This window comes from Moschus berezovskii, chromosome 12, assembly GCF_049115385.1.
Source record: "Moschus berezovskii isolate FMDL1 chromosome 12, NW_MosBer_1.0, whole genome shotgun sequence".
Classification (NCBI taxonomy): Eukaryota; Metazoa; Chordata; class Mammalia; order Artiodactyla; family Moschidae; genus Moschus; species Moschus berezovskii.
Genome location: NC_142471.1, coordinates 79,664,457 through 79,952,814, shown reverse-complemented (window position 1 = coordinate 79,952,814; position 288,358 = coordinate 79,664,457). Strand labels below are relative to the sequence as shown.

Here is a 288,358-nt window from a genome sequence, read left to right as displayed (position 1 = left end):
ACAGATACAAATTGGTTACCAAGTAACCAGGACTGGAAATCTGGAGGATTTACTAAGACCAAGGCGAATTTAATACTCGGATATTATTCCCACTTTCGGGCTTCCTAGGTGACCCAGCAGTAAAGAATCTGCCTGCCAAGCAGGATACACAAGTTCAATCCCTGGGTTGGGAAGATCCCCTGGAGAAGGAAATGGCAACTCACTCCAGTATTCTTGCCTAGGAAGCCCCATGGACAGAGGAGCCTGGTGGGCTACAGTCCTTGGGGGTCACAAGAGTCAGACACGACTTAGCAACTAAACCACCACTACCACCATTCCCACTTTCAGGTTGGGGTTGGTCATTGATTTGAAGATAAAGAATGGATTTCCACTTTGACCTTGATTTATATTTTCAAATCTTCAGCCCGTGTGTTGGCTATCATATGTTCACTGTGACAATTTTCAACGCCTGGCTTGGGTGACAATAGAAAGAAGAGTTATATTTCATCTAATCTTATATCTTCAGGATGTCTTGCACATACTAGGTTTTCAATACACGTCTACAGATTTGCACTGAACTATGCAATTTCAGCTTTAAGTGTAGCTTTCTATTTCTTTGGACAAATGTTAATCTGGGTAAAAATCAACATAAGGATGAAGCACGTGGACATACAGTTATTCAGTCCTGCTGCAATGATTCAGTTTGGTCTTATTTCCAACCTGAAACGAAAAGCAGTTCACATACGGGAAACTGCTGCACAATTCCTCTCCACCTGCCAGTCATTCTTAAAGAAAGCACTATCTGCATAATTCTCCATGTGGTTTTCCAAAGAATGTATGTTATATTAAGATATGTTGGTTAAGTATTCCAATATGAGGCCCCCTCCAAGACCCGGTAGGTTGACAGGATATGGCGAAGCTTGCTCTATGCTGCCCCCACCTAATCAAGACTCACTGTTAGGGGAGCTGCACCATGAGAACCATAGGGAGTTGGGCACACAAGGAGAGGGTACAGGAGTAGACTTCCCCACCACCTCACCACACCTTCTTTCTTTGTCCATTTATGTTCCTCAGAGTGACAACGGTGGTTATTATTAAAAGCCAGCTTTCAATACACGCACACCTTCCCTGGAGAAAGGAGCAGCAACCCACTCCAGTATTCTTGCCTGGAGAATTCCGTGGACAGAGGAGCCTGGTGGGCTACTGTCCATGGGGTCGCAAAGAGTCAGACACGACTGAGCGACTAACACTTTTTCACTTCAACACAACTTACTTCCTTTCCAAATGGTAATCTTTACATCTAGTGCCATGACATCCAGAGTTTTCCCTTGTGGAAAGACTTTATCCTTTGCTAGGTATTCATTTTAGTCTTTAATAATTGGTGTCCTGAGAAAGTCAATGCAATGTGTAACAGCAACTTCAATTGATGGTCACTGAATCTTCAAGACTGCCACACATTCTGGGCACAAATTCCCACCAAGTGTTGGGGGCCCCAGCCTTGAAGGCTGGGAGATAGGTTATGACTTTATTTGTGCCTTGAAGTTGGCCGATAGGTTGACTGAGTTTTTGCCATTGCAGATGAGTGAAAACAGATGTGGATGCTTGAAAGTGTGGTGGTCCTCTAGAGTGGTTCTCTCTGAACCCAAAAGGTGGTCAAAGGGGGCTTAATTTGAAGCCCATCACCTCTTGACCCTCGAAGTCACATAGTCACAGTATTTGATTGTCCCATTGTGCAGTGCAGTGAGAAAGTGACTTCTTAGATGATATCACTTCTATATTAGAGGTCAGGTGTCAAATTCTTGAATTGCTTAGAATACAAGGACTAAATATGTGATAGAACCAAAGCCTCTAGAAAGCCAAATTCTCTGATACACTAACGTGTAGAAAAACACTGTATTAGTCAAAGAGCTCAAAGAAGAACTGAGAGTTAAAAGTCTTGGAGAAAGAGAAAGAAAAAAATATCAACAGACACATGAAGAACAAATCTAGAAATTATAACAATAATAACAACATTTGGTACTCTTAAATGAAATTTAAAAAAATTTGGACTACAAAGATTTCAAAGAACTATTTTCTCCTAAAGAACCCTTGTGAAATGTGTCTCTGTAAAGAGTTTCATCTGGTTACCATCTATCAGATGAAATTAAAGAAATAAATCTGTTTATTCATTCCAACCTCTCCCTGTTGTTTTTCGACATGGGATAATAGACCTGTTATTAAGTAAAAAAGTTACTAGATATTAATTTTGAAAAGAGAAAGAAAGGCTAATTTTCAAAAGGGAAGAAAAGGAGGTAACAGAAACCACCTTAATTTTATAATGACATCAGAATATAACAAACAAAAACGAAATCTATTGACATGACAAAAATACAGTGATGCAATGAATATCCAGGAAAGTCCAAATCAAATAAGTTGAGTTTGTTGGTCCATCAAAGGGTAGGACAAATTACAGGAATTTAGGGAATATATCTTTAGGGTGTCACATTTCTTAATATTTTGTGGGGAAAATTAATCCACATAGACTGATAATCTCAGTGACTACAGAAACCATATGATATTCCAGACTCTTCTGAATAACCTCTCTTTAACACTTTGTCATCTTTCCTGGTTAGTCAAGAGCATGGAATCAGACTTCTGGTTCTACCACTTAGAAACTCTGTCACCCTGGGAAAATCACTTCACCTCTCTGATCCTTAGTTTTCCCATCAGTAAAATGGGGTTTCTCAAACAGCTAACCTCAGAAGATTAGCGTGAGGATTAAATAAAGTAATGCTTACAAATTGCTTGGTGCACTTCTTGCTATATATTAATAAAAAGCACACAATAAATGGAAGTTTTCTTTATCATAATGTGGAATGCTCTTTTCCCTAACATGCTCATTTCAAATTCATTTTTCTTCCTTTGTTCAATCTGCTCTTTCCTTTGTCTTTCCAAATCTCATTCATCCTTTTAGTTCCAGTTTATCTCACTTCTGTTCCAAGCGACCTTCTCAGAGAACATTAGCTTATATGCATGTGATCTTCCTGTGAATTCCTGCATTACTCCTTGTGTGTATGGTAGAGTTTAGCACTTCGATACATTCTTTTTTGTGTTACACAATACTTGTTTCATGATAGTCACATGTCCTCTAATGGATTTAGTATGACAGGCCTGATAGGGTTACAAGGGTTTCTTACAATATTAGGCTGTCATGTGTCCAATAAAGGTAGTATCATTCCCATTTTACAGATGCAGTAATTGAGGCCTAGGAGATGAAGTGAATGTTCCAGGCCCAAGGTCAAATGGCACTTAGGTGATAGATCAGTGGGACCCCAAAGCCTCATAAGGAAGTGCAAGGGTTTTCGAGCCACACCACCTAGGTTTAAATCTGTGACCTTGAGACAATTACTTAACCTCTCTGAGCTTCATTCTTCCTCATCGTAAAATGAGGTTGGTAGTACTTACCTTGGAAGTTTAAATGGGATAATGCACAGAAAACAGTGCCTAGTGTTATTGAATAGAAGCTCAAAAAAAAAAACTTTTCATTCCTTTCTATATCTTAAAAAATAAAGTAGGTATCTTCTACAACTTCTAAGCTCCAAGTCTTACTAAACACCACTGAATAAATACTCTTATTGACTTAAGAGAAAAGTAGAGGTGTTTTGCTGATGACAAATGTTAGAACTCTATCATCCTAGCGTCTCTGAAGTATACAGCTCTAAGAACTTATCTTCATTATTAAAACCAAGTGGAGACTTGGTGTGCCGTGGGCATTGTAGCTGCACTTTGGGGAAGGCTCCATATTGTGAGATTGTAACCTCACATTTCACTTTAATTCATGCATTTAACAACATGCATTTGTTGTTCTGAACACTTACAGATCCTAATAATATAAATGTGACAAAGATATAGCATTGCTTCCCAAGAATCCACAGACTTGTATGGAATAACAGACATATTAACAAAAAAAATGAATAGATCTACATATTACAGAGGAAATGAGTACAGATTGATGTGGAAACATGGATGGGGCAATTCATTCTACTTGAGAAAGAGAGGCAAAGAGAAAAAGAAGGATGACATTTGAAATGGACCTTAGGGGTCAAGTTTGCTTTTAAATGTGAGCATTTAAAAATGCTCACAGCGCTGTGATTAGCGTTTAACTTTTCGTTTAACTCCTGCCTCGTAGAGAGTTAACCAGGCAATCCTGACATGGTTTAAATGATCTGCATTGTCATCTGTACTCTCAAATTCAGCAAGTTAGGAGAGAAAGATGGCAAGGAGGAAGGGAGGGTGGAAGATACTTTGAAGATAATGAATAATGTGCAGATGTCTTACAGCCAACATGTGAAGAGGAGCATCTTTTCTAAACTGAGGGTGACACTAGAATCGAGCCTGTCTATATAGCTCAGTAAATAAATACCACAATAACAATGTTCACAGCAGCGCCTAATAAACCCACAGCCCAGCTCAAGTCGGGCTTATGTAAGCTGAGAGGAATCCTGGCACAGCATTTGTGATCTCACCCACTTTGTTTGGAAGTGTGAGATATTAATTAAAGAAAAGCTGGATTATAGCATCCAGGCTGAGTTGAGCTGGCAGCATCTTGCTAGCCATCTGTAACTGGTTAAGACCAATTTCTTCCTAAATCTCCCTCTTCTTGAACTAAAGTCCTACTCTTTCTCCTTCTGGCTCATCGCTAGAGCTTCTGAACTCCTAGCTGGACCCTCTTGATTTGGGCTTTGAGAAGGCCTCTCTAGTACAGTGTTAAATTTTGGGGGGCTTTGGGAAGACTTTTTTTTTTTTTTACTACAGTGTTAAATTTTGTGTGATTTTTTTTTTTTTTTTGGTGGCAAGAAAGTGTGATTGCAAAGCAGTTTATGAGATAGCTGGATTGTATTTGCATACAAGGCAGAAAACATTTGACCAAGGGGCACTTTGTTTGGAGCACAAGAAAATCTGCCAGTATACATGACTCTGAACAAAAAAATAACAATTATGTTTACTCAGCAATTCCTAGAAGAAGGCTTCAGAGGAGGGAATATAATTTCTGGCCACTTTAGCCAGTGTCGATAGCTACTTTGATAAGTTAGTAATGTTATTTGTTCTGGATCTTATTTGTCTTGGTATGTTTGTTGGTATATTTCCTCATTTTTTTTTGTCATCTAGCTTTGCACATCCTGCCCTTCTAGGCAGAGTACATCCTTGTCCTCTTCACCTTCCTTCTGCACTAAGATTTGTGGTTCATTTATACCTTACTCTAAATGAGACTTTAAATGGGATCCCATGTCCTTGAGGTACTTATATCTTAAGATTTGATGGTAATAAGAATTACCCCTATAAAAGAGTTAAAGATTATTGTTAATCAGGTGATCAACTGTTTCTTACAACGGGATATTCTTATCTTCACACGAAGAAGTGTTTTAGAAAAGACTGCTTCATCAGCCACAGGAAAGGCTGATCCTGCCTTTTTGCTTCATCTACTGTAAATGAACCCAAGGTTCAAGGTTGGGGAGATAACTTTGATATCCAATTTCCCTACCCCAGGTTAGAGAATATGAGGGACATTTTTCTTTTATATTTTAAAAATTGACATATAATTTACACAACGTAAATTCACCTTTTTAGAGTGCACAGTTCAATGGTTTTTAGGATATCCACAGAGTTGTACAATAGTCAGCACTATCTAATTTCACAAGATTCTCACCTCAAACCCATTAGCAGTCACTCCCCATTATCCCCTCTTCCCATCTGTTGGCCACCATTAATCTACTTTCTGTCTATGGATTTGTACATTGTAGACAGTTCATTTAAACAGAATCATATAATATGTGACTTTTTGTTCTTCATTTAACATCTTTTCAAGGATCATCTATGCTGTTGCAAATGTCAGTACTTCATTTCCTTTTATGGCTAGATAATATTCCATCCCGGAGAAAGGAATGGATACCCACTCCAGTATTCTTGCCTAGACAGAGGAGCCTGGAGGGCTACAGTCCACGGGGTTGTAAAGAGTTGGACACAACTGAGAGACTAGCACTTTCACTTTCTATATTGTATGGATATATCACATTTTATTTATTCATACATCAACTGATGGACATTGTCACTTTTTGACTATTAGGAATAATGCTGCTATGAACATTCATGTACAAGTTTTTGTGTGAACATATATTTTAATTCTGTTTGCAAAATTTTATCCCTAAGCAGTTTTTATACCCATATCCTTAATTAGGCCATCACATCCCTAAGAGAAAGTATTTTATTTCTGTTGATGTCACCAGTGTTTGTTATCATTTTCTGAACCCAAGATGTGCTTAAAAGGTGCCTAAGGTGACAATTCAAAGGGCTTGGATGGTGTAAGGGCCTAGAGAATTTCTTTGGTCCTGCTAGTCACGTTCTGATGTCAGTGCACTGGTGGTTTGGCCTGTTCTAGAAAATAAAGTAAATGTTATGCATTCTTCCATAGGTAAAATTTCACCCTTCAAAATAGATAAGTAATATAAAAATGAATAAATAAAAAGCACCCTTCCTATGAGGCTCTCCCTAAACCAACCAAATAGGATTAATCCTTAAGTCTTGTACTCATTTAACGCCGAATTTGTAAATGGCAACCCACTCCAGTACTCTTGCCTGGAAAGTCCCATAGACAGAGAGGCCTGGTAGACTGTAGTCCATGGGATCACAAAGAGTCAGATATGACTGAGCGACTTCACATTTGTACTTTAACAAAGGATTCAGGGCTATTGGATTTGTCTTGCTGTTATCTATGCATGCATTTCTATTTCCCCCACTTGATGAAAAGGTTTACAGAGTCAAAGATGCTTTATTGCTCTTCTCCTGTCCACAGTTCCAGCCTCATACCTTTGTGCCACTGGAGATGTGCGTTGCCTGTTAACTTGAATGTCCTGTGGAGCCAGATGGCCATCTAAAAGGAGGAGTGTAAAACATGCTAACCAGTCACAACAGGAGCCTCCGTAGAATCCCCCTGGTTCCTGGAACAGAAGGTGTCGACTTTTATGGTTCTCCTGGGCAAGAGGCCCAGTCAGTGAGTGGATATTACTGCAATCAGAGATGTATGAAAAATCTGAGTCGTTCCGCGGAGTCCTTGTTTGCACTTGGAAAGTATGCACTGTGCTCGCTCCCGTCTGTGCCGCTGTCTCCTGTGGATTACTTGCCGAGCTCAAGTCCTCTCCTTCTCCAAGAAGCTTTCAGTGTGATGTAGAGTTAGACTTGTGGCCTCCAAAGTCAACTGGTCTGATATACATTCTGGCTCTGTCATGGATAGGGGCTCCCCTGGTGGCTCAGATGGTAAAGAATCTGCCTGCAGTGCACGAGACCTGTGTTCAATCCCTGTCAGGAAAATCCACTGGAGAAGGGAATGGTTACCCACTCCAGTATGTTTGCTTGGAAAATCCAATGACAGAGGAACCTGGTGGGCTACAGTCTATGGGGGTCAAAAGAGTTGGACACAGACGAGCGACCCGCACTATTGCTTTCTGTCATGTATCAGCCATCAGTTCAGTTCAGTCGCTCAGTCTTGTCCGACTCTTTGCAACCCCATAGCCTTGAACAAATTATTTAGTGTTGATGTGCTTTGGTTTCCCATCCAAAACATGGGGGTAGTGACAGTCCTGGTTTTACAAAGCTGTTATTGGTTCATTAGTGTGCGTGAGCTCACTGAAGGTTAGTCACGATTGGCACTCCCTTCCACCACCACCTCTGCCTCTATCACATACAGTTTGGTATGTGATAATTGTCCTTTAACTTTTATTATGATTTTACTTAGTCCTCAGTCATTTTCCCACAACACACTTGAGAGCCAAGAGGCAGGCAAATAATAATAGCTCCACTACCGCCATCAAGATAACTGCGCACCCCAAATTAATGTCACAGAACCCCTATATTAAAAATGAATGGGCTCCTTTGCTGCTCACCTGAAACTGCTACAACATTGTTAACTGGCTATACCCCAATACAGAATAAAAAGTTCGAAGTTTGAAAAGAATACAAAATAAAATAAAAATGAATGGGTGGGCTCTCCTCATGAAACCTCTTATACCCACACTCATAGCCTATTAACTCTTACTGTATATATAGTGAGAACATGGGGCACCATCTGCCTCCCCAGCCCACAGCGTAAACAAAAGCAGTCCAAGATCATTTGGTATAAGAAAAAAAAAAAAGGCTTCCATGTCCCAGTTCAGTTCAATTCAGTTCAGTCGCTCAGTCGTGTCCGACTCTTTGCGACCCCATGAATATTTAGGATGTATCTATATCTTAGGTGTTGTAAACAGTGCTACAAGGAAAAACATGTCCCAGTACTTATTAGAAAATACTTAAGAGTGTGGTAAAATAAAGCCCATTATCATGACTCTGAGTAAGAGGAGTTTAAGATGGTGAGAGAACATTATCAAATTTCAGAAAGATTGTGATGAACATAATTTGAAATTTAAACTATGGATGAGTGACTTTGCAAATGACATCAGGTAAACAGGAGATCACAGGAAGAGGTCATCTTCCTCTTTTACACCACGTCATAAACTCTTTTTTAAAGAATTTTAGATTTTGTATATTGTTTGTGTCCCCACGAAAGCTCCCAAGATAACACTGAGTAGTCCATAGAAGGAGAAGGCAATGGCAAGCCACTCCAGTACTCTTGCCTAGAAAATCCCATGGATGGAGGAGCCTGGTAGGCTGCAGTCCATGGAATCGCTAAGGGTCGGATACGACTGAGCAACTTCACTTTCACACATTGGAGAAGGAAATGGCAACCCACTCCAGTGTTCTTGCCTGGAGAATCCCAGGGACAGGGGAGCCTGGTGGGCTTCCGTCTATGGGGTCACGCAGAGTCGGACACGACTGAAGTGACTTAGCAGCAGCAGCAGCAGCAGTCCATAGAAACCTGTGAATTGTTGAGAAAATAGCTTATATTAAAAAGGTCTGCAGGTGGGCTTTTAGGTTAATTGGATCTGACCCCACACCAAAAAAAAAAAAAAGGTTATAAAAATCATTAAGAATATTTTATTTGAAAACATTATCAAAATAGAAGAATGCTAAAGAAAAGGTATATAACCCCATATTCAGTGATTCCTTCTGTCAACATGTTTTTATAACATCATTTATTTATGTTAAATTTTATTTGGCTGTGTCAGGTCTCAGCTGCAGTGTGCAGGCTCCAGGGCATAGGGGCTCAGTAGTTGCAGCATGTGACTTAGTTGCCCCAGAATGTGGGATCTTAGTTCCCTGACTAGGGATTGCAGGTTCAATGCATCTTCTGCATTGGAAGCATAGTCTTAACCACTGGACCACCAGGGAAGTCCCTTAATATAAATGTACTAGCACTAGTTGTGCACAGTGCACTGTATGTGCTAGAAATATGGTACTGAGCAAGGCAAATACGCTTGTTCCCCTCTGAGGGGTTTAACATACATTCTCGATCAGGGCTCTCCACTAGAACTTTCTGCAGTGATGAAAATACTCTGTATCTGTTTGTAGCCACTTGCCACGCAGGGCTACTGAATAATTCCAGTGTAGCTGCTGCTGCTGCTAAGTCACTTCAGTCGTGTCCGACTCTGTGTGACCCCATAGACGGCAGCCCACCAGGCTCCCCCGTCCCTGGGATTCTCCAGGCAAGAACATTGGAGTGGGTTGCCATTTCCTTCTCCAATGTGTGAAAGTGAAAAGTGAAAGTGAAGTCGCTCAGTCATGTCTGACTCCAGTGTAGCTAGTATGACTGAAAAGCCAAATTTTTAATTTTATTTCGCTTTAGTTAGTTTAAAAATTTAAAGTCACACGTGGCTAGCAGCTACTGAATTGGGCAGCCTAGCTCCAAGTTCTCTGGAGAAGGTGATGGCACCCCACTCCAGTAGTCTTGCCTGGAAAATCCCATGGGCGAAGGAGCCTGGTAGGCTGCAGTCCATGGGGTCACTAAGAGTCAGACACGACTGAGCGACTTCACTTTCACTTTCACACATTGGAGAAGGAAATGGCAATCCACTCCAGTGTTCTTGCCTGGAGAATCCCAGGGATGGGGGAGCCTGGTAGGCTGCAGTCCATGGGGTCGCTAAGAGTCAGACGCGACTGAGTGACTTCACTTTCACTTTTCACTTTCATGCATTGGAGAAGGAAATGGCAACTCACTCCAGTGTTCTTGCCTGGAGAATCCCAGGGACGGGGGAGCCTGGTGGGCTGCCGTCTATGCGGTCGCACAGAGTCAGACATGACTGAAGCAACTTAGCGGCGGCAGCAGCAGCAGCTCCAAGTTCAGTACTGTGAGTGCAAAATTCACTTAAAACCTTTCCAGATTTCCAGAACCAGTTAGCCAGAGTTGATACTGAGAATGGCTTGCAAGGTCTTTCCAGATCCTTGCTCATTAGACAAATACTTCATCAACAAGCACATGTTTTGCCTATCTGTAAATTCAGCTTCATCAAAGAACCCTGAGTTAATCCAGCATCTGAATCTGAAAGCCCTCTCCCTTGGGCCTGTTTATGATAGTTTAAATTCTCCTTATCATCCCAATGAAAGTATTTGACACAAGTCTTGAAGAGAAAGGGGAGGGGTGGGGTAATTGTAGTGCTTTAGCTTCTCAGCTGATTAAAGAATTATTATTGCTCCCTCCTTGTCAACTCCATCCCTGCCATCTACCTGCACACACACACACACACACACACACGCACGCACATCTATTGAAGAGCACAGCGGTTCACCCTCTACGTGACGATGAACGCCTTTCTGGAATCCATGCTCACGTGTCAGCAGCTTTGCGTCGGAATGGATGCATTTGACCCTGCACGTTCATTGCATATCTTACCAGCTGCTATTTAGATTTCACTCTGAATAGTTTGTGTCCTCAGCAGAAAGAACAAAGTGGAAAGAGACGGACACCCTCTGGGGCTTGTTCTAGAGACATGAGTCAACCATTAGCAAAATGGAGTGGCCAAGAGGTGGCAGCTCCAAATGCCCTGCTGGAAAGTCGAACAAGCACAGAAAAGATGTTGCCCTGGGAGCTGAAGGCGCTGCACTGCGCTGGGGAGCTCAGGTAAGTCTCTTTGCATGGCCAGGTCTGGTTTCTTCCCCAGCAAGACGGCACCAGATTTGGGCCTAGACTGTATGATGGCCAGGACTAACTTAACACACACACACATGCACACACACACACATGCACACACACACACATATAGTTGCACCAAGTCTTAGTTTCGGCATCTGGGATCTAGTTCTCTGACCAGGGATCAAACCCGGGCCCCCTGCATTGGCAGTGCAGACTCTTAGTCACTGGACCACCTGGAAAGTCTCCAAGGCTAGCTTATAATCCATTCTTGTTACCACCTCTCCTCCAGAAACACGCCCAGAACAGGGCTCTCCCTTGCAGGGACAATTGGTTCCATCACTCTGCAGCCCTCCACTCCACCTTCACTCTGGTCATCTGCCTGGAATCGGGTGGCATGAACATCAAGGGCAGGTCTGGAAGGGGAAGGTCGCAGAGGGCTCTGTGTACCCAGGATGGCTGTGGACGTGGCTGGGGACGCACAGTGGGAGGACGGTCTGTCCTAGCCTCTCTGCTCTCATGAATTATATTTCTCGGAGGCACAAGTCCTTTCAGCCTTGGCCTCAGACCTGCGCCCACCCGTCCGCAGGCTGTCCTACAGTGCTCTTTGTTGAGTCACAGAAGACTCCACAAGCTGAGAGCTGGGACAAAAGCCTCGACCAGCAGACTTTGAGGCCAGTTCAGTCACCAGCTTTCCTTGGGACCACTACCACTTTTAGGAGGAAGAAGAGCCATGTTTGGACCTAGATTGAGTCCTGGGAAAGAGCAGCTGACTTTCCTCACTAGGAAGGAATGAGACTGGATGAGGAGCAGCCCGCAGCCCCATGCCACATTCCTCTCCATCCTAAAGCTTCCGCGCCTCTCCCGCCTTCCACTGGCGTACAGGGACTCAGAGTCAGGACAGGCTGCTTCTTCCAGGCCTTGGTTATGACGCTCCCCAGTGGCGGAGAGCCAAGAGTGGAAACCAGGCTTCTCTGCTCAGGAGCAGGTTCTTTTCTGGAGGGGAAGAGATGGGGAATTATCGACAGCCTCTTCCAGAGCTATCGAAAATGAAGGACACTTTCCCTTCGATGTCGGCCTTGTGCAGGTTCCGTGTTCTGCAGCCTCCCGGAAGATACACGGGCCTCTCCCCCTGACCCAGGGGAGTGATGCTCCCTCAAAGTGCCATCCAGTCACCCGAGAATGGCAGATTCCAGGACCCCACAGCAGAGTTATTGCATTAGAATCTTTGGGTTGGGGGACACCTTGAAATCTGCCCTGAGACTTCCTTTGGGGGAACAAAGCCATTCATGTGGGAGAAGCCCCTAGAGCAGATCTTCATGACAAGTGCCCCAGCTGGTTCGGCTTCAGGTGGAATGTTTTGGGAGGAAGAGAGGGCTGGGAGCAGGCTCACCCCCCTCATGGTACAGGGAAGAGCGTGGACCGGGAGCCAGGAGTCCCGTGTCCTCCCAGCACTTCTGGGAGCCATAGAGACACTTCAGTGTCTAAGTCTTCAGACTCTTTCCCCCAGTGTGGGGAGGCTGAAGGGCCTGTGAGCTAAGGCTTATCCATCCATCTCATCTTAGTTTAAATGTCTGGGCAAAACAGAAGAAGGACTTCTGGGCTTCAAAGCAGTGTATCCACCCCTACTGTTGATTCCCAGACAGTTTTATCTTGATGGTGTTTTAATTCCTTCAGTAAGATGGCTTGATTTCTACTTATGAAGGTTTAATACATAAATATATTTGAATACATATATTATTTATTTACTACACCTGTATTTATTTTTCATTTTACACATGACATATGCTCATAGTAAAAAAAAAAAAGAGAGAGCAATTCAACCATTATAGAAATGCCTCCTCCTGAAGGCCGACTGTGATCATACTTCTCAGAGATGATTCTTATTGACAATTACATGTTTGTTCTTCTAAGAAGACCACAAAACAAAAAAAAAAATGATTGAGCAGCAGTGGCAGAACTAGTCTTAACTAAGTACTCACTCCCTGTCAGGCAATGTGTCAGGTGCTGTATGCAGACCATCCATTTCAACCTTACAACAACCCCCATGAGGTAAGAATTTCTTTCCTTAATTAGGGTTGGGGAGATTTTATACATACCAACCCCAGTCATTTTTATAAAAGTGTGATGATGCTCTACTTACTGTACTGCAACCTACTCCTTTCATTCTTAAGGTATTGTGAACATCTTTCCTAATCATAAATGTGAAACTTTGAACATCCACAGAACGTTCACTTACATGAAGTCACTATAATTAAGCAATTCCCAAAGGATTTCCGTTGTGTTGTAACAAACAGTGCTACTGTGAACAACTTTTTAATGGATATTTTTGTGTATTTGTGTGAGCTTTTCCATAGGATAAATTTCTAGAAGTGGAAACAGTAGGTCAATATATACATATCAAATCATTATACAGTACATCTTAAACTAATACAATGTTATACGTCCACTACATCTCAATAAAACTGGAAAAAATGTAGTCTTAATTCCAACAGAGCTTTACAAAAATACAGAAAGAAACAGATCCAATAGGGCACATGAATAAAAATCTTAATACTTTTATGTACAATCTAGATGACAGAAAGTAAACTGTATTTGAGTGTCTCATCCATGTGCTGGAAGGGTTAGTTGCTCAGTTGTGTCCAACTCTTTGTGACCTCATGGACAGCAGCCCACCAGGCTCCTCTTCCATGGGATTCTCCAGGCAAGAATACTGGAATGGGTTGCCATTACCTTCCCCAGGGGATCCTCCCAACCCAGGAATCAAACCCAGGTCTCCCGAATTGAAGGCAGATTCTTTACTGTCTGAGCTACCAGGGCTTTCTATTTATGTGCAGAAGGCCTTTTCAAATCTAAATCCCAATCCAAAGGGAGGATCAGGACATCTGCCATATCTGCTTTTAGATTCTTGGTCCTGCCACTAAATAGCTATGAAACCAGGAGCCACAAAAAAATACATCAGTAAACGTCAGAGGCCTTATTTCTTCCTGTGTAAAATGGCAACCCAGTAAGATCTATTTTCCAAAGCCCTCTTTTGCTCCACCAATCCTTGATTTGATTCATCCTTTTTAGTCCTCTGAATTTGTGTTCTTATTTATGAGAAAAAATGCTTCCCGCCTTTCAGGATCAGTGAGTTTAATGCATCAATTACTTGCGTGCATGCTAAATCGCTTCAGTCATGTCTGATTCTTTGAGACCCTATAAACTGTACCCTGCTAGGCTCCTCTGTCCATGGGAGTCTCCATGCAAGAACACTGGAGTGGGTTGCCATGCCCTCCTCTAGGGAATCTTCCTGACCCAGGGATTGAACTCGAGTCTCTTATGTCTCCTGCATTGGCAGATGTGTTCTTGACCGCTAAGCCCATCAATTAGTTTAGACCCTTCAAACTTTCAAGTGGTAAGCAGCTCTCTTAATACTTGTAGAACAAGCAAACTTCGCTGGATATAACCTTCAAACTGCTTTGACTTCTAAAATTCTTCCTGAGCCTTTAAGAAAACAACACGATCATGGAATCCAAGAGGCCACTGATGTCTCAACATTCTGGACATGATGAGTAGCAGGAGGTGTTTGGGAAGGCTGATATGGTATCACATCTCCCTGGGGAATCTTGGCTTCCCAGAATGAGTATTTCCAACTGTCCATTCCCTAACAAAGAAGAGATTGTGTGGACCATGACCTCACAGAACACACAGCACATTTTAGATGAGAAACTTACCCAATCCCTGTCTGTGGTGTTTGGGACAAAGTCTGAGATAATAAGGCCTTACATGTTCACTGGGTTCCATAGACATTATTCCATTTGGACCTCTCAGCATCCCTGATGCTAAAGCCAGAGAGGGGAGGGTTATTTCCATTGGTAAGATGCAGATGGAGAAATTCAGAGAGGTGTGCTGACTGCCTGGTGTCACACAGAGGTGGGGGCAGAGACCAGCACAGACAGAGTCCAAAGCCCGTCCTGGGTTGGTGGAGGTGGGCCCCAGCACGTTACTCTCCAGATCTTCCCTGCTGACCCTTTCTAATGGCTGGAGTCCTTTTCAGTGTCCCCGGCAGTACAGATGTAACCAGTTGAGAAGGTTGAACACCTTTGTCTTGTAAGGAGCACGTACAGGCTATTGTGTGAAATTTCTCTGAATTGGGGATACGACCGATGGTGAGTTTTACTTTCTAAAACACAAGAGAGAGGAACATTAAATGGCTGAAGATTATCCTTAGGATTGTTGATTCTCAATTTCAGTCTGTCCTCATTCACACCCTGTGAAGCTGGTTTTGAAGAAAATCTGGGCAGGAAAAGGCCAGAATGACCTTCTGTATTCAGGGGGAACATGGGTTTTTATTCTCTGGCCTTCACTGGCCTGAGACTTCAGGGCAGATTCCAGAGTACTTGGGGTTTCCTGGGTGGCGCTACTGGTAAAGAATCTGCCTGCCAATGCTGGAGATGCAAGAGATGCGGGTTTGATCCTTGAGTCAGGAAGGTGCCCTGGAGGAGGAAAATGGCACCCCATTACAGTATTATTGCCTGAAAAATTCCATCCACAAGAGGAGCCTGGAGGCTACAGTCCATGAGGTCGCAAAGGGTCAGACATGACTGAGCAACTGAACACACACACACAATCAGAATACATTAATCTTGTCCAGAAAGGCCCATTTGTACAAGAATTAAAAAGCCTCTTGAAACCAGAGCATCCAAATAAGACCACTAGACCACAGACTCTGACAAAACTAAGAGGAACCTGAAGCTCCATGTGTTTTTCCTGCAATCTAGCATCTCCTCCCCTTCTATACTCACGTGTTCTCTCCCCTCCCCGACCCTAGCCCCTGCTCACCCCAAATTCCTATTTCCATCAACTTCATTTCTCAAGGATGGAATATGCATCTGCTTGGTTCAACTATTCTAAAACATTATCAGTCTTTGACTACCCGCTCTAGGCTTCCCTTGTGGCCCAGAGGGTAAAGAATCTGCCTGCCAGTGGAGGAGACCCAGATTTGATCCCTGTTGGGAAGACCCCCTGGAGAAAGGATTGGCTACCCACTCCAGGACTCTTGCCTGGAGAATTCCATGGACAGAGGAGCCTGGTGGGCTACAGTCCATGGGGTTCGGAAGAGTTAGACACTACTGAGAGACTAACACACACACACACATACACACTTTTGGTTCCATGTTTCCCCTCTTCCAACATTATTTTCCTTCCAGGGACCAGCTATTTGAATTTTAAAAAGGACCTGGTATTCGTTTTTAACATAAAGGAATAGATCAAGAATGGTGGGGCAATCTAGTTGGGGAATTTTTTGACCTTCCAATAATCATGTCAGTGAACACCCCGTATTTCTCAACAGCACACAGGAGAAAGTGAGGAGGCAGAATGGGCCCCAAACAAATGTTGTCTGCCACTCTTATGCAAGTGAGTGCATAGTGTAGAAGGCAGTCTTGATAAACTGCAGTCAGCGATGCCCAGGTGGAGTTCCTGATCTGCTCCCAGGCAAAAACCCTTTTCTTGGCTTTGGAGCTGATGCCTGGGTCTCTGGATCAGAGTGTTGTTTGGTAACTTTCAGAAGATTATATTAAACACTTGGCCCCAGTGTGGGTTTTTGGCAGAGGAAATATATCACAGTTACTAGACTGTTGGGCTGGACTCCTGAAAGCTCCCTCTTTTTCCACCACACAAACTCCTATCCTAGGCTTCAAAACCCAAGCCAAGCATCCCTTTTCCTGAGACGCCTTTCTGGCCTCCCTCAAATAGATTAACTTCATTTTCCCCCTGTGATCCCATGGCCCTCTGCTTACATCTCAAGGCACAGACTGTACCTGTAACTAGCACATACTTGTTTCATCCACTAATCTCCAAGCTCTTTAAACTCAAAGATCATTTTTGTAGCTCTAGGACCTAGCAGAAAATCCAGCATACAATAGATGTTCAATAAATGACTAGTGAGCAAATGATTGCAGGAATGAATGAGTCCTTGCTCTAACACTATTTATGTATCGTAGACAACTCACTCATTCTTACTAAGTTTCCCCGTTTAGACAGTAGGGGCAGTACAGTTTGTCTAACCAACAAGGTGATTGTGTGATGCAGATGAGATAAGACATATTTAATCATAAACTCTCAGAGCTGGAAGAAATTTGAGCGATCTTCCAATAGAGCAGTTTTTAGAAATTTTAAGCCAAGTCACTATTTCCCCAAGGTAAGGTAACAGGAAATTCAAACATGAAAAAATAATGATAAATACACCCTACTGTCTCTAGCTGAGGCCCCGAACACTGTCCCTTTCCTCTCCTCTCCTCCTGTCTTTATCTCAGGGGTCCAAGATGTACAGTTTGAAAATCAACTCTCTCTCACTTTAGAGAGAAGAAACTCAAATTCACTTGTCAGAGAAGGAAGTGACTTTCCCAAGGTCATGTGGCTCATCAGAAATAAAATAAGACCAGGAAAGGGATGACGATACTGGGACTTACAAACAGGCAGGAACATGACAAGCCTTTTAAGGACATTTGTATAAGTGACCCCATGGACTGTAGTCTGCCAGGCTTTTCTGTCCCATGGTATTTTCCAGACAGGAATACTGGAAAGGGTTGTCATTTCCTACTCCAGGGGATCGTCCTGATCCAGGGATTGAACCTGCGTTTCCTGCATCTCCAGCATTGGCAGGTGGGTTCTTTACCACTAGTGCCACCTGGGAAGCCAAATTAGTATTATCATTATCCCTAATTTCACAGAAGAGAAAACTGAAGCACCATTTGGTTGAAGGAGGCGGGATGCAAAGCCTGTCTGATTTCCCTGCAAGCTCTTTTTTGCCAGGTCATGCTGAGTCTGAGGTCTTGAACCCAGCTGTTTCAGTCTCCTAGCCCAGCTGCTGCTGCTACTGCTGCTGCTAAGTCACTTCAGTCGTGTCCGACTCTGTGCGACCCCATAGATGGCAGCCCACCAGGCTCCTCTGTCCCTAGGATTCTCCAGGCCAGAACACTGGAGTGGGTTGCCATTTCCTTCTCCAGTGCATGAAAAGTGAAAGTGAAGTCGCGGGGTCGTGTCCGACTCTTAGTGACCCCATGGACTGTAGCCTACCAGGCTCCTCCGTCCATGGGATTTCCCAGGCAAGAGTGCTGGAGTGGGGTGCCATTGCCTTCTCTGTTCCTAGCCCAGGGCTCCCTCCAAATACTACTTTATACGAAAGAATTTTAAAAGGGTCCTAAAATAACATTATGTGACGAGTTGACTCATTGGAAAAGACTCTGATGCTGGGAGGGGTTGGAGGCAGGAGAAGACGGGGACAACAGAGAATGAGATGGCGATGGCTGGATGGCATCACCGACTCGATGGACATGAGTTTGAGTGAACTCCGGGAGTTGGTGATGGACAGGGATGTCTGGCGTGCTGTGATTCATGGGGTCGCAAAGAGTCAGACACGACTGAGTGACTGAACTGAACTGAACTGAACTGCACTGAACTGCAAATAACATTCTTGTTATTTAGATGTATAGTATGAAGTGTTATTTACTCTTCTGATTCTCTTATTTACACTCAGCGGCTGAGGACTGAAACATCTCATTTGTGTTCAGAGTATTGTTTGGATGCCAACCAAGGCCTTGATCTTGTTCCTTCTTGCCCTGCCCGGAGCCAATCAGCAACACTCACCTCCCTCGGGATGGACCGGCTGAGAAACAAGGAGACCTCCTCCAGGCTCTGGGGCTTCAGGTCATTCACGGCCAATAGGTGATCTCCATGAAAAAATAAGCATCCCAGACGCGGGGGAGCATCCCACTGAGCCACACTGCGATGAGGATACAGCATCCAACACAAGTGTGAGATGGTGCCCGCTGGGGATGCCGGGCACAGATGGGGACACAGATTGGGCTCCTCACTCTATTCTACCACTGCTGCTGCTAAGTCACTTCAGTCGTGTCCGACTCTGTCGACCCCATAGACGGAAGCCCACCAGGCTCCCCCATCCCTGGGATTCTCCAGGCAAGAACACTGGCCACTACTGTTGCTAATTTCTTTAGCTGCGTTTCACCATATCAGAAACAATCAAACTCCTTTTTCTATTTGGAATATTTTTCCCTCTGTCATTACTCTACCAGCCTGAACCTTCCTCCAAAATCCTACTCCAAAATATGCTACCTCTACAAAGCCCTCGTCACACTTCCTTTAGCTTAGTTAATCTCTCCTGCCTCTGGGTTTCTACCGTATTGTGTGAGCCCCTCACTTATTGTATATTTAAACAAAATGTTATTTTATATTTACTTGTTTATGTAGCTGTCTTTTCCACCAGGCTTTGAGACTCTAGGCATGTGATGCCACTGTTGAAATATTTTTATAATCCTATAAACAGAAGATGCTAAGTATTTATTGAAAGTGGGCACATAATGATTACACAATGAATGACCAATGAACACGTAAATGAATTCACAGATGAGCAAGCTCAGACACAGAGAAGTCTATAGTTCTTGTCAAATACTGTGTTGAGCCTTGGATTGTGGAAAGTCTGGAAAAATGGCAAGCTATGGTTCCTGCCCTCTAATAAAGTTATAAGACAGTTGACATGTGATGTTTATGTTAGCAAGCTTTTTTCTCTTATAAAACTCATCTTCCGTCAAAATGAGTTACAAAGTCTTAAAAAGAATATAGAGTCAAATAAACAGCGGTCATTCTAAGGAAATTCTCTGCCACACCGTCTTCTGTGTCTGAGTTTCCTGACCAGCAGGTGTTCAACTGATGTCTGGACATCTTCTACCCTGGCATGCCGTTTTGTTTTAGATCCTAGATTCTTGTTGACCTCAGTAAGTTCATTCATTCATAAAATAATCACTGATCATTATTGGCAATGATTTCCTTGGACCATACATATCCCTGCCTACTTCAAAACAGCAGAAATTTACTATTTCCTGGAATTTTGGGTCCTTCTATACCCACCCACCCTCAGCTGACTCTCCTATACAACAATATTCTCAGTCAAAGACCCTTTGGGACAACAGCATGGAGGAAGGCATGGCAACCCACTCCAGTGTTCTTGCCTGGAGAATCCCCTGGACAGAGGAGCCTGGCAGGCAATAGTCCATGGGTTTGCACACAGTCGGACATGACTGAAGGGACTCAGCATGCATGCATGATAACAGCAACACAAGTCCAAGTTCTCCAGTCAGTTTTGCCACGTACAGTACTTCAAGATACAATTCTTGTTTTCATATCATCCAACCCCATTTATAATCAATAACCCTCAAATCTCCTACCTACCATATCCGTCCTGCAGCTTCTTTGAGAACAAGATAATTTTTGATGTCAGGAGGAGAAAGGAACACATTCAGTTTCTGCACTTTGCTTTCATCTGGGATATTACTGTAAGATAAGATGTTTGCAAAAATCAGGCAGCTATCACAGGCTCTGATCTGTACTTTCTGAGTGGACTTTGGCCTCTGACACCTGAGATGGTATTGTCCAGTTAAAGATTATCTAAAACATTTGGAGAAGAACGTAGATTTAAGTTCCTCATTAATACCTTCCCTCCTCCCTCCTGGAATGGGTTCATGATGGTAGACAATGAAAAAGAAGTAAAAACTGGGCTAAATTCATTATGTATCACATCAGATTGCACATTTCTCCACTGAAGGAGACACCAGAAAAGTTAAAATTGAGAACAATCTCATCAAATATTCTTGGCATCATTTAAAACCTAATTGATCCCCCCTCCTAGTCTATAACCAAACCTGACATGGCTTGCATGCCCATAATTTTAATAGTAAAATCTGGGTGATGTGATAACCCGATCAGAATGATCCAAAATTCCAGAATCTGAAAAACCAGCTAACAGAGAATTTTTAAAAAGTATTTGAAAGCGCCACCCACAGTCCAGGGACCACTGTATTCCTAGCTCTGGTACTTACTGTCCTTAGCCACCACTTCAGTGACAAGGCCAAGGTCAGATTCTTGGCCGAGTTGGAGATTTTTAGGAACTGCTTGAAAATGTGAATTCTGAGTACAAAAGGAAGTTTGCCTTTGCTCTATGGGCCCATAAAGTTCTAGAAATGAAGACTTTACTTGATTAATATAGACAATTGCACAACAGTTAGTGAGGCCGACTGCTTTGAGTCATTCGTGGTCTGTGCTTCAGAATTGGCAGGTGGAAGGTAAAAGTGAGTTCCTGAGGCTTGTTCCCGCTGATGAAGCTCCCCATTCTGGATCTCTGCCAGGGGCTGAAATTCCTCTTTGCCATCAACAGACTCAAGGGACAGCTCTTTGAGAAGACTAGAGCATAAGAAGTTAACACAAAAGCTTTCTCAGCATGTCTGTCTACAACTTTCCACGGTGTGTGAATCAGATTTAAGTAGCTAACAGCCGTGTAAAAATTAACAGTGTTTTGAAGTATATCCAACCAGCAGAATCCCAACCACAGTCAGAATTAAATCCAATAGAATTTCCTTCTAAAAATGGCTATGGAATCAAATAGCTCTTTACATTAGGACAGTTTGGAGACGGAAGTCAGCATGTGAGAGATGTAGGAAAATAGGAAAAAACTACCCCACAAGACAGAAAATGTCCCAAGGATGTCACTAAGCATTTTCTATAGGTAGGGAAACCATTCTCACTTTTTCTTGTTTTGAGATGAATAATATGCTGAACTTGGTCTATGGTAATGCATCTGTGTTATTATATCAACCCTTGAAATGAACTGACAGCAATTGTTCTTGAACAGTACATTAGCTAAGAGCGAATTTTTAGAGTATGGCAGTTTTACTTACCAGGATTTCATTGACAAGTAATGACACTCAGCTGTCTTGGAGACCTTGTCTGGACTATGAGGTCCAATGGGGTCCGTGAGTTCATCAGAATCGTTGGGAGCAATAATATCCAACTATAGAAAAGAGGCAGAGATGTAAGACGCAAGTCTACCAATAAGCCAGGTTGCCCTCTCCTTGAAGGCTCTGGTCCCTGAGACCATAAGTACCTCTACCATTGAATGCACAGCAGTGCTTGTTCTGGGAGAACGAACCAGCAAAGTTTCTGCAGACTCAGAGTTTGTTTTCTTCTCTTGGGTTCCCCATGCTCCTGATACAAGTGCACTACTAGACTAAATTGCTATTTATTTTTTTGTTTCATCACTAGGCAGTTAATGACATGAACTCTTTTTCTCCCAACCGGTGCTATTATAGAATAATATCACCTGGGTCAAAGGCTCTGACACAATGCAGGGCTGGCCTCTCTCTGTAGAGAGCAGGCTACTCTGCTCACAGGCAGGGAAATTGCTTCAAGGGGCTGTGAAGGGCCTAGAAAATACTGCCTTCTGGGGGCTCCCCACCAAGGTGGTCAGAACTGAGTCATTTGGGGCAACGGTTTCTCAAAATTCCCTAAGGGCTTTCGATGGCCTACCTAAAAAATCATCAACCATTGTTGGAACACTTCATTCCAGACAAGCCAGTCTTCCCACTATGCCCCTTACAAACAGTGTTCTTCTAGTGCCCATCTCATGCTATTTTCTTTGCCTGGAGTGCCACCTGCCCACTCTGTCCATGTGCGTGCTGAGTCACTTCCGTCATGTCTGACTCTTTGAGACGCTATGGACCACAGCCTGCCAGGCTCCTCTGTCCATGGGATTCTACAGGCAAGAATACTGGAGTGGGTTGCCGAGCCCTCTTCCGGGGGATCCTCCCAACCCAGGAATCAAACCTGAGTCTCTTATATCTCCTGTATTAGCAGGCAGTCTTTACCACTAGCTCCACCTGGGAAGCCCTCCCTTCTGTCTAATGATGCTGTATTCAGGCCTGGCCTGAGGTCTTTCTGACCACATTAGCCACTGCCAACTTTTCCCTTCTCTGAACTTCTATGGCACAGTGTTGCACTTAATTTTTGTAACGTCTTCCAGTTTTGTTTTGTTTTTTAAGATTTTTTTTTTTTGAGGTGGACTATTTTTCAAGTCTTTAGTGAATTTGTTACAATATTGTTTCTGTTTAATGTTTTGGTTTTTTGGCTGCAAGGGATCCTAGCTCCCATCAGGTAGAGAACCCACACTCCCTTCACTGGAAGGCGAAGTCTTAACCACTGGACTGCCAGGGAAGTCACCAGCTTAGTTTTTTTTGCCTTACTAGTCCTTGCATCTCATAAAGTACCTAGAAAATGCCGGACATTATAACTTAGTGTTCATATCACCTGAATGGTTGGTTCGACTGTCATGAAAAGACTAATTGCCGTCACTGTGTCCCAGAGAACACAGCTGTGAAAAAATCTGGGGTAAAGCAGGGTCCTGTGGTCATATGCTATGCGTTGTGTTCTGCTTGGCTGTTTACAATGCACCACTGCATACCAAAGGCTCTGAGAATTCTACAGTGAAAGAAGCTCGTGTAAATTACTTTGATTTACTGTTTCTAGAACTTACTTGACCTCAGAATGTTTCCTTCATATGAACACATGTCAACATCTTGCAGAAACACCCCTCCCCCTGGTTTGAGAACTGCCGCCCCCTCCCCTACCTTCTGCTTCCATTCTCTTCTCTCCACTGTCCACCTTGAATATAGCTGCTAGGTTAATAGTGAGTGCTCAGTCGTGTCCAACTCTTTGTGACCCCAGGGACTGTAACCTTCCAGCCTTCTCTTTCCATGGAATTTTCCAGGCAAGAATACTGGAGTGGGCTGCCATTTCCTACTCCAGGGGATCATCCGAATCCAGGGGTTGAACCTATGTCTCCTGCATTGGCAGGTGGATTCTTTACCACTGAGCCACCTGGGAAGCCCGGGGTTAGCAGTACTAGAATATAATTTGGTTTTGCCCCATTCCTGATGGAGAAGCTGCTACTGCCCCCTGTGTTGCCTGTAGCGTGAAGTCAACTTGGCATTCATAATCCATCATGGTCTGACTGAGTCTTTTTACTGGTTTTTATGTGTTTTCCCCCAGTAGGTCACTTGTTAGTGTTAGGTTAGAACTCAGCTAAACTATTCATCATACCCATATCAAATGCCATTTTGTATCTTGAAGCTTTCCCTGGCTCCAATGGAGACAGAAAATCTTTGTTTTCCTATTGCCTCCAGGGCTCTTTTTTTTTAAAAAAAAAATTTATTGACATTTAGCTTATTTACAATGTTATGTTAATTTCTGCTGTACAGCAAAGTGATTCAGTAATATATTATATAAATACATTCTTTTTCATATTCTTTACCTTCACGGCTTGTCACAGTTTATTGAATACAGTTCCCTGTGCTATACTATAGGGTCTTGCTGACTGCTTCCAGAGCCCTTTGACTGCACCTCTGCTGGAGCATTGTCCTATAAGACTGGTGAGACTGTGAACTTGGCAGGGAGGGGCAGGCACGGTACCCGGTCCTTTCTGGCAGCCACCACACCTAGCGAAGGGCAGGACTAGCACACAGAAGGCACTCAGTAGGGGCTTCCGAATGATCAATGTACTGACTGGCACATACCACACAGTTTCTCAACCAGGAATATTGTTGTGTCTGTTCATAGTTATTGTTTCTATCCAGAATGGGCTTCCCTGGTGGCTCAGAGGTTAAAGCGTCTGCCTCCAATGCGGGAGACCCGGGTTCGATCCCTGGGTCGGGAAGATCCCCTGGAGAAGGAAACGGTAACCCACTCCAGTATTCTTGCTTGGAGAATCCCATGGATGGAGAAGCCTGGTAGGCTACAGTCCACGGGGTCGCAAAGAGTCGGACACAACTGAGCGACGGAATGGAACGGAACGGAAATCCAGAATGCAGAGAGACTCCTCAGGTCAATCCCTCAAGTCTAAATTTCGTCTGGCATATAAGGCCAAATGTCATCTCCATGGAACCCTCCCTGGCCTCTGTCTGAAAGTCAGCTCCCTCTGCCTACCACCCCTCAGGCCCTCTGAGCAATTTATAAGCATCTCTCTTCACATGGAGACTTTTCTATTGTGTCTTCTGGTTAGCTCCTAACAAAGTGTCAACACTGTGAGCATATCACCTGTGTCTGATTTGGAACCTAGTCTGAGTGCCTGGGAGGGGCTTAGTAAATATTTGTATAAGGAATAAATGACTAATGGGTTGGAGAGGTTACCTCTAAAAGAATGCTCCGAGGACTAATATAATGGCTGTCTTCTTCTGAATCTTGATAGATTTCTGATGAGAAGTCATGCGATAGGCGAGCTTCTCTGAGTCCTGGAGAACGTTCTTTCACTAAACGCTGAATCAAGAGATCAAGACAGAATTAATGCTTTTGCTTTTTCTTTGCAAGAGACAGAATTAAACCACATGTTTTCTGGAAAAGGCTTAATAGAGTAATTGGGTTGAGAATATCCAAGGATCTTCCAGGGTTATATTCAGAAGCCCATATGACTTAAACCTGCTTCTTGAGTCTGGGTCACCACTGATAGAAAACTATAAGCCCATCTTTCAGGCTTTATTCTACTATTGGGTCCTGGAACTCAAAACCAGTGATTCTCTCTGGTGGGTAGTGTTCTAAGTCACTAAGCTCTGTCACAGAATCCTCACTCTCATCTTTTCCTATTTTTCACCAGTGCCATCTGAGAAGGTAAGTAGCCTAGAGTCAAGACACTGCATCTTTTCCCTTTCTGCCCAATATTCCTCTTCTGTGTTCTGCTCATATACCTCTATTGTTTCCAGTGCAATTTTTTAGCATTGATCTTGTGATAGTATGAATTATAGGCTTCAAGGTGATCTAGGTTCCACCAGTAATTGCTTCCCTCCCTCATAGATACAGGAAATTCTGCAACGTAGCTGCTTTGCCTGGCAGAAAAATTGTTATAATTCAGTTCTTTCAAGAACAATGCCTTAGAGCAAGATGGGGATAGGGGGGTTTGGAAAAAAACCCTGAATGTTCTCTAGCAAGTCCTTGAAAGAAAGTGAATTTTTATGGCAAAACCAACCAATATAATATTGTAAAATAATTAGCCTCCAATAAAAAAATAAAGATGTATTTAAGTTGTGTCCATTTTTCTAGCTCCACGTTCACGGAGCCAGGCCATGCTGAGTTGAGAATGAGGAAGGGTTCCCATTCTATTTTGGAAAAACAACCACAACAGCTCCCAACAATCTAGGTGGTACTCTTAATGGGAGCTGATTGGAATACATCGCATGAACAGACAAAATGACCAATAACATTATCTTTAGGGAGAAGGGCATGGAAGTTGAAAAGCAGGAGGGCAAGAGGCATTTTCTGAAAAGAGTTATCCTTCTCAGCCTTGATTCCTACCACCCTGACTACAAATCCCAAGTGAAGTATTTGACCTGGTGCATTTGATATGCTACAAAAAGCTTTTAAAATAGTTGGAGAGCCTCCAACTAGATAAAACAGGAGGCTAGGTCCTGTTGAGATGTGCCTGGTACCCAGGGGAAAAACAGGGGAAAAAAAGAGAATGCCAATGGTTACAGCTCTAAGGCGCAAAATAGCATCCGTGGTAGAAGAAAAAGACTCTCAGCCTGTTTGTTAATAATATCCAAAACGAGGAAGCCTGCAAATCTAAGAAAGCTGAGGCATAATTACAAATCACTTTCAAGGGGCAGATGTATTATAATTTTTTCCTCAAGTGGATTTCATTAGAAATGAAGTCACTCACACACACACAGAAGTGAGACTGATTTGGGTGAATACACAAAATTAATAAGAACTCTGATTTTGCCTCAGGAGTACAAATGGTCAAGTGGTGTTTGGGTAATTTTTTTTTTTTTAACAGAAGTAATCTTTGCCCTATGGGTGAAAGGAAAGAGGAGGTTGATAGCCAGGCTTTGTTTAGCTGAAGCATCTCCACCCAATGTGGATACGTACCTGGATGTTTATCAAGGAGCATCCAGAATGAAAGAATAGATTTAGAGGTAGGCAGGGCAAGCAGTGAGGCTTATCACGGTAGGTGAAACAGACTAAATATAGGATAGATCCTAGGACCAAGAATCATTCCTGATGGGTTAGGCTTTGAGGAAGATGTCAAATACAATTGACTTCTGAATCAGCTGGTATGGTGTCCTAACAAAGAGAGGTAAGTCTGATTACCATGTCTGGAAGACTGTGTCTTGGTATGGTGGCGCTGACAATCTCTGGCGCGCGGAAAGTTCCAAGGAGAGGGTCTGAAGAGGGCCTTTTATCACCTGATGAGAGTTTCTCCTGCTTATGAAAAAGGAATATTGGAATCAGGGCACAATTGATCCCTGGTCTAGAATGAAGCAACAGTCTGGTCTTGGGGTCTCTGCTCCCAGTCTTCGACCACTAGCATTTATACTGCTGGTCAGCCTGCTCCCATTAAGATTAAAGCTGATCTTGTCCCTCTCCTGTTCCCAAACCCTTGAGGACTTCCAGCCTGGCCTTCAGAGATGCTCTGAGTTTCCCTGTCTTTTCAACCCTGTATCCCTCTGTACCCAGCCCCTTCTCTCTAGTCATCTGAGTACATACAGACACACCCTTGCTTTCCCCTTCTCCTTGGCCTCTGCTTTTGTTGTAAGCATAGGACAACCTAGAAACCATGTCAAAATGGTACTAGAGGCCAGTTTCATTAATAAAGGTCTGTCTTAAGAAAAGTGAAGTGAGAAGTGAAAGTCGCTCAGTCGTGTCCAACTCTTTGAGACCCCATGAGTCCATGGGGTCTCAACCTTTCCCAGCATCAGAGTCTTTTCCAGTGAGTCAACTTGTCACATGAGGTGGCCAAAGTATTGCAATTTCAGCTTTAGCATCAGTCCTTCCAATGAACACCCAGGATTGATCTCCTTTAGAACGGACTGTATAGTCCAGGCCAGAATACTGGAGTGGGTAGCCTTTCCCGTCTCCAGGGGATCTTCCCCACCCAGGGATTGAACCCAGGTCTCCCACATTGCAGGTGGATTCTTTACCAGCTGAGCCACATGGGAAGCCTATCTTAAGAAAGGACTTAGGTAAATTTAGCAAAGTTTCTTAGGAAGCAAGTAAACAACTTAAAATTGCTAAAGCAACTTAAAATTGCTAGCATTTACATCAGAGAAACAGTCTATTGAAAATACAAGACAGGTGAGATGCGTTTCTATAGAAACCACCCTGGACTTAGTCATTCCAAAGGTAGCTGTTATGTACTTTGAATAACAATGATGGAAAATACTGTAGTTTCAGCTACTATTAAAAAAATGCCACGGTTAAATTTTACCCCTCCTACTCCAGTAATGAAAATCTGAAGTGTCTGTATTTCACCTTTCTTGTAAAACACAAAAGAATTTTTTTCTATTGTCAATCATAAAAATTACAAGGGTATACATTCTCTCACTTATTTATTCCTTGTTAATGCCAGTTGCCAAGTGGGGGGGAAAAGCTTGCATTGTTCCCTTGGGAAGAGGGCTGTGTCAGGAGCCCTGCGACTTTATTAGTAATATGGAGTCACCTCTGTATTCTGGTGTGCTGCTCTCATATCCCGGCAGAGTGATGACAGGAAGGAGACCCAGTCTCTAATCTTCTCCCTGTTGAAAGAAATAAACTTTCAGCTGGCGTGTGGCAACAGTGGTGCCTGCTCTGCTTCTGAACCAGAGAATGATTCTTTTATGAACACTGGAACAGGCACTGGGGGTAGGCACCAGGCAGATAAGGACTTTTTCCCAAGTAGCTTAAACGCCCATCCCCGGCTCCCACCACCTCCACACTCACACACTAGAATTAACCCTCATGCCACTTCTGTGAGGAAAGCTCAGAGAAATGGGAAGAAAAGTGGGAGGTAACAGTATAATCACAGGGTTTGGAGCTTTTGGCTTTGACATGTATTTGTTTTGTGTTCTTAAGCGGCCCCTTAATCTGTCAGTGCCATTTTGTGTGTGCCTCCCATTAGGGAATGCGTGTGTTTATGAAGGATGTGTTTGAACGAATGTGTGTCAATCACACCTCCTTTTCTGTTGACTCTCAGGACAGTTGAAAAGAAAGCTTTTCGCCTTGGGGTTGATCTACAGCAGATCAAGTTTCTTCATACTCTGGCTTGAGTGTTCGCTGCCTCTGCTCCTCCGTACTTCTTCCTCCCCCGACTTTAGCCTCTCTGTCAAGCAGATAATCATCTACAAAGGATCCATTAGGCATCTTTGCCAGCTCCAGAGTTCAGTTCAGTTCAGTCGCTCAGTCGTGTCCGACTCTCCGCGACCCCATGAATCACAGCACGCCAGGCCTCCCTGTCCATCACCAACTCCTGGAGTTCACTCAAACTCATGTCCACAGAGTCGGTGATGCCATCCAGCCATCTCCTTCTCCGTCGTCCCCTTCTCCTCCTGCCCCCAACCTTTCCCAGCATCAGACTCTTTTCCAGTGAGTCAACTCTTCGCATGAGGTGGCCAAAGTATTGCAGTTTCAGCTTCAGCATCAGTCCCTCCAATGAACATCCAGGATTGATCTCCTTTAGAATGGATTGGTTGGATCTCCTTGCAGTATAAGGGACTCTCAAGAGTCTTCTCCAACACCACAGTTCAAAAGCATCGATTCTTCGGCGATCAGCTTTCTTCACAGTCCAACTCTCACATCCATACATGACCACGGGAAAAACCATTGCCTTGACTAGACGGACCTTGGTTGGCAAAGTAATGTCTCTGCTTTTTAATATACTATCAAGGTTGGTCATAACTTTCCTTTCAAGGAGCAAGAAGCCCCTCTTAAAAACTGAAGACTCCTTCAGGGATGAGCACAGCCCCTCCCTAATATACGTAGCTTGCACAGTTTGTATATTGGGTTCTTGCACATAAAGTGCCTCTGAGGTGATGGTGATTGTTATGGGCTGAATTGTGACCCCCTAAATTCATGTGCTGAAATCCCAATCCTCAGTACCTTGGAATGTGACCTTATTTGGAAATCAGGTCGGGTTGTTGTAGATATAATTAGTGAAGAAGAGGTCAGACTGGAGTAGGGTGTCCTAATCCAAGATGACTAGTGTTCTTATAAAAAGGAGAAATTTGGACACGGAGGTGTGCATGTAGGCAGAACACCATGTAAAAGCTGGAGGTTTGCTGCCGCAGGCCAAAAACTACCAGAAGGTAGGGATGAGGCCTGGAACAGATCTTCTCTAGAACCTCTAGAACTGTCATGGCCCGTGACACCTCAATTTCAGGCTCCTAGCCTCTAGAAGAGTGAGATAACAAATTTCTGTTGTTTCAAGGCACCGAGTTTATGGCACGTTGTTATGGCAGCCCTGGGAAATGAATACTGTGATGTGTCAAGGGGCATAATAAAGACTAAAGTCCTAATAAATAATGCCACGGGGCTTTACTGGTAAAGAGTCTGCCTCCCAGTACAGGAGACAGGTTTGATGCCTGGTCTGGGAAGATCCCACATGCCACGGAGCAACTAAGCCCATGTGCCAGAACTATGAATCTGTACTCTAGAGCCCAGGAACTGCAGCTACTGCAACCCACGAACCCTAGAGCTCATGCTCCACAAGAGAAGCCACTGCAATGAGAAGCCTGTAGACCGAAACTAGAGAAAACCCCGTGCAGCAACAAAGACCCAGCACAGCCTAAACAAACTACAAAAAAAAAAAAAAAAAAGACTGCTAAGATGGTGTTTAAGGTTGTGGTCATGGGTTTCTTTTTTTTGTATTCCCAGGTGGCACTAGCGGTAAAGAACATGCCTGCCAATGCAGGAGATATAAGAGACATGGATTCGATCCCTGGGTTGGGAAGATCCCCTGAAGGAGGGCATGGCAACCCACTCCAGTATTCTTACCTGGAGAATCCCATGGACAGAGGAGCCTGGCAGGCTATAGTCCATAGGGTCTCACGGACAGTGTCAGACACAACTGAAGCCACTTAGTATGCATGCATAGCTAATTACAAGGTTGTGGCTGTTGGTTTCCATTCAAGGCATATTTATTGTTTTAAAATATTTTTGTTTTTTTTATTCTACACACAGGAGACACTCCATGTTATCTTACTACTTACCTGTCACAGCCAATGAGGAAGTATTCCCTGTTAGTGGTCTTGATGGACATCACTTCATTAGGGTGGCATTTAAACATCTTCTGTACAGACTGCATTTTTTCATGGCTCCTGATGCCAACTTCTACACTGGAATTTCTATTAGATATAAAGTATTAAAAAGATGAAAATACAAAATTAGGAAGAAAACTGACTAATATTTTTCAATTGTTAAGATCCTAACTGGATAAAACTTTACATCTGTTTGATCAATGCTTTGAAAATTGTCCAATAGTTTTAGAAAATAAGTTTAGATCTGGTTTATCACAGATTAAAAATATTTTGTTCAGCCTAAAGCTTAACTGAAAAATTCATATTTCAGTTAGAGTCTTGGTTCCACAAATTAACGTTTGCTAATTCTTTTTCTAATTTGCATGCAACATGCTAGTATTTGTTGTTATAAATGTTTTCTTGATTGGATACACACCGGTCAATTTCAATAGAACCTCGATGATGATGGTCTTTGTAATACGAAAGACTAAAGTCCTTTTCCCCACTCTTTGACAGAATGAAAAATCGCTTTTTCCAAGAGGTCTGAAAAATGAAAACACTTTGCATCTCAGTTAAATCTCAGAGGAAGAGAAAGGATTTAAAAAATGCTCATGAGGCTGGAGGGAGGCCTGTTAAATTTTTGTGAATACTTACCGCAGAGAAGAAAAGCTGAGGAGGTGGTGATTTAATAAAGTAATCTTGTTTGCAGACTTCATTTTCATAATAGAATGTAAATTGTTTGCCTAGTAAAAGAAAGTGAACAGGACTCAATCTGTTCTCTATAAATTTCTGAGAAGAACTGATTCAATTGAAAAACACTGTTTACCTCTGGAAAGGTCTTCAAATTATTCAGTTATGGAAAAGAACATCTATTATAGGCCAAGAGAACAAAAAACTCAGGACCACGTATGCAATTCTTATTCACCCACTGTTAGGACCTTCATTCAGATGACATTTAGAAGCCCTTTAATTCAGCTCACACCTGTCTGGCTCCCCATCTCTGGAGGAGGCTATTGGCTCTCTAGATGTGAATAAAGATTTCTCTCCATATCTGTTGAAGCACCAGCCACAGCCAGATAATTCTGCCTTGCCCTTTGACTTACCAAACAAAAGCAAAATGACCTGCTATTGAAAACAAGGTGGCAAAGTCGTTAAATAAGAGGTTTCCAAATTGTTAACTACTTCTCTGTAAGGATTGAAATGTAGAGGCAGTTTTGATTTTTCCTGTATTTTTTGAGAATGTCTGCAAGAAATATGAACTACTTTCATTATTTAGAAAAAAAATTAATGTTGCTAAAATAGAATTTATTTTGAAAAGAAGACTTTGACTTGGCTTTTACATCCAGGCTAAAATTCTAGTTCGTCCATGGGTTTGGTAAAAGATAGCCTTTACTAAGCTTTACTGAGCTTCCCAGGTGGCTCAGATGGTAAAGCGTCTGCCTGCAATGAGGGAGACCCGGGTTTGATCCCTGGGTTGAGAAGATCTGGAGAAGGAAACGGCAACCCACTCCAGTACTCTTGCCTGGAGAATCCCACCCACGGAGGATCCTGGTAGGCTACAGTCCATGGGGTCGCAAAGAGTTGGACATGACTGAGCGACTTCACTTTAGCCTTTACTAAAGAATTTGTTTGTGCTTGTGCTCAGTCGTGTTCAATTCGTTGTGACCCCATGGACTGTAGCCCACCAGGCTCCTCTGTCCATGAGATTTTCCAGGCAAGAATACTGGAGTGGGTTGCCATTTCCTACTTTAGGGAGTCTTCCCAACCCAGGGATCAAACCCATGCCAAATCTGACCAAATTTACACTTTGGACAAAGATGTGGTGATAGGATTTACTCTCCTGTTTAAAATAAATAAAATAGTGGTTTTCAAGACACTGGTCATAGGCAATAAAAGTCAATGGGCCTTTAAGGGACAGGAAACAAACTAGGTGAGCCCCACAATTTCCTTGATGGAGTTTCCAGCCCACTGCACAGAAAAGGGGAACTGAGGTGAGACCAGGTGGACCCTTGAACTGGGGGAAGAAAGATGAGAGTTTGGGGTGATCAAGGCAGCTAGAGTTCACAAGTCAGAGGAAAAGAGCTGCGTGAGACAGAATCCCAGAGACATAAATAAGGTCCCCGTCAAGCATTCAAGAATATTTATCAGTATATGTGGGTGGGAAAATTACCCAAGGCCAGATAAAGAACCATTAGAAAAAATTAGAGGGAATAGTGCCCAGTGTCCTGGTAGGCCAGAGAAAGTGCTTATTCCCTCCAGCCAAACTAGCAAAATGTCATTTATGGAGTTTTGGGAAGAGTACTAAGGAAAGTCATGCCTCAGTAGTGAGGACTGCTCCAGATCTAGCAAATCAGAAAAGCAAGTCTTAAAAGGATTGAATTGTTTGCAAGAAACTTAACTGCATCCAAGAAAAAATGCCCAAGGTTTATTTTTTTTTTTGTTCAGTTCCTCAGTCATGTCTAATTTTTTGTGACCCCATGGACTGCAGCACGCCAAGCTTCTCTGTCCTTCACCATCTCCTGGAGCTTGCTCAAACTCATGTCCATTGAGTCGGTGATACCATTCAACCATCTCGTCCTCCGTTGTCCCCTTCTCCTCCTGCCTTCAATCTTTTCAGCACAGGGTCTTTTCTAATGAGTCGGCTCTTCACATCAGGTGGCCAAAGTATTGGAGCTTCAGCATCAGTCCTTGCAATGAATATTTAGGACTGATTTCCTTTAGGATTGATTGGTTTGATCTCCTTGCAGTACGAGGGACTCTCAAGAGTCTTCTCCAACATCACAGTTCAAAGGCATCAAGTCTTCAGCGCTCAGCTTTTTTTATGCTCCCACTCTCACATCTATAAACATCTACCAGAAAAACCACAGCTTTGAGTAGATGGACCTTTGTTGGCAAAGTCATGTCTCTGTTTTTTAATATGCTGTCTAGGTTTGCCATAGCTTTTCTTCCAAGGAGCAAGCGTCTTTTAATTTCATGGCTACAGTATCCATCTGCAGTGATTTCAAAGTCCAAGAAAATAAAGTCTCACTGTTTCCACTGTTTCCCCATCTACTTGCCATGAAGTAATGAATGGGACCAGATGCCATGATCTTGGTTTTTTGAATGTTGAGTTTTAAGCCAGGTTTTTCACTCTCTTGTACTTTCATCAAGTCTCTTAAGTTCCTCATTGCTTTCTGACATAAGGTGGTGTCATCTGCATATCTGAAGTAATTGATATTTCTCCTGGCAATCTTGATTCCAGCTTGTGCTTCATCCAGTCTGGCATTTCACAAGATGTACTGTGCATAGAAGTTAAATAAGCGGAGTGACAGTATACAGCCTTGACATAATCTTTTCCCAATTTTGAACCCGTTTGTTGTTCCATGTCCACTTCTAACTGTTGCTTCTTGACCAGGACATAAGTTTCTCAGGAGGCAGGTCTGGTATCCCTATCTCTTTCAGAATTTTCCACAGTTTGTTGTGATCCACACAGTCAAAGGCTTTAGTGTAGTTAATAAAGCAGAAGTAGATGTTTTTCTGAAACTCCCTTTTTTTTCTATGATCCAACAGATGCTGGCAATTTGATCTCTGGTTCCTCTGCCTCTTCTAAATCCAGCTTGAACATCTGAAAGTTCTTGGTTCACATACTGTTGAAGTCTGGCTTGGAGAATTTTGAACATTGCTTTGCTAGCATGTGAAACGAGTGCAATTGCATGGTAGTTTGAGCATTCTTTGGCATTGCCTTTCTTTGGGATTGGAATGAAAACTGACCTTTTCCAGTCCTGTGGCCATTACTGAGTTTTCCAAATTTGCTGGCATATTGAGTGCAGCACTTTGATAGCATCATATTTTAGGGTTTGAAATAGTTCAGCTGGAATTCCTTCAGCTCCACTAGCTTTGTTGTAATGATGCTTCCTGAGGCCCACTTGATTTTGCATTCCAGGATGTCTGGCTCTAGCTGAGTGATCACATCATCACAGTTATCTGGGTCATTAAGATCTCTCTTTTTTTTTTATAAGAATACAAAAATAACCAGTACCCAACAAGGTAAAATTTGCAAGATCTGGCAACCAATCAAAAGTTACCAGCTGTGCAAACAGGCAGGAAAGCATTATCCAAAATGTGGATAATCATCAATCCATCAAACCAGGCCTAGAACTGACACAGATGTGAGAATTAATAGAGGAGTTCATCAAAACCAGCATTATTAATTGCATTTTGAACATTCAAGAAATTAGATATACAGAAGATATAGAAAAGATCCAAAGTGAGCTAGAGATGAAAACTACAGTGTCTCAGAAAAACAGCAATACCAGATGGGTTAACGGGACTATCAAAACAAACACACAGTGAAAAGTGAAAAAAAACCCAAACATTAAAAAAGCACCAGTGCATTGTGGGACAATTTCAAGTGACCTGACTCAATGGACATGATTTGAGCAAACTTAGGGAGAGTGTGGAGGACAGAGAAGCCTGGTGTGCTGTAGTCCATGAGGCTGAAAAGAATCAGACTCAATTTAGCAGCTGAATAACAACAACAATTTAAAGTAACTGGAGTCCCTGAAACAAAGCTAGTGGAGGTGATGGAATTCCAGTTGAGCTATTTCAAGTCTTGAATGATGATGCTGTGAAAGTGCTGCACTCAATATGCCAGCAGATTTGGAAAACTCAGCAGTGGCCACAGGACTGGAAGAGGTCAGTCTTCATTCCAATCCCAAAGAAAGGCAATGCCAAAGAATGCTCAAACTACCGCACAATTGCACTCATCTCACACGCTAGTAAAGTCATGCTCAAAATTCTCCAAGCCAGGCATCAGCAGTATGTAAACCGTGAACTCCCAGATGTTCAAGCTGGTTTTAGAAAAGGGAGAGGCACCAGAGATCAAATTGCCAACATCCGCTGGATCATGGAGAAAGCAAGAGAGTTTCAGAAAAACATCTATTTCTGCTTCATTGACTATGCCAAAGCCTTTGACTGTGTCGATCACAATAAACTGTGGAACATTCTTAAAGAGATGGGAATCCCAGACCACCTGACCTGCCTCTTGAGAAACCTGTATGCAGGTCAGGAAGCAACAGTCAGAACTGTACATGGAACAACAGACTGGTTCCAAATAGGAAAAGGTGTACGTCAAGGTTGTATACTGTCACCTTGCTTATTTAACTTATATGCAGGGTACAGCATGAGGAACGCTGGGCTGGAAGAAGCACAAGCTGGAATCAAGATTGCTGGGAGAAATATCAATAACCTCAGATATGCAGATAACACTACCCTTATGGCAGAAAGTGAAGAGGAACTCAAAAGCCTCTTGATGAAAGTGAAAGAGGAGAGTGAAAAGGTTGGCTTGAAGCTCAACATTCAGAAAACAAAGATCATGGCATCTGGTCCCATCACTTCATGGGAAATAGATGGAAAAACAGTGGAAACAGTGTCAGACTATTTTTTTGGGCTCCAAAATCTCTGCGGATGCTGATTGCAGTCATGAAATTAAAAGACACTTACTCCTTGGAAGGAAAGTTATGACCAACCTTGATAGTATATTAAAAAGCAGAGACATTACTTTGCCAACCAAGGTCCGTCTAGTCAAGGCAATGGTTTTTCCCGTGGTCATGTATGGATGTGAGAGTTGGACTGTGAAGAAAGCTGATCGCCGAAGAATCGATGCTTTTGAACTGTGGTGTTGGAGAAGACTCTTGAGAGTCCCTTATACTGCAAGGAGATCCAACCAATCCATTCTAAAGGAGATCAATCCTGGGTGTTCATTGGAAGGACTGATGCTAAAGCTGAAACTGCAATACTTTGGCCACCTCATGCGACGAGTTGACTCACTGGAAAAGACTCTGATGCTGGGAAAGGTTGGGGGCGGGAGGAGAAGGGGGCGGGAGGAGAAGGGGACGACAGAGAATGAGATGGCTGGATGGCATCACCGACTCTGTGGACATGAGTTTGAGTGAACTCCAGGAGTTGGTGATGGACAGGGAGGCCTGGCGTGCTGTGATTCATGGGGTCGCGGAGAGTTGGACACGACTGAGCGACTGAACTGAACTGAACTGAACTGGAGTCCCTGGAGTGGGGGAGAGAGACAGAAAAAATATTTGAAGAAATAATGCTGAAAATTTTACAAATTTAAAGAAAACTGTCTCAGAAGTCTAAGCAGCTCAGGAACTCCAAACACAAAATATATGAAGAAAACTGACAAGGAACATCATATCAAATTGCTCAAAATTAGTGATAAAAATCTTAAAAACCATCAGAGGAGGAGAAAAGACATTAATGCATAGAGAAAAAAAATACAGATGACATTAGATTTCTCATCAGAAACAATGCAAGCAAACAACAATAATAAGAAAAACCAGTGGAACAAGATGCTTAAACTATTGAAAGAAAAATAGATCATTTTAGAATTTTATATGCAGAAAACATATCTTTAAGAAATGAAGGCAGTTTCAAGACATATTCAGACATACAAAAGTTGAAAGAATTAGGAGGATTATAAGATATGTTAAAGGAAATCCTTCAGGTGAAAAAATGACACCAGATGGAAATCTGAATTTATACAATTGAATGATGAACACTGAAGTGGTAATGGCAAGGATAAATATGTAAAATAAGAATATTTTTCTTACTATTTAAAACATAAAAATTCAACCGACTGTGTAGACAAAAAACTTGATATATGTAACAACAATATAGGTGAATCTCAAAAGAATTAAGTTGAAAGAAACCAAAGAATTCATTCAGTAAGATTCCGTTTGTGTAAAGCTCTAGTAAGAACAAATGAACTTAGAATGACAGAAAGCAGAACTGTGGGGAGTAGGATTGGTTCCTGGAGGGAAGGATTATAAATAGGCACAAGAAGATTATTGGGAGTGATGCAGGTGATTACTCTCTTGTTGTGGTGATCACTTCCAAGGCATATACACACAAACCATTTAAAATATGTGCAGTTGATTGTATGTCAATTATACCACAATAAAGCTATTTTTTCTCAAAATATGAGCAATCCCAAAAGCATATTTGATGATACCTTTTCCAGGTTTGAAATTCTTCAAGGGTTGCCAGGGTTCTACGAGCTCAATTCCTGGCACCAATCTATTTTTTCCCATCCTATTTTATAGCCATATTCTCCTTGAACACAACCTGCCTCTAACCCACTTCATTGCTTTTGGTCACACCATCCCTTTCTGCTGAGATGTGCTCTCTTTCCCAATCTCTTTTGAAACTCAATTGGATTGTTTCGGGTCCAGTTCAAATGCCAAAATCTCTCTGGATTGCCACAACTATGTGTGTGGCTTTTTTTTTTTTTTCTTTTTCTTCAAACTTTACAGCATTTTGCTCTTACCTGTCATAACCTGATCCTGATTGTACGTGCTTATCTTAACTTCCTAGTATAACTACTCAGATGTGTTTATCTTAACTTCCGAATGAAATTACAAGCTCATTGAGAGCAAAGACTCTTACTAATTAGGCTGTACATCCTTTTGTAACAGGAAGTACCATAACTTACTAATAATAGGTGCTTTGAATAATTATTCATTAATATTTATTTTTGAATTGAATTTAATAGTTTGATTTCTAAGTTACTTCATCCTAAATGTGACTCTTCTGGCCAGTCATTTACATGGTGAGGCATATTATGATCATGAAGCAAAAACATCTGAATGATGCCCCTTAATCTATCCCCATAATAAACTTTGGTAACAATTTAGGCAGTTTCTGTCCAAGTGAGAGTTTCCTGTAAAATTAAGGAAATACTTTCCAGTCTTCTCAGGGCTATAGTGCGCTGTTAGTGTCAATACCATCTCCGTAAAACATTTGATCCATAAAAGTTGGAAAATGCCAAAGTTCTAGATAAGTGAGCTCTTACAAAATAATTAACTGAATCTAACAGTCTCTGTTACATTCTCCACATCAACAATCATTACTCTAGAATGTCACCCATTATCCTTACTAAAACCATCTTCTGTATCCTGGCTACTTTTATGGGAATTGATCATTATTTCCAATAAAAAAGGTTTTCCTTCTGAGAGTATGCCCCTTGGGTACCTGAACTCTTCTGAGGTTTGCGCTCCATTATGGCTGTCTGTTCTCACCTGCCAAAAAGAAGGACTAAGTGTTAGTCCCCAAACAACAGGATGCTTCGCTGGTAGCCACTCAATCACCAAGTGCCAGAATGGTGCTCTGTTGGTGAGATGGGTTATCAGCCCCGCTTCCCATTCTGCCCTTGAGGCTGATAGCAGTCATGGTAACGAGGACCATCCCAGCAGCCTGTGCTCACCAAGTGGCAGTTCTGCGGAAGTGTTGCTGGATGACTGAAGGAGCATCTTCCCTGGACTTTCTCTGTTTCTGCCTCTTAAGTGGCTCTGACAAGAGAGCCCCTGGAGACAGAAACACCAAGCAAGGGAGACAAGAATGGGGCAGAGGGCAGGATGTTATGGACCAAATGAAGTGGATAAAGCATTCCTGGCTGAAAGGAAGCCCAAGATAAGCTCTCCTCTGTGCCAGGAACTCATTTTCTCTAGAGGGAAACCTGAGAGCAAGGACCAGGGCACACCCCTGTCCTTAAACTGCCTCTGCCCCCCGAGAGGCCTGTTCCCAAGGCTGCCCAACCCGAGGAGCTCAGGCTGATACGATCAGACTGACTCTAGAGGTCAAGTCCTTTCCTGCACAGATCTGCTGGCAATCCTGTGACTGACATGAGGTCCTGTGAGTAGAGGGGTCCCACAGGATGAAAGCCCAAGGGGCAGGTGTGATCTTTAAATCAGGAATCAAATTTTTACCTCGAATTCATGGGACTCTCAAATAGGAGGAAGCACTGAACAGGGCAGTGCCAGGGTCATCCCAGTAAATGGGAGGAGGCAAAGGGTCCTTTACTATCCAGTTGGCATGAGATCATTCCTCCTGTCCTGAGTTCTCCCTTTCTCCATCATAAACTCTCATTCTTCCCAGGGTGTAAATGATATAAATGACTCATAGAAATTCTTGAAAGATATATATTCGTATCACACACACAATTATTTGTTAAATAACTCCCGGGTGGAAGGATGACAGTATTTGAAAAGCACTTTTCACTTACCGTCTCTGCCTGCTGCTTGCTGTGTGCGTGTGTTCTCAGTTACGTCTGACTCTTTTGCGACCCCATGGACTGTAACCAGTCAGGCTCCTCTGTCCATGGAATTTTCCAGGCAAGAATATTGGAGTGGGGTGCCATTTCCTCCTCCAGGGGATCTTCCTAACCCAGGGATCAGACCCATGCCTATTGTGTATCCTCCATTGGCAGGCTGATTCTTTACCAGCTGAACAACAGGGGAATCCTATATACTATGTAGAATATACTGTACTCTCTATACATACAAACATAGTATACTATATGTACTTTGTATATTACATCGGTGTACATATGTACATGTTAACCTCTCTACACCTCTGTTCTTCACCTATAAAATGGAAGTGATAATATCACCACCTTCATAGGATTTGTCAGCATTACTTGAGATAATCTGGCAAGGAGCATTCAGTAATTTATCGGTGCTTAACAAGTGCTGCTTGTTAGGTCATGTCCAGGTCAGAGAGTCTATGATTGCTTCATAATGACTGGCATGTACTAAGTGTTTAATATATTCCAAGCCCTTCTAAGCAAAACCTGTAATATAGATTTTATATGTTTATATATATCAATGGATTTCATATATATGTATACATATCTGATTTCATATAACATATTGCATATTACCGGAGAAGGCAATGGCAAGCCACTCCAGTACTCTTGCCTAAAGAATCCCATGGATGGAGGAGCCTGGTGGGCTGCAGTCTGTGGGGTTGCTAGGGGTCGGACACGACTTAGCGACTTCACTTTCACTTTTCACTTTCCACTTTCACACATTGGAGAAGGAAATGGCAACCCACTCCAGTGTTCTTGCCTGGAGAATCCCAGGGACGGGGGAGCCTGGTGGGCTTCCATCTATGGGGTCACACAGAGTCGGACACGACTGAAGTGACTTAGCAGCAGCAGCAGCAGCATTGCATATTACATATATGCAATTTAATTTCTATTATATCAAATTCAAATTATTTTTATGAAATCCAGTATATGTATACATATATATGAAATCTACTATTACATGCACATAAAAACATAAAATCTATTATATAAACTCTGCTTATATAATATAAGCAAAACTTTAATATTATCTATCACATACATGGAATCTAATGAGATTCAACATAACATAACAATGAGATACAACAATACTATAAAGATTTCATTATTCTTAAAGTGATATAATATCCATTTTACAGACTAGGAAACTGTTACCAGAGAGATTAAGTAATTTGCTTTTGATCACATAACTAAGAAAAAGCAGAGTCAGAATCATAACTTGAGAGCTGGTGTCTGAACTACTTTGCTCTTCCTTTTATCTGAGAAAAAAAGAACTAAATCTGTTCATAGTTCAGCTTTTATTTCTTGTCATTGCCCCCAAACAAAAAAGCTTTTCAGATTTAGCTCTTTGATCTTATTCAGGAGACTCGACCCAGTTTTGTTGCCTAACCTGTTCATTATAATGAAATCTGATGAGTGTGATCCCAAGAGGTCCTATTTCCCTCTGATGGTACAGCCCAAGAAGGTTAGGAAGAAAGAGTCATGACAGCCCAGATTGGCACAGCCTTGAGAACCCAAACTCATCATGTCAAGCAGTACTTACCAGAAGCCAGGTGGTCGCTAGTGTGTTTCTCAGCAGAGCGCACTGTTCCTGTGTCTCTTGAACTCACCCCTGCTCACTCTGAGCTCTGAGGATTAAGTACAAGCTTTGTTTGAAATGTGAGCCAATGGGAAATTCCCAAATTTCTACCTTCGGGCAGATTTTACTCTTGCCCCAAACTGAAGGAAGCTGGTGACCCGAGGGAAGTCCTGGGCTTTCATTCTTCTTGTGGTTTGGCACAGAACTGCCCTTGGCATTCCAGGTGCCTAACAACAAAACAAAAGCAAACATATAAAAAGTTCCTGCCAGACTTTGGACCACGATCACAATGGCTGTTATTGAAAACAGTGCCAGCCCGGTCTTGACCTCCTGAGGTGACCGCCAGTGAAACAATTCCTTTGCTACCCACCCATCCAAACCCTCCTAGTGTCCTTCTGGAGAAGTTAGGAAGGGTTCTTTTATGCCAGATGGAGAAACAAAAGCCTGGCTTCTCCAGCAGACTTGCACATGCCAAGGGTCTTCCTGAAGATTTGCTTATAGATCCATAATGGAGTGGTCATCAACAGTGTAGCACTGGGCAAGCTGTCTTGAGCATCCAGCACAGCCACCAACAACTCTTAAAAATGATGGAGATGCAGAAATAGAGAACAGACTTGTGGCCACCATGGGGGAAGGAGAGAGTGGGACGAATTGAGAGAGTATCATGGAAACATATATGTTACCATATGTAAAATAGACAGCAAAAGAATTTGCTGTGTGAAACAGTTAGCTCAACCCAGGGTTCTGTGACAATCTAGAGGCATAGCATGGGGTGGGAGATGGCAGTGGGGTTTAGGAGGGAGGAGACCTATATATACCTGTGACTGATTCATGTTGATGTGTGGCAGAGGCCAACACAATATTGTAGAGCAACTGTTCCCCAATAATTATATTTTGTTCTATACTTCTCCATATTGTACAGTTATAATCTTCGATAATTATTAGTTACTAAAAAGAAAAAAAAAGCAGGCTACCAAGACTGGTAATTCTCAGTTATATCTGGTCACCAAAGGTCCCTAGATATATATTCATTTCTATTGTTTTTAGAGGCAAGAGGAAGTGGCAAATGACTTTAACTTCTTATATCACCTTCAGAAGTAAAAGTACATAATTTTAATCTTTGTCTTCACTAGTGTAGCTGGATTTGAAACAGCTCTACCAGGTATTCACTGAATGGTTTTGGCCAGTTACTCAAGTTCTCTGAGTCTGCTTCCTCATTTGAAAAATGAGGTGGATAATGCTAACCTCACAGGATCTTTTAAAAATGAAGATTTCACCATAAAAACCCTATACCACAGTGCTTGATCCATGGTAAGCATTCAACAATGGTTATTTCTCTGCTTTCCCTTTTGCTACCTTATGGAGGGTGCAGGTAATACTTCATTTAGCAAACAGATGAATTTTAGAAATGCAGAAGTGAGTATTTTATAGTTTACTTCCTGCACGGGACAGGTTTTGCTTGAGTGAGAAGAAATAATTTCTTGGAATGTATGTCTCTAGATGTTTCCTTAGGCCAGGTTTTGAGTACTGTAAAAATAGTTTTTAATATCTTTACGTTTGATCTTTAACCAGATATCATTAGTTTTTGCTCTAAGAAGCTCTTGAAAATCTTGTGCTGCTCTCCTCTTACTCAGAACTATAAAGCTACAGACAGTATCTCGTAATCCAGGGACTGAATCAAAAAGCAGAAGAGAGAAGATTACTTTAAGACTGCATTCCTTTGGAAAGTCTATAAACCAGGTAAACAGACAAAGGAACTCCCCATCCTTCCATTCGTCATCCATCCATTCATCTGTGTGTCCATCCAAATTTCTACCCACCCATTCACCTTGTTCTAGGTTTTTTTGGTCATATTTTCCTAACAGTATTATACAGCTCTTTGAAGAAAAGGGTTACTATACCTTACAGGCGCCTATGAGAGTTATTTGTACTGTAGATGCCATCTAGAAAATTTTAAAAAAAGGCAAGTAGACACCAAATACTAAGCTTGTAAAAACTGACCATACCTATGAAAAGCAAGCATAGTTTCCTTTATTATCTTCAGTGACCTGTAAACAAGAGATCAGTGAAATACCTGTTGCAAAAGGCCAATCACTTGTTCATTTGAAATATCAATAAATTATTTCCTGATTTTGCCAGTTGTGCTTTTTTATCATGAAAGACGTGCTTAGCTCTGCTGCCTTTTAAGCAAAACACAACTGAACAGTTTATATTATATGACCTAACACTTGGGAATTTTTCTTTTACATATAATATCTTATCTAATCCCAACAATTTTGTAGGATAAGTGTTGTGATGCCTTACTTTTGAAAAAAGGAAACTGAAATTTAGAGAGAAAAAACAACTTGCTCAAAGTCATACAGTTAACATGTAGACCACAAGAAATCAGACTGTTTTGACTATTAAGCTTATATGTGCCCTCTGAACCCTCTACTGTGTTGAATCCTAGGTTGGGATTAGTCAGCCCGGGCTCTTGGCCTTTTTTACCACCAACTGTGTGACCCTACATACATTGATACTTTCTGGGCCTCCTAACCCCACTGCTGTCCCTTTGTTAAGGAGCTCCAAGTACCCATTCAGTTCTGATTATGATGATGCCCTTGAGGCAATGCCAATGACTCATCAACATGCAGGCTGTCTTATTGCATGTTGCATGCTTGTTCTCCAAGTGGATAGTATATATGCCTTTGCTGATGTCACCAGTGAAGGAGTGACATCAATCACATCACTTCAGGATATTCTTGTTGTACCTCTTTAGAACAAGGACTCCAAGGAAAAAAGAATAATGGCTCGGGTGCCTTTTAGATTGTGCTAAAATGATAATAGATGAAAATCTACTTTTTATAGCCTATTTGGTGGCAATCTAAGTCATCTTAAATTTGTAAAGAGTACAGGATCGATAATATAAAATGTTTTCTATCATTCTCTTCTGTAACTGAGAATTGCTACACAGTTAGGATTGCTTTTGGCTGCAAGTGAAAAAAAGTACTCAACAATAGTGGCTTATAATTTGCTTATCATATGTTATGTAAAATGTCTGAAGTGAACCAGATTCAGAGTTGATTTGATGATTCAATGATGTCAGAAGGTTGAATTCATGTCTCTGATTTTCTTGATTTTTTTCTATATGGCCATACATTTGCTGTCAGAAGCATCACAGTTTTACAAAACAGCATCTCAAGCAGCAAAGAAGGGTTGAGGGAAAAGGAAGATTCTTTTTATGTACCTTCCACTTTAAGGAGGAAAAAAATTTCTTACAAGACCTGCAGAAGACTTCTCCTTACATCAAATTGTACAAAATAGGTCTTGTGTCACCTCAAGGTCTATTGTTGACCAAGAGGAAATACGATTTCCTGGGTTGGCTTGGACCAATCATGATCCTTTTCCTGAGCATCTGAACAAAATTGAGCAACAGTTATCAGGAAGATAGAGGGTGCAGAATGTCTGTTGATGACGTCATCACCTGGTTCCTGACTCCCTCTCCCAGATCACCTCTGAGAACTTCCACTTGTGCTCCCTGCCCTTTAGGCATCTTTACCTGTATGCTTACTGTTCCCTCTCTCTGATTCATTCTTCTTTCATCTCTTCACCTGGATAACTTCTCCACTTCCCAGGGATTCCCTCTTTCCCCTAGATAAGGCCAGATTCTCTCTTGGAACATTATCATGGTGCTGTGTTAACTTCAGAACACATTTTCCCATTTGTGATTTTATCTTCTTTTGTCTGATTATTTGATTAATGTCTGTCAGATATGCAGATGACACTACCCTTATGGCAGAAAGTGAAGAGGAACTCAAAAGCCTCTTGATGAAAGTGAAAGAGGAGAGTGAAAAGGTTGGCTTGAAGCTCAACATTCAGAAAACTAAGATCATGGCATCTGGTCCCATCACTTCATGGGAAATAGATGGAAAAACAGTGGAAACAGTGTCAGACTTTATTTTTTTGGGCTCCAAAATCACTGCAGATGCTGACTGCAGCCATGAAATTAAAAGACGCTTACTCCTTGGAAGGAAAGTTATGACCAACCTTGATAATATATTGAAAAGCAGAGACATTACTTTGCCAACAAAGGTCCGTATAGTCAAGGCTATGGTTTTTCCCGTAGTCATGTATGGATGTGAGAGTTGGACTGTGAAGAAGGCTGATCACCGAAGAATTGATGCTTTTGAACTGTGGTATTGGAGAAGACTCTTGAGAGTCCCTTGTACCACAAGGAGATCCAACCAGTCCATTCTAAGGGAGATCGATCCTGGGTGTTTATTGGAGGGACTGATGCTGAAGCTGAAACTGCAATACTTTGGCCACCTCATGCGATGAGTTGACTCACTGGAAAAGACTCTGATGTTGGGAAAGGTTGGGGGCGGGAGAAGAAGGGGACGACCGAGAATGAGATGGCTAGATGGCATCACCGACTCTGTGGACATGAGTTTGAGTGAGCTCCGGGAGTTGGTGATGGACAGGGAGGCCTGGCGTGCTGTGATTCATGGGGTCGCAGAGAGTCGGACACGACTGAGCGACTGAACTGAACTGAACTGAACTTCCTCCACAAGGCTGCAAAATCCACGAGAATTATTAGTATTATGTCAGCTTCTGCTGACCACTGCATCCCCAGTAGCTAGATTAAATGTTTTTCCCATTCTTCGTTTACTGTGGGCTTACTATATGGAAGGTGTTATTTTATGGGTTAAAAGATAAATGGAAAGATGAATGTCTTTTGAGAGCTCATAATATGGCCATGGAGACTAGAGACAATAAACTCTAATACTCCAGTGATAACATCTGCTCCACTTCCATACCCTATTCCCACGGCCACACTTTGAACTTTGTAATTACCCATACCTGTCTGGCCTTTGATCACATTAAAATTCTGGTATCCCATCTTCTGACTGCAACTTCCCATCCTTCTACCATTTCTTACTTCAACCAAACCTGTTATCCAGCCTCTCCAAACCCTCAAGGCTCTTGACCCTTCCTCATACCTTCACACGTCTGTTGTGATCAGTGACCTTTTCTAGCTGAAACTGACATTCCTCAACTCCCTGGCCAAGGAGATGAGCCAACCTGGGCTTTGGATCAGGTGAGCAGGTGACCCTAGAGCCACCCCTCTGCTGGGTTGGCTAGTGGCTGGTGACACAAGGAGATTTGCTCAAAAGGGAAAATGGCAGTTAGTGAAGCCTTGTTGAAAATCTCTTTCCTTTGCTTCCAAGCCACTTTTTCATCTAGTTCTCTTCTCTGCTGATCTATCGTCTGTTTCTCTTTTTTTCACTTCTCTCCCTGTGCGCAATTCTTACATTTCAGAATCCCCAGCCTGCCTTCCCTAGAAACTTACCCACTCTTCAAGCATTTTTTGATGCTGGAACTGTTGAGGGTTCATTGAAGTTGGTGACCATAAATCCGGCAAGATTCCTATCTGCCAGATGTGTGATTTTCTACAGCAGCATCCAGCTGTTCCATAGCAGATGTGGGCAAGCCAAGTGGTGAGGTTCATTCTGGGTTAGCATTTTTGCTGGGGAGATGCCACGGAAGAACAAAAGAGCAGGACAGCTGAGGTTACTTGCAGAAGGGTGCCCAAAATGATGAACCACGGAATCATAGAGGCGTACGGAGGCAAGAGAAGATCGGAGGGGCTCCTGGAGAGAAATTAAAGGTGAGACTGAAGACAGGTGGTATAAGCTGGCTGGAAGGGTGGGAGGTGATCCTTGGAGAGACTGTGATTGACTGATGATCTTGAAAGGAGAGGGGATGGCTGAGTTACAGTGTATAAGAAGGTCATCGGCAATGAGGAGGTCAAGGAACTTAGCGGCTAAGACGGTTGATCATCCACATGGATGTCTAGTTTATGGAACAAAATCCTTTGGAAATTCTCTAAATTTTTTTGAAATTAAAAACAGAATGAAGTTAATCATCTCTGCCCACTTCCCCTAACACATACATACAACAGTGTCCATTTTAATAGTTGAATTCATTTGTCAAAGGAAAAGTAGACACAAATGTTGATGTTACAAGGAGGACCCTTGGATCCATAGATAATTGAAATCAGAAGCCTCTTCGTTTCACAAGAACATTTGGGTCCAGTTTCTCGGGATTGGGGAATGTGTATAGGTGATAGAAGATTACCTTCAGGTTGTAGGCTGGGGAGACAGCCAAAAAGGCCAGCTCTGGGGCCAGTGGGAAGATGATGAAAGCTGCTTGTTTTCTTCCTTTACTTTCCCCTTGTTGCACTGAATCCTTATATTGCCCACTTGGTTGGCACTGGGGCAGTGGGATTAGAGTTGGTGGGGAGGAGTGGCAGTGCAGTTTACAACAGTGAAGAGGGAAGGACAAGCAGGGTAGAAAGGAGACCCCCCCCAAAGTGGGGACCCCATGCATAGCCAGTTTCTCAAAGCCCATCACATGTGTAGGATGTAGCGTAATTACTGACAACCTAGGCGAGATCCCTCTGCTGGTCCTCTGCTGGCTTCCTTGCCCTTCTGGATTTCATCAGCTGCCTGGTTTATTTGTACTTCAATTTCTATTGCAATAGAAGTAACCATCTTTCATTTATGGACTTGGAGAAGAAAAAGCATGTTCCACATGAATTTTGTATGAATTGTGAATTTTGAGGAATCAGGAAAAGCCCATAAAATCAGCAACTAGCATTCTTTCATCCTTCTGCCTTTTGTCTTGGGGGTTGTATAAACATGTTAAATGCATTTATCTCTTTCACTTCCTATTTAAGTTGAAGGCAGTTAATATGAAAGAATATTTTGTTTTGACATTTATTGGTACCAACTGTATAACAATCATTACTAGGAATAAAAGGAGAACTGAGTCCTTGCTCTTAGGACCTTACAAACTAATATGGGAGATGAGCAACATACAAAAGCAAGCAGTGTGTCCATCAGGGTCCCAGCAGGGAACAGGACACTCAAAGGATTTATGGAAGAGAGTTACCAAAGGGACTATTTACAGTGGGGTAGAAGAAAATGGCAACCCACTCCGGTGTTCTTGCCTGGAGAATCCCAGGGACGGGGGAGCCTGGTGGGCTGCAGTCTATGGGGTTGCACACAGTCGGACACGACTGAAGTGACTTAGCAGCAGCAGCAGCTGGCTTAAGGGCCTTCCCAGGTTTGCACCAGTGGTAAAGAACCCACCTGCTAATGCAGGAGATGTGAGATGGAGGTTTGATCCCTGGGTCAGGAAGAGTCCCTAGAGGAGGGCATGGCAATCCACTCTAGCATTCTTGCCTGGAGAATCCCATGGACAGAGGAGCCTGGTAGGCTATAGTCCATGGGGTCACAAAGAGTCAGACAGGACTGAAACGACTTAGCATACATGCAGCTGGATTAAGAGAGCCCAAAGAGCTGGTGAAGCACACAAGGTCTAGCAGTAACCTTTACCACCTCTAGACCTGCTGGGATATGAGGAGGGAGAAGTGGTAGCAGATTTGCCTCCAGGCTGTAGCTATAGGAGAGACACCATGGTACAGGAGCAGTGGCTGTAGGATGGGGAAGGAGCATGGCCACAGTCATAACCAAGGTTTTGCATGCAGAGAACAGGGATGAATAGGGGTGGATGGAGAGAAGCCAGTGAAGGAGATCAAAAGGGAGCAGTCAGAGGAGCAAGTGAAAATCTGGGAACGTGTGGTGTCTGGAAGTGGCAGTAAGTGTTTCTGGGGGGAGGAGGCATCAGCCACATCCAACACTGCCAGGAGGAGGAGGAGGATGAAGACTGAGAACTGACCACCAGATTGGGCAACACGGAGGTCATCATGGCCTTGGCAAGAGCTATCTTGGGAGTGTGGTGTAGAGTGGAAAGTCTGAGGGCATCTTAGTTTCTGTTTGTTTTTTTTTTTTTAATTCCTAATAGAAACCCTTATGCAACTAGTACTAATAAATGCTGAAATAAAATATTCTTTCTTATTAACTGCCTTCAACTTCAATAGGAAGGGAAAGGGATAAAAAGTATTTTAAATGTTTATGCATCCTCCAGGACAAAAGACAGAAGAATGAAATGCTGCTCAATGCTGATTTTATGGGCTTCACCTGACTCCTCAAATTCACTATTCATACAAAATCCATGTGGAACATGCTCTTTCTTCTCCAGTCCATAAATAAAAGATGGTTACTTCTATTACAATAGAAGATCCAGTGCAAATAAAGTGGGCAGCTATGAGATCCAGAGTGGCAGGGAAGCCCCACTGCAGACCAATGGAGAAACCTAAGGCGTCAATAATTACACCCCATGCTATACATTTGGAGAAGGGCATGGCAACCCACTCCAGTACTCTTGCCTGGAGAATCCCATGGACAGAGGAACCTGGCAGGCTACAGTACATGGGATCACGAAGAGTCGGATACGACTGAAGTGACTTAGCACACATGCACTATACACATGACAGGCTTCGGGAAAGTGACTCTCGCAGGGGGTCCCCAGTTTGGGAGTCTCCTTTCTACTCTGCTTGTCCTTTCCTCTTCACTATTGTGAGATAGGGAGAAAGGGTTCATTTGGTTGGGCCTAGAGCAGGGCTGAGAAGAACAGAATAGTGGAGAGTGGATCTGGAGGGGCAAGTGAAGATGGACCAGGAGGAATCCAGTGAGGATTATGCAGAGTGATGGCTACAGATCAAGAGTCACAGGAATTCAGAGGAAACAGCTATTCTTCCAGAAAGGGAAGAGGAGGAAACCAAGGGAGGCTTCACAGAGGAGGTGATACTTCAGCTGGGTCTTAAAATCTACCCCCTCTCCCACTTCCCAGTGGTCTCTGGGACCCATGTGACTCTTAGATAATGGACTCATTGGACTCCAGCATTGGCCTCAGCTGCTGGTTCAGAGGCCAAGGGAATCTCAAGGCTTGTGAGTGGGATTCTGGGCCAAAGGCTCCTTCTCTTTTTCTGGGCAGTGCAGTGTGTCTACAGGAAAGCATTTTGCTTCCTCGAAGGGAAGCCAACCTGGTCACGCAGATGACGCAGGGAAAGGGCAGAGCTGAAAGGATCACAGAGGTAGAGCCGCTGTCTCGATGGCTTGGTAAACTTTGGATTACACTGTGCTTGAGTTTCATCCTTCCTCTGGGCTTTCCTGTTAGAAGAAACGGAAATTCCCTTGACTGTTGAAATCAGGTTGCATTAAATTGTTTGTTTTGTGCAAGTGGAAGTCATTTTGATTGAGGGGTGTTATGATTTGAACATGAGGAACTGCCCTAGGGATAGAGATAGGGAGAGAGAGTTTATAGGAGAAAAAGGATCAAAAAGGCAGGGTGAAAAAGAAGGTGACTGAGCACGGCATAGTATTTGCTTTCTTTTTTTATGTTTTGTTAATATTTATTTTTTTTTGTAATTAATTTATTTTTTATTGGAGGCAAATTATTTTACAATATTATATTGGTTGGTTTTGCCATACATTGACATGAATTCGCCCCGCGTTTACATAAGTTCCCCCTCCTGAACCCTCCTCCCACCTCCCTCCTCCCTTTATCCTCCCTCTTGGTCATCCCTGCATGCCAGCCCCGAGCATCCTATAACATGCATTGACCCTGAACTAATGATTCGTTTCACATATGACAACATACGTGTTTCAATGCCATTCTCCCAAATCATCCCACCCTCACCCTCTCCCACAGAGTCCCAAAGACTGCTCTATACATCTGTGTCTCTTTTGCTGTCTCGTATACAGGGTTATCATTTGCATCTTTCTAAATTCCATATATATGCATTAGTATACTGTATTGGTGTTTTTCTTTCTGGCTTACTTCACTCTGTATAATAGGCTCTAGTTTCATCCACCTCATTAGAACTGCCATATGATCCAGCAATCGCACTCCTGGGCATACATACCGAGGAAACCAGAACTGAAAGAGACACATGTACTCCAATGTTCATTGCAGCACTGTTTATAATAGCCAGGACATGGAAGCAACCTAGATGTCCATCTGCAGACGAATGGATAAGAAAGCTTTGGTACATATACACAATGGAGTATTATTCAGCCATTAAAAAGAATACATTTGAATCAGTTCTAATATTTATTTTTTAAAACTATTTGATTTTTGGCTGCACGGGGTCCTCAGTGCAGTGCTTGGGCTTCTCATTGTGGTGGCTTCTTTTGCTGCACAGCACAGGTTCCAGGTGTGTGGTCTCAGTAGCTGTGGCAAGTGGGCTTAGTCGCCTCGAGGCATATGAGATCTCGGACCAGAGATCAAACCCGTGTCTCCAGCACTGGCAGGCAGCCTCCCAACCATAGGACCACCAGGAAAGTCCTAGCATAGTATTTTCAAGCATAGAGTCAGAGTTCTAGACTTCCCGGAGTTCATTATTAATGCTCTGTACTCTTGGAGAAATCACTTAGCTTTTCTGTGTCTCAGTTTCCTTGCCTTTAAATGAGAACGATAATAGTACCAACTTGATAGAGTTGTTACAAGAATGAAATGAGCAGATATTTATTTGCAAAGTGCCTGGCCCACAGTAAGCACTTTATGTGTTTGTCAAATAAGTCAGGGGCATCGTGCGTGGAATTTGACTTATAAATGAGTTTGTGTAGGAGTCACACCTCTAATGCAAGGGGCTAGAAATATCAATCACCTCAGATATGCAGATGACACCACACTTATGGCAGAAAGCAAAGAAGAACTAAAAAGTCTCTTGTTGACAGTGAAAGAGGAGGGTGAAAAAATTGGCTTAAATCTCAACATTCAGAAAACTAAGATCATGGCATTTGGTCCCATCACTTCATGGCAAATAGATGGGGAAACAGTGGAAACAGTGACAGACTTAATGTTTTGGGACTCCAAAATCACTGCAGATGGTGACTGCAACCATTAAATTAACAGTCACTTGCTCCTTGGAAGAGAAGCTATGACCAACTTAGAAAGCATATTAAAAAGTAGAGACATTATTTTGCCGACAAAGGTCCGTCTAGTCAAGGCTATGGTTTTGCCAGTAGTCATGTATGGATGTGAGAGTTGGACTGTGAAGAAAGCTGATTGCTGAAGAATTGATGGTTTTGAACTGTGGTGCTGGAGAGTCCCTTGGACAGCAAGGAGATCCAACCAGTCCATCCTAAAGGAGATCAGTCCTGAATATTCACTGGAAGGACTGATGCTGAAGCTGAAACTCCAACCCTTTGGCCACCTGATGCAAAGAACTGACTCATTTAAAAAGACCCTGATGCTTGGAAAGATTGAAGGCAGGAGGAGAAGGGGATAACAGAGGATGAGATGGTTGGATGGCATCACTGACTCAATGGACATGAGTTTGAGTAAACTCCGGGAGTTGGTGATGGATAGGAAGGCCTGGTGTGCTGCAGTCCATGGGGTTGCAAAGAGTCGGACAAGACTGAGCAACTGAACTGAACTGAACTGAAGCCTCCCCTCTGGGTTTAAAGACTCTCCAAAGCACTTTACAGTGGCACTGGGGGTGTGATGTCATTCTTTCCATGTTTCACATCAGTAAATAGAGGCCACAGGAGGCTCAGTAATCATCTAAGAGTCATCTGGTAATAAACATCATGACAGAGTTGAAACCTGCCAGACCTAGAATCAGGATACCAAGTTTATGCTTCTGGTCTGCTTCAGTTTACTGGAAGACCTTGGGTTTGTCCCCTTTTTCCCTCTGGAGGAGGGAGGTGTGTACCAGTGAAGCTGGTAGCAGCTTAACTGATTCTGCAGTTTACCAGTTACAAGACACTTATGCAGAGTCTCCTTCTGCTTGCATAAAAATCTTGTGAGGGAAGCAGGGCAGGTATTATTCCCAAGAAGGAAAGGCAGCTGATAAAAAATGTTTGATATCAGGTAAGTTACACTGGTTCCAAATCGGGAAAAGAGTACATCAAGGCTGAATATTGTCACCCCTCTTATTTAACTTATATGCAGAGTATGCTGCTGCTGCTGCTAAGTCACTTCAGTCGTGTCCGACTCTGTGTGACCCCATAGACGGAAGCCCACCAGGCTCCCCCGTCCCTGGGATTCTCCAGGCAAGAACACTGGAGTGGGTTGCCATTTCCTTCTCCAATGTGTGAAAGTGGAAAGTGAAAAGTGAAAGTGAAGTCGCTCAGTCGTGTCCGACCCTTAGTGACCCCACGGACTGCAGCCTACCAGGCTCCTCCATCCATGGGATTTTCCAGGCAAGAGTACTGGAGTGGCTTGCCATTGCCTTCTCCGATATGCAGAGTATACATCATGCGAAATGCTGGGCTGGCTGAAGCACAAGCTGGAATCAAGATTGCTGGGCAAAAGATCAATAACCTCAGATATGCAGATGACACCACCCTTATGGCAGAAAGTGAAGAACTAAAGAGCCTCTTGATGAAAGTGAAAGAGGAGAGTGAAAAGGAGCAAGTGAAAATCCAAGAGGGTGTGGTGACTGGAGGTGGCAGTGTTTCTGGGGGGTTGGGGGTGGGCACCAGGGGCCAAGGAATATAAAGTCTCTAGAAGCTGGAAACAGCAAGGGAACAGATTCCCCCTGAAACCTCCAGGTGGAACACAGCCCTGCTGATGCCTCAATTTTATATTTCTGAACTTCATAACTCCAAGAGAACAAATTAGTATTGTTTTAAGCCATGACATTCAGTAATTTGTTACCGCAGTAGTTAGAAACTAATGCAGAGAGAATGGATACTGGCTGGGTTAACCCCAGGGTCTAGCATGGAAGTTCAGTAGGTAGCTCAAACAACTTGTGTGAAACGGAAACCTTGATTTTCACATTCTCCCCTCCCACCTCCTCTTTCCAGACCCAGGAAACGGCAACATTTCATTTACCTGCTTAGCCTATAAACCTGAATCAACCCAGTTTTGTCTTTTTGCACATCCCTGCTCCGAACCCGCCAGCCAATCCTTCTGCCTCTGCCTTCAAGATAAAGCCCACGTCTGACCACCTCCCATGACGGCCCTGGCCATGCCAGTCTGCCATCATCTCTCACCTTGGCCACTGCTGAAACGCCTGGGCTCCCTGCGTCTACTCTTGAGTATATTCTCTAGAGTATCTTTGATAATAAATAGTTCATCAGATCCCATCACTTCCCCGCTCAAATCCTTTGAACAGCTTCCCATTTGTTATATTAGAATGAAATCCATGGTTGGGGGCCCTACACGGTCAGGCCCTGCCTGTTTTTCATCCTTATTTCCCAGCATCCCGCTCTGCAGCACTGGCTTTCTTGTTTCTCAAATAGGCCCAGGTGGTAGCTGCCTCAGGGCCTTTGCACTCGCTGCTTGCTCTGCTTAAAAGAAGTCCTTCTTTGCATGTCCACAGGGCCTACCCCATCACTCTACTCAGATATAGGCCTGGGAGAGGTCTTTCCCAGTCATTCTACCTAAATTAACCTTCTTCTCACCTACCTCACCATTCCTGAGCTGCTTTAAGAAAAAGTATTTTTAATTTATTAGTTTATTTTTGGCTGCACTGGGTCTTTGTTGGAGCACACAGGCTCCTTGTTGCTGCATGTGGGCCTTCTCTAGTTGCGATGCACCGGCTTCTCCTCGCAGTGGCTTCTCTTGCTGTGGAGCACAGGCTTTAGAGTGCACAGGCTCAGTAGTTGTGTGCATGGGCTTAGTTGCTCCACGGCATGTGGAGCCTGCTCAGACCAAGGATAGAACCCGCGTCCCCTGCATTGGCAAGCGGATTCTTAACCACTGGACCACCATGGGAGTCCCTCCTGAGCTTCTCATCCTGCTTAATTTTTTCATACTTTTCACTGCATGAAATCATATTAACCATATCTCTTCTGCACTAAAATATAAATTCTCTGAGGCCAAAGACTGTTTTGTTGACTGTTCTTTCCCCAATTCTAAGAACAGTGCTTAGCACAGATCAGTAAATATCAGTTGATTGAGAAAAAAAAAAAGTATACAAAAGGTTATTTCCTTTTTGGTATCTATCACGATTAGTCAAAGACAAGTGGTGGCTTCCTATGTAGCTGCAGTTTACCCAGAACACAAATTCGTGCATTTTTACATATCCACCCACACCTTCCAGATCTCTATGCCTGAAAGAGAAATAGGTCTTCAGTTCCCACAAGATCTAAGTTGGAAGAAAAATTGTGAACTAGCTGTGACTTCACTGAAAACACAAATCCTCTAACAGCCCTCTTCAGTCACAAATGGACCGTCTTGCCCTCTCAACTGAGAGGGACCGCTGTTCACATCAGCTATATGGCTGTTAGGCACTGGTTGATTAATTACTGAAAATTCTTGCTTGGTATTCTTACCTAATCCCTGCTTCCAGCACACATCCAAATCTTCTGGTTTTAAAATAATCTATATGCATTTGCTCTTGGTACTTATATTAATTTTTAACAGTTTAGCAGATAGAATAAATCTATCTTTACAATTCCTTCCTGTCTTCTTTTTCTGTTTTTTTTTTTTTTTCCCCTCCTCTCCTTCTTACACCCAGTCCCACTGAAGAGTGTAGCTATGCCTTAGAACCTTGTCTGGGTACCAAAATTTCTAAACTGTTCAACTTCAACTGTTACCTCTTCCTAGGGTGCATTCTACCACTGGTTTAAAGTTTGGCTGCAAACTGGAATCAGTGTTTAACAGCACTGATTCCTGGTCCCACCCCCAGAGATCCTGACCGAGCTGGTCTGGGATGCTGCCCAGGCTCTGGGACTGGAAACGATCTCCAGGTGATTCTAGGGTGTAGCCACCACTGAGGACCATCACATCTAGTCCCTCTCATTAGGGTCTTTAGAGCTCCCCCCCACCCACCTGCTTCTGCAAAAACTCCCTGGAATTTTCCATTTATCTCTTTAAATTCCCAAAGACCTGGCTTTTGCTTGATGATTCATAACAACACCCACCAAAGGAAATGTCTCCTTACTTGATTTTATAGTTCTTTGGAGCTTGCAAAACCCTTTCCACACATTTTTACTCTAACTCCTCCCAACATCCATGTGAGGTGGGTATTCGGGGCCAAGAGGAGGTGACGGCAGCTGGAACGAGGGTCTGCAGGGTTAGGGCTGGGGCAGTCAGACTTAGCAAAACATATAAACAAATACAATAAAAAATGACCCCATAAAAACAGGATACCCAGTTAAACTGGAAGTCTAGATCAGCCACAAATGATTTTTCAGGATAAGTTTATTTCATGGAATATTTGGGACATACTTAAAAAAAATTGCTGTCCTATCTGAAATTCCAATGTAATTGACACCTTGTTTTTTATTGGGCATCTCTACACTCAGTGCCCATTCCTCTTCTGAAGCTCAGGCTATTGGCTCTGCTATTCTTTTGCCTTCCTATATTGTCCCAGGACCTTGACAGCCAGCTCCTGCCTCTGTCCTTCCTCTCCTCTGCATGGGTACCCATAATCCTCAGAAAGCCTCTTCCGTAGATTAGGGTCCACTTGCACTTCCTTTCCTCCCCATTCCTAATCTCCTTCTTGTGTCCTAAATTATTAATAAGGTCAGGTTGGGTTGTTTGCTTGTTTGTTTTATTTTTTGGCCACACTGCACAGCATGTGGCATCTAGTTCCTGCATTGGAAGCTCAGAGTCTTAACCGCTGGAATGCCAGGGAAGTCCCACATTTTAAAAACAGTTAAATATTCACTGAGTGCTTTCTGTGTGTCAGGCATTGTGTTAAGAACTTTATACTCATTACTCCATTTATTTCTCACAAGACTCTTCCTAGGTACCTGTGTGTGTGCAAGCATGCTAAGTCTCTTCAGTCGTGTCTGACTCTTTGAGACCCTATGGACTGCAGCCCGCCAGGCTCCTCTGTCCATAGGATTCTCCAGGCAAGAATACTGGAGTGGGTTGCCACGCCCTTCTCCTACATAGCCTAGGTACCTACACCTGGCTATTTCCATTTTAAGATGGAGAAACTGAGGTTTAGAGAGCTTGAAAGATTTCTCAAGGTTATGCAACTTGGAGGTGCGAAAGCTAGACTGGGAACAGGGCTCTTCCTCCAGAGTCTTTGTTCTCAACTAGCGCACAAGGAAAAGGAGAAGGTACAGAGAGCCTTGTGGCTTTGCTGCTCCAATTTTCCAGCTTGTTCAATTTAGCTTTCTGAAGCTCCTGGGATTTAGAACAACCACTGGATAAACCTCTTCCACGCCACGTGGGTGGCCTAGGAGATGAAAAGTGTTGACAACGTAGCAATCCATAAGATGCATACATATTTTTGGAAACTTTATTTTTAACTCTAGAAAAAAAAAGTGTCACCCACAAGATTCTTGAAGAAAGGCTTCAGCATCCATTGCCAGCAAACACTTAGTCAACCCGGGACAACGCTCTTTAAACACATTTGCTGAGGCTAAGGGGCAAATAGTTTGTGCTGATTCTGGGTAACGGGCTACAAATATAATGTGTCAGAGAGACTGTTGTTTTTTTTTTTTTTCAAGTGTTCCATATCTTTTTTGGTATAAGCTGCCCCTATGCTTTAGTCTGTAAATATTTGTGCAGTTAATGTATGCTGGCAAACGTCTCAGGAGAAATGCAGGCTTCATAACGCCAAGCAAAATCGTAATTAGCAACACAAAAGCAAAAGAATTTGTCTCTTTCATCTCAGCGCTTAAAAACTGTCAGCACTTAATACAGCTGGAAGCTTCAGAAAAGATAATTTGCAAAAGCTGATTTTTCTAAGCTTTTTAAGAGTGGGTCCTACACTCTGGTATAGAAAAACATTCACTTGAAAATTAATTTTTCCTCTTCCTGCTTAACATTAACCTGGTTAACATTAATTATGAAAGACGCGGGAGAGAAAAGTTCCTTTTAAAATGTCAGTAATGTTGTTAAAGGGAGTATTTTTCACTGTGTACCTATGAGAAGTGAGAGAATAAGGAAAACACGAGTGGCCCATCTTGCCTAGAAACGACTGCCTGAGTGATATGAGAGGAAGAGGGAAGAGGTGCGCCTGCAGAGACCAGCTGGAGAAGCCTGTGCATCCGGACCCACTCACTGCAAACTCCCTCACGCTCCCCAAGCTTCCTCCAAAAGTTACCCTGGGCTCGAAGTTCCTGTTCAGCCTCAGGAAGTACCTGGTCAAGTGTTCTCTAGTTCTGAGCACATTTGGAATTGGGATAGGATGGCTAGCTGGGTGTTATGGACTGAATGTTTGTGCCCCTCCCCTAAATTCATATATTGAAATCTTAACCCCCTGAAATGTGACAGTGTTAGGAAGGGCGACTTTTAAAAAAAAAATTATTCATTTTTTATTGACGCATAATGGCTTTACAGAATGTTGTTGTTTTCTGTCAAACCTCAACATGAATCAGCCATAGATGTACATATATCCCCTCCCTTTTGAACCTCCCTCCTATTTCCTTCCCCATCCCACCCCTCTAGGTTGATACAGAGCCCCTGTTTGAGTTTCCTGAGCCATACAGCAAATTCCTGCTGGCTGTCTATTTTACATATGGTAGTGTAAGTTTCCATGTTACTCTCTCCATACATCTCACCCTCCCCTCCCCTCTCCCATGTCCATAAGTCTGTTCTCTATGTCTGTTTTTCCACTGCTACCCTGTAAATAAATTCTTGAGTACCATTTTTCTGGATTCCATATATATGTGTTAGAATACGGTACTTATCTTTCTCTTTCTGACTTACTTCACTCTGTATAATACGTTCTAGGTTCATCCACCTCATTAGAACTGACTCAAATGCATTCCTTTTTATGGCTGAGTAATATTCCATTGTGTATGTACCACAACTTCTTTATCTGTTCATCTGTCGATGGACATCTAGGTTGCTTCCATGTTCTAGCTATTGGAAATAGTGCTGCAGTGAACAATGGGATACATGTGCCTTTTTCAGTTTTGGTTTCCTCAGGGTATATGCCATGGAGTGGGATTGCTGGGTCAAATGGTGCTTTTATTCTTAGTTTTTAAAGGAATCTCCATACCATCTTCCATAGTGGCTGTATCAGTTTGCATTCCCACCAACAGTGCAAGAGAGTTCCCTTTTCTCCACACCCTCTCCAGCATTTATTGTTTGTAGACTTTTTGATGATGGCCATTCTGACTGGTGTGAGGTGATATCTCATTGTAGTTTTGATCTGCATTTCTCTAATAATGAGCAATGTTGAACATCTTTTCATGTGTTTGTTAGCCATCTGTATGCCTTCTTTGGAGAAATGCCTGTTTAGGTCTTTTCCCCACTTTTTGATTGGGTTGTTTGTTTTTCTCGTATTGAGTTGTATAAGCTGCTTGTATATTTTGGAAATTAATCCTTTGTCAGATGTTTCATTTGCTATTATTTTCTCCCATTCTGAGGGTTGCCTTTTCACCTTGTTTATAGTTTCCTTTGCTGTGCAAAAGCTTTTAAGCTTAATCAGGTCCCACTTGTTTATTTTTGTTTTTATTTCCATTACTCTAAGATGTGGGTCATAGGGGATCTTGCTTTGATTTATGTCATTGAGTGTTCTGCCTATGTTTTCCTCTAAGAGTTCTATAGTTTCTGGTCTTACATTTAGGTCTTTAATCAATTTTGAGTTTATCTTTGTGTATGGTGTTAGGAAGTGTTCTAATTTCATTCTTTTACACGTACCTGTCCAGTTTCCGAGCACCATTTACTGAAGAGGCTGTCTTTGCCACATTCTATATTATTGCCTCCTTTGTTAAAAAATAAAGGTACCCATGGGTGCATGGGTTTATTTCTGGCTTTCTATCTTGTTCCATTGGTCTATATTTCTATTTTTGTGCCAGAACCATACTGTCTTGATGATTGTACCTTTGTAGTATAATCTGAAGTCAGGAAGGTTGATTACTCCAGCCCCATTCTTCTTTCTCAAGACTGTTTTAGCTATTCTGGGTCTTTTGTGTTTCCAAATGAAGTATGAAATTTTTTGTTCTATTCTGTGAAAAATGCCATTGGTAATTTGATAGGGATTGCATTGAAACTGTAGATTGCATTTGGTAGTATAGTCATTTTCACAATATTGATTCTTCCTACCTAGAAACATAGAATATCTCTCCATCTGTTTATGTTGTCTTTGATTTTTTTCATTAGTGTCATAAATTTCTGTGTACAGTTCTTTTGTCTCCTTAGGTAAGTTTATTCCTAAATATTTAATTCTTTTTGTTGCAGTGGTGAATGGGATTGATTCCTTAATTTCTCTGAGTTTTCATTGTTAGTATATAGAAATGCAAGTGATTTCTGTGTATTGATTTTGTATCCTGCAACTTTGCTAAATTCACTGATTGCTGCTGCTGCTGCTGCTAAGTCACTTCAGTCATGTCCAACTCTGTGTGACCCCATAGACGGCAGCCCACCAGGCTCCCCCACCCCTGGGATTCTCCAGGCAAGAACACTGGAGTGGGTTGCCATTTCCTTCTCCAATGTGTGAAAGTGAAAAGTGAAAGTGAAGTTGCTCAGTTAGCGACCCCAGGACTGCAGCCTACCAGGCTCCTCCATCCATGGGATTTTCCAGGCAAGAGTACTGGAGTGGCTTACCATTGCCTTCTGTGAAATTCACTGATTAGCTCTAGTAATTTTCTGATCTTTAGGGTTTTCTATGTACAGTATCATGTCATCTGCAGTGATAGCTTTACTTCTTTTCTGATCTGGGTTCCTTTTATTTCTTTTTCTTCTCTGATTGCTGTAGCTAGAACTTCCAGAACTATGTTAAATAAATGTGGTGAAAGTGGACGCTCTGTTCTTGTTCTTGATCTTAGGGGGAATGCTTTCAGTTTTTCACCATTGAGAATAATGTTTGCTGTGTGCTTCTCCTATATGGCCTTTACTATGTTGAGGTAGGTTTCCTCTGTACCCATGTTTTTGGAAGAGTTTAATCATAAATGGGTGCTGAATTTTGTCCATGGCTTTTTCTGCATCTATTGAGATTGTCATTTGGTTTTTACCTTTCAATTTGTTAATATGGTTGACCACATTGATTTCTGTATATTGAAGAATTCTTGCATCCCTGGAATAAACCCAACTTGATTATGGTATATGAGCTTTTGATGTGTTGCTGAATTCTGTTTGCTAAAATTTTGTTGAGAAATTTTGCATCTACGTTCATCAGTGATATTGACCTGTAGTTTTCTTTTTGTTGTTGTTGTCTTTCTCTGGTTTTGGTATCAGGGTGATGGCGACCTCGCAGAATGAGTTTGGAAGTATTCCTTCTTCTGCAATTTTTAAAAAAAGTTTTAGAAGGATAGGCATTAGCTCTTCTCTAAATGTTTGATAGAATTCTGCTGTGAAGCCATCTGGTCCTGGGCTTTTGTTTTTTAGGAGATTTTTTTGATCACAGCTTCAATTTCAGTGCTTGTCATTGGGCTGTTCATAATTTCTATTTCTTCCAGGTTCAGTCTTGGAAGATTGAACTTTTCTAGGAATCGGTCCATTTCTTCCAGGATATCCATTTCATTGCCATATAGTTGTTCATAATAGTCTCTTATAATCGTTCATGGTCCTCTGGAGAAGGGAATGGTAACCACCTCAGTATTCTTGCCTTGAGAACCCCATGAACAGAATGAAAAGGCAAAAAGATAGGACACTGAAAGATGAACTCCCCAGGTCAGTAGGTGCCCAATATGCTACTGAAGATCAGTGAAGGAATAACTCCAGAAAGAATGAAGAGATGGAGCTAAAACAAGAACAGCACCCAGTTGTGGATGTGACTGGTGATGGAAGCAAAGTCTGGTGCTGTAAAGAGCAATATTGCATAGGAACCTGGAATGTTAGGTCCATGAATCAAGGCAAATTGGAAGTGGTCAAACAGGAGATGACAAGAGTGAACGTTGACATTCTAGGAATCAGTGAACTAAAATGGACTGGAATGGGTAAATTTAACTCAGATGACAATTATATCTACTACTGTGGGCAAGAATCCCTTAGAAGAATTGGAGTAGCCCTCATAGTCAACAAAAGAGTACAAAATGCAGTACTTGGATGCAATCTCAAAAACGGCTGAATGATCTCTGTTCGTTTCCAAGGCAAATCATTCAATATCACAGTAATCCAAGCCTATGCCCCAACCAGTAACGCTGAAGAAGCTGAAGTTGAATAGTTCCATGAAGATCTAAAAGACCTAGAACTAACACCCAAAAAAGATGTCTTTTTCATTATAGGGGACTGGAATGCAAAAGTAGGAAGTCAAGAAATACCTGGAGTAACTGGCAAATTTGGCTTTGGAGTACAGAATGAAGCAGGGCAAAGGTTAATAGAGTTTTGCCAAGAGAACGCACTGGTCATAGCAAACACCCTATTCCAACAACACAAGAGAAGACTCTACACATGGACATCACCAGATGGTCAATACCAAAATCAGATTGATTGTATTCTTTGCAGCGAAAGATAAGAGTAGCTCTACACAATCAGCAAAAGCAAGATGAGGAACTGACTGTGGCTCAGATCATGAACTCCTTATTGCCAAATTCAGACTTAAATTGAAGAAAATAGGGAAAGTCATTAGACCATTCAGGTATGACCTGATTCAAATCCCTTATGACTATACAGTGGAAGTGACAAATAGATTCAAGGGATTAGATCTGATAGAATGCCTAAAGGACTATGGACAGAAGTTCATTACATTGTACAGGAGGCAGTGATCAAGACCATCCCCAACAAAACGAAATGCAAAAAGGTAAAATGGTTGTATGAGGAGGCCTTACAAATAGCTATGAAAAGAAGAGAAATGAAAGGCAAAGGAGAAAAGGAAAGATATACCCATCTGAATGCAGCGTTCCAAAGAATAGCAAGGAGAGATAAGAAAGCCTTTCTCAGTGATCAATGCAGAGAAAGAGAGGAAAACAATAGAATGGGAAAGACTAGAGATCTCTTCAAGAAAATTAGAGATACCAAGGGAACATTTCATGCAAAGAGGAGCACAATAAAGGACAGAAATGGTATGGAAGAAGATATTAAGAAGAGGTGGCAAGAATACACAGAAGAACTGTACAAAAAAGATCTTCACGACCAAGATAATCACGATGGTGTGATCACTCACCTAGAGCCAGACATCCTGGAATGAGAAGTCAAGTGGGCCTTAGGAAGCACCACTACGAACAAAGCTAGTGGAGGTGATGGAATTCCAGCTGAGCTATTTCAAATCCTGAAAGATGATGCTGTGAAAGTGCTGCACGCAATATGCCAGCAATGGAAAACTCAGCAGTGGCCACAGGACTGGAAAAGGTCAGTTTTCATTCCAATCCCTAAGAAAGGCAATGCCAAAGAATGCTCAAACTACCACACAATTGCACTCATCTCACATGCTAGCAAAGTAATGCTTAAAATTCTCCAAGCCAGGCTTCAACAGTATGTGAACTTTGAACTTCCAGATGTTCAAGCTGTATTTAGAAAAGGCAGAGGAACCAGAGATCAAATTGCCAACATCTGTTGGATCATTGAAAAAGCAACAGAGTTCCAGAAAAACATCTACTTCTGCTTTATTGACTACACTAAAGTCTTTGACTCTGTGGATCACAACAAAATGTGGAAAATTCTGAAAGAGATGGGAATACCAGACCACCTTACCTGCCTCCTGAGAAATCTGTACACAGGTCAAGAAGCAACAGTTAGAACTAGACATGGAACAACAGACTGGTTCCAAATTGGGAAAGGAGTATGTCAAGGCTGTATGTTGTCACCTTACTTATTTAACTTAGATGCAGAGTACATCATGTGAAATGCTGGGGTGGATGAAGCACAAGCTGGAATCAAGATTGCTGAGAGAAATATCAATAATCTCAGGTATGCAGAAGACATCACCCTTATGGCGGAAAGTGAAGAAGAACTAAAGAGCCTCTTGATGAAAGTGTAAGAAGAGAGTGGAAAAGTTGGCTTAAAACTCAACATTCAGAAAACTAAGATCATGGCATTTGGTCCCATCATTTCATGGCAAACAGATGGGGAAACAGTGGAAATAGTGACAGACTTTATGTCTTTGGGCTCCAAAATCACTGCAGATGATGACTGCAGCCATGATATTAAAAGATGTTTGCTCCTTGGAAGAAAAGTTATGACCAACCTAGACAGCATATTAAAAAGCAGAGCCATTACTTTGTGAACAAAGGTCCATCTAGTCAAAGCTATGGTTTTTCCAGTCGTCATGGATGGATATGAGAGTTGGACTATAAAGAAAGCTGAGAGCTGAAGAATTGATGCTTTTGAACTGTGGTGTTGGAGAAGACTCTTGAAAGTCCCTTGGACAGCAAGGAGATCCAACCAGTCCATCCTAAAGGAAATCAATCCTGAATATTCATGGGAAGGACTGATCCTGAAGCTGAAACTCCAATCCTTCGGCCACCTGATGTGAAAAACTGACTCATTTGAAAAGACCTTGATGCTGGGAAAGATTGAAGGCTAGAGAGGAAGGGGACAAAGAGGTTGCGATGGCTGGATGGCACCACTGACTCAATGGACATGAGTTTGAGTAAGCTCCAGGAGTTGGTGATGGACAGGGAAGCCTGGTGTGCTGCAGTCCATGGGCTTGCAATGAGTCAGACTTGACTAAGCGACTGAACTGAATTCTTCGTATTTCTGCATTGTCTGTTGTAACCTCTCATTTTTCATTTCTAATTTTGTTGATTTGATTCTTCTCTAGAAAGGGGGACTTTGAGGGAGGTGATTAGTTCATGAGGGTGAAGCCCTCATGAATAGGATTAGTGCCCTTATAAGAGAGACTCCCAGAGAATTCTCTTGCCCATTCTGCCATGTGAGGATACAGTGAGAAAATAGCCATCTTTGAACTAGAAAGCAGGTTTACCACCAGACATCAAATCTGCTGGTGCCTTGATCTTGGACTTTATAGAGCCCAGATTTGTGAGAAATAAATGTTGTTCAAGCCTCTCATTGTATAGAAATTTGTCAGCAGTCCAAAGTGACTAAGTCACCAGATATGATTATAGCCAATGAATGGCTGAAACTTTCATGGTGTTTCCTCGATGTTTAATTGAGGTTTTACTGCCACTCATGCTGATCTGCAAGGGAATCTTTTAATATCAGTATAAAGCACACTGTCCTTGGACCACCTACATCAGACTCTTCAGGCACTTTTGTTAAATGTGCACATTCCTGGTCTCCAACCCAGAAATACTGAATTACAATGGAAGTAAAGTGGGGTGCAAGAAACTGCTTCAAATACAGATCCTCCAGGGTTCTCAGGCACCTAAAACTTGAGAATCGCTACAGTAAAGAAAGCTGAGCACTGAAGAAATGATGCTTTTGAACTGTGGTGTTGGAGAAGACTCTTGAGGGTCCCTTGGACTGCAAGGAGAGCCAACCAGTCCATTCTAAAGGAGATCAGTCCTGAATATTCATTGGAAGGACTGATACTGAAGCTGAAACTCCAATACTTTTGCCACCTCATGCAAAGAACCAACTCATCGGAAAAGACCTGATGCTGGAAAGATTGAAGGCGGGAGGAGAAGGGGAAGACAGAGGATGAGATGGTTGGATGGCATCACTAACTCAATGGACATGAGTTTGAGTGAACTTCAGGAGATGGTGATGGACAGGGAAGCCTGGCGTGCTGCAGTCCATGTTGTCGCAAAGAGTTGGACATGACTGAGCAACTGAACTGAACTGAAGTGAAAGTTAACATTTTCTACCTGCTGACCTTCATTTCCTGTGACTGCTGCCTCCTCTCAGCCTTGTTGGGGGGCTAAAGTGGAAGAGAGTTACATATATCCTCTGGGAACCCCCCTGAATCCCTAGGCAGAGGGACACCTCTTCACCTATACTCCAGAGTAATGAATGCACCGCTCAATTAATAAACAAAAATAAGTCACTGTTTTACTGGAGTGATTTCTTTGCCTCCTCTGGGGTAAGTATCATTTCTTGGCCATCTTTTTAGCCCCACCCCTAATAAAACATCTGGGATTTAGCAGTGCTCTTTAAATGTTTCCTGCATAAATCAATGTGTAATGCCTGTACTTGGGAGACCTCAGACAAACCTAGAGAGCACATTAAAAATCAGAGACATCACTTTGCCAACAATGATTCATAAAATCAAAGCTATGGTTTTTCCAGTAGTCATGTATCGATATGAGAGTTGGACCACAAAGAAGGCTGAGCACCAAAGAATTGATGCTTTTGAACCATGGTGCTGGAGAAGACTCTTGAGAGTCTCTTGGACGGCAAAGAGATCAAACCAGTCAATTCTAAAGGAAATCAACCCTGAATATTCTTTGGAAAGACTGATGCTGAGGCTGAAGCTCCAATACATTGGCCACATGATACGAAGAGCAGACTCATTGGAAAAGACCCTGATGCTGGGAAAGACTGAGGGCAGGAGGAGAAGGGGGCGACAGAGAATGAGATGGTTGGATGGTATCACCAATTCAACAGACATGAGTTTGAGCAAACTCCGGGAGATAGTGAAGGACAGGGAAGCCTGGAATGCTGCAGTTCATGGGGTCATGCAAAGAGTCAGACACGACTGAGCGACTGGGTAACTGTGCTGCTGCACGGACATAAGCAAATCAAAACCTGAGCCTATAAACATCTCAAGTTCAGGAAAGAGAAAGCTAAGGGCAACCAATCACAGCCAACCTGGATTTAAGCTACAGCCAATCAATAATTTCCTTACTTTACTTCCACTTTTTCCCTGTAGAAGATTTTCCCCAGCTCCCTTTAGGGAGCACTTCTAACCACTTCCCCTTTGGCTTAATAAATTCCTAAAATTTTAGTTTGCCTCAGTTTATCTTTTAATGGGGCTCAGAGCCAAGTTTCTTTATTTCAAAGATCTATTTATTATTAATTTTTTACTTTTTTTTTTTTTTTTTGCTGTGGTGGGTCTTTGTTGCTGCACACAAGTTTTCTCTGGAATGCAACTCTAGTTGCGGGTGCATGGACTTCTCACTGTAGTGTCTTCTCTTGTTTCAGAGCACGGATTCTAGGCATGTGGGTTTCAGTAGTTGTAGCATGTGGGCTTGGTAGTTGTGGCACACGGGCTTAGTTGCTCTGTGGCATGTGGCGTCCTCCTGGACCAGGGATGGATCTGGTGTCCCTTGCACTGCAAGGCAAATTCTCAACCACTGGACTACCAGGGAAGCATCAAGAGCCAAGTTTCTAAATATTGATGGTAAAAAGCACCTCTGCTAATGCTGGCTCATAAGAAAGAATTTGATGTTGTGAGGACTGAGATACGCCTCGAACAACTGAAGCTGGAACTAGCAACTTATTTTATTTCATTTTTATTATTTGGCTGTGCTGCACAGCTTGTGGGATCTCAGTTCCCCCACCAGGGACTGAAGTTAAGGCCACAATAGTGAAAGCATGGAGTTGCAAACCACTAGGCCAGCTGGCAACTCCCTGGAACTAGCAGTTTAGACCAAACCTATCAGACTGTTTCTACCTCCCTTTCTCCCAAATTCTTTCTGAACCTCATGCCATCTACTTGGATCTGGCCATCAAAGCTCAAGAAATGCCTGGCTTGTATTCCTGCTTTCATAAGCCCAAGTGCCTTCCAAATGTAAATCCTTTGATACAGTTTGGCTTTAAATGCTTGAAACAAACTTATTGGAAAATTATAGTGTAATTAATATTTATATAAACCAAAATTCACATTAAAGTCAACTCATCATATCTGGCTTTTGGGTTTTCGGGTGTTGATCACGTACTTTTAGACGGTCAGTCAAGCATGAACTTGAAAGCTAATGGTGTTTCCATGTCCACACCAGTACTGTGGTGCTGGCTGGGACCTTCCAAATGTGTGCTTGGTGTGTCTGTGCTAATGATTTATGAATCAGAATTATTTACCATCTGATCCAAAACAAAGTACTTAAATCTATCAAGGGTGATCTATGGCCTGAGGGCACACTGCCAGGGAGAGGCAATTATTCTCTCAACTGGGAGGACAGGTGGGAAGAGAAAGGATCTGTGGTTGCAACAACTTGTGCCTGCAACAAAACCATGCAAAGAATGGCTCCCTTAATCCCATTCAGTCTATGAAGACATTTTAAAGCCTGCAATTCACATTCTGAAACACTCTGAGAACATGTAAACAATCTTATTGTATTATTCAGCAGAAGGCTCACTTAAAATGGAGATGGGCATAGAAAGTATACCATGGAGATTAACGGCTTCGTATAATTTTACAAGATTTTGCCGAAGATTAAGACATGCTTGAAACATGTCTTCTGTGAAAGCGCCAAAACATGTTATGTTCTTTCATGAATTCTTTTTAGGCACATGGTGCTAGAGAAGACTCTTGGGAGTCCCTTGGACTACAAGGAGATCAAACCAGTCAATCCTAAAAGAAATCATCCCTGAGCCATGACATTAAAATACGCTTGCTCCTTGGAAGGAAAGCTATGACAAACCTAGACAGCATATTAAAAAGTAAAGACATCACTTTCCTGACAAATGTCTGTATACTCAAAGCTATGGTTTTTCCAGTAGTCACGTATGGATGTAAGAGCTGGACAATGAAGAAGGCTGAGCGCCGCAGAATTGATGCTTTCAAATTGTGGTGCTGGAGAAGACTCTTGAGAATCCCTTGGATAGCAAGGAGATCAAATCAGTCAATCCTAAAGGAACGTGAAAGTCGCTCAGTCATGTCTGACTCTTTGTGACCCCATGGAGTTCTCCAGGCCAGAATACTGGAGTGAGTAGCCGTTCCCTGAAATCAACCCTGACTATTCATTGGAAGGACTGATGCTGAAGCTGAAGTTCCAATACTTTGGCTACCTGATGCGAAGAGCCAACTCATTGGAAAAGTCCCTGATGCTGGGAAGGACTGAAATCAAGAGGAGAAGTGGGCAGCAGAGGATGAGGCGGTTAGATAGCATCACCAACTCAATGGACATGAGTATGAGCAAACTCTGGGAGATAGTGGAGGACAGAGTAGCCTGGTGAGCTGCAGTCCGTGGGCTCACAAAGAGTTGGACACGACTTAGTGACCGAACAACAGAAAAATATTATGACGCTCCAGCTTCAGTGCGCAGGGGAAAATGTAAACAAGTGGTCCTTGCTGTCAAAACTGACTTTCTCAAACTGTCACATGCATGTGGACCCCTGGGGCTCTGGTTCAAAGGCAGGTTCTTGTTGAACATGTCTGGGGCAGGGCCTGGGATTCTGCATTTCTGACAAGCCCCCAGGGGATGTGGATATTGTGGGGCACAGACATTGTATTTAACCAAAAACATTTACAAGGCAAAACAGTGTAAAAGAACCTTTTGACCTTGCATATTTTTACAAAGAACTCTGAAGTTCTTTGCAGAACTCTGAAGGGTAACTTTCCTTCGGAAACGTGTGCTACCTGGGGCTATTGTTCTTTGTGTCCCTGTCTAAAGATACAGATGCATTGCTGCTGCTTTAAATTGGTGACCACCACAGCTTCTCACCTGTCCAGACATCTGATGGAAAAGGACCTGCCAGATGGAAAGCCAGACAGAAGGGTGTGCTCCTAGGAAGTCAAGAGGCAATCCTTGGTGCCCAGAGTATCTAGTCCAAAGATTTCAGGTGATGCACTGCAAGGCTGGACAAGAGAAAGGATTTGTCAACCAGTGTCCATGTCCTTTCAGTGAACATTATCTTCCTTCTTGGTTTCCTTGAGGTCTCAAACCATGCTGAATACACTGCATCCTAGTAGAGAGACCTATTCTGGGCAATTTACAAATATAATCATGGTTTATGGAAGTTTGCTCAGAGGAAAAAGCTCAGGGCAGAGCCTAAAGCTTTTTGTATCATAAAATAGGCCAGTGGCATTTGAGAAAAAGCAAATAGAAACCCAGACTTGAGCCCATGATGCCAAGGGAAGCATCTTCCTCATAGACGTCAGCACTCTGCTTGGTATTTTTGCAAGGAGGAAGCTTGGACTCCAAGTAACAATAACCAGGAACGTGTATTCACCAGGATTGAGTTCTCCTTTAGAGTAATTTTTCATCAGAATTTCAGATTATAAAAAGATCAAAAAGTTTAAGAATGGAGATGGATATGAACACATAAACAGCTTGGGATAGGATTTCTGATCTTGGTAAATGAGAGCATCTGCCCCATGATGTACTCTAAAACAAAGGCTATTTTCTAACAGTGATTTATATCTTGGGGCTAAGGAGCATGAGGTAATATTCATAATTTATAAACTTAATACCTATGACTGCACAGACAACTAAAAAAAAATTAATGCTGACATTAATGCTGATCATGTCTGTTTATTTAGTGAAGATTCCAAGGCAAATAACTAGAGTGCTATGATTTTTACTTCAAATTACAATGCACTTGGGCATATTCTAAGATAGGGAACTTTAATAGGATGGCCTATTTACCAAAGAACAGCCAGTGAATTCTGAGAACAGTGGGGTAGATGCTTGTTGATTTTCTTGATTCATGATCACCACTTATGTTTTGAACATTTGGTATATTTTAGATGGCAGGAAACCAGAAATCTAAGAAACTGGCCTTAAATTAGTTCTTTCATTGAAAGAAGATACTTTTACAAGATCTGATTTTGTTGCCAAATTAATAAATGCCAGTCCATCACAAATAGCTTTACAAGTTCATTAACCATTTATGTGAAAATTTTCAGCTTCCTAAGTGATTATTTACTTGTTGTTTTATTAGTGTCCTAGCTTCAAAAGAAATCAAGAATTATGTTTTGTGTTGAGGTCAAGTCATAGGGTCAGTTCTTATTCTGTTTTCTCATTTTCCAACTGCCATGAAAAAAAAAAATTTCAAAAGGAAAGCAAACTGAGCAGATTAGGAATTAAACAACCACATTTTAATCAATAAATATAAACACCTGTTAACAAGTTACTAGGCAAAATAAAACAGTAATTTATCAAGAATTCAAAAGAGAACACCACTTTGAAAACAGGGCAAACATTTTCGCCATAAACCTTTCTCCATTTAGAGAATCAGAGGTAACAAAAATTTACTGAGAATAAGGCTTGGAATAACCTAAAAAGTTCCAGGTAGATTATAAAGCTAAAACCGATGATTTTGTACATAGTAGTAATACAGACTGTCTGACAACTCATTGAATAAATGACTCAATGGATGAATCGCTGAACACAGGGAATAGAACTCCTTCTGTTCACATTGTGAGCCAGGCCTACAACCATTTCGCGTTCCTTCTCTGCCTCACTGTGCCTGGCTATGCTCTGTATTGCAGCAAATCACACTTCCGAGGATCCTTCCAGATGGCTTCCAGGTAGAGCTGGAAGGGCAAGGTGTTGAAGGAAGACTACAGGGCAGCAGGAGAGGTGGAAAAAATCAGGAGTTCTTCCAGGTCATCTTGGGCAGTGGCTTTGTCCCTGCCATTGCTTTATTCCCTACAACTCCCGGGTGGTCCAGCTCCCACCAGGCAGCCCCACCATAGTTCCAGCTCCTGTGTAGGATCCCAGTTTCTGGACTTAAGGAACCACACCTCCTCATAAGCCTATGTGACAACGCACGTGCATGTTAAGTCACCTCTGTCGTGTCCGACTCTGTGACTCTATGGCCTATAGCCCACCAGGCTCCTTTGTTGATGGGATTCTCCAGGCGAGAATACTGGAATGGGTTGCCATGCCCTCCTCCAGGGGAATCTTCCTGACCCAGGGATTGAGCCCGAGTCTCTTACCTCTCCTGCACTGGCAGGCGGGTTCTTCATCACTAGTGCCACCTGGGTTACAGCTTCCTTCCCTTTATCTTCTCTTTCATCATCTACGTATGTCAATTTCCTCTATTAAATTCCCTCTACTGAAATACCTAGAATGGCTTCCGTTTTCTTGACTGGATCCTGACTGCTACATATTAGAATCATTTTATTTTTCCCCCTCTTAACATATCTGGGAATTTTTGCACAAGAATCTCCCCTAAGTCAATGAAAGATTCACTCAAACTGCATTCAATATTCCACTTTCTGCAATACAGGCGAATGGATATCCCTTTGGCTGTTTTTTGTCAAGGACTCTCTTTGCCAGGTATGAATATGGCTCTGACAGTCTACCAAAGTCACCACCAATCATGGTGGACACAGTCAAAAGTCATCTGCAGAGGTCATTTTTGTTGTATGTACTAAGTGTGACAACAAGGAGAAAGACAAACAGAAAATGAATCTTAAGAGAAAAAGTCATCAAATGGATAACAATGTAAAAAAAAGGTCTCTAAAAATTCAGAGACCATAAGACAGCACCAGAGAGTTTCTTTCCCATTGAATCAATAATTTTCCTGAAATTAAAATCTTTTAGAATTTCTGGATCTTTTAAGAGCATTACAAAAAAATTTCTGATTCATCAACAAGTGATCCGTAGCTTCTCAGACGGAATGCACCCCTGGAATGAATTATCTTCAGAAGTAGAGTTCCTTGGTGAGCATGGAGACCACACATGGGATCTGCTTCTTCTCGTGGAAGCGTGGATCATCAGACTGGGATTCAAAGTGCCTGGCCACCCTGTCATTCACCCTGGTGAGGATCTGCAAGATCTCCAGGCTCTTCCCATGCTCATTCAGGATGGAGCAGAGGGCCTGCACAAACCAGGAACCACTCCCTGGGTTCCTCCATGAATAATAGCCTTCAATGGGAGAAGAGAAAGGAGATGAAGTCAGCTGACCTGGCTGCTGCTTTGCTCACTACCCAGAAGGAGCTGTCTGTGACTGGGGCCTTCACATGTGCTCTTCTGAAACGACAGCAGTCCCCACCTACCCATACTGGATATGTGTCCTCTAAACTCTGTACTACAGGGAATCATTCTAAAACATAAATCTTATGCTGTCCCTGAGAAATGGAATATTTCCTGCCGTATCAGTAAACGAGGATGCCATAGTCATCAGTGACTGCAGCTCTCCAGTGTGAGCTGGTGAGCCTAAAGGGCACTCAGGAAGGAGAAGAATACCTGTGATCAAGCAGCCATCAGACTGCAGCCACTTCCGATGGTGAGCCTCAAGGGGGCTCAGGTTGTGAAAAACACAGGATACTGGCCCCAATAGTTGATGCATATGAAAGCAGTGATTTCAGGCAGTTCAGACTCTTGCATCTTCCCATACATAGAGAAGCACTACATTAATTTGGGTTATCTGGTTTTCTTTAATTAACAATAGCCTTTGATTTTCAAACTACATGCCCTTTTGTTGCAAAACTTCTATATAACCTGGCTCCTTCCCTCGTCTCCTTGGAGTTCTTCCAAGATTACTTGAGATGCTGTCTCCCAGGCTTAAGTCCTAAAAATTTCCATGTAATAAAACATAACTCTCAAGTTTTAGGCTGTGAATATTTTTTAAGTCGACATCCCTCTCTCACCTGAAACAGTTCCTTCTATATGAGGGTGAAATTTAGGCTGCTTAGCACATCCTACAGGGCCCACCACAATTGGGCCCCCATTTCCCTGTCTAGGCTTGAACTTTGTTCATGCCCAGTCCTGCAGTCCATGGTGTCGTGAACAGCGGGACACAACTTGGCAAATGAACAACAACAGCATGCCCTGTCACACCCTGCTATGGCCTCTCTCCCCTCCCTGGGCCATGTGAGTGAAGAGGCAGTGGTCTACAAGCTAGGGGAGCAGCTCTCATCAGAAGCCACAATGCCTGGCACCTTGATCTCAACCTCCAGAACTGTGAAAAATGAACTTCTGCTCCCCAGCCTGTGGACTTACATTAGAGCTGCCTGAAAAGACTAACACACCCTGTGGTCCAGCTCTTGAGTTTTACCAATGCACTGAGCCACCTGCCCCGGGCACTCTGTCTGGTAAGCCATTTCAACCTTCCTCCCGTTATTTGATTTTTTAAGACTCGGTTACAGAAGTTCTTTCTTCGGAAGCCTTTCTCACCTGCCTCCCTAGAGTTCACCGTTAGAGCTCACCCTTCTTCCTTCAGTTCTGCCAGAAATGGCTTAGGGCTCCTCCAACTCAACTGACAGGTTGGATTGCACAACTATATGCTCCCATGACTCTGCCTTCCTCTCAAAGGCAGGAACCAAATTTCTTTCTTACAGGATTCTTAAAACTTGTGAAGTTTCATTCTCACAAAATCCCATCTGTACATCTTGCCAGACTTGGTTTTCCAAACACAACAGCCAACTTACTGTAACCAATACTTCTATACCAAGCACTTGACAAACTACCACTACAGCTGGGAGAATTCTGAGTGACGGTTTTCACCCCAAACAATGGAACTTCACTGAACTTGCTCAGGCAAACCCAAACAAGAGGGAGGCTTGCTTGCTGCTGGCATTTCTGGTGCCTGTTTACAGGCTACTGTATAAAGGAATCCTGGTCTGAGCTATAACTTTATTATGTATGAAAATCTATATGACCTTGGGCAGGTCACTTAAACTTACTCAAGCTCAATTTTTTTCTTTTTTTTTTTTACATATACAAATGAATTATTATTCCACCTTATGAGATAAAGAAACCTGTCATATGTTACAACAGGTATGAAACTTGAAGACATTATGCTAAGAAAAATAAATCAATTACAAAAAGAAAAGTACTGTATGATTCCACTTACACATGACATCTAAACTAATAAAATTCATAGAAATAAAAAGTAGCATGTTGGTTACCAGAACCTGAGGGAGGGAAAAGTCAATTTTTTTTTTCTATCTGTAAAATTAGGACAGAAGTAACACATTTCCTAACTACTACACAATTATTTCAGGGTAGAAGACAGGAAAAACACTCAGTAAATAGGTGCCATTGACATGCTTGTTCCTATAATTACCAATAATAATAGTAATCATAAATGAGAGAATTCAGCTTTCTTTTGGAGAGAAAAGTGACTATATCCCCACAGTAAGCAGAACAGTGGCCTTCAGAAATGCTCATGCCATAAAGTAGGGGTCCTTAGGATCTAATGCCTGATGACCTGAGGTGGAGCTGATGTAATAATAACAGAAATAAAGTGCACAATACATGCAATGTGCTTGAATCATCTGGAAACCATCCACCCCTACCCTGGTCCATGGAAAACCTATTTTCCATGAATCATGTCCCTGGTGTCAAAAACGCTAGGAACTGCTGCCCTAGAGCACTTCACAGATGGGGCTGAGGTCAAGGAAACAAGATGGAGAAATTATCCTGGGATTATCCAGATGGGACTAATCTAATCACAGGAGCCCTTACAAGAGGGTCAGAAAGCACAACGTAAGGATGGAAGAAGGGTCAGGTATGAGGCTGCCGGCTTTGAAGCTGGAGGAAGGGGGCCACAGGCCAAGGAATGCAGGCAGTTCTAAACATGCTGGGAAAGCAAGGATGTGGATTTGCGCCCCCTACAGACTCTAGAAGGAACTGCTGTCCTGCCAACCCATTCTGGAATTCTGACCTCAGGAACTGTAAGATAATACATTTGTATATGTGTTCAGCCACCATGTTTGCCGCAATTTATCACTGCAGCAATAGGAAACTAACACAGATCCAAGTCTCCATTTCGAAGGTGAGATGCACGGTCTGGTTAGCAGATAAGGAACCTGATACCTGGAACTGTGGAATAGGCAAAGAGAAAGTCGGCTTCAACTGGGATCTTATATCGGGGATTAGCATCAGTGTCATTTATAGGTCCTGAGTCAGCCTGGATCCCATCATCGAGCTCTGTTCCCCGGCAAGCCTAAAATCAAAGCAGAGATGACTGCATGAAGCTGAGAATAGGAACACGTGTGATATTCACAGCTGTATCCCACTGCAGTCTTAGAACCGTGCTTGGCATGTACCAGCAAACATAATTGTCCAAGATAATCTGAAGATATGTTGAATTAGCAAGCAGAGCAGATAAAAAGACTATAATGTCTTAAACCCAGATAATTTGTGATCCAATGCAAATATAGATGCCAAACATTAGAGGTAGAAAAATACAACCTAAATTTGCATACCCCAATGGAAACAGCATGTAGATTTATAAAAAATGATACAAGCCAAGTCACTCTGTAATCTTTTCTCATTTCTCCTGACTTTGCTTTTTTAAATTATTTTAATACTTAAAGAAAATTAATTTATTTGTCTGCGCTGGGTCTTAGTTGCAGCTTAGTTGCACTTAGTCATGACATGTGGGATCCAGTTCCCTGACCAGGGATTGAACCTGGGCCCCCGGCATTGGGAGTGCAGAGTCTTAGCCACTGGACTACTGGGAAGTCTCTCTCTAGACTCCGAAAAGGGACTACCTGAATGAAGAAGAGTTTGGGCTTCTCTAACAGGGTTCTGCATCGATCCCCTCTAAAATGGGCTGTCAAGTCCTTTATTGCCGTCTTGCCATCTGTTCCATAAATTAAATTTTCTTCTCCATGGCTTAATAAGATGCAGGCGAAGCAGGCTGAATTTCTGTGGTCTTCCTCAGAAGCTGCAAGCAATTGAAACATTGAAAAGTTAGAATATGACTCCTGGGTGTGGGACCTCAGCGGTACTATTCCCTTCCAGTCTGGCAGCTGCCACGGACGAAGAGGGACAGGCAGAGGTGGCGGAGCGCCCCTGTATGACACCGAGGAGAGGTGAGAGGGAGAGTTCTAGAATTCCCACTGAGTCTGAAACCAGAACGAGGCTGCCTCACGTGGACGAGAATCCCACAGGCAAGCGGGCTTCAAGCAGCTCCTGGGACAGCATATTGGGCTCTGAAAGGCCGGGGCCTTGGTTAGGTCTGTGACACTGGGCAAGCTGCTTAACCATTTTGTGTCTTGGTTTTCTTGTCTGTAAAATGGAGCTACCTATTAAATGGGTTGATATTTGCAAAGCAGCCCACATGAGTATCAAGCAAGTATGAAAGAAAATAAAACACACTAAGTGAAACAAGACACTGATTAAAGAAAAGCTGCTCTGTGATTTCTTAGGGTAATCAGGTTCACCAAGGCAGAAAGCAGAATGGTGGTTACTGGGGGCTGGGGGAAATGGGAAATGGGGCCTTAGGGTTTAATGGGGACAGAGTTTCAGTTGTGCAAGATGAAAAGGGTTCTTCTGGAGCTGGGTGGTGGTGGTTGCCAAACAAGCTGAATGTATTACTTTTACTCAACAGAAAAGAAAGAAAGAAAGTGTCAGTCGCTCAGTTGTGTCCGACTCTTTGAGATCCCATGAACTGTAGCCCAGCACGTTCCTCTGTCCATGGGATTCTGAGGCAAGAATACTGGAGTGGGTTGCCATGCCCTCCTCCAGGATATCTTCCCGACCAGGATCAAATGTGGATCCCTTACATCTCTCCAGCATTGGCAAGCGGGTTCTTTACCACTAGCGCCACCTGGGAAGCCCCAATAAGTTGGCTTAGCTTGATCTCATCTAAGGTTCCATGGTTCTAACTAACTAGCTAGCTAGAATTATGTACTATAACCTTTCTTCTTTTCTTCTCTTCATCAGTGATGACAGAAGAGAAAGATTTAGAATTTTTCAATTCCCTGGCAGCCAAGTGGTTAGGACTCCATGCTCTCACTGCTGAGGGCCTGGGTTTGATTCCTGGTTGGGGAGCTAAAATTCCACAAGCTGCCTGTGGCCAAAAAATAATAGTAGTAAAAGAATTTCCTGAACACTTACTGCAGCAGTGATCTAGGTACTTTGCCCGAGTTACCTTACTTAATCTCTACAAGAGCCCCTTGAAGTAGGCCTCATTTATTTTTATTTCACTGATAAAAAATGGTATCTCAGAGAAGTCCTAGAACTTTGCCCTGTCAAGAAAAATCACCACGTTGCTATTTTGATAGGACGATAAATGAGAATTCTGTGATCCTGACATGACATGGGCTCAGGTGGAATAATCAGCTTTTTAAAAAATGTTTATTTACTTATTTGGCTGTGTGGAATCCTAGTAGCAGCATATGGGATCTTCGATCTTCCTTACGGAATGTGGGAGCTTTCTAGTTGTGTCATAAGAAGTCTTACCTGTGGCATGTGGGAAATAATTCCCTGACCAGGGATCGAACCTGGGCCCCCTGCATTGGGAGCATACAGTCTTAGCCACCTGACCTCCAGGGAAGTCCCAGTATAACTCACTTTTCATAAGAACAGAAACTACCATTGGGACAAGTCCTTACTCAAATCATGCTCACAAGCTTTCCCTCAGCTAATGCTAATTGCAACCGTAAGAAGCAGGACTTGCTGTATCATGATCCACATTTCAGGAAAGCAAAAAACTAGGAGGGCACAGACACCCTGCCTTGTTCACCCAGCTGCTCGAACTTGGACTAGACCCCAAACGGGTACTCGTGATTTCCAGTCTGCTCTACCATGTGGCCTACCAGGGTACAGAAGGTCGGCTCTTAAGATCCTTGTTTGAAGAAGTAAGGAAAAGATGCCTGGTTTTTAAAAATGTAAGAGAGGGGTACTTAAGAGAGAGTGTTATAAGGTGGGGGGAGGGACCTTTTTCTTGTTTAGCTGCACATCTAAGAAAAGCAGCAGTGGTTGAAACTCTCTACCCTCTGCCCATGGGTCACTGTCTAACAGGTAGAGAGGGTGTTACTTTCAATTATTTGCCCTAAATGTGACAATATTATATGTAGCTTCCACTAGATAGGTGTGGGGTAATAGAAAACATAATTGTTCTGGAACTAGTTAATGCCTGAGTTTTGGTTCTGCTCCTCCTAACTGCCTTCAGTATGACCCCTATTCTCTCCCTAAAGCTCTGTCCCTACATTTATGAAATGGGAGTGATGATGTTGTTGGCCAACATGGCAGGGGTTCCATTAAAGATCTAAAGAAACAATTCTGTGAACATATTGTGTAAGAAGTAAGGTAGTCCTGAAGTGTATGGGGATTATTATTCTCAATCTGCCACCAGTGAAAATTTATACTTAAACTCTGTTCTGGACAGAAAGGTAAGATTTGCTACTTTCCTAGGAATTAGCCTTTTGAAAGTGAGACTGTTCTGTAGCTACAGAACCTATTGCTATGAGGTAAGCTGCTTTCCTCCTTTGAGGGGGAAATCTAAGTTTACCAAGAGAGACAGGTGTCCTGGAGATAGGTATGGAGTCACCTGGAGGAAGGAAAGGCTTCCCATGCTGAGATCCTTCCCCCTGTCATGTGAAGGCAGCTTCTCAGACCAGGTGGGGCCCTGCTCCGCTTGGGAGCAGGAAGATGACTGAAGGAGGAAGGGCAAGAGTGTACCTTTTTTCAGCAGATCTTGCATCTTGGCACAAGAGCAGTCGTTATAGACAGTCACATCGAAACCCAGGCTCCGGAAGCACTTGAAAAGAGCCTCTGCATCTTTGTCTGTGCCGTTGCGGACACCCATTCCTGCATGAATCAAGCGCCGAGTTCACCACTGGGCTACACATGCGCAAAAGGTGAGCACCGCCCCCCCACTACCACCAAAAGGTAAGCTCCTTCACGTGGCTTGTACTCATGCTCAGTCATGTCCGACTCTTTGCTACCCCGTGGTCTGCAGCCCACCAGGCTCCTCTGTCCATGGGGACTCTCCAGGCAAGAATACTGGAGTGGATTGCCATTTCCTCCTCCAGGGGATCTTCCCCATCCAGGGATCAAACCTGCGTCTCCTGTGGCTCCTGAATTGGCAGGCAGATTCTTTACCACTAGCACCACCTGGGAAGCCCCATCACCTGGCTCAGCCAATGCCAAATAGCCCATCGCCCCCTTCATCCACTGAGTCCTTTGGTCCAAGTCCCACATCTGCTAATCCACATGACGGGAATCTCAAATTGAGAGTTCCCAGTTTCCCCTCACCCCTCTCTCCTGGACGCGTGACACCAGCTGTGGAGGGGCTGTCTGCTATAGCAGGTAGACACAGCGATCTTCTGGCGAACGTCTGATACAAGTCTGAACAAAGCTGAAGGAACTGGAAGGGAACATAAGAGCTGAGCCCATGCCCCCAGCACCCACCTGTTATTCTGTCGAAGTTCTTGTTGTTTATGATGATGCATTTGCCCACCTTCTCAAAATTCATGTTATACTGATACGTAGGCACTCGGTCCCGGGGGGTGTTGACTGATTTCCCTGAGTCATTTTTCTTCTTCTTACTGGGGAAATATAAAGGCAGTCAGGGGCTGTCGAAGATGTCAAGACAGTAATGACCTCTTGATTTTACTACTAGCATAAAAGGGATGCCTAAGAAAGCTGCAATATCTGTGGGAAAAAAAAAAAGACCTGGGGTGGACAGATTGTTCTGTTTAACTGTTGTATTTAGAATGAATAGGATCTCCTGTGCAAGCCACTCCAGTACTCTTGCCTAGAAAATCCCATGGACGGAGGAGCCTGGTAGGCTGCAGTCCATGCGGTTGCTACGAGTCAGACATGACTGAGCGACTTCACTTTCCCTTTTCACTTTCACACATTGGAGAAGGAAATGGCAACCCACTCCAGTGTTCTTGCCTGGAGAATCCCAGGGACGGGGGAGCCTGATGGGCTGCCGTCTATGGGGTCACACAGAGTCGGACACGACTGAAGTGACTTAGCAGCAGCAGCAGGATCTCCTGCTTAATTTCATTAGATGCTACAGAAATGCCAACTGAAATCATAATGTGATACCAGTACGTTCCTTACAAGTGCTATAGGGTGTTCAGCACCTGGAGTTGTGATCCGTGGCTGAGGGAGCCCGCTTTGTATGTCCCTCTGTGGAAACTGGCAGAATCTACTAAAGCTGAACTTAAACACATCCTTTGAGAGACCCATTCCACTCCTGGGCACCCAGCCCAAAGGAGAGCAGCTGTTTACCTAAGGTCAGAGCCCCGCACGTGCACAGCAGTACTGGTGGGTAACAGCCCCAAACAGGGGGCACCCCAAATGTCCATTTACAGTAGAATGGATTCGCTGTGGAATATTCATACGGTACAACACTACAGACACAGAGGTGTGGCTTCAGACCACTGCAATCAAGCAAATGTTACAACAAAGTGAGTCAGATGATTTTTTTTTTGGTTTCCCAGTGTAAATAAAAATTATGTCCACACTACACTGTAGTCCACTGTGTGCAACTGCATTATTTCTTTAAAAAAAAATGTAGGTGTACCTTTATTAACAAGTACTTTATTGCTGACTTCCCTGGTGGTCTAATGGCTAAGACTCTCCCAAATGCTGGGGGCCTGGGGCTGATCCCTGGTCAGGGAAGTAGATCCCACATGCCACAATAGAAGATCTTGCATGCCACCATGAAGACTGAAGATCCCACATGCTGCAACTAACCCTTGGCACCACCAAATAAATTAATAAATAATTTAAAAAACTGCTAAAAAATTCTAACCATCATCTGACAACACAGAGTTTGTCACAAGCCTTCAATTTGTAAAAAAAAAAATACATGATCTGTGATGCATGATGAATAGAGTGCATTAAAACACACGCCTCCAATAACGAGATGAATAAACTATGACAACACAGAGCCATGTGGCTGCATCTCAGACAGATAATACTGAGTGAAAGAACCTAGACACAAAGGGTACATAGTGTGTGCACTTCTCGATATGGATGTTATCATTCAATTAACATTCCCATTAAAGGGGGGGAAAGGAATAGTAACTTAAAATGGAAAGTAGGCCCCTTCCAATCTCCAGACACTGACCATCCAGTTTTCTAAGAGTCAGGCACACAGGCACTGAAGCTGGGACCTGGGGCATTGGTGAGAGAGTAGAGGAGAAAAACATCAGATTGAGTGGGGAGCTGCATCGCGAGTCACCCGCCTGAATGCAAGTTCCATGACAGAAAAAATATGTTTATCATATATTATACATATGTATCATATATATATACATATTTATCATATGGGGCTTCCCTGGTGGCTCAGAGGTTAAAGCGTCTGCCTCTAATGCGGGAGACCTGGGTTCGATCCCTGGGTCTGGAAGATCCCCTGGAGAAGGAAATGGTAACCCACTCCAGTATTCTTGCCTGGAAAATCCCATGGATGGAGAAGCCTGGTAGGCTACAGTCCACGGGGTCGCAAAGAGTCGGACACGACTGAGCGACTGAACAGAACGGATCATATATATACATATTTATCATATATATATACATATTTATCATTTATATATACATATTCTGAAAATAAAATCTCTTTTGAAAAATTGCAGAAGCCCCAAGACCTAGAACAATGCCTGGCTTGTAAGTTGTTCAATAAATATTTTGCTGTAAGCTACAGATCAATATCCTTCATGAACATAGATGCAAAAATCCTTGATGAAATCTTAGAAGCCAATTCTGCAATCTATAAATAGGATTATACACCATGACCAAGTATGATTGATCCCATGAACACAAGGTCAATTTAACATCCAAAAATCAATCTATATAATCCATCATGTTAAAGGACAAATAAAGGACAAAACCTATGTGATAAACTCAGTTGGTGCAAAAACGCATTTGACAAAACCCAATACCCTGCTGAGTTAAATTCACCCACTCAGTCCATTTTAGTTCGCTGATTCTTAAAATGTCAATGTTCATTCTTGCCATCTCCTGTTTGACCACTTCCAATTGACCTTGATTCGTATCCTGAACATTCCAGGTTCCCATGCAATATTGTTCTTTATAGCATCGGACTTTACTTCCATCACCAGTCACATCCACAGCTGGGTGTTGTTTTTGCTTTGGCTCCGTCTCTTCATTCTTTCTGGAGTTACTTCTCCACTGATCTCAAGTAGCATATTGGGCACCTGCCAACCTGGGGAGTTCATCTTTCAGTGCCCTATCTTTTTGCCTTTTCATACTGTTCATGGGGTTCTCAAGGCAAGAATACTGAAGTGGTTTGCCATTCCCTTCTCCAGTGGACCATGTTTTGTCAGAACTCTCCACCATGACCTGTCTATCTTGGGTGGCCCTACATGGCATGGCTCATAGTTTCATTGAGTTAGACAAGGCTGTGGTCCATGTGATCAATTTGATTAGTTTTCTGTGATTGTGGTTTTCATTCTGTCTGCCCTCTGATGGAGAAGGATAAGAGGCTTATGGAAGCTTCCTAATGGGAGAGACTGAGGGGGAAACTGGGTCTTATTCTGATGGGCAGGGCCATGCTCAGTAAATCTTAAATCCAATTTTCTGTTGATAGGCAGGGCTGTGTTCCCTTCCCATTGTTTGACCTAAGGCCAAACTATGATGGAGGTAAGAATCCCTCAGAAGAAATGGAGTAGCCCTCATAATCAGTAAGAGTACAAAATGCAGTACTTGGATGCAATCTCAAAAATGACAGAATGATCTCTGTTCCTTTCTAAGGCAAACCATTCAATATCACGGTAATCCAAGTCTATGCCCCAACCAGTAATGCTGAAGAAGCTGAAGTCAAACAGTTCTATGAAGATCTATAAGACCTTCTAGGACTAACACCCAAAGAAGATGTCCTTTTCATTATAGGGGACTGGAATGCAAAAGTAGGAAGTCAAGAAATACCTGGAGTACCTGGCAAATCTGGCCTTGGAGATGGAATGAAGCAGGGCAAAAGCTAAAAGAGTTTTTGCCAAGAGAACACACTGGTCATAGCAAACACCCTCTTCCAACAACACAAGAGAAGACTCTACACATGGACATCACCAGATGGTCAATAAGGAAATCAGATTGATTATATTCTTTGTAGCCGAAGATGGAGAAGCTCTATATAGTCAGCAAAAACAAGACTGGGAGCTGACTGTGGCTCAGATCATGAACTCCTTATTGCCAAATTCAGACTTAAATTGAATAAAGTAGGGAAAACCACTAGACCATTCAGTTCAGTTCAGTTCAGTTGCTCAGTCGTGATCTAAATCAAATCCCTTATGATTATACAGTGGAAGTGAGAAATACATTCAAGGGATTAGATCTGATAGACAGAGGGCCATAAGAACTATACATGGAAGTTTGTGACACTGTAGAGGAGGCAGTGATCAAGACCATCCCCAAGAAAAAGAAATGCAAAAAGGCAAAATGGTTGTCTGAGGAGGCCTTACAAATAGCTGAGAAAAGAAGAGACGTGAAGGGCAAAGGAAAAAAGGAAAGATACACCCATTTGAATGCAGAGTGCCAGAGAATAGCAAGGAGAGCTAAGAAAGCCTTCCTCAGTGATCAATGCAAAGAAATAGAGGAAAACAATAGAATGGGAAAGACTAGAGATCTCTTCAACAAAATTAGAGATACCAAAGGAAAATTTCATGCAAAGATGGGCACAATAAAGGACAGAAATAGTATGAACTTAACAGAAACAGAAGACATTAAGGTGATGTGGTAAGAATACACAGAAGAACTGTACAAAAAAGATCTTCACGACCCAGATAACCACAATGGTGTGATCACTCACCTAGAACCAGACATCCTGGAATGAGAAGTCAAGTGGGCCTGAGGAAGCATCACTATGAACAAAGTTAGCGGAGGTGATGGAATTCCAATTGAGCTACTTCAAATCCTAAAAGATGATGCTGTGAAAGTGTTGCACTCAATGTGCCAGCAAAGTTGGAAAACTCAGCAGTGACCACAGGACTGGAAAAGGTCAGTTTTCATTCCAATCCCTAAGAAAGGCAATGCCAAAGAATGCTCAAACTACTGCACAATTGCACTCATCTCACACGCTAGCAAAGTAATGTTCAAAATTCTCCAAGCCAGGCTTCAACAGTATGTGAACCGTGAACTTCCAGATGTTCAAGCTGTATTTAGAAAAGGCAGAGGAACCAAAGATCAAATTACCAACGTCCTCTGGATCATCAAAAGAGCGAAAGAGTTAAGAAAAACATTTATTTCTGCTTTATTGACTACACTAAAGTCTTTGACTCTGTGGATCACAACAAAATGTGGAAAATTCTGAAAGAGATGGGAATACCAGACCACCTTACCTGCCTCCCAGGAAATCTCTATGCAGGTCAAGAAGCAACAGTTAGAACTGGACATGGAACAATAGATTGGTTCCAAATCAGGAAAGGAGTACGTCAAGGCTAAATACTGTCAACCTGCTTATTTAACTTATTTGCAGATGCCAGGCTGGATGAAGCACAAGCTGGAATCAAGATTGCTGGGAGAAATATCAATAACCTCAGATACGCAGATGACACCCCCCCTTATGGCAGAAAACAAATAAGAACTAGAGAGCCTCTCGACGAAAGTGAAAGAGGAGAGTGAAAACGTTGGCTTAAAACTCAACATTCAGAAAACTAAGATCATGGCATCTGGTCCCATCACTTCATGGCAAATAGATGTGGAAACAATGGAAACAGTGACAGACTTCCAACCAGTCAATCCCAAAGGAAATCAGTCCTGAATATTCACTGGAAGGACTGAAGCTGAAACTCCAATACTTTGGCCACCTGATCGAAGAACTGACTCGCTGAAAAAGACTCTGATGCTGGAAAGATTGAAGGTGGGAGGAGAAGGGGATGACAGAGGATGAGATGGTTGGATGGCATCACCAACTCAATGGAGATGAGTTTGAGCACACTCTGGTAGATCGTGATGGACAGGGAAGCCTGGAGTGCTGCAGTTCATGGGGTCTCAAAGTGTTGGACATGACTGAGCGGCTGAACTAAACTGAACACCCTGCTATGAGAAAAATGATAATTAGACTAGGATTACAATGGAACTAACTCAGCCTGCAAAGGACATCTATGAAAAACTCACTGCTAATATCATATTTGATGAAATAAAATTTATATTTTTAGGCAGGGCAAGAAAAAATTAAACACAAACTCTCTGTGTTTGTTTGGGCCTCCCCTCCCTTCCTAATGTGCAGTAAGCCTCTGCATTATACATTAACCAGGGCTCTTCTAGGATGCAGAGAAGGCAGTGGCACCCCCTCCAGTGCCCTTGCCTGGAAAATCCCATGGACGGAGGAGGCCTGGTAGGCTGCAGTCCATGGGGTTGCGAAGAGTTGGACATGACTGAGCGACTTCATTTTCATGCATTGGAGAAGAAAATGGCAACCCACTCCAGTGTTCTTGCCTGGAGAATCCCAGGGAAGGGGGAGCCTGGTGGGCTGCTGTCTATGGGGTTGCACAGAGTTGGACACGACTGAAGCGACTTAGCAGCAGCAGCAGCAGCTTCTAGGATGGGGCTGCCTGCTCAGCTGCAAAAATCAATACTTCTGTTTTCTTCTGATGCTAGCAATGTATATAGCATCCTTTCCTGATTCTGCATGGGTCATGGTGCCTTGCTGCTGGTTTTGTATGTGCTTACCTGGACTATGCGTCTTTGGTGAACTTCATGTGGAATACCAGTATGTCATTTTTTAAAAAGATTAAGTTATTTATTTGGCTGCTTTGGGTCTTAGTTGTGGCATGTGGAATCTTTGTTGAGGCACGCAGGCTCAGTAGTTGTAGGATAAGTGCTTAGGTGCTCCACAGCATATGGGACTTTAGTTCCTCGACTAGGGATTGAACTAGTGTCCTCTGAATCGCAAGGTGAATTCTTCACCACTGGACCATCCTAATCCCCAGTATGCAATTTCGATGTACAATCCTATGTCTCAAAAATCTATATAATTATGCCTTTGACTCCTAACAGGTAGAGCAGTTCTCAGAGCTTTCTGTGAATCTGCTTTCCGGAGTACAATTCTCAAGTTTCAAAATTCCTGTTTTTTCTGACTTGACAGTTAACTGAATTTTTATGACATACTTAATGATAAAAGGCTGAAGGCTTCCTGCTTGAGATCAGGAAAAAGTCGAATCTATCCACTCCTGCCACTTCTACTAAATAGTGCAAGAAAGGTTTTAGTTGGGACAATCAGGATTAAAAAAGTGTCGTATGAATGAATGAATCAGGTTTTGTTTGCTTATTTGGCAGACATGGAAACAGGTCCACAGAGAGGCAGGGAGTTGTCCAAGGTCACCCGGCTAGTGATCGGCAGAGTGGGACCATCCCAGGTCTCCTTCTTCATGTCAGAGTTCCAGAGCCCTATGCCTTTGAGTATTTGTTAGAGTGATGTGTCCACCACCCTCCCAAAGGTCTGATCAAAAGTTAGAAGAAGGAGCTTCTTTGGTAGTTAAGTGGTTAAGACTTCACCTTTAATGCAGGGGATGAGGTTTTGATTCCTGGTCAGGGATCTAAGCTCCCACATGCCTTGTAGCCAAAACCCAAAACATAAAACAGAGGCAATGCTGTAGCAAATTCAATAGAGACTTTAAAAATGGTTCATATTAAAACAAAATTGTTTTAAAAAGTTGGAATAAGTAAAATGAAAGTGAAAGCTGAGCTTGTTCCCTGGTCCAAGGGTCCTTATCAGAATCTGAAAGGAGGTGGCCTTTCCCCTCCTACTCTGGCCCACATTATAGATGAGTTGTGTCAGTTAAACATTCAGATTCCTTATTGCTGTTTTCAGCTTCAACATGACTTTATCTTCTACTTTTATTAGGTCTTCCCTGGTGGCTCAGATGGTGAAGCGTCTGCCTACAATGCAGGAGACCCAGGTTCGATCCCTGGGTTGGGAAGATCCTCTGGAGAAGGAAATGGAAACCCACTCCAGTACTCTTGACTCGAAAATCCCATGGACAGAGGAGCATGTTAGGCTACAGTCCACGGGGTTGCAAAGAGTCAGACACTTTCTTTCTTTTTCTTTATAAGGTCAAATTTCTTGTGCTGTACCATTTTATTTCTAAAAGAGAAATGTTCTCGGTCTACCTTCTAAAGACTCCCCTCTCCTTTGTTTCCTGTCTTTTTACAGGGGTAATGCCAATTTTCCTTCATCCTACTTCCCCCAGGGCTTCCTTGGTAGCTCAGTGGTAAAGAATCTGTCTTCAATGCAGGAGACATGGCTTCAGTCCCTGGGTTGGGAAGATTCCCTGGAGAAGGAAATGGCAACTCACTCCAGTATTCTTGCCTGGAGAATCCCATGAACAGAGAAGCCTGGTGGGCTACAGTCCATGGGGTCGCAAAGAATCAGATATGACTGAGCGACTGAACAATTTCCCCCAGAGAGGCAGTACAAAAGAGCCCTGGGCTTGGGGTCAGACAGAGGTCTGCATTGTCCCGTGTGCCCTGGGTCGGTGAGTCTCTGCTTTCACAGAGCATCAGCTTCCTCTCTTGAATTCCCTGGGGCCTCTGTGACTGTCACAAAACAGTGGGGAGTTTCGGTGATAGCAGGTCTTTCCGTGGAGTCTTCTCCCACTCTAAGGCCTCCATAAACGCTCAGAGATGAGAGTCAGCAAAAGAAGTGTTTCTGTACTGGTCAAGGACACCCCATTTGGGGAGGAGCCGGACAGGTTTCCTTATTGCCACTGTGTCAATGACCTCTATGGATGGTGTTCTCTGTGCAAGTTAAAATATCTACACCATATTTCACACATTTCCAGAATCTGTGGTCTTCAACTGACAACTCTGAGGTAGAAGGATGGGGTATAATCACACCCATTTTATACGAAATAATAACAATAATTAGCGTCTGTCAGTATTTCTCATGAGCTGCTATCTTGATAAAATTCTCATATCTGCATTTTCTCACTGACTGCTCACAGGTCTTTAGATAATTTATGGCCACAGTCCATGGGGTCGCAAAAGAGTTGGACACAACCTAACGACTTAACAACAAAGACCCTAACAAAAGGAGCATTAAGGCTGGAGGTCAAGCTTAAGCCCTTTAAGAGATAAAATTTTACTTTTGTTTTCTAAAATATAGATTATTTTCAAGCCATCTGTATAATGATATCCAAATAATAAAGAAGCTGTGATATTTTTAGGCTGCCATTAACTCAACCTCAGGGGTGATAAGTAAAACTACACCAGCAAGTATCTTTTATAAGAAAAACAGGCTCTGGGGATTTTCTGGCCATCCAGTGGTTAGGACTCTGCACTATCCATGCTGAGGGCGAGGAGTTTGATCCCTGGTCAGAGAACTGAGATCCTGTAAGCCACAGCACAGCCAAAGAGAAAAAAAACAAAGAAAGACAGGCTCAGCTATAAGTTACATAAAGAAAAGGACTCAGTTTCTATCAGAACAGAATTTGGAAAATAAACTGCTTTGAAAATACGAACACAAAAGTGTGCATGTAAAGACACACACTTTAAAGAAAATACTTTCCATGGTTCTAAAAAGTACCTTAAAAATGAATATGAAATGTGACTCTCATCCCGATTAAATATCTTAAGGGAGGTAAGGACAACTTCCTTTTCTTACTCTTTCCCAAAAAGAAGGCTGAGAGCCAAAGAATCGTTGCTTTCCAACTGTGATGCCGGAGAAGACTCTTGGACTTGGAGAGTCCCTTGGACTGCAAGGAGATCAAACCAGTCAATCCTAAAGGAAATAACCCTGAATACTCATTGGAAGAACTGATGCTGAGGCTGAAGCTCCAATAATCTGGCCACCTGATGCAAACAGTTGACTCACTGGAAAAGACCCTGATGCTGGGAAAGACTGAAGGCAAAAGGAGAAGAGGGCAGCAGAGGATGAAATGATTGGATAGCATCACTGACTCAATGGAAATGAACTTGGGCACACTCCAGGAGACAGTGAGGGACAGGGCGTGCTGCAGTCCATGGGGTCACAAAGAGTCAGACACGACTTAGCGATCGAACAAGAACAACAACATTCTTCCCCTACACTGAAATCTTATTTTCAAAATGAACTTCATATCTGCTTCCTCCTTCCGGATTTGAGTCAGTCCATATTCATTTTTCCTTCTAACCCAAGTAGGTTTTTGTTTAAAAAAAAAACCTATTTTGAAACCCAAGTCTTTCTCTACCAAAGATGTGCATCAGAGAGTGATTATCAACTCAATTCCATCGAATTCATCTTGCTAAGAGGCACAAGCTTTGAGAAAACTCCACCTGTAGCTTAAGTCTGGGGAAGCAAACCCTGATGATTAGACTATGTAACAAGAGACAAGTAAGAGGAAGAAACGATTGTCGAGAAGTCACCAGGGGAAAAGAGCCAGGAAGAAACCAATTGGACTGGACTTTCCTGGTGGTCCAGTGGTTAAGAATCTGCCTGCCAATGCAAAGGACATGGGTTCGATCCCTCCTCGGGGAAGATTTCACATTCCCCTTGGAGAAACTAAGCCTATGTGCCATGACTACTGAGCCTACACAGCTAGAGCCTGTGCTCTGCAACAAGAGAAGCCATGCAATGAGAAGCCCTTGCCCTGAAGCTAGAGAGAAGCCCTCACTTGACACAATCAGAGAAAGTCTTCATATAGCAATGAAGACCCAGCCCAGCCAAAAGCAACAAAAAGCAAAAACCAAAAAAAAACAAAACCACCCAAGTGGACTAAAGACTGTTGCCTATGGATATATTCTGCAAGAAAGAGTGCAGGAGACTAGAGTCTACCACCTACTACTGTGAGGCTTCAGGCACCCTCTTCCTGGGGATTATCTGGCTCCCTTCCACCTCATTGTCCTTCTTCTGCCATCTCTCCCACTCTTCCAGTTACTGCTGCCAGGCTGCGGCAGAGACATGAATTGAGCACAGCCTCACACGTAGGAAGGGGACTGGTTCCTGAGAGGGGCTTATGTTAGGAAGCCCCGGTCGCTGATTCTGCAGGACACAGGACAATCATTGTGCTTAAGTCTTTCTTTTGCGTCTGACACCTAACATTGTTTGGAAATACTTTTGGACAAGTTCTCTTCCATTTTTTTTTTCCCTCCACTGTTCCCATTTCCAATTTTCAAACTTAATCATAGCAAGCCTCCTTGAAAAGACCTGGCTGGCAGACCTAAGTTTATTCAATTAACCACTCCCTCTTATAATAACCAGCAGGGCAAGTATCAAGATCCAATTCGGTCTCTGCTTACTGGATGGAGAAGAGAGGGTCTTGAATCCAAATCAAACAGTATTGTTAAAAAATAATGGGGAGGCTCTCTCTGTCTTGTTGTGGCATGATTTCCAATAAGTAGCATTAAGTGAAAAGCAAAACAAAGCAGTAGAACAGTGAGAACACTGTGCTACCTGTCAGGAAAAATTAGTATCTCACTTGGATTTGCATAGGGAGACTCCTGCAGGATGATACAAAGGATAAATCCACAGATTCTGGGACTGGACTGCCTGGGTTTGAAACCCTGCTCCAGCACATTACTGAACGATCACGGGCAAGTTACTTAACCTAACCTCTCTGTGCTTCAGTTTCCTCATTTATAAAAAGAACAATAACAGCCTCTGCCCGAAAGCTAGTAAACAAGGTAATACCCATGAAGCACTTAGAACCTATGCCAAAGCCTTTGACTGTGTGGATCACAATAAACTGTGGAAAATTCTGAAAGAGATGGGAATACCAGACCACCTGACCTGCCTCTTGAGAAACCTGTATGCAGGTCAGGAAGCAACAGTCAGAACTGTACATGGAACAACAGACTGGTTCCAAATAGGAAAAGGAATACGTCAAGGCTGTATATTGTCACCTTGCTTATTTAACTTATATGCAGAGTACATCATGAGGAACGCTGGGCTGGAAGAAGCACAAGCTGGAATCAAGATTGCTGGGAGAAATATCAATAATCTCAGATATGCAGATGACACTACCCTTATGGCAGAAAGTGAAGAGGAACTCAAAAGCCTCTTGATGAAAGTGAAAGAGGAGAGAAAAGGTTGGCTTGAAGCTCAACATTCAGAAAACAAAGATCATGGCATCTGGTCCCATCACTTCATGGGAAATAGATGGAAAAACAGTGGAAACAGTGTCAGATTTTATTTTTTTGGGCTCCAAAATCACTGCAGATGCTGACTGCAGCCATGAAATTAAAAGATGCTTACTCCTTGGAAGGAAAGTTATGACCAACCTTGATAATATATTAAAAAGCAGAGACATTACTTTGCCAACAAAGGTCCGTCTAGTCAAGGCTATGGTCTTTCCTGTGGTCATGTATGGATGTGAGAGTTGGACTGTGAAGAAAGCTGATCGCCGAAGAATCGATGCTTTTGAACTGTGGTGCTGGAGAAGACTCTTGAGAGTCCCTTGTACCGCAAGGAGATCCAACCAGTCCATTCTAAGGGAGATCGATCCTGGGTGTTCATTGCAAGGACTGATGCTGAAGCTGAAACTGCAATACTTTGGCCACCTCATGCGACGAGTTGACTCACTGGAAAAGATTCTGATGCTGGGAAAGGTTGGGGGCGGGAGGAGAAGGGGACGACGGAGAATGAGATGGCTGGATGGTATCACCGACCCTGTGGACATGAGTTTGAGTGAACTCAGGGAGTTGGTGATGGATAGGGAGGCCTGGCGTGCTGTGATTCATGGGGTCGCGGAGAGTCGGACACGACTGAGCGACTGAACTGAACTGAAGCTGTAAATAAATGTCATTATTATTACTCATGTTATTTGTCACATGCATGCCTGTCAAGTCTCTTTAGTCATATCCGACTCCTTGTAACCCTATGGACCAGAGCCTACCAGGCTCCTCTGTCCATGGGATTCTCCAAGCAGAAGTACGGAGTCGGTTGCCACGCCCTCCTCCAGGGGATCTTCCCGATCCATGGATCCAAACTGAGTCTCTACCTCTCTGTCTCCTGCAATGGCAGGTGAGCTCTTTACCACTAGTGCCACCTGGAAAGCCCACGTTATTTATTAAGTAGCATCAAAAGTGATTACCTGTGTTCTAGAGGCCAAGGGTAGGATAGTAGGAAGGAGGAAGAATTTTGACTGTATATCTCTTTTTCTATCTATGAATAAGTTACCTATTCCAAGATTTTTAAAAGTTATTATTTACTAGTTAAAAATCACTTGCTGCAAATGAATCTCAAGATCGGCTCTGTTTTGAACATTACTTTTTTGAAATTTTTGGATTCATACTTTTTTTGTACAGTTGTTGAGAGACGTCCCTGCAAACCCCATTTTTCTGTTTTCTACTGCAATTTCACCTCTTTCCCTAACTTTTTAAACTTCTTCCTCCTCTGTGTGTCAACAGTGACAACAATAATAAATACAGTTCTACTAAGTACCACTTTTTGAACACTTGCTGCTTTACATATTATATCTCATGTAATCTTTACAATAACTCTATGAGGCATTAACCCCATAACTCATAGAACAGATTGCATTAACTTCTCCAAGATCACAAAGCTAGACAGTGGCAGTGCCCATGTTTATTCTGTGGTCTCACACCTTATTCCAGGGTTTCTCTGTTAAAACAGATTCCCAGGCTTTGCCCTAGATCCAGGCTCTGATCCCCAGGCCTAGGTGTTTTCTTGGAGACACTCACACCCTCTGAAGCCTGAGGGCCTCAGCACTAGTCTGGGCCCTTTTGACCCTGACCTTTCACTCCTGTCTCTGCTCTTGCTTTAAGCCTCCTGGTTACTTCCAGAGCCAGTGGAAGCAGAGGTCCCAGTCCTGAGGCGTAGACCAGTCCCTCTCCCTCCTAAACAAGGTAGGAAGCACTAGCTTGTCCACCCTATCAAATGCCATTCTTCACAGGGCTGCAGCCTTTGGGCCCCTGAGCTCTGGGCCAGAAGGTCACACGAGATATGCCTCGGGGAGCACGGCCGTGTGGAAGGCACCCTGGGTCAGCAGCATGGCTATATTTAGGGTCACGGGTGGGATTTATGGCTCTCCACGAAATCTGCAAGGTGACAGAGGTGACAGCTGAGCTGAACATTAAACTGAAATGAACAGCAACAACCAAGATGCTTCCAGGAAACGCCTCTTTGCAAGCAAGGTCATCCTGATGTGCCCTTGTTTGCACAACATCTGAGCAAGTCTCCAGCACTGCTGTGGTGGCCCCATAACTCATATCAGCACAGTGTGGGGAGGGGAGCTCTGCCATCCCAGCGTTAGCAGCTCATAAAGTTACTGTCTGAAGATCAAGGGCCAGAGCCAAGCAGATTGTTAGATAAACAACTGCTGTTGGACAGAATCATAAGATCCTCAAAAGCTCCAAAGAGATGGTACTAATCCATCAGCCAAGTGCACAGAGACGAAGGTGGTCTGGTCCACACCTCAGCACCGCAGGTTCTCCAAAGGGGGGTGCCGGGGAGGGAACAAACAGGGTGATAAGAAGCTTTCAAGGATCCAGATTAAAAACTTCTTCAGCTGACGATCCTCCCCCAAAGATAAGATTTTCTAAAAGTGGCTGTTCTTGTCTTCTCAGGTTTATTTAGCTTTTCTGCAGGAGATGCTAACCCATGTGAAAACTGCTATTACACAGACCCCAAGAGGTGGACACCCGCACTTTGTTCCAGTCCAGATCAATGGAAACCAGCCCTTCTCATAAATCTGACAAATGACATAAATGGTGGAGGAACCACTTCAGATATCCCCCAAGTCACCAGGAACAAGGATCACTGATATATTTTTAAAATTTATTTTTTTGAACTATAGTTGATTTACAACGTTGTGCAGCAAAGTGATTCAGATACATATCTGAATATATATATTCTTTTTTTATATGTTCTTCCACTGTGGTTTATCACACGATACTGAATACAGTCCCCTGTGCTCTACAGTAGGGCCTTGTTGTTCCATTAATATTTTTTAATAGTGTCTAATGCTTTAACGAAGTCTGTTAATAATCATTACCCACATTTGTTCTACAATGTACAAATGAGAGGTATGGAAGGATGTAACAAAGACCAGCCAAGGTACTTTTAAAGCCAGATTCTATGCCTTCCCATTCTACCGTCCCCAGGCCCCAATCTGTCCCCTCCCTTTGCTGATTTTGTGCTGATAAACTTAAGTCTTTAACTTGACCTTTCTACATTCTGAACACACTGGCCAAGATTACTGTGCTGAGGAGAAAGACCGGAGGCTGGTTTTGAGCCCCGCTGTTAAGTGCAAGGCTCGATAAACCAGTGAATTAAAAGTTCCAAAATCCTCTTAAAAGCTCGTGTGTTACACAATTGGCTGCAGATTTAAAAAAAACAAATCTGACCACAAAATCACCACGCTTAATTGGGGCCAGACAAGCAAGATCACAAGAGCCACGAAGGCCTAGCAGAAGGACTGACTTAGGAAGTGCGTTCAAGTGTGCACTCAGATACAACGAGCAGCTAATTTACAGAAGCAGGCTGGCTGACCGTGGTGTTTCCTCACCATCCTTCATGTCGCCTGCTGTTGTAGTTCCTTGCTCATATGCAGAAGGACCACTATCTTCAACTCCCAGATGCATTCCGGTAAGCTCAAATCTCTGCTAGGAACACAGCTAATGCCAGCATTGATTATCAGGAAGGAACGAGATAATTCTAACCCCTTAGATTGAGAGCCATTTTTCAAAACCTCAAATTTCACAGTGCACGGCCGACTCAGTCATTTCAGCAACATCAAGAGGCGAAGAATTACAACCAAGCTCCGATGGTTATTTATACAAAAAGACTTCCTTGAAGAATCCAGTCACTCATACCAGAAAACATCATAGGATAAAAATACTGTGCCTACTTTATAAAGAAGTAAAAAAACCTCAGAAGGCGCACAATAAATTTTTATAATACACTCGGCACAAGTATAATTTTCCCCATCACCGAAGTGAATAAATACAGGTTTTATCTTTTTACAGATCCCCTAGGCTGCTCAAAATGTGAATTATACCTTTCTGTATTTGGAAGGGAATATATAAGCACCCAAACCCGCTCCTATTTATTTTCTAAAGTGTCTCCATGAATAGGATTCCCAGTAGCTCTGTTTGCAGACATTCATCAGCACCAAAGTAAACACACCATCAGGCACACAGTTCCCTAGGGCTGCTTCAATCGGAACCAGAGCTCTGGTATTCATAGCTGCTTTGTCTAAATATTTGGTTTCAAGATTTAAGGAGAGGGCATCCCCAGCAGTTGGGACACACCAAGGCACAGAACAAGACCGACAGGAAGGAAAAGAGTGAAGGTGGTACCTCATGTCTCCATCCGAAAGCACCCCCCTCTGCATCAGAACTACGCTTCGCCCTGCGATGACCGGCAGCGAGTTTCCTTCTTCCCTGAAATAATAAAAACTCAACATGCTCGGAGCTCAGCAGGGGCAGGAGACTGGCACAGTCCACCGGGCCCTGAAGGCCTGTGACTGAATCAGCAGTGAACTGCACGCTGGACTTTTCCATAGGACCATTCACACTGGGGCTGGGAGCATCACACTGGCCTCCCCCGTCTCTGCTGACCGGCAGAAATGCCCAGGCTCCGCGTGGCTGCCTCCTCCCCATTCCCGGACGGCTCCCTAGAGAAAAAATGACTTTCTAGGAACTTGGGGTCCCAAGGGAAAACCCACACACTTCCACGAAGATGCAGCCAGCAGCACCATCTTTAAGAGTGAAAAACTAGAAACAATGGGGCAATGGCCGAGCAGGGGACAGAGTATAGGGAGAATAATATACTACACAGCTATTTAAAGTGATGAGCATGCAGATGTAGGCAACCCACCGAAGTGCCAAATGCACAAAAAGGTGGCAAAACAGCACACACAAGAACTGCGAAAAGATGTAAAATTTTATGTGAGTGAATGAAAGTAGGAAGTGAGTGTGTTCAGAGTTCAAATTCATTAAGGTTGTTTTTTTTCCTTATCAAGATACTCAAGATAGTACTATAAGTAATAAAACAAAAGACCACAGATGTATACCAAGCACCATTTTCATTTTTCAAGGGTGCTGAAAAAAGCAAATGGTTCAGGAAATGACTACACTTTCCCCACTTCACTCCTCCAAATGCAATGAGGAAGAGGCGAACACATAAAAACCCAGATTATTAAGCAAACAGCTCAGCAGTGTTGTTCTCAATTTCCTGGTTCAAAGTCACAGTCAATGAAAGGTGTGAAGCTGATGAAGTCGAGTTACAACATCTGCTCTCCTGGGCAAGCCTCCTAATCACCTGCCATCCTCAGGTTTGTGAAGGAGAGGAAACTGGCTCTATTCCTTCTCTGAAACTACGTTTGCAAAAATACACTTACATTGGGAAACAAAGTCAGTTTAAAGTCAGGCCAAGGAGAAGAATTATCAGCTTCCATATTTCCAATTTCCTCCTTTAAAAAAGAATAGAGACCTCTGGCAATAAAAACTGATAAATAACTTAAATAAAGGACTGAATTCTCTTTAAATAGCCTAGAACAAAGTAGGAGACACAATGGTATCTGTATTGTGGCTGCAGGCTCCAGAATTGAGAACAGCTCAGACACTTCGTTTTGTTTCTCTTGCAACCACTTCATCTACCTTTTCCACTTTCAGCCGCGGAGTTTACAGAGTCATCTTACCAGCTGTAGGCCAGACAGAAAGCCCTAAGCACCAGTGAGCTGGGGTTTGATCATGCAAGGCCATAATGCACATTTCTTACTGTGACTACAAGTTCCCTTGAGAAACCGTGGGTCTTATTCTCACAGCACTTTTCTATTCCTGGTCTTCTATGCTAACGGTGTTTGAAAAGTTCTATTACTATTTACCGCCCTTTCTCACTTTTTTTCCAACCTTTTATTTTGTACTGGGGTCTAGCCAATGAACAATGTTGTGACAGTTTCAGGTGAACAGCGAAGGGGCTTGGCCATACATATACATGTATTCATTCTCTCCCAAACTCCGTCCTCACTTTTTCTGTTAACGTTATAGCTTGTTATTTCTCTTCTAGAAGAGCAATCATCTATACATGTAGAAGTTATGGCTTCAAAGTTTTAGACTGCCTGATCATGTTTCAGAGGTGTGGCTTGCTGCTCCTGAAATGGTCACGTGGCTCCCTTTATCGGAAAGCCCATCGCTAGCCCTGTTGAAATGCTGTCTGTATACCATCCCTCAGCTGAAGTGAAGCAGAAAGGGAGCAGTTTCAATGAAGAATTAAATTTGCTGACCCACTTGGGTGGAAGAAAAAAAACCGCCCCGCTGGTGGATTAATATGGTTGAATAGCTTGATGCCACTGCACTTGTGGATGGCACTTGATGCAATGACCCCAAGTTAGACCTGGGTCTTGGTCTTGTTGGGTGACTGTGAACAGAGGACTTTACCTCTCTGGTCTTCACTGTCGTTGATCATTACAGAAGGGGAACTGGATAAATTACCTTTCAAGGAGTTCTCTGGTTTGAAATTACAGTTCTAAGATTTCTCCCTCATCAGATCCTTTAATTCTCACAAGCAACCCAGTGGATGGTATTGATATTTCTACCTCACAGATGAGGAAACTGAGGCTCAAGAAAGCCAAAACATTTGCTCTAGTTGTTCAACTAGAGTGGGACTCAGGGCCAGGATCTGAACCTGAGTTGTCCAACTCTACACCAGCACTGCTGTCATTTTAAGCAATACCATCACTGCTTCAACTACATCATTAAACCATGATCACTCTTTATATAAAAAATTGGGAGACAGGCCTCCAGGATTCCCGGGTCTGAACTTGAAGGCTACCTTTACTGAAAACGTAAACTGCCTGGGTATATTTTAAAGTTCTTTTTCTTTTAGGGTGCTTGGACCTGGTCTCTTTCAATCAACAAGTATGACTGAATGACTTTTGCTTAATTAGTGACACAGTCTTTGGAATGAGTTAAGGTCTGCTTTGTTTCTTCTTTTCTCCAATTCGCCCACCCCCCTCCAAATGAACAGGCAGGCCACCTGGATCTTTCTTATAACCACACAAATAACACTTTTTTAAAACAAAATAGGGACCTGTTTACATATAACACTTACTGGTGGAGCAACTCAAGCTGCAGTCCAGGAGAAAGAAGAATTACAACCAAGTGCTATTTATGAAACACACTCCAGGAAGGACAAAAGTTGGACCACAGAGATGACACAGAGGGGAAAGCCCATGGGATCTGAGCCAGAGCCTCAAAAGTAGGGAGTTTATCAAGCTTCGAAAACAAGCCCTTTCTCTTGCCCTCCTCACTCAGGAACTGGAAGGATAAACACACCCCTCGGCAGGGACACCCCCGGCTCCACCAAGGCCCTGGGGAAATTTGAGAGCCCGTGCAATCTGTTTTCTGCGTTTTTTATTTCCTTTAATAGTGACCTTGAGCAGAGCTCAGAAAGGAGTCTCTCATTTCTCAGCTGCAGTGTTGCTGGGAGGGGGTATCTTCCAGGCTACTGGGCAGGGCTTGGTTTTGTATCTGCCATGGCTTCCAGTGGTGCCACTGGAACAAAACTCACCGTGTTCAAGGGCCTCCACTCGGACCTGTGCAGCGTGGCCTGGCCTGACCATCACTCCCCTGTGGCTTTGTGCCCCACCCCCCACTCCAGCCAGGCAGGCTCTTCCAGTCCCCTGATAATCCACTGTCTATTCTCTGACAAGTCCCTCCGCCTCCAGCTTGCCCCCATCCTTCCTCTCCCAGCTTCATGCAGCTCCCAGTACTCTACAATTCTGTGAACAGCTATTCCCCGTTACTAGCTATTTTAGCTGTGCCGAGATATTCATTAAGAACTTGAGTTTATATCCAGAGCAGGGACCACATCGTTAACACGGATGGCAGGTAACCTGGGCTAGGATCTAGGGTTACTGTTAATATCAAGAGAGATCCTTCTTCCAGTGCTTGGATGACATGAAGTCTTGTTTAAAAATGATGGCTCACAATAAACATAGATGGTACACACACAGTTGTCCCTTCATATCTGAGGGCGATTGGTTCTGGAACCCCTGAGGATACCAAAATCCTTGGATGCTCAAGTACGGTGTTTAAAACAGGGTAGTATTTGCATACAGGGCTTCCCAGGTAGCAACAGTGGTAAAGAACCTGCCTGCCAGCAAGAGACCTAAGAGATGGAGATTCAATCCCTGGTTGGGAAGATCCCCTGGAGAAGGGAATGGCAACCCACTCCAGTACTCTTGCCTGGAGAATCCTATGGACGGAGGAACCTGATGGGCTATAGTCCAGGAGGTTGCAAAGAGTCCAACGTGACTGAAGCGACTTAGCACCATGTGCATATAACACAGGCATATCCTCCCTTATACTTTAAATTATGCTTAGATTGCTTACATAATATCTAAAACAATATAAATGATGTATAAATAGTTGCTGGCACTCTGAAAATCCGTTTTGCTTTTTGAAACTTTCTGGAACTTACTCTCCCAATATTTTCAATCCACAGTTGGTTAGATTCACAGATAACAGACGACACACAGCACTTACTTCTTCTAACTCATTTAAAACAATTTATGGAACTTTTTCTATTTTTATTAAAAAAATTTATTGGAATATAGTTACTAAGTCCAAGCATTTTACTAATTTAAATTTTACATGCTAAATATTTTTACTTTGAGGTTCTCTGTCTTTTCCAAGTGTACTTCAGTAATCAGATAAGTAGAAAACATTTTAATAAAGTTGTGTGCTTTAAGAAATATGAACTAAGGAATAGTCTGGTTTACTCTGGAGAAGGAAATGGCAACCTACTCTAGTACTCTTGCCTGGAAAATCCCATGGACAGAGGAGCCTGGTAGGCTACAGTCCATGGGGCCGCAAAGAATTGGATATGACTGAGCAACTTCACTTACTCAGGGCCCAATGAAATGGGCTTCCCCGATGGTTCAAGAGACCTGGGTTCGATCCCTGGGTCGGGAAGATTCCCTTGGAGGAGGAAATGGCAGCCCACTCCAATATTCTTGCCTGGAAAATCCCATGGGCAGAGGAGCCTGGCAGGCTATAGTCCATGGGGTTGCAAAGAGTCAGACATGACCGAGCATGAAGGCAATGAAATGGAAATAGAACGATGCTGTCATGCCATCTAGTGGCAGTGAGACAAAAAACCAAGACAACTCTAAGAGCCTGGGACCACCTAGGTCACTGCGTCCATCCCACCCAGACTTTTGGGGGGAAAAGAGAGGTCTTTTTGTTTCCCGGAGTCCTTGGGGTTTCCAGTGGAGGGTGAGGGGCCTCAGTTAGAGACAGATGGGGTGCTACTGCCCCCTCCACTGCCTTCAGTTCAGTTCAGTCGCTCAGTCGTGTCCGACTCTCTGTGACTCCTTGGACTGCAGCACACCAGTCTTCCCTGTCCATCACCAACTCCTGGAGCCTACTCAAACTCATGTCCATCGAGTCCACTGCCTTACCTTCCTGCAATTCTGACACCTACAGAAGAGAGCTGCGGATGGGACAGGAGGGGGAAGGTGCCTGCCGTCAGCTGCAGGGAGCACGCAGAGCAGCAGCAACACACCCACACCACAGGCTGCACCCACCCCTCTGGCGTGAGGGATGCAAAGCTCCCCACACTCTGCAGAGGGAACCACGGAGGGGCTGCCACACACCTGCCAGACTTGCAGGAAACAACCGGCATCTAGTGCTGTGTTCAGGTCACCGCAGTTACAGAATTACAACCCCAGTCAGAATCCGTAAAGCACAGAGGGTGTGGCGTGTCCATGGGCCAGGTGTGATAAGGGGCACTCCCTCTTTGCTTCTGATCATCCTGTCTTAATCACACTTGGAGTTTCACTCCATCATATATAAGTCTCTGACACCGTCCAAGTTTCTCATGTGGTTGTGGTCAGCAAAGCCACAGGCAGCAGGCACAGTCAGGGAAGCACTGAAAGGCAGCAAATGCTGCTGCAGTGCTACGGCTGTGACACTGGAAATAGAAAGGGCTTTACGCCTTTGCCGAGCTAGAGGGCTCAGTGGGCACGAGCCACCTCCAACACTCCCTGGGATCCTGGTGTCACTTTCCTCTTGTCAATCTCTTCTCTGGCTTCTCCTTCCATTCAGTCAAAGTTTGACAACTTCTGCCTCTCAAGGGTCAGTCAGTCAGTCAGTTCAGTCACTCAGTCGTGTCTGACTCTCTGCGACCCCATGAATCACAGCACGCCAGGCCTCCCTGTCCATCACCAACTCCCGGAGTTCACTCAAACTCATGTCCAAAGAGTCGGTGATGCCATCCAGCCATCTCATTCTCTGTCGTCCCCTTCTCCTCCCGCCCCCAACCTTTCCCAGCATCAGAGTCTTTTCCATTGCGTCAACTCGTCGCATGAGGTGGCCAAAGTATTGGAGTTTCAGCTTTAGCATCAGTCCCTCCAATGAACACCCAGGATTGATCTCCTCTAGAATAGACTGGTTGGATCTCCTTGCAGTACAAGGGACTTTCAAGGCTCTTCTCCAGCACCACAGTTCAAAAGCATCAATTCTTTGGTGATCAGCCTTCTTCATAGTCCAACTCTCACATCCATACGTGACCACGGGAAAAACCACAGCCTTGACTAGATGGACCTTGGTTGGCAAAGTAATGTCTCTGCTTTTTAATATACTATCTAGGTTGGTCACAACTTTCCTTCCAAGGAATAAGTGTCTTTTAATTTCATGGCTGCAATCAGCATCTGCAGTGATTTTGGAGCCCAGAAAAATAAAGTCTGATGCTGTCTCCACTGTTTTCCATCTATTTCCCATGAAGTGATGGGACCAGATGCCATGATCTTTGTTTTCTGAATGTTGAGCTTCAAGCCAACATTTTCACTCTCCTCTTTCACTTTCATCAAGAGGCTTTTGAGTTCCTCTTCACTTTCTGCCATAAGGGTGGTGTCATCTGCATATCTGAGGTTATTGATATTTCTCCCAGCAATCTTGATTCCAGCTTGTGCTTCTTCCAGCCCAGCGTTCCTCATGATGTACTCTGCATATAAGTTAAATAAGCAGGGTGACAATATACAGCCTTGACGTACTCCTTTTCCTATTTGGAACCAGTCTGTTGTTCCATGTACAGTTCTGACTGTTGCTTCCTGACCTGCATACAGGTTTCTCAAGAGGCAGGTCAGGTGGTCTGGTATTCCCATCTCTTTCAGAATTTTCCACAGTACTTACTGTTTATTTTGATAATATGAAGGCTGATGTTAATATCAGCCACTATAAAAAAGGTAAGATCCCCTGGAGTAAGGGAATGACTACCCACTCCAGTATTCATGCCTGGAGAACTCCATGGGTAGAGGAGCCTGGTGGGCTACAGTCCATGGGCTTGCAAAAAAAGTCTGACCGTGACTGAGAAACTAATACATAAAAAAGGTGTAGTGGACCCGAATATAGGTTATATCCTGGCTTATTTACCTTTCCAAAGAACTTAGAGGGGTAGAAAACCCCTGCATCAAAGACCACGCCTGTTTTGTGCAAGATGATGGGTCTGCTAGGCAGTGGTCTCCAACCAGGGCACTCGAAGACTTTCTGAGGGATGCAGACAAGGCATTTTTAAGTGAATGAATTGCCAGATCCTCAGTTTCCATTTGTATTTTTCCTAAAACTGGTCTGCTTGAGTATGACACCACCTCCCCTTTACGAACTCCCATCTCGCCCACAGAAGAAAAGGGTGGACTTCTCACCTACCCTGAATCTTAGATGACATAGAAACTGCCACGTGATCTAACAAAGGGCCAAACATCAGTGTCCATGTGTCTCCCTGACTCGCACTGGGGTGTGCTGAAGTAGGAGGTAGGGGCTCGTTATTAACACTTACACAAGAGTCTGATCAGGGTGAAGGATGGCATTAGAAATACGGCTGTTTGGGGCCACACTGGACTGTTTAGATCCAATTATACATCAAAAAATACTGAAAAATACACATGATAAGATGAAATGAGAGTGGGTGACTCTCATTTAAGGATTCTAACACCCTGATTATTCCCAAAGACTCTATCACTTCTGAGCTAGAGTCCTGGGAGAGCAAAGCAAACACTTAATCATAAATAAGTGAATAAATAAAGCCCAGCACTGGGCTTTGTGCCCTTTCCTTCATTCCTTATTTCCATTTGGTTTTGGGTGACTGTTGAAGAACAGTGTCAACAGCTCAGGTAGAGAACAGAGAAGGAGAGTAGTTCACGAGGAGAAAGGACCAGTTTTCAAAAATAAATAGCATACAGTGTAAAAGCATCTCACCCAAATGATACAAATATTTATTAATGCGATTTTAATTATCTTATATCTATTGAAGCACTTCGGGTTAAACAAGTTGCCTTTAAATAAAAAACAAGTTTAATTAATAGTTATTTGAGGAGTTTTGATCAAGTCTTTTTGGTGTACTTCCCAGAAACTGAAAAAAATTAAAGGTCTCAAGGGTTGAATAACAATTTATTTTGTAAGTCAGATAATTTCCATAAATACAACTGAAGAAAGAGCTAATTGAGTTGTCACTTTTGGCATAGAACTCAGAAGGAACTGAAAGAATTAACTGACATTATAACAAAACTCCTGCCATCCAATGTATTTATTCACAGTTTCTCAGCACTTCTATCACTAAAAATGAAAAATAGGAAAAAATGATGATACTAAACTCTTTCTTATTCTAGTAAAAAGTATTATTTGACTATTTAATCACAAACTAGCTTTTTAAATGCCCTCCCCGCCCATATTTGATAATTATTTCTATGAAAAATTATTTAACAGCACTAAAAATTTATCAACATTTATTTGTTCTGATCAACTGTCAATAAAAAACAACTTAGTTTAGGAGAAATTTCTTTTAATACTCATAAAACTTGGAAAAATATCTTCAAACTTATGCATATGTACATATACATACATATATATGTTAAAGAAACGTATGATGGGGTGATCAATAAGACTTTCAAGCAACTTGATCTATTACATCAGAATAAAACACTGTGGAAAGAAACAATCAAAAAAAGGGTTCGAGGGGAAAAAAAGAAACAACATAAAAATTCCAGATGTTATACGACAGCTTGTTCACGAACATTTCTAATGGGTTACATTACTAAAGAATTAGACTCCATACACTTAAAGAGATGATTTTTAGATGTTAGTCTTGACAACACCCTTTTCATTTTCATAATTTCTGGGAAGTAAAACAAAAGGCTTTACTAAGACTTATGAAATGACTATTACACGATTCCAGTTTCTCTTTTACTTAGAGGCAATCTACTTAACCTGAATACTCAAGAGAGATGGGAAAACAGAAATACTATTACATCCTTTGCAACTATTATGACAAGAAATTTATATGTCACCTTAAAGTGTATGAGGAGATGTGTGTCTTAGTTTTACATTATTTGGGGGGTATGTGAGCAGAAACATTTGAAGGCCACTACACTGGGGAATGGTTTAGCCTGGACCACCTGACCTCATGACTTTGAAGTTTTCAGCAATTGGAGCTGTATTTTCTGGTCATCTCATGGGATATCTCTGACCCGAAATGGCAACCAGTGCCAATGGAATGCAGATCGAGGATGCTGAGGTCTTCCCACTTTTCTGAGCCTCGTCTGGGATGATGTGACCCAAGGCTCTCTGTGGGATGTTGCAAGGAGCCAGCATGCCCCTCGTGACCAGCAATTCCCTTCCTGAGCAATGCTGGGGAGAACTCCCTAACCTCAGACTTTATCCCCCTTGCTGTCTCTCCAACGTGGGGCTTGGTTTAGGAGCTAGCAAGAAGGCTGATGCTTCTGACCACAGACCACCCCAGCCTCTTGCCAGGGAGCCCTACTCACTGCCCCTCTATGACCGACGTTAAGGAGGGGAGGTAAGGGGATCCTCCACTTCCCTGCAGCCCTACTTTTAAATAGAAAGCATAGCAGAGGTGTTAAGTAAGCAGTGCTGGTACTGTTTGGATTCTAATCTCAGCTATATCATCACAAAGGAAGGCTACTAAACCTCATAATGCCTCAGTTTACCTACCTGTTAAGTGATGGTAACAACAGAACCATCTCCTGGGGTTGTGAGGATTACAGGCAATACTGAGCTGGCATACAAAGACTTAATAAAGGAAGCTGTTATCATTAAAAGTAAAGCTCAGGATTTAAGAATTGAAAAAAGGAAAAGGAAACAGTAGGAAACAGCAGAGTGCTACCCTAAACTCTTGGCCTTTCAGTCAAGCCTGGTCCCAACTGGCAGCAGTAATAGGCCATGCTTTTTCCCAAAGGAGGCTGACTGCAATTTACCTCTGATGGAGAGCTTGGCTTCCCCATACCTGGGCTTACCCTGGAGACAGGGGAGTGCACAGGGGGACCTCAGTGTTGACATACACAGCAGCAGGATTCTGCACAAATCTCCCATGCACAGCACAGACTTCCTCCCTTGAAGGCCCCCTTCTGCATGGGTGAGTGGAGATGACAGAGGCGTGACAGGCTGAAGTGACCCACAGTTCCTCTTTAACTCAGCGAGAAAGGAAACTTACCTGAAGATCGATGAGACAAAAGAGGACCGGTCTGGCTTTGCATCAACCGTATCATCGTTTGCAGGATCCTCAGCCCCCTGCTCCACAATATGGCTTTGATCATCTGCCATCTGGAAAGAAAAAAAACAACCAGAAAATTGGTACCCAGTGGCATCACTGGCCTCGTGATGTTTTAAATAACACTCATTCAGTGACAAAGTTTTTAATTAAGCCTAGAGATGATCAGTATTGCCTATCTGGGCTCCAGGGCTGCCGTACCAATAATTCATTCAAATGCTCAAGTGCCAGCTCTACTTCAGGCTTCCCTCCAGAGTCTGGATACACAGCTTCAAAGAAAGCAAATTCCTTGTCCCTTGGGGAGCTTCTAATCCAGCATTCATGATTTTGTTAAATGTTCACTGTGTAGGAGAAACTGTGGAAGGTTCATCAATGTCTGTAATAACAAGAAACTCCCCCTGAATTTCTGACAGGTTATAAGATGTTCATCCTTTGCCTGGCATCCCTCAAGCCCAGTTCAAAAAACAGGGACTTCCCTGGTGGCTCCTTGGTTAAGAATCCACTTGCCAATGCAGGGGACATGGGTTTGATCCCTGGTCCAGGAGGATACCACATGCTGCAGAGCAACTAAGCCTGTGCACACAACTATTGAGCCTGTGCTCTAGAGCCCGGGAACCACAACTACAGAGCCTAGGTGCTGAAAATACAGCTCACATGCCCTAGAGTCTGTGCTCTGCAACAAAAGAAGCCACCGCAATCAGAAGCCTGCTGCCACAACTAGAGAAAACCTGTGTGCAGCAATGAAGACCCAGTACAGCCAAAAAATAAACAAAATAAAACAGCAGCAACCTGGAGTATAAGGCTCTCTGTTTCAGATGATTTTACATAGTTCTACCAAACAGATTTTCATCAACTTATTTTTCTGTTCGAGAATCTTCACAAGATCCCTACAATCTAAAAGTTCAAATCTTAACTGAACTCCTTGGCTCTTCTTCAATATCTAGTACTGGTTTACTAGTCGCTCAGTCGTGTCCCACTCCTTGGGATCCTATGGACTGTAGCCCTCCAGACTCCTCTGTCCATGGAATTTTCCAGGCAAGAATACTGGAGTGGATAATCATTTCCTTCTCCAGGGGATCTTCCTGACCCAGGGATCGAACCCAAGCCTCTTGTGTCTCCTGCACTGGCAGGCAGACTCTACCACTGAGCCACCTGGGAAGCTCATCTATTACTAGAGTAGATGACAAACTATGGCCTACCATCTGTTTTTTCGTTTGGGGATTTTCTAAGTTTTATTTGTTCTTCCTTTTTCTAATTTTGTAAGGTTGAAGCTGAAGTTACTGATCTGTGACCTTGACTTCTTTCCTACATGCAGGTGTTCAGTGCTAAAAATCTCACTCTACGTACTCACCACCTGTTTTTGTAAATAAAGTTTTATTGGAACACAGTCACACCCATTCATTTACATATTGTCAGTGGCTACTGTCCCACCACAACCACAGTTGAATGATTGTGACAGACATCATGTGGCCTGAAGTGCCTAAAATATTTATCACCTAGTCCTTTAAAAAAACGTTCGCTAACGCCTGATCTAGGATAATTACCAGCCAATAGGATCCCCTGGGACTTCCTAGGTGGCTCAAGAGGTAAATAATCCACCTGCCAAAGCAGGAGACAAGGGGCTTGATCCCTGGGTTGGGAAGATTCCCTGGAGGAGGAAATGGAAACCCACTCCAGTATCCTTGCCTGACAAATTCCAGGGACAGAGGAGCCTGGTGAGCTACAGTCCATGGACTGGCATAGAGTCAGACACAACTAAGCAACGAAACAATAGGATCTCTTACTCACCTACTACTCTCCTTACTTTAAGAAGCAAAATTAATGATAACAAAAACAAAAACACATTTATTATTTGCCGAGCTAATCACTTTGTAAGTATTATCTTATTTAATACTCTCCCAAATGATGTTGGGATCTCCCAGGTGATGCCAGTGGTAAAGAACCTGCCTACCAGTGCAGGAGACGTAAGAGATGGGGGTTCGATCCCTGGGTTGAGAAGATCCCCTGGAAGAGGGCACGGCAACCCACCCCAGTATTCCTGCCTGGAAAATCCCATGGACAGAGGAGCCTGGTGGGGCTACAGTCCATAGGGTCATAAAGTGTCAGATACGACTGAAGCAACTTAGCACAGTGCATACAAATACTATTCGATCAGCTCTACGATCACTGCCTTTGACATAGGAGGAACATGAGGTTAGAAAAAGTTAGCAACTGGCCCAAGGCTAAGTAACTAGTAAACCAAACTCAGAACTGAAGCCAGAGTTCAGCCCTCTGAACAACACTCAGAGCCCAGCCCTCACCAACATACCATTCAGCCTCCCAGGCTCTGAAGCATCCCTGGGCCCACCATGCTCATTTCAGGCTCCATCAGGGCTTATGGTTCTTTCAGTCTGGAAGTCATCACCCAAACCTTTGCTGGACAAGCCATCTTTGGCCAGATGGCTAGTTCTCCATCTTCAGAATTCGGTTCAATGGTACCTCTGCTGGGAGGTCCTCCCTGATTACACCTACCTCCCCAGCTCCTTCCCTTCCCCCAGTCCCTTTACAGTCCTTGTATTTGTCTTGATTATCAGCACTCTACTTATTGCTTGACATTGTTAAACATGACAATGTAAGTTCATCATGATAGAGGCGCCTGGCACTCATCAAGTATTTGCTAAACAAATATTAATTGAATGGGAAGCTGGAAGGAACAAACACCCCAAAGGAAGAGAATTAGCTAAAAGTGACACAGCTGGTCAGAAGCAAAGCCTGTACTAGAGTCCTTTCCCGTAAAGGGCGTGACCTTTTGGAACAAAGCGAAACCTACCCAGACTCTGATTCGTGCTGGTTTCCATCTCAGCGATCGTGGGGTCACAGGTGGCAGCTGCAGGTCTGTACTTCTATCAGTCTCACCCCCAGAAGTTTTCACCCAGTTGGAAAATAAGAAGGCATCTATCTGACTGTGCCCCAGAGCACAAGCAATGACTTTTGGAGGGGGCAGAAGGAATCTAGATGGAGGGAGGCGTCCAAGATGGCAAAGCGCTGACCTTGTAGACCTGAGTGGTATTATCCTGTCACCTTGCAGCTTATTTAGGGGTCAGCTGGGCAGTGAGAAGTGCCAGGGAGAGTGAGTGCTGTGACCAGATCTCTACAAAGACAGTGAGAAGTCTGATGGCCATCTTGTTCCTCAACACATAATGAACACCCCACCATAGATACCAAACTGTTTCGAATTGGGAGACAATAAGATTTTTCAGATTAGGACCCAAACCATTTCTCAAAAACAGAGATAACCCATATCCAGAGGAAATGAATGTTAAGTATAGACATGTAGAAAACAATCATTTTTATTTTATCACCTTCACACAGACTTAGTTACTTGTGGATCATTATTAGTAAAGCAAGGAGATATTTTCAAAATTAACAAGTTAATGTTATACAAAATCCACCAGAAAAAGACAGATAACTTTGACATGTGGTGTTGAAGCCTTAAGTCTTCTGTCCTAGAGATTGTCAAACAGAGTGAAGTAAATCAGAAAGAATCGTATATTAATGCTAAGGCTAATCTTAAAGAATGAACCTAGGACGTATGATGATAAAACAATGCGACCATTATACAGACCATTATATCTATTTATCAATATATAGATACAAGTTCCTGGAAGCTCAATGCACCAGGTGTGTACTAGGAGTCCGGGAGTCACCTGACCTGGCCCTGCCTTGCTGAGAGATAGGCGTCGACACATAGCATGAACGCTGACAACCATAAGCAGGGACCTGACCAAGCCCCAAAGGAATTGACCTGGTATTCCCAGTGGTTCAGACGGTGAAGAGTTGGCCTGCAGTGCAGGAGACCCGGGTTCGTCCCCTGGGTCGGGAAGATCCCCTGGAGAGGAAAATGGCAACCCACTGCAGTATTCTCGCCTGAAGAATCGCATGGACAGAAGAGCCTGGCGGACTATAGCCCACGGGGTCGCAAAGAGTTGGACACGACTGAGTGAATAACACTTTCACACCTTCACTCTTGACCTGAGGTCTGAAAAGCGGAAGCAGAGAGGGTGGAAGTGAGGGAGGCAGCGAAATGCATACCCATCAAACACCCGAAACGCTCCATCGACAGAGGGGAGCAACGGACACCCCTCATCCCTCCCAGACACTTGAAAGGGGCTTTGGACTTAGTGACAGGCTGATTTCCACAGCTCAGAGGTGGGAGGCTCTCCAGACCTTTCTTTGCAAACACTAAGCCAGGAGGGTCTTCTGTTTGAAACCTGTAGCACTTTTCTGGGTTGAGGCCGAACACTGTCTAGGGGGGCACTGAGAGACCCTTCTAACAACGTTTAGAATGTGTGTCTAAAACGAAGCAGTGTGCTGGAGCTTCATTCTTGTACCTGTAAGGCTAAACATTTAGTGACTGTCTTATTCCTCTGAGGCTGGCCTTAATTTCTGGTTGAAGTAAAGTTCACCCAGAATGAGAGTGGTGACCGAGTCGGGTGCCTGCTCTTGGTCCCATCATTTCAGTTAAGCCAAGGCTTGGTGTTGACCTTTTATTTATGCTTCTCTTTGAAGCCCAAGATAATTCTGGCCTATCTCGGTCGGCTATGAATGGAGAGAGCATGTCTGGCGTCATTTTCTTGTATCCATTCCTGCTGTAAGGCTAAGACTGCAAAGACCAGTTAGTCATTTGGGGGAATATATCGCTTGCTCAATTGTCAAACACATCTATCTTCTTTTTAATAAATTAATATTTAATACACATACAGCATTAGCAATGCCAGGCACTCAGTTATTTTTATTACTTTTACTATTATCCACTAGGACCCTTATTTGTAGTTTGAGAAGCTATCTTAATCATCATTTTTTCTTTTTTTTTTTGTCTCAGTCATAGAAAGGTGCCAGGTATACAACAGGCACTCAATAAGTATTTCTTTACTAATGTCACAACTGAAGTGTACTTAAACATTTTAAATCCTTCAGGGCCCTGACTAAATTGTTGACATGGGACAGACAACGGAACCAAAGGGACTCAGGAAGGTGGCTGAGAGCCTAGTCACGGTGAACTGCAGGCCAGGTGTGTAAATCAGCACCTCCACTTATATTAGCCATGGGACCTTGAACAAAGTCCTGGAGGAGGGCATGGCAACCCACTCCAGTATTCTTGCCTACAGAATCCCATGGACAGAAAAGCCTGGCGGGCTACGGTCCACAGAAATGCAAAGAGTCAGACACGACTGAAGCCACTTAGCACACATGCACGCACTTGAACAAAGTACTCAATGTCTCCAAGCCTCAGTATTCTCATCTGTAAAATGGGAAAACGGTGATGCCTAAGTCACACGTGGCTGTGAGGATGAATGGAACAATGCATGTAAGATGCTACATGTTCTAATTTCACGGTGTCTAAACGTTCGACCAGTTCAGTTCAGTTCAGTCGCTCAGTCGTGTCCGACTCCCTGCGACCCCACGAATCACAGCACGCCAGGCCTCCCTGTCCATCACCAACTCCCGGAGTTCACTCAAACTCATGTCCATCGAGTCGGTGATGCCATCCAGCCATCTCATTCTCTGTCGTCCCCGTCTCCTCCCGCCCCCAATCCCTCCCAGCATCAGAGTCTTTTCCAGTGAGTCAACTTGTCGCATGAGATGGCCAAAGTATTAGAGTTTCAGCTTTAGCATCAGTCCTTCCAATGAACACCCAGGACTGATCTCTTTTAGAATAGACTGGTTGGATTTCCTTGCAGTCCAAGGGACTCTCAAGAGTCTTCTCCAGCACCACAGTTCAAAAGCATCAATTCTTCGGCGATCAGCTTTCTTCACAGTCCAACTCTCACATCCATACATGACCACGGGGAAAAACCACAGCCTTGACTAGATGGACCTTTGTTGGCAAAGTAATGTCTCTGCTTTTTAATATGCCATCCAGGTTGGTCATAACTTTCCTTCCAAGGAGTAAGTGTCTTTTAATTTCATGGCTGCAATCAGCATCTACAGTGATTTTGGAGCCCCAAAAAATAAAGTCTGACACTGCTTCCACTGTTTCCCCATCTATTTCCCACGAAGTAATGGGACCAGATGCCATGATCTTTGTTTTCTGAATGTTGAGCTTCAGGCCAACCTTTTCACTCTCCTCTTTCACTTTCATCAAGAGGCTCTTCAGTTCCTCTTCACTTTCTGCCATAAGGGTGGTGTCATCTGCATATCTGAGGTTATTGATATTTCTCCTAGCAGTCTTGATTCCAGCTGGTGCTTCCTCCAGCCCAGCGTTCCTTGTACTTATACTCCCTATCATCACCACTGTCTGGAGAACTCAAGACTAAGACAACACTCTCCTTCCTGTCAACTCTCACCGGTATTTAAAAAGAATAGAAACATGTATATGCATGGCTGAGTCTGTTTACTGTTCACCTGAAAGTATCACAACATTGTTAACTGGCTGTATCCCAATACAAAATGTTTTGGTGTTAAAAAAAATCTTTTTTTAATTAAAAAAGAAAGAATACTACAAAGCATGAAAAAAAATCACATTAATATTTTAAACAGCTTTTGTGAAGACTGTAAAAAGTTACCTGAGTGATTCTTTCTAAACAGGTTTAAGTGACTCATACATATGTGGAAGGAAATCTTTTCCCAGCTATGATCTGAATTTCATTGCAGCTGTTTCCCCTTAAAAGTGACATAAATACAACTTGTGTCTCACCCTAGCCCCAGTGAAGACGATTTTTCTAAAAGGCTCAGAGAAGGCACCCAGAGTACCTCTATCGCTCACTTCCAGCATCTGTGTGTGTGTGTGTGGTTTCTGCTGGGCCCTGAAGTACTCCACTGTCCCCTGATGCTCACAGCACTGCCAGGAAGCTGGAGCCTATTACAGAAAATACTTTGGTCTTTTCAGAGAGGTTAAATAACCTGCCCAAAGCCACACAGCTAACAGGAGGCAGAAATGAACTATGAAACCAGGCAGTGGCTGGCAACCTGGATGGCCATCAGGCTATAAGACCCTGAGGAGTAAAATGGCCTGTAAGTAAACAAAAGTTAAGCCACACCTTGGCCAGCCCAGGAGTTCAAGGGAAAAGTCCCGGGGATTACTCAGAACCACTCGCAAATAATTTTACTGCCCCATAAAAGGCAAACTTGCATACAAGGGTGACAGGTTGCAGACGGAGAGTCCTGCCTTTCTCCACTTTATCAAGTAATCAAGAGCCCCGCAGGATGACAGCGGCTTAAGCTTACCTGTAGCGTGCTAAGCCCCCAGACAGAGGCACTGCTGTGCACTGCGATCACCTCATTCACCCTCCCAGCCCACCGCCATACCCATTTCACAGACAGGCACAGCGAGGGTCAAGGCCCCACAGCTGACAGGCGGGACGCTGGGACTGGAACCCTGGACTGTCAGCCACGGGAAGCCCCCCGTGTTAGCCAGACTTGAGAACAAACCCCTCCCCCGCTCCCAGGTCCATCCCTCCTTCTTTTCTGAATCCCGAATAGCACCGAGTGTCCCGAGCCCGGGGGCCAGGAGGGAAGGGAGGTCAAACTGAGCAAAGTAGGCGATACTGGGGGTGGTGAGAGCCTTCCTTCCCAAGTTTTAATGCTTTGCCCGAAGGGATCCGGCCCCCGACGACCGCGCTCGGGACAACACCGAGAGGGCAGCCGGGCGGGAAGGGAGGAAAGCGGGAGAAGGAAGGGCGGCGGCCCACGGGAGAGACATCCCGGAGAGACGGGGGCCCAAGTTACCGTTCCCACGGCGACCGGACGGCCGGAGATGGCGTGCGTCTCCGTCGCTCCGCTGCGAGGGTCTGCGGCCGCTCGAACGAAATCGAAACTAAAAGCTCAGGCGTAACCGGGGGAGGAGTCGCCCGGGGCTGGACCCGGAGCGGGCGGGGCTGCGGGCGCCGCCTCCGACTCCGGACCCCGCGCTCCGGGCCGTCGGCCTCGCGCAGGACCCCCGCGCCTCCGCGCGCCCTGTCGGGGAGAGCGCAGCCCGCCGCGCTGGCCGAGCGGAGGGCGCCCGGGGCAAAGCTGGCCAGCGTGCTGCGCAAAGTTTGCAGCGCTCTAAAGGGATCCCGCCGCCGCGCGCGCCGTTCCCCCGAGAAAATTTTGCAGAATCGACCGCGCTCCCAGTGGCCCGAAGAGCGCGCTCCGCAAAGCCGCCGCACGCGCTGTCCCCAGCCGCGCTGAGCGGAGAGCGCGCCCGGCCGACCTCCCGGGGGCGCCGGATCATGGGGCGCTCGTCAGAGTCCCCGCTCCTGCCCTTTCGCTGCTGCCCTCGGTCTCCAGCTCGACTTCGGCCTCCGCATCAGCTCCGGGACCCAGTTCCCAAAGCCCGAAGGCTGCTGCCCAGCCAGATCCTGACCCCACTGTGTGCGGGTCGGGGCCCCTGGGGACTGGGCGCCCGCATCTGCACGAGTTTAACGAGGGCAAGGGGTGGGAGCCGCCGTGGTCTCCAGCTCCCAGAACTTGGTTACGCTCCCCGGCGCGCCTTCCTGCAGAGCGCGTTCCCACAGCCCAGCACCTCCTGCTGGCCTGGGTGGAGCTCCAGAATCATCCATGGACTGTCTGTTGAGCGCCACCGCGTGTCAGCCACCGGGTGCGTGCGTGCCTGCTGAGGCGCTCAGTCGTGTCCGACTCTGCGGCAGCAGGAACTGTGACCCGCCAGGCTCCTGTGTCTATGGTATTCCGCAGGCAAAGATCCTGGTTCGGGTTCCCATTTCCTCCTCTAGGGGGGGATCTTCCCGACCCAGGGATCTAACCCCCGTGTCTTTTGTCTTCTGCATTCGTAGCCATGTTCTTTACCACTGGTGCCACCTGGGAAGCCCAGCCACCGGGTGTGTGGCCGTAAGTTAGTCTAATGCTGGAGCGACATTGTAGTTGCCCCACTGCCACTTCACCCCTCACCCACGCGTGCCCCCACATTTGTCTTTCTTCAACTTGGAGACTCCAGCGGAGGCCTCCAAGGCCTTGCTCTCCATGACTCTTCACGGGACCAGCTAACGAACACAGGCGCGCTGAGGTGTAAATAGCTGAAGAGAAATTACAGTTTTCTTCACACCAGAGACATTTGCTATGAAACTATCAACGCCTTGAATGAAAGGAGCGAATCTTCAGGATGTGACAGCAGGCAAGAACGGGCATCTCTTCTTTGCTCTCCTCTGGGCCTGAGACTTCAATATGCTCCATAAAATCTCACCAGGTAAGGACACTTTCTTGGTTTAAGAAACACTGGCCCCAGGTAAGTGTAAGTGAATAATTATAATTTAATAACTTCTGCCAGAAGCCTGAATTCATGAATATTTTAAACAGGCCATTATACTATTTACACTATGGCTGTGCTATACTGAACGTCTGTGCTCACATCCCCCAGTTCATATGTTGAAACTTAATCCCCAAAGTGATGACGTTAGGAGGTGGGCCGTTGGGAGGTGCTTAAATCTTGAAAGTGGAGCCCTGGGGTTAGTGCCCTTGTAAAGCTGGCCAGGAGATCCAACCAGTCCATTCTAAAGGAGATCAATCCTGGGTGTTCATTGGAAGGACTGATGCTAAAGCTGAAACTCCAATACTTTGGCCACCTCATGCGACGAGTTGACTCACTGGAAAAGACTCTGATGCTGGGAGGGATTGGGGGCAGGAGGAGAAGGGGATGACAGAGAATGAGATGGCTGGATGGCATCACCGACTCGATGGACATGAGTTTGAGTGAACTCCGGGAGTTGGTGATGGACAGGGTGGCCTGGTGTGCTGTGATTCATGGGGTCGCGGAGAGTCGGACACGACTGAGCAACTGAACTGAAAGCTGGCCAGACAGAGCTTCCTGGCCTTTGCCACCAAGTGAGGACACAGAGAGAAATTGCAGTCTGTAACCCAGAGAAGGCTTTGACTAGAACCCAACCACGCTGGCACTCTGTTCTTGGCCTTCTAGCCTCCAGTACTGTGAGGAATAAATTTCTGTTGTTCATAGCCTATTCAGCCTGTGGTATTTTGTTACAGCAACTGAAACCGACTAAGACAGGTTGTCCTATTCTTTCTTTAATACCCATATTTCTGAAATGTCAGGGCCAACTAAGTCATTGTAGACCTAAAGATAAAATACTTTTTGTAGGAATTCAATTGTGAATCACTTGAGAAATGAAAAATCCTTTAGTAAGGCAAATAAATGGCTCTTTAATTTGTCTGATTTATACAATTAAGTTTTTACAAGTTATTCCTGAAATACAATGAAACAGTGATAGATGTGGAGGAGCCTTCACAACTAATCCCTCTGCTCATATTATAGATCAAGAATCTGAGGTTCAGAGAGGTTGCGCACATCTAGTGACAGAACAAGGATCAGGATGCTTATAAAAATAATAAATTTTCCATCCTCAAGAATTATGTCATAATTATATCATGCAATTGTTAAAATGTGTTGCACACTGGAGTTCACTTTTGGCTCAGATAGAAAGATGATTTGAAGCAAAACTTCCCTTTTTCAGTTCTGTAGTGTGGACTGATGTGGCAACTCCGAAAGTATTGCTCCAAGGCTGGATTATCACAGCAACAACAAAACTACAGATATGGGAAGAAACAGTTTAAAATTTTTTCCCTCTGGAGAGACAGTAAAAGAGACACAGATGTAAAGAATAGTCTTTTGGACTCTATGGGAGAAGGCGAGGGTGGGATGATTTGAGAGAATAGCATTGAAACATGTATATTATTATATGGGAAACAGATCGCCAGTTCAGGTTCGATGCATGAGACAGGATACTTGGGGCTGGTGCACTGGGATGACCCTAAGGGATGGGAGGGAGAGGGAGGTGGGAGGGGAGTTCAGGATGGGGAACACATGTACACCCATGGCTGATTGATGTCAATGTATGGCAAAACCACTACAATATTGTAAAGTAATTAGCCTCCAATTAAAATAAATAAATTAATTTTAAAAATCATCATTGAAAGAACTAAAAAAAAAAAATTTTTCCCTCTCTGATAATTGTACTGAGCTGTTAGATCCAAATGCTATTTTCTTCTAACTGTATTTCCTGTGTTTCTCCAGTTTTGGCCCATGTCACTGTTTTCTGCTTCCTTTCCAAACTCACACGATTAGTGCTAAGTCTTTCTCTTTACCCCAGAAAAATCCCCAATTCCATTATTCAGAAGTCTTTAGAAGAGCTAAGTCTTTCTCTTTACCCCAGAAAAATCCCCAATTCCATTATCCAGAAGTCTCATGGGTGCTCCTGGGTTGATCCCTCTGGGCTTTGCCTCCGGCCCTCTGCTCTAGTCACCAGGATGCGGCTGCTAATCCTGCTTAGCTCAACAATCCCACTGTCATCCTGCTGGGTGCCACACCTCCGTGGGGTGCAACCAGTGACTGCTTCTCTTGCTGTTCACAGGACAGCTCAGGCCAGGCTATGACTTTGTACAGGACTCCACTGAAGGATAATCCCTTGAGTAACAGAAATGCCAATCCTAGGACTCACAGGCCCGAGCCCAGACTCTGGCTGAGACACCAGCAGGCTTCTGCAAAGAGAGAGAGGGGTGGGTCAGGGTGGATCGGGGTGGGTCTTCCCTGACAAGAAGAATTGATGCTATTAACCACTGCCTCTAAGCTCTGTGTTCTGTGAAAATGGAACCGGGTCTTTTAAGCAGTTTTCCTTTGCCTGTGGTCCTATGTTCAGCTTTGCCAGTTGGGACAGTAGAGAAAGATTGTTGTTGTTATTCAGTCGTCAAGTCGTATCTGACTGTTTGCAAGCCCATGGACTGCAGAACACCAGGTGTCCCTGTCCCTCACCTCTCCCAGAATTTGCCCAAGTTCATGTCTGTTGAATCTGTGATGCCCTCCAACCAGTGATGCTATCCCTTCATGGATCACTGCCTTGTCGTGGTGAAGGGGCTTGTGTAACTCAGTGAAGCTATGAGTTGTGATGTGCAGGGCCACCCAGGACAGACAGGTCATAGTGGAAAGTTCTGACAAAACGTGATCCCTTGGAGGAGGGAATGCAAACTACCGCAGTATACTTGCCGTGAGAACCCCATGAACTGTATAAAAAGGCAAAAAGAGAGAGACTGCAGGAGGTAAAGGTTTTGTTCCCTGGTTCTGGTGTGTCTGGCATACTTTTGAGGAATCCGGCTCCTACAGAAGGGGTGCACACCTTGTAGGTTCCTATCACGCACCTGGCTTCCCCAGAGCCCAGCTGGGTCTGCTGGGCACCAGTACGCGGCAATTAACAACTTCCCTGGCACCCCCTTCAGGTGTCCTTCCATTGAGATACTTCTCCATGAACAGCTCTATCTGGCACTAAAGGGTAGATTTCCAGAAAGTTCTAGAGGACAGATCACTAGCAAGTTCCACTGGCACAGTCCGGTAATAACTTCCCTGCATCTAGTAAGCCATTAACATGCTCTCTCCAATAAAGTTTGGATCACAGTGCTGGGGTGGGAAGAAGGTGCGGGGGCTCTTCCTTAGGCCCTCTAGGGGTAAAGGCAAGTTGTTGTCATTCAAAGTCGCTCAGTCGTGTCTGACTCTTTGCGACCCCATGGATTGCAGCATGCCAGGCTTCCCTGTCCTTCACCATCTCAAACTCATGAGCTTGAGTCAAACTCATGTTTGCTCAAACTTATGTCCATTGAGTCGGTGATGCCATCCAACCATCTTGTCCTCTGTTGTCCCTTTCTCCTGCCTTCAATATTTCCCAGCTTCAGGGTCTTTTCTAATGAATTGGCTCTTCGCATCAGGTGGCCAAAGTATTGGAGCTTCAGGTTTAACCTCAGTCTTCCAGTGAATATTCAGGATTGATTTCCTTTAGGATGGACCGATTTGACCTTCTTGCAGTCCAAGGGACTTAATGGCAAGTTAAGTTGTGTTACATTGTTGGGCTTCCCTAGTGGATCAGAGGGTAAAGAATCTGCCTGCAGTTCAGACCCGGGTTCAATCCCTGGGTTGGGAAGATCCCCTGGAGAAGGGCATTACAACCCACTCCAGTATTCTTGCCTAGAGAATTCCATGGACAGAGGAGCCTGATGCACTATCTGGAATGAATTGTTTCTCTTGCCTCCAAATGCATACGTTGAAATCAACTCTGCCTCTTTCTGACCCTGTGTGATCACCCCCAGACACCTGAAAACACCAAGGGATGAGGGTGAGAGTGGGGTGAGAGTTCTGACAGCTAGAGGCAAGCCCTTGCTTCTTGCATTCTCCACCCCAAGTGCTGGTCGCATGTTGCACAGTGCAGAGAAGAGGAAGGAAGGAACAGAATTGATACCAGCAGCCGGAAAAGAAGACCGTGGGAGTTCATGGTGCATCTCATGTAAATGCTTTCCTTCCCCCTTCTCACAGTTACTTTCCTTGAGTGTCTGACCTTGTGGTACCCTATGTGCATCCCCTCTGCTCATCAATAGCTCCATGTGTGGCACCAGGACCCCCTTAAGTTCCTGCAGCAGCATCTCCCTGCTTCTCTGCCTCTGGGCTTTCTCTGAAGCTGTAGAAGTCTGTTCAGCTTGTGCAGAAAGGTGTACTCTAGAGGTGGAGGGAGTTAATGGCCCTCAGATGCAGCCAGTGGGAGATGAGAGTTGGGTGGATAAGTATCCCAGCCTCTGTCCTTCAGTGGGATGGTTTGGGGAAACATTCTACACAACGCCTCGGAGGATCCCTAACAAGATTGAGCCTCAGTTGTCCACAGTGGTAATTAGCTCAGGATGAGCCCTTTATTGAGTCTTCTTTCTCTGCTCACTCACCTCAGACCCTCATTCTTACCTTGTGAGATCATCTCCCAAATATACCACCTGCAGCTAAGTCCTCACCTCAAGCTCTGCTTTTGGGAGAAGCTAAACTAAGGTAGGCATGCACACACTCCCACCACAGGAGGAACAAGGCCAGTCTAACCAGAGTGGCAATGACAGACTTGAAAGCTTGATAGCTTTCTTTTTACTTCTCTTTGGTTATCTCTTCAAAATCTCAAAACCATTTTATAGCCATGGCCCTGCAGGGCATTGGAAATGGTTCAGAGCTAGGAAGAATTACCTCTTATTCTCAATGACGGAACCAGGGTTCAAAAAGTTCTTGACTGCCTGAAGCAATGGGGCCGCCATCAGTAGGATGCAATTTGAAAGAAACAAGTGCTATGGTAAAGTTGAAAAAAAATCGATTGTTCATGTACTGAACATGATAGTCACTAATGTGAAATGAAATGTGGGGTTTTTCATTGATCACAATCTCCCTGTGAGTCAAGACTTGAAAAAAATAAAAAGAACCAGTATGGGACACTGTTGACAGAAGCATCTCGATCAGAGGTTAACATCCTCTACTTCAGCTGACTGGCTCACCACCACCAAGCCCAAGTCCTGGACTTTCTGCTGATTGGCCAACGTATCACACACCTCTCAGGAGCCTCTTTCCATCCACTTAGCCTCAGCTGTCTTAAGACTTATGCCAGTCCAGCCTTGACAGTGGTAGCTAGCTCTATGTCAGTTTAACCATCAGAGTCTTTGATCTGCTGTTGCCCTTGCTTTTTTCCGTGTTGCTACTGAGGCATAGGATGCTGTGGGATTCCCTGGGCGCATGCACAGCGTGGACGTATAAGGGAGTTAACACCCAGTGGGGCCAGACATTAGTCAGTGGTGGGAAATGCCAGCAGGTACTTCCTTCCTGCTTCCTTCCTCCAGTAGACGTTCCTGAGTAGCAGTGGTTTATGTGGCCTCTTGGAAGGTAGAGACCAAGAGATCCAATGTCCAAAGCTTCTGTGGGAAAGGATTTAGCTCCCCCTCCACTTCCCGCCTTCTCACTTCCGTCCCTTTGATCACACTTCTGAATAAAGTCCTCACATGGAAGCCCCAAGTTCTATTTTGTGGGGAACCCAGGCTAATACATGTTGTCTGAACCGATCCCAGGAGAGAGGAGCTAAGATGTGGAGGGTCTGATGTAATCGCTGTCAGAAAGGGGACGGGCTCTGCCTGATGTGAGAGGGTTGGGATGCACACGGGAAGGCCATCCACAAGGTCTGTAAAGCAGATGAGGGCTGTGTGTCTCTGGCCCCAGCAATGCATGTTTATTTTAGGTCTTTAAACTGTCCCACTTCCAGTTCTACGGGGTTGTTTCTTCTCACAATTTCTGATACATAATAAGCGCCTTTCAAAAGCAGAAGTGATGGTACAAGTCAGATTTAACATCTTGCGTTTGTGTCATCCTTGTTTTCACAACTTATAGCAGTGATGCAATCACAGCCTTAGCGAAGCGTTAGGTCATTTTTCTTTAAAGGAAATCTGGCTGCGATTCTGCATCCCTCTGGATTGGGGCAGAGTTCTTTCTCAGTGATTATTGAGGCTTCCAGCCTGTGTCCAAGTATAGCTGGAGAAATCCCACACAGAGCGAAACATTTGGGGGAACTGTAGGTCTTTTTGTAAAAGGTATTTATTTGGCTGTGCCAACTCTTAGTTGTGGCACAGGAAATCTTTGTTGCAGCATCTTTAGTCGGTCGCGGCACGCAGACACTTAGTTCGGGATGTGGGATCTTGTTCCCCGACTAGGGATCGAACCCAGACCCCCTGCATTGGGAGCGCAGAGTCTTAGCCACTGGACCACCGGGGCAGTCCCTCACCTGTAGGTCTTAGTTCTTTTGTTCAGGCCGTGTTGTATCACGTTTCAGCCTCAGTCTTCCTGAGTCCGGGGCCCCTACTCAGAGTCTCCTTGTGGTGCTGAGAGGGCAGCTCTGTGCCCGCTCTCTCTCTCCCCTAAGTGTCATGGGGACGCTGTTCTTCTTCACCTGCTCTGTGGCCTCCTCCCCCCCATGGTTCTCCCATCACAACACAGAAGCACTACTGAGTTCTCTCTGTCTTACCTGAGGTCCCCGAGCAGAGTTTCCTCAGAGCCTTTTCTTGAGGTGGAAAGTCACTAATTGGTAGCCTGCCGACTAAGTATTGCCCATGATCTGGTTTTATTGTTTTATTCCCAGTTTTTTGCAAAAGAGGGAATTTCAGGTGCAGATGCAGATAGCTGACTTTTCTGGAAAAGTCAGAATATTTGTCCCCGCTGGCTACTGATTCCCTCATCACAAGTTGGCTGGGGTGGAGAGGTGGTTCAGGTGGGGAATGTGACCTATGGCTTCACCTCGGTCCCTGCAGGCATTTTGGCATCAGTGTTGACTTCTTTGATTTGATAAATATTTGTTGAGCACGTTTTCTGTATCAGACCTTGTTCTTGGCACTGGGGAGACAGAAAGGACAACATGGACCAAGGACCCTATTTTGATGAAATATCTTGATGGAGGAGACAGGTAATTTTTAAAAGCAGATATACTAATATTTAAGGTGTCATGTGGTGGTAACTGCTGTGAAGAACATAAAGCAGGAAGAGGGTTGTAGAAGAAAGACAGTGAGCTGAGGGGTGGGGACAAGTGTGATGCCATTTTTTGTAAGTTGTTTCTGGGAGGTCTGTTTTCAGTGACATTTAGGCAATGAAGGGCTTCACAATGCCAAGAAGAGAAAGTTTGTCTTCACGCTGTTCAAGCCTGGGAGTCAACGGACTAAGCAAGACCTGGAAGGCAAGGACTTTTGGGAACCGCCTAAGATAACGAGGTCACCACTCAAAGAGTTCTCATCTGTCTTTATTTTTGCATCCTTGCAAAAGCTAAACATGGATTGATATCTTAATAAATTTTCCATCCTACTCTTATAAACATTTTAATTTATTTAAAAAAATTTCATTGAAGTGTAGTTGGTTTGCAATATTGTGTTCATTTCTGCTGTACAGCAAAGTGACTCAGTTATACATACATATATTCTTTTTTGTATTCTTTTCCATTATGGTTTGTCACAGGATATTGAAAATAGTTCCCTGTGCCATACTGTAGGATCCTGTATCCATCCTGTCTATAACAGTTTGCCTCTGCTAATCCAGAACTCCCAAGCCTTCGCACCCCTATCCAGTTCTTCCTTGGCAACCACAAGTCTGTTCTCTATGTCTGTGAGTCTTTTTTGTTTCAGATACATTCATTTGTGTCATGTTTTAGATTCCACATATAAGTGATATCATATGGTATTTGTCTTTCTCTGTCTGACTTACTTTCAATCATCTCTAGGTCCATGCATGTTGCTATAAATAGCCTTATTGCTTTCTTTTTTATGGTTGGGTGATATTAAACATTTTTAAGAGATAAAGCTAAATTTCAAATATGGTATTTACCCTCTATGGAGTGAATAAATCCTTCTTCATTTTCTTTGGAAGGGTGAGTTGGACCTTCTGCTTTAGTCACAGGCCTCACAGAGCGAGCTTTTCTCATTTAGTCGTTGTATGAGGTTGTGGGGTATGCCTTTGGCTTCTTTTCTTGGGTTATGATCACAGCTAGTGTTAAACTACTGCCTGCTGCCTGATCATACACAAGGATTTGGTCATCCACATAAACATGATGCTGTTGTGAGTTCACTTTTCTATTTAGAGAAACATGTCAGCTAGAAATACCTCTACCTTATTACCCAGACGCATGCGTGCCAAGCAAGTCTCCAAAATAGCCCTTTGAGTAAGTGGCAGCTTTAAAAACCATCCAGCCGCCGACTTCAAACCAGAAGGTCAGCAGAGGAGAGTGGAAGTTGGATTCTGAACGGTCAAGGTGCCCACAGGAATTTACTAGGAGTCAGGATTTTGGAGACTTGAACAACCAGACAGCGGCTTCTCCTTGGATTTCTTGCCTGTTACTGATCTTGGTCTTCTCTCTTCAGACTTCACGATGAATGTGCAGGCTTGCTCTCGGTGTGGGTACGGAGTGTACCCTGCTGAGAAGATCAACTGTCTAGACCAGGTCAGTAGACATTTCTTGGCCTTTGCAAATTGTCACAAACTTGGGAAATATATCTTGTCACATATGGACATGTGGGTTTTTTTGAGCCACCAAGATAAGATGTTTTCCCTGCTTTTCTTCAGTTCTACCCATTTCTCACTACATCTCCTGTATTGTCTCAAAAATTTGTAGCACCATTTTATCCCTAAAGCTCATTTTCTTTTTTTGCTCTGAAATATATAAGATTCCTGAGAATGAAAGAAAAAGTAATTTTGTTCAATCTTTTCTATTTGGTTTCTAGATATGGCACAAAGCTTGTTTTCACTGTGAAGTTTGCAAGATGATGCTATCAGTGAATAACTTTGTGAGTCACCAGAAAAAGCCATACTGTCATGCGTAAGTGTTTGACGCCCCTCCCCACCACCTCTTGATTTGTATTTGTTTGGTTTTTTTTTAATAAGTTACCAACCAGAGGTTCAAATCGCACACTCCAGGGTTAAATCCAAGAACCCAAGAAATGTCTTCTCAAAAGTTTTTACTTACATACAGTCATTAAAGAGATTTGACACAGGATTTTATGCAATGGACAGAAAGTTGAAAACTTCAAATTTCTTACATGTGAAAGACAAAATCTATCCTCTATAACCCCATGTCAAATTATTAAAGATTGTGCAGAACAGTATAAATGCTGTGGATATGCAGAAAGCTTTAAAATGTTTTCTTTTAAATAATTTCAGGTAAATAATTTCCAGTTAAGTTTGGTGTTTATGTTAAATAAATAGGTTGAATTTATTTGATTTGCTTTTCTTTCTTTACGACTCATTGCCTGGAAACTCTGAATTTAATTACTACGTCTTATATTTTTTTGATGTAAAAAGTGACTCTTCCTTTAAGAATAGTCATTCAGTCATATTGGATAAAGTACATTTCTAATTCTGATTTATATCTACTTTTTGTAGCCATAACCCCAAGAACAACACTTTTACAAGTGTCTATTACACTCCATTAAATCTAAATGTGAGGAAACCTCCAGAGGCCATTTGTGGGGTAAGTTACTTAATTTTGAATTTCAAAATAGTGTTTAGAGAAAATTTCTTAGCTCAGGCACTTCTTGGGTTTTTAAGTGACTCTGTAAATATGGAGAAAATGGGCAGGTTTACACCCAGGCATGTTTAAGTAACAAATATTGCTCTTTGTCCTACCACAACATAGAAGCCCATCCAGGATAATCCAGCTTGAATATTTGAGGATCTTGTATCCATTTTAATCTCCTTGTATCTGTCCGCTCTGTACACATTGATACAGCAGGCCATGCATACACCAGGTACTTAATACATAAAACAAAGTTCATATAGTTGGAAAATATTACAAAGCCCTTTCTTTCCCCATTATATTTGGGTACAAACATGGAAACCTCTAGTTCCACACTCTTAAATCTCTCTGCATTTGGTAGTGTTTAAGATCTCTTTCCCCGTGGGCAGGGGTAGGTCAGAGATATTTTGATCTGGAACTAATGTTTGGGTAGGCCAGGAGGCCATATTGATTAACCAACCTGTTTTGAAAAACCAACAGTAGAGTTTTGTCAGATAACTATTGATTGAACGCTTGCATTTATTAAAATGATGAATCATTTCACTTGCCTCCCCCAGGCCCCATAGCAAGTTGTTTTATGGGATGGAACTAGCAGCTTTCTAAAATTAGAGAATGACACAGGAGGTGGAAGGCTCTCTAGTAATCTGCCTTCCTCATGTTACCTCACCCTATCCTGACTCTCCTGCCTGCCCAGGCCACGTCCTCCTCAAGAAGATGGTTTAGGTTGAGCTTATCCTTATCATGGCTTTCTACATATAATTGCCAACTAGCTTATTTCACTAAGTGCTTTGCTCCAATTGTGAGTTTATTATTTTTTTTAACAAGTTTAGGTAACATTTACTGTGTAATTGCTTAAATAATTTAATACATTACAATCCAATAAATACTATTATTATCCCATTCTACTGGTGAGGAAACTGAGGCTTGGAGAGTTGTTCACATATCTATCATTGACTTCTGACAATTAAGAAGCCTGAAGAATTCGTGAGCCATCCATTGCTGAGAAGGCTGATTCTTTTAGGATTTTGCTTTCATCCATTTTTGCTTGTTTGCTTGGGTTTTGTTGTTTGTTTTTGTCTCTTAATGTCTAACATAAAATTGACAGTACTGAATTTAACTCTCATTCGGCAGAGTGCCAGACACTTTGCAAAGCCCTTTATCTGTATAATCTCACTTATTCTTCACAAAAACCCTCTGCAGTATTATATTACAGTTGGGAGGCTGAGGCTCACAGAAGTTAAGTAACTTGCCCAGTTTTACCCGGCCAGTTGAACGGATACAAATCCAGATCTCTATCACTTTAGGACCGGTATCCTAAACTGCTCAGTCATCCTACTCCCGTGTACATAGGGTGTGGCAAACTCTCCAGAAGGAAGAATAAAGCACTTGTTTATGTTTACAAACATCCAGATATTTCTGCAGCTCTGGTGCCAGTTTGCCCAGAGATTGAATACAAGGAGGTGTACTTATATATCAGAATACTGTTTGTATTTGTCACAAAAAGATCCATAATATCTCTATCTTCCACCCTCAGTGAGGTATCATCTGTCACGTCCCCTTACGAAATCTTACAACAGATCAGGCAGTACTTATCTTCCTTTGAAGTGGTGGTGAATTCACTTTTTTATAACTTGTATGACAGGCCGGATCTGAAGCGAGATTATCGCTGGTTCTATTTCCAGCCACAGGCAGTGACGTGAGCTTCCCAGGAAGCCTGTGTGTGTGTGTTAGTTCACATCTATGTGAATATGTGTGTATGTGTGTAAATATGTGTGTTTGCATATGGGGAGTGTATATATATGTGTATGTAGATGTAAATATGTGTGCACGTGCATACATGTGTGTATACATGGTGTGTATACATGTGCGTATATACATGAATGTGTATATGCATGCCTGTGTGCACGTTTGTGTATGTGTGTGGTGTGTGTATATGTGTATATGTGTATTATCTCTGTGTGTATATGGTGGATGTGTGTTTACATGTATGTGTGTACACTTGCATATGTGTGCATGCATATGCATGCATGTGTGTGCACACACACGCGTGTGTGCATATATGTGTGTACGTGTGCATGTGTACAGAAGAACTGAGTGCCGAGACCCCTCTCTCCTCCTTTCCCACCAGGGGAAGAATCAAGTGGACACTCACGTCCCTTCTAGGCCACAGATCTTACAACCCCCCTGGGGAATGTGTGGATTGCATTCTTACTCCCTTTTCTTCTCTGGGAGACTTTGCCAATTGAATAAAAAACAGATTCATAGTGCATGTGCTAAAATTAAAAAAGGAAAGAAAGGGATTCTTCAGTTACGGAGATGAAAGTGAAATGGCATTTGAAGCTGGTCAACATTTTTCTGTTTTTTTAAATGTCACTCTTTGAAAAATAAGTGCATAAATAAATATTTACTAAGGCAGAATTTCCTGTTTGATAGGTGTAAATGGAACTTTTATCTGAATAGAACATCTAGATTCTCTCCTATTCAGAGATGAACTTTAGCCCTTAATGCTTCCTTACTCCACAAATAATATTTGTGACTTTTTCCTCTTCCTATTTCCTCCAAATAGTCATGAGCCCTGTGAAAGTTCTCTAGGAAAGTAGGCACCACCCCGCCCCCGCCCCCGCCCGCTGCCTATACTGTGGGAGAAGGGCAGAAAATACAGATTCCTGTGTACTTTGGTCACGTGATTCTCATTCCTTTAGTCAGTGGCTCTAAAGGAGGGTGGTTTTGCCCCCTAGGGGATATTTGGTGATATCTGAGGGACTTTTTCTGGTCAAAACTTGGAAGGTAAGAATACTGGTGGCATCCGGTGGATAGAGACCACCCATCTTGCTCAGCATCCTGCCATGAGCTAGACAGGCTGCCCCCAACAAGAAATGAACTGGCCCCACATGTCAGTGGAGCTGCTTACAAGAAACTTTGCCAAGAGTTTATGGAGTGTTCAAGGTAATTTCTCAGTAGCCAAGGGATAAGGCATACAAAGATTTCTCAATTTATGTACTTAAGAATATACATGTTAGTGCTGCATTAAGCAAGGCCAGACAAAGTGCCCTTGACAGGGAACTAGAATTCCCGGTTTCTGAACCTGGCTTTGCTAACCTATTGAATGATTTCAATAAGTTCACGTCTCTTCTCTGAGCTTCTTTCCTCATCTGTAAAATCAATGATTTAAATTTTAACTTGTTTTAGTTGCAGATTTCTGGGCTCCATCTTGGATCTCAAACATCATGATATCTGGGTTTGAACCTAAGCCCTAATATTTTCTTTTGTGGTTCAGTCAGTTCAGTTCAGTTCAGTCGCTCAGTCGTGTCCGACTCTTTGCGACCCCATGAATCACAGCACGCCAGGCCTCCCTGTCCATCACCAACTCCCGGAGTTCACTCAAACTCATGTCCATTGAGTCAGTGATGCCATCCAGCTATCTCATTCTCTGTCGTACCCTTCACCTCCTGCCCCCAATCCCTCCTAGTTCTTATATTCTCCTTAAGAAATCTTTGCCTATTCCAAAGTCATGAAGATATGGTTAGATGTCAGTTCTCTTCAAATTGATTGACGCAGTCAATGCAGTCCCAGCCAAAACTCTGGTGTTTTTCATAAAAATAGACAAACTGATTGTAAAATTGATATGAACATATAGTGATTCTAGAATGACCAAGAAATCTTGAAGAACAAAATCAAAGGACTTAGGTTACCAGGTTTCTAGGCTCCTCAGTCCATGAAATTCTCCAGGCAAGAATACTAAAGTGGGTTGCCATTCCCTTCTCCAGAGGATCTTCCCCATCCGAGGATCGAACCCAGGTCTCCTACGTGGCAGGCAGATTCTTTACCATCTGAGCCACCAGAGTGCCTCTTGTAGTTGTTAACTCAGTGTAGTATTGGCACTGCTGTAGAATTGACAGGTCAGTGGAAAACAATACAAGGTTAAGAAATAGAGGTGCACATATGTGGTCACCTGAGTTACAACAAAGGCACCACTGCAATTCAGTGCAGCAAGAATCATCTTTAAATAAATGGTACCCGAGCAACTGGACACTTACATAGAAGAAATGAACCTTGATACCTACCTCATACCTATACATAAACATTAATACAAGGTGTGTTATGGATCAAAATGTTAAAGGTGTAATCATAAAGCTTAGGAGAATACCTACATGAATTTGAGGAGCCAGCATTTAACAAGCTCCCTGGGTGTTGCACAGGCTAATTAGGAACCACTGCTCTCACATCTAGTGTTTTCTAGATAAGCTTGTAGAGACATTGTTGTTTTATTTGCACTGCAAAATAGAGCTTTGCACACAGTAGGTGCTATCCACGTGCCACTTGGCTGGTGGTACAGATGAAGCTGGTGGTGACTCTTGACAGCACAGTGTGGCTTGTAGTACAGTTAAGATGTTCTGCAGTTGAGACTTAGGATCTGCTCCCCCCGCCCCAATTTAGTTCTGTATTATTTGTTACCTTTCTCGTTTCTGATGGAAACATTACTGACAACATCTTCATTGTGCAGATCGATGGCCAAGAAGATGGTGAACGGTTTAAGTCGGTTTTTCACTGGGACATGAAATCCAAGGATGAGCCTGCTGCACCTAACAGGCAACCACTGGTGGATGAGGTGAGGCGAGAGTTATAGACGGGTTTGGAAGCAGAGGAAAGAATGACACGTTGTGCAGATGACATGTGTATTCAGCATTACGTCTAGAGGGAATTGGTTAAGCTTTCTTTTATCCATCTTGTCATCCCAGCGGTCTACAGAAGACCTCCATGGTCTGTTTCCCACATTCGCTTAATACTTGGTATTACCAGACAAAAGTTTTGACAACCTGTATCTTGTTTTTTTCTATTTAAACTTTCCTGATTGCAAGTGTAGTTGAGTGTATTTTCACATCTGAATGATCTGACTTTTCAGATCGCCAAAGGATGGTTCTACCCAACCTGTCTAACTTGCTGTACCTCCAGCCCACTTGGCTCCCTATCTCTTTCCCCCAATTCCAGTCAAATCCATTTCCTCATGGTCTTTCACATGAAGTCTATCATTGCCTTCATGCTTTTATTCATGGCAGCCCCTACTCTTAGAATTTATTCAACACTATTTTTTTGCCTTTTTAAAATCAGCATGTATTTATTGAGTATTGTATGCCAGGCACTATTCCAGGCTGCTGGAATACATCAGTGCACAAAACAGATGACAATCTCTGCCTTCATGTAACAGACCTCCTTGAGCAGATGCTTTTTCTTGTCTCTTTGCATCATCTGGTAACTGACCTCATCCCTGGAGGTCCAGCTCAAATTCCTGTCCAAATCAGGGGCCCGCACATCGAGATTGCTTTTTCAAAACCCTCACTGTGTTTATCTTCAATACAGTATGTTTAAGCACCAAGCATTTTCTAATTGCTAATTGTTTCATATGTTAGTTTTATTTCCCTAGATAAACTACACATATCTTAAAAAGAGGAACTTTGTCTTCTTTTTTTTCTTTTTTGATTTTCTTTTTCTAGTGTTAATTGCTTAATCTAGTGCTTGGCACACAACAGGTAGCAGATTTTTGAAGCTTGGCTGAATAGTGCTGATTAAGCTCAGATAGATGGCCTGTCCACAGCAACTCCCCGCTGCCCCATCTTGGTGCAGTAATGAGCAAAAAAAATGTTAAGTTACATTTAGGACTCTGCTGTGATATCAGTCAATATCTGAAAGTCTTGGTTATTTAGGAGATTAGGTTATTTTCTAGTTTGAAGAAAATGAACATTCTGGTTAGCTGAGACTTGCCATGTATCAGGAGGAGTTTGTCGTTTTTAGAGACTTTCTGTCTTTTCTATCTTATGTTGACGATGTAGGTGAGCGTTGCTGGGAGGGTGGAGTAAGTAGGGTGATCTTACCAAGCAAGTGTGTGGGCTGTGTGTTTGTATGCATTTGTGTTTCTCCTTTCCAGAGAGCCTATTGGAGTGGATACAGGGAAGGGAATGCCTGGTGCCCAGGAGCTCTGCCAGACCCTGAAATCGTAAGGATGGTGGAGACACGAAAGTCACTGGGTGAGGTAAGGGCCCTAGAAAATTACTTTAGCAGTTGGCTTGGATGTTCATTAAGATTGTGATAGAGTACTGGCCCTCCCCCAAACATCCCATGTCCCAGTCCCTGGAAGCGATGAATATGCTACTGTGCACGGCCAAAGACATGAAGAAGGTAGGGATTTTTTAAACTGAAGTATAGCTGATTTGCTTCCCTGGTAGCTCAGTGGTAAAGAATCCGCCTGTCAATGCAGGAGAGGCTGGAGACATGGGAGACACGGATTTGATCCTTGGGTTGGGAAGATCCCCTGGAGGAGGAAATGGCAACCCACTGCAGTATTCTGGCCTGGAAAATCCCATGGACAGAGGAGCCTGGTGGGCTACAGTCCATTGGGTTGCAAAGAGTTGGACACGACTGAACAACGGAACAAGTGTACATATAGTTGATGTACAGTGTTGTGTTAGTTTCTGATGTACAGAGGTGTGATTCAGTTATATGTATACATACATATGCACATATATTCTTTTTCATGTTCTTTTCCGTTATAATTAATTTCAAGAAAATGAATATAGTTCCCTGTGCTATCCAGTGGGACCTTGTTTACTTATACAGAGTAGTTTGTATCTGCTAAACTCAAGCTCCCAATTAAGGTAAGGATCTTGAGATAGGAAGATTATCCTGGATGATTAACGTGGACCAAATGTGGGGATCAGTCCTAGGTGTTCATTGGAAGGACTGATGCTAAAGCTGAAACTCCAATACTTTGGCCACCTCATGTGACGAGTTGACTCACTGGAAAAGACTCTGATGCTGGGAAGGATTGAGGGCGGGAGGAGAAGGGTACGACAGAGAATGAAATGGCTGGATGGCATCACCGACTCGATGGACATGAGTTTGAGTGAACTCCGGGAGTTGGTGATAGATAGGGAGGCCTGGCGTGCTGTGATTTATGGGGTCTCAGAGAGTCGGACACTACTGAGCGACTGAACTGAACTGAACTGAAATGTGATCACAAGGGTGCTTATAAGGAGGGAGGCACAAGAGTCAGAGTCAGAGAAAAGATGATGTGACAACAGAAGCAGAGGTCAAAGCTGTAAACCAAGAACTGTGGACAACCTCTTGAAGCTGGAAAGGCCAAAGAAATGGATGTCCTACCAGAGCCTTCAGAATCAGCCCTGATGCCCTATTTTAGATTTGGACCTGTCGCACTGTAAGAGAGATCTTAGTAGGTTTTCATTGTAGGAAAGGCAATTTTACCCCAGGTTATGGAATTCCTTAATGATTTGCGTGCTGTATCCTCTAGTCCTCTCCCTAAACCCAGGGCACCTGTCATTTGAAGAAATCACTTTGGAAAATATTGTTAGTCTTGAGTAACTTTTCTTTGGCACATGGAAAGAAAACAACTGCAGCACAGTTGCTAAGGTGCTATGTTTCGTTAGGAAAGCAGACTAGCAGACATATTCAAAAGTAAGGAGGAGAAGAGAACAGATATTTCACTCCCAGTCCTTTTGAAATGTGTTTGGTGGTGGTTTAGTCATTAAGTCGTGTCCAACTCTGCGACCCTGTGGGCTATAGAGCCCACCATGGACTTTGGGCCCATGAACTGAGGAGCCTGCCAGGCTTCTCAGACCATAAAGACTTTCCAGGCAAGAATACTGGAGTGGGTTGCCATTTCCTTCTCCAGGGCATCTTCCTGACCCAGGGATCTAACGTAGGTCCCCTGCACTGCAGGCAGATTCTTTACCGACTGAGCTACCAGGGAAGCCCAGAACTGTGTCTAGTGGATGAGTTGCTGAAAGGTCTCCTGCGTAATAATTCCTGCATTATCTTACAAGCCTCTGAGTCAAGGGGCCTCCCTTGGGTTGTGCCAGGTTCCACAGAGTTTAATATAAACACTGAAGGGGAAACTCTTTGACCTGGGAAATATGATTTCTTCAGCCTTGGAGGTGTTAATTTAAATCACCAAGTGAATAATTTTCAAATTTATTCCAGGAGACCAAAATATTTCCCTAGTACCATATACATCCCGTTGCATTGGTTCTGATGATGCTTACTATTGCAGTTTTATTCATTCTCATTAGAGATCCTGTTGGTTCTCATGCTGACATTGGTCTGACCAACAGGAATATCCAGAAGACTATGAGCAGCAGAGAGGCAAAGGGAGTTTTCCAGCCATGATCACACCTGCCTATCAAAGGGCCAAGATCGCCAACCAGCTGGCCAGCCAAGTGAGTGTCTTGGTGCTGACTTGCCGTTGATTACGCCAGTTTTTGTCGTTAGTGAATCCCTGGGATTCAGGTAAAATCCAACAGGAGAGCTCTTTGGGGGCAGCAGGTACCCTGAGAGTGATATTACGAAGAAGACTGTGTTCTTATCTTTTCTGAATCAGTCATTCTCTGTGCCCGTGCCTCTTCTGTCAATGGAGAGAAGACCGTATAGCTCACCCCAAAACTGAACCAAATAATTTTTCGAGGTGAAGCATCAAGGACACTGATTTTTATTAAGAGGATGGCAGGTCCTACTGAGGAGCAGCATAGCTGCTTGATTTAGAGCTCAGATTCTGGAGCCAGCTATATTGGGGTGCAAATCCTGGCTCTCTTGCTTTGTAGCTGTGGGGCCCTGCACAAATTACTTAACCTCTCTGTTCCCCAGCTGCTTGTCTGTAAAATGGGGGAAATCATAGTCCTGCCTGATGTGATTGGTACGGAGACAAATGAATATTTGTTCAAGTTTAACAGTTCCTGGCACTCTCTTGGACTGAACACATGTGCGTGTTTTTGGAGAGGAGTCCATAAAGCAAGCCAGAAAGACTTGCCATAGGTTTGCCTTGAGTGTTGCCCAGTGGTGTAGCTTCAGGACGGCTGCAGGGAGAGGTCCAAAGGCTGCTGGGTGTGACCTTGACTCCATTCTGTCTCCTCACCAGGTGGAATACAAGAGAGGACATGATGAGCGCATCTCCAGGTTCAGCACGGTGGCAGATACCCCCGAGCTGCTCCGGGCCAAGGCTGGTGGACAGCTTCAAAGTGATGTAAGAAATGATAGAAGCCAGGGACTTCTCTGGCAGTCTGGTGGTTGAGACTCCACACTTCCACTGCAGGGGGGCCTGGGTCAACCCCTGGTCTGGGAACTAGGATCTCCCATACCATTTGTGTGTTAGTCGCTCAGTCACATCTGACTCTTTGCGACCCCATGGATTGCCGCCCTCCAGGCTCCTCTGTCCATGGAATTTCCCCAGGCAAGAATACTGGGGTGGGTAGCCATTCCCTTCGCCAGAGGATCTTCCCAACCCAAGGATCGAACCCCGGGCTCCCACATTGCAGGCAGATTCTTTACTGTCTGAGCCACCGGGGAAGTCTTTGGAGTCCCATGCCATGCAGAGTGGCCAAAAAGGAAAGAAAGCAATGATGGTGACCAGACACTGTGATTCTTCTTTAAGGTTCCCCACTCTTTCCTAACATGGAGAAGGGTGGTCAGGTCAGATTCAGCAGCTAGCACAGACCATGTGAAAACTCTTCCTTAGAGAGAAAAGTTTACACGATCTTAGTAACAAACAAGATATTTCTGATTAACCTGAAAGAATTCTCTCCTTGTTACTGCAAATTGCAGAATAGAACTTCCAAAGAATTTGTACCATTTGCCTTTTCGATTCCAGTTGCTCCACAGCATAATAAGACGGAAAACTTAGTGTTGTTCTGATTGGGAAGTTTAAGCACGAATCCAGGTTCAACTTAACAAGTGGCTTCTGCTTGCCTTGGTTGACCTGCAGCAGATGCTCACAAGTATGTGTTGAATTCTGCACTGAGCATCTCCATGTATCAGACACTGAGCTGGGTGTTGGGAATAAAATGGTAAATAAGGGTCCATCAAGCACTAAACCTACTGCATTGCCTAAGAGAGCTGATGGGAGATGTGCGGGTGTTATGGGAGCCCTTAGCGGGACTTCTCACTCATATTGCCTAGTAGATGGTGGGATTGTGGTATATGATTCAGAATATTTCTTTTTCCAGGTGAGATACACAGAGGCCTATGAACAGCAGAGAGGGAAAGGCAGTTTTCCTGCTATGATCACACCTGCTTATCAGATAGCCAAAAGAGCCAACGAGCTGGCGAGTGATGTAAGTGTCCTGGGCAGTGCTGTCATGTGAGGGGAGGAGTCAGGAAGTTACCCAGACCTGGCGAATCCAGCTTCCTGCCTTCTTTTGTGTGCACCGTGGATCCAAGAAAGAACTTTCCTTCAGAGTTTTCAGTCAGTTTTACTAGAACAATGATCAGGCACTTTTATGTCTTAAGACACACTCCCTAGACTCGAGTAGAAAAAGAACATTCCATAGGCATTTATTTTGGCTCTTCTGACCTGTGTGCATAAGAGGCTAAATTTACCAGGTGTATCCTTCTCTCCCCTTCAAATAGGTGAGATACCATCAACAATATCAAAGAGAAATGAAGGGAATGGCTGGCCCTGCTGCTGGAGCTGAGGGCCCGTTGCCAAAGGAATACATGGACCAGTATGGCCAGGTATGTGATAAAGTGACTTCTTGGGAGACTACCCTTTTGGATGGCCAGGTCTCAGTTTGCCAATGACACAACTTGTGACAGTTTAATCAGGGGTTGGGCTGTTGTTTATATTTGCCCTATTTATGGAAAGTGGATTTCAAAGCCAGAAAGTAGCAAGCAAACAATTACACAGGTTTCAACTTGACTCACTGAGGAAAACAAATTCTAAGTACTTTATCTTTCCTTTTTTTAAAGAAAACAAACAAACAAACAAACAAACTAAAGGACCTGTATCAGAATGGTGCGTTTGCTCATCTAGTCATTGAAGTAAAATCCTGCAGACTCAGACTGGCTGTGTTTGGCCTGTCACTGCATAGGAGCACCAAAGGGATCAGTGCACGTCTTGAAAAATATTCCTCTGAGTAGCAGGATTCTTTTTCTTAGAAAGTGAATTTCTTATCTAGGTTGCCAAATAAAGCAATATGCCAGAGGGAAAAAAAAAGCATAATGCTTTATGCCTTTTTTTCTCAATTTCATTTCTTCAATGAACTACATCTTGACAAGATGTAAAAAGATTGAGTGACAATTACAAGCTAATTTCATTTGCATAGCCCTCTGTATTTTCTGGTACTAGACAGCTGTTGTAAGGGGGAAATGGAGCATTATTTTTTCATGGTTGTAAGTAAAGAATGTTGGAAGACCAAATATGTGTACTGGAAGAGTACGTTCAATTGGGCTTAGTTGATATTTTTTTTCTTAATTTGACAGTTGTTTAAATTTTTTGGCACTGAGTAGACTTCACAACACATGTGACTTATTTGACATATATAATTTATAAAAGGAAACAAATACTGATTTCTCTTCTTCAGAAAACCGAGTTGCTTTTCAGTTCAGTTCAGTTCAGTCGCTCAGTCTTGTCTGACTCTTTGTGACCCCATGGACTGCAGCACGCCAGGCTTTCCTGTCCATCACCAACTCCCGGAGTTTACTTAAACTCATGTCCATTGAGTCAGTGATGCCATCTAACCATCTCATCCTCTGTCGTCCCCTTCTCCTCCTGCCTTCAATCTTTCCTGACTATTGGGGGGTATATTCATGTGAAACTTTGAATGAATCTAAGGATAGGTTTTGGCCCCTTTGCAAATGTCTGTCTGAACACAAATGTTTGATTTTGAATTTATAAGGGCATTTTATTAAATTCCACAATATTTGTTAGTCGAATGGTCTCTAGTGCTTAAAGCTCAATGAAGATTTTTTTGTAATTGTATTTATTTGTTTATTTTTGGCTGTGCTGAGTCTTTGTTGCTGTGCAGGCCCTTCTCTAGTTGCGGCGAGTGGGCTTCTCATTCCAGTAGTTTCCCTTGTTGCGGAGACCAGGCTGTAGGGCATGCAGCGTCAGTAGTTGCAGCATGTGGACTCTAGAGCAAAGGCTCAATAGTTGTAATGCATGGGCTTACTTGCTTTGCAGCACGTGGGATCTTCCTGAATCAGGGATTGAACGCATGTCTCCTGCATTGACAGGCAGATTCCTTACCACTGAGCCCCCAGGGAGACCCCAAAATATGTTTTTATTGGTTTTATGTTGTAAATATGTTGCTCAGATGCTCTGGACAACTTTTCAAAGTCAGTTTTGAAAATACTTGGCTTCCATACTCAGCAGAAAATATTTTGTTCTATATTTGGGCCATCCTATCTACCACTGTTATTACACACATATGATTTCTTTTGTGTATCTAGGCCTTTCTATACACAGCGATGAAATGTAACTTCCTAGTGCCAGAATGGAGCCTTGATTATTAGGACATTTTGATTGAAGTTCCAATCATGATAGTGGGTTTCCCAGGTGGCGCTACTGGTAAAGAATTCATCTGCCAATGCAGGAGGTATAAGAGACGCGGGTTCAATCCCTGGGTTGGGAAGATCCCTTGGAATAGGAAATGGCACCCCTGTCCAGTGAACTTGCCTGGAAAATTCCATGGGCAGGGGAACCTGGTGGGCTACAGTTCATGGATATGGACTGAGCACACAGCACACAGAATCGTGATAATGACAAAGAATCAAAGTGAGTCTGGTTTGATAGCACCACCAGCAGCTGTCAGTCAAGGGGACTCTATCCCCTGCGATATTTCATTATGATTTACGTGACTCATCAGGGTGAGAGTAGGAGGGAGTGAGAGAGAAACAGGCAGTCAGATGAACTATAAATATCTGTAATGCCTAAATGGCAAAGTAATTCATTTTTTTTAGTGCATATTTTTTAGGTTAATGGACTTTACCATGTAATCTATTATTTGTAACCAGTCATCTTCCCAATAGGATTAAGTGTCTCAAAAAGATTTACATACTAAAAAAAAAAAAGATTTACATACACAACACATATTCATAAAAACAGAGATGTTAAAATAAAGCTGCAAACCAGCTCCAAATCATAAAGCAGAATGGGCAAAAGGAGGCTACCAAAGAATTTGAGTCTTTGTTATTATTATTTTTTTAGCTTAACTTTTTTCACTTACTACATATGGCCCAGATCCTTCTGGCAACCGACCAAAAAGGAGCTTTTAGGCTAAGCAGTTGTCATTACTGGGTAGAAAGGAACCCTGGGCATTCTAATTTGACCCAACTGTTTCATATAAGAGAATAGTATGCCAGACTCTGAACTGTGTTGCTGGAGCCGGGCAGCCCCGCCGCGGAGGAGGCCAGAGTGAGATGGAGTCATGAACCCGAGGGGACACACTGAGGGTTGTTTCAGATCTGTGGGAGCACAGATGAGGAAGCAGCCAGTTCTGCCTGGGACAGGCCCGGGAGTGAGGGAGGGGTTCCCCGGAGAGAAGGTAGCGTCTGATGGCCTTTTGAAGTACATCCGGTTCCTGATTGCCGGGGAAGGTGTACACCAGTGACGTGGGGCTTCCCAGGTGGCGCTAGTGGTAAAGCACCTGCCTGCCAATGAAGGAGACGTAAGAGCCTTGGATTGGATCCCTGGGTCGGGAAGATCCCATGGAGGCGGGCATGGCAACACGTTCCAATACTCTTGCCTGGAGAATCCCATGGACAGAGGAGCCTGGTGGGCTAAGTCCGTAGGGTTGCAAAGAGCTGGACGTGACTGCAGCACTTAGCACATGAGGACAGCTCCATGAGAAGGAAGGTACTCCTTTATGGGAGTGGCTGGGTGATGTGGCGGGGAGGAAGGAAGAAATCAAGACTCAGATTGTAATAGTTTGAAATATACATTTGGTCCCGGTTGAGATCATCTTATGGAAATTTGGAATCTTTTCCTCCCAACATCAAAAATTCAAATCGTTATATAACCTTCCTTTATTGGTAAATGAAATGAATCCATCGTAGGGGAGGCAGTTTGTGGGATATCAGTGCCTCTCTGCATAGATCCGCCAACAGGTCCGAGAACAGTAGCATTCAAGACCCCTGGAAGACAGAGGGACTTTGCTGGTGTCTTTTAAGAAATGATTACTCCATGGGCCTAGGAGACTCATACAGTGTCTTATCTGATGGAAATGATGGTGCCAATGATAATCACTTCCGTTTACTTAGTGCTGACACCAGTAAGTGTGCTGGACAATAGTAGGTGGGTCTGCCTCCAGAGTCCACCAGCTCAATAACCACATGTGCTGCTCTTGGGGGTGAACACAGGAGGGTTCAGTGTGAACCGGCCTCCATGGGAACAGGAGATGTAAGAACAAGAGATGTCGGAGAGATTGTTGCTAATCCCCTGCCCATTCCAGGGGTAGAGCATTACTGATTAAAGTTTTTAAAATTAACTAATTATTTGGCTGCATTGAGTCTTTGTTGCTGCTCACGGGCGTCCTCTGCTGGCAGTGAGCGGCGGGGGCTGCTCTCTTGCTGTCGTGCATGAGCTTCTCATCACAGTGGCTTCTCGTTGCAGAGCAACGAGGACTCTTGAGCTTTGGTAGTTGCTGCCTTCAGCCTTAGTAGTTGTGACACACAGGCCTAGTTGCCCCCACAGCATGTGGGATCCTAGGTCCCAGGCCAGGAATAGAACCCATGTCCCCAAATCCTTAACTGCTGGACCACCAGGGAAGTCCCCTGATTAAAATTTTCGATTGACCCAGCAGGGTTACTCAGAAGAGTATGGTGAGCACAGAGGAAAGGGCAGCTTCCCGGCCATGATCACCCCAGCTTATCAGAACGCCAAGAAAGCCAACGAACTCGCTAGTGATGTAAGTACCTCATTGGGACAACCCACAGAGCCACAGAAGCAGAAGAAAAATGAGACTTTGGAGGCTGTGCTTCCTGAAACCTACACCCAGTTGAATTTTTCAGAGCTGAGTCAAAGCAGAATGTTAACCTTCAATTCCTATCCAGATTTCTGACATCTGCTTTTTGGGTTCATACTATTAGGTCACATTTGTCTGCTTTAAAGGAGATTGACATGGACAAACCACATAACTTACTTGAGGTCAGCTGAAGCAAGTGCAGATACCAGTCTAGCCAGATAAGATGGAGTTAGGGGAGTCTTTGCAAAATAACCCACTTTAGAAATTGAGCACTCAAGAGGAATAGCTGATTAAAATAAATAGTATGATTATCAAATTGGGTGTAACCCAGTTGATAAAATAATTTTAATTTTTATTTGCAGAATGTTAGCCAGTTGGCCATCCTTAAATGATAAACTATCATTCAGTTCAGTTCAGTTCAGTCGCTCAGTCGTGTCCGACTCTCCGCGACCCCATGAATCACAGCACGCCAGGCCTCCCTGTCCATCACCAACTCCCGGAGTTCACTCAAACTCATGTCCACAGAGTCGGTGATGCCATCCAGCCATCTCATTCTCCGTCGTCCCCTTCTCCTCCCGCCCCCAACCTTTCCCAGCATCAGACACTTGGTAAAGTCATTACACTTGGCAAAGCGATGCGCACACTGCAGATCTTTCATCAGCTTGAACTCGATCAATCATCAGAGGCCCAGAATTTGTTTCATACTGCCTTTGCCCATCTCCTTTACTTCGTTCCTACTCAGTTATTACCCATTTCCCTAGAAAAGTGCGCTTTGGCCTGAGAGGGGAAATAAAGGACACATTCATCACTCGAGGCTGAATGAGAAATGGTTGGTAAACGAAAGGCAGGATAGGTTTTTGGATGATACTTCTAGGAATGATCATTTTGAAACCTTTTTTCATGTAGAACTAGAATGTAAAGTATAGAAAATGTGAAAGGGGGCAGTAATATTTTAATCTAAAAGGGAGTGAGTGGTTTAGGGATTTAGTGGAAGAAAAACCCATGTGATTTTTTTTTTCTCCAGAAAATTGTATTAAATATATGTTGACATGAAATGTGGAGTAGGTGTGGAGAAACTTCTCTCCTGGAGAATGAAAACAACAGCTCTGGTTGTTCTGTGTGTGCTTCTTTCAGATAAAATACAGGCAGGACTTCAATAAGATGAAGGGTGCTGCACATTATCATTCCCTCCCAGCCCAGGACAACTTGGTTCTGAAGCGGGCTCAGAGCGTGAACAAGCTCGTGAGTGAGGTATGTACAGGGACCGTCCCATCTGTCTGCTGTCACTTCCTTTGATTGCGACAGACAGTGAAGGGGTGACCCCAGAATGAAATATTCTGAGTTAACGCCACATGAACTCCACATGTGTTACCAGTTGCCGAAGAATGAATAGGTAGTCAAAAGTAATTCATAACAGAACCTAGAACCAAACTAATTAAATCTTTCTCTGATGGTTCAGAAGTTTCCTCCTGAAATTCTCACAGGACTGTGGATATTCCGAAGTTCCTGGTAGTAGATTTCTAGTTGCCAGAATACTGGAACCAACCTTTATAACCATATGTCATTCTTACAGAGTGGAAATCAAAGATGAGGAGTGTTTTGAACATGGAACCCCCTTCATTCTCGTATTTTTGTAGTCAGGTTTCCAAGAAGCTCTGTGTGCTGTATGAATTCCCCTTGCCTTAGAGGCGGACCTGGCTGCCAGAGACTATGTTTTGTTTGGCCTGCCAAGGGGTTAGGATTTTTAGAATTGTTAGGCCTGTTTGCAAGGGAATAGCCCCTCTAGTTCCCTATATCCTTTTTATTGTTCTTGAGTTTCTTATAGCAGCATCACCTATCAGGACCCTGAAGGCATTTGAGTTGTCAGCCTCTTGCCAGGCTATGCAGAGGACTCATCTAACAAGTTGTCGGCAACTCGAAAAAGGATATGCAAATATCCTAAAAGAGTTTTCTTCTCTTCCCTGAGGGTCAGTCCTTTATCCCAAAAAGTGCCTTCACCTGTGATGCTGCTCAGAATCACAAGAGTGTACATTTCCTGGGCATCATAAGAAACCTCAGATACTTAGAAATAGTGGATAGGTGCCAAGCCCTTGGAACCTGCATTAAAAAAAAAAAAATTGCATGTTTGGCTGTGCCGGGTCTTAGTTGCTGCACATGGGATCTGGTTCCCCGACCAGGGATCGAACCCAGGCCCCTTGCATTGGGAATGTGGAGGCTTAGCCATGGTACCACCAGGGAAGTCCAGAACCTGTGTTTTAAACAAATTATCCATACGATTCTTATGCTCTAGGCCAGAGGTCAGCGAACTATGACGTGAGTAACAAATCTGGCCCACAGCCTGTTTTTAGAAATGAAGTCGTATTGAAATACATCGTGTGGCTGCTTTTGAACAATAAGGGCAGAATTGATAGAGAGATGGTACATCGTGCAGGGCTTCCCAGGTGGCACACAGGGTTGCAAAGAGTTGGACACTACTGAAGTGACTCAGTGCCCGCATACACACACACACACACCCTGCCAAGACTCAAATGTTTACCATCTGCTCATTTATAGAAAAAGTTTGCTGAATCTTGTGTTTTGACTCATGGAATGTTAGATCTAGGTGGGGTCTTTGCAATCTTTTGTCCCTGGCTTTGCCATAGACCTGGAAAAGTCAAGTGTCTTGTTCTGGTTCCGATAGACTTCTAGGGGCAGAACTAGAACCAGACCCAGGAATAACACTGTTATCATTTTGGCCTTTTTCTACGTGAAAGTGAAAGTGTTAATTGCTCATTTGTGTCCAACTCTTTTTGACCCCATGGGCTGTAGTTCACCAGGCTCCCCCATTTATGGGATTTTCCAGGCAAGAATATTGGAGTGGGTTGCCATTTCCTTCTCCAGGGATCTTTCCAACCCAGGGATCTAACCCAGGTCTTTTGCATTACAGGCAGACTCTTTACCACCTGAGCCACCAGGGAAGCCGTTTTCTATGTGAATATACTATAAATAAATATATGCATATAAAAACATTTTTTATAGAGTTAGAATTCAACTGTGTGTACAGTTTTATGTGCTTTTTTCATTTTATATCATATTATAAGCATGATGATGCATCTTGCAAACTTTAAGAGGCATATTCCCACCAAATGTTTTATAAGGTATGATAATAAATTGTATTTCCTTTGGTAAGCATCACAAGGGAACCTTCCATTTCTTTTTGCCCTTTTGCTTATCTAGTAAGACAAACCAGCCCTGCCTCTATTAATGATGACTAGCCTTCAGCTGCCTTCTCCAATTACCTGGAACGACTTGGAGTCTATTTAATAATGACCTCACATGTTACATACAGCTACCCAGAGTAGCTCAACTAGCCATTTAAGATTAGAAGGCACTCTGCATTTATGTGTGGTCTCATTTATTACATTCTTTTGTAAAGTAACTTTGTTGGTTAAATTCTACTGAAGTATATATACAGAGAAGTGCATATATCATAAGTGTTCAATAGGAAGAATTTCCACCAGTGGACTCATCTTTGTGATAAACAATCAGATCAAAAAACAGAACATGACCAGAAGTCTTGACATCCCCCCAGACACCTGTCCCCAGAAGTGACCACTGTCCTGATTTCTAAAACTATTTTGCCATTTTTTGAGCTATATAAAAATCTTAAAGTATTTACTCTTGAAAGGGACTATATATTTTTAAATATTCAGAACCAAACTGATTATTTGCTTATTAACTATTTGAAAGGAAAGCATGTATTGTTGACCTACAGTAGCCTATGCCTGGTATTTTAAAATCTTCAGTTGAAAATTTTCTAAAAATATCCTAAGTTGAGCCCTGGTGACATTTTCAAGAGTGACTTCGGGTTTGGTTCTCTTGTGCATCTGGTGTTTTGGTTTCCAAGGTGGAGTATAAGAAGGATCTGGAAAGTAGTAAAGGTCATAGTATCAACTACTGTGAAACGCCTCAATTCAGGAATGTGTGCAAGATTTCAAAATTCACCAGTGATGTGAGTTTTTAATGCCTAAGCCTTTGTTTGGCCTTTTTTTTTTTTTTTAATGACCTGAATTTCTTGGTCTCCTAAGAGACTGTGTATGTGAATGCATCTGGGTGACTTGGAGAAGCATGGCTTCTTAGGCAGATACTATGAGTGTTGATAAGATTGCTTGCTGGGGCTGGTCCATGGAGTGTTAAATCCCCAGCATGCACTTGACCCTGAGTCCTCAGGGCTGCATCTGCCCTCTTGCCTCCTTCATGTAAAACAGTATCCAGATCTTTGTGGCAAATGCTGGTGAGGAAGCCTAGCTGAGCATGCAGCGTTCCCTCTCAACCTGACTTTGTGCGTCTTAAATTAGTACACAATCTCAGTTATCCTGCACGGTCACCTGGGGGGCCAGGTGTTATTTCCCCATCTTACAGCTAAGCAGATGTATGCTGGCATGACATTTGCAAATTTGGAACTTCTCAAAGTCTGGGGACGTGTCCTTGAGAACATCAAAGACTGGTTTATATGATTATATTTAGTTGCTTATAGTAGTAAAATCTGAAATCACCTGGGACTTTGTAAGGCTCAGTAAGGATTTTTTTTTTTTTTTTTTTGCATACATGCCATAGTTGAACGCACCAGCTTTGGAGCTGGTGGGCCTGGTTCCATAATTGGCCATGTGGTCGACTTTGGGCAAGTTGTTTAAGTTCATGGAGCCATTTTGCCTGTCTGTAGAAAGGCGATGATAATAAATCCTTGCTCCTCATAGAGTGTTTGTGAAGATTAACTGAGATAAGTAGAACTTTATCTGATGTGGAGTAATAGTATTCTGTTAAAATACTCTCAGTGCCTGGGAGCTCAGTGGCCTCCCAAGGCAGGTGATTTTAATGTAGCTTCATTAGAAAGTACTCAGATTTTTTTATTTATGACTTCCTGTCTTCTTGTTTTGTTCTTTGTAAGCTGCATTTGGGACATAATATAGTTACTTAACGTGGTTGCGGTAGTAACCAGTGTGTCATGTAAAAGGCGCAGAATTTGGCAAAGCTCAGGCTTTATTCTTCCTGTATCTAGAAAGAGTAGTAATAGCATGCTGTGCAGGGGCTTGGGGCATGGGGTTGCATGCAGCCCCTATATGAGCAGTGCTTGTCCTTGGAAAGCTCCACAATCATGTGATAGGTTTCAACGTTGGAAAAATCTGGTGTGTTTACAACTGAAAATGTTAAAAAAAAAAAAAACAAACATCGGGTCTGTTTTGTGCTGTCTCTGCATCAGATCCTATGTTTGCTTGTATGCTTGTTTTACCCCAACTTCTTGAATTCTAATTTTTTTTTTTTAGGTTTTAATTTTTAATTCGCTGACCCACTGAATACATAAATAGGCTCTATTTAATCATTTATATGTTGGATTTAGCGCATTAAGATGAGTCGTTTGTCTTCCACGAGTTGGGGAGAGAATACTTCTGTTGAACGTTTTGTGTTCCCGTGTAGAATAAATATAAAGAAAACTACCAGAGCCGCGTGAGGGGCCACTATGAAGGGGTCGGGATGGACAGACGGATGCTCCATGCTCTGAGAGTTGGAAACCTGGCAAGCAGCGTGAGTCCTGTTGTGAAGGGCCTGCATGTTCTCGGGGTCTACTGGGGTGGAGGGAGAAAGGGCACAAGGAATTCAGCCAATTCTTTCCCAACCTCCCCTTTTAAAAAGTCAGTGTTTTGTTGTGTAAAGACTGACCTCAAAGAGTTTCTAAATGTTAATCAATACAACCAACGCTAGGTAAAAAAAATCCTTGAAAATTTTCAAAAGCTTCCATGTATTAATCTCAGCTTTCTCTGCTTTGAAGAGTACTTAGATCTATTGTAATTGATCCAATGTAACAAAAACTTTCAGTTTCTGAGAGATAAAGAGAAATGGATGAGCGTGATTCTCATTTGAAATGCTTCAGATTTCCAAAGCGTTTGTGATTTATTTGAAATTGGTTGGTTGGTTGACTGATTTATTCATTCATTCCATCTTAGTGTTCTTGTAGTGTCCAGGCACTGCTAAAGACAGTGGGATAACAAGATAGATCAGGTCCCTCTTTTTGCTAAAGCATGTGATCTATTAATCTCTGGCTTTGTCCATTCAGTTTCAGTTCAGTTCAGTTCAGTCGCTCAGTCGTGTCCAACTCTTTGCGACCCCATGAATCACAGCACGCCAGGCCTCCCTGTCCATCACCAACTCCCGGAGTTCACTCAAACTCATGTCCATTGAGTCGGTGATGCCATCCAGCCATCTCATTCTCTGCTGTCCCCGTCTCCTCCTGCCCCCAATCCCTCCCAGCATCAGAGTCTTTTCCAGTGAGTCAACTCGTCGCATGAGGTGGCCAAAGTATTGCCATTTCAGCTTTAGCATCAGTCCTTCCAGTGAACACCCAGGATTGATCTCCTTTAGAATGGACTGGTTGGATCTCCTTGCAGTCCAAGGGACTCTCAAGAGTCTTCTCCAGCACCACAGTTCAAAAGCATCAATTCTTCGGCGCTCAGCTTTCTTCACAGTCCCACTTTCACATCCATACATGACCACGGGAAAAATCATAGCCTTGACTAGACGGACCTTTGTTGGCAAAATAATGTCTCTGCTTTTTAATATACTATCTAGGTTGGTCATAACTTTCCTTCATTCAGTTTACACGTTTGCAAATGCCAAATTGTACATCTTAGAAGTAAAGGACACCAAGAAGAAGCTGATCTTGTTATTAAAACATACATACGTCAAATTTCATCTGCCTGAGAAAGTCAAATTTGACCTTTAGAAAAAAATTTCAGGTACTCTGAAGACTCTTGAATTTTCATTTATTTTCTGGGCATTAGCCAAGAAGCTCTTTTATTATATACTTGTATGCAAATGCTTCTTCTTTAATAAAAAAATCTACAAGGGACTCCATGATTAATAAGAAAGATAAAATAAATGTGCTACAGATGAAGTTAGCTAATTTTGGGTTAATTAAGAAGAAGAATTCAAATTAATTAAAGGCAAAAGTGTGAATGTAATTTAATTCTCCTTGGAGGTGATGAAACTGAATTAATTTTGTTTCTGGTTATTTAAAGAATATTTTTATGACATTCAAACAAGGTCACAAGAAAGTGGGGGCTGATTTCTCTTTTCTTGCTCTTTTCTTTGTGTTTCAGGTCGCCTACAAGGCTGATTACAAACATGATGTTGTTGACTACAACTACCCGGCCACTCTTACCCCTTCCTATCAGACAACAATGAAACTGGTTCCCTTGAAAGATGTGAGTCCTTCCCCAATAGATCTTTATTCCCCATCACTTCCCTCCAATGGAGTGATTCTTAGGCGGCGAGATAGAAACAGGATACAGCAGTTCTTAGGAGATACTAGGGACTGAGAAAAAGTAACTCTTTTCTAACAGGACGTTCATATATACATGCAGGGAAACTCTTGGATTTCCAACATAAGGCAGAGACAACCCTGGTTTCATCTTGGAAATATCTTAAAGTTCCATTTCACCTCTTAGAATTTGGGAACTATATCTGCTGCTGGGCACATTTAAAGTAATTATTTGCTAGCAGTGATGCAGTTTTTTTTTTTAAAGTTTTATGTTTGAGGACCAGAGGAAGTAAACTGAAATAGCTATAAGTTGAGAGGAAATGGCAGCATTGGCTTAATTATTTTCTCTAGGAGCACTTAATTATTTTCCCCAGGAGCACTTAATTATTTTCCCCAGGAGAAATATGTGTGTAATTTTAAAATTTAATTTTATATAATATTAAATAAAATAATTTAAGATTAAGTAAAATGACTTAATTTTATGATTTAATATTACAGCAGTGATTTATTTATAGTTTGGTTTGTCTCCAATGAAATATGTATAATTAATTTCATTGTTTTCTAATTATAAGAATTTTACTACATGTTGATTACAGAAAACTTAGAAAATACAGAAACGTCCAAGGGAAACAGGAGAATTTATCTACTGTTTTAAAAAGTACATAAGGTGGTTTAGAACTGAGTTGTCAGTTCATCTTTGTCAGTGAGAGTTATCTTCAGTCAATCATTTAGCATAAGGACTTCCCTGGTGGTCCCGTGTTTAAGACTTCACCTTCCAGTGCAAGAGGTGAGGGTTCGGATCCCTGGTCAGGAAGCTAAGATCCTACATGCCTCATGGCCGAAAAACCAAAACATAAAACAGAAGCTATATTGTAACAAATTCAATAAAGACTTTAAAAAGGGTCCACATCAAAGAAAAATCTTAAAAAAATAATTTAGTATATCATTCAGCTTGTGCCCATTGAGTGCTCAGGGCTACTTTCCTTCACATTCTTCTGGAGTCAGCACGGCTCCAGCAGCTGACTTGGTCTGTGCTGCTGGTAGATAGGTCTTTGCAGCTCTTTTTCTTTTGCTCCGAGTAGGAGCAGTGTCAAGTTCAGCTGGGCGTCTCCAGCATCTAATGTAGATACAGGACAACAAAGGCGAGTCAGTGGCAAGTGACAGCTTGATGGGTGAAAGGGACTTTTCAAACGTGTGACAAAGCAGGGGATGGGAAATATAAAGAGCCCCCATTTTGCTTCTCCCTTTCCCAGAAAGTTTGGTTGCATTGACTTACTCATTTCACCTTAATGAAATTCAAGTTTAAACTTGGCTGCCAAAGCCAGGTTTCATTTTTTGGCTGCACACATTACCTGCGAAACTTGAGGAATTAAGAGCATCTCATAAAATCTGAGTGAGTTCTTTCACAGTGGGCTTCTGAGTGAGTTCTTTCTTTGAGTGGGCTTCCATAGTAGTTCAGTCAATAAAGTATCCGCCTGCAATGCAGGAGGCCGGGTTTCAATCCCTGGGTCAGGAAGATCCCCTGGAGAAGGAAGTGGCAACCCCCTCCAGTATCTTGCCTGGAAAATCCCATGGACAGAGGAGCCTGGCGGGCTGCAGTCCGTGGGGTTGCATAGGGTCGGACATGACTGAGCAACTAACACTTTCACTTTCACAGTAAAATTCTAGAAACAATGCTTAGTAATACAAACAAAATGAGAGAGGGTCCTACAACTATTATATAGGGTCCTATAACAACAGTCCTATTATAACATGACTTGCTATTACATTTGCCTATATAAGACAGTGGATCAAACTGGGCACCTGAAATAGAGCCAGCTCAACCTGGAGAAGTCTGAGAGATGAATTAAACTAGACTGGATTAGAAATATTAGTTGGAAGCAGAGGTAGATTCTGCACTGGCAGCCCATGAGCCAGATCTAGGTGGCAGAGGTATTTGGTGTGGCCACACAGTATTAAGAAAAACTGCTTTTGAAACGATATGTAGAAATTGTGAGTTTGCATAGCAACTGTGGTCCTAGTTCCTGCATGGCAGCAGTTGATGGGGACTGAGTGGCCACTTCTTCTCTCACCTTAACCTGCTTTACTTTATTTTCCTGGCTCCTGTGTGAAAATTTTTACCGCCCTTAACGTAGGACTTTAGTTTTCAGGAAGTTTGGGAATCCATTTATAAGTATATTTGTGGTCTCTCTTTCTGTCTGGTAGTCTTAAAGTTGGTCAGGTAGCCCTGAAATTAAATAAACAAGCATGGGCCCTTGATTAGAGAACATTCCTTTCAGATGGATTTTAAAAACACTAATAAGACTAAAATGAGACTCTACCCTCAGCAAAGGGCCCTTTCAGAAAGTGGACTGAAGCATTGGCCAAGCGTCTGTGATGTCGCAAAGATATAATTAATCATGGAGAGTGTTAATTACGTCCTGCAGAGGAAAGGAATTGTGCTCTGCAACATACTTAATGCAGAGTTATCAGGAAGGAATGTGCCATTTAAAAAGCACAGTTTTGTGACATTTTATCATGCATAATTCTCAATTCTATTAGACTCTATTATGAGACGATAATTTTCCCTCTGACTTAGTGCGTTAGGAAGCTGCTATAGTGTAATCTCATTAATATTTGACATTGAAATGACTTATTTCCTAGTTTTTCTACATACCTCAGGTCCAAAACTCAGAATGTGCAAAAACTTTTCTTCTTGAATTGTTAACTAAATAGAGTGAAACAATGCTGTCCCTTTTCTCCGAATCCCAACAAAAGATTCTGTGGTCTAGCATCTGGAACACTCTGTTCTTAGATCTTGTTCTAGAAGCTAATTTATAAGTCTTTTTGTTTTTTGTTTTGTTTGTTTTAATTTGTCATAATACATTTCCTTCTCTAAGCAGAGATAGCTCTGATTATAGGGAACCCCTGGCTCATATATAAGATAACAGATAACAGTTCCAAGCACAGCAGCATTGGCAAAACCACAGTTATAGAATGCAGTTTGGGAGCCACTCTGGGAGGCCGACTGCTGGGATTTGAACCCTAGCTCTGACACCAGGGACTTTCCTGGTGACTCAGACAGTAAAGAATCTTCCTGCAATGCTGGAGACTGGGATTCGACCCCTGGGTGGGAAAGATCCCCCAGGAGAAGGGAATAGCTATCTGCTCTAGTATTTTTGCCTGGAGAATTCCATGAACAGAGGAGCCTGGTGGGCTACAGTCCATGGCATCTCAAAGAGTCGGACATGACTGACTAACACTTACTTTCTGACACCAGCTGGTGACCTTGGGCAAGTCACTTCAGGGTTCTGTGCCTCAGTTTACATGTTGTGAGGTGGGGGTAACAGTGCTCCCCACAGGGTGGTTGTGAAGATTCAACGTGTAAATAAATGTAAAGCATTTGCTGTAGTGCCAGGCACATCATAAGTGCTATTTTTTAGTCGTAATTATTGTTTAGCTCCTGTTGGAACAGGCAAGAGTGGAGTGAGTCCAAGGAAGAGATGCCATCTCAAGCTTTTCACTGGGTCTGTTTCCCTTGGGTCAGTGGGTTTTAAAGTATTGAAATGTTTCTCAGCATTTAAAATTCTAAGGATTTATATAATAATATGGATGTCTGATTTCTTTGGGATAATTGGACTCTCTGGCCACTCTGAGTCCTGTTTGATCAAGATCACCGTCTCCCAGAGCTGAGTGGTAGCTCTGCCCTTTGCCACATTCCCCACCACTCCTCACTGCTCCCTCCAATGAGGCCAAACACTGAGCCAAGATGAGGGCCATCCAGCTAGTGGTCTGTCACTCACGGGGGTGAGCTGTCACGCCGGGAGGTGGCAACAGGAGGTGACAGCAGGTGGGTAGGATGACAAAGGCGTCAGACTCTGGTTTAGACAGACAGGAGATAGCAGAAAAGTGCAAGGCTGCCCCCTGTGAGGGCAGAGCCCCCTGCTACGGGATCGTGGTCAGGGGCAGTAGGTGGAGTGTGGACAGAGAAGTCAGAGCTGGTGGGATGCTGGAAAGTGGGGGTGTGGAGGCCTCAAGAAGCTGCCGTACTGTGCAGGATACTGGGTGGGCCCCTGGGCTTTGGGCAATTAAACAGAGGCATGATGAGCACGTGTGAGATGTTTGATGGTGATCTGACTGCTGTGAACAGATCCAGAACCTGTTGACTAAAGGGCCTAGCCTGGAGTGGTAGGTTTTAAAGTCCTTTCTCTGATTAGCGATGTGGATGATCACCCTTTCTTCCGTGCCCTGGCCGTTCAGTTGAGCTCTTCTTATGAGCTGCCTGTTCAGTCACTCACTCTTCAGTGGACTGTTTTTCCATTTGTGGGCTTGGAGTGGCTGTTGGTCTCCAGTTGGAATCTTGGGGTTTTTCTGTGGTCATTTGAGAATCATGGCTCTATAGGGCTGAGGGGGAGGGAGCTAAGGAAATCTTACAGCAAAATACAGGTGACACCTTGTGCCTCTCTGCATCCAGGTCAACTACAGGCAAAGCATCGACAAGCTGAAGTACAGCTCTGTGACCAACACTCCTCAGATTGTTCAAGCCAAAATCAATGCCCAGCAACTGAGTCATGTAAGTGACACCCTCTCCACCCGGCTAAATGTGGGGGACTTGCAGTTGCTTTGCAGTGTTCTGGATATCTGGTTCCCCAAAGATTTGACTTCCATTGATGGTGTCAAATGTCCTGTTACAACCATGAAATGGCTGTTTTTAAAAGTTACTGTTTTTAATATTTATTTTTGTTTGGCTGTGCTGGGTCTTTCTTGTGCTATGCATGCAGCCTTTCTATAACTGCGGCAGTCGGGGGCTACTCTCTAGCTGTGGTGCTTGGGCTTCTCATTGCGGTAGCTTTTCTAGTTTCGGAGCATGGACCCTAGAGTAGTTGTGGTGTGCCAGCTTAGTTGCTCCACAGCATGTGGGATCCTCCCAGACGAGGGATCAAACCCATATCTGCTGCTTTGACAGGCGGATTCTTAATCACTGGACCCCTAGGAGAGTCCAGAAATCACTCTCTTTGATTTAAACATTATTTTATAAAATTTCAAATACATTCAAAAGTAGAAAGGACAGCATAATGAACCCCCAGGTAGCTGTCACTCAGGTTCAATGAATTAACTCGTAGCCAGTCTTGCTTCTGTATGCACATCCACTGCCCCTTCCATATTATTTTGAAGGAAATTCTAGGTATTGTATAATTTAATCTACATATATTTTAGGATGAATCTCTAAAATAGAAAAATAATTTTAAACATATTTATGCAGTTTTGATATATCATACCAAAAAACGAACAAAAATTCTTAACATCACCAATGTCCAGGTGGCATTCAGCATTCCAGTTGTCTCATAAGATTATTTTTTTTTTACGGTTTGTCTGAATCAAGCTCCAGATAAGGTCCACACTTTGTGATTGATTGATATGTCTTCAAGACTCATTTCATCTTTAAGTTTTCCTCTTTTTCTTTTCTTGCAAGTTGTTTGTTGAAGAAACTGAACTGTTTATCCTATAAAGTTTCCCACATCTGAGCTTTGCTGACTGTATTCCAGTGTGGATTGCATGTGTGTTCTTCTGGCCTCCAGTACCTATAAAATAATAGTTGGATCTCTAGGTTTGGTCAGGCTCAGGTTTAATTTGGGGGCAAGACTGCTTCTCACATGATGCCCTGTTCTTCCGTTGGGAATCATAAAATGTCTGGTTGGCTGTTTTTGTGTGTGGTTTAAGATGGTCTGTTTCTAGTGTGGGCAGACATTTGATAATTACTCTTTGAGTATCTAACTGCACATAGCGAGAGGTTTGGCATTGCAGTAAGTTTAAAAAAACAAGTTTCATACCCTCAAGTGCTTCAGAGGCCAGCCGGTGAGGTAGCCACAGGGAAGTCTTTTGCAAACTTGTAACTGTGAGCATGCCTTTGAGTTGTTTCACTTTTCATTTGGCATCTTCCATCAGTTAATTTAAAACGTTCATAAAATTACAGGCTTCCTTGTGAAATGCCTTTTCCAGAAATTCCTTCTCGGCTATGGGCCTACAAAAAGAGAACTAAAAAGAGCGCATTCTCTCCAAAGTTCTCCTTCTGCCATGTCAAAACCTTGTGCTTACCCTGCAGGTTTATTTTAAATCCAACAGGTGAATTACCGTGCTGACTATGAGAAAAACAAGTTGAATTACACGTTGCCCCAGGACGTGCCTCAGCTGGTGAAGGCCAGAACCAATGCAGAATTGTTCAGTGAGGTGAGCAAGGAGCGCGGGTGAGAACGTGGTGGGGGCTGTAAACAGACGTGAAAATGAAGGGACAAGAGCAGGCCAGCAAACAGCGCCCGGGGAGTCCTCTGTTCATGGAGAGGTTCATCAGAGGCGCCCATCAGGTTGTGATCTTGAATGTTGCTGCCTTATGGCATGTGGTAGTTCATGAGAATAAATTGATCACAGCAATTGAATTCTCAGTGTTTGTGCATGTGTACGGTGTATGTTGGAACACGCACATACACACACTCATACACACTCATCATCATCACCATCATCATCCTGATGACTCCTAGCGGGTGCTTTGCTGTGTGAGTAAAGTTTCAGTTTGAAGACGACAAAACTTAATCACCAGATTCTCCCAGGAGTCTCAATGAGGCTATGACTAGGCTTCTTATTCTAGATGGGAAGTGTAGGGCAGGAGAAAGGAAAGAGGAACTAACCTGGGAGGTGGTGGTTTAGTCACTAAGTCGTGTCCCACTCTTGGGACCTGTGGACTGGAGCCCACCAGGCTCCTCTGCCCATGGAATTCTCCAGGCAAGAATACTGGACTGGGTTGCCCTGTCCTTCTCCAGGGGGCCTTCCCAACCCAGGCATCGAACCCAGGTCTCCTGCACTGCAGGCAGGTTCTTTACCATCTGAGCCACCAGGGAAGCCCAGTTAAGAGTTTGGGATTAACATATGCACACTACCATCTATGGGATAGGTGAATAATAGGAACCTAAATATAGCAGGGAAGCCTGGTATGCTGCAGTCCATGTGGTCGCGAAGAGTTGGACACGACTGAGCAACTGTACTGAACTGAACTATACAGCACAGGGAACTCTCCCAACTATCTTGTAATAACCTATAATGTAAAAGAACTGAAAAGGATATATATGTATAATTTGTATGTATATATGTATATCTATCTATCTATACATATATCTGAATCATTTTGCTTTACACTTGAAACTGGCATAGTATTATAAATTATACTTTAATAAAAAATTTAGAAAGGAGAAAATAATCTTGTTTGTATGCTTATTTTGTGCTGGACACTGGGATAGGCATTATATGTGGAATTATTCATATATATTATATTCATATAACCCCTTGGAGTTATTTATTGCAGAGACACAGTTGGTGGCATGGGCTTTGGTATCAGAGAGCCAGGTGTTACTACCATGGCAACAGCAATACCCTGTATCTGTTTGCACTTTATGAACTTAGGATATCTGTTCTCATGTATACGGTATATTCTTACTGCCACCCTTGTGTTAAGTCACTTCAGCTGTGTTTGACTCTTTGCAACCCTATGGACTGTAGCCCACCAGGCTCCTCTGTCCGTGGGATTCTCTAAGCAAGAATACTGGAGGAGGTGGCCATGCCCTTCTCCAGGGGATCTTTCCCACCCAGGAATCGAACCCATGTCTCTTATGTCTGCTGCATTGGCAGGCGGGTTCTTTACCACTAGCACCACGTGGAAAGCCCCTTAGACAGATATATAATATTATTTTTGCAAATGGTAAACTGAGGAGCAAAAAAGTGAAGTAATTTGTCCAAGGTCACATGGTCAGGCAGCAGCAGTGCTAGGGTGAACCCATGGGTCTTCTCATTGTCCTGCCCCATCATTGCCCCACATGGCCCTACAGTGAGGGAATCAGCAGTGTTAATAATTGTTGTTACCACAGTGTTAATAATTGTTGTTATCACTTTGGTAGTAACAGCCAAGATTCTGCTCTGTAAACAGATGAGGGCTCCAACTTTGTTATTTAAAAAACTTCTGTTCAACTTTTGGCAAGACTGGACAGTAATTTCCATTCACCTGTGATTCTGTTTGTTAGGTTAAGTACAGAGAAGGCTGGGAGAAGACAAAGGGGAAAGGATTTGAGATGAAGCTGGATGCCATGTCTCTGCTGGCTGCCAAAGCTTCCGGAGAGCTTGCAAGCAATGTAGGTTTCTCTCATTAACTCAGAAATGCATTAAAAAACGGTTCCAGTGAAACATCAGTGGTCCTGCAGAAAACAATAATGACTGTTAACATTGTAAACATTGCTAGGCTTTAATCTTCTCCTGGGTTTGAGAAAGACTGGGAGGTGTTTTTTCAGAATAGTTCCCCTTGCACTTGTCACTTGGACATGGTCCCCCTTGCACTAACCACAGCCCCTCCCATGGCAGAGTTTATCTCTCACAGTTGACTTTCCTCTTTCTCTCCAGATTAAATACAAAGAGGAGTATGAAAAAACAAAAGGCAAAGTCCTAGGAACTACAGACTCGAGGCTGCTGCACTCCCTTCAGGTTGCCAAGATGAGCAGTGAGGTAAAGTCTTTTCTACTCCCCAACCCCCTCACTTAGGGCTGTGTTGCTGTGAAAGTTTTTCCCAGCCTGCTTCACCTGAGACTCTTATTTTTCCACTTCCGCTTGTAATTTCTTTCCTGGCTTATGTGGGAAATGTTTTCTTCCTTTATCTTGGCAAAGACTACTATTCTTTTAAAGTAGATGGGAAGTGTGTGGTCCCTAAGGGTGACCGGCATCTGCTGTTCATGGTACAGGATGTTCAGCCACATCTATTCACTCTGAAATGTTTACTAAACAGCTACTCTGCTCGAGATATTGTTTGAGACACCGGGGCTGTAAGAGTAAACAACACATAGCTGGTGTCTCTCTAATGGAGTTTAATTATGTTGGGAGCGTTAGACAGGAAGCGTTCTGTTTATTGAGATGTTGTCCTGGATGAATCCTCTCGTCCAAACACAAGTGGTATTCAAGATATTTGTTTAGCCAACAATTGGGGTATCTAGGTTCCAGCCACTCAAAATGGCAGAGCTTGTAAACAACTCTAGTGGCAGGGGGTTAACCTGGGTAAGTATCCCTTAGCAGAAACCTTTGGGAAAGGAGTGGTCTGCCAAAAGGGTCAGATTTGGTTTCCAGTGAAGACTTCCCTGTCAATGCCGAGCAGGCCAAAAGGAAGCATGGTCATTGATTCTCCTTTGCGATGGTGAGGCTGGCTTATGCTGCTTTGGCAGTGCAGGCAGTTATGATTACCTGATGAGTCGTGGAGGAACCAGGGCTTGAACAGAATAAGAGAACTGGCATCTTGTAACCATTTTGGATGTGCCCTATGGAACAAGCCCGCTGACGTCCTCAGTCATGAAGCATACAGAGACGCTGAGCATTTGGCTTCAGTTTAGACAGAAAACCAAGCTGGTATTTCATACCTGTAGTTGGAACAAACGGGGCCAAAAAAGATGGCCTTGCCCAAAGTCATCTGTAGTCAGCGGTAGTGGCTGAGGAATAGAGAGTTAGACCCTAGGACTCTTAACTCACTGGCACTAGGCGTCCTCTGCTGTACCACACTTTCCCACCATCACACCGTCATCACCACCATCCATCCTTGTGGGCCCCCTCATTGACAACATTTATCAAGTGCTTGCTGTATACCATCCCTGCACTAAATGGATTTCAGGTACTGTTTTGTTTACTTTTCACAATAGCCCTCCAAGGAAGAAACCTTTAGAGAGGTGATGTGACTTTCCAGAGACCTAGATCTAGCTGGCAAAGTTCAGATCAGATTTGAATTCAAGCTTGACTGACCCTGGAGCCCAAATTTTGCTATATTTGCCTCCCAAAGCTTCCACAGAAACCGTGGATCGAGTGTTTTCTTGCTAGAGCAGCTGAGTGAAAAGAGTTCGGAGGCATTTCTCGCAGAGACAAAGTAGTGTGAAACCTCAGTTCCCAGGTGCCACCACCTAACAGAGCCAGGACTTGGGTCTCACCCTTCGGACAGACGGTGGCATTGCCCAGAGTGCCAGTTCCTCGTGGAAGCCTGGGCTTCTTTCCTGTGTTTGTTTTCACATCACTCCTGCCAAGGCAGACTTCCAGTAATACAGTGTGTTTTGGTGCCTTGAAGGTTGAATATAAGAAAGGCTTCGAAAAGAGTAAGACACACTTTCACCTGCCCATGGACATGGTCAACATCAGGCATGCTAAGAAGGCCCAAGCTCTGGCCAGTGACCTGGACTACAGGAAAAAACTGCATGAATACACTGTGCTGCCCGAAGATATGAAGACTCTCTGGGCCAAGAAAGCCTATGGGCTCCAGAGCGAGGTGAGCTCTGACTCTTTGCCCACTCTCCCCATGCAGCTCTTGCAGCTGGATATGGTGAAACTTTCAGAATGATTTAGAACTTGTCCATGAGTCTGTTAGGTGACTCAGGACCAGGAAGAACTGCTGGAGATGTGCCAGGCCCAGGGAGGATGGACGGGGAGGTAGAGATAGAGATGGAATTAGAATCAAGGCAGTGGAGACCATAGGGTGGAGGGTTGGGACTCAGAGCTCTTGTGAAAGTCAAGGTGTGCTGGTAATGGGATGAGCAAAGAGGAAAGCAAGTGCTGAAGGCGGTAAGGCTGATAAATGTTGTAAAGTAAATCTAGGAAGTACAGCAGGTTGGCAGATAAAGTCCTTAGGCCGAAAGTCTGAAAAGCCCTCCTTTTTGGTGAAGGTGGTGGTGTTTTAGAGCTAAGGTGGAAGAGCCTCGTCTGGTTACAGGGTGGGCGGTGGCTTCACCCCCGAGCAGAGTTCTGCCTGACTGTAAGATGAAGGGCAGAGAAAACGCAGGAGTGAGCGCTTTCCTAAGTCTCCGTTAACTTCTCCCCATCCGTGTGTCTAATTAAGCTTGGCCTTCCTCTTGCAGCTGCAGTACAAGGCTGACCTGGCGTGGATGAAAGGGGTCGGGTGGCTGACCGAGGGCAGTCTCAACTTGGAACAGGCCAAGAAGGCCGGACAGCTGGTCAGCGAGGTAACCTGAGCCCAAGCCCCTGGTTTCTCGTCCTTCTCGGCCCAAGTGACCCCGGAGAGCCATCTTTCCCTCTGAATTCTCCTCAACCCCCAGGCTTAGTTTTTGAGTGAGACTCAGGGGAATACTTCTTCATTTTGCACGTGTAGCTCACCCTGAACTAGCTTTCTACACCCTTACGCTTCCTGGGAGGTATTTGTAAGAAGCCGACCGATTTCAGTAGTACTTGCATCCATGAGTCAGAATGGTTGTGATATACAGTTAGGACATAGGAAATGTGTTTGTCGTGTAAGGAGTGTGTGATTGCTTCTGAATCAGAGGATCTGGTAGTTAGAGGTCAGTACTCTCATCATGCTTTTTGTAAAAAAAAATCAAACACCTGATGCTGGGAAAGATTGAGGGGAGGAGGAGGAGGGAACAACAGAGGATGAGATGGTTGGATGGCATCACCGATTTGATGGACATGAGTTTAAGCACATTCCAGGAGACAGTGAAGGACAGGGAAACCTGGCGTGCTGCATGCAGTCCATGGGGTCGCAGAGTCGGACTAAGCAACTGAAGAGCAACAGTTCTCACCATGTGTGTGCCATAAACTCACTGTAGACTTTAGGCAAGTCATTCAACCTTTCCAATCCTCCTTCTCTCTTATGAAAATGAGAAGGTTGGCTAGGATCCTCCCCAAATCCCTGTGGCTCCAAGCCTGTGCTTCTCTTTCCTCCATGTACAGCTCATGTTGGCAGCAGGCAGAGGTGGACTTTTGAAGGACATTTCATTTGCAAATGTGACTATTTCAGGAACCCCGTTTGGGATCTTCAAAGGGGGTTCTTATTTTGGTGTCAGGAAGGCTGAGTCAGCATTTTTCTTGCATCTAGTAATCATAGTGCTGATAACAGCTGCTATTTATAGGTTGATAATAATTATGCAACCAGTGCTGTCATTCATTGATGACTGTGAGTATATTACACACCCATGGTTCATTTATCACTCACATTTATTACTCCTCTGTGAGTAGACACTAGTATTATTATATTCACATCCCCATTTTACATAGGTGGAAGGTAAGACAGAGTTACATTTCCAGAAGTGGCAGAGCTAGGATCTGTACTTAGTGTTTTGGTCCAATGCACCAGCAATATTGAGCAATATTGGATTCCCGAAGCACCTTTTCTAATTTATTCTTATTTATCCACTGCACTCATCCTTCTCTCAGACACAGACACAGTCAAGGTTAGGGTGTTTGAATAAGTCAGGTGGAGAGAAGAGAACCCTTGAGGGTTCCCATCACTTAACTTTTTTGAGACCAATTGAAATCCAAGTGGAACAAGCCGAGCAGGGTGTGGTCAGGGGACCTTCTGCCTTAGGCATGCCTGGTCCTATCTCACTCGTGTGCTGACTCATTGTTAAGCTTCTGGAGGGCCAGGAAGATACCCTTTCCTTTACCTTTTTCATAGCCCTGCTCTGCCCTGGGCAGGGTGGGTTCTTGGCTCCTCACTTGGCACTTCTGATTTGACCAATGCAGAGGCTGGGACACCCAGGGATTTCCAATCATGGAAAGGCAATGTGACTTCCTTCAATTATGTGGTGAAGGAGTTTTCCCATTCAACATGCTCCAGTGAGAAAGGGAAAGTACAAGTCTCTTTGGAGTAATTTTTGTAGAATTTCTTTTCTTCCTCGTGGGAGGAAGTTCGAAACTTTCAATATTCTAATCCCTATTTGTGCTTCAGTTGGTATCAACAGTCCTGTTACTGATGGCACTGGGGGCTCTGCTCATCTGTGATCTCCCCACAAGTTTTTGTTCAATAAGCCATTCTCAGCGGCTTCCCTTCCCATCAACTTTGGCAACTCCAATGGAAAAGCCAGAGGAACTAAACCTCCTGGAAGGACAAGAAGTCCCCTTGGGGGAACAGAATTAGCACGTGTAATTTTTGCCAGTGGCTTTGCGGCTGTGTGATGGGGACACAAGGAAGACAAGCCCTCAGTAAGCTGGAACATGGAGAGCTGTGAGGGCAGAACGCACCTGGCCACCTGCCTTCTGGATGTGGCTCCTGGCCTTTCCTTTCACAATACTTCCTGGAACATCCTGACAGCGCTGTGAATAACAGTGACTGCGAACACAGTGATCACTTACTCTGCCCAAGGGCTCCCCTTGTGGGAAGGGAGGCTTTGAAGCCTCTGCACCACCCGCAGTGAAGCAGCTTCTATTGTTTCCCCCATTGTACAGTCCAAGCCTGAGCAGCTCAGGGGATCCAGGGATCTACCCAAGGCCGTGAAGCCAGAAAGAGGTCGGGGGAGATCTGGACTTCAGGATTCATGGCTATCAAGTCCAAGTTCCCTCCACTCAGCTCTCCTATGTCAGATCTAGGTTTACAAAATGGATCCATCCCAGGGCTCACAGTGACACACAGGATTCACTGAAGGGAAGATTCAAGTCCCCATTCAGTAGAAGCGACTAACACAAGCTCACCAGGCTGAAAGTCTCAGGTCTGAGTGGTCCTCTTTAAGCTAAAGGAATAGCTGGACTATCCCCCGTGGGAAAATTCTTGGGTCACAGAAAGTATGTGGGTGTTTGCATGTATGTGATGGTGGGGACAGCCCGATCTAATGCTACCGAGTCTCTTTTCTTTGGAACCAGAAAAACTACAGGCAGAGGGTGGATGAGCTGAAGTTCACCAGTGTGGCCGACAGCTCCCAGATGGAGCATGCCAAGAAGAGCCAGGAACTGCAGAGCGGGGTGAGTCCCGGGCTGCCCTTTCTCCTCCGAGCTGCTGTGTCATGGGCCTGGGAACCTCCGGGACCACAGCAGGTGCTGCCCAGGCACGAGTCAGGAGCCAAAGACCCTTCCCTTTAAACAGGCTGGACCCTGCTTTCCACGGGCTTCCAGGCCTCCCTACCTCACTCACCATATTCCTCCTCTGGTTGTTAAGGACAGATGTCAACTGACATTGTTCCTTTTCAGTTTTCAATCGTGCCTAGTTCCTTCTTTCTTTATCCTTCTCTCTCCCTCATCAAGGACTCCAGAATTGTGGAGCCTGTAGAGAGTTATCTTAGAGGAGGATAGCATTTGCTTGTGAGATGGTGCACTTCATGCCCGCTTGCACTCAAATGTGGAAGGTAGAACAATGAAACACCACATATGTTATTTACACGTTAGGGATCAACAGCTGAGCAGGTGTAGTTGCTACCATCTGGCCAGGACGTTCCTAGCTTTCCTTTCTAAAGGTCCAGATACATCTGCCAGAAAGGATGCAATAAACATAATTCAGAGTCAGCAGAAATCCACTGCATGGAGACTCAGGCTGGGAAGTGGGAGAGAAGGGAAGAGAACAAGAGCAGGAGTGATCCGGTTTCCATGGAGAAGATGTTCACTCATGCTGCCTTTTTGGTCACTGTTCACTTTCCAGGTGTCACTACCTGTGGATGTGCTAGGTTTGATCATGGGGTGCAGGAGGCAGGAGATACTTCTTATTTTTCCCACTTGGGGAGTCCATGTTTATCTTAGCCCTCTAGTGCGTCATTTGTGTGGCCATGGACACTTTGGATGGGAACAGCCTGGGGAAGTTGATGCCTCCTGGGAAAATGGGGCTTCCCTGATGGCTCAGATGGTGAAGAATCTGCCTGCAATACAGGAAACCCAGGTTCGAGGGTCAGAAAGGTCCCCTGGAGAAGGGAATGGCCACCCAATCCAGTATGCTTGCCTGGAGAATCCCATGGACGGAGGAGTCTGGCAGGCTATAGTCCATGGGGTCACAAAGAGTCAGACATGACTGAGTGACTAACATTTTCACCTTCTTTAAGGGAAGACGAGAACCTTAGAGAGGTTCTCAGATTGGTCCCCTACCACATTTTCCTCCCAGCTGCTCACTGCTGCTGCTCAGTCCCTAGTCATCTATTCTGCCTCAAGCCTCATTTCCTGCATGCTGCCAGCCAGCATCTGGCCTGATTGATCTTGTAATGGATTTTCCATGTAAGACACAGAAGAACCGAGCCACCAGCCACCTCCTCCTTTGCCTTCTGCTCCTGACCCAGTGTTCTCTCCCAACAGGTGGCCTACAAGGCAGAGCACGAGCAGTCCGTCCATCAGTACAGCATTAGCAAAGACGAGCCTCTCTTCCTACAGGCCCGAGCCAACGCTGCCAATCTCAGCGAGGTACCGTCGGGGTGGGGCAGGGGGTGGCCGAGGGCTCTACTTTCCTGTATGTAGGCACCTGATCTGTAAAACCCACCAGCTGTATCAGTGTGTCTATGTTTGGTGAGGCTGCCTGTGTACCTCTGGTCATTGTAAACTCACCAATATTAGTGGGCGGGAGGGGCTTCCCAGGTGGCTCAGTGGTAAAGAATCTGCCTGCCAAACAGGAGATGCCAGTTCAATCCCTGGGTCAGGAAGATTCCCCGGAGGAAGAAATGGCAAGCCACTCTAGTATTCTTGCCTGGAAAATCCCAGGGACAGAGAAGCCTGGTGGGTTATAGTCTCTGAGTTTACTAAAGAGTCAGACGCCATTGAGCAATGGAGCATGCACGCATGCATGCATGCAGGCAACCTTTGGTAGGAATGAGCATCGGCTATATGATGGAGTAGGAGGCAGAGGTTATTCCAGGGTTGGAGTTGAAACAACATAAGAATAGTGATAGAGAAAGGAGTGAAAAAGAGCTCAGAAATTGGCTCCAAACTGTCTGGGTTTTTAGCACTTACTAGGTATGCAACCATGGGCAATTTCTTTGCTTTCAGCGGTCCCACTGGCAAATGAGGGCACTGTTATTTCCCTCTACATTGGGTTGCCCCAAAGTCTCAGTGAGCTGATATATGGCAAGCACAGGGAGGAGCATTCTCAGGGCAGTTATTCCTTAGGCACGAAAGCTTGCGGAGTTCCAAATTTTCTTCTCTTTCTTCTAAGGAAGGGCCTTTCTTGGCTCTTCTGCTGGTCTCCCAGGTCTTTGGGGTCCTGATGCAAGTATTTGGGAGAGGGGGGAGAACTGGAAGGAGAAACAGGAGCTAAACTGATTCACACACAGAAATGGAGGGAGCCTTAGACGGTAAAGAGTCTGCCTGCAACGCAGGAGACCTGGGTTCAATCCCTGGTTTGGGAAGATGTCTTGGAGAAGGAAATGTCTACCCACTCCAGTATTCTTGCCTGGAGAACCTCATGGACAGAGGAGCCTAGTGGGCTACAGTCCATGGGGTCGCAAAGACTCGGACACCACTGAGCGACTTTCACTTTCCTGAAGAAAGAACTTGAAATCTGGAGGTGGGGGCAGGACAGGAAGTGGGAGGAGCAAAGGAAAGACCCCATGCACTAGGGGCTGGGCTCAGAAAGAGAGAGGGGTGCACCAGGAGCAGCTGCTGGGCCGGTGGGGTGCAGGCAGAGACGGGGGCAGACTCTTCAGAAGTGCTGCTGTGTGCGGTGCGGTGTCATTCCACCTATGACCCGTCACTAGACTTCCTTGAAGACTCTCAGTGTTTTCCAGGGGTTCTGGAGCTCAGTGTCTGCTTCTTTCAGCCAAAGCCCTATAAGGCCAGAGGCCTTACGGTAGGAACAAGAAGGCCTGGTTATATTCAGGCTATAGGTTTCTCTGGGTCTCAGGGTCTATGGAAGGATGTAATGGGTATTTGCCTCCTGGAGAGGTTGTTATAGAGTCTAAGGGAAGTCCTCTCACTTCAGGAAGGTCTCTTTTCTCCTAAATCCCTTTAGAAACTGTATAAGAGCAGCTGGGAAAATCAGAAGGCGAAAGCGTTTGATCTGCGTCTTGACTCCTTGGCCTTCCTGGCAGCCAAAGCCAAGAGGGACCTGGCCAGTGAGGTAAGTCTGTCCCTAGTTTGTACTCGGCACCATGAATCCTGACATCTATATCTGGGAGAGTCCGAAAGTGTCCTGGCAGGTTTTTAGTCTCTCTGAGCCTCAGGATTCTAATCTGTAAAATGGAGAGAAGTATGACCATCTTGAAGTGAGATAATCGTGTAAGTGTCTAGCACACTGCCTGCCGCACACTTGTTTTTGGTGAGTGGTAACTGGTATTATCACTAGTAGGAGCGTGAGTAGTAATCCAAACCACCCATTTTACAGGTGAACTGATGCCCAGAGACATTCCGTGACTTTCTAGGGATGTGGAAGCCTGCTGAGGTTAGAGTACAGGCTCAGGTGTTGGAATGACTCCATCACCAAATAGCTTGTAACTTGGGGTAGGCTGTCTCACCTTTCAAAATCTCAGGGAACTCATGGGTACATTGGTAATTGCAAAATGGTAATGAGCAAATGAGATGCATTGATGTGTATTAAGTGTTCTGTAGTCTAGTGCTGTCTGTTATGAGTCCGATGTGAGATAAGGAGCTTAAGCCAGGTTATAAGTGACATTGGTGGCTCAGACAATAAAGAATCTGCTTGCAGTACAGGAGACCTGGGGAGCAGCTTTCACTTTCACTGCTTCCTTCATCAAGAAAGTCTTGCTTCCAAAAAAACCCTCAAATATATATATGTGTGTGTATGTGTATATACACATTCTGTATCTATTGTGTATGTATATTTAATAATATATATGTATATATACCAGAGAAGGCAATGGCAACCCACTCCAGTACTCTTGCCTGGAAAATCCCATGGACTGGAGGAGCCTGGTGGGCTGCAGTCCATGAGGTCGCTGAGAGTCGGACGCGACTGAGCGGCTTCACTTTCACTTTTCACTTTCATGCATTGGAGAAGGAAATGGCAACCCACTCGAGTGTTCTTGCCTGGAGAATCCCAGGGACGGGGGAGCCTGGTGGGCTGCCGTCTATGGGGTCGCACAGAGTCAGACACGACTGAAGTGACTTAGCAGCAGTAGCAGCAGCAGCAGCGGCAGCAGCAGCATGTGTATATACACACAAAAATATACCCATAAATATGTATGGATATCAGCTGAACTAAACAATGGCTTGGCAGTGTGGTTGATTTACGTTATGACACAAGCCCTTTGTCTCATCACAAACCAGCACTTGTCTATAGATGCACTTTCGAGTGGCACAGATTTATACCCACCTCACTGCAAGTGTTCAGTAAATCGTGGCAGATAGTGATCCTGTTGTTCTTGTTGGCAGATTTGAGAGTAGAGCCCACGTCTCCTGATGACCTCAGTAATGAGGATGGTGAAATGATGCCACACACCAGCATCCTGCTACAGTTTTCAAAGCATTTCCATGTTTATTCTTTCTTTGGATCCTCACAAATCTTGCCCTAGTGTTTCTTTTTCAGGCCAGTGTGTTCGCTTTTGCTCCCCATAACTCCTAAATATTTACATGTACCTCAGTTGTCTTTCATTTGAACTTCTTTCTGAAATACCAGTTGTATTTTAGGTATTCTGTGTCATTTTCATTTCGTGATGACTTTGCATACTATTCTTGCTGTTATCAAAAAAGATTACAAAGTGGCTTTCTTGAAAGCAACAGGCCACTTAAAAATAAACCCAGAAAGAGTAATCTCAAATAATATAGAGACAAGGTGGAATTTCACCAGGAAATGGGGAGAAGACTGTTCGATAGATGAACTTTCAGTTTAGTTCTGAGCTTCTCACAGTGCAGGTGTAAAGGGAAATACTGCTACTGCTAAGTCACTTCAGTCGTGTCCGACTCTGTGCGACCCCATAGACGGAAGCCCACCAGGCTCCCCCGTCCCTGGGATTCTCCAGGCAAGAACACTGGAGTGGGTTGCCATTTCCTTCTCCAATGTGTGAAAGTGAAAAGTGAAAGTGAAGTCGCTCAGTCGTGTCTGACCCTTAGCGACCCCACGGACTGCAGCCTACCAGGCTCCTCCATCCATGGGATTTTCTAGGCAAGAGTACTGGAGTGGCTTGCTATTGCCTTCTCCGAAAGGGAAATAATGAGTTGCAATTTTTGTTTTCAATATTTGATGAAAGGAAATATATCAGTTGTTCAAAGGAGGCACGATTTTTATGGCACTAATTCTGATAGGTCCTGTTGTATGACTTTGTTTTAACTTTCTTGTGTGACTTGACGCTTAATTCCTTTAGGAGATATCTGCTAAGGGACCCCTGCTCTCTTTCTCTCGTTTAGGTGAAGTACAAAGAGGATTATGAAAAATCCAGAGGGAAGCTCATTGGAGCTCAGGGTGCCCAGGGGGATTCGCAAATGAGCCACTCGCTGCAAATGTCCAAGCTGCAGAGTGAACTGGAATACAGGAAAGGCTTTGAGGACACCAAGTCTCAGTGCCATGTCCCCCTGGACATGATCCACCTCGTGCATGCCCGCAGGGCTCAGCACTTAGCCACAGACATAGGTTACAAGACGGCATCCCATCACTTTACAGCTTTGCCCACAGACATGAAGGTGGAATGGGCCAAGAAGGCTTACGGTTTACAGAGTGATGTAAGCCCCTTGTGTGTCTGTGTGTGTGTGCACTAGTGTTTCCCAGACCCTTCAGGACATAGTCTATACTTTGAGCTACCTGTTTCTGGATCCCTCACTAGAAATGTTTAAGCTTCCTAGTGCTTTAATTTTAGTCAGAACTATGTCCATTTTAGATTCGGTACTACCAAACAGAAAATTATACAGCTTCCTTTTCTTCTTGCCATTCTGATGGACATAGGTTATTTATGTTTCTCCTTATTGCTGGGTTGGTGGGGGGGTGTATGTGTGACATTCTTAAACTGTGACCTGCCCGTGGAGAGAGCATTCCTGGTACTCAGTCCAAGGTCAGTAGTCCCACGTTTAGAAAGGGCAGCTTGCTTGTCCTCCACAACCCTTCTCCCCTTCCCCATTATGTTCTTTCATCTTCGGATGACTCTTGCACAGGAAAGTGGGCGACCTGAAAAGACAGGTCAGCGACAGTCAGACTGTCACCCGTGGAGGTGGGGTGGGGGCAGTGCAGAAGCACTCTTCCAGGTAGAGCTCTTTTAGGATGGAGAGGTGATCTTCTAATTTCAGAGATGTGTCCATATAGATGCTTTTCCATTAAAACTACTACTCCTTCCATGGCAAAGAAAGAAATGAGAAATGCCTCCCCTGCTGCCCTGCGCTGAGGTTCTTAAGAAGGAATTGGCACCGTGGGAAGTCTCGCATGTCTTGTGAAATTCCCTCAGATAGCTCCCCACCCGGGTTCCGTTGTGGATTCTCATTTTCTTCTCCCCTGCGTGTCATTTTAAACAAGAAACCGGGGAAAGCAGACAATGAGGCCGCGCTTCTTCCCGAGGTTGCCATGGACCTGTAATGAGGGATGCGACTGATGGGGGCCCCCCTCCATCCAGCTTCACCCCCAGCAGTGTCGGGTGGGGCTAAAGCCGCCATCCACGGGTCGGCTCCAATTAAGGGAGAAATTAATTTACATTTTGGAGCCCTACCTGTGACTGTGCAGAAATGGATAAGACAAAAGTGGCATCTAATTTGACTCAGCTGGCACCAAGGTGGCATTGGGGAGCCATTAATAGCCCTTTAAATGTCTGCACACCAACAATGGCCTGCCTTTTTTTTTTCCCCCTTTCTCCTTTGTCAGAACCAATACAGGGCAGATGTGAAGTGGATGAAAGGGACGGGCTGGGTCGCCACCGGGTCATTAAATGTGGAGCAGGCGAAGAAGGCAGGAGAACTCATTAGCGAGGTGAGATTCCCTGACAGCGTGCAGCGGGCCTGGCTGCATTAGGCGTGCTGTATTTCTGTATAAAATTAAAATAATTTCCACTCAAAAGGCAAAGAAAAAGGCAAAGCTACATGAAAGGCCTCCAAACCCAGACTAGGGCCGGTAATTAGAGGAAAACCACATACCAAACACACCCCAGTAGGGGCCCAGAGAGCCCTGGCAAAAACAAAGTGGGTGACAAATGATATTATGAATAATAATGACAATCAAACAGAGCTCAATTGCTACCCACCAACTCACCTTTTTAATGAAGCAACGCGGGAGAGATGATAAAAAGACACATTTATCGCACCCAGAAAGCCCTTTGGTGACTTCACGCACATTTTCTTCCTCTTTCTTTCTGAAGCAGGCAGTGTAAACAGTTTTTGAATATTCACGTGGTGTTGAACATGTGACACGGTTCTTTTTCTGTTGGAGGGTCTCATTTCTGTTTGAATCTCACTGCTGTCTACTTGCAGCCACCCTGGCTGGACTCACAGGCTTCTGAAAGGAACCCTTTCCCTTTTTAGGACAGTATCCTTGAGCAGATCTTTTAAAGACTAGGTCAGCGTTTCTCGACCTTGGCCCGGTGGACATTTTGATGATTCTTTGTTGTGGGGCTCTCCTGGGCCTTGCGGGGCGTTTGGCAGCATCGCTGGCCTCTAAGCATTGTATGCTCCTGGCACTCTTTCCCAGTCGTGACAACCAAACATGCCTCCAGACACTGTTGCAAGCTGGAGTGACTGCCCCTGGGCTGGACACATCAGAGTCATCTCTGTCTCACATTCATAGAGAGGCTGCACACCCTCGATAAGCCAGATCCACTCTGTGATGTCTGCTTCAGGAGGCACTTGCTCAGCAGCCTGGTGTTTCTGGATGTTCCTGGGTGAGGAGGAGACATAATGACTATAGCCCCAGAAGACTTCAGCCTTGACAGTGAGCAGCCTGGGACAGTGTTTTGGTCCCAGGTCCTCCTAAATGTAAAGTTAAAGCAGAAAGACACCTGTAGTGTAAGTACACCTGCCAAGCATTGATATTTTCCCGTGGGCCAGCATTCCAGTCAGCTGACATGTCACAGTGTATATGCGTGATAAGTCGCTTCAGTCGTGTCCAACTCTTTGCGACCCTATGGACCGTAGCCTGCCAGATTCCTCTGTCCATGGGACTCTCCAGGCAAGAAGACCAGAGTGGGTGGCTGTGCCCTCCTCCAGGGGATCTTTCCCACCCAGGGATCAAACCAGCGTCTCTTATGTCTCCTGCATTGGCAGCCGAGTTCTTTACTGCTAGCACCATCTGGGGAGCCCAGTGTGTCACAGAGCTGATTTCAAAAATGGCCTTGCTCTGATTGACCTAATTTTTAGAAATGTTAGTGGACATTCAAGGCTCAGAGGACCCTGGGAGTTCTGTAGAGATTGTACTGCCCTAAGTATTAAAGGAGAAGGCAATGGCAAGCCACTCCAGTACTCTTGCCTAGAAAATCCCATGGATGGAGGAGCCTGGTAGGCTGCAGTCTATGGGGTCGCTAAGGGTCAGACGTGACTGACTGACCTCACTTTCACTTTTCACTTTCACACATTGGAGAAGGAAATGGCAACCCCCTCCAGTGTTCTTGCCTGGAGAATCCCAAGGATGGGGGAGCCTGGTGGTCTTCCGTCTATGGGGTCACACAGAGTCGGACACGACTGAAGTGACTTAGCAGCAAGTATTAAATAGTTCAGTCTTATTAAGGAGAATTAATATGGGTTAATTAATTGGTTAACCCTGAGGAGGGTGAGCATGAGAAACTTACACTCCCAAACTCTCCATATTGGACCCACTCATAAAAATAAAGGCCGCTGTACACATCATTTAGACTTTGAGATGATTCCTTCATGTATTTAAGTCTGGAAGACAAGGGATCTTTTTTGGAACCATCCTTCCTATAGTGGTCTTAATTTTCCACCCCATCTTGCAAACTTATTTAACAAACTTGCTTGTCTTCCGTGCTTTGTGTGTGCTCAGTCACTCAGTTGGGTCCAACTCTTCGCGACCCCTGGTGGACTGTAACCCACCAGGCTTCTCTGTCCATGGCATAGGAAATGGAGCAAGTTGCCGTTTCCTATTCCAGGGGACTCTCCGTGCTTTATACAGGTCTTCAGACTTCAGGAAGGACATCTTTCAGCAACTTTCCCCAACCGTCTCATTTCAGTCTGGCATGTTTCCAGTTTAGTGTCGAATTGATTTCTTAGTTTTCAGACGGAATGCCAGGCTCTGTGAAAGAGCCACAAATGCACAGACACTTGTCATTTAAACCAGAAGTTAGCAAACTTTTTTGTAAAGGAACCTGATGGTAGATATTTTTGATTTTGTGGGCCACCCCGCTTCTGTTGTAACTACTCACCTCTACCATTTTAGTCAGATACAGCCATAGATAAACATGTAAATGAATGAGCATGACTGTGTTCTAATAAAACTTTATTTACAAAACAAATGATGGACCAAATTCAGCTGGACGTTTAACCATCTTCTTAAGATAACCCAGTATACAAATATCCAACCCAAAGGAAGTGTTTCTAAAATAGTTGTTTGATTGGATAAAGGATATACTTCATAATTCCATTAAGAAAGCAACTGTTTTACTCTCCTGGAACTGTACTTTGATTAAAAAAAAAACAGGAATTAATTTAAGCATGATTGTCAGAATATTTCAAAATCAGGTATCTAGACTTTGTTAGCATTTGTATTTCTTATAACACTAATTGTTTGTTTCAGTCTCTTTCAAATTGTCTGGTTATTCCTTTCAATAATAGCACTCTTTTTCTTGTTATTATTAACATTTATAGAATTATTGCATGTGTTAACTCAACCAGTTTGTGTGGTCACTGACTATTAAAGTAAGGGTTTTGGCTGTGATAATCTCTTCCAAGTTCTTTTGTGGAAGGAACTCAGAAAGCTTCAACGATAAATGTAACTATGAATGTTCTTTCTTGCTTGGGAGACCCAAACTAAGGTATGTAAACAACTGCTAGACAGTATCTGAAGGCTATATAAAGAATCCTTTCCTAAGTGTGTGTCCTATAGTATTTTACCAGTATAACCTAATTTTGAGGTGTTTTCTTTGCACCAGGTAGAAATACTTTAATGTTAATTGACTTGAGGTTATTCTTAAATTGAAACAAATATTAACCTGAAGGCACCTAGGATATAAAGATGGAGGAAGCCGAATAATAATTATGTTCACAAATTCACTCTAATCTCAAGCAACCTATGATTTTCTCTTTCAAATGGCATGAAAGAGCAGCACAAAATTCACAGCTTTGATCTTTTTCTGCTCAACAGAAGAAGTACCGGCAGCATCCAGATGCTTTGAAGTTTACCAGTATTAAAGACACTCCGGAGATGGTCCAGGCCAGAATTAGTTATACCCAAGCAGTGGATGTAAGTGGTAATGTATATACATTATGACTCTAAGAGTGGGCTTTTCTTTCAACCCTGCGATTGAAGCTGAGGGGTTCTTGGCTTGCTCCTTCTGTTGTTCTAAGGATGAAGGAGCTTCTTATCGTTTGCTGAGACTCACCTTAGCGGGGGTGCTTCTTCATCAGGATGCAAATGGGGTGTTACCACTGCTCTTAGCTGCCAAGTGGGGCTCCACCACCCAGTGCCCCCGGCTTTCCTTCCTTCCCATTTGCATGTCTCCAGGATGTGTCTGTGGCCAAGGCCTTTTCCCTTCTCCTTTTGTTTTGTTTTTTTTTTTTTTTTTTTTGAACAGAGGAAAATTTATGCGTCGAACCTGGACTGGTCACTTATGATAATATACATGCTACAATTCCATTCTCTCCAAATCTCTCCTTTTGTTTTGAAACATTGTTTTCAGAAATGGGACTTTGGGGTGAAATTCTTGATGATTGGAATACTTAGGAATTGGAATGCTTAGGGTTTCTTGGGACCCAGGGCAGGAATTCTGGCTTTCTGAATTCCCCTAAAGACTTCAAAAGTGGTTTGGATCTAATTTCTGTACATTAGACTAACTTTCAAGCCATTTCTCATCTTCCCTTTATAAAGTGAAACCAAGATCTGGCCTTTTGCCCTCTCAGCGCAGGGTTCCTTGGAGACTGGGAAGGATGACGAGGTCGGATTAGCCCTGTTTGGCTGATTCTGCTGAGAGGGGCCTCTGGGTCATTGTGCAGGACAGACAGGCCTTTAAAATATCTTCAGACCTTTTAACTTGCCACGAGGGAAACTGACAAACCTTGGTAGGGAGGAGTTGCCAAATGTCTCCCTTGCTTCCCAATTGAAGAAATTACTCCTGTTGTGCCATATTTGATAGACATTCTGAGATGGCTCGAGTGCCTATCTGAATATGTTATGGGATGGTTTACAGACTTAGGGGTTTAGAAATTTATTATTTCTTGACAATCAGCCGTCGGAAGCAAATTTAATTCTAAGAAACATAGATGGTCAAACAAGAGCTTGTGTAGGAAGAGAAAAAGAATACCTGCTTTTTCCTTATCCTAACCAACTCTAGGGGGCACTGCTGTGATACGTAGAAACTGGGACACGTCTAATAAGGTTTGGGATGGAAAAGCCCACTTTAGAAACTTTCTCTGGTGGTGGATGCCAACTCCATGTGTCACTGCTAACTGTTAGAATTATCATAAGCCCAGATCAGAGATCTGGATGGACAGAGCCCCAGACCCACCCAACCCACCGGGAATAGGTTTATTAATTAGCATAAGAATCCTTGAGGTGGCAGGGATGGGGGGAGGATAGAGGTAGGTCCAGGGAAAATCTCAGCTGTGGAAGAACCATTCTCTCTTGTGCCTGCTGTATTTCGAGGTCCTCTCCTTGTTGTTATTGTTGAGTCACGCAGTCATGTCAGCTCTTTGCCAACCCATGGACTGCCGCACACCAGGCTTCCCTGTCTTGCCCTATCTCCTGGAGTTTGCGCAAAGTCATGTCCATTGAGTCTGTGATGCCATCCAAGCATCTCATCCTCTGTCACATGTCCTCTCCTAGCTCATAGTTAATAACGAAATTCCTGGAGATTAACCTGACCTCATTCTCTCATTTGACACCCATCTCAGCAGTGTGCTCCAAGTGGAGTGTTCACTGAGAGGGCAGGTTTCAGCCTGTCATGTTCTGGGCTGGGAAGTAGAACTCGGGAGGGAGTGAGGTGCATGTCACCGGGTGGAGGATCACTGTGCAGTCTGGGAGGAGGCAGAACACCCAAGATCCTGTCTCCACGGGGAGGGAACAGCAGCAGCGCCTTTGTCTCCTGCAGGGTAACCTGGCTGATAGCTGCGTGGAGGAGGCTTCTGGGTTTAATGCAGAATCTCTTTGTATCCACAGAGGTTATACCGAGAACAAGGAGAAAACCTGAAGCATCACTACACGCAGACCGCTGACCTCCCTGAAGTCCTGCTGGCCAAGCTGAATGCCATGAATATCAGCGAGGTGAGGCCAATGGAGGGGAAAGGGAAAGTGCTAGTCTTTCAGTCGTGTCCGACTCTTTGCGGCCCCACGGACTGTAGCCCACGAGGCTTCTCTGTGCATGGAATTCTCCAGGCAAGAACACTGGAGTGGGTAACCATTCCCTTCTCCAGGAGATCTTTCCAACCCAGGGATCGAACTTGGGTCTCCTGCATTACAGGCAGATTCTTTACCATGTGAGCCACCAGGGAAGCCCTGATGGAGGCGGGTGTTGGTTTTAATTGCGGGAGATCCTGGACCTGCACAGTGGCACTGCACCTGTGCTCGGAAGCATCCTGCACTCCCGCTCTTGGTTTAATGCTCTGCTGTCCCCCAAATATGCAACTTTTCTGAACAAGAAGCCCCATGTTTTCCTTTCCACTGGACGCTGCACACTGTGTGGCTGGTGGTGCAGGAGAGCCAAGCACATTGATAAGGATGAGACTAGGAAACCTTCCTTCATACAAAGGGCATTTATACTGAGGGGCTGGAATATAGGTGAAGCCCTATTTTCTATATAGAAGCTATACTCTATGGCCTCAGAATATAGGTGAAGACATCCAGCCAAAGAGAGACTTGGGAGACTGAGCTCTTTCCTTCCCTCATTGCTGTCCACAACCACCTGGCCTCTTCTTCAGCGGAGACAGTCGAATCCTCTTGCTTCTCCGTCGGGAGCTGTGCACCTACAGCCTCATGCGTCCTTCTTCCAAGCAACTTGCTGCTCAGAACAATCTGGTTCTGACTCCAGCGCTCTTGCCTTTCAAGCCCCACCCCCAACCCCACGGCAGTCCCCTCCAAGGCTGGACACGAGACAGGTTCCAGCTCTTGGTTGATTTTTGCTGGACCACAGTGATCTCTTAATTGGGGGGAGCACTCCACAAGAAACCAGATTCTCGTTTTGGTCGTGGGAATTTAGGAAAGGTCTTTATTGGTGCCCATCTTCTCAACAGACACGTTATAAGGAATCCTGGAGCAAACTTCGAGACGGTGGCTGTAAACTGAGACAGGATGCCATTCCATTCCAGGCAGCAAAGGCTTCTGGCGAAATCATAAGTGATGTGAGCTTCCACCCACAGTCCTGTGACAATGTTTAATACTCACCCATTTGTATTCCTTTTGCCCCTAACCCCTGCCTTCTTTTGCCTGTGGCTAATATCCTCTTCTATCCCCATCTGACTGTGTCAGGGCAATCAGATAACGACCGGTGAGAAAGAACATGCCTTACAACAACAACAAAAAAAATCCCCTAGCCCGGGGTACAAAGCTGATGCTGGACTGTAAATATGGACCCCGGGCAGATGAAACGCACCCTCCGCCAAGCGCTTTCCTAAAGCCAGTCCATGTGAAGAGACTGTTAACAATGCACCCACCTTCCTCCCAGCCTGGGCCGCCCAAGCGCTCTCATGTCCTGCCATTTCATATCCCAGCCCTTTAGTCATTGGGAGGCTTGCATATGAAAGAATAGGCCTTTTGACGACTCCCGCGCCTTTTCTTTTAACTCACCCAGTTACTGTCAAAAGAACAAAACATTTTTTTGCCCAATACCCACCTCTTCCATTCCATGTCCCTTGTCCCCGAGCTGTTACTCTCTCCCGCTCTCTTTCCCTTTAGTACAAATACAAAGAGGCATTTGAGAAAATGAAAGGGCAGATGCTCGGCTCCCGGAGCTTGGAAGATGATATCAGCCTTGCGCATTCAGTGTACGCGAGCTCTCTGCAGAGCCAAGTAAGTGGGAGAGAACTCAGTGGAGCCTGGACCCCCAAACCTAGTGATGACGCACAGCCCACAGATGTCCTGTGTCCTTCTGGTTGTGGATTTTGGCTCTGTCCCGGCTAGCTGGGTGGCATGGTCAGGACCCTTGGCCCCTCTGGGCTTCAGCTTCTTCCTCGGTCAAATGAGAGATTGAGCGTTCTTTTGATTCTCTCAGTCTATGATTTTGACCAGCGGCCACAAATGGAGGCCTGTGGGTTGGATTTTGGACTGCAGAGGTATTTTGTTGGGTCTGCAGAGATTAATTGCAGGCTTTTCAAAATGGGAAACTTGGCATGAAAGTTTTAAAGTTCTGTGCAAAAGCCAGGCCTGGATTCCTCAAGGCTACCGATGAAGTTGATTACTGAGAGCCCCGTTTAGAAGGGATCTGTGCCCTCCTGGTCATGCAGCCAAGCCCTGCTCACCCACTTCCTCCTTCACGCATTTATGCTACCTGTCTGGCTCCTGGTGACATCTGAATTTACACCCCTTGACTTTGATCCTCTGGGTGCTGGCACATGCGTGTATGCTATCTCCTTGCACATATGTGAGCTGGCTAATGGCCGGGATGAAATCTAATACGTGTCCGACATGTAGCAGAGGACTAAACACTGTAACACACAGCGTCTCATTTAATCATCAACTTATTTCTAGGAGCATTGTTTGTTCATCCTGGTTACTGATAAGGAAACCTAGACCCTGAGTGTCTCAGTCCCTTGCCCAAGGCCGGCTGGAAAGGGGCAGAGCTGCACATGGAGCCAGCTCTCCATTGCATGCTCTCTCCACAGCTACACGTGTTCTCTGCCTCAGTTTCCCTGTTTGTAACATTTCTTTTAACTTTCCATACCGGGGTGGGATTGGACATGAATTGTCCATGGCTTTATACTAGGGGTTGGGGGAGGATGAGCAGAAGTGGGGGTGGGTGGTTAGGGAGGAGTGGGCGGGGCTTGGAGGGCAGTGAGAAGGCTGGAGGAAGAGAGATGGCGATTATGCATCTGACTCCCCAGAAGGCCCAGAATGAGCTTCGAGGATCTTCAGAGAGCTCCTCTGAGGACTGGGATGGAGCTTGAGGTCTACAGACAGGCCTCCCTCTTCCTGCTGCAGGATGCATGTTGGGCTCTTGGGAACTCATCCCTCAGAACTGGCTTTTCAAGCATCCGCCCACTGCTCCTGGTTCCCAGATTTACTAGGATGTCATTGTTTAATGTTTGAAGACGCTCTCCATTAGCTGTCGTATGAGGAGAAACCCTGTTGTCTCAGTCTGAACTTGAAAGGGTGATAAGAATTGCTGGGGAGCAGGAGTCAGCTCAGCCATGCCTCCACTTGCTTTTCGAAAGCGAGACAATCTAGTCTTGAACTGGGGAACCACTGACATTTTATCTGCCCCCTTGAACTTCTGTATTTTCCCCAAGTTGGGGGTGAGCCTGGATCATCCCAATCAGTGACCGCCAAGAGCTGAGAGTGGCGAGTGGGAGGACCTAGAGATGAGTCCTGCTTATTGAGCCAGTCCCCATAAGAACGGAGGACCGGCCCTGCCAAGAACACCCCTCGGGGCTCACCCGGGACAATCGCAGCACGCTGTTCTCCTTCGTGGCCCTGATGCAAATGGCGGCTTTGAAGTAACTGTTGATCTGTCTGCCCATCTAGGTGAATTACAAGAAAGACTTTGAACACTCAAAGGCACAGTTCCATCTGCCGTTGGACATGGTAACCCTGGTGCATGCCAAGAAGGCTCAGACCCTGGCCAGCGACCAGGACTACAGACACCCGCTCCCCCAGTACACGTCCTTGGCTGAGGACGTGAGGCTCAGCTGTGCCAAGAGAGCTCACAAGTTGCAGAGTGAGGTAAGGGGACCTGCTTCTCTCTTCAGGCTCTTTTCCTTTTAAATTTGACCATGAGACAGTGACCCACAAGCTCCCGTTGGCTCAGTGGGGGCCCCAGAGATGAAGAATCCTATACCTGGGATTTCTTTTGAAGCACTGCCCCCATTGTTCCTGGCTTGCTCTTCATAAGCACAGTCACATAAATCTATCAATAATAGCAACAGTTTATTGAGTGTGTTAAGTGTGTGTTTAGTCACTTAGCCGTGTCTGACTTTGCCACCCCATGGACTTAACTTTCCCCTATGGAGCCTGCCAGGCTCCTCTATCCATGGAATTCTCCAGGCAAGAATACTGGAGTGGGTTGCCATTTCCTTCTCCAATTTATTGAGTATTTCTGCTGAATTCTAGGCATTGCATTTACAAGCATTGTCTCTTTCAGTACTCAAAATAGCCCGGTAGTTTTTTTCCCCATTTTACAGAGAAACTATAGTGAGTCTCAAGGAAGTTGAATAGCTCATGCGAGATCACAGAACCATAAATGAGAAAGGGGGTCCTGAGGTTCGAGGCTCACGGTTTAGCATGTTCAGGACTTGTCAGTGGTGTTGCCTCTGGCCCAGTTTGGGCTAGGGGTTCCTCTAGGAGGCTCATATGTTCCTGGGTCACCCGTCTTCTGAAGAGGCCTGAGGTCTGCCAGGAGAGGTACTCTGAGCCCCTTTGGAACTAACCCAGTTCAGGCAGAGGGGAGTGTCGGGCGGCTGTTGTTCAGTCGCTCAGTCCTGTCCGACTCTTTGCGACCCCATGGACTGCAGCACGCAAGGCTTCCCTGTCCTTCACCATCTCCCGGAGTTTGCTCACACTCATGTCCATTGAGCCAGTGAGACAGAGGGCAGGGAAATCAGGGCCCCAGAAACCATCCCTGGGTCCTCCCAAGGAATCTCCCGAGGCCTTCACACTCCCCCTAAGTGCCTTTCTAGCTCGTGCTGCCCATTTTCTTAAGCAGACGGGCCTGGGAGCATTGGGAAGTGTTGAAGAATTTCTTCACGTACCGGATGTATCTTCCCGACAGGCAGCAGCATCCTTTTTGGTGCTTACCTTATCCCCCAGCTTGCTGCCTTTCCATTGCTGGGAGATTTGCAAGTCACGGGCCTGAGTTGGAAATAAAACAAGCTCTCCCACACACACCCCCACACCCCCAAAAAACCCTGCTTTCTGGTTTGGCAGAGCCTGAGAGCTGAGTGGCACTCAGATCTGAGTTGCTGTCGTCTGTTGGAATTTTTTGCCCGTGTGCGGCGTTTACTGAGTGACATAAACTGTCAGGAACCCGGGAGCAGCTGGAGGACCTAGCGAGCCACCACGCTCAGCTAAGGGGCCCGTTTGTCACTTGAGCAGAGCCCTGACTGTCCCTGCCTCTCATTGCCTTAGCAACTGGAAGGAGGCATGCCCAGGGGGTGCCTCGGTGGCTGAAGGGGAGTGAATTCAGGGCCCTCTTTAAACTGTCAGCGCAGATCCTTCAGGTACATGCCCCCGCCCCCACCCCCATCTCAACAGACTTGGGGCTTTGTCAGGTTATTCTGGATTCATTTATTAGTTCTTTCTTAACCCATGATTAATTCATGCCGCCCTCTGCTGCTGGGGTTTGTTTTGAAGACCTATTAAATCATTTCCACATTCGCCCCAAGACAGCTGACTTTCTAACCACAATCCGCTCCAGCGATTATTTTTTGATAGCCCACATGAAAATAAAAATCTGCCGAGCACCCCTCTAACAGCTACAAAGACGAGTGACAGCAGAATTATTTTCTCCTGACCTACATTTTTGTTTCCCTAATGAGCATTTACTCAGAAGCCTGTGTGCGTTCGCTGAGTATTATGTGTCTGGAGAGGCTGGTTTGGCCTTGAGTTCTAGTTACGGTGCTGTCTGTTGTGGGTCCTTCCTTGTTCCGCAAGCTTGGTTTTTCTGATTCTTTGTAGAATTTGTACCGGTCGGACCTGAACTTTATGCGAGGTGTTGCCTGTGTCATTCCAGGCACATTAGAGATTGAAGGGAGAAAGAGAGCATCTGAACTCGTCAGTGAGGTAACTGAGGGCCCAGGATGGGGTGGGGGTGTCACGTATATTCCACAGTACAGGTTAAACAACTGTCACTTGTGTCTTACTGAAGCCAGTTAGATGCTACACTTTTAGCCATGGTGACTCCCCCGGCCTCTCCACTCTTACTCCCTTCTCCATTCAGACAGGGTGCCACGTATGACAACTCTGCAGATTCCAGGTCAGGTCCTGTGTTAATACCATACGAGAATTATTCCCTGGTTCACAAGATGTACCTTCCCAGAATCCCTTTGAAGAGTGGCTTACGAAAAGAGAGCAGGCTTTGGAGACACAGATGGTGATTCATTTGCTGTGTGACCTCAAGCCAGTCACCTGCCCTCTCTGAGCCTCGATATCTTAATCAGTCAAATGGGAATACTCAGATCTGTCTCATTTAGTTTTTGAGAGGATCAACAGTCATCTAAGCACTGTGCTTCTCTTTTGGCTGTATGTGAAATCGTTGCTCTGAGCCTGGGGATAACTTCTTGGTAAAAATACAGAAGTCTGGAATTCTAAGCTTTTGGAACTCCTGAGGAGTCTTGTCCACACCTGGGAGGGCTCTGGGACTTCCGTTCCCAGTAGACTGGCATAATGGAAGGCATTGGAAGTGAAGGGCGATCAGCATCCAGCCTGGGTGCCTCAGAATGGCTTATGCGTTGATTGATTAGAAGCTCTGAGCAAGCAGAATGGACCGCACTGTGGGAGTCGAGATTTAACTTTCTGCTTTGCTTTTCCAGTGAAATCTCTAAAGCAAGTGGTTTCTAAACTTCATGGTGTATCAGAATCCCCTTTGGAAACTTAAAAAAAACTTACAGAGGCCTGAGGCTACTGCTAATTTATTGAATCCCATTTCCTGGGGTGGTGTGCAGGCATGTGGATTATTTTAAGCTGAACGATTGTTTCCCGTGCACCCCCAAAGCTGAGGAATCCAGGGTATTCAGTGACCAAAGGAAATTTGGGAGAAGAACATGAATTTCAGTAGTCACGTTCATATTCGTGGCGAAGGAGCAGCTCTCCCTTTCTTGCTGATAAGCATCCGAGGCCGTCTGTCCTCCTGTCTGCTTCATCTCACTGAGTTCTGAGGTCACAAGAGCAGGTGATAGACTGCATTCTGCATCACAGACTGGCAACCTCCGCAAAATGAGGGTCTATCACTCATGCTTAAAGAGCTGATTCTTGCTCTGGGTTTGCACCTCACCTTGTCCTCTTATTCCCTCCTGTGTGTGACTGCAGAGTAAATATCGTCAGCATCCCCAGTCGCTCAAGTACACAGCCGTGACAGACACGCCCAGCCTCACTCACGCAAAACTCAGCAACCGGATTACAAACGAGGTAAAACCTTCGGATGACTTCAGGATGGGCTTTTTAAAAAACTGCTAGATTTTTTTTTTTTTTAAGTATGAATATTTGTGGGACGGGGGAGGTGGGGAGCAGGGGAAAACGTGCATGTTTGCATGGAAAGAAAGGAATATCATTAGATGAAACCTAAATGGTTTCCAGAAGGAAAAAAGGCCCAGTAGAAAGTCTGTGGTCTTGCCCCCCCACCCCAACCCCAAATGCATTTACAGATTGACAGCATCAGTATCCCCTGGGAGCTTGTTAGAAATGCCGAACCTCAGGCCCCACCTGAGAGCCATCGAATCCACAAGGTCATTTAAGATCCTCACGGGTTTGCTTTGCACATGAAAGTTTGAGAAGTGCTGGCCTGTCATTTTTCTGTCCTAGCTGGGCAGATATTGGCTAACCCTTCTTCCACTGTCATTCGGACGATGGTGATGGGGAGGATTTGTGGTTGTCCAGGGACGGTGATTGATACGGTGCGAAGTCTGCCTTCTTGGTTCTCTGCCTTCCCATCTTCTCACTCACCACTTACCCAGTTCTCACTGTAATATTCGAGCATAGGGGGCCCGGGGGAGAGACTCTTAACTCTGTCAAATCATCGTTCTAGCTCTGCCTCTTTGGAGTGGCTCTCTGACATGTTTGAAATAGCAGGTGAGCTTGGCAGAGAATGAAATGAGTTTTTCAGATTCTCCCTTCTGACCCTAGCTTTTAAAAGTCAGTTGAGATTTGGGTATTTACAGTTTCCAAACTTACCCCAAGATTGGGTTAAGAAGACCCAAAGGGCTGTGTAGCAACGTTATCAATTTAAGGTTCCCCCCCGAGCATATCTTGCCTGCTTTGTGATCGGGGTACTGTGGGATAGTAATGCCCCCTTCGGTGGCCTCTGGCCTCGGAGAACTCAGCAACCGCAGGCCATTTCTAATGACAGGAGCATGTGTTTTCATACCGGCTGAGGCCCTGCATGGGAGCCCTGGTGTGTTTGCCCATGGAGGATCCTGGGACTTCAGTGAAGGATGCAGACCGGGGTTTGGGAACCTCCTTTCCCACCAGCAGAACGGCTCCTAAATTTCCCGGATATTAATATTGTCTTTACACCGTGTCATCAGAAAAAAGGAAAAAATCTGCAATGGAAAGAACCGTAATAGTATTCCTAAAGGTGTTTCCTGCCACCCCCACCCCCTCATTATTGAGCAAAGTAGAGGGCAGGGAAAAATATCTTTTCTTTGACTCACCTTGGGTTCTTGGCTGGGGCTCTGTAACAAAAGACAGATGAGCAGGGGAAAAGCATACACGTTTATTTCGTATGAGCTTTAGGGGATGCAGGAGTCTTCGTAAGGAAATGGAGATCAGGAGGAACTGTTAAACCTGCGCGTTTTCATTCCAGGTTTGATGAGGGTTGTAAGATCACGGGCAGGTGTCGTCGAACAAAAGGGGATGAGCTGAGGGTGGGAGACTGGGGGACGCTGAGCAAGGTCTGTTTGTTCAGATGCCTCTCGGGCTTCTTGGAGTTCAGAGATCAGATACCCCTTTCCCCCTCCACCGGAGGGAGGGCAGCTCCCCCAGGAGGCATGTGACCTGCTTCAGGAGGGACGGTCAGAGAGAGGTCTTCCATCTTCTGCTACTTTCAGATTCCTTCTGCTTAAAATATGCACTACGCTAAGGTACCCTGTTTGGGGGTAACATGTCCTGAACCCCATCACAAGCAACTTGCAATTTTTTTACATATTCCTTTCATAGCACTCAATTTGACTCATGAAGGACTATCTTTCCTTCAAGTTTTTTAAAAATTTTGATGTGGACCATTTTAAATCTTTATTGAATTTCTTACAATATTGCTTTTTTAAAAAAAAAAAATTTATGTTTTTGGTCCTTTGGCCGTGAGGCACATGGGATCCAGCTCCCCAGCCAAGGATTAAACCCACACCCTCTGCATTGGAAGGCAGTCTTAAACACTGGACCTCCAGGGAAATTCCATGAAAGATTACCTTTATTGAAAGAAATATCTTCCCCAAGCTGAGGGTGTGTCCATGACACAGCGAACGGCCTTTAACAAACGTATTTCCCAGTTGCAAAGGAGGGACCTCCAGTCCTGCAGAAATGCACAGCGTTTACCTTCTTGTTTTATTTTCCTCTTCTGCCCAGCGCCTCTATAAAGCAGCAGGAGAAGATGCGAAGCACCAGTACACAATGACCCTGGGCCTGCCCGAGTTTGTCCGAGCAAAATCAAATGCGGCCAATCTGAGTGACGTAAGCCTTTCCCGTCGCTGAGGTGGAGATGATCTCCAAGGCCGTCTCTGTCGGGGATGGGACCCTGTCAGTGACCCTGCTGGCATTCTCAGAAAGTTTCAACCATGTATCTGGTCAACATGCATGTTAAACATACCTTTGCCCAGATGTGTTGATATGTATGTGTCAGCCCACTTCCAGGAGGGTGCTGATGAGATTTTCTTTGCCAAATCGAAAGCTTTTGCTTGTCAGAAATCCGTTCTGCAACACCACACTACAAATGAAGTGGGTAGCCTTTGTTCATGGAGTCATGTAATTTTTTCTTAAGAAGATCTACATGTATTCCTACCGTAGGCAAAATACAAGGAGTCTTGGAGGAATATCCGTGCTCAAGGCTACAAGTTGACAATAGACGCTCTGCCCTTCCAGGCGGCTCGAGTCTCTGGAGACATAGCCAGTGATGTGAGTTGAATGATACGACCTTCCATTCTGCCTAATTTCTGTTAACTTCATGTAAAACAATGTCTACGGCTGATTTCCCTGAATTAAAGCAGATCTTTTGCCATGTGAGACAGGATGTCACCCGCGGAATATATTAGTTATGAATGAGATTCTTTGATGGAGAGAGGGAAAGAAAGGCCCTGGTAATCAGAAGCTAAATGCAGGCACAGATCTCCAGCAGAAAGGAGATTACAATGTATTTCTAATTGTAGCATTGAGGCAGCCATCCCCCTGTAAAGTGTGAACTGTCTGTTTTCTAACTCTACCCAGAATTAAAAAGAGAATTTGCAGTAGAAATTGTAACCTGGCTGTAGCACAGTCCCCTCTTGACTCTCTGTAGCTTCCCGCGTCGGCAGTAGGGTTTGCAGCTGTGTTTCAGCCACTCGACTCAGAGCGTCCATAGCTTTGGGACATGAAGGTGACTTTCTCTTTCTCACAAACAAATCGCAGAAAATGTAGACTTCAAATAAATGGATCCTGTCTTTTGGGTTTGATGTTTTGCCAAGTGTGAGGGGATAAAGCACAAGTTTCTCTTTCACCCTTTTTGATAAATTCCTTTTGGCCATAGAACTCATAAGGGGAGCGGGCCCTTGCTTTGGTTCTAAGGATCTGGTTTTAATTAGATGGGAGGAAGGGAGCACTGTTTTAATTGTTTCTCCCCCGGGGCGGGGGAAACTGGCTCTCAGGCCAGCCTCACTGTGCCATTTCTTATAATCATCCCCGTCTCGTGTAAGAACAGGTGATTTTCTTAGTGACCGCAAGGAAGAGGCACAGATAGAACATCAGTGGGCCAAACACCGGCCCCTGACTGCCTGGTTCCCCTTCCAGTTTCTCTACAGACATGACTTTGTGAAGGAGCGAGGACGGCTGATCGGGGTCCAGAGTGTGGGTGACGACCCCCGGCTCCAGCACTGTCAGCGGATGGGCCAGCTGCAGAGCGAGCTTCAGTACAGGAGGCAGGCGGCGGGCAGCAGAGCGCAGTGCCGCCTGCCCATGGACATGGTGCCACTGGTCCACGCCAGGAAGGCCCAGGCCCTGGCCAGCGACCTTGACTATAGGACACGGTGCCACGCATTCACGGCGCTGCCCGAGGACCTGACGATGGCCTGGGCCAGAAAGGCGCATGCCCTGCAGAGTGAGGTAGGGGGTCTGTGGGTCATACATCAGTCCCTGATCTTCTCCCTCCCACCAGGCCTGGTGTACATCTCTGCCTCTTCCTTAGCCTTTCAGATCCCTTCATCACCCCTCGCCCCTCATCAATGACTTGCTTGGTCTGTATCATCTAGGTTGGAATTCTTCGGTCAACAAATATTTATCGAGCCCCTACTATGTCACAGGCATCCCTCAAGGCCCTGGGAATATAACAGTCAGCAAAAGAGTCCGAAAGTTCCTGTTGTCAGGGAGCTTCCAGTCTGTGGGAAGGAGATACAGCAGGAGTGAGCCGTGTGGTGTGTCAGATGGAGACAGACAGAGCAGAGAAGCGGGGGTGTGTGTCAAAGTGTGAGAGTGTTAGCTCAGTCACATCTGACTCTGCGATCGCATGGACTGTGGCCCACCAGGCTCCTCTGTCCATGGGAATTCTCCAGCCAAGAATACTGGAGTGGGTTACCATGCCCTTCTCCAGGGCATCTTCCCGACTCAGGGATCAAACCTGGGTCTCCCCAGTGGCAGGCAGATTTCCTTACCATCTGAGCTAGCAGGGAAGGCCAGGCAAGCATATGTGTGCATCGTAAAAAAATGGGGGACAGGATCATTCTCATCCTCTGTCACCCCCTTCTCCTCCTGCCTTCAGTCTTTCCCAGCATCAGGGTCTTTTCCAGTGAGTCAGCTCTTCCCATCAGGTGGCTAAAGTATTGGAGCTTCACCTTCAGCATCAGTCTTTCCAATGAATATTCAGGGTTGTTTTCCTTTAGGATTGACTGACTTGATCTCCTCGCGGTCCAAGGAGGATGAGATGGTTAGTGGCATTGCCAATTCAGTGGATATGAATTTTGAACAAACTCTGGGGGATAGTCAAGTACAGGGACAGGGATAAGAATAGCACTGGTGTGCTGCAGTACATGGGATCGCAGAGTCGGACACGACTTAGCGACTGAACAACAATAAAAGCAGGGTCACTCTCGCTGCAGAGGTGACACTTCAGCAAAGACCCTGGGCGGCAGCAGCCTCAGCATATCTGGGACTGGACTGAAGCAAGTGCTTGAGTGCATGAGTGAGGAGGATGTCCCAGGGGATGGGACGGGGGTCCGAGAAAGAGACCCAGGGCCTGACTGTGTGCGCTGGGCTGTCCGTGAGGCGAGGTGAAGGGTTGTGCCCAGAGTTGCCATTCCCTGACTGCTCACCAGTATGGCACCCTTGCTCCAGCACTTCGGGGTGAGGACCTTGCTCCTCCTGTTGCACAGATGTGGTCATGCAGGAGGGGCCGAGGCAGGCCTGGCTCCAGAACCCACACTGTCAACCATGCCACCCTCCTGGAGCCGGGGAGTCACGCTTCCTATGAAGCAGATGTGGATCCTGAGGCCCAGAGAGGGGACGTCCTGGCCCACATGGGGGCATTAAGTCCTACCCTTAGTGGACATCTCCTGACTCAGCGCCTCTGAAGTCAGTTCCAGGCCACTCCAAGTCTCGGCTCCCTCAGAAGGGCCAGGGTAGTGATGAAAATGTGGTCGCGGTCAGCGCTTCCAGGCCACATGCCCATGGCAGGCTCTGCACCATGTTTGCTTATGTGTATCATCTCCCCCAGCCCCACAGCTCCCCCGGGAAGAAGGTGCTCTCATGAGACGGTAGTTACATGAACCCTTAACATCCATATTGGGGTTTCCAAACTTGGGCACCTTTGACACTTGGGGCTGGATGCTTTGTTGTGTGGGCCAGTCTTGTGCATTGCAGCATCCCTGGCCTCCACCCTCAAGATGCCATTAGCACCCCCCTCAATGTGACAATCAAACACATCTCCATATATTGCCAAATGCCCCCGGGGGGACAAAACTGTGCCCAACTGAGAACTCTGTTCTCAGTGGAGGACTGTCTGTATGATGCACTGCGCTGAGCACAGACAGTGCATGGTCCATAGGAACATGCCAGAGGGTGTAAGCTGTTAGGATTGTGTTTTCCACCAAGCCTTCTGATTCTGGGGGCCTTCAGGGCAGTGACTGCTCCAAGTTTAGTTATATGGCACAGGCAGAGTGTTGAAAATACCCAGTTGATGATTAATTATGACAGCAATGATGCAATGATTTAATGAATGCCACAATCATCTAATTATGCATCAAGATTTGCTGGGACTGTTGTACTGAGTGGGCACCAGCCAGGGGAGAGTGGGGCAGGGCGTGTGTTTGCTGAAGCCCAGCCCAGGACCCACTTAGAAAGCCTTCTACTTACTAGCAGGCCACCCTGCGGTCCCTAAGAAGAGGCTCTTAGTTTCACTCAGAGTGTAGCCCAGGACACTTCCGTCGGTGGCCTCTTCCGGGGAGGAAATAAACCTCCTGGGACAGGACAGGCCACTGTGGGAAGATTGGGGGCCCGGCTAGAAGCCCAGCTTCGCCCGTCAGCAGCCACTTGGCTTTCTAGGCCTTCATGTTTCTAGTGGAAAAGCAAAGATGTTTGATTTATTGGTGATCTCAGATTTCAGGATTCATAGATAAATGTTTTTTTAAATGCTGACATCATCATAGTATCAGACTGTTTTACTAAGTAAGGAAAAAGACCAAAAACCAACTCTTACCTCAAGCTACCAATTATATCACCGTTACTTCTGAAAAGAAAGGATATTTTAACACACACACACACACACACACTCAAATAAGAACAACAAAAAAGGAGTGTCCTTCCCAAGAAACGCTTGTTGGCAGTCATAGACTTACACTTTACCAAATGCGATATGTTTTGTACTGAGAATTTATTGCCTGATTTAAGAATGACCATGTTGGGCTTCATGAGTTGTTTTGAAACTTCAGGTTTGTTAAACTGGGCGGTCTTGGGCTCCAAGATCCTGTGAACAGCAGTTCCTCAGAATGTCCATCTGGTTTGGAGGCGTGTTTTCTTGCAGTCATCACTGAAAATCCAATTCCATGTAGTTATGTTCTAGCGAAAAGGAAACAAAGGCTCACTGTGAGCTCACGGAGTTCAGCCGAGTTCAGGGCAGGAACAGTAGCTCCCATAGCCATCCGTCGTCCTCCTGACCTCGCCCATCCAGGCCAGAAAGCAAGCTGGGCGTCTCTGTGCTCACCCTGGGCAGGAGGGTCCTCAAGGCTGTGATTGCTGAAGTCTTGGGAAAGTCATACTTCCCTTGGGGATGCATCCGAGACACGTGCTCCGCCCAGGCTGTGCTCCACCACCAGGGGTGCTAGTTCGGTCACCTCTTCAGTTTAGTTCAGTCGCTCAGTCGTGTCCTACTCTTTGCGACCCCATGAATCACAGCACGCCAGGCCTCCGTGTCCACCACCAACTCCCTGCTGCTGCTGCTAAGTCACTTCAGTCGTGTCCGACTCTGTGTGACCCCATAGACGGAAGCCCACCAGGCTCCCCCGTCCCTGGGATTCTCCAGGCAAGAACACTGGAGTGGGTTGCCATTTCCTTCTCCAATGTGTGAAAGTGGAAAGTGAAAAGTGAAAGTGAAGTCACTCAGTCGTGTCCGACCCTTAGCGACCCCACGGACTGCAGCCTACCAGGCTCCTCCATCCATGGGATTTTCTAGGCAATAGTACTGGAGTGGCTTGCCATTGCCACCAACTCCCTAGTCCTTTCCAAATCTGCCACTCCACGCTCCCCTCCCTGATCTCACATAAGGGCTGCAGGAGGGACAGTCAAGGGGACATAAAGGCCCCAGCCTTTATGGCTGCATGGCCTCCGGAGACTCCTTAAGCTTCCCCGGCTTCCGTTTCCCCATCAGAAATAACAGCAACGACAGTAACAATACCTAAGAAACAGAATGCTTATCCCGGGCTAGGCATTTATTTAATATTTTGCACAAACGATCTCATGTAGTATCTAGGTAGGTACTGTAAATACTCCCATTTTTACAGATGCGGTAACTAACGCACCTATAAATCTTCAGGAACTTGGTCAGGGTCATAAGCTGCCGGGGAAATGACTTGCTCAAGACCATACTGCTAGTTAAGAAGCAAAGCCGGGCTCTGGGCTCCTGACCCCGGGGTTAGCGCTCTCTGGCTCCCCCTGGTGGCTAGGTTAGGAATCGGACTCCAGGCGCTCTGGCTCTTGAGGGTTCTCTTAAGGACCACCTGCACAGGATCCCAGAGGACAGCAGCTGGTGACTTTTCTGAGGATCTGAGCAAGCATTTAACCCGCCCCCCCCCAGATTGTTCTGTAGTTGGGAATGAGAGATCGTCCTTTGAGAATGGCGCCAGGACGGAATGAGGTAGTGAAAGCGAAGTTGCTCAGTCGTGTCCGACCCATGGACTGTAGCCTGCCAGGCTTCTTCGTCCGTGGAATTTTCCAGGCAAGAGTACTGGAGTGGGTTGCCATTTCCTTCTCCAGGGGATCTTCCCGATCCAGGGATCGAACTCGGGTCTCCCGCATTGCAAGTAGACGCTTTACGGTCTGAGCCACCAGGGAAGCCCCAAACGAGTCCGAAGCAAGCCACACCCTTTGCAAGATAGTTGTTAGAGTGATTCTTATTATTAATATGACAAATATACCCCTTCCCCTGGCCACCTCCTGGGTGCACCTCCTGGTTATGTAATTCCTGTTAGAGCTCAAGGGGTGGAAGCTACAGCTTGTGCATCTCCAGAATGAGGGGGGCGGAATACCACGTGTGACTCTGAAGGTGGCATCCAGGCCTTCATATGTACAAGGGGAAGTAGTGAGGCTGCCACTTGGGGAAGCGAGGTACAGCTGGGCAGCCTGAGAAGATCTCTGATTATCTTAGAGTCCTTCTTGGAAACCATCTTTGGGCCAATTCTCCCCGACTACCCTCCTTGCTCCTCCCGCCCTCTTTTATGGTGAGGTCTCCGGCAGGCATGTTGTTTTTAGGGTCCGCGTGAATAGTCAAAGCGGGGCTGGGAGCAGAAATATCAATAGACAATCCATTTATAAGAGAGTCGGAGGCGCAGTCAGATCTTTGGGGAACCTGCGCCTTGCCTTCTGACTCACCTGCGCTCGCACTGTTCAGCTCAACAAAAGGCAAGTTGAAAGCATGCGCCCCCACTTCATCTCACTTATGAAAGGAGCAAGGCCCGGCTGTGAAGAGGCCCTGTAGGATTATTCTCTCTAACTTAGAAATTTATCCAATTTTCTCTGTTCTTTATCAGAGTGGAAGGCAAAAGCTTTGCTGGTGTAGACTGAAAGATCGCGGTATAAAAAGCAATTTCACTGACATGGGGTTTTGAAATGTGCTCCCAAACCCGAGTGATGTCCCCCTTCACCAGTTGGAAAGCAGAGTGGAATTTGCACAGGGGCCTTAACCAGCAGACAGTAGATCAGAAACGGACCCTCTTTGAGGCCAGCTGTGAGGAGCACTGTGATTCCTGAAATGAAAGAAAACTAAAAAGGCCGAAAGGCTGATTTCAGGAGTGGGTATTTTGCGTTACCGCATAGCTTGTATCTAAATTAGAGAAATGCCAGTAACTTCGTTTAGTTCCAAATTTCACGTTTCCTTAGAGAATCCTTTTACTTCCTTTAAAAATGCCTAATTTCCATATGGGGAGGAAGAAAAGCTTTTTCAGAGACTGTCTCGATGTCGGTAATGGTGGGCAGATCAAGGAATGGTAATAAGATTACACATTTCAGGAGATTCCTAATCAGGCCATTGTCTTAAAACCCCTTACTATTTTCTTCCTGGAATTGATGCTGTAGTTCTGATCTTCCGAGTCCTTAAGAGGAGGAAAATGGATGAAGTTTAAGCCCATTGTGCAATGTAGGCAGATCCTGAGTAACCATAGGAGGAGGGGTAAACTGAGGCACAGAAATATTAAGGCGGTTTACACACCATTCCCAGTTGTAGCCAGGTTTGTTGCAGTTTTGAGAGTCCTGCAAAGAACTCCCCCTCCCCCATCACCGCAAAGAAAAAAACAAATCTAACACACGAGTGTCTTTTACCCCTCAGGACTCTCAGGTGTTTTCATGAGAACAGAAGGCTTGTCATGACCTTCGGGTATCACAGAGAGAAACTGAGTCACATTTTGGTACAGTGATTTGCCCTGAGTCACAGCAGGTTTGATCCAGAGCTCAAAGCCCTTTGATCCGCTGAAAGTGTGTAAAACGTTTCTGTTTAGGCAGGCGGTCAGTCGCCTCACTGCCAGAATGAAACCAAATAATCAAGGCTGACGTGTGGGCTGGGGTGTATACCTCAGATCATTCTTAAAGGATCATTCCCATAGGTCACAACCTTCTGCTTGGAATCCAGCCAGTTTGCATGTGGGACCTGCCTGTATCTTAGGCATGATCCGTTACTTAATTCTAGGCGGAATGCACAAACTTAAATAGTTTGCCTTGGTAACATGCAGAACTCACCCAAATGAAGATATTGAAATGTTGTGATGAAGCATTTTTATGGATGCCCCAAGGGTTTGCAACCCTTTCCTGATATAAGCCAGAATTTTTTCTTCCCGCAGTTGCGCTACAAGTCGGACCTGATGGGCATGAAGGGGACAGGATGGCTGGCGCTGAGTTCCCCACAGATAGAAAGTGCAAAGAAAGCTGGAGAACTCATCAGTGAGGTATCATTAACCTGACTGTACCGCAAACGCAGCCTGGCCTTTATCTCCTCCTGACGAGGGAACCTGCAATGGACTGGAGAGCCTGGGAGGGCCCCATGGCACTGGACTCCCGATATCTTTCTGGGGCTGAACAAGATTTGGCTCCCAGTGAATTCACTTGGTGGGGAGTTAAAGGCTTGTTCCAATCAGGCAGTGAAAGAGGGGTGATGCATTAGATGATGACCACCAAATGTTTATGTACAATTATGCTCTAACCTGACCCATTGTTTTCATGGAGGTAAGGAGAGGGTTTGCCACCTGTCTCCTGAGTTTGCTCAGTTCAATGTCCTAGGTTACCTGACTTCAAAGGGCGTTAAACATTGCCCAGAGATAGTTACATTAACTGAACTCCCCATCATGTTGATGACCCAGAGATTCTTGCCCTGGGAACTAACTCCTTGAGAGCACGGCGCTGCCTTCTTTAGTTCCTTAATAACAGAGCCTACTTGAATAGGGTCTGGGCAGGGCCGACTTAAGGCTGAATCCTTCCATCTACTGAATTCCTTTTCTTGTGATGAGCTTTGGCATTTTGCAGCCTCTCTTTTCAAGAATGTAAATACCTGTAAAATGGTCCTTATCACAGAGGCAGCTTCAATCTCTTCTGTATGCTGGTGGGGTGTCCACAAAGAAGAGAGATTTCTTTCCCAAGCATGTCATGGGTATCTGGTACTGAGTAGGTAGGGTGAAGCTGCACTCAGAAAAATGCATGCTGTTTGATTGTTTCTTGAGAATCTTGGTCTTTCTCTTACAGACCAAATACCGTGAAAAACCAGACACCATCAAGTTTACCATAGTGGTTGACTCTCCGGACCTAGTTCATGCCAAGAACAGCTACATGCATTGCAACGAGGTGGGTGTTTTCTGCTCACTCATCCCAGGCTTAATAGTGGGTAGTGCTGCACAGTGGTCAGTGCTCAAGATGTAAGTGCAAACCTTCTGTCTCTTACCTGGGCAATCTTGGGTCAGTTTTCTAATGTCTTCTAGCCACGGTTCCCTTGTTTGAAAGAAAGATAATGATAGCAACCATTTCATAAGATGGAGTGAATTAAATGAGGATGAAGTAAATAAAACTTCATGATGCTTTCAGCAAGTATTTAGAATATAGTAAGTCCTCAGTAAATGTCCCTAGTTTGACTCATAATCACCACAGTAGTAATACTATTATTGACGGACCCTTACCAAACACTAGGTCATATATATCTTAATTGTCCATAGATGATAATGGAATTAAATCTTAACATAAGCCAATTAGAAAAAAAAAGCAGCTATATAAAGAACTCCTTTCTACTGTATAATTTAGCCCCATTTCCTCTCTCCTGTATTAATTTTGAAGAATAGGAAATTACATATTTTCTTCTCTGAAATCCTCCAGGGATTGGATTTTTGCACACTGACAAAACTGCCCCGTGCTCACAGTCCAAGTGCGGTACTGACCAGTTCATGTTTGCAAAACGCAAACTGAATTTGGGAAAGGGTTGGAATGTTAAATATTATATTTCCTCTTTAAAGCTGGATGAGACTCAACCACCTCCTAAAATTATTTGCAGTCCTTAGATCACTGACCTAAAAATAGCCATTAAGGGAAAGCTTGAGTTCTAAAATTGTGTCTTCTTGGGACACAGGGTGAACTATGAAAACTTTAAATTTCTTAAGAGTTATTAAGGTGTTTAAGGTTTTTTAGCTGCTATGTCTTTTTGTTATTTTTATTAATGTTTAGTAACGAAGGCATTGAGGCATCTTATTACTAGTAAAAATCTTGAGCAAATGCCTGATCACAAAGATCCTCTGAAATGTCCACCCATCTTTTACTGTTTGTGAAACACAGGTACAGCAACCCAGGATGAGGAAATGTTTGTGACCCTTTTGGAGCAAAACTTGATGAATATTTTAAATACTTAAAACCAGCTCCCCACCACCTGACCCTGGCCACTTGGGCACCTCTCTTCCTGGGTGGCATCTGGAGGGATGCTCTCCAAGTGCAAGATGGCTTCTTCTTCACCCTGGGGTGGGAGGGGCAGGAAAGGGCATCAGCCCCCTCTTCACCTTTGACTGCAGCAAGTGCGGTTTCCCATTTACTGTGAGCCTTCTTCCCTGCAGCGCCTGTACAGGTCGGGGGATGCTGAATCCCGACACAGGTACACCCTGGTGCCCGACCACCCCGATTTCACCAGAGCCCGCCTCAACGCCCTGCATCTGAGTGACGTAAGTGAACCGGCCGTTCATGTGGTGTGTGCCCATTTCTGCAATGTGATCTGTGCCCAAGTGGGATTTTTTTTTTAAAAAAAGAATTCCTAGGAAGGGAGCTGGGAACAGAAAGCACCCTAGACTGAGAGTAGGATAAATGTAAAACTTTGAGCCACTTTTCTCACTGGGCCTCAGTCTCCCCGGCTGCAAAATGGGGATGGAGCTGTGCTAGCTGACTCCTGTGGTTCTGCCAGCTCTAGCATCCCAGTGTTGGGCGTGGCTCCAAAGACCTCAGTCAGGTGCTGGGCTCCAGTCAGAGGAGTGGTGCCCTGGCCCCACAGGTGTAGACACCTGCTCTGCTTGTTCCCCAGACTCCTCTCCTTAGCCATTCAGAGCCTTGTAAGTGTGGAGACGGAGTGGCGCTTTCTCTGCTTTCTGCAGGTTAGAAAGATGCTGCAATTGTAGTCCATGGGATCCAAACACAGTCCGCTCCTTTGTGCCTGAGGCTGTGGCCCCCAACACGTCTGTTCCCTTGGATGTGTGCCCTTTGCAAGCATCTCCAAGATGCTGTTTCCTCAGCCCGGGCTTGTTGTTGGCAGGGGTCGGAGGCCCCTGGTCGTAATAGAATAGGCGGCCGCTCTGCCGGCAAAGCTGTGATCCTGGGATAACAGGTACCGAGGCGGCAGAATCAAAAGACGCTGTCAGATCAGAATAACACAGGCTGAGTGTGTCGGCCTGGGGCCGCGCGGGGCCTCCCAGAGTCCGGCCATTCTTCCCGCCCTGGCCCGGCCATTGTGTCCTGGGGCTCCGTGCAGATCAACAGCTGCTGCTGCTCACCCCAGAGGTAGCCGCCTCGCAGGGGTCGGCAAGAGGCGCCTTCTAGTTAGCGTGTGTATTAGTTTGTTGCGTTTGTAAAGCCCTGTGGGATCCCACGCGGTGAATGTGCTGATGCTTTGTAAATATGAGTTATTATGACCATTTGAAGCTTTTGAGGGATGCGCGGGCGATAATTTTAGAACAGCAGCTCTGGTGGGCTGACCTCCATCTGGGGAAGCAGAACCTCCCCCTCAGCAGAACTCGGACAAAACATCCATCTCATTAATGCTTCAAGGATAGGGGAAGGCTAGGCCTCCATGTGAGGAGCTCCTGGAGGCCCATCACCCTGGACACTGGGATAGAAGTGCCAGTCCTTCAGGGGCCCAACTTAAGGAGGACAGCCACCCCGGGCTGGTGGCAGAGGCATCCTTTCCACAAGGGGTGCCAGTCTGCAGAGTCCCAGAGCTGAAATTAGCCGCCAGGGCATGCAGGTATGGAGGACTCATGAACCTCTTTTGAAAGAGCACTTCTTCGGGGGCGTGTAGGATACGCACAATTGGATCAAGTGCTCTGTGAGGAAGATGTGGAGGGAAAGTGACCTTCCTGGGCAAAGAAAGCCATTGAGATGTGTAAGGCAGCCGAAATAACTAAAAATCAAATGACTCTAATGTGTGAGGATGAGGGCAAAGCTGTGCCCACTGTGATAAAGAAGAGGAACGCCCAGGGTTCCAAATCAAAGAGCCTGCGGAATCTAAAGACTCCCAGTGGCAAGGCAAAAGCCTCAACAGAATAAAAAAAAAGAAAACTCAGGGAGGAAGCAATGACAATCAAGCAAATAGTATACAGGGAGAAGTGGGGTGGGGAGACGGGGAGCCAGCGCCTCGGGCAGAACCCCAACTTGGACCTGCCCTTGAGTTGACTCCCATGTGGTGCAGTGGTAAAGAATCTGCCTCCTAATGCAGGAGACGCGGGTGGCTTCAATCCCTGGGTTGGGACGATCCCCTGGAGGAGGAAATGGCAACCCACTCTAGTATTCTTGCCTGGAGAATCCCATGGACAAAGGAGCCTGGTGGGCTACAGTCCATTGGGTGGCAAAGAGGCGGACAGGACTGAACACATGTACATACTTACGCTTGAGTTGACCCCCAGTTACAGAGACTCAGAGGCTGGGGTGCCTTGACACCAAAGTAGGGTGACCTTGGGGTTTGATGCTGTGAAAAGATTGGTGTCATTTCCTAGCCCAGATCTGGTGGAGAATCTTATTAGGAAGGCGCTGACAGATCCTTTTCCAGGGAATGATAAGGGTTTTGACTCTCCTTCCTAGTCCAGTATTTGTAGGACCATCGAAACAAGGAAATGCAATGCTAGAGGGGCCGGTTGTCTGTCATCTGAATTCCGCCTCCCCTTCTACATACCTCTCAGTCCTGCCCACTAAGCTCAACGACGACCCAGGAAATCTCATCCTTTGGGCGCTGTTTGTGATCTGCCAATGAGGTGATAACCTTAGCGATGATTAGTTCTGTATTTCTAGTGCATCAACAGAGTAGGCATTTGGCTTCTGGTTTGTGATGTTGGGACTGGAGGAAGTGATGAAGGTAAAGGTGGTGATGGGCAGCAGGACTTAACAAACAATGAGCTCCACCACGCTTGGCTCAAGCTTTCCGTGGTCCCCTCTAGTTCCAGGCTCGGTTGTGGGGTGGCATGAGGGCATTCTGCTTTTTTCTCTGCCACTCTTCCTCTGCTTAATCCCCCCAATCCCCTGTAGAACAGAGTCTCAGCCTTGACCTCTATTTCCAAGTGACAAAAGTAAGGTTCTTAAGGGCCCCCTGACCTGCCGTGGCTCTGAGATGCGTGAGCGACCGAAACGGTCTGGGGCTGTCACTTTGTCATCTGCTGGCGATGCGCCTCGCCTGCTGTCTCCCTTCTCTGTGACAGAATAAAGGACAGCCTTCCGCTGGGATCTCCAGATGACTCCTTTCATGGAGCCATTCCCTTATCTTGAAAAAAAAATATATGAGCTACATGAAGGCACGGGCGGTTTTGATGCCTCCATAGGTGATGTGGGTCTACCTGAGGACTAAGAGGATGTGATTACAGACTCCCGGAGGGTGTGCACGAACAACTTGAAAGGGGGAGAAATAAAAGAGGACGATGTGAAATGCAGGGGTCAGGAAGTCGGTCAGGCTCCTGACGATCAATTTAATTCAGGTGAAGGCTCTCTCTCGGTGCAGACACCAGGAGGGCATGGGGGCTGCAGCACGCTTCACAGGGATGCTGTGACGTGGCATCAGAGGTGGCCCAGGGGCCCCCAGGAAGTGAGTGGAGCCCATGAACATGAGGGTGCCAGGACCCGAGGAATAGAACCGGCAGCATGTGGGGAGAAACAGGCTTCTTTAACCTTGCATTCTGGCAGCTAGAAGCTGCAAACTTGAGGTGCTGCAGTGAAAGCAAAGACAGGAAGAAGGGGGACAGGGGCATCTGGTACCCACAGGATGTAGCAAATCAGCCAGACCCCGAGACTCACAAGAGCACAGCCTGATGCTCAGGCTGGGCACTTAGAGCCAAAGCCCTTCATGGCCAGAGCTGGGGAGGTCCTCAAGGTGGCCGTGGGACCATGGGCTCTGCCATCTGGGCGCCAGCAAGACAGAGTACCTGTGTAGGAATTACTCTCTCTGAGAACTAGCAGACATGGAGGCATGGAGCTGCCCATTTGCCTCTCACTCATTTCTTTGTTTCCCCTACTAGAAAGTCTACAGACACTCCTGGGAGCAGACCCGGGCTGGCGGCTACGACTTCAGGTTGGATGCCATCCCATTCCAGACGGCACGGGCATCGAGGGAAATCGCCAGTGACGTAAGACCTCACGTTCTCTCCCTGCCTCTGTCACTGATAGGTGTCACTCTGGTTTCCCCAGTTCTGTTGAAAGGCAGACCCCTGGGAACCAAAGCTGAAAAAGTATTTCAAGTGAAAGGAATAAAAGTTGGCCTTATTTTCTAGCATCTCAGCCAGAAATTTGGAATTGGGGAAGGTTTTATTCCTACTTCCTCTCCTTCAAGAGAGGCATTCTTAATTGTTGATGCGTGTGGACAGAAACTAGAAATCAGTTAGCCGAGGACTGATTTGTTGACCTTCAATAAAAGGACTTTTTTTTTAAGCTGAAGTGCACTGTGGAATAGAAAGAGATTGGGTTTCCCGCCTAGATTGGCTTGAGTGCAGATCCTGCCTCAGGTGCTTAGGAGTTGGCTCTGGGGTCTTGAGCAAGTTGCTTACATCCTCTGAAGTAAAATTTTGCCTATGAAATAGAGATGTAATACTTGTCTCTATTGGTGACAGGATTGATGTAGAGAGAGTGAAAGTCGCTCAGTCATGTCCGACTCTTTGCCACTTCATGAACTATACAGTCCATGGAATTCTCCAGGCCAGAATACTGGAGTGGGTAGCCTTTCCCTTTTCCAGGGCATCTTCCCAACTCAGGGATAGAACCAGGGTCTCATGCATTGCAGGCGGATTCTCTACCAGCTGAGCCACCCGGGAAGCCCGGGGTTGATGTAGGAGTGTAACCAAAGTGGTTCACAGTGTCATGTACAGAGCAGGGGGACAAAACACTGCAGCTGTTATTATCGAAGAGGAAGACATCACTAACTAGATAGGCAGACATTACTAACTAGATACATGGTCATTCATGAACAACTTGTCACTCGGTCAAAGTGAAACAAGTGTAGAAACCAAGCATTTCGCAACACTTTTAGCAATGAGATGTTCTGACCTCCAAGCCTGGAAGGGGTGGACTCCTCTGGCTGAGCAGAATAGAGGCCAGTTTGGGTTTATCAAATGCACCTGGTACTTTTTGCATACTAATCACAGGCTTCCCAGATGGTGCTAGTGGTAAAGAACCTGCGTGCCAATGCAGCAGACATGAGAGATGCGGTTCGACCCCTGGGTGGGGAAGATCCCCTGGAGGAGAGCACGGCAACCCACTCCAGTATTTTTGCCTGGGGAATCCCATGGACAGAGGAGCCTGACGGCTACAGCCCATGGGGTCACACAGAGTCAGACACGACTGACGTGATTTCACACACATGCAATCACAGGCAGAAGGACCACATACTGGGCTTCGATGGCTTGGAAATTTTAAAAGGCAAAACAAAGTGAATCAATCCCGTTTTTCACTATACATGGTTTGGGGAGCGCTGAGTTGGGTTCCCTGAAAGCTGGAAAGAATCAAAGGATGAGTGGCTGCTAATAGAATGGGTGCACTTCTCAGCTGTTGGATTGACTGTTACCACAGCAATAGCGTCACCTACCACTGGGTGGACGGGAGCCTGTGCCGGACATGAAGCTCAGCCCCGTCTCGCTGAATCCTCTCACGATCCTGTGGGGTGGAGGTTCACGCACCCATTTTACCAAGTGGTGAAACCAAAGCTCAGAGAGACTCAGAAACTGACCCAAGGCCACACAGCTAAAGGAAACAGGGGGAAATCCGGATCCCAGGCCTACTTGAATCCAGAACAGTGCCCTTGACCCACTGCTGATCTTCCTGCTGAGAATCCCGAGGGCTGGCCCTGGAGGGAAGGGGGGCAGCCGTGACCACCTCTCTGCTCCTCTGCCCTGCAGTTCCGGTACAAAGAGGCCTTCCTACGGGACCGGGGCCTGCAGATTGGGTACCGCAGCGTCCACGACGACCCGAGGATGAAGCATTTCCTCAGCGTCGGCAGGCTCCAGAGTGACAACGAGTACAAGAAGGGCTTTGCCAAGAGTCGGTCCCAGTTCCACAGCCGCCCAGACCAGCCCGGCTTCCTCCAGGCCAAGAGGAGCCAGCAGCTGGCCAGCGACGTGCACTACAGGCAGCCCCTGCCCCAGCCCACCTGCGACCCAGAGCAGCTGGGCCTGAAACACGCACAGAAGGCCCACCAGCTGCAGAGCGATGTGAGCTGCGCTCCCCGCGGGCCTAGGCCCTGCCTGTGGTTCTCTTCATCGGCGGCGTCCCTAACCCCATGTCCCGTGTTACCCTCAGGGAGGAGCCGGGCTGAGATGGAGCCTAGGAGACCTAACATGATAGTGCCAGAAGAAATGATAAGATTCCCAGTATATTGCATCCTTCCTGTGGGCCAGGCTCTGTGCCAAATGCCTTCCATGCTGTGCCTCGTGGCTCCCACCGCCAGCCGGTTTACAGATGGGGAACCGGAGGCTTCGAGCGGTGAAGTCACTTACTCAGGGTCCCATTGCAGGTCTGGGATCTGAGCCCCATATGGTTTAATGTGGGAGCCCAAGGTCTTGATTGCTGTGCCTTACTCTTTCCAGGGCTTTCCAGGTGGCACTAGGGGTAAAGAACCTGCTTGCCTGTACAGAAGGTTCGATCACTAGGTCAGGAAGATTCCCTGGAGAAGGGGGTGGCAACCCACCCTAGTATTCTTGCCTGGCAAATCCCATGGACAGAGAAGCCTGGCAGGCTACAGTCCGGCAAAGAGTCGGACACGACTGAAGCGACTTAGCATTCACACAGTCTTTCCAAGGGATCTTAGTAGCCAGCAGCCTGGACCCTTTATCTCTGAGAGGCAACTGAAGCCCCTAAATGGGAAATGACTTCCCTAAGGTTACAGACGGAGAAGGCAATGGCAAGCCACTCCAGTAGTCTTGCCTAGAAAATCGCATGGACAGAGGAGCCTGGTAGGCTGTAGTCCATGGGGTCGCACAGAGTCGGACACGACTAATGCGACTTAGCAGCAGCAGCAGCAAGGTTACAGAGCAGGTCTAGATAGGAGCTCGGCCTTGAACCAGATCTCTGACTCTCCACCCTCATTGCAGCCCCCCTTGAGTAGAGAGAGGCAGGGGACAGCGCTACGCTGGCCTGACTCCCAGCACAGTGCATCCTCAGTGCCAAGGAGCTCCTGCGTAAGACAGCTTGGCTCTCATGTCCTGGTTTCACTAACAACATAGTCCCCAGGGCAACCTTTTTAAGCCTCTCCACTCTATGCCCTCCTGACCTATTCTTCTTGCCTCCCTCGTTCCCCCAAGGTCAAGTACAAATCAGACTTGAACCTGACCAGAGGTGTTGGCTGGACACCTCCTGGCTCCTACAAAGTGGAAATGGCTCGGCGGGCTGCAGAACTGGCCAACGCGAGGGGCCTGGGTCTCCAAGGGGCTTACGTAAGTAGCGGGCTGGCAGGCAAGGCCACGGGGGAAAGGCGAACTCAATTGTTTCTTTTCAAACTTTATTTTTGGCCAAAGGTTAGCTGGCTCTAAAGACACGTGCAATGCAGCTCAGGCAAGGCGCCTAATTTCATGGGTCTGAGATGACCAGGCGGATGATACCTGGGTTAAACTTCCTGCGGGGTTTTCTCTGAAGTCACAGCCATTAGTTCTTCGGAGGCGAGCGTGCCGGGGCTACATCAATCCTGGCCACGCGGGCCAGGCTGTGCCGACTGCTTGCTCATTACATGCGCGGAAGGGGTCAGAGCCGTGCTGTCTACCACAGTCTGGGTTTTGAACCCTACTTTGTTCAGAAGAAAGGCGCCCCGTGTAAATGAGAGATGGGCTCTGCTTCTCTTTCTTGCCTTGAGGTTCCTTTTTCTTGGGGAGGATGGAGGAGGCGGAAAGAAGGAGAGGGTGAGCTTTTAGACAGCTTGTCTTGTGGGAGCTTCCGCTTCACTCAGGGAGGTGTGTTTGGTTTCTGCAGGGGGGGCCGGAGGCTGTAGAGACCGGAGATGATCAGAGGGGGGTTGTAAACCCAGATGCCACCGAGATTCTGCACGTCAAAAGGAGGAAGGCCCCACCGTTCTGAGTGGGCGGCGTCCACCCTTGGTTCTTGGAAGAGAAGCTGGAGAGGAAATCTGCACGCCAGAGACATGGCTTCAGTCGGAGCCAACTGTGAAAATGGCGCCCCTGCCCTAGTCTTCCTTTATTAAAATAACAGCTCCCTGAAAATGGGTGGAGAATGTTGTGTTTGGTCCTCTAACACCTCGCAGTGCGTGGCTGGCCCTGTTGTGCCCCTTGAGTGTCTGAGGAGCAAAGACGTAAAGGTGACCCCCACCGATACTGAGCCATCCGAAAGCTCACACTTGCCAGTGTCCCAGGTAAAGGCAGGCTGTGAACACTGATTTTCTATAAGCTACGATTGTTGGATGGGAAGCAAACGTCATGCACTTCAGCTTGATTCTCTCATTTCTGGGTTTCCCAGGAGGGAGCCTGAGGAAGTGGGGGCCATGCTGGTCCCTGGTGCCCTGGGCTGGGCAGCAGTGGTCTCTGCTTAGAGCCTGGATACTCAGAGGCTCCAGGGGGACGTCCATTGCTGCCCACAGGGCCTCGCCTTGTCTGGGCGTTCACAGGACGGGCTGTGAGCCTCCGAAGACACCTCAGAAGCTACCCTCCTTCTCCATGGTGGCTTTGATCCATGTTAGGAATTTGGTCACTTGGGTGTAGACCCCTGGCTTCTTCCCACACTCCAGGCCCCAGCTCACGATCCCATAGATGTAGGAGGTGCCGTCCTTCTCACAGGTCAGAGGGCCTCCAGAGTCGCCCTATGGGAAAAGATGCAGGAGTCCACTTTGTGGTTCAGTATATACTCAGAGACAGCCCCGCCTTCTATGAGGGGATGCTGGGGGGTGACGGGTGGGATTGTTGGCCAGCCCTGGGGAAAGTGGCAACAAGGTTCTTCCTATGCCTCATACGATGCAGTGCTCTGAAGGGACAGAAGCAGATACCAGCCTGTGTCCTAAGTCAGAGGGGGCTTGGCAGAGAAGCCATGTGGCCAAGCCCAGGTCACACCCTGACTTCCTGACCCACCATGGCTCAGTGATGCAGGTGTTACTAAGGGGCTCTCGACTTCTCATTCCTTCCTGGGATCTAGCAGGGGCTGGAGGGATGCCCTGTTTGGATAGAGCACCTTCCAGGGCCCGCAGGGCACACATTGGTCAGGAAGGATGGGGTTCAGGGGCAGCATGGCCATGATGTTCAGCATGGTCTATGGGGCTAGATTTACCGGGCTCCAAACCAAGCTGTCCATCTGCTGGCCTTTGGGACCTCCGTTTCTCACACTGTAAACCATAGGTGGCAACAGAACCCACCCGAGGGTTCTTGTGAGGACTAAGGCTTCTAAGGCTTATGGGACAGTGCGTGGTTCACATTAAACCCCCAGTTAGAGTGGAGAGCAGGAGGGTGGTAGGGAGGGCAGGAATGAGAGTGACAGCTCACACACGCACACACACCTGCTTCTGCATACACACCTGGTAGGATATTTAATGAATTATTTCTTTCAATCTTAGCCACAATCTCCCAGTTTTATGGATACCCTTGTTCCATTTTATAGATTAGACACCTGAGGTTGGTTAATGACTTGAGGGCAGCAGGTTGAACATTTGTGTCCTCCCTGCCCTGCTCAAATTCCTGTGTTAAACCCTAATGTTTTATTAGAAGGCGGGGCTTCGGGGAGGTAATTAGTTTGGGAGGGTGGGGACCATGCACGGGATTAGTGCCCTTGTAGAAACCTTGTGGCTCAGTCGGTATAGAGTCCACTTGCAGTGCAGGATACCCAGATTTGATCCCTGGGTCAGGAAGATCCCCTGGAGAAGGAAATGGCAACCCACTCCAGTATTCTTGCTTGAGAAATCCCATGGACTGAAGAGCCTGGTGGGCTACAATCCTTGGGGTTGCAAAGAATCGGACACGACTGAGTGACTAAGCACACATGCAGAAGGGACCTAGAGAGCTCTGCCTCTCTCTCTGCCACATGAGGACACGACGAGAAGCTGGCAGTCAGAGAGGGTCCCACTGGAACCGTGCTGGCACCCTGATCTCAGGCTTCCAGCCTCCAGGACTGGGTGAAATAAATGTCTGTTGTTTAGCCACCCAGTCTACGGTCACTTGTATAGAAGCCCAAGCTGACTAAGCCATTCGGTGACTGATAAAGATCACAAAGGAAAGGACAGAAGCAGGTTTCAAACCTTTGACTGTCTTTTTAAAATCCTGCAATCTGTTTCTTTATCCATCTTCTGGGGACTCAGGGAAAATTGCTCCCGTCTGCCCACCCCCTTCCTATAAATAGGCAGATACCTGTGGCTCCTTGGGAAATGACAAAGGGTCACAGGAGAGCCACAGACCCTAAGAGTGACCATGATCTCCATCCCAAAGCAGGCTCGAGGCTGCAGATCATTACTGAGTTTCTTTGTAGGGAGGCGCTCAGGTTTGAGCGAGCCCATGCTTGTCCCCCAAAGTCCTGTCTGGGGGTGGGTGTCAGGCAGGATCTCAATTGGCTCTGGCCACAGAGGAGCCACTCAGCCAATTAGTGTATTAGGGCTAAATCTCCTTCCCCCTTCACACACACACACATTTAAATCCTAATGGTGACTCAATATTGTGAATTCTCTGGCCCCTCATCTTCCTCTCACTACGGGTCTTTGCAAATGTCCCCTGCTTATTGGGACTTGCAGACCAGCTGCCCAGCACTGAGGGCAGAAACACCCTCTTCACATTTTAACACAGAGGAGCAAGTTCTTGCTCTGCCCTTTCCACCCAGGAGCTGTGGACCAAGATAATTTCTCTAAGCATCTGTACAATGGTGACAGTGACTTCCTTCACCAGACTGGTCAGAAGCAAATTCAACAAGAGTGAGCCAAGTGACTGCTACGATATTGATGCTGAGTCCTCCTGGTCTGGTGTGGATTCAGGTTTGCCAGAGGACCGATGTGCCCACCTTGACTGAATGGCAAGTGGGTCTCTGCCCCTCCTCCCTGCCTGCGGCTCCCCTGTGTAAGGCCCTGCTTTCTCCAAATGCCACGTGGAATCTCTGACCTGGCAGGAGTCTTGTCCAGGCTTCTGGAGGTTTCCTGCACAAATCATGTTATCGTCAATTGAGTGGTCATAGAGTTGGCGGGAGTTGCATATCGTGTTGCTGATCAGCTTGACTTTGGCATCCAGGAGCTGGCGGGATCCTTCTCCTGAGGGGCAGAGAAAAGACATTGCCACTGTAGAGACCAGGGTGGAACCTGCCCCACCAGAAGTCAGCAGTGGTCAGAAGAGGGCCACCTGCCCAAGTTCAGGCAGTAGGGGTTTTTCTAGGAGACGGGGAGAGAAGCCTACTTGAAATGATCCTTGCTTTCCATTATTAAGAACAAGATTGGAAAGGAGAGAAATCTATTTTGAGTATTTGAGAGACACTTAAGATACTACTTCTGAATTTCCATATTACAGGGCACATGCATTCGAAGGACTGATGCTGAAGCTCTAATACTTTGGGCACCTGATGGGAACAGCCAACTCATTGGAAAAGACTCTGATGCTGGGAAAGAAGGAAAGCAAAAGGAAAAGAGGGCAGCAGAGGATGAAATGATTAGATAGCATCACCTACTCAACGGACATGAATTTGAGCAAACTCTGGGAGATAGTGAAGGACAGGGAAGCCTGGCATGCTGCAGTCCATGGGGTCGCAAAGAGTTGGACATGACTTAGGGACTGAACAATAACAGCATAATCTTGTCAGTACTATATCTACCTAGGAAAGGAGGAAATCCTCCATGGATACAAGATCAATGCTTGGTGAAAGTCAAGGAGGTAGGGGCTAGGGCCAAGAACAGATACGGAGATCAGAGGAGACTGTGAAGGTGATGAGATTTCAGTAGAGCTAGAGAGATGGTCAGGAAGATACCTTGGAGTAGGAAATGGCAACCCACTCCAGTGTTCTTGCCTGGAAAATCCCACGGACAGAGAAGCCTGGCCGGCTACTGTCCATGCAATTGCAGAGTTGGACATGACTGAGCACATACACAGAAAGCTGGGGCAGTCTCTTTCTTTTGATAAGTCATTTTGAATATAACTCTGATTTCTAGTCCCGGAGGGCAGTTGAATGTGACCCTTTCTTGTCTGGTGGATGTAAGTCACCTGAGTCTCAGGAGAGTGCATGGCCAGACTCACCTGTTTCTGTGACACCCCAGCCGGAGATGTGGCACTCAGTCCCAGAGGGAAAGGGACCATCGGGCAAACAGACAGTTTTCACATATTTGGATTCCAGGGCACAATGACCATCCACTGGCTTTAGCTTGAGCAAGGCTAGGTAGAGAGAGGGGAAATGGGTGATGAAACCCTCTCCGTCAAAGAAGCATCAGCTTCAGCTTGATTGGAAGGTGGTTGTAGGAAATTCCCACTCCCAATACCCCAAATTCTTCTGTTATCATTTCATGCTTTTAACTTTCACCTGGGGAGGAGTCATAACACTTCAGGCTGAGAGTAATACTAAGAAATAATAACTGAGTTTGAAGTCATTTTGAATACCATTTTGGAAAAGCAGGCTTTAAGTGGGGGAAAGATGTTGAGGACAGAAAAGCCTAGTAGGCTGCCATCCAAAGGGTCGCACAGAGTCGGACATGACTGAAGCGACTTAGCACGCGTGCAGTGTTGAGGAGGGAGAGTGAGAAGTGTGTGAATGAAGAAATGAGATGCAGAACTAGGGAACAAGAAGCTTCAGTACACCATTGCCTACCAGGTGCCAGATGCACAGGGCAGACATGTACGTCATGTCACTTAGCACACAGGAAGGGAACAGCTGGGCATCAGTGTCCCTGTTTGACGGAAGAGGGAACTGAGTCTTAGAGGGTGAAACCGGTCAGTCAGTGGGGGGGTAGGGATCCAAGACAGCTCTGCACAGCACACCGTTCTTCGCATCGGATGTTCCTTCCCCTCAGTTTAAAAGTTTGTGCACGTTTATCTGCAACACTAACACGGACCTTTCAGAACTAAAATGCCCTGGAAGAAATGCTCTACCTTACAGGGTCTATGAAAGACCTGCTCAGAGCACCTTCCAGAACCAAGCCTCAACTTTCTGTCAGTAGAGAAATCCACCCAGGACAAGAGAAACGGGAAAGCCACGATAGAAAAGAGACTTGCCGATATCGTTGTAGGGAATGTCATCTATTTCAATATAGTGGCTGTACTTGAAAATCTTCTGCACCCCAAAGCTCTGCTCATGGAATTCCGTCTTCTTCAGGTCCTGGTCTCCAAGCACCACTTTTAGATATTTGGTTTTTATCCTGTAAGGGGAAAGTATGATGATCAGGAACTAGTCCTGGAATTTGAGAGGCTGGAGCCACACCCATGAGCTGTGTGACCTTTGACAGATGACCTGACCTCTCGCCCGGTGGCATCCCGTCTGTAATCATGGTCTTGCTCGCAGAGCTCTCCTGCTGGTCATGCAGAGGTCAGTTTTGAGGCCTGACTGTCACAACACATGTAATGCATGTGGTAAGCATTCTATACACAGGAGCTTTCTTCTGTTGTCTGATTTCAAGGAGACACGCTTTTGCCCGTGGAGCTAGATCAGACCCCCTAGTCCTGCCAGAGTTGTCAAGATGCTGATCAGATGGGAAGGGGACAGCACGCCCTGGGGATTCTGGCCACCCTGGCCTCTGCTCCCAGCAGGCGCTTACTCAGTGCAGTGGGCAGCAGTCAGCACCCAGCACGGGTGGATCAGCGCCCCCCCACAGTAGTGGCCCTGGGGCATGGAGACGGTCAGCCGTAGTGAGGTCTGCAGGGACGCCTGCCACGGGTGCTTGCCCGCCGTGCTCTTAAAGCCTCCAAAGATCCTCTTGACCTTCCTCTCTGCTATCTCAGTTCTCCCGCAGGACCCAAACTCAGGAAACTTGGTCACGGGCTCCGCGGGTCCTCCCTCTGGGTTGGCAAAGTCTGTGAAACACAAGAAAAATAAATCACACTTCCACCTTCCCTCTAGGTTCTCAGAAGGACCTTATCAGAGGTGTGGCTCTGCCTTAGAAGCTGAGCTAGCATCCAGACCTAAGAGACTGTACTGGTGAATACAGGATGGACAATGTGCAATTAACATTTGTTGGCAGAATTCCCTGGTGGTCCAGTGGTTAAGACTCCGTGCTCTCACTGCTAAAGGCCCAGATTCAATCCCTGGTGGAGGACGGATGATCCCACAGGTCCAGTCGGCATAGTGCAAAAAAAAAACAAAAACCTGCATGCTTATACATACCCTTAAAAAACTGTTGAGCATATTGATTAACACAAAGCAAGTCTATAGAATTAATGATGAAGATACTGCTTTTTCCTTCTTATTTTGATGTGCCTACAAACACAGAAAAATGTGTATGATTTATATATGGAATCTAAAAAATACAACGAATTAGAGACTATAACAAAAAAGAGGCAGACTCGGATATAGAGTATGAATTAGTGCTTAGCATTGGTGAGACAGAGGGAGGAGAGGCAAGACAGGGGTAAGGGATTAAAAGGTACAAATTATTAGGCATAAAATAAACTACAAGGGGTTTATTTTGTTGTTCAACAGGGGGGAATATAGTCCACATTTTATAATAACTATAAATATAGTTCGACATTGAAAAATTTTGAATCCTTCTAGTATATACCTGTAACTTACATAACACTGTATAGCAACAGTATTTCAATAAAACATGTGCAAATAAGTATCAATATAGAAATCCATCTCTGGTAGTTTAGTTGCTGAGTTGTGTCCAACTCCATGGACTGTAGCCCACCAAATTCTTCTGTCCATGGGATTTTCCAGGCAAGAATACTGGAGTGGGTTGCCATTTCCTTCTCCAGGGGATCTTCCAGACCCAGGAATCAAACACAGGTCTCATGCATTGCAGGCAGATTCTTTACTGACCTTCAGGTATGTATTTAACTATGTTAATGCCCACATAGATTATTGAAGGCTTTTTTGGTGCCTAGGGGAAGATACCCAGATGACAGAGTTGGATAGATGAGACATTTGCACAGATAACAGTCAATCAAAGGAAAGAGCAGTAAGAGTTGTCTGGGTGGTGCCCAATCTATTTCATGAGGTTTGTAAGGAGTGAAATGTCACACTTCTCTTGGTAGATCATGGAGGACTTTCTTGAGGAGTGATTGAAAGTGACAGTTGCTCAGTTGTGTCTGACTCTTTGTGACCCCACATACTATAGCCAACCAAGATCCTCAGTCCATGGAATTCTCCAGGCAAGAATTCTAGAGTGGGTAGCCACTCCATTCTCCAGGGGATCTTCCTGACAAAGGGACTGAACCCAGATCTCCTGCACTGCAGGTGGATTCTTTACCATTTGAGCCAGGAGAAGTGATTCCTTGGGGTGATTCTCATAATGGTTAGATATGGACAAGAGCAAACGTGGGACAGAGCAAAGGCGCAAAAATGAAACTGTTCAGGGAAGAAATTCCACTGATCAGGGCAGGAGGGTGCGTAGCTTCAGATGTGGGTAGACAAGTGGACCAAGGCAGACTTTCAGAAAGACCGTGAAGCTGGAGCTCAGTCCGTGTTGCATCCTGAGGGGCTGTGGAGGCCCAGCCAATGTTTGATCCCCACTATACACTGAAGGCCTGGCACAGCGCCTGGCATACGGCAAGCAAGCGATCAGTATTTGCTGAATGCAGTGACTGGGAGCCAGGAGGCCTGAGTCTACAAAGTCGTCCAGGTCTGCTCGACCTGGGAGCAGAGGGCTGGGGAGTTGGGTTGCCACTAGGATGGCAAAGGTGAAGCAGGTGTGGAGGGACAGTAAGGGTAGGAGGGAGAGTAAGAGAGTTCCGGGAATGTCTGTCTGCGGATCTGCAACCTCCCCACTGCCAGCCCCCCAGATGGCCGCGGTCTTACCTAGGGCAGAGCAGGCGGGGACATCACAGTACTCCCATTTCACCTTTGCATTGTTTACTTTAAAGAAACACCAGGGCTTTTTGTCTCCATCTGGGTTTCTAAAAAAGAGCAAACAACAAAGTAAGCCAGGGTTGAGGCTTGGTGAACCCACTGGACTTCATTAAAGGACCTTTGGGTAAAAGAATACCAAGTTCTTGCACCCTCTGCCCCCGATACCCAGGGCTACCTTCCATTCCATTCCTCCAACAGGTTAGCAAAGCTTGGCGTATAAGCATGGTTATAGCTCTGGGACCAAGTCTTAACTTCTGGAGGGGAATCTCAATAACCAGGAAGTAGTTCACAAACTTTATGCCAGATCCACAAGACACAAATTTTTTTGCAGGAAAATAAATGAGATCCCTGTTGAAGATCCTTCTTTCTTAGGAACATGAAATACCTATAGAAACAGGGTGAGAGACGGGCTCCTTTGCCCAAAGTTTCAAATTTGGAGCATGAGGATTCTCTGAGAGAGGCTACCCTGAAGACAATCCCATGCAAGGAACAGCTCAAGGTCAACAAAAGTGGAAGGGAACTTGTGTGTTGTGCAAGGGAAATCCTTCTGCTTAATGGAACCAGTTGAAAGCCATACACAAAATCCCTGTTTCTATATGGAGACCGTATAGAATGTCCTTGGCCATGGCTAGACAATGAGCAGAGGGAGGAAGGCAACAGAATGGTCTGGAGGCAGCAGATAGGGAAGAAGGTAACTAGTCATCACCAGGGATGGAAATAACATTATTCTTATCTGGGAAAGCCTGCACATCCTTGTGGGAGAGACTATAAGTCTCACCAAACCTTTCATTTTCTCCTTTGATGTTCCATTTCTCCGTTGAAGTTTATGTGGGACCATGTGACTATTTCTGGTCAATGAAATACATGTGCTGAAATGATGTGTCACTTCTAGGTTGAGGTAGTAAAACTCTCATGCTCCATGTTCCAGGCTCTCCTTGCCCTCCCTGGATATTTGAGTAACTTTGTGGAGTTACACGACACATGCAGTGTGAGTGAGAAATAAACACTGATGTTTTCAAGCCACTGGGGTTGTTCGTTACAGCAGCATAACCTAACCTATACTGAGTTGGAAAATCTTCCTATTGATAGTAAGCTGATGAGTTTCAGTGTTCCATTTCAAAATCTCTAAGCTGACTCAGGAAAACTAGGAGCAAGGGGAAAGAAAGTGAAAGTGAAGTCGCTCAGTTGTGTCCAACTCTTTGCGACCCCGTAGGCTGTAGCCTACCAGGCTCCTCTGTCCATGGGATTTTCCAGGCAATGGTACTGGAGTGGATTGCCATTTCCTTCTCCAGGGGATCTTCCCAACCCAGGGCTCGAACCTGGGTCTCCCACATTGTAGACAGATGCTTTTACCATCTGAGCCACCAGGGAAGGAGCAAGGGGAAAGGACAAACAAATCCTCACCCTGACAAGTATCCAAGACTTAGCAGAGAGGAAGGTGAGTTTTACCTGCAGAAATTGTGCTCCCCAATCCCATGGGCCTCAGCATCCTCCATAAACATGTTGTAATTCTCCTGCAAGAGGAGGTGGGAGTTCCAGTAAAGGCATGAGTGCTGGTTGACTGTCTTACTCACTTTCCCTCGGTAAGAGTAGCCGTCACCAACATAGCAGTCATCAGGGCCTCGGAAAGAGCAGGCAAGAATGTGAGAAACGAGACCAACTGGCGTGCCGCGCCCGGAAAGGACTTGTCAGGTGTATCGGGTGGTGAGAGGACCGGGCCTAAATATTGATCACCCTGAGATTTCACCACCGGTCCCAGAAAGAAGGTGGTTTGAGAATGTTCCACCTTCAACCCAGCTTAAAAACAGAATATCATGGGGGTGTGGGGTGGGAACTGAATTCTTTACTTTTGGCTCAAACAAGAACTGGTACACTGAGGTGCGTGGAGGTAGGTGCATTGAGGACCAAGGATGCCCAGAAGTATTTGACTTCCCTACATATGTCCCCGTTTATTACATCCTTTACATGGAGCAGGGCACACCCTATGCCCTTTGGTTGGACGGCTGAGGCAATAGCAGCGCTTGGGAATCTTGACTTGAATCCTGTTCTGCCAAGTCCCCAACAGATAAAGGATTCCAGAGGCCTCCTCTGTGGCTCTGAGATTCTGGAGAAGTGGTGGTAGAGACCCATACCTATTTCACAGAGTTTTCCCTTGAACTGGTCGGGACAGGCACAGGTGAACTTGGACCTCCGCCTCTGCCGGGAGCAGGTGCCACCATTTTGGCAGGGATTTGGCCTGCACACAGGAGCCACTGTGAACACAGGGAGTGCGTCCAGGAAGACTCTTTAGGAGCAGTTGCAGCTACATCTGAGCACTTTTCTGGTGTCCATCCTTTCACAGAAGATGGGTCACCAAAGGGGAAAGAGAGACCCACTGACATGCTAGTAAACATACACACGCACCTCAAGAATGTAAACAAACATGGGTGAAGCAGTATGACGGAGGCCAGCAAAAATGAGTATATAAGTAGATGGGTCGTTCAGTAAGGAACAGCAAGATGCATGGACTGAGCAGGAATTTGGGGCCAGTCTGAGCTAGATTGAAACTTAGCTCTGCCCCTTGATAGCTGTGTAACCATGAGCAAATTAGCTAACCTCTCTGAACTTCAATTTCTTCATCTGTAAAACTCTTTCTTGTAGTGTTTTTGGGAGAATGTGAAAGAGAATGTAAATCTCCTGGGACAATGCCCGACTCACAGCAGTGAATAAATATACATGACCCATTCTAGGAATAGACTGAGGCTTACTTCCTAGACGTTCGTTTCAAGTTGATTTTTTTATGGGAAGGCACACAGACCAGTCAATTCCCACTGGACTCTCCAGGGATACTGAATATTAAAAAGTCTTAGTTAAAAGGGCCATCCTGAATGTCACCAAAACTTTGGATTGGTGTCTGGACTTCACACAGTAGGATACTGACATCCCAGGCATAAGTCAGGGTAGAGAGAGCTTAGCATAGAAGAGGCTTCCAGTACTTACCTCTGGAGCAGTCCGAACCCTTGTAAGGGTGTTTGCAGACACAGCGGTGGTAAGGAGGACTCTGAGTAATGAGACAGTCTCCCCGGCCACATGGGTTGTTTTTGCACTTGTTTTGTACTGTGGGAGATCAATAGAGAAGTTTAGCCAAAGTAAAGGATGTTATTTGGGGCACATTTTACTTTGAGAGGTACCTGCAGAGTACAATGTTTAGGAGGTGGTCCTGGGGGAGGTAGTGTTGGTGACTGGTAGAGCATGTGCCCTTGTCCATGGTTCTGAAACACCATGATACCCACCCCCCCATCCCTCACCTACCCCCTCCCCCAAGAAAATTTCCCTTATCCTTGGGTCATGGGTGATTGCTTCCCAGTTCCTTATGAGTTCCTTGTGCTCATAGCCTTTATTATTCTATCTTTATAAGCACTTTGATAATTTTAAAACTTCAAAAAATCCAAATGAATCTGCAATTTGAGTTTCTCTGCTTTATAGCTGATTTTATGTTCCATTTACAATTTTGTCACTCTTCCAAGAAGTGGAGGAATAAACTCAGATGCTGTGCTTGTGCCTGATATCCCAAACCGTCCTGAAGCATTTACTTAGACTTTGCAGGGTTGAAAATGATAGGACGGACTTCCCTGGTGGCCTAGGCGCTAAGATTCTGTGCTTCCAGTACAGGGGGCCTGGGTTCAATTCCTGGGTGGGGAACCAGATCCCACACGCTACAACTAAGAGTTCGAATGCCACAACTAAAGATCTCACATGCCCCAACTGAGACCCAGCACGACCAAATAAATAAATGAATTTTTTTTAAGAAAATGGTAGGAATAATTGAAAAGGGCACAGAGAAAGAAGTCAACCTCAAAACCCTCACTGCCTCCCCAACCCCAGTTATATGGTCACTAGATAGGACAGAATCCGGGTTCTCTCTAAGGGCATAATTAGACCATAAGAATTCTATTCCCAATACCTTATCACCTCTTGCTATGCCCACAAGAGGTCACTAAAGGCAGACACAGCTTTATCAGAGTCTTCATGAGTGAGGATGGCAGGAAGAGAGAGCCTCCAGCTGGAATCAGGCCCCAGATCTCTAATTCCTGCTCTTCTCCCAACTAGATGTGTGAATATGCACAAGTCCCCTGTATACTCTGGTCTCCCTTTCTCTAACAGGATTGGGCCTTATGTGCCCTGAGCATCTTCCTACTCCCCTATTTGAGAACACTTTTCTGTTGACGTTGGTCTAAATACTCTAAACAACAGTAATAACAAGCCCTGGTCAGGATCCAGTTCTTATCTCCTCAGTGTTCTCATCTGTGGAATGGACATATTAGTCCAATCTAACACGTGGGAATGAGGACTCAGGGAGATGTTGCCTTGACCAGGCTGAGGAATCCTTTATGCATAATATAATATGTGTGGTTTTCAGCCTTTCCATGGGATTTCTGAGAGCCTTCATTACACCCCTAGAATTGCAGGGGAAAGTGCCTGTTATTCAACTCGGAGGAAAGAGCGGATCTGGTGAAGGTACACTCACCATTCTGACACCTGTTTCCGGAGAAAGGTTCCCGACAGCGGCACGTGAAGGTGGCCCCACTGATGAGGCAGTCCCCACCGTGTGTACAGGGGTTGGACAGGCATGCGTCTGAAGCACGTGGGCAGAAGGCAAGATTTGCAATGAAAAGCAGGCGAGATGCCCCGCTTCGCTCATTGGATTTCTGCCTCCTGCCCCCAAATAAGAGAGGAACTACAGAGCCAATGATCAGGGAAAGGGGGAAATCCGCTTTGCCCTTAAAGAGCCAGGAACACTGCCATCACAAGGGCAGAGGGAGGGATTCGGGTTAGCAAGACGAGAGGCGAGAAGGAATTGTGCCTGTCTCCCTCGGCCTGGCTTTGGATGGGGCCTTTCTCCTGGAGCAACTCCCCTTTCCCGTCATCACTGTCTCTCTCCTCCCAGTCTCGCTGGGAGTGCCACCGGGTCTGTCTCTGATGCTGAAGGCATTTCACAAGCCTGAAGACCTCCCCTACTCCCAGTGCCCAGGGGTGGAGGTCAGGAGTGGGGAACGAAGACCCACCCCTAATGAAACACCAGCCTTCTGAACATCAGGAAAGAAGACCAAAGGCAAGAGGGGGACAGAAGAACTGACGGCGAGGAGGAAATGACCCAGTGGCCTTCATCTTTCTTCAACTACTTGTTCAGTTAGATTTTGTCATATTTCATCTGTGGCTTTGGCTTTTCATGGCTGTCTGAATGGATCTTCCCTTGGGGAATTCTTTATCCTTCTGTTCACACACATTGTTCTTTGGTTCAGGAACTAGGATCCCTGGGCCTGGCTCTTGTTTTGATGGTCCCTTCTGATGTTCCCCTGATGCCCCGGATCTTGGCCCTGCCTTCCAGGCCACTTCGCAGTTACACAGCTTTTATTCCAGCTGCTAAGTGCTTTCCATTCCTTCTCCTGGTTTAGTCACGTGCCTGTGCTTAGGCCCAGCTTCTCATTTTCCTTTCTGTCCCTTTGCGTGGGTTAAGAAGCCACAGAAACAAAAATAAATGTGGCCAAAGCACACGTGTGAATACACACATGCACACACACACACAACCTAACAACTGTGCAAAGCTTCCAAAGAGCGAAAAGAGAAGGGAAAACACAGCGCAGGTCAAAAAAAGGCCCACTGCCAGCTGTGCATTCGCTACAGTCTGATGCCTGACGCTAACTGAAATTCTTCTGCATAATTAGGACCCACATGTCACGAAAGCTCTGGGAATGACTTTGAACGTGACTCTAACCCACAGGGTCGGGAGACCTCGATGATGATGCACTAACTTGCTGTGTGATCTTGGCTAAGTCAGCTCCTCTCTTGGCCTCGCTTGCTTCCCCTGTCATTTGAGGGTGGAAGAGATGGTCTCTAACAATCTCCCCAGTTTTCACAGTATATGATTCTAACTGAAAAAAAAAAAAAAAGCCACTCTGAATAACTTTTTTCAAAACCTCTTTTACGATGCCATCCAGAGAGGAGGGGGAGAGCCCTTGAATGTGGTCACATTTAAACTTCCCGCTAGCTGTGCTGCTCTCCTTTCGGGAGGCCCCCAAACAGCTTTGGTACCCACCATCCTCTTCGTAGTACCAGTCAGGGTTGTCAGAATGGGCAGGGGTGCTGCTGGCATTCTCTTCCTGGTTATAATACTCTTGGCCGTACTCATACTGGTCAGGAGTCCAATCTACAGACGTGGGAACAGGACAGAAGAAACCCTAATTGTTAGACTTAAAGAAGCCACCGTTTTATTTCACGGAAAACCCCGCTTTCCGAAGATTTCTAGGTCCTTAAAGAGGCTTCCTGTGTCTTTTCAGCTCCTGACACGAATAGGGTGTATAGAAGGGGTCAGGCATTGTGAATTTTCTTTTGAGGGGGGTGTTATGACCCAGTGAGCCAGTACTGGCATTTGGCAAGGTCAAGAGCATGTGTTTGGAAATGGGCAGAAGATGTCGAGTTCTGGCTTTCCACTAACCACGACCTGGGACACAAGCCAGTTCTCGGTGCCTCGGCTTCCTCGCCTGTAACAACAGGAAGATGACTGGGGTCTAGGAATCCTCCAAGTTGCTATATACGATCTGCCCAGGGTCAGATCCAGGGGCACTTGGGTGCCTTGTTGGGTGGTTCTATGAATGAAATTTCTCAGTGGGACTTCACCAGTCACTTCAGCTCAATCAAGTCAAGGAAATTTGTCACCTCCCTTTCGGTCACAGCATCAAACTGCTCCCAAGTTATTTCTATAGAGTCATCATAACCGTTAATATTTACTGAGTCTTTACTATGTACCAGGCTCTGTGCTAAGCATTTTATATGAGACATCCCATTTCATTCTCCTGAAAATCTAGGAAGTACATTATTATCTCTACTTTAAACTTAGAAACCAGAGTCTAAAAGAGGTTCAGTGTGTCCAAGGTCACACACTAGTAGATAGTAGCTTATGAACTAAGGCAGCTTATCTCCGCATAACCCCTAAATTGCACACACTCAACTTCTTCAGCAGGCCTCTCACACTGCCTCAGAGAACTCACACTTGCCGTTGTTAAAGGGGTCCTGTCATTCCCACTGCACATCCAGACTGTTAATTAGGAACCATCCAAGAACAACCTTGAGAAGGTTCACAGACCTTGCCCACTGAGAGAAAGGGCAGTGTATGGCCTTGGCCATGGTGGTAAATCTCACACTAGACCAGTCCTTTGGGAAAAGTAGGTGTGTGTAAGGCTGGACCCAAGCTCTCTGTTGTCTGGGGCTTTGGAAGATGTTGGTAGCTCTGTGGCTGACAGAGAGAAGTTTGGGATGTAAGAGAAGTAGGGTTGACTTTGCTCTCGCCAGCTGGCAGGAGTGTGGCAAGTCGGCAAGCTGAAGCTGAAGCCCTCCGGAGATGCATATGATAATGGCGTAGGGGCAAATGCAGATAGCCGACTTGAAAAGGCACTCCCACAGAGCCAGCCGATGGCTCGGAGGATGCCACTTTACCTAAGCCTGATTATCAGTCACATTATTTTACTGGTCTCTCAGTCATTCCCCGATAGTCTTTATCTCTCTGGCCTTTGAAAAATCGACTTTTGCACAATGGCTGTTTTATATTTCCCATTAAAATGGAGTCATCTTTTTATTTCCTTTTTGAATACGCCAACTCTGGTTCCTTGCCAAAGTTTCACCTCATTTATCACAGTGTCAAGTCAAGACTCCCTTTGCTTCCTCATTATTTCGCTCGGAGCCGCTTTTCCCCACTATGAAAATGCTCCCAGAGGAGGCCACCTTCCCAGGCATGAGGATCTAGGTTGAAGATAAGGCCATTGTCTTCCTGGAGCAAATCAAGTTTCTTTCCAGCTAACTTGATAAAGTAGAGAAAGAGAGGGAGAGAGTGAGGGGGAAAAATGTTTTTCTGAATTTGACATGAAAGATTTCAAACTGACATTTTGCAGAGACAGTGGGTTTGGTAATGAGATGATGGCCCCATTTCTTTCTTTTTCCTTTGGAGAATTGATTTTTGTTTTTCCTATAGGTGTTTATAGATAAGCGCCTTCGAATTGCTCCTGTAATTTCTCCCATCACTCCCACAAGTTGAGGATCAGACTGGCTGATCTTGGTTAGACCATTGCAGATATCTGGAAATGAAGGGAGGTTTTTATAGATAGATGGAATGGTATGATTTTTCCAGATGACGAGGGATGGATGAAATGTCTGTTGGAGGGTTTTGACTTGAATCCAGCTCTATTTACAAGGCCTGCTCACTCCTCAGTGAAGCTAAGGAGGGAATGAAACACATAGATGTTGAATTATAGTCCTGCCAGGCTAGGCAGTGTGTGTGTGTGTGCGCTCACTCATATCCGACTCTTTGCGACCCCAGGGACTGTAGCAGCCAGGCTCCTCTGCCCATGGGATTTCCCAAGCAAGAATACTGGAGTGGGTTGCCATTTCCTTCTCCAGGGGGTCTTTATGACCCAGGGATCAAGCCCACGTCTCCAGTATTGCAGGCAGATTCTTTACTGCTGAGCCACCAGGGAAGTTAAGCTGGGGGTTGGGGGGACTCAAAGTAGATTTTTTACTATATTGGGGTCAGTATCCCTGACCCTCAAATTGTTCAAGGGCCGACTATATCATGTAGTAATAACAAACAGACCCACATAGCTTGATTAATATTCAATTGCTGGTGGGATACAACTTTTAGACACTAGAACTCCTCAATGGCTCAGTTGGTTCCAGAATTTTAGGTTGCATGGCTCAGTCTCAGAGAGCATATCTCTTGTATTTCGTATTTAACATGGTCTATCTGATTTGTTTCCTCCAACTACATAGTTGGCTTCTTAAGAGTAAGAGCCATGTCCATTCCTATTTTTTACTCCACAGTGCCCAACACAGAGCCCTATTAACTCCTGACATATGTATTTGATAGATTAAGATTTCCCTCGGTGGCCAAACCTCCCTTGCTTCTAATCAGCCAACACACAGTGGGCACACAGCTCTGCCAGCAAAGATGGTGTCTGTCTGGTTTAGAGTAAACAGAGAATTCAGGAGAGAAACTGTGAGATCTGGGTCATAGATATTTGGTGAAGACAGTGCCTGATGAGCTTGACAGGAGTATAGAAATTTGTCCAAGGGCTTACCTGGGGAGAGAGGGATTGCATGCAGCCCGACATGAAATTTGGTTCCATTGGTAGATTTTGAAAAATCACTCCAGGTTCAAATACAGATTATCAGAAACTTTCTCTAGTCTATAGGAAAGGAGAAAGCTTTGGGGGAAGAATGGGGCAGCTGTCAGAAGCATTTCATATCAGGTATAAAAAGAAACCCTTGTAGATTTGTCTAATTATCACAGCCTGCTTTTAGAATTTATCAGGAAGAATGGTAAGAGTATCTTAACTCCAATAATCCAAATAAGAGGTTATTATACACTCACTATTTTCTATGTATTGCTGACTATACTAAATAAATGTGATTTCACACAATCTGTTTAACCTTAACAAAACAAAACAAAACCCTATGGCATAGGTCTTCTTATTTCTATTTTACAGAAAAGGAAAAGTTAGTACAGAAGGAGATGATATCAGAACCCCAGTCTATCTGACTCCAAGTCTAGTTTGGTTTTTATGAGCCCAGGAGCCTCTTGTGGGTTTGTGTTTCCTGAAAGTCCAGGGGTTTTAGCTTCTAGGAAGTAACATGCGTTGGGAAATCTCCTTTGGCACATGCTCCAGATCCCTGGACCGGGATTATCGTGGTCCCTACAGAAAAACTCCAGAGTTCCTGGGATGGGGCTCTGCAGCTGTTTGGGTTAAAGAGCTCGCCAGATGTGTAGAACAGAGTAGAAATCCCTGGAACGCCGTCCCTGTTGGCACCATCCATCACTGTGGCACAAACTGTTCCTCTGAGGGCCGCCCCCAAACCCCAGCCCTGTCGGCCTGCATTTGACGCTTCCAATCCGGCTGACAGGGCAAGCCCAGCAGAGACCCTTGCTGGCAGGCGGCAGGACAGCTGATGGATGCGCTCAGCCTGTGTTGCTGGGCCCAGTCTGGCCGGCTTTGAAGAGGCATTTCCATAGGCTTGTGGGCTGTCGCGTCACCTGCTTTGGGGAGATGGGCAGTCTGTGTTATTTGATGGCCACCTCCTCTGCCACCCGTTGGGGACTGTGTCCTGGCCCCTTCTGTGCCAGCAAGGCCCTTACCATGCACTGACTCCAGCAGGATCAGCCACAGCAGCGGCTTGCCCGTGGACACGAGCACAGTGTATCTCTGGCCCCACCATTGTCTACAGACGGCGGGGAATCTGACAAAATTCCATCAAAGTATAACCCTCAGATGAAATTAAATCAGACACAAACAGAGGAGTCTTTAGAACCTAACCTGTTCTTTGCAGACAGACCGAGTCACGACATCTCACCCTATTCCACAGCCACAGGCTGACCGAACACCTTGAGAGGGACTCGGGAACCTGTGGGCGGCCTGCTCCAAGGTCCCTTCTTCTACTCACTGAACTCTCAGAAGCCACTGGCGGAGTTCTTATAAAGCCCAGAGACTCAGCATGTTAAATCCCACTCTCCACTCCCTATTGTTGTTGTTTGGTCGCTAAGTCGTGGCCGACTCTTTGAGACCCCGTGGACTGCAGCACGCCAGGCTTCCCTGTCCTTCTGTCACCTGGAGTTTGCTCAAATTCATGTCCATTGACTGGTTTTTCAGACTGTGCTTGAATACCACCAGGGATGGAAAACGCGCTATTTTCCAAGAGCCCCAAAACCCATTGAGATTTTTTTTGAGAACTCTGATGATCTACTATTCGCAAATAAAATCTGACACTATAGTTTAGAATCTGTTTAATTAAAACTGAGAACTTTGTGGATGCATAAAATGTATCCAATCCCTTTTCTGTGACGTCTATTCAGCAGAACCACTGCATATAGTCCATGGTCTTTACGCTGTTCACTGCACAATCCAGGGCATCATAAACTCAGTCATTGTAGATGTCTTTTGCAACTTTCTGGCAGGTGGCAGTAAAGTGTGTTGAGGTAAATACCCCTTTTAGTTCCCACAAAGGCTACCTCACGGACTAAGGGTGGGGCTGCTTTTCAAATACATGGAGCGTGAGGTCCCTTGAGTCGTCAACGTCCTATTTCTTCCTCTGTATGACCCCACAGTTCTGCAGCCCTGTCTCTCGGGCACCCAGACTACAGCAGCCCGTTCAGTGGTGCCTGAGCTGGGGTAGGGGCAGCCCGTCCCATCTCTGGCCTTTGGACCTTCCCTGGATTCCACGTGTGGACACGGCTGGTCTGGCCGTCCGAGGGAGCCCTCCCTGAAATATGATCCTTCCAAGGAATTATATGCTGTTGAATTCAACACTCTCCTGTGCTTTGAGGAAAGACCCCGATCCTTTCAAACCCCCGCATGCCACACTCATGTATATTTCTTACCAATTTCACAAACATTCCCTAAACAAATGGGATGGGATAAGGTCACTTGCCTTGAGCTGGCACAAGTTTGTCTGCCCATGTAGGGCTTTGCTGCTGGAGAATATTGACTGTCAAGCTGAATTTGACCCAGTTAGCGCCATCTTTGCTCCAAACAGACCCTTGATCCAAAGCTGAGATGTGACTGTAGTCTCCTTGTGCCTGGGTCGGTTCTCTGCGGGTGACCAACATGGGGAACTAGCAGTGGGGGAAGCGTTCTCCCCCCAGTGAAGTAGTGAGTGGAGTTAACTCCCTTGGGTCTCAGAGCAGCAAAAAGAGATTCGAACCCAGAGACAGAGACCCAGAGGGGACCAGATGGCAGGAAGGAGCAGCTCTACTCAGCCCAGGGTACCAGGCAGAGGAGACAGGATGGGAAGAAGGTGAGAGGTGGCGGATGTGTCTGTGAGAGAAGAGCTTGTGTGAAAGGACATTGAGGAAACAAAGCCGGTGGAGGAGCATCCCGGTGGGGCTGCTGGTGGGAGGCCATCAGCAGGGATGGGCCAGCCTGGAGCCTGCCTCCATGGCACCACCCTCTCCACAGAGAGGCGCTGGCCTCCCACTGATGGAGTGGAGAGCGTGGGGTAGCACACGGCTGGCCTTCCTGGAGCCATGGCTCGAGACACCCTCCCTCTGCCAAGGCAAAGCGTCTCATCTCAGCCATTAGTGGGCTGTGTGGCCTGGGGCAGGTTGCTTCCCCTCTCTGAGCCTGTTTCCTTCTCTGTGAAATGAAAGGGTTTAACTACTTCAGCACTTTTTCTCTTGGAGTCCTGAGACTGAACATCAGTCAACTCAAAATTGTGTGAAATACTGTGTGTGGACACATAAACACCCAGGAGTATATTTCTTTGGGGAAATCCTCAAAGGGGTCCAAGCCACTTCTGAAACGTTGGAACCCTGAGGGCACACCCACACTCACACCCCTTTTCTCCATCCCAGAGCCAGCCTGTGGGGTGGGCAGCCCCAGGGTAGTCTGCACACTCACCTGGGTCCGGGTCTGTGAGAAAAGACAGCAGGGAGGACTGGAAAAGAAAACGACAGAGAGAATCAAGGCTGAGTTCTCTGAGCTGGTTGGGCTCTTTCCTGAGCTGCTGTGAGCCGGAAGGGGCTGTTTCGGGGTCATAGCCAGGGCATGGCAGCACTGGGTACTTTCCTGATGGCTGGGGGATGGGGGTGTGGATTGGAGAGAGTGGTAGGGCCTGTTTGACCACGTTTCCCACTCTTCCTGTGCTGGCTGAACATCTGCAGCATCACTCTTCTCCCCAGTATGGATGCAGAGTGCTTTTACTTACCTGTGCCCGCGGTGAAACCTGGCTGCCCAGGTACTGACCATCTTCTCAGTTAGAGTGGTCACCATGTATTGTGTGTCTCCTCTGCCTGACTATACATTGCTGCATTTAACTCTTACAACAACCCTATGAAGAGTCGTTCATTAGCATGTTCACAGATGAGGAAATTGAGTTTCAGAGGTCACCCAGCTATGAGAGGATTCACAATCATGCCCATGTCTAGGTGACTGCCTTAGACTTCTCTGGTGGCTCAGAGGGTAAAGAATCTGCCTGCAACGCAGCAGACCTAGATTCAGTCCCTGGGTTGGGAAGATCCCCTGGAGAAGGGAATGGCAATCCATTCCAGTATTCCTGCCTGGGAAATCCCAAGGACAGGAGCCTGGTGGACTACAGTCCATGGGGTTGTAAAGAGTTGGATGCAACTGGACGACTATCACACAACAGCTCTTTAAGGTTGGAGATGGACAGATGCTTAAACTCTCCAGTTGCTCCTCATTGTTCTTGGAACAAAATAGAAACACCTGCCGGGACCTATGAACCTCATCCCAGACCCTTTGCTCCAAATGTTGTTTCTCTCCTGGTGCTCCAACCAGACCTGGGTTCCAAATGGCACCAGCCAAGCTCTTCCCTCCTTGGGGTTTGGCACTTGTTGTCCTTCTGCCTAGATAGCTTCCCCACCATTCCTCCCTTGCTGCCACGCCAGCTTTAATGTCATCTTCTCCGCATCTTGACCACCTCCCCCATCAGTATGACACACCCCCATAGTTTTGTCTCTGCACCCAATTATTTCCTCCATGGTTCCCATTACAGCTTATAATTTTATATCTGTTTATTTGCATGTTATCTGTTGCTCACATCAAACTCCGATTCTCTAGAAAATCAGGGCTCTTTCTGTTTCACCACTGTTGTATTTAGCCATTATCCAGCAGTGTTTGGCATATGGCATGCCTCAACATCCGTTCCGTTCCATTCCGTTCAGTCACTCAGTTGTATCCGACTCTTTGTGACCCCGTGGACTATAGCCTACCAGGCTTCTCCGTCCATGGGATTCTCCAGGCAAGAATACTGGAGTGGGTTACCATTTCCTTCTCCAGGAGATCTTCCCGACCCAGGGATCGAACCCGGGTCTCCTGCATTGGAGGCAGACCCTTTAACCTCTGAGTCACCAGGGAAGCCCTTGCTAAAAAAACAGATAATGGTAGGAATAGTGTTTGCTTTGTTTTAAAATGCAGTCAGTCAGTCAGTTCAGTCACTCAGTCATGTCCAACTCTTTGCGACTCCGTGGACTGCAACACGCCAGGCTTCCCTGTCCATCACCAACCCCTGAAGCTTTTCAAACTCGTGTCCATTGAGTCTGTGATCCCACCCAACAATCTAATCCTCTGTTGTCCCCTTTGTTTTTAGAATTCAGTACATCAGAAAAAAAGAGAAAGTGTTATTTATTTAATAGGTGGAATATTTTCTTTCAGTTAAATCAGAGATCAACAACAACAAAAATAGCCCTGAGGCTGAAGCCAGATTGTTTTTGCCAATAAAGTTTTATTGGAACATGGCCCCTTCCACCTGCTTATATACTGACTTTAACTCTTTCCATGTTATAATGGTAGGACAGTTGTGACAGAGACAGTATAGTCCCAAATATTTCGTGTCTGGAACTTTACAGGCAAGGTTTGCCGACCTCTGACTTAGAAAACAGGAGTTCCATCTTCTGACAGGCTTCCCTTTGGTTCTCAGTGGCCAGGAAGCTGCTGTCAGTATGAGGCATTTTCCTGGTACCCAGACTAGGCAGTTTAGTATATTTGTTTCCTCCACCCCCAGTAGAAGCTTTAGTTTTCTGTTTCACTGTAGCCCTTCAGTCATTTTTAGGTAAAATGGTAAGAAGAAAAAGGCATTCCGACAAGGTGTACGAAGGGCAGAACAGTCTAGACAAAAATGCTTATCCTGAATCTGCTCATGAAGAACATGACAGACACAAACCACGGGCTTTCTGCAAGACAGCTAGCCTCAACTCAGCAAGCCTGTCGATGTCATAGAAGATGAAAAAGATGGGAAGATTGTTCCTTATTAAATGAGACTAGAGAGACCTGACAACTAAATGCAGTGAAGGATCCTTGATTGGATCCTAGATTAAAAAAAAAAAAGCCTGAAGGATATTATTGGGACTATCGGGAAATTGAATATAGACCTAGGTTAGACAGTATTATTATGTCAATGTTGAATTTCTTGAGTGTGATAATTAATGGAAGTGTGGTTGTATAGGAAAATGTCTTTGTTCTAAGAAGGTCCTGAAGCAGGGAGTGGGAATCCAGCTGCAATTTAGTTGTGAAAGATTCAGCAGACCAACCAACTAACTAACCAACCAACCAAAGCAAATGTATGTACATAAGATCAGGGCAGAAAGCAATTATGGCAAATGATCAGTGTTGCATCTGTCTGGGTGAACAATATTCACTGTATTATTCTTTCCACTTATTATAAAATAAAAAGTTGGGGAGGAGAAAAGATGCAGAGAAAAAGGTCATTTGCTGCCTGCAGTGTGCCTCTTTTGGAGAAGTGAGGGCAGGTAGGCAGAGGAATGGTAGGTTCAGGTGTCAGGGTGTTTCTGGCCCTGGGGAGTGTCTGACGTTGATACCTCTGGGCTTGGGTGCCAGGTAGGTCCCAGAAAAGAAGAATGAGGGGACCCTGGAACACATGTTACCCCCTCCTTCAATCTTATCCTCGTCACAGCCAGTCAGCTCAGTCTAGTCCTTTGTCTGTCTCTTCATCCCTCCATGAAGCTGTCTGGAGGCCAGGGCCTGTCCCTCTCTACCAGCCTTCATCCAGACCTGCCGGACTTATGCCAGGCCAGAGCCCCACATTTTAAATGGAAACTGGAGCCTGAGGGACAGCTGGGTGCTGCACTGCCCTTGGCCAGCAGGTGGCAGACGTGCCCTTCCCAGGAGTTGGAACCAGAGCTGGAACTCAAATGGAAACGAAACAAAAAGACCTTCCCAAGCTGGGGGCCCTTCAGATCCCGCGGGCTCTGGGAGTCTGAAGCAGCTGCCTCCCAGCTGTGCACCCTGGACTGATGTCAAGGGGTCCCAGGGGTCCGAAGCAGGTCCACTTATTTCATGAATCACTGGATCCACCCGCAGAAAAGAGGCTGTGGTGGAAATGTGGATACTGGCAGTCACAACACCAGGCTGGACCAAACCAGAAAGGCCACAAGAATAGCCAGTTGTTTGTGCCATACACCTGGATCCTGTAACTCACCTGGGTGATGGCAGGGCATGGGGACTGTGAATAGACAGCATCTACCTACTTTCATCCCAATAATCCATTCTGTTTCTACAGAGAGACAGGGAAAGGATAAGAATTCTTATTCCTGGGACTTGTAAGTCCAAAGAGGAAGATCACTGGTGCTAAACAAGGAGAATAGGGAGAAGGAGGGGACAACTATGATCTCAGGTCACATTTATTAAGACCTGACAGTTGCCAAGGACTGTGCTAAACATTTTATGTGCATTTTGTCTCTTTTATTGCACATAATCTTCGATAATTGGAGTACTATAATTATGTCCATTGCAGACGTTAAGTTACCGAAAGTAACTCAGCTAGTAAATGCTGGAGCCAGAGTAGAATGAACCAGTCTTATGCCAGAGCCATTGTGTGAGAGATGAGGGACCCACCGCATGGAAACATGATAATGAAGGGCTGGAGAAGAAAGTAGGAGAGCCACCTAATCCTAAGAGAGGCAGGGCACTCAGTCTGGGTAAGAGATTGGGCCCCTGTCTTTGGAAAGTTTTTGCAGGTCCTACCCAGACTAGCTCAGGCCCGGCAGACACAGAAAGGGCCGCTAGGCTCCAGGGACACCCAGGGTAGGGACAAAAGTCAGCTGGAGCCTCAGCCAGTTCACTGTGACAAACACATCTCAGCAAACATCTCCACCCAGATCGAAAAGCATACAAGCTACTGCCTGCTTCTTCCATCATGTGTATTCCCAGGCTCACCATGGCTGAGTGCTCACAACTGCCCCGGCTCCTCTGCGAGGGCTAGGAATAGCTACTTCTGGCATGTGGAAAGGTAGACGTTTTGCAGTAGATTCAGTGAGACCCCTTGAGCTCCAACTGCTGGTCCATCTCTAATCAGGTTTTCACAATGGATCCATGCATCAGGACTTTGGCCTTCCCCAGTTGGAAGGACTGATGCTGAAGCTGTAACTCCAATATTTTGGCCACCTAATGTGAAGAACTGAGTCATTGGAAAAGACTCTGATGCTGGGAAAAATTGAAGGCAGGAGGAGAAGGGGATGACAGAAGATGAGATGGTTGAATGGCATCATTGACTCAATGGACATGAATTTGAGCAAGCTCTGGGAGTTGGTGATGGACAGGGAAGTCTGGTGTGCTGCAGTCCATGGGGTCACAAAGAGACATGACTGAGAGACTGAACTGAACTGAACTAAACTGAGTTAGAAGCAAATTACTAGCAATGTTAACATCCCACCCCCTAACCATGTCACCAGTGAGCATAATATGGTGTCTTCTAGGCTCAGGATGGTTGGTGGGGAAGGCGGCGGGGGAAGGGGGGCACAGAGATAGGCAACCTATGACTTACAGCATAGTTTTCTTGGGTGTGGAGGGCACTGTGGTCAAATCTCTTCCATCCTATCTTTAGTGATTATTTCAACACAGGCTCTTCCTCTGCCTTTTACAATTCTAAACCTTCTAGAAAACAAAACAAAAAAGCAGAGACTAAAAGTCTGTGTTGATGGTCTCCAGGAATTAACTATTAGGACATTTTCTCAGAAAGCAGACTGCCAAAAAATTGATGTTTTTGAACTATGCTGCTGGAGAAGACTCCTGAGAGTCCCTTAGATAGCAAAGAGATCAAATCAGTCAAGCTTATGGGAGATCAACCCTGAATATTCACTGGAAGGACTGATGCTGAAGCTGAAGCTCCAATATTTTGGTCATCTGATGCAAAGAGCCGACTCACTGAAAAGACCCTGATGCTGGGAAAGATCAAGGGCAGAAGGAGAAGAGGGTGTCAGAGGATGAGATGACTGGACAGCATCACTGATGCAGTGAACATGAACTTGGGCAAACTCCGGGAGATGGTGAGGGACAGAGAGGCCTGGTGTGCTGCTCCGTGGTGTTGCAAAGTCAGACTCAACTGGACGACTGAACAGCAAGAACAACAGCAATATGTTCTCAAAGGACTGGGAAGCAGTAGAGCAAAGAGGTGGGGCTAGACCTGACCTTTGGGGCTAGAACCTTGGCTTAGAATGAGCCAATAGCAGAACAACCTTTCACCTGGTAGGTAAGATTGTAACTCATATCTCAGCCATCTCTTTCTCCTTGGATGTTCTACCAAGCCCTGGTGGTAGACCAGATGTCACTATACACCAGGGAAGGATTTGCATTGCTCCTAAAGGCAGCTGGAGAGAACTGCATTGTGGCCATGTGAGGCTGCAGGGCTGGAAAGCGAGCCAGGGGCAGGAGTGCACAGCTCAGCAGGGCCTGTCCCCACTGCTGGGCCAAGGGCTCAGTGTTGAGGTAAGAGGTGGAGGTGACAGAGCACAGGGGTTGCCAGTATCCAGTCACCATTCCAACTGCTGCCTCCCTCACACCATGCTTCTGCTCTGGCCCCTGTCGCAAACATTAAGCTATGTCATGAGATGAACAATTATGCAAAGCCTCAGCCATTAAATTGTAAAATATATACACCATACTATTTTTCATTTTAACCATTTTTAAGTTACCATTAAGTGGCATTAATTGCATTCACAGTATTATGTAACCATCACCACTATCTATAGCCAAAACTTTTTCATCTTTCCCAACATATAAACTCTGTACCCATTAAATAATAACTCTCAGGCTTCCCTGGTGGTCCAGTGGTTAAGAATCCACCTTGCAATACAGGGGACACTGGTTCCAGCCCTGGTCTGGAAAGATTCTACATGCTTTGATATAAATAGGCCAGGAGCCACAACTACTGAAACCTTTGCAGCTATAGTCTGTGTTCTGCATCAAGAGAAGCCACCACAACAAGAAGCCCAAGCACTAGAGCCAGAGAAGCCCCCAGTCGCCACAACTAGAGAAACCCTGTGCACAGCAACGAAGACCCAGCACAGCCAAAAATAAATAAATAAATAAATAATTTAAAAATAACTCTCTTCCTTCCTCCTCCAAGCCCTCAGTAAACTTTTATTGTACTTCGTCACTATGAATTTACATATTCTAGGTACGGCTGAGCGACTTCACTTTCACACATTGGAGAAGGAAATGGCAGCCCACTCTGGTGTTCTTGCCTGGAGAATCCCAGGGACGGGGGAGCCTGGTGGGCTTCCGTCTATGGGGTCACACAGAGTTGGACACGACTGAAGTGACTTAGCAGCAGCAGCAGCAGGTACCTCATGTAAGTAGAATCATGCAATACGTGTCCTAAGACTGGCTTTATGTCATCATTATTCATAATGTTTTCAAGGTTCATCCATATTGTAGCATACATCAAAATTTTGTTCCTTTTTATGGCTAAATAGTATTCCATGGCATATCACAGTTTGTTTATCCATTCATCTGCTGATGGACACTTGGGTTGTGATATCCTTTGTCTATATGAATAAGGTTGCTATGAACATTGGTGTACACATACCTGTTTGAGTCCCTAATTTCCATTCTTTGGGGCTGATATTAGAAGTGGAATTGATAGATCACATTGTAATTTCTATGTTTAACTTTTTAAGAAACCACCATGCTCTTCCACAGTGGCTGCACCATTTAACATTTCCACCAGCAATAAATGAGGGCTCTGATTTTTTCATATCCTCACCAATCCTTGCTATTTTTCATTTTTAAAGGGTTCTAGGCATCCTGACCAGAGAAGGCGATGGCAACCCACTCCAGTACTCTTACCTGGAGAATCCCATGGATTGAGGAGCTCAGTAGGCTACTGTCCATGGGATTGCTAAGAGTCAGACACAACTTCACTTGCACTTTTCACTTTCATGCATTGGAAAAGGAAATGGCAACCCATTCCAGTATTCTTGCCTGGAGAATCCCAGGGACAGAGGAGCCTGTTGGGCTGCCATCTATGGAGTTTCACAGAGTCGGACACGACTGACGCGACTTAGCAGCTTAGCAGCAGCAGGCATCCTGACAGATGTGACATGGTGCCACTCCATCCTTTGTGGTCAAAGGAAATCTCACCCTTGCTTTAGCACATGAACTGTCTAACCATTGCACATGCTATCCCTCAGGGGCTTCACTGTGGCTTTGCTTTCATCTGGAGCTGGAGGTAAGGAGGGATGGTTCTAATGGGAAAATTTGAGGCCAAAGGAGAAGCAGACGCCAGTGGTCCCTCTGGGTGGTCTCCTTCTTGGGAGACTGGGTGAAGCTGTTTATAGGATCACAGTGATGAGCCAGGAGTTGAAGAGGCGCTGGCCCAGACCCTTTACATGCAAAGTAGGAGGCTCAGGCCCAGTGCGATGATGCACTCCTCTGAGGACATGAGTGGATTCGGCCAGGTAGGAAGTCAAGGCCCGATCCCTTCACCCTGAGGCAGTCAGCTGTTCCCGACCCAGAGCCACCCACACCACCTCTGCTCAGTTAACTGGGGACTGAACTGCACAGCATTTGCAATGGGTTGCTCTTCACATAAGCAATTGGTGAGAGATACTGGTGCAAACGGGTTAACGCAGCAGCTTGCAGGGAGGGGACTGAAGTATCGGGAATGAGACAATCCAGGATAAGGAGGTTGGAGAAAAAGACTCATTTCTGGATGTGATCATGCTGTTGGGAGCCCATTGAAAAGGCAAATGAATAAACAAAGGAGTGGGTTGGCCTTGAGTCTGAGGTCCACCACATGGGCACAGCCCCGATATTCCCCTCCTCGGTCAGTCAGTTCTCAGGAACAGCCCAGGGCTTCCCAGGGAAGTGGACTTTCCTGGTGATTCAGACCAGGGAAAGAATCCACCTGCAATGCAGGAGACCTGAGTTTGATCCCTGGGTCGGGAAGACCCCCTGGAGAAGGGAATGGCAAGCCACTGCAGTAATCTTACCCGGAGAATTCCACGGACAGAGGAACCTGGCAGCAGGCTATAGTCCACGGGCTCATAAAGAGTCAGTCGCAACTGAGCAACTCTCTCACTTTTTTCACTTGCCCAGGAAAGTAACTTCCCACAAATGGGAACCAAATCCATCCCCGAAGCTGCCTTTACGTCTGTGTTTTCCCTGGTGTGACATGTGAACTGCTGCTGGTACCCAAGTTGATTCGGGTGGTGCCTGGCCAGGGAGAGACATCATATCAAAAAACAGTGCGAGAAAGCCATTTCCTTCTCAGTTTTACTGTAAGCTCTCCCAATCCCATAACAAAGACAGACTGGGGTGGTGCTGGTAAGTCCTTCTCCTCTAAAGTGAAGTGTTAGTTGCTCAGTCATGTCTGACTCTTTGTAAGATCATGGACTGTAGCCCACCAGACTCCTCTGTCCATGGAATTCTCCAGGCAAGAATACTGGAGTGGGTTGCCATTCCCTTCTCCGGTGGATCTTCCCAACCCAGGGATCTCATTGCGGGCAGATTCTTTACCATTTGAGCCACTCTTCCTAATCTCCCCTCCTACCAAGGAGAAAGCAGAGTTCCGCGCAGAGTTTTAGAATGATAGCTGCAGCCAGTTAGAATTCAATATCATTGTTTCTTTTTCTTTGATTTTCCAATTTATAGTAGTGACAGTTTCCTTTAAAAATAAATCCGTTTAGGTTGACAGAAAGTATTAAGAAACTAGTCTGGGCTTTGGCAAAATTTCTGAAGATGGATTCATTCATGACTAAAGTTTTGAAAGCCCTGAGCTAATGGGTTAGCCATCTAGCAAGACTTGATCCCTCTCGCGTTGGAAAGAAAAGCTTCAGGGATTGTTGGAGAAGCTTCCAGGTGGGAGTGACTTTTCCTCCTGCCTGCAGCTGGAATCTGAGGCTGCTGTCCCTCTGGACACGTTCCATTCCACATTCAAAGCTTCAGTCATTTCAGGGCAGTGACTGTCACAGCAACCTCTAACACGGAGGTTATGAAATTGGGACCAGCATGAAGCCGTCCTGGGTTTGAATCCCAGCTCTGTAACCTCACAGGGCAGCCATCTGTGCAGATTATTTAATTTCTTTAAAGCTTAGTTTGTTATCTGTAAAATGAGGATGACAGCAGTCCTTACCTCATGGGGCTATGGGGAAGCTATCCATGAGGTAATAAATATAAAGCACACAAGGTCTGACATATAGTAAAGACTTAATAAGCTTAATAAATACTTGCTACAGTGATTATTAGCCATTATTGTCAATATTTAAAAAAAAAATTTTTTTTCCTCAAATTGTGAAGTGATTGAGGAGTACTCGCTCAGCACAAACTCTTCCTGGAATTTGTTCATCGGGTCACAAGCACGTCACACCAGCCCCCTCCCCCCATTTTTCCTGGGATCTTTGCCAAGTCCTAAGCCAGGAAACCTTGTTATATTAATTATGAAGAAAAAGCATGTTTTATTTAAAATCCCGGCTGCCGAATATTCTGCCATGCTGTTTCTCTGTGACAGCAGAATCGCTTTTGCGTTTAAGAAACTCTAATGAATTGAAAATATAAATATATCTGTGCCTACACACACATATGATTTCCTGCGACCTGATTTCCCTAAATAACAGCGTACACTACCAAAGCTAATGAGTTGGACTTGTACTTAGGATCAGGTTTTTTTTTATCTATAAGTACATGCAGTGCAAATCAGTACTTATCTTTTCCATAAGACTCTGAATGGGTTACAGCATGAAGGAGGGATGTCTCCTATGCCTGGAAGAGACTGACATTCTGGAGCATTGAGGCTTTGAAAAGGGTGGTTTGTGTCTTCTCGTCAAAGCCCTTGTTTGGTCCTGGGGGCCATGCGGTTTTGGATTCTTGAACTAATCAGACAAGGAGCCCTGCTACTTGACCACCCAAAACTGACTCTAATATTTCAGCATCTGCAGTGTTTCTGAACAATAATCAGACAAGTATGCTCTCTGGGTTTCTCTCCTTGTTTGTCTCTTTCGAAGGTAATGTACACCCATCGAACAGAGACAGTGTCAAAAGCAGAGCATGCTGGGACCAGGGGAGCCTGGGGTCTTCAGTTTCTAATACCAGAAGCAGTAGATCCTTGCCCCCTCGGTGTCACGTAAGAATGGAAGCCCATGTTACTAGAATGTCTGATTTTCAGGAAAAGCTGGGGTCTGTGTTATATGAAGTGTCCTGATTCTCAAATGTCACCAGCAATTGAAAGGAAATGAAAACACTCTTCAGGTTGAACTTTTACCTGCCAAATAAAACATGGGCTCTAAGCAGCATGTATCCCAAGCCACAAATTTGCAAACTCTTATCTGTGCAGATATTTTTGTGATTCTCTACCTGGGAGGATTCTGGAGCCCCAGAGTTCTTGAGTTTAAATTCTAGGGTTTAAAAAACTAAGAAATGGGAGCAAACATGCATTTTTATTGCAAGGCCCCCTGTTGAGGATGAGCTGAGATAAACAGGGCAAGCCTGACAAGATTTGTCCTCTAGCTTCTGATCCTGGAAGAAGTCGAATTGCATTAGAGCTGAGCTCAAGGGCACCCCAAGTCACCCTGAGAACCGCAGCAGAAGAAGTCAAAGCCCTAGGGACAGTGCACAGAGTCGAGCAAACCTCCTGTGATGGTCACGTGAGGAGTCGAACAGAGCTGCGTCTCAGTTCTGCCTGGGAAGTTAGGTCATCATCTTTGGGCTTCTTTCTCCTTCAGAAAATGGGAATAACAATACAAGATGTCCTGGGGATTTTGTTGTTGTTGTTTAGTCTCTAAGTTGTGTCCAATTCTTTTACACCCCCGTGGACTGTAGCCCACCAGGCTCCTCTGTCCATGGAATTTCCCGGGCAAGAATACTGGAGTGGGTTGCCATTTCCTACTCCAGGGAATCTTCCTGACCCAGGGATTGAACCTGGTTCTCTTGCATCAGCAGGCACTCTGTACCACTGAGCCACCAGGGAAGGCCCTGTGCTGGGGACAGGTGTTCAACACTGGCAGGTAAGGAAAAACAAATCTGGACCAGACTAGGAAGGCATTCTCTGGAGTCTATGGCAATATTTGACCACGCTTTTTTTGGATCATGATACCTGAATATAAACCTAAGTTACAGATGAGCCCACAGAGAAGTCATCATAATGTTTGTGGTATGATCTGAGTGCATAGGTGGGTTTCCGGGCATCTCTCCAGTGGGCAGCAAGGAGACACAAAAGCGACTGCTTTTGTTTAAACTTTCAGAGGCACGTGGAACCTGTGCCTGACGCTTTACCCTACAACAGGCCCCTGGTCTAAAAGCCCCCGATCCCTACAGGAAGGATCATACCCCTAAGGCTATGTGTTGTCGTTTAGTCGCCAAGTCATGTCTGACTCTTTTGCGACCTCATGGACTGTACCCTTGCCATGTTCCTCTGTCTATGGGATTCTCCAGGCAAGAATACCGGAGTGGATTGCCATTCCCTTCTCCAGGGGATTGTCCTGACCCAGGGAACGAACCCGGGTCTCCCACATTGCAGGCAGATTCTTTACCATCTGAGTCACCAGGGAAGTCCCCCTAAAATTAGTTACTCAGTTGTGTCTGACTCTTTGTGACCTCATGGACTATAGCCCACCAGGCTCCTCTGTCCAAGGAATTCTCCAGGCAAGAGTACTGGAGGCTGTATGGACCAAAGAAACCTCTTCCTCAGCCAGGGCCCCAGGCAAGAGACCTTATCCAGACAGATGGAAACCAGCCATAGTCTAAGACTCAGCTCTGCCACCTCCTAGCTTGAGAACATGTTCCTCAGTTTCCTGATCTGCAAACTGGGAGCAATAACAGTACTTCTTTATTTTCTTTTTGAATTTTTTATTTTGTGTTGGAGTATAGCTGATTAAAAATGCTAGTTTTTAATGATGATAGTTTCAGGTGGATGGCCCAGAGACTCAGCCAAACATGTACATGTACCCATTCCCCCCCAAATTCCATCCCCCATCCAGTCTGCCACATATCACTGAGCAGAGTTCCCTGTGCTATACAGTAGGGACTTGGTTATCCATTTTAAGTATAGCAGTGTGTTCATGTCCATCCCAAACTCCCTAATTATCCCTTCTCCCCATTTTCCCCCTGGCAACTGTAAGTTTATCTCTAAGTCTGTGAGCCTATTGCTGTTTTATAAAAAAGTTTATTTGTATCATTTCTTTTTAGATTCCATGTATAAAAGATGTAATATGCTATTTATCCTTCTCTGACTTATTTCACTCAGTATGACAATCTCTAGGTCTATGCATGTTGCTGCAAATGGCATTATTTCATTCTTTCTTCTGGAGAACTCAAAGACCAATCCCTCAAAAGCACAGAGCATGGCACACAGGATTTCTCATTAAATGGCAGTTTGTTATTACTTTACCTACACTGGGGCAGGAGAAGCCACCCCATCCATCTGGCTATGTGGTTCCTTCCTTCCTGGTGATGTCTCAGGCTCTCTAAACACCTGAGTGAGTTGGCCACTTTCCCCTGGATCTCCGTGCATTGGCCTGTGGAGTGTAAACCATTCTCCCAACCACCTGTCTGGCGTGCGTCTGGAGTAAGAAAACATTCCAAAGCCCTGAATCCTCTCTTTGGAACTGACTAAGCTCATTGCCTAAAGGCTAGTTCTCATATTTTCTCTTTTATCCATTATTGACTTACAATTTCATTGCTAACCCTAAAAATTCACTAGGGCTTGCAAAATAAGGATTTGGGGGGACCGTTATCTTTTGCTGAACTTCAAACAGACTGCATCCACGCTCTTCCTTGCCTGCAAATTTTAGGATTTAATTCCTTCTGAGTGGTACTTTCTCTGGACCCTTGGTGAGTCTCTGATAATTTCCATCACTTTTCTCTAGACCTGTGCTATTTCTGTAGGGTCTTAGCCTCAGACATTCAATAGCAATCAGTGATGTAGAGGGTTTGATAACGACTGATCATTGCAGCCACACCACACACACACACACACACACACACAAGTTATCATTGGAAAAGAAAATTCTTTCCGAGATGAGTCATTGGCAGCTTAATAAGGTACTAAGGTAGGTGTCCGAGTACAGTTTACGAAAAGGGGAAGAGAAGCTGCTGTTTTTAAGGCATGCTAATCAGAAAGCCTAGAATCTTATCTGCTTCCTGCAGAAAAAGCTCTGTGGAGTGAAACTGGAAATAAAATGCAAAGGTATTTAATAAGATGACTGTTATTTCAGTTCTTATCCCTTTCTTGTACATTACTTACCACCCCCACCCCAACTCTAACAAAGGTCTTTGATTTTTATGAAGACCTCGTGTTCACTTTGGAAATTTCAAGGGAAAAGAGCTCACATTTATTGAAAGCCACACGCATTGCCCCGCTTAATCAGTCATGACCCTCCCCAAATCTGGGGGAGATTATCAGTTGGTTTGCAGTGGAGGAAAGTGAGGTTCACAGAGACGATGTTACTTGCACAAGGTTTCACACCCAGAATGTGGCAAAGCTGAGTTTCAAACCCTGGCTCCCAAGCCCACACTCCCACCTCAGACCGCCTCCAGCATGGAACTTGAGAGGTGTGAGGTCTGGTGAGGACCCCTCTCATATGCCCACCGAGACCCAGCTAACACTCTTGGTCTACAAGGGCACAGAACAGGAGCAGACACCACCACGCCTCATCTGCTCCCCAGTGTCTTGAGTCCCCTATGTGGGACCCCCTGATGTCACTTTCCTTCTCCACTCACCTCGACCTCCTGGGCCCCTGCTCACCTCTCTGCCCTGTTAATTACAGCCACGGCCACAGGGTGAGACGAGAAAAAGTCCTGCTTGTGAAGCTTCTCTCCAAATTCGATCCATCTAAGTAAAGCTGTTGCCAGCAGGATTCTCCTCTAGGGTCAAAGTAGGGGGAATTCTTACCCTAATGTCCCCCAAAGAAGCTGGAGACCTGGGTATGCGTGTCAGCATGTACAGAGAAAGAGTTTGTAGCTTTCAGTGGCTTCCCAAAGGGATCTCTGGGTTCGTATCAGACAAAACAAGCTGCCTTAGTGGATATTTTTGCTCCGATTCCCTTAGTTGGAAGGTATTCATGGAGACTGCTCCAAGATGGCTCAAGTCAATTGCATGGCTTCATGGAACTGGCCACTTAACAGCAACCAACATGAAAGACCTGCATTAGCACTTGAAATCAGGACATATTCGACCTGGCAACACCAGTCTCTCACAACTAAAGTTTCTCATTGCTCCTGGCCCAGCTGGTTCGGTCTTCCTAATAACCTCAGAGCCTCTCAATACCAGATATTTGAAAAGAACACTTACCCCAAAGGCTGTCTTTCCCGCCAGAACCATTAACAGCAGAACATGGAGATCAGACATTCTGGCAAACATCTTTGTAGTTTAAGAACTCTTGTTTTGCTCTAAACACAATTTCTTTTGTTGTCTCTGCCTTTGGGGGGGAGGGGGGAATGTCGGTCTCCCAGGATTCAGGAACAAATGAAGAGGATGCAAATTATTAACTAGGCATCAAATACTGTTTAATGTTTAATGTTTTGCAAACCAACTATCTTGATTAAACAAATGGTAACTTTGGGGCTGGGCTGAGTCATGGGGTTGGTTTCTTTTCTAGAGAAAAAGTCTCCAAAGAAAGCAGCAGAGATAAAGTGCCCCTGGCTCCTGGGGGTGGGGGTGGGATTGCCAAGGGTTCAGTGCAGAAGGCCCCAAGGTTCACTAGCATCTCGGTTGCAGGATAAAAGCCTGGCCAGAGTGAAGCTCCTACCACAGGCCTCTGACATTGCTGACTCGATCAGAATGTTAATAGAGATCTGATTCATCAAATCGCAAACAGAATTAAGGCATGGATAGGCTCCTAATAACATCACGCTTTATATTCATGAAAGATAAATTAAAGGATGCAAAACTGCTATTGACAAACATTGATTCTAGGCCCTTTGAAGCATTGCCCATGATTGCTTGTTGGCTTCAAAGTTTGCTTTTAAATTTCATTACATAAGGCTTTAACTTTTTAATTATTTTTTTTCCCTTTCATTAGAGTCTTTCTTTGATCAAGAGAGGGGAAAAAGTGCCCATGGTGCTCATATCTGGGGCCAATTGTTTCTTACACTCCTTTTTTAACCTACACTGATTGCAGGTAGCACTATATAAAGCAACAGTTACCTATGAAGCCTGGGTGCTCATGGATACAATTGATCTCTTTAATAGGCATCATTGTGAGCTTCTGTAAACACCTATTCACCCACAATAATCTATGCAAGGGCTCCAAGAATCCTCTCATCTGAGTCCTAAATCCAGGGTCTAAAATCCTGCTGATGACCAAGGCAGGTGCTCACCTGGCTCACCTGTTCACCCATCTGCCATCCCTACTTGGACATGCACTTAGACTCCTGTGTGGCTGCTTCTACCTTCAGAAGCCAAGTTGCTGGTCATGGAGGGCCCCACAGGTAGTAGCCCAGGAGAAGACCAAAGTCAGTGCCCCAGTCACCAGAAAAATGGTCCTTGAAGAACAAACCATCAGAAAAGAGCAAACCACCAGAAAGATGGTCCTTGAAGAGCAAACCATCAAAAAGGAGCAAATCACAAAAAAAGACAAACCATAATTTGCCTTCTGTTCACTCATTTTTTCTCCACTCTGTTTTAGCCAGACAGCAATTCATTCCTGGTCAACATTCATTGAATCCCTATAAGACAAGCACCGTTTCCTGGGAAAGATCTCTAATCTTCCCCCATTCTTCCCCAGTCTTTCTCTTTCACTTACCCAGTTGTGTCTGACTGTTTGATCCTATGGGCTGTAGCCCACTAGGCTCCTTTGCCCATGAAATTTCCAGGCAAGAATACTGGAGTGGGTTGCCATTTCCCACTCCAGGTGATCTTCCTGAGCCACGGATTGAACCGTGTCTCCTGAGTCTGCTGCATTGCAGGCAGATTCTTTACTGCTGAGCCACTGGGGAAGCCCCAGCCTTATTCCACTCCTAACTCTCATCCTAACTCTAATGCTGATCACTCTTTAGCAAATTCATTTAGGTACCCATCTAGCTAATCCAACTTTCCAATATCAGCCCAAACATTACTTCTTTTTAAAAATTTTTATTATTTTTTTCTGCCTAATTTTATTTACTTATTTATTTTGGGCTGTCCTGGGTCTTTGCTGACTTACGCGAGTTTTCTGTAGTTGCAGTGTGCAGGGGCTAGTCTTTGTGGTGGTGTGCTGGCTTCTCTTGTTGCGGAGCACAGACTCTAGACACTTGGGCTTCAGTCGTTGCAGCCTGGGGGCTCAGTCATCGTGGCACACGGGCTTTGTTGCTCTGCAGTGGGATCCTCCCGAATCAGGGGTCAAACCTGTGTCCCCTGAACTGCCAGGAGGATTCTTATCTACTGCACCACCAGGGCTGTCCCAAACATTACTTCCTCAAAAGCCCTACGTGAGTTTTTCTTTCACAACATTTACCAAGGTTGCAATTGCATACCTATATTACTCTTCCATTAATGTTTGTTTCCCTATTGCCCCCACTGGACTGAAAACTCGTGTGGTAGGCACTCTGTTTCGTTCCTCATTGGATTCTTGGTAGGGATGCCTGGCACTTGCCTGGCTCATGATCGGCTTTCCATGGATACACCATGAGTGAATGACGAAAGGAATAACCACTTTCTTACAGTGACAGCTGGACACTTTTTAAGCCAGGCACCATAGGTAGCATAGCCAACTCAATGTGAAAAGGACAACTGGGTGTGAAACAAAAAGCTAAAGCATTGGTACACTTGTAAACATCCTTCAATTTATTCATGGACACTACATGAATATTCGTCAGTTATCCACCGCCGATGAGCTGCTGTGAGCAAGTGTTGGCCACACCGGGACAGAAGAGTAGGACTTGAACTTTGCTCTTAAGGAACTTGCTTGCTGGTTAAGGGAGAGTTAGGCAGGCCATGAAAGGCTAAGCAAGTTAATTTTAATAAGTGGAAAAGAGTAAGTCTGGAAAAGAACGAAACAAAGTGATGGGACAGAAATCTTTGTGAGTGGGAGCCTTCCATAGACTGGGAGGCGGCAGTGGTAGTGACAGTGGCTAAGTGGGTCATTGTAGGGTGCAGAGAGCATTACTGGTTACCTGGTCAGGGAGCAAGGGTCAAAGAGGCAGTGTGCACAAAGAGGTTGCTGCTCTCCAGACTCAGAGCTCGAGCCTTCGTAGTGTCAGCTCAGGCTGTAAAAGGCGGAAATGGAAATTTCAGACAAGTCAGATCACTGAATCACCCATGTGACTTATGCTTTTCTTTTCACCTCCATCAGTTCAGTTCGGTTCAGTCACTCAGTCGTGTCCGACTCTTTGCGACCCCATGAATCACAGCACGCCAGGCCTCCCTGTCCATCACCAACTCCCAGAGTTCACTCAAACTCATGTCCATCGAGTCGGTGACGCCATCCAGCCATCTCATTCTCTGTCGTCCCCGTCCCCTCCCACCCCCAATCCCTCCCAGCATCAGACTCTTTACCTCACGTAAACTAGCGACCTTCTGACTTTGTGGAGAGATTCCCAGAAAACAAAACAGAAGCTTTTCTTCCTGTGTCAACAGGAAGTGACCTGGTGAGTTTGTTGTTCACCTTTATTAATAGAATCTGGATTCATTTCCCTGACAAGTACTCTTCCTTTTATCTCAAACAAAAAGTGGACAATTGTGCTCTTTGTGTAATAACCGCAGGCCTCCCACATATTGTCTCAGTTCCCTAAAGTTTTGTTATCACAGCAGTGTGAAACTGAATAAACTTCTGCTTGTAGCCCTGAAAGACAGAATTCTCTAAAAGATGCTTAGTCCTTTTAATTTGGTGGGACAAAAGGACTAGTTTATCATGTGATATGGCTTTATCGGGGGAGCTGAAACAAACCTATCTGGGATCTCTGTTTTTTAAATCCAAACACATGAGACTTCACCTCTCATCCTGGCGGAGGTTTCAGATGTGATCAAGTCAATCTATTCTCTGGCGCTCTGGGGGCTGTTTTCTCACGTGTAGGGTTACATGCTGCTGGTGAGAATGTCTGTCCTGCCCCAGGAGGCCTTGGGACTCTGGTTCTCTAGCAGGCTGATTCTCCCACCCTAAGGGAAGTATCCCTCATAAAATGCCCTTGCTGAAGACCCAGCCTTTGATGGACTGGGTTACATAATGTCTGTTGGGCTTGGACCGACCTACCTTGTGTTTATTATTTACAAGTAACACTCTTCCTGCTAGGCCTTCAGCATGGGGAGGTAGCAGATGTCGGGGGTAAGGAACAGCAGCCCAGACTTGAAACTGACCTGAGCTCTGGCTTAGCCACATCTCCGCTTTGGACAGTGGGACAATCATTTACTCTCTCTGCATCTCGGTTTCCTCATCTGCAAAATAGGGATGCTGTGGTTCCCCCCTTGTGGCGTCAGCATGAAGTATACATGAGAGAATAAAGGTAAGGTATTAAATGCACTGTCTGGCATAGAGCAGACTTTGCGAAACACACTGGTTTTAGTATCAGGACAGTCTTTTCATAGGATGGTGCTTGCTGAGCCCCCAGACCCTCAGAGATAAAAGGACTTGTGTCCAGTGAATCTAATCCCCAACCCAGGGACAGAGTGACTATATCCTTGGGGTGACTCTTGTCTTACTGTTCTCTCTAGCACAGGGGTCAAAAAACTTCTGAAAGTGCTAGATAGTAAAACTCTTAGTTTTTTCTAGACTTCCAGTTTATGTTGTGAATCTTCAGCTCTGCCATTTTTACACAGAAGCAGCTGCAGCTAACACATCCGGCACTCCACATCCACGGTTCCATATTTGCAGATTCAACCAACCACAGATCAAAAATATTTTTTAAAAAAATTCTAGACAATTCCAAAAAGCAAAATTTGAATTTGCTGCTTGCTAGCAACAATCAATATTTACATAGCATCTACAATTATTTAGTTTGTGCAAGTTCCGAGAGTTGGTGATGGACAGGTAAGCCTGGCATGCTGCAGTCCATGGGGTTGCAAATAGCTGGACGCGACTGAACGACTGAACTGACTGACTGACAACTATATAGCGTGTTCTTTGTATTAACCACTGAAATGGCTGGATGGTATCACCTATTCAGTGAATATGAATTTGGGAAAACTCCAGGAGATGGTGAGGGACAGGGAAGCCTGCTGTGCTGCAGTCCACAGGTCACAAAGAGTCAGAAATGACTTGGTGACTGAACAACAACATTTATATTAGATATTATAAGCAATCTAGAGATGATTTAGAATATACAGGAGGATATGTGTAGGTTTCATGTAACTACTACACCATTTTTTATAGGATACTTGAGCATCTGTGGATTTTGTTACCCACAGAGGGTCCTAGAACCAATCCTCCCCAGACACTGAGGGATGACGGTACTAATGCCAACAGCAAGACTGTGTTTCAATAAAACCGTATTTATAAAAAAGAGCACCGTAGTTTGTGGACTACGACTCTAGGAGAGAGCCCTGAAGATGTAGTCAGAGCACTACACAACTGGAGGGGCCCTGGAGAACGATGGAGACACTTCGGTAAACGTGGGAGGTGGCCCTGGACTGATGACACTGCTGTCCTCAGAGTGTTTGGCGGTGGTGGTTTAGTCGCTAAGTTGTGTCTGACTGTTGCAACCCCATTGACTGTAGCCTGCCAGGCTCCTCTGTCCATGGGATTCTCCAGGCAAGAATACTGGAATGGGCTGCCATTTCCTTCTCCAGGGAATCTTTCCAACCCAGGAATCGAAATCGGGTCTCCTTCATAGGAGGCAGATTCTTTACCAACTGGGCTACGAGGGAAGTCAGAGTGTCTACTCAGAAATTATTCCTCCCAAATCCCGGAATCATCAGAACTTCTTCGTGGGGTGGGAGGACTAAAGATCACTTGCCATTCCTTCTACAAGAATTTATTGAGCACCTACTATGTACCAGATGACAGACCAGGTGCCGGCTCCCTGGAGTTACATTCCCAGGACTGTCCCCACTCAGAGTCACGTGGCTGAGCTTTGGCTAAATTCTTCAGGTCATCCCTAATCATAGACGACATCCTGCAGGGACACGTCACTGTTCCTTTCTGTTGTTCCCAGAGACCTCTGCCTGACCCATTCACTTCCAGGAGCACTCTCTTTTGGGGGGAAGCGGTATGGCTTGTTAACTTGTCATGGGGCAGTAACCTTCCCCCAGTCTGTACTGCACCCCCTAGCATGGTCTAGAATGTTCAGATACATTGTAAACTTGTTGGTGCCACATACCCCATTCTCTGAGCTGAAAGATACTAGCATACTCCCCACCTTGTTTGTGAAAAGAAACCAGCATTTATGGAGCAGTTTCTGTGTTACAGGTGCCTTTACAATCTTGAGCTCATACAGTCTGTGTAACTCCCCTGCAAGGTGATTTGGTCCATTTTTCAAATAAAGAAACTCGAGAGACTCAGAGAGGTTAAGCGTATTGCCCACGGTCACAGAGCTTGAGGCAGAGCCAGGTCTGAAGCTCTTCCTACTCTACTGCATGGACTGGAGACTCTCAGGGTGGTGGTTTTGCCCTTAACCCTGAGCCATATTGGAACTTATTGAAGAAAACAGCATGTCTAAAAGCAAAGGTTGCCCACTGCCTCACCAAGTTCCATGTTCATGTCTTCCTTACAGTTACTTATTCTTAGGGGTGGCACCTCGCCTGGGAAATCCCATGGACAGAGGAGCCTGGTAGGCTGCAGTCCATGGGGTCGTGAAGAGTCGGACACGACTGGGCGACTTCACTTTCACTTTTCACTTTCATTCATTGGAGAAGGAAATGGCAACCCACTCCAGTGTTCTTGCCTGGAGAATCCCAGGGACGGGGGAGCCTGGTGGGCTGCCGTCTCTGGGGTCGCACAAAGTTGGACACGACTGAAGTGACGTAGCAGCAGCAGCAGCAGCAGCATCAGGGGTGGCACTGTTGCCACCAGCAATTTTTTTAGGTTGGGTTTCCTGGGAAACAGAGATGTTGAGATTTGTGGGCAGGGAGTTTGTTGGGAAGTACTCTTAGGACCAACACCCATGAGGAGTGAGGGAGGCAAAGGGAAAGGTTGGGCTGTAAGGTAGTCACAAGAGAGACCCAATTCATGAAATGTTCTGGAGCTGGGATGGCCTTCAGTGTTATCCTGCCATGAGCCAAAGGGACTGGGCCTTTGTAGTGGGACCATCTTGTCATGTAGTGGGGGCTAACCCAGGAAAGAGTGCTGAACTTGGGCAAGGCAACCCTGGTTAAGAATAACTCAGAGAAGAACACAGCTGAGAGCCCCTGGCAGCCAATATCTGGCCTCTGAGAGAAAGGGGACTTCATTTGGAAACAGGGGATCTGGGGTACACTCTAGAACACCTACTTCAAACACTAAATGGAAATTTACCTCACATCCCTTAGTTCAAATATCCAATTCAGGAAACCTGAATGGCCCAGTCAAGTTCTGAATGAACATCTCTAGTCAATACTTGGTCTAATCAGAGATGGCTGGAGCCACAAACATGGACAGACTGATCCAGATCCATGGGATAGACAATGACAGATGTTTAGTTGAGCTAGTCAATATCAAGGAGAAAACCAGAATGCTATTATGGGAACCATAAACTCTACATAGTTATTAAGCAAGCCAAGTTATAAATTTATAGCTAAACTCCCCGTTGGCCAAAGGAAATTGAAAGCCCTGATCATTTGGCATGATTTTCATGATACTTAAATCAATTTTATAAGAAAAATTAAAAGAAAAAATTCCCAAGACCAATTCCAGGTCAATTTTTTTGTTTTTTATAAACCTTATGATCTGATGAACACAAGTGGGAGTTAAGTAAACGGGATGGTGAAACCCACGGTCTCTCTGATGATTCAAATTTCAAGTGGTCCATCAGCATCACCCATGAAGGGTCTCTGTCTATCAGGCCAAAGTAAGAGTTGGGATGAACCCACGACATAGATTTGCTTCTTTCTCTCAGAAGCAGGTGTTGAGTCTCTAGCAGACAGTAAGTGCTCAAGAAATGCCAGTTGGAGGACAAGAAGAATCAACAGCTTTTTCCAGTCCTCTCTGTTTTAGAAAATGGCATCAGTGCACACATGACTTTTCAAGTTGGAAATGTGGAAATCAGCGTTTGTCTCTTCCTCTTCTTCCTCAATCCCCTAACATCAGCATGTTTCTACCTCCAGAATGCATCTCAAATCCTTCTAGTACCGCCCACCCTAGTCTAAGCATGCATGATCTCCTGCCTAATCTCTTACAAAAGCCCCTTTACTGTTTTCCTGTTTTCACTCCTGCCTCCTCTTAAACTCATTCTCTACCATATAATAGTATGTCTTGTAGAAAACGGATTCTCAGGTGGCACAGTGGTAAAGAATCCGCCACCACTGCAGGAGATGCTAGACTAGGGTTTGAGTCCTGGGATGGGAAGATCCCCTGGAGTAGGAAATGGCAACCCACTCAAGCATTCTTGCCTAGAAAATTCTGTGGACAGAAAAGCCTGGAAGGATACAGTCCATGGGGTCATAAAAGTTGGACCCGACTGAACATATACGCACCACCGTTGTAGAAAAGCCTAATCCAGATTACATCATGGCCCTGCTTAAAACTCGTGGATATTTTCTTTTTGCAAAGACTTAGAATGAAATCCAAAATTCTTATTGAGATACTGTTTGGTCTGGCCTCATTGTGGGTTCTTCTTAGACACACAGTGTTCTCCATAAGACCACGTGTCTGTCGTGTTTAGTGCCCTAACCTATCCTCTGTCCCAGAGTCTGGTATGGTGTGTCAATATTTATTCATTGACTGAATGGACTGATGACGAGACAGTGGGCAGCCATATCAGGTGCCAGAAGCCTCTCTTTTGGCAAAGGCTCACTATGGACTCCAAATCCAGAGCTCCTTCCCTCTTGCCAGAGGGATCCCTGGTTTTTGGTCATTGGTAGTTCTAGTTCCTGTGATCTATAAGGTTTGGAAAAATGTAAAACCACTGAGATGCAGTACAACTCTATAACCTCCAAACACAATGCAACCCATTATGTATTAAACACCTCAAAGTCTTCACACAACGATCGATCTATTTGTGCTTCTTTCCTTTCTCTAGTCTTTCGGTGAGGCTTCGATCTTTCCTCTTTCATTTTAAATCTCCTCTGTTCAGTGGCTGTCTATGGCAGAGAGTGTATTTTTTCCCCCAATCTCTCCCATTCCATCAATCAGTTCTATAGAAACACAGTATGCCCCTTGATTCTCCAGTCTCACAAAGAGCTGTCACCTGGACTGTGTAATACTTCTTATTCTAAGTGCATCTTTGATTTATTAGGCATTTTTGAATAAAATTCTGCATACATTTTACATGTTGGAAGGTTTCTCCACCCTTCAGCATAACAGAAAACCTGAAAGAGAGGTGGGATCTTGATATTTGGGTGTTTTTTGTATCGACTCACCAGTATTCTGAATAAAGGGTGCAGTTATATTTTCAAAATCCTTTTCTCTTTAGGGGAAGGCAGACCTCTGAACACTTCTTCAAAATGTATATCTTCTAGACTCTGCCTGACATTGACATCCTTCCAAAGCACATTTTCTTTCTTTCTTAACTTAGCATGAAAGTGAAAGTCACTCAGTAGTGTCCGACTCTTTGCGACCCCATGGACTATACAGTCCATGGACTTCTCAAGACCAGGATGCTGGAGTGGGTAGCCTTTCCCTTCTCCAGGGGATCTTTCCAATCCAGGGATTGAACCTACGACTCCTGCATTGCAGGCAGATCCTTTAGCAGCTGAGCCACCAGGTTTCTCAGCCCATCCCTCAAATCCACACTTCATGGAGCCAGAGACCCATCCTCTAAAATACTGATCTGGTTGTGTCATTAACCCGCTTAGAATTCATCAGTTCAGTTGAGTTCAGTCACTCAGTCGTGTCCGACTCTCTGCAACTCCATAATTCACAGCACGCCAGGCCTCCCTGTCCATCACCAACTCCCGGAGTTCACTCAAACTCAAGTCCACAGAGTCGGTGATGCCATCCAGCCATCTCATTCTCTGTCGTCCCCGTCTCCTCCTGCCCCCAATCCTTCCCAGCATCGGAGTCTTTTCCAGTGAGTCAACTCGTCACATGAGGTGGCCAAAGTATTGGAGTTTCAGCTTTAGCATCAGTCCTTCCAATGAACACCCAGGATTGATCTCCTTTAGAATGGACTGGTTGGATCTCCCTGCAGTCCAAGGGACTCTCAAGAGTCTTCTCCAACACCACAGTTCAAAAGCATCAATTCTTCGGCAATCAGCTTTCTTCACAGTCCAGCTCTCACATCCATACATGACCACTGGAAAAACCATAGCCTTGACTAGACGGACCTTTGTTGGCAAAGTAATGTCTCTGCTTTTTAATATACTATCAAGGTTGGTCATAACTTTCCTTCCAAGGAGTAAGCGTCTTTTAATTTCATGGCTGCAGTCAGCGTCTGCAGTGATTTTGGAGCCCAAAAAAATAAAGTCTGACACTGTTTCCACTGTTTTTCCATCTATTTCCCATGAGTGATGGGACCAGATGCCATGATCTTTGTTTTCTGAATGTTGAGCTTCAAGCCAACCTTTTCACTCTCCTCTTTCACTTTCATCAAGAGGCCTTTGAGTTCCTCTTCACTTTCTGCCATAAGGGTGGTGTCATCTGCATATCTGAGGTTATTGATATTTCTCCCAGCAATCTTGATTCCAGCTTGTGCTTCTTCCAGCCCAGTGGTCCTCATGATGTACTCTGCATATAAGTTAAATAAGCAGGGTGACAATATACAACCTTGACATACTCCTTTTCCTATTTGGAACCAGTCTGTTGTTCCATGTACAGTTCTAACTGTTGCTTCCTGACCTGCATACAGGTTTCTCAAGAGGCAGGTCAGGTGGTCTGGTATTCCCATCTCTTTCAGAATTTTCCACAGTTTCTTGTGATCCACACAGTCAAAGGCTTTGGCATAGTCAATGAAGCAGAAATAGATGTTTTTCTGGAACTCTCTTGCTTTCTCCATGATCCAGTGGATGTTGGCAATTTGATCTCTGGTGCCTCTGCCTTTTCCAAAACCAGCTTGAACATCTGGAAGTTCATGGTTCACATATTGCTGAAGCCTGGCTTGGAGAATTTTGAGCATGACTTTACTAGCGTGTGAGATGAGTGCAATTGTGCGGTAGTTTGAGCATTCTTTGGCATTGCCTTTCTTTGGGATTGGAATGAAGACTGACCTTTTCCAGTCCTGTGGCCACTGCTGAGTTTTTCAAATTTGCTGGCATATTGAGTGCAGCACTTTCACAGCTTCATCTTTCAAGATTTGAAATAGCTCCACTGGAATTCCATCACCTCCACTAGCTTTGTTAGTAGTGATGCTTTCTAAGGCCCACTTGACTTCACATTCCAAGATGTCTGGCTCTAGGTCAGTGATCACGTTATCGTGACTATCTTGGTCGTGAAGATCTTTTTTGTACAGTTCTTCTGTGTATTCTTGCTACCTCTTCTTAATATCTTCTGCACAAGAGAAAATTATTAAAGTTCTTTTTATAACATCCTAATGGTTCTTTTCTGAGGCTGGTCTTCTTCATCTGAATCTTTCACTTGGTAAATGTGCTCACAGAAATCACAAAATAATAATAATAAATATGAATTCATTTATAGAAAAAATTATACATTTTCTAAAAACAAACTCATTTTGTGGTTGGATTTGGGATTTTGTGATCACACTGAGGCCAACGGATACCAGAGGTTTCTGGGTCTCTTTCTAAGTGGTTTTTTCCCAGCCCTTTCTCGTAAAATCAGTTCTCTGATATGTTCTTCTATCTTTAAAACATTTACATTGGAGATTGCAGTGGCCCCAGAGAGGGAAACACTTACACAGAGCTATCAAAAGTTTTCCCTATTCTAAGAAATTATTGACTCATCAATGGCATTTTGGTCAACTAGTCAATTCTTCACTTTACACTCAAGTAGTGGAGTCCTGGAATCTGACTCACACGGGCTCGCAAGAGTCGACTGTCCACATCTCTTTCCAATTCTGCATTTAGTAATATCACACTGGTAGCTTAAAATCAACCATGTAGAAATAGATCACAGAAGCTGACAAATGCCATAAATCAGGGTTTCTCCCCTACACTCAAGAGTCAGCTACTAAACATTTACCAGCATATCATGGATCAATGGAAATGAGAAATAGAAAGATAAAATGACTCTCTCAAAGTCACACAGCACAGTAGTTTAGAAGAGAAATTGTTAAGAAGGACTTTTTAGAACATGTAAGACTTAAATTTGGCTTCTAAGATAAATAAATAGAATAGAATAGAAAGATAGACAAAATAATGCCCCCCAAAGATGTCCATGCCCTAATCCCACAGAATTTGTGAATATGTTACCTTGTATGGCAAAAAGGTCTTTGCAGATGTGTGTAAGGGTTTGGACCTTGAGGTGCTGAGATTATTTTTGATTATCTGGGTTTACCCAATTTCCTAAAGACATGAGTCCTAAAAAGCATTTTATTTATTTTATTATTTTAAGAACATTTCTTAAGAAAAGAACATTTCTTTGCTGGGTCAGAGGAATGAAACAGAAGAAAAAGGAGAGATTCAAAGTGTGAAAAGAGTCCCGTGGTTGCCTAGTGGTTAGGAGTTGGGCTTTAACTGCCGTGACCCAGGTTCGATCCCTGGTTGGGAAATTAAGTTCCTTCATACTGCAGAGATGGGCAAAAAAAAAAAAAGCCCAAAGTTGTGAGAGAGGTCAGATGTCTAAGATGGAGAAAGAGGGGACTATCTTGGTGGTCCAGTGGTTAAGACTTTGCCTTCCAATGCAGGGAGTATGGGTTCGATCCCTGGTCAGGGAGCTAAAATCTCATATGCCTTGTGGCCAGAAAACCAAAACATGAAACAGAAGCAATACTGTAGCAAAATAAAAAAGTTTTAAAATGGTCCACATCAAAAAACTCCTTTTAAAAAAGGGGAGGGGGAGAGAAAGGCCATGTGTCAAGAGTATGAGTGGCCTCTAGAAGCTGAGAAATGATCCTCAGCTGACAGCTAGCAAAAACAAGAGGGATCAGCAAGGAACATAGCCCTGCTGATAGCTTAAAGTTAGTCCTTGGCGACCCATGTTGGGTATCTGGCCTACAGAAGCACCAAGGAATAAATTTGTCTTGTTTAAGCCACAAATTGTTAGGCAGCAATAGAAAACTGATAGTGAGGTTAACATTTAGTTGCTAAAGGAGAAGTAGGGAAAGTATGGATACCCAAGCAAAGGAGGCAGGAGGGGCAATGTGTTTTCAAGGAATGAGAGAAGATGATTTATCTGCATGGAGGCTTCCAGTGGAATCAGAGTGGGAAGAGACTTTGGCAGATCCAGGGCTCTGTGTGGCCCCTCAGGAACTGCTGGCAAGTGGCAAGGACAGACGCAAGGAACGGCAGTAACAGGATAAGTCTGGGGCTACTCATGTAGATGCCTGCAGAGGCCGGGCAGGAAATCTGAAATGAATGGAATGGGGGATGTGTGAGGACAACAGCCTGAGGATGGCGATGGATATTAGCTAACACTCAGCTTCAAGGTGGGAAGCAAAATGGTTGGTGGAGACTGGGGGAGCTAGGGGAGCCCCACCCAGGGTCAGCATCCTAGACCAGCAGGACTGTGGGCCGGGTGTGGCCAGAGAGTCAGCTTTTCAAGAGACGCCAGAAATCCTGAGTTCTGATTTCTAAATGTTGACAACTATTTCAATGATTTTTAAAAATTAATTAATTTATTTTAATTGGAGGCTAATTACTTTACAATGTTGTAGTGGTTTTTGCCATACATTGACATTTCAATGATGTTTTTAAGCCTGCGTTGGTCATCGTTGTCTGTGTCCCCATTAAAGGACATCCACAGGCCAGCTCTTGACCTCTGTCTCCCGCTCCCAGCTTTTTCTCCTCCTGGTTTTGAGATCCTGTGCTGATTCCCAATTTGGACTGAGCAAGCTTCCGGGAAGATTACACAATTCCGTAGTGGGAGGGCTCAAGGTGGGCAGAGTCTGGACTTTCTGCTAGTACTGGCCCAACTGCTTCATTATAAAAATGACAAGAGCTCATCCTTCCCTTCCCATCCCCTTTCTCTCCGCAAAAAAGGAAAACAAAAGTGAACATATTTTGCTATCTCGATGGCTGGCTTGCTAAAGCCTTGCTGACTCCATCTACCCCCTGGTCTTTGATGCTGAGGATGAACAGGCCCAGCTAGGGGTCTTTTCCTCGGGTTGGTGGGATGGCTGCAGTCCTCCCACTCCCTCACTGTTTTGCCCAGGACCTGCTCGGACTTGCCTGGAGCCTTGGGGAGGGGCGGGGGAGAAGGAGGGCAATTATTTGGATTTGTTGTCAGAAACCAATTTATGCTGCATTTATCTGAACAGTATTCAATATTTTGTCTTCCCCAGAGCCACCATTTATTTATTTATTTTTGGGGTAATTGATTCTTCGTCTTTTCCTGTGCTACCTGATAGAGTGCTGCTGAGGAAGCAGTTTTAAGTGGTAAAGTACACAGAGATGAAATAATGAAAGCAGGGATGGGGGAGAGGCTGCCCTAGGGCATTTCCTGAAGGAGTGGACCTTTGTTCCTGACATGGGCCCCTTTAACCACTTCTCAGTGCAATGGAAGGGGGAGCCCAAGCTGAATTTTGGGGGGCTGGGTGGTCCAGTGGTTGGGAACTCTGGTTCTGGGTGAGACTGACCAGCCTGCCATTCTGAATTCTCTAGTTAGGACTTGAATGATGTTAAATTCACCAAGCCCTAGGAGCCTCAGCTTCTTACCTTACAGGGTCTGGGGAAGATGAACTAGGGTAGGTTATGTAAAGGTTCTTGCTGTTACTTCTTGATGTGTTCTATTTATGAGCTTGCAGCCCAGACTGCACACACCCCAAGCGTGGAGAAACGCACCCATGTGAACACTGCCTGCAGATGTGTCTTCACGTCTGTTCCTTGGGCCTCTCCTGCTTCAGTTTCCAGGAAGGGAATTACATTGATCAGCTCTCTTGCCCTCTGGTTTCTGGGCAGGTTTGGCCACAGGGCGGTGGTTGGAGGTGGGGAGGTAAAGGTGGGCTATTGTTACAGTTCAGTCTCCTAGTCATGTCTGACTCTGCGACCCCATGAACTGTAGCACATCAGGCTTCCCTGTCCTTCACTATCTCCTGGAGTTTGCTCAAATTCATGTCCACTGAGTTGGTGATGCCATCCAACCATCTCATCCTCTGTCGCCCGCTTTTCCTCCTGCCTTCAATCTTTCCCAGCATCGGGATCTTTTCCAATGAGTCAGCTCTTCACATCAGGTGGCCAAGGTATTGGAGCTTCAGCTTCAGCATCAGTCCTTCCAATGAATATGCAGGGTTGATTTCCTATAGAATTGACCGGTTTGATCTCCTTGCAGTCCAAGGGACTCTCAAGAGTTTTCTCTAACACCACAGTTCAAAAGCATCAATTCTTCAGAGCTCAGCCTTCTTTATGGTCCAACTCTCCCATCTGTACTTGACTACTGGAAAAACCATCCATAGCTTTGACTTTGCAGACCTTTGTCAGCAAAGTCATGTCTTGGCTTTTAATATGCTAATACATCTAGGTTTGTCATAGCTTTTCTTCCAAGGAGCATTTCACGGCTGCAGTAGCCGTTCACACTGCTTTTGGAGCCCAAGAAAATAAAATCTGCCGCTGTTTCCATTTTTTCCCCATCTATTTGCCATGCTAAGTGCTTTACATATATTTTAATCTTATTTCATCGTCTCAGGGCCCCTGTGAAGAGGAGGCTACCATCATTAGTCCCATTTTACAGATGAGAATACTGAGTCTCAGGTTAAACTGCCTGCCATCCATCTCACCACTAGTCACCAGTGTCACCAGGATGTAAACTAACATAGTTTGACTCTAGAGCCTTTGCTCACCAAGGAATGAGCCTTATAGAACTGAGACCTGGCTCGAGTCTTACTTCATTAGCAAACCATGACCCTAGCTGCCAGTCAAGCAGGCTGACACCAGCCCACACTTGGCCTTGACAAGAAACACTTCCTGCACTGCAGCTCCGAGGGGAGAGCTGCCTCTAAAAGCTGCAGCTGTTAAAGTTTTGACAGACACCACTAGCTGGGCCCGAGAAAGGCTCTGCAGCTTTGATGGGTGACAAGATCCCATCCAGGCAGCTCCCAGAGATGGCTTTGCTCTGAACACATAACTCAATATAAAGGAGAGGAAAAAGTGGAGGGGTGGAGGGAGGGAGAGAGGCAGGGAGAGGGGCGGGGGAGAAAGTCCCCGGTTTCACAGAGCCCAGCCCCGACCAGACACTCTCTGATGACCAGGGGAAAGGCTTTGAAAAGTGGAGGGGCAGCGCCTCAAACCCCGTTCCCTGAAAGTGGGGGTGGATCCTGGCAGAAATCACATGGGGACCCCTGCTGTGGAGCCGGGGAGCCTGGGAAAGTTCAGGTGATAAAAAAAAAAAAAATGTTAATAGAGGACTGAAATGCATTTGGCTGCAATTCAAGTCTTCCGATTCCCAGTTTGAAATCCTGGGGAAAGAAGGCAATCAGGCTGCTGTCTCTCCCACCCAGAGGACTCCACTCCCCCAGGGGCAGTGCCATCCAAGACTGGCACGCCTTTTGTTGATCTGTGATGTGAGAGCCGCCATATTAAATGTGGCCAAGCAGGCACCTTGGTTTGAATGGCTCTTCCGTCAAGCATCTTCCTTCCTCCTAGATCCTTGAACCACTTGCTGGCCACAGATGAAAACATTTGAAGGCCATATGGACTCCTTGCTCCAAGAAAGATGGGGTGTCCGTGCTAATGGTTGATGAAGAGGAACCCACTGATCCCTCCAGTGTATTCTCCAGAAAGGATATTGTAAGGTACAAAAATGGGATCCCATTGCTTCTCTGCTGAAATCTTCACGCCTTCCTCATGCGCTTAGATTACAATCCAGAGTCCTCGCTTGTCTAACCAGGTCCTACATGGCCAGCCAGCGCCTCCTGGAAACCCCCCCTCAGACCATTCTCCGCTTTGCTCACAAAGCTCCAGAGGAGGGGCCCCCTTTCAGTTCCCTGAACACACTCTGCTCCTCATCACTGCCACAGGGCCTTTGCACAATCACTTTCCTCTTCTTGGGGCCTCCCTTCAGACTGCTCTTTATGAACCTGGCTCCTTTGTCTGCTCTGGCTCAGCTTAGATGCCTGGTGGACTTTCTCTTTAGAGAAGAAAAGGTCTGTGATTTTCAGTCTCAACATCCTTTAGGGCAGCAGTCCCCAACATTTTTGGCACCAGGGACTGGTTTTGTGGAAGATAATTTTTCCACGGACTGGGAGGGGTGGTGGTGAGGGGAATGATTTCAGGATGATTCAAACCCATTACATTTATTTTTCACTTTCTATTATTATTACATCACCTTCACCTTAGATCATCAGGCATTTTATCCTGGAGGCTGGGGATGCCTGCTTTATGGTACTTTCATAGTGTGCCGTTTGTTTATTTATTGGCTATCCCTCTTAAGCCCCCCTCCCGAAGTTCAGGGGCATTGTGTGTCTTTTACACATCTTTGTCCACAGTGTCCAAGCAGAGGTGGTTGCTCAGTGAATATTGGTTGAATCCATGACTGAAGAGGACAGGAAGCAGCTCTCTGCTTCCTGAAGGGATGGGGGACTTCCCGACTAGCCTGTAGGTGACTCTTCCTGGAGGGAGTGGGGACGAAAGGCCAACTATTAGGAGCTGGCTGTCGAATAGGGAAGATCCTGAAAGGGGGTCCACGTGGGCAAGAGGAGGTCTGTGCTACCGTGCTTCCCCGGCTTCCTCTGGCAGATGTGTGTGTCGGCAAAAGCAGGGGTAGACCTTGATCCTTGCATTTTATCTGGGCCAGTTTCTAGGCCTGGGTCCACCAGCTGCCCACACACGTCACTCTCTTTTTTGCTTCCCTGTGGGACAGCAACAAAACTGTGACAATTCCACCCAGCCAACCAACTATTTTGAGATCATGTAATGAAGACATGGTAAAAGAACCAATGAAACACAGAAAAGAAAGACACTGCAGCAAATACAGACATAGGCATGTGTGTGTAAATACTAATAGTTGCTGTTGTTCAGTCCCTAAGTCGTGTCCAACACTTTTGTGACCCCATGGACTGTAGCCCACCAAATTCCTCTGTCCATGGGATTTTCCAGGCAAGAATACTGGAGTGGGTTGCCATTTCCTTCTCCTGGAGATCTTCCTGACCCAGGGATCGAATCCGGGTCTCCTGCTTGGAAGGCAGTTTCTTTACCACTGATCCACCGAGAAGCTCCATGTAAATAGTACATATTTTTAAACAATACACATTTAGACAATTTAAACCAATTAATTATTTAGATAAATGTGACAAATAGAGAAAAAAAGAATTTTGATTTAGTTTGACTGGAGAAAAGGAAGAAGGAGGGATGAGTGAATGTCCTGAGAGAAAAAACCCAGCCCTCATCTATCTGAGTAGGAGATCAACAGATTCATAATCCATAAAACAAGAGGTGGTGGTAGAAGCAGAGTATCTGGAGAAGGTTATCAGAAGAATAAAAGGCAGAAGAAATTTTTAAAATTGAAAAGAAGCTGCCTCTGAGCTTGAGAGAGGAGGGTTGTGTTTCATAAGCCATTGAGTGCTATTTTTTATTTTTTAGTTACATTCATATCACTTTGATACATGATATGATACACTTTTTTAAAATTAAAAAAACATTTGTGTGTGTTTCAGTGGCTTTGATAAACATTTAAAAATATTTTATACTTTCTAAAATATTCATATATTTAGTTTTTCAAAAGATAAAGACAGGTAAAATTGCAGGGGGGAAGGGAAACTAGGTCAGATGGAATGTGCTGGAAACCGAGTTAAGCCTGTGTAACTCTCCATCAGCTACTTCTCCCGGTTCCCAGGCTGGCTGCACAGATCATTGCCTCTTCTGCGTGTTCCACACCGCCTCCCACTCTACTCACACCTAGTGCTCCTGGGCAAATCTCAGATTGGGGACAGGGATGCAAGCCCTTCCTCACCATAAGACTCTGGGAAGGGAATTAATTACAGAGAAGCCCAGGACTCTGAACCGGGTCAGAATGGACCTGCCCTGAGACTCCCAACCCCCATCAGCAGATGTCTTTCCTTGTGTACCCGGTTCCTGGAGGAGAAAGGACAGAGGAACATCCATCTCAGGGTACCTTCCCCGATAGGCCCTTGAGGTGACACTCTGGTTCTCTCCTTCCTACAGCCCTGCCCAGACCTGCAGACCAGGTTCCCATCTCCCAGCGTCTATGTGGGGCTCCTGGGTGGGTCTGAATCCCACCTGGCAGTCCTCAAAGCCTCACGCAGGAGGAGGAAGGGAGAAACTGCTGTTCTTCTTGTAGCCAAGAGCCATCTCCCTCCCCTCTGACTGTGATTCTCCTCCTATTCTTTCTTGATTTGGGGCCAGGTCACCTGTGCCATCCTTGGAACCCTTCTCCCCCTCAGCCTCGCTCTGCAGGGCCCTCTGTGAGCTGGGTCATGTCCTGTTCATGCTCCTGAGAATTGGGGTTGGCAGGCTCCTACCTGCAGACATGACAGTTCAGCCTATATGGGCATGACTGTGAACTCCTGTGACTGTTATTTTAAGTCAGCCATGCCTCCAAATGTGCGCTGTCACCTTGGAAGCACTCAGCTCTCTTGCAGGTCCCAGGGCACCACTCCTTCCTTTCGGGTCAGGTGCCATCCAACCCTGTTGGGACTCCCCTTCAGATGCTTCATCCTGTTAGCCCCTCTAATGGCAACCTTCAGCCTTCAATCAGGACTTGGATTTCTTAAGAATTGAAATGGCCAGGGTCCTGGGATCGGAAACCAGGCACACTGCAAGAGGTGGCTTCCTTGTGTGCATGTTAAGATCCTCTGTGAGTGCAGAGTACATCATGAGGAATGCTGGGCTGGAAGAAGCACAGCTGGAATCAAGATTGCCAGGAGAAATATCAATAACTTCAGATATGCAGATGACACCACCCTTATGGCAGAAAGTGAAGAGGAACTAAAAAGTCTCTTGATGAAAGTGAAAGAGGAGAGTGAAAAGGTTGGCTTGAAGCTCAACATTCAGAAAATGAAGATCATGGCATCTGGTCCCATCACTTCATGGCAAATAGATGGGGAAACAGTGTCCGACTTTAATTTTTGGGCTCCAAAATCACTGCAGATAGTGATTGCAGCCATGAAATTAAAAAACGCTTACTCCTTGGAAGGAAAGTTATGATCAAACTAGATAGCATATTAAAAAGCGGAGACATTACTTTGCCAACAAAGGTCCAGCTAGTCAAGGCTATGGTTTTTTCCAGTGATCTTGTATAGATGTGAGAGTTGCACTGTGAAGAAAGCTGATCGCCGAATAATTGATGCTTTTGAACTGTGGTGTTGGAGAAGACTCTTGAGAGTCCCTTGGACTGCAAGGAGATCCAACCAGTCTGTTCTAAAGGAGATCAGTCCTGGGTGTTCATTGGAAGGACTGATGTTGAAGCTGAAACTCCAATATTTTGTCCACCTCATGCGAAGAGTTGACTCACTGGAAAAGACCCTGATGCTGGGAGGGATTGAGGGCAAGAGAAGGGGACGAGAGAGGATGAGATGGCTGGATGGCATCACCAACTCGATGGACATGAGTTTGGGTAATCTCCGGGAATTGGTGATGGACAGGGAGGCCTGGCACGCTGTGATTCATGGGGTCGCAAAGAGTCGGACACGACTGAGCAACTGAACTGAACTGAACTGTGAGTGTCCTTCTGTTCAAAGAGAGCCCGCCCTGTCCCCAGGTCTTGGCAGAACCCAATGCTGTGCTTTGAATGGTGTACAATCAGGCAGGTCGGTGGCCCCCAGGTTGGGAAGGAAAGACACCTTGTTGGTGCAACAGAACCTTCAAGCATCACGCATGGGGAGGCTGCTCCTTTTCCTCTTCCCTTCTGCGCTGCCCCAACTGTCCAAAGGACGCACTGTCCTCTATTCGTCCTCTGTGGGCTCATCTCACCGTCCTTTGGCTGCAGGGAAAGGAAGGTCTTGTTTCCACAAACGGCTCAATGCGGGGCTTTGCCAGGGGGGCTCTCTTATCTCCGCTCTCCTTTCTCACAAAGAATTGCAGGGCAGGTTTCAATTTGGGGATTAATCTCACCCAAGTACGGAATCTCCTTCTCTGCATGGAGAATGCTCTCCACGCTGTTGTTTATCTGTCCCCCTCCCACCCCCCTCCCTGTTTCATCCTAATCTTCAGAGCTTAAAAAGGCTTAAAGTGCTTCTCAGGTTTGGAATCATTCTTAGGAAGCAACTATTGATGAGCTAAACAGAACTGACTTCGAAACTTATTGTGTGAACTTTCCTCCGTGACTATATGGCCAGATGTGGAGTGAAAAGGGAAGGCACGGGCTCTCCCTCCTGTTGTCTTATGTTGTGGGATATCTTCTTTCTGGGGAAAGACTGGCCATCGGAATGTTCAAACACGGAAACTTCAACCTGCTGTGGAGGCAGCAGTGCAGAGGGCACCCTCCTCTTAGCCCTTCACCTGGGAGGAGGAGTTAGTCCCCTTCACATCATCCTACTGCTTCTCGTTTTATCAGTTCACAGCAAAATGGCATATCGGAGTAGAATCCTAACATCCAAGTGGTCCCATGCTGTGTGAAAACTGCTTTCGCATGCATCGTTTTATTTATCACTCACCACAATGCAATGGCATAAGTACAGTGATTCCCATTTGACAGATGAGAAGACTGAGGCTTGGAGAAGGGAAATGACTTCCCCAGAGTATCTCAGTTACTAAGGTGTAGTGTTAGGATCGAACTCACAGTTCTGAATCCACAGTCCTTTTGCTGCGCATTCCTGATCCAGCTGCTTCCCATAGCCATGAGTGAAGCTGCAAAATGGATGATGATTGGTGTTTTGAGCAAGGTGTGAGTCCTTTGCAGTATTATTAATAGAAAAAGGAAGGTCCGTGGGTCATTCCCAAATCAAATCAGTTGGAGACTTCATGCAATAGGATGGGAAGGAGAGGTCCCAGAAGAAAGTATCACTGAGCTGAAATGAACACTCGAAATGAACACAGAATTTACCTTGGAAAAGTTGGGAATTAGAATCCAGTGACCTTAAAATGACCTTAAAACCTGGGCTTCCCAGGTAGTGTAGTGGTAAAGAATCCACCTGCCAATGTGGGAAACACAAGAGATGCAGTTTCAGTCCCTGGGTCAGGAAGATCCCCTGCAGAAGGAAATGGCAACCTGCTCCAGTATTCTTGCTTGGAGAATTCCATGGGCAGAGTAGCCCGGCGAGCTACAGTCCATGAAGTTGCAAAGAGTCAGAAATAACTGAGTGACTGAACACACACAGCACACGACCTTAGAACCTGCCATCTAGAGCATGTTAGAGCTGACCCGCCCATGGGAAGGGGGAGCAGGAAATTAGGGGAAAGTCAAGTGATTGAGAGCATGCCGACTGTTCCTGGGCGCAGCAGAGGCTGAAGTGTCTTGGTAATTCCATGCCTTTCTCCTCACCCTGCGTGAGTAAACTGGCTGAGCTGAAGGAGCAAAGAGAATGTCTGCCTTGGCTGCTCCATCAATGCTGATTTTAGAGGCAAACCGCAATCACCAGTTTTGAGGTAGAAACCTTTGCTGCTGACACTAGCTTTTAAATCTTCTGCTCTCATTGTTGAGAGAACAGTACATGTTTGATGCTTCGTTTAAAATCTTTTTCTATTCCCTCGCTGTGGAAGGACAAAATTGGCAAGAGGTGGAAAGGAGGAATTTAGTCATAAGAAGAGATGCATGCATGGAAATCTGTGGTTATTGTCCTGAGTTCTGAGGGTCTCTGGCTGTCTTGTCTAATTCACCCGAGAAGCATATTTACTCGGGGACTCCTGGAAGACCCATAGGTGTCCTAATGAAATAACAATATCCTTCTCCCCAGCATTTTCTACAGGGAAGATATACCGTCACCCCAGACGGGGATTAGGTCTAATAAATTGCACTTCAGAATGCAGGATGCACACAAAACGGAAGGGCTGCGTCCACACATGGATGGCCCTGAGCAGAGAAAATTCATCATCCTGGGGGGTAGACACACAGCAGGCGCCAAGCAACAGGAAGTAGCCTGGAGTGTGTCCCCTGCCCAGAAGTGGTTCTCGGAGCTGAGGAGGAAATACCCACAGCGATGCGGGGGAGAGTGACTGTGTGGGGGTTGTGCAGGAGGGGGCACTCAGATGCCGCATTTGTGGGTCCCTGTCATCTTCCTAAGAGAATGCTGCCCGTTCCTGGGTCTACCTGGCTTTCTCAGCCTCAGCACCGTTGATGTCCTAGGTCAGATCATCCTTTGCTGGGATGGAGGGGGCTGTCCCATGCAGTTTAGGAGGCTTAGCATTCTCCCTGCCCTCTGCCCACTAGATTCCATTAGCACAAAAAACGTCTCTAGACAAAACAAGCCGGGATGGGGGACAAATTGCCCCCAGTTGAGAACCACTGGTCTATACTAGGAGAGATGGAGTGGCTGCTATGTCACCAGAACAGAGAATGGCTTCCAGTCTCACTCAGAGTCCACTGGGACCCCAGCTCCTTCCTCATCCACCCATCCCGCCTCACCCAACGTTTCTCCCCCTGCTCACCCCACGCTTGCTGGTCCTCGTGTGCCCCAGCTGTCCCCTTGGTCGGGACTGTGTGTTTGCCCTTTCGCCTGCCTGAAGTGCTCTTTGCCCCTCCCCCTCCCCAGCATCCACGTGGCTCATTTCCTCCCGGATTTGGGTCTCTGCTCAAATGTCACTCACTTGGAGACAGCTTCTCCCTGACCTTTCACCCTGAAGAGCGTCCAACTCCCGTCACACTCTGAGCTCATGCTCCTCATCTGACTTACCCTCCCCATGGAACCCCTCCCCATTCTGTACCTGCTGCCCATCTTCCTCATCAGACTCATGCTCCTTGAGGACAGAACCTTGTCCGCTGGATCAACTGCTGAAGCCCCGGCCTCTCCAATAGGGCCTGGCCACCTCAGATGCTCGGAAACCTGCTGACCGAATGAGGACAGAGTCTGTGCCCATACTGGTCACCAACGTGAACTCAGAGCCCACAGGATGTTAAAAGAAAGCTGTTGAGCTGTGATTAATGCCGTCTCAGATGGTGTCCTCTCTTATAGGTGTGAAATGGGGATAAATGGAAATCAGAAATAATCAAGCAAGATGCATATACTAGGTGTCCGCCTGGGCTCAACTCTGCATGGGGCCAAGAGTTTGGCTTGGGATCAGACTGCTGCTGCTAAGTCACTTCAGTCGTGTCCGACTCTGTGTGACCCCATAGACGGAAGCCTACCAGGCTCCTCCATCCATGGGATTTTCTAGGCAAGAACACTGGAGTGGGTTGCCATTGCCTTCTGACTGACCTGGATTCAAATATCTGCTGTGGGATTTCATGAAAAAGTCACACACTGGCTTTGGGACCTTTGGTAACTGTTCATTCCTCCAGGCGTCGGTTTGACAGTGGGGATAAGGGTATCCACTCCTGGCCAGGTTGTTCAGAGAAGAACATGAGCTGATGCTAACAAATGATTGGCCCACCCTACTGAGATGGATCTGCCTCCAATCTGGGCCCCATGAGATGCTGCCTGCCCCCTCAAAGCAGATGCAGGCAGGGCCTGGTGTCCCCCCATTTGCTTGACCCAGTGTGGTTTGAATAGGTTGGGTGACGGTGGGAATGAGGGTGCTAAGAAGGAATGGAGCTACACTTTCAGCCTAGGCAAGTCCCACCCAGCACATCAGCCCAGAACTTCCCAGGGATGAGCAGAGAAGGGTGGCTGGTTGAACTCGGGGCTCAGGGTCATCAGGCAGTTCACTTCGTGGGGGAACCTGAGTGCTGCCTGCTGCCACTTTCCTCCTCCCAAGCCCTCAGGGGGGTCACCTGGCCAATGTCATCCCAGTGTAGGCAGCAGGGAGAGACCCAGTGGTTCTGTGAGCTTCCAAAGAGCAGTCCGGGGCTGTCTGGGCCTCCAGCCTGGGACCTGACCTCTGCTGTCTTCCAGAGGTTCCCTGGGAACTGTGTCCATTTGGGCTTTGTATGCATAGTTCACAGCAGGATGTGACCTGAGACACGTTTCCATATTTCTGTGTCTAGCATTTCTCCCTGCAGTTTGACCCAAGACCCTGAATCACCATCATACATTTACACCAGTGGCTGCAAGAGAATATTGTTACAAATACTATTCTTAGGGTGTCCCCTAGCCAGGAAGGAACCCTTTTGTTCCTACTCCTGAAGCTGAGAGTCTGAGAGCATCATTCTCTTCCCCTCACTCCAACCTTGCCTCCCCTCCTCCATGCTCCCTGAGAGCAGATGCAGAGGTGGGAACATGGGAACACAGGTCAAGCCCCTGGGTTACACTTTCAACAAGGAGTCATTTTTACCACACCCCTTGGCTACCACTTTCCCTGCTGCCTTCCCAGATCCCCATGAGTTGGGAGGAGGATGATGTCACAGGGAACTTTTAACCTTTCCTATTAAAAATTGCTGGGCTTCCCAGGTGGCTCAATGGGTAAAGAAAATGCCTGCAATGCAGGAGACACAGGAGAGTTGGGAAGTTTCCCTGGAGGAGGGCATGGCAACCCACTACAGCATTCTTGCCTGGAGAATCCCATGGACAGATGAGCCTGGCGGGCCACAGTCCAGGGAGTCGTGAGGAGTCGGACACGACTTAAGGGACTGAGCACGCACGCACACTTTAAAAATTGTTGGGAGATGAGACGATCATACGAGTAAATATAGGAATTGGAGAAAATGTGTCCTATTTAGCCCCGGGAAAGGAACAAAGAAACAAAGGGAAAGGAGCCTGAGAGGAGTCTAGCAGCTTCCTGAGGGTGACTCACTATCGGGAACATCTGATGGAAAGACTCCTTGTCCTGCAGACTGGCACCAGGCAGAACATTCCCCCGAGGTGGGCTCAGGCCTGGGCAGGCTGCACTTCTGGGCAATTTCTTTGCCGGCAGAGTCCTTCCTCAGAAGATTGGGCCCTTCCCCTCCATCCAGCGTGGAGCCCCGCCTGGGACACAGCTATTGATGTAACACAGTGGTTAAGAGTACAGGCTCTGAAGTCGGGATTCCTGGGTTCAAATCATTCTTCTGCCACTTAGTAACTGCAAGCCCTCGGAGGAGTTTGTTAACGTGTCTGGGCCTCAGTGATCCATCTATGCAGTAGAGATACCATAGTGAGCATGAAGCGAGTTATTACTAGTACGTGGTTCAAACAGTTTCCAGCAACATTAGTTGCTCAGTAAATGTCAGGTAGCATTATTTTCCTGTGAATTTAACCCTCCAACAACAAACTGCCTTTCTACCTTACATTCCCACCTGTGAACTGGGACTTTTCAGAACCTCACAGAGTTTTAGTCTGCTGCTGGCCATCAGTGGTGGGAATTCTCTAAGGTCTCCTCAGGGACAGGCCCGGGGTCAAGAAAGGACTCTGTCTTTGCTTACTGGCCTTGGTTCAAGGACATTCCTTTGGGGTTTGTAGGGCATCCCCCACATGGGTCAAGGGGCCATAGCACAAGTCCATGTGACCCCTCAGGAACACCTGTGCTATGCAGACATGGGTGGAAATGAGAAAGGACCCTGGGGAGCAGATAGAAGAGCCCTCAGGACCCCCACTGGGGAACAAGCCCAGGGAACATGACTTGTGAGCTATGAAACTCCTACAGAGTTCCTGAAGCCTCTCCCACTGCGTCAATTACTGGACAATGCAATGGATGAAGAAATATACCCTCCTGGTTCCTATTAGCATGGGGTGTCTTTGTCCCCTTGGAGGACTTCCCAGGAATCGTATCAGAAGCAAAAAGAATAGCTGCTTGTTTAAAATCTGTTCCTAAAAAAAGTTAGGCAATAGGCTAAAAAGATAATTCTCGTACATTCCATAATTATTACATGTCAAGCACTGGACCAGATCTTCATATACACATTTCATTTGATTACCACAACAGCACTATGAACTAGGTCCTCTACTATTATCTCCATCTCATGGAGGAGGGAACCAAGGTTCAGAGAGGTTAAGTATCTTGTCCAAGGTCACACAGCTAGGAAGTGGTGAGGCTGAGGTTCAATTCCAGGTCTGTTTGACCTTTGAGTCCAAGTGACTGTATTTCACATAAGGAAATGGAGTCTCCTAATAAAGGAATTGTCCCTCTGACCTCTCTTCTGATTACTGGGGTATTTCAGTTAAATATATACTTTCTTTCTTAGCAAAAGGGACATTCAGGGTCCTGTGTATGAGACTTACTGTTCCGTATTACCAAAGAACACTTTTTTCCTCCTCATTTTAGGTGATATTGTGAAAAGGACACTTGACCCAGATATGCAGTATCTTTTGGAATAAACCGGATTGCTGCAAATGCCTCTTAATTAAGCCATGACCTTTACCCAGTTTATCTTCTTCCTGAATGAATGCTCTCATTTTCTGCCCAAACTGCTTTGAGGCTGGACCTGTAAAGCATTAACCTTTTTCTCTCTTCCTTTCTAATATCTGCCGCTCTGGTTCCCATCTCTCATTTCCAGTTGCCCACAGGAAATTGCCACTGGCAGTCCTGAAGGCCCCTCCGACTCCACCCCTCACCCCAAACAAATCACATCCTCTCCTCTGTGCCCACCCTACTCCTGCTGGAGGTGCCATTGTTCTCCAGCCTGCAGAGTTCAAGGTCAGTGAAGCAGCTTTGCTGGCACCACTTCCTTCATTCCTGATGTAGCAGAAGTCAGCAAGCCCACAAAAGGTGCCTTCCCAGCATCCCGGGCGTTTTTCTCCATCAGCACCTTGTCCTGAGTTCCAGACTTCCTCACCTCCTCTCAGGACTCAGGCCCATTCACAATCTGCCTGGCATGAGCTGCCAGAGAGGCCTTGCCTCCAGGGAACGTGATCACATACACTTGCCCAACAACCTTCTGAGAGTCCCTTTGCCAACTGTGGCAGTCTGCTCAGAGTCCCAGAGGGCAGACCTTCTGTGCCCCCTCTTTCCTATCAGATCTATCTTCTGACTCATAATTCAGCTCACTTCATGCCCTCTGGCAAAGATGCCCTTCCCCTCCGTCTTTAGATCTTCAACTACTCCTGTATCAAGTCTTGGAAAAGCAAGTTAGACTCCATTTCCCACTCAGCTTAATAGTTGTAACTGTCTGGAGCGAATTCTGAGGTCATATAGTTGGTCTATGTGAGAAAGAGAAAGAGAGAATGTGTTTGTGTGTGTGTGTATGCGTGTGCATGCACGTGCGCACATGCCCGCACCCGTACACATTATGATTGATTAGCAATGTCTGCCACGAGCGTGAAAGCCCAAATGATCAATTAGTGATGTCTGCCATAGGAAAGAAGGGAGAAATTGAAACCAGTGGACTCTGGCTAGGCTTTCATGGTGATCCAGCAGTAAAGAATTTACCTACAATGCAGGAGACACAGGAGACGCAGGTTTGATCCCTGGGTTGGGAAGATCCCCTGGAGAAGGGCATGGCAAACCGTTACTCCAGTATTCTTGCCTGGAGAATCCCATGGACAGATGAGTCTAGTAGGTTGTAGTCCATGGGATCCCAGAGTAGGACATGACCGAAGCAACTTGGCACACACAGATTCTGGCTAGAGCCAGATGATAGCCTGCTTATTCCATGCAGCCTTGTGTCAAGGCAACCCTATTCATCATCTTGCAATCAATGCACTATCATATTAATAAACACCTTATTACAAAGGGCTCTGGGAATTAAAAACACTGAGGAGATCTGCCCTTGAGAAGGCTATGATTAGGAGTGTATTTATCCCACTCTTTATTACATCCCACCCTATTCTCTATCTGCATGATACAATTAAAAATCTTATCTATAACAATAATGGCTAACACTTACGGGGATTACTCTGTGCCAGGCCCCATGCTGAGGTTTTGCCACACATCGTCTCAATTAATCATCTTGACTCTGTGAAGGAGGAACTCTTACTAGGCCCATTTTGTAGACAAGGGAATGTCTAAAGTGGTGAAGTAACTTGTTCAAGGCCACCTAGGCAGTAAGCAGTGGGACCGGGATATACACCCAGGGCTGTCTGATTCCGAAGCTTGACTGATAGGTTGACAGGTATTTTTATGATTTTTTATTAGTGTACAGTGTCCCATAGTGTCATCCCGAACTACTCACTTTTGGTGAAGGTATTATGAACATACTGTTGGGCCTTTGAGGGCAGAAATCTGCCACACACACTGTGTCATTTCCTTTTCTTCAACAGCCAGTTACTTGACACAGTGCTAAACCAGAGCTGGTGGACACTTGGAGTCTTTGATGCTCACTTTAAGGCCATTCAAGCCCATTGGAAGTGCTTCTCTGATAGCTCAGTTGGTAAAGAATCCTCCTGCAGTGCAGTAGACCCTGGTTCAATCCTAGGTTGGGAAAATCTGCGGGAGAAGGTATTATAGGCTACCCACTCCAGTATTCTTGGGCTTCCCTTGTGGCTCAGCTGGTAAAAAAAATCCACCTGCAATGCGGGAGACCTTGGTTCGATCCCTGGGTTGGGAAGATCCCCTGGAGAAGAGAAAGGCTACCCACTCCAGTATTCTGGCCTGGAGAATGCCATGGACTGTATACCCCATGGAGTTCCAAAGAGTTGGACACGACTGAGCGATTTTCACTTTTCACTTTCACAAGCCCTATTAGTTATCTATCTAGCATTATCTTAACATATTTTCAAGCCATTGGAAGGAGGATCACAGATACACACAGGATATGTGGGACTGGATCAAAAAGGCTCAGGGATCCAAAAAACACAGTGTTCCAGGAAACAATAGCTCACTCTCTGTGGCTGCAGTGCAAATCTTTTTCAGATGTGACAGCAACATTTTGGCCACAAGAGGGCAGTAAAGACAAGGCTACCAGGACCAAATCACACCAGATTCCATCCAGGCCTCAGAAGCAAGTGGAGACCTTGGCCACAATCGTTTCTTCTATTGATATTACAGCCACTGTCACAAAGCTTCAGCTGAGATGTACTGCAATAGCTGATGCAAAGAGCTAACTTATGGGTTCTCTACAATTTCCAACAGAAACTAAGCTAAATGGGTTTGTATTCATGAATGTATTGGTGCCACCTGCATTTGTTGAGCACCTACTGTATTCCAAGTACTGTGCTGCTGCTGAGGATGACAGAGAAGTAAACTGAGAATTCTCCTGCAGGCTCCTAAAAGGCACCTGCAACCTCAGAGGAGGCACTCGCCGTCTTCCTGGAAGGGCCTGGGATGAATGGCATCGCAGGAGGTGACATGGGAGTTGGGCCTTAAAGGAAGTCTAGGATTCCCCCATAAAGAGAAGGCTGGGGAGAGGGCATCTCAGGCAAAGGGAACAGGAGAATGGGAACTGCACAAGTCCCTGGCCTGGAAATGAATTTTTTTTTACTACTTTCCAGGGGTTGGAATTTGATGGTTATCTTTATATGAAGATTCCTGAGATTTTCCTGTCTCTTTTGGTCAGGTTTGTAAACACTGACAGGAGTGGCGCTACAAGCTCCAGCTAAAGGGTAGCAGTGGGAACCATCTTTTCTAGAAAGTTCCTGTGGTTATATTCTTCCTGAGCGCATTTGTGGGAGCTCCCAGTCAAGGCTTCATGGATCTTCCTCTGGAACAAACCCAAAGGCACAAGGTGGGAACCCCTTGGTGCACTTCCCACCCACACTCGGTTAGAGACGGCTGAGGGCCCAGCTCTCAACTTGGAAAAGTGGCCACAGTCTAGTCCCTGAGCAGCTGGATTCCCCAATCTGTTCTTCCTCCATGAGCTCTTTTTCCAAAATGTTTTTTCAACCCCTTCCCCCTTTTCTCCTGCTTTGGGCAGATTCTGTGTCAAATAACAGCTACCCTGGCAGTTGACCTGAGCCTCTGGGTATAAGGTGGGGTAAGAGGTCATGAGGTCTCTGAGGTTAGCCCTGAGCTCAAATCTAGGTCATGTCCACACCATGGGTATGTGAGCTTGGACTTGAGGCTTAGCCTTTCTGGGCCTCCATTTCTTTATCTGATAATGAGAATCAGAGTCCTTTCCTCACAGGCTTATGCTGAGCAGTCACAGAGGTAAATGCAAGCTGCAGTCCCAAGTAAGGACCTGGGCTCTGGACCCCAGGATGCCTGAGCATCGTGCAGGCAGTGACTGGGCATGTCAGGGTGTCGGAACACCTGGGCAAGGGCCATAGCTTAATCTTCCCAGGGATCCTCCAGGGGCAAGATGGGTGCCTTCCCTTCCCCAGCATGGGGGACCTCAGTGAGGAAAGCATGCCCAGAAACTGTCGGGGGAGGCTGTACGGTTGTCTCCGCCAGTGCTGACCCTTAGTCCAGGGAAGCTAGGAGCAGAGAGGGGCTAAAACAGATGCTGGAGGGAGGGTGATGGGGGAGCCAATGCCAGGGGGCAGTCATGGCCCCCACAACCCAGAGTTGTTCCTTCTCAAGGGGATCCCAAGAGAGGGCAGGGCTGGGTGAGAGCAGGGATTGTGTCAATCACAGTGTGGCTGTACCCATGACAAGAAAAGGGGACCTCAACCCAGAAACTAGAAAGCCAAGAGCACAGGGAGAGTCAGGGCCTGGGGAGAATGTAAAAGCTGTGAGGCAATGGAGAGAAAGGTCCTGTGTGTCTTTCATCATCACCATCATCGCCATAACAATATTACTACTACTGCTAATGAAGGAGTAACTTGAATTTCCTGAGCTCCTACCACACTTCAGGTACTTTCCATACATGAGATCCTCACAGCAGTATTTCCACGTATTTGTCATTGCTACTCACATTTGCAGATGAAGACTCTGAGGCTCAGAGAGCCTAAGGAACTTTCCAACTTGCTAAAAAAAGCAGCAAAAGCCAGGATTCCAATCCCGGTGCACCTGACTTCAAAGTTCAGCCTCTTTCCACTTCCCCACTGCTTCTCTGAAAGAATGAGTCACTCTTGATTCAAAGGACAAAGACCCCATGCAAATATCCTTCAACAATTTGGTTACTCTGAGTTAAAATGCATGGAACTCAAAGGCTGATTGGGAAAATCAGCTGATGTATAAGGGATGAGCAGGGAAAAAAACAGAACCCTGGGTGCCAAAAAAAAAAAAAAAAATGAGCAGTGGGAGGTACCCCACAGACCTGAAGACCAGTCAGTCCTGTGCCCTTCTGTTCTCTCACCCCCTCCCATCCTAGCACCCAACTGACTGGGCCAGATTTTGCAATGACTCTTCTCCGTCTTCAGACTTGCCTGGGGAGGGAACATTCTGCTCTCTGCAGGGCTGGGACTTCTAGCTCCCGCCCCACTGGAAGTCAGTGACTGAAAGATAGGCAGAGCCTGTTTCAAGTCCAAAGAGTGGCTGTGTGGCCTCCTCTGGCATGTCTCCTAATCTCTCCGGGCCTCAATTGTCTTGTCTTTGAGATGGGCTAATACCTGACTTGTGCACATGTAAGATGCCCTCAGTTATAAGACACTCCATGATCTTATGTACCACTGCAGAAAGATTTCTAAAAGTGCTGCCAATTAAACCCTGAGTCAATACTGAGATGGCATGAACACTCAGACACATCCAAACTGTGGTGATACAAAAATATGCAATGGATGTTTGTTTTAGAATTGATGACAGAGGGCGATGGTCCCCACATCCAACTCTCAGCACAGTGCCTGGCGGGAAGCCATCATCCTGTGAATGGAAGCCAGATGGGGCTGCATTTTCTGTATTGTCTCTTGTTTACAGTGTCCCGGCCAGAACTCCCTCCACCCTCAGGGGTATCTTCCCAGTGCCCCGCCCAGTGAGTGCCCCTGGACACCTCACGCCTTCACTCCCTGCTTCTCCTTCCCTGCTCCCCAGGCAAGAACGTGGGCTCAAGTCCCTTCAGAAATGGAGAGGGGGAAAAATACGATTTTAAAAGTTCTCAGGGAAGCTTTCTTTTTCTCTATTTTCGGTGAGCCTGTCAGACTCCTACCTGTTCTTTGAAAGTTAGAACATTAGCTGGGTCAGCAGGGGAGCCCAGTGCACTGCAGAGCTTCTGCACTTGGGCAAAACTTTTCTTTCTGCTGCGGCGAGACCGCGTCCTTGGTTCCATCCCCTGCTCTCCTCTGCTGGCTCTCTGGATAGTGGGGCTGAATCATGTCTTGAAAGGCATTCACAGTCTGCCTGAAGGGGCGGAAGTCGAGTTTGGCAGTTCTCCAGCTCCTTGCAGCCCACAGAGCTGCAATTGAGGACCCACCAAGCCTATGCCCTGTTCTCGGGGCTTACACAGGATCTGGTGGTCTGTCCATTGGCCCATCACACGCCCAGCTCCTCCTGGCTTTGGTCTCTCGGCTCTGGATCCCTTGCTTCACCTTGGCCAGAAATCAGGCAGGAGGGAGGGGCAGCAATCTGCAGGGATGCTCCTGCAAAGCAGGGACGCCCACTCCCCTCACACAGGTGGGTGGACTCAGCTCAGTCTTGTCACCTGAGCTTTGCCAATAGTGTTCATCTGGGCCTTGCCCACAGGTGCATCTCCCCTGTGGGTACCATGCACAGCTCAGAGTTGGGAGATGCCCGCCTGCTTCTCTGAGAGCCTTTGGTTTCTTTCTCCCGAGACCACCGTGGGCAAGGGGTTACCACATGTTGAGCTATGCTCCCCGTGTGTGTATGGACAGAGACCCTTCCCTACTGCCCTGGAAACACTATTCAAGAGACATGGAATGTTCTAGAGCCACATTAACAGCTCCCGAGCCATGAGGATCCCAGAGAGGGGAGTCCTAGGTGTCTCATTTAAAAAAAAAAAAAAGAGCCGTATTTTTGCTTTTTGTTTGCCCACTGATGTTCCTTCTTTAGGAGACAAGGAGGAAGAAGTGAATTTATATAAAAGAAGGCTGATGCCAAATCCCGAGCAGTTGAGGAATCCAGGGGGGCGCTCAACACTCAGCTGGAGCAGCCAGCCTTCGGTCCTTGAAGCAGGCCTGACTGTGAAAGTGAAAGTCGCTCAGTTCTGTCCAACTCTTTGTGACCCCATGGACTATGCAGTTCATGGAATTCTCCAGGCCAGAACCCAGGAGTGGGTAACCTTTCCTTTCTCCAGGGGATCTTCCCAGCCCAGCGATTGAACGCAGGTCTCCCACATTGCAGGCAGATTTCTTACCAGCTGAGCCACAAGGGACGTCCTGCCAAGGGGGCTGGAAAGGCAAGAACTGGCTGACCTCAAATTCTGAAGACTGAGAAGGAGTCAATGGAGAAACGGTAGCTTAAAATTAGAAGAGACTGAAATACAGAGAATGAACTTTTCCTTACCTGTCCTGTGGGTCTTGGTGTACAAGTCAAATTGCCATCTTGTCATTCTGAAATCCCCAAACCTCTGAAAACAGAAAGCCTCCCCTTTTTTTCCCTAAATTTTTGGCACAAAAACTCAGTGAGTGGTGAAGTCTGACCTACATTAGTAAGAAGTGATGTATAACTTATTTGTCCCACCAAAGGTGAAAATAGGCATGTGTTTGATCAAAGTGTGATACTGCTGATCCTAGGGGGCATCAGGGACTGTATACCCGTATTACTCTTTTTCCAAAATCTGAGAGGAAAAGGCTTAATTTTGAAACACAACAGACCCCGAGAATTTTTGGCTAAGGGCCTGAGGACCTGCAATATCTTCCACAAAAGATTATTCTAGAAATCAAATAAAATAACACAGGTAAAGCACTTACCATAGAATTTGGCATCTAGTAGGAAATTCATGGCACCCCACTCCAGTACTCTTGCCTGGAAAATCCCATGGATGGAGGAGCCTGGTAGGCTGCAGTCCATGTGGTCGCTAAGAGTCGGACACGACTGAGCGACTTCACTTTCACTTTTCACTTTCATGCATTGGAGAAGGAAATGGCAAACCACTCCAGTGTTCTTGCCTGGAGAATCCCAGGGACGGGGGAGCCTGGTCAGCTGCCGTCTATGGGGTCGCACAGAGTCGGACACGACTGATGTGACTTAGCAGCAGCAGCAGCAGGAAATTCACTGGCCCCTGTCCCCAAATGGTATCCCTAGCATGTTTGGATCTTGGACAGAAAGAGAGCTGGACATCCTTTTGAAAACGGACATTTTCCCTGAGGGATCTATAGGGACTTCCCTTAACACCAGTATCCCCCTTGATCCCCCAAATCGTATTTCTCCCAGTGAATCAAGGTAACCACCCCACTAAGTCAGTTTCCAGAAAGAACATTGTATTATACATAGCTTTCTCCCCCAGCTGCTTTAAGTTGCAATACTCCCTGTTGGTTATGAAGTTGAAAAATATATTCACATCTGTCCTTGATCTGGTAAGTCAAGAACGTGAAAACTCAGAAACACAAAGACATTCTTCCACGCTCTTTCGAAAGGGGCAGTTTCCATCAACTGTGCGGGTGAGTAAGAACTGCTTTACATATGTTTTTGATGTTGAAACTATAACATTTGACTTTCTTCTCCTGCCCCAAAGTGTTAACCAAATAAATAAGAATTAGATGATGTTTGCGTAAACTCCGATACATGACCTAAGATTCTTGTTTCTCTTCTGATTTCGGCATAAGGCTTAGCTACTTAATCCTTACATTTTAAAGCACATGTCCTACTTATTTATTTATTTTATCAAATCCATTTATGTGGCGAATAACTTCTTCCCCTGCAAATATACAAGCAAGGAGGTTGTTTTGTAGTCTTACCAGAGTGGAATGAACACTGGAGCTTTGTGGCTGTCTAGGGGTGGGGCCACTTCACTTATTATCTGGATCAATATAGGTTCTTTTCTGTCTTCATCGCTTTGGTTCCCTGACTTCTAGCCACTGGCCACCAGGGGGAATGGGCATAGGGTGACCAATGGACTTCACTTGTCTGAGACTGAAAGGTTTTCTAGGCATGGAACTTTCAGCTGTAAAACTGAAAAAATTCTGGATAAACAGGGACCAAGTGGTTTTCTGGGCATAGGCGAGAGGATGGGTGTGTCGAAGTCAGCTACCTCTTCCACTGGGTTGGAATGCCTGTGCCGTCTTTATTTCTGAAGAGGTGCATGAACACCTGGTCACATAAGCAGCAGATGGAAGGCGATGGAAGCTGCAGGGTAAAAAGGACTTTGGCTGAAAGCCACTGTGAGTTGTGCAGGGGCAGGGGCCCAGCCCAGTCTCACCCAAACAGGTACCAGTTATGAGGGGCCATGGGATGGGACACATCTCTGGAGAGCTTGGTGAAGACCTGGGATGTCACAGGGAGGAGAAGCCCACAGGACATACCTCTCCCACAATGCCAGGAGGGAACAGAAGTTCTCCTACCACAAACAAACAAACAAACAAAAAAAAAAACAAATGACAACAGTGAATGATGACGCTGCCTCCCGGAAGAGGGTAGAAGAAGGGGGTAAGGAAAGTCCAGAACAAAACTGAGAGCACATTCTGAGAAGGCAAAAATTCATCCCAGAGTTCATCTCAGACTGTTTTAAATCGCAGACATTAAGAATGTCCAGTATGAGGTTTTTATCTCTCAGTGATGAGAAAGATCTCTGTGCTAGATCAAATTGACATTACTTAGAGGGGAAAGGTTACATTCTTGAGTCTTAGAGCATAAGTGTGGAAGCCTCTCCCGCACTGGCTTGATCATTATGACAACTTCTGTCACTTTTAAGATAAGGTCCAGATCTCTGCCACCGATGCTGGATGACATCGTCCCTGCTTTGTCCCTTCCCAGTCACAGCTGGCGCCACCGCCTCCCTCCCCCCACCACTGCCTGCCCAGCGCACTGGCCTTTCCCACCCCCACTCCCAGACCTCTCCGTGTTTCAGTGCCTCTGCACCCCTCCTGATCCTTCTTCCTGAATACCTCCCTTGCTTCTTTTCCTAGGTCACTCTAATTTTCCCTCTTCATCCCACATTAAATGTCTGTTCCTTGGGGGATGCAATTCATGACCTCTGAAATTAAGCATTTCTGTCTCCCCAGTACCTGGCACAATGTGGAGCACAAAGTTGGTACTTAAAAAATATTTATCAGACTGACATAAGTTAAGAACTCCAATAGTTCATTCCTCCTTAGAAGGGATGTATAAACTGGCAAAAACTTCCTCAGAATCAACATTTTTTTGAATTCTGGAAATTAATCAAAAGCATGAAACAATAAATAGAATTGTGGTTGGTTGTTTTGATCTGTCAGGTGGCTTCCCAGAAGAGTAGTTTAAAGGGCTTGCCATTATCTTGCTTAACTTAGAACTCTCCCAGTACTGAGATGGTTATCCAAAGGGCATTTGTCAAAGATATTTAAGGACATGTACTAGTTCCTGCTGGCTGGGCAGTGTATAACAGCTGGGGCAAACAATAAACTAACCAAAAATTTGAGAGAAAAACCTGGATGATAAGATACTTTGAGAAATAAGGGCTTTGAAAAGCTCTGGCATTTTCTTGAGAGTATTGCAGGCTGCAGGCACACCAAGTGGTGGATTCATGCTCAGGAAAGAACTGAGAAGTCACTAAGGTCTTATAGTTGGCTGACCTTAAATTGTTGCACAAACAGGAAGAAAAGGTTAAGGCAGAGTTGTCAGCTGCTTACCTGAGTGTTGAAGGCATGCCCCAGTAGGTATCAAAACTCATCTACAAAGACCGAGAGTTTTTTTGTTGTTCTAGACATCTAAAGACATCACTTTCTACCCTCTGGCTGATTACTAAGCCAATGAAATAGAGACTTCAGTGATCACAGTTGACAAAGAATACAGACTTTACAAAATTAGTTCAGAAAAGTCATTAAACAACTAAAATACATAGAAATCTATAAACTGTGGGAAGGAAGATAATCTAATTTCCAGAACCGCCATGTTAAAATGTTCAATGTCCGGTTTTCAACAAAAAAAAATTTGAGGCATGCAAAAAAACGAAATGTATGGTTCATGCACAGAAAGAAAAACAGTCAATAGAGACTCCCTGAGAAAACCTAGATGTCTGGTTTACTAGACCAAGACTCTATATCAAACATTTTAAACGTGTTCAGAAAGCTAAAGAAAATTATGAGAATGATGCATCACCAAATAGAGAATATCAATTAAGACATAGAAATTACAAAAGGGAATCAAATGGAAATTCTCAAGTTGACAATTACAATATTAGAAATTAATAATTCACTTGTTTTTTAGTCTCTAAGAAGTGTCCAACTCTTTGCGACCTCTTGGACTGTAGCCAGGCAGGCTCCTCTCTCCGTGGGATTTCCCAGGCAAGAATACTGGAGTGGGTTACCATTTTCCTCTCCAGGGGAATCTTCCTGACCCAGGGATCAAATCCATACTTCCTGCATTGGCAGGCAGACTCTTTACTGCTGAGCCACCAGGGAAGTGAGCCATGTATTATCATTGTGTTATGTTTATATCAGAAGGACTGTGGAAGATGTGTGTGTGTGTGTCTTTATCTGATGGGCTAAAAAATAAATTCACTAGGTGGGCTCACTAGCACAGTTAAGCAGACAGAAGAAAGAATCAGCAAACTTGAAAATGGATTAAATATCCAATATGAGCTGCAGAAAGAAAAAATAAGGAAGGAAAATTAACAGCCTAAGAGACCTATAGGACACCATCAAGAATACCATCATATGTATAACGGGAGTTTCAGGAAGGCAGAGAGAGAAAGGGAGGTAGGTGGAATATTTGAAGAAATAATGACTCAAAATTTAAAATGTTGAAAACGTTAATCTACTCACCCAAGAAGCTCAACAAACTCCAAGAAGGATAAATACAAAAAAGATTCACAGAGATAAAGTGAAATCAAACTCTGTATAATTTAAGACAAAAAAAGATTTCTTGAAAGCGGTAAAAGAGATGTGACTTGCTCTGTACAGTTCAGTTCAGTCGCTCAGTCATGTCTGACTCTTTGCAGCCCCATGAACCACAGCATGCCAGGCATCCTTGTCCATCCCCAACTCCTGGAGTTTACCCAAACTCATGTCCATTGAGTTGGTGATGCCATCCAACCATCTCATCCTCTCTCGTCCCCTTCTTCTCCTGCCCTCAAATCTTTCCCAGCATCAGGGTCTTTTCAAATGAGTCAGCTCTTCGCATCAGGTGGCCAAAGTATTGGAGTTTCAGCTTCAACATCAGTCCTTCCAATGAACTCCCAGGACTGATCTCCTTTAGGATGGACTGGTTGGATCTCCTTGCAGTCCAAGGGACTCTCAAGAATCTTCTCCAACACCATAGTTCAAAAGCATCAGTTCTTCAGTGCTCAGCTTTCTTCACAGTCCAACTCTCATATCCATACGTGACTATTGGAAAAAACATAGCCTTGACTAGACAGACCTTTGTTGACAAAGTAATGTCTCTGCTTTTTAATATGCTGTCAGTTCAGTTCAGTCGCTCAGTCGTGTCCGACTCTTTGCGACCTCATGAATCACAGCACGCCAGGCCTCCCTGTCCATCACCAACTCCCAGAGTTCACTCAAACCCATGTCCATCGAGTCGGTGATGCCATCCAGCCATCTCATTCTCAGTCGTCCCCTTCTCCTCCTGCCCCCAGTCCCTCCCAGTGTCGGAGTCTTTTCCAGTGAGTCAGTGCTTTGCATGAGGTGGCCAGAGTATTGGAGTTTCTGCTTCAACATCAGTCCTTCCAATGAACTCCCAGGACTGATCTCCTTTAGGATGGACTGGTCGGATCTTCTTGCAGTCCAAGGGACTCTCAAGAGTCTTCTCCAGCACCACAGTTCAAAACCACCAATTCTTCGGTGATCAGCTTTCTTTATAGTCCAACTCTCACATCCATACATGACCATGGGAAAAACCATAGCCTTGACCAGACGGACCTTTATTGGCAAAGTAATGTCTCTGCTTTTTAATATGCTGTCTAGGTTGGTCATAACTTTCCTTCCAAGGAATAAGCGTCTTTTAATTTCATGGCTGCAATCAGAATCTGCAGTGATTTTGGAGCCCAAAAATATAAAGTCTGACACTGTTTCCACTGTTTCCCCATGAAGTGATGGGACCAGATGCCATGATATTAGTTTTCTGAATGTTGAGCTTCAAGCCAACTTTTTCACTCTCTTCTTTCACTTTCATCAAGAGGCTTTTGAGTTCCTCTTCACTTTCTGCCATAAGGGTGGTGTCATATGCATATCTGAGGTTATTGATATTTCTCCCGGCAATCAGTGATCCTCAATTAGAATATAGCTAATTTCTCTTCAGAAACCATGGAGGCCAGAAAGCAGTGGGATGACATATTCAGAATGTTGAAATGATAAAAACACCAACCAAGACTTCTATATCTTACAAAACTATTCTTCAAATATAAAGGAGAAATTAAGACATTCCCAGATGAACAAAAATGGAGAGAATTCGTAGCTGGTTGATCTTCCTTACAAGAAATGCTGAAGGAAGTCTTTCAGGCTTAAATGTCTTTCAGAAATAACTCAAATTCACCTAAAGAAATAAAGGACATTGTTAAAGGTAACTACATAGATAAATATAAAACACAGCATTAGTCTCTTTTTGGTTTGTTTCCTTTTTCCTATATGCTTTAAAAGATATCTTCCTAAAATAGTAATTATAAATCCATGTTGACGGACACACAAAGCATAAAGATGTAATTTGTTACCCTAACCACATGAAGAGGGGACAGTCTTATAGGAGCAGTTTTTGAACACTATTGAAACTAAATTGGTATTAATCTGGACTAGATTGTTATAAATTGTTAATTGTAATATCCAGAGCAATCACTAAGAAAATAAAAATATATGGCAAAAGCAATAAGGGAATTAAAGTAGTACCCTATAAAATATCTATTTAACACAAAAGAAAGTAGTAATGGTGAAATTGAAGCCAAAAAAAAAGAATGGTATGATGTGTAGAATAGCAAAATGAAATGAGTAAGCCCTTCCTTATAAGTAATTACATTAAAAGAAAATGAATTAAACTCTACTCAAATGGCGGGAATAGGTGGACTGGATTAAAAAGAACATGATCCAACTATATACCATCTACAAGAGACTCACTTTAGGTGCTGCCATGGTTTAGATTTCAAGGGAAAGACAGTGACTGAGGCTGCCTATTCAAGTCTATTTCTGTCAAACAATATCCCTTCTTCTCTGACAACTTGGGAGAGTGGAATCCAGGGAAATTATTGATATTCTGCCAAAAACCTAGAAACCGCTTTCTGCTAGGTTTATGATCAAAAATGAAAATAACACATAAATGGAAACTTTGAAGGTTATTCTCAGCCAGTTGATAGTGGGCAATGACTATATCACCTGCATCTTCTACCTTTACTACTTAATCATGTCCTTCAGTAATATCCATGGGCCGTGTGTGTGGCCTTTTAGCAGCAAAGAAAGGGCTGGTACTCATACATCTCCCAAGGGCATCTACCTTACAATGTGGCTTGAGAGGAGATTTGGGCCACCTGGTCTATATGAGGGTTTGAACTGAAATTTGATTCAACACTTTTTTTTTAGCACCAATCATTATGCTAAGTTTTGAGGCTGCAGTGTGAATGAATCCAAGTCCCCTGTCTCATGGAGCTTCTTTGTCAAGGTGGGGTAAAGGGATGCTGCTGCTGCTGCTGCTAAGTCGCTTCAGTCGTGTCCGACTCTGTGCGACCCCATAGATGGCAACCCAGGCTCCGCTGTCTCTGGGATTCTCCAGGCAAGAACACTGGAGTGGGTTGCCATTTCCTTCTCCAATGCATGAAAGTGAAAAGTGAAAGTGAAGTCGCTCAGTCGTATCCGACTCTTAGCGACTCCATGGACTGCAGCCAACCAGGCTCCTCCGTCCATGGGATTTTCCAGGCAAGAGTACTGGAGTGGGGTGCCAGTGCCTTCTCCAGGGGTGAAGGGATAGACAGATAGTAAACAAGGAAACAAGAATACATGAGTCACATAGTGTAGGCTTTGTAGACAAATCTCTTAAGGGAAGGGAGTGAGGCTGGGGGAGGGGAACTTGTCGCTACTTTATACAGGGTATACAGGGTATTCAGGGACCCAGTAGGTACCTCTGAGTAGAGACCTGACACAAGTGGGTGGGAGCCACGGAGATATCTGGGGAGAGATTGTTTCAGGCAGAGGAAGAGTGAGTGGGAAGGTCTTGGGTTAGGAGCTAGTCCTGTTTGAGGAATGGCAGGAAAGCCATGTGTATGGATCAGAGTGAGCAAGAGATAGAGTGGTAGAAGATGAGATCAATGAAGACCAGACCACAGAGAGTCTTGTGGACAAGTCTAAGATCATTGAACTTGAACTTGTATCATGGTATAGGTGGGGGCTCTTGAGGGCTAGAAGATATTTGGGGTCTAGAAAGAGGACCAGACTCAATGAACCTGGCTGCCACAAAATCATTTGCCACCTGGACATGAAACCCCTTGGGTGATGGAGGGTCTGTCTTGGACTAAGGCCGGGCATGTCCTGGTCTATGTGCCAGATGCTCCAAAGAGAAAGAGCGGGGCAGAAGCTGGGCTACCCCAGCTTCACCTGATTCCCTGCTGCTGCTGCTAAGTCGCTTCAGTCGTGTCCGACTCTGTGTGACCCCACAGACAGCAGCCCACCAGGCTCCCCCGTCCCTGGGATTCTCCAGGCAAGAACACTGGAGTGGGTCGCCATTTCCTTCCCCAACGCATGAAAGTGAAAAGTGAAAGTGAAGTCACTCAGTCATGTCTGACTCTTAGCGACCCCATGGGCTGTAGCCTACCAGGCTCCTCTGCCCATGGGATTTTCCAGGCAAGAGTACTGGAGTGGGGTCCCATTGCCTGATTCCCTGATCATTCCGAAATCATGAGGAAGCAAGCCAATCTTGAGAGCAGATGCTAGAGCGAGCTGTCCACCGAAAACAAGCAACTCTCCCTCCCTGGTGTGTCTTTCTCCTGCTCCCGTCTCCCTCCTTTCAGAAGGTTCCTTTTGGACTTGTGCTGTCTCTGTGTGCCCATGTGTGGTACATCATTATACAGCCTTCCTGACTCTGTTGAACGTTCCTGGCACAGCAATATGAGAGAGGAGAGCCACAGGCTGAAGACACATTCGAAGTCTTGGGGCACAGCTGCTGAGTCACTTAAAAACAAAACAAAACAGGCTTTTAACGAGCCTTTGTATCAGGGTGTAGGTGGGGGCTCTTCCTTGAGGACTAGAAGATATTTGGGGTCTAGAAAGAGGACCTTATTCAACTTCCATACTTGAAAATTCCCTTCATTTTGAATCAAACACCCTGAAATCCTAGTGCTTCCAGAATCCATCCAGGATGAATTAGTGACTGCCCTCTACTGATTCCACCATGGTCCACACAGGGTTAATTCAAATTTGTCTGTGCTCCCCTAACCGGTGAAAAGTTGGAAGCATTTCTGTTTTATTTCTGTTCCTCAATTTAATGGTTTTTCTAAGTCACTCATTTTTCAAGAAGTAATTCCTCTGTCCTTTAGGAAGGATAAAGTCGTTTTTTATCTCATTGTGTTTATCCCAAACCCTTATCACCAAGGGCTTTGTAAGTTATGCCTGCTATTCCTTAGCTTCCGGGTATAATTAGTGCCCATTGTAATCATACAACTGACCAATCATGGGCGCCCTCAAGGGGGCCAAGGCTGGAAGGGAAACTATTCATAAAATCATACTTAATATAGTCTTATCTTGCCAGGGAAAAAAAGCCATCTGTGTGGCATCCCACAACCCAGTGCCATGCAGATTCTCCAACTTTCCTTGTGGTGACAACTCTCACCAAAGTGTGCAGCCAATGGGCTTCAAAAAAGTCACACACAGGAAGTGACCAGAATGCTTATGGACTTTGTCAAAGGACAGTTGCCAGGGTGATGTTAGTGGACAAATGCACCTTACAACTCAGAAAACAGGAAAGAATGAAAACAGAAAAGAAGAAGCAGGCTCCTCTGCATCACTCATCCATGCCAGCCTTGCAGAAAGCTGGGTTCTCCCCCTCCAAAAGACTTTCCTTGAAACTGCTGCAAAAAAGCATTGCCAGGAAAGTTAATGAGTCCCACCCCATCCTTCTCTCCTACTCCCTCCCAAAGAAGCAAAACAGGCTTATTTACATAGGTCAGCATCTGAAGGTAATTAAAAATGTAATCTTATATTTGCAGCAAACTCTCTCATCTCTAGTAAATTCCCATTACCGAATCATACTAGGTGGCGTGGTGGTAAAGAATTTGCCTCCCCATGCAGGAGACACAAGAGATGTGGGTTTGATCCTTGGGTCGGGAAGGCCCCTTGGAGTAGGAAATGGCAACCCACTCCAATATTCTTGCCTGGAAAATCCATGGACAGAGGAGCCTGACAGCCTACAGTCCACGGGATCGCAAAGACTTGGACATCACTGAGCAAATGAGCACACATGCAAATTATACTGCTGCCCACATCTGGAGTGCACTTTGCAAAACTGCTCAGTCGTGTCCGGCTCTTTGCGACCCCATGGACTGAAGGAGCCTACCAGGCTCCTTCAGTCCATGGGATTTACCAGGCAAGAGTACTCGAGTGGGTTGCCATTTCCTTCTCCAGGGGTGACCTGAAGCTTCTTTTTTCTATCCTTTCACTCAGGTGATGGAGTTAGATCCTCATTTCAATCTGCCCCCACTGGGTGGGTAGAAAAAGAGCCAAATCCCCCTTTTACAGATAGGAAAATGGAAGTAGAGAGGGATTCCATGGCTCATCTAAGTTCAGTGAAGCCAGGTGTTCCTGTTTCAAATGAAGAGTTATTTGGCCCATATCAGGAAGATGATAAGGAATGGTTTATTCTGGTGCATTGATTGCTTTGCTCAACTCAGTTTCCACATGTGCTAACTTAGGCGCCAAAATGTGCAAAAACAGAAAGGAAAATGCTACTGAAGAAGATTTTATGTAGACTTTTCTGCTGAATTTTGGAGCTAGAAGTTGACTTAAAGCACGTGGAGACCACTTCTCACATCATGGACAGAAATCTGTGCCCCAGAGGGGGCTGAGTCAGCCAAGTGACACACAAGGAAGGGGCAGTTCCAATCTTGGAGAGGGGGCTCCTAACTCGGAGAAGATTGATCCAGCATCTTCTGACGGATTCAGAAATTACTTCCAAATCTTTCTCCTTTATAACCTTTCTACTCATTGTCAGGGGTCAGCATTGTGAAAACAGGTGGTTCAGTGAGTTTTCGAGCTAGCTGGGTTCTAAATGGAGTTCAGTATCGTAAAACCAAACGAACACTAGAAAGTGGCATAATGTAGTGGGCTGAGCGCTTTACTGGGAAGAGACACGTCTTTTCTGACTTAAGTTCTGTTAATAATTCACTTAGGGAAGGGGTTGGAGGCCTGGGGTCTTGTTCCCCATCTGCCACTAACTGGCTGTCTGATTCCAATTTCTCTCCATTTTCTCATCTGTGTAAGAGGGAAGGGAGGCATTGGATGAGCTGGTCAGGAAGGGCACTTCTGCCTTGAGAAAAATGTTGGTTTTAGGGCACATACGTAGTACTGCCTCTCCCCATCCTGCCAGGGGAAGATCATCTTGGAATTAGTGAATAAATTAAAAGGACATGTCTAATCTCAATGGGGCCTCCACAGGAACTTGTATTTCACTTACATTGTACTTGTGTTCGAGGGGGTATCAAACCAAGGTGGGTGTGTATGAGAAGGCTTCAGTTCCACAGCTGTTTTTGTTCAAATGTAATGGTACTTGTTCTAATAGGATTTGATCTATACACATGAACACTGAGCTTTCCTTAATAAACATCTTCCGTTCCCACAGTCCAGGGGTTCTTTCTTCTGGCAAATCCAGGACCAACTTATTGTGGAGGTGACTGCTGGGAGACCTTCAGAGGAGGGGGTCGGTGGTGACTCCAAACCTCATCAGGGATCCCGGCTTGCCACAGCCTCCACATCCATTGACAACAGAAAGGAAGGACGCGCACAGAAAGGAGTGGTCAGTGTTTTGCTGACTGCCCTTCCTTCTTCAAGCCCTGTAGAGAAGTCCAATCGAGGGTCCATAGAGAGGGCACCTCCACCGCTAATGCCCCGCCACTCAGGGAGCAGGATAGGGAGGCAGTGGGGAGGCTGCCCCCTCTTCTTCCAGAATTGGAGCCCAAAGCCAGCCTCCATCATGACTTCTTTTCCAGTCGGCATCTGCACATCATCCCCCATCCCCGGTCCCCGACACACAATACTGAATAAATATGTCTGGCCCGGGTCCATGTGGGAATTCTGGAGAGTTACGATTGTTATTTCCAGGAATGCACAGACACCAGCAAAAATTCATTTCCCAGACGCATGGCTATTTTGAGAACCAAATCTCCTGCTCTGTAGCAATCAAATTGGGGGCTTTTCAAGTCTTGCTTTACAATAGAAACCTGTTCTGCCTTCAGCTGCCTTTTACCTACAAGAATTCAATAAGAGAGAGAGAAGCCATTAGAGTTTCCTTCCCCATCTCCACTTTGGCGCGACATATATTCCTGGCCAACTTTCTCGACTCTACATCTTAGTAAATTCTTCCTGACAATAGTTAGTGACAAGCATGTCAGAAGCAACAAACTCCGTCATCTATACAGCTTATCAATAATTTAGTCTCTTCCCCTCGTGAGAGCCTGTGTGTTTTGCAATAATGAAATATATGATTTTAAAAATAAATAATAGGCTGTTGTCAGCCCGATTGTAGCTGCAAGTTACGAATGTGATTGATTGATTGAACATTTGACTTCATCCGCTCGAGCAGGATCAAAGAGAGACTCTTCCACCCGCCTAAGGCCACTAGCAATTTATTTAGAGACTGTGTTCGTATCCCAGCAGGTAGCAATATTGGACTGAGGTACACAGAAAATCAGCTCTTTGAAATTTTTTCCAAGTCCGAGGGAAGCAACAAATGAGATTTTTTTCTTAGTTCATTAAATCATTAACCACTTAATCACTAAAACAAGACATGATAAGCATTCCCCTTAGCTGGGTTACTCAGGACAAAAAGAAATGAGGCTTTGCCGTGATCTAGTGTTGGAAGGTGGGCCCTTTATACACAACGTGACAGTCTCTAATTTTTTATTTATATGGCGCTGTATTTTTTTTTCTTCATCTTAACTAATCAGCATGGCAACAGCCACATTGACATCCAAAAGTGACAGGTGTCTGAATTGCAATGAGGTGTCTACACAACCGCCAGCACGGGGACGGAAGAGACAAAGGTATGGAGATGTTTGTAAAACAAATACTGCAACTCCTAGCAGTTAGATGGAAAAGGGGGGAAAAAAGAAAAGAAAATGGGGCATAGGAAATTGCTGGAGGTGTGGAATATAGCCCCCTACTTCAGCCAGGGAAGAGATCCTCCTGAGTTTGGGTGCCCAGCTGGCAGGGAAAGGCTGTCCCTTCTTTCTCAAGGGGTCAAGTGGGACTCTTGGTCCCTCACACAACAACTTCCCTGATCTTTTAAAACCCTGCAACCCAGAGCTCTCCCCACGAGCTGGGGAGCTGTACAGCATTCCGATGAGCGGGGCTGGTGAGGAGCCTGCGTCTGGCCCTAACCAGGGTGCCAGGAAGAAAAGAGACAGGATGTGAAGGCCCGAGGACATCCACCCACAGAGGGACAGGCCCATCTTAACAAGAACGGGTTGCGGTCTTCGTTGTTCTAGCAGGGGAATGGAAGAAAGGGAACAGGTTTTCCTTCCCAGCTCCCCTAGTCCTCTGCTGTCTGACCTCAGGCAAGGCAATTTAATAATCATCCAAGCGCTTTTGACTTCATAGGGCCTTTCATCCACGGATCTCAAAGCACTTCACAAATACCAATTCATTAACCTTCACAACCTGCCCTGGGGGACGGAGGGTGGGCACATTTCCCTTGTGGTGGGAACACTCAGCTGGAGGCATGGAGAAAAGCAGTTTTTCCTTCAAGGTCACTTGAAAGTTGACCAGGAAACTCCGGAGTGAGATCCAGAGCAGCTGGTATCAGCACCCAATACTACTGATGCTGGAGCCCCAGTTTACCCTCCTTTGTGCCATTGGGCTGGACCCACACCTCTGATGCTCCTCATAGAGAATAGAGGAGCAGCAGCTTCAGGGAGGACAGGACAAACCACACGGCTTGCCGCCGGCTGTGCACCAGCTGCTTTCACATACTACACTCATTCATTCCCTCAAGAATCCTGTGAAGTTCTGCAAGCCCTGTTTCACAGGTGAGAAAATTGTGGCTCAGAGATGCAAAGAATTCACTCAAGGTCACCTAACTCGTAAGTAGTAGAGAGACCATCTGCTTGTACTAGTAATAATAGTAATAATAATACATAGATATTCACTTGAGAGGAATCTCGAGAGTCCCTTGAACTTCAAGGAGATCAAACCAGTCATTCCTAAAGGAAATCAACCCTGAATATTCACTGGGAGGACTGATGCTGAATTTGAAGCTCTGATACTTTGGCCACCTGATGTGAAGAGCCGACTCATTGAAAAGACCCTGAAGCTGGGAAAGATTGAGGGCAGGAGGAGAAGGGGACGACAAGATGAAATGGTTGGATGGTGTCACCGACTCAATGGACATGAGTTTGAGCAAATTCCAGGAGATAGTGAAGGACAGGGAAGCCACGGGGTTGCAAAGAGTTGGATAAAACTTAGCGACAGAACAACAACATAGATATTCACAGTCACTTTCCCGAGGCCACCTCTAAGAACTTTGTTTTTGTTTATGAGTCTTCCTGGGTCTATGATCCACTCATCAATTGAGCCTCTGAGCTGTAACAGGAAATGTTCAGGCCAGTAATGGCAAAAGCCTGGCTTAGTTTAGAGAGTTAGAGAGTGGGGAGACAAAGAGTAGCTCTGAAGAGGGAGAGGGAGATGGGGAAGGTGAGAGGGACAGCTTGGTATGGGTTTAGAGAGAGATTTTAGGGGAATGAGCTTGGCATATAGGATGCTTGGCATCGAGGATGGGAAGCAGCTGCTGTACATGTGTGAACTAATTATGGAGAGATGCAGAAAAAGAATTTTAAGAAGTTTTGCTTTGCACATGTGATGTGGTTTATTAAGGAACTATAATGTAGATTTGAACTACTTCTGAGTTGCTTTTGGGTGCCAGACTGATGCTCCCTAAGTGCGGTGCTTGGCAGAAGCCAGCTGATGCTCAGTTTGGTGCTGTGAGTTACACACTTGTCAGTTGCACATCTCTGCTCTTTTCGTGCCTCATCGCCTGGCATCCCTCCCGCCTCCGCTGAGCATTTGTGCTCCCATGGTATTCAACACGGGTGTCGACCACATGCTACTCACCCGCTCTTGTAACTGTTTTGTGATAAACGCTGCTTCCTGTGAGGAGCCGGGGTGAGGCTTGGCAGAACAAGAGGCATAACTGATTCTACCAAGCAATCTAACACACATGCCAAGAGACAATCAATATGCGCAAGATGTATTAGTCAGGGTAGATTAACTGTCATAACAAACAGCTCTGTTGGGTTGACATAATGAAAGATGATTTCCCACTCACCTGATTCCCAACTCACCCTGTTGTTGTTCCTGATCTGCTGTTCTCTTGGGAAGGTCACCTCCAAGCAAGACTCTGGGGCTAAGGTTCTACATTTCTGATATTCCCCCATCCTCTGGGGGCTGTGGAGCCCTGCACATCCAGTTGCAAGAATGGCAGAAAGATGGAGGGTGAAGAAGGGTACAAGGGCCAGAGTCAGACCTGAAAGTGTCATATATGTCACTCTGCCAATCATATGGTCCTGCCTAAATGTCAGGGAGGTTGAGACATGTTGTCTAGCTGTGTGTCCAGAAGGAAAAGGGAATCTGGTTTAATAAGCATAGGAGTGTCTCCAGGCTTCCCAGGTGGCACTAGTGGTGAAGAACCCATTTGCCAATGCAAGAAATGTAAGACACATGGGTTCGATCCCTGGGTCAGGAAGATTCCCTGGAGGAGAGCATGGCAACCCACTCCAGTATTCATGCCTGAAGAGTCTCATGGACAGAAGAGCCTGGAAGACTGTAGTCCATAGGGTTGAAAGAGACATGACTGAAGCAAGTTAGCACGCATGCATGCATGCACTCACAGAGGAAAGCCTCTGCCACTCAGGGTCCTCCACCTCAACACCACGTATTCCCTCATCAGTCAGGCTTGGAGCTCTGCTAGAGATGCTCTTGCAGGCAGTCGGGCATCAAGTTTGCAGGTACCATGTGATTCTCTTTTCCCTCACATGGATTTATGAGTAAGCTAGAATTCTCCAGAGGGCAGCAAAGCTTGTTTGGGGAATTTTGAAAATGGATGAGGGCAATCAGAAGGCGTCTGATATTTTCTGGTTGAAGGGAAGACATGTCCGATTTAATAAATGCCTTTAAACTGACATTGACCAAGACATCCTTCTCTTTATTCTGTAAAAAAACAAAAACAGAAAAACAAAAAACTCCACTGCACATCATGTGCAAAAACCTGGCAGAAAGGAGTTGATCACCCCGACACCAAAGGTGAGTGCCAACAGGTGCTAACACTTCAGTTTTCTATCTCCAGTGTCAATCCAGCTAAAGTTGACTGTGCTTTCTTGGACTATCAGTCAGTCTTAGGCAAAAGAGAATGATTTGTCCTTAATTTTCAGAGAACAGCCACCGTTCTCCTTCCATGTACAGTCATGGCCTCAGCAGTAAAGCTGGTAGGAAGTTTCATTCCTCTGATTCCCTGGAGAAGCTATGCTTTCTGGGTCACTATGACAATCCTTAAACTTGCAATTTTATTTTGGAACACAACTGTGCATACTTCTCATACATTGCAGGAGTTTAATAATGGCTAAAACCTCTTAGAGCACAGTCTGTTTCTTTTCATTTCCCCTGAAAATACCAAACTCTGGTTGTTCCAGAAAACCAAGGTGAAAATATTCTAAAGAAATATCTCATTCATCCCTACTCCTGAATTCTTTTCTCTGCTGCCTTCAATTCCCTTTCCTTTTCTATCTGTAGAGACAAAAGAGAAAATTCTATAACCACTGGCCTCAGTCCAGGAATACAGAAGAAAATGAAGCAAAGCAAGCAACAGAGAAAAGTGAACAACAGAAGAACAAGCTCAGATGAAGCTGCCTGATGATCGTACAGTGCCAGCCTGGCAGGAGTGTGTTTTAACTTCTTTTCCTCTTTTTCTTTAACATCCAGTTTGGGGTCAAAATTCTTAAAATAAAATTGAGGATGGTTAAAAGTGCTTGAAAATCCCTACATGGAAATGACTTGCCTATCAATATGTATCCTGGACCTTTAAAGAAGTTATCTGGTTTGACTCAGTAATTCTGCTGCCGAGATTCCATCCAAAGCTATGACTTAGCTTGGTGTCTCCTAGCAGCAGAGCCTGAGACAAGGATTTGGTGCAAGTGGGTGGTTTCCTTGGGAGGTGACCCCAGGAAGCATGGTAAAGGAGTGAGGATTCTGGGAAACAGGTATGAAAATGTTGACCTTAAAATGTTATTTTACCAGTAAAAGAGGGTCTGTTCAGGAATAGCAGAGGAATTGCAATATGAGACAAGAAAAGCTATTCCATGGACAGAGAAGCCTGGCGGACATGACTGAGCAACTAAGCATACACCCACACAAGCTAACCCAAAAGCTGTAGGCAAGTCCAACAAAGGAGAAGAATGCTGTTTTACAGAGAAAAAATAAGTTGGGAGGGGTTGTTCTGAGAGAAAGTCTGTTGGAGAAAAGCAGGAGTTCAAGGTGATGATGGTTTCTCATTGACTGAGTTGTTGGGGTAGCCAATGTCTTGGAAGAGATGCAACGCGCGTCTTTTCCTGTTGGGATCTGTGATTGACAGTTCCTGTAATTGACATTGAGTGGTACCACATGAGAGCTCTGCCTTCTGGCTTTCTGACTCCATTTTCAAGGAGGAAAGGTAATATGATCAATATGTTAATAAGCTGGCCACTTTGGGTAGCTGGGGCTCAACCCTATGGGAATTATCTGACAGATTGTGTAGAACACACCCTTCATTGGTCACCCGGCTGAGCAAGGAAGCTGAAATTCCCATCCCCACTAGTTGAGGGTCACTTAGGGACATCAAGGCTAAGATAAGCATACCCCCATGGTCAGAGAATAAGTTCAGGTAAGTGATATAGGAAGCCAGTAGATGGACCTGGGAGAGTCTTCAGGTACCTCTGGGAAGCCCTAGGGGTGGAATGCTGACAGTATCTGTTATGGAAAATAATCTTCATATAGAAAACAAATAAGCATACCAGAATTGCAGCATTATCTATAATGGTGAAAAAGTAAAGGCGACTTTAATGTCTACGTTAGAGCGTAGACCCTTTAAGACCCTCCTAGAGGGAGGGTTCAGTGAGTTCTGGTGTACCCACTCCATGAAATACTCCTCATTGTTGTTTTGTTCAGAAATATTACTGTCTGCCAGGCTCTTCACTAGATCCTAGGGTCACTATGATGAGACAGACACTGTCCTTACTCTTCAGAAGGGTATGGTCTCATTTGTTTAAATAGGATTTGGAAAAAACATGAGTGCATGTCTGAGTTATACACTAATATTCTGGAATCAGGATTGTACATACAGCTTGACCTTAATTCTTTTTTTTAAAATGCATAGAAAAAAGACTGGAGGCAAGTACACCTGATTGTTAATAGTGATTTTCTTTGAGTGATGAGGGTTTCTTTGCTTCTTGCGTTTCTCTTTTCACCACATTTTCTATAATAAGAATGTCTTCTCACAAGGGAGAAAATAATAAACTTTATTTGAAAATAAGAGGGAAAAAAGTCACCTGCCAAGCAGAAGAGAACTCAAAGCTGGCCCTTCTCACCTTCTCCCTATGCCCAACTTTTGCGTGTGTCTAACATTTCTGGTTTCCTGCTGCAGCTGGAACCAGCATCTATGCGAAGTAATTTGTAATTTGGGGTGCTTTCTCAGGTATGACTGGGGCTTGAAGGTAACCAGCATTTCCCGATAAAATGTGAAGTTCAAGGGCAGCGCAAAAAGAACAAGGATATCTACTCCTTTTAGTTTTCTTCAATTAACTAGTGGAAACATGAAGTCCACACTGGTTCCTCTGTACACTGATTAGCTTTGATGCCGTCTTCAACAGTTTGCTGGTGACTTCAGCTTTGCCAAATTTCCTGCTACTGTTAGAAACTCACCATCTCACTAGAGGGAGGGGACCTCCATGGTGGGGAATTTTCTTGCCAATCATCTCTCTGATAGATTCGTGAGACTTGGAGCTGAAAGATATGACCTAAATACAAAGTGTTCTCGTCAAATGCTTTGAAAATGTACAATAAGGTAGGCTTAAAGGAGCAGAGATATGAGTATATTCATTGTAATTTCATGTATTGGAATAGTTGCAATTAGCAAAGTTCATCTTGAAATATTTTCCATGCAGTTTAAAAGAGTTAAATATCTCGGAAATCCCTCTCTAGACTCCCCCAAACCCTTTAAGTTATTTCTGGGAGATGGAAATATTTTAGTTCTTAAGTTTCTCATTAATTCTGGGTTCGGCTTCAAATCCAGGCTGCAGTGATGCATGACTCCAGGGAACTCTATTCCAAGAGGACTGTCCCTTGGGACTTTGTTTACCCAGATTAAAAGATATTTCTTTTAAAAATAAAGTAAAATTTAAAATAAGTTTAGGAAAGGCCAGTTCAGTGGCATTCAACGGG

General features: G+C 45.2%; 4 protein-coding genes and 1 long non-coding RNA gene across 19 annotated transcripts; 2 read left to right on the top strand and 3 right to left on the bottom strand.

The window, feature by feature from the left end:
• Window positions 1-12,932: 12,932 nt before the first annotated feature.
• Window positions 12,933-41,757, bottom strand: PLEKHS1 (pleckstrin homology domain containing S1). Of its 5 annotated transcripts, XM_055424610.2 has the most exons (14): window positions 41,559-41,750; window positions 39,134-39,233; window positions 38,902-38,948; window positions 31,531-31,619; window positions 31,313-31,419; window positions 30,850-30,984; window positions 28,326-28,401; window positions 26,978-27,091; window positions 25,028-25,153; window positions 21,745-21,857; window positions 21,044-21,250; window positions 20,243-20,344; window positions 18,644-18,779; window positions 12,933-15,176 (listed from the first exon to the last, which is right to left on the bottom strand). In XM_055424610.2, exons 3-14 carry the CDS (start codon window positions 38,927-38,929, stop codon window positions 14,997-14,999), a joined length of 1,413 nt encoding a protein of 470 aa, XP_055280585.1. In that variant the 5' UTR covers window positions 38,930-38,948; window positions 39,134-39,233; window positions 41,559-41,750; the 3' UTR covers window positions 12,933-14,996. The 5 variants fall into 5 exon arrangements, with proteins under 5 accessions (XP_055280585.1, XP_055280584.1, XP_055280586.1 ...); XM_055424609.2 differs by lacking the exon at window positions 39,134-39,233; XM_055424611.2 differs by lacking the exon at window positions 39,134-39,233 and having other exon boundaries at window positions 26,978-27,088; window positions 41,559-41,749.
• A 29,384-nt stretch (window positions 41,758-71,141) lies between these two features.
• Window positions 71,142-114,015, bottom strand: CASP7 (caspase 7). 4 transcript variants are annotated; one of them, XM_055424613.2, is made up of 7 exons: window positions 113,883-114,015; window positions 106,119-106,228; window positions 80,165-80,301; window positions 79,433-79,561; window positions 76,516-76,691; window positions 75,836-75,965; window positions 71,142-72,940 (listed from the first exon to the last, which is right to left on the bottom strand). In XM_055424613.2, the coding sequence occupies exons 2-7, from the start codon at window positions 106,226-106,228 to the stop codon at window positions 72,717-72,719; spliced, it is 906 nt and encodes a 301-aa protein (XP_055280588.1). In that variant the 5' UTR covers window positions 113,883-114,015; the 3' UTR covers window positions 71,142-72,716. The 4 variants fall into 4 exon arrangements, with proteins under 4 accessions (XP_055280588.1, XP_088698466.1, XP_088698467.1 ...); XM_088842340.1 differs by lacking the exon at window positions 113,883-114,015 and adding an exon at window positions 109,960-111,670; XM_088842341.1 differs by lacking the exon at window positions 113,883-114,015 and adding an exon at window positions 106,377-108,088.
• A 9,646-nt stretch (window positions 114,016-123,661) lies between these two features.
• Window positions 123,662-200,428, top strand: NRAP (nebulin related anchoring protein). 7 transcript variants are annotated; one of them, XM_055424616.2, is made up of 42 exons: window positions 123,662-123,910; window positions 124,191-124,285; window positions 124,849-124,936; window positions 129,486-129,590; window positions 130,905-131,009; window positions 133,105-133,209; window positions 133,905-134,009; window positions 134,989-135,096; window positions 135,392-135,496; window positions 139,564-139,668; window positions 140,860-140,976; window positions 143,612-143,716; window positions 145,180-145,287; window positions 146,859-146,963; window positions 151,473-151,571; window positions 153,122-153,226; window positions 155,065-155,172; window positions 155,438-155,539; window positions 157,131-157,328; window positions 157,915-158,019; window positions 160,649-160,747; window positions 162,059-162,163; window positions 163,704-163,811; window positions 166,055-166,366; window positions 167,490-167,594; window positions 170,931-171,029; window positions 172,941-173,045; window positions 174,011-174,118; window positions 174,672-174,785; window positions 176,457-176,654; window positions 178,605-178,709; window positions 179,955-180,053; window positions 182,205-182,309; window positions 182,643-182,750; window positions 183,618-183,929; window positions 190,361-190,465; window positions 191,256-191,354; window positions 192,602-192,706; window positions 196,250-196,357; window positions 198,119-198,430; window positions 199,520-199,651; window positions 200,181-200,428. In XM_055424616.2, the coding sequence occupies exons 1-42, from the start codon at window positions 123,839-123,841 to the stop codon at window positions 200,283-200,285; spliced, it is 5,193 nt and encodes a 1,730-aa protein (XP_055280591.2). In that variant the 5' UTR covers window positions 123,662-123,838; the 3' UTR covers window positions 200,286-200,428. The 7 variants fall into 7 exon arrangements, with proteins under 7 accessions (XP_055280591.2, XP_055280590.2, XP_055280593.2 ...); XM_055424615.2 differs by having other exon boundaries at window positions 139,561-139,668; XM_055424618.2 differs by lacking the exon at window positions 143,612-143,716.
• A 428-nt stretch (window positions 200,429-200,856) lies between these two features.
• HABP2 (hyaluronan binding protein 2) lies at window positions 200,857-220,933 on the bottom strand. The gene is made up of 13 exons (XM_055424299.2): window positions 220,893-220,933; window positions 218,329-218,411; window positions 214,243-214,353; window positions 212,674-212,781; window positions 211,146-211,262; window positions 210,299-210,418; window positions 209,616-209,787; window positions 208,116-208,213; window positions 205,918-206,173; window positions 205,379-205,521; window positions 204,410-204,544; window positions 203,291-203,436; window positions 200,857-201,021 (listed from the first exon to the last, which is right to left on the bottom strand). The coding sequence occupies exons 1-13, from the start codon at window positions 220,931-220,933 to the stop codon at window positions 200,857-200,859; spliced, it is 1,695 nt and encodes a 564-aa protein (XP_055280274.2).
• A 6,193-nt stretch (window positions 220,934-227,126) lies between these two features.
• Window positions 227,127-286,035, top strand: LOC148776030 (uncharacterized). 2 transcript variants are annotated; one of them, XR_016038799.1, is made up of 4 exons: window positions 227,127-227,291; window positions 251,610-251,758; window positions 281,842-281,937; window positions 285,677-286,035. It is a non-coding gene; the product is annotated as an uncharacterized LOC148776030 (long non-coding RNA). The 2 variants fall into 2 exon arrangements; XR_016038800.1 differs by lacking the exon at window positions 251,610-251,758 and having other exon boundaries at window positions 285,677-286,034.
• Window positions 286,036-288,358: the final 2,323 nt, after the last annotated feature.

Bases quoted from the DNA above. Each gene is read 5' to 3' on its own strand.
- PLEKHS1 (XM_055424610.2), bottom strand. From the start codon at position 38,929: ATGGAGCGCAAACCTCAGAAGAGTTCAG. The intron at 27,092-28,325 runs GTGACTCCATAT...CTTTTTCATAAG, and splicing joins CAGCACACCAGAATACAGAG to CAGGAGAAACTCTCATCAGG. The intron at 20,345-21,043 runs GTAAAGTCTTCA...CTTATCTTACAG, and splicing joins CAATTGTCTATATTAATCAA to TAATATCCCAGATGAAAGCA.
- CASP7 (XM_055424613.2), bottom strand. From the start codon at position 106,228: ATGGCAGATGATCAAAGCCATATTGTGGAGCAGGGGGCTGAGGATCCT. The intron at 76,692-79,432 runs GTACACTCTTGC...AATTGCTTGCAG, and splicing joins GCAAGATCTGCTGAAAAAAG to CTTCTGAGGAAGACCACAGA. The intron at 72,941-75,835 runs GTATCAGGTTCC...CTCCCATTGAAG, and splicing joins TGCCTATTCCACAGTTCCAG to GCTATTATTCATGGAGGAAC.
- NRAP (XM_055424615.2), top strand. From the start codon at position 123,839: ATGAATGTGCAGGCTTGCTCTCGGTGTGGGTACGGAGTGTACCCTGCT. The intron at 182,310-182,642 runs GTAAGCCTTTCC...TTCCTACCGTAG, and splicing joins ATGCGGCCAATCTGAGTGAC to GCAAAATACAAGGAGTCTTG. The intron at 183,930-190,360 runs GTAGGGGGTCTG...TTCTTCCCGCAG, and splicing joins CGCATGCCCTGCAGAGTGAG to TTGCGCTACAAGTCGGACCT.
- HABP2 (XM_055424299.2), bottom strand. From the start codon at position 220,933: ATGGTCAGTACCTGGGCAGCCAGGTTTCACCGCGGGCACAG. The intron at 218,412-220,892 runs GTAAGTAAAAGC...CGCCGTCTGTAG, and splicing joins AGGTTTCACCGCGGGCACAG to ACAATGGTGGGGCCAGAGAT. The intron at 211,263-212,673 runs GTGAGTGTACCT...GATCTCCCACAG, and splicing joins CGGAAACAGGTGTCAGAATG to TACAAAACAAGTGCAAAAAC.